This window comes from Natator depressus, chromosome 5 (genome assembly GCF_965152275.1).
Source record: "Natator depressus isolate rNatDep1 chromosome 5, rNatDep2.hap1, whole genome shotgun sequence".
Classification (NCBI taxonomy): domain Eukaryota; kingdom Metazoa; phylum Chordata; order Testudines; family Cheloniidae; genus Natator; species Natator depressus.
In genome coordinates, this window is record NC_134238.1 from 125,953,975 (window position 1) to 126,224,082 (window position 270,108).

The 270,108-nt window shown below is 44.0% G+C and overlaps 1 protein-coding gene across 3 annotated transcripts; it reads right to left on the bottom strand.

Moving 5' to 3' along the window:
• Positions 1-115,667: 115,667 nt before the first annotated feature.
• Positions 115,668-230,327, bottom strand: PCGF3 (polycomb group ring finger 3). 3 transcript variants are annotated; one of them, XM_074953589.1, is made up of 12 exons: positions 230,309-230,326; positions 188,138-188,293; positions 184,414-184,468; positions 165,467-165,509; positions 146,545-146,662; positions 142,450-142,546; positions 138,290-138,345; positions 137,037-137,147; positions 134,517-134,605; positions 127,832-127,969; positions 125,307-125,387; positions 115,668-122,610 (listed from the first exon to the last, which is right to left on the bottom strand). In XM_074953589.1, exons 5-12 carry the CDS (start codon positions 146,651-146,653, stop codon positions 122,563-122,565), a joined length of 729 nt encoding a protein of 242 aa, XP_074809690.1. In that variant the 5' UTR covers positions 146,654-146,662; positions 165,467-165,509; positions 184,414-184,468; positions 188,138-188,293; positions 230,309-230,326; the 3' UTR covers positions 115,668-122,562. The 3 variants fall into 3 exon arrangements, with proteins under 3 accessions (XP_074809690.1, XP_074809691.1, XP_074809692.1); XM_074953590.1 differs by lacking the exon at positions 184,414-184,468 and having other exon boundaries at positions 230,309-230,327; XM_074953591.1 differs by lacking the exons at positions 165,467-165,509; positions 184,414-184,468 and having other exon boundaries at positions 230,309-230,327.
• Between the last annotated feature and the right edge of the window lie 39,781 nt (positions 230,328-270,108).

Here is a 270,108-nt window from a genome sequence, read left to right on the forward strand (position 1 = left end):
CATCCCAGCCAGGGCTTTGTCAAGCCTGACCTTAAAAACCTCTAAGGAAGGAGATTCTACCACCTCCCTAGGTAACGCATTCCAGTGTTTCACCACCCTCCTAGTGAAAAAGTTTTTCCTAATATCCAATCTAAACCTCCCCCATTGCAACTTGAGACCATTACTCCTCGTTCTGTCATCTGCTACCATTGAGAACAGTCTAGAGCCATCCTCTTTGGAACCCCCTTTCAGGTAGTTGAAAGCAGCTATCAAATCCCCCCTCATTCTTCTCTTCTGCAGACTAAACAATCCCAGCTCCCTCAGCCTCTCTTCATAAGTCATGTGCTCTAGACCCCTAATCATTTTTGTTGCCCTTCGCTGGACTCTCTCCAATTTATCCACATCCTTCTTGTAGTGGGGGGCCCAAAACTGGACACAGTACTCCAGATGAGGCCTCACCAGTGTCGAATAGAGGGGAACGATCACATCCCTCGATCTGCTCGCTATGCCCCTACTTATACAGCCCAAAATGCCATTGGCCTTCTTGGCAACAAGGGCACACTGTTGACTCATATCCAGCTTCTCGTCCACTGTCACCCCTAGGTCCTTTTCCGCAGAACTGCTGCCTAGCCATTCGGTCCCTAGTCTGTAGCGGTGCATTGGATTCTTCCATCCTAAGTGCAGGACCCTGCACTTATCCTTATTGAACCTCATCAGATTTCTTTTGGCCCAATCCTCCAATTTGTCTAGGTCCTTCTGTATCCTATCCCTCCCCTCCAGCGTATCTACCACTCCTCCCAGTTTAGTATCATCTGCAAATTTGCTGAGAGTGCAATCCACACCATCCTCCAGATCATTTATGAAGATATTGAACAAAACTGGCCCCAGGACCGACCCCTGGGGCACTCCACTTGACACCGGCTGCCAACTAGACATGGAGCCATTGATCACTACCCGTTGAGCCTGACAATCTAGCCAGCTTTCTACCCACCTTATAGTGCATTCATCTAGCCCATACTTCCTTAACTTGCTGACAAGAATACTGTGGGAGACCGTGTCAAAAGCTTTGCTAAAGTCAAGAAACAATACATCCACTGCTTTCCCTTCATCCACAGAACCAGTAATCTCATCATAAAAGGCGATTAGATTAGTCAGGCATGACCTTCCCTTGGTGAATCCATGCTGACTGTTCCTGATCACTTTCCTCTCATGTAAGTGCTTCAGGATTGATTCTTTGAGGACCTGCTCCATGATTTTTCCAGGGACTGAGGTGAGGCTGACTGGCCTGTAGTTCCCAGGATCCTCCTCCTTCCCTTTTTTAAAGATTGGCACTACATTAGCCTTTTTCCAGTCATCCGGGACTTCCCCCGTTCGCCACGAGTTTTCAAAGATAATGGCCAAGGGCTCTGCAATCACAGCCGCCAATTCCTTCAGCACTCTTGGATGCAACTCGTCCGGCCCCATGGACTTGTGCACGTCCAGCTTTTCTAAATAGTCCCTAACCACCTCTATCTCCACAGAGGGCTGGCCATCTCTTCCCCATTCTGTGATGCCCAGCGCAGCAGTCTGGGAGCTGACCTTGTTAGTGAAAACAGAGGCAAAAAAAGCATTGAGTACATTAGCTTTTTCCACATCCTCTGTCACTAGGTTGCCTCCCTCATTCAGTAAGGGGCCCACACTTTCCTTGGCTTTCTTCTTGTTGCCAACATACCTGAAGAAACCCTTCTTGTTACTCTTGACATCTCTTGCTAGCTGCAGCTCCAGGTGCGATTTAGCCCTCCTGATATCTTTCCTACATGCCTGAGCAATATTTTTATACTCTTCCCTGGTCATATGTCCAACCTTCCACTTCTTGTAAGCTTCTTTTTTATGTTTAAGATCCGCTAGGATTTCACCATTAAGCCAAGCTGGTCGCTTGCCATGTTTACTATTCTTTCGACTCATCGGGATGGTTTGTCCCTGTAACCTCAACAGGGATTCCTTGAAATACAGCCAGCTCTCCTGGACTCCCTTCCCCTTCATGTTAGTCCCCCAGGGGATCCTGGCCATCTGTTCCCTGAGGGAGTCGAAGTCTGCTTTCCTGAAGTCCAGGGTCCGTATCCTGCTGCTTACCTTTCTTCCCTGCGTCAGGATCCTGAACTCAACCAACTCATGGTCACTGCCTCCCAGATTCCCATCCACTTTTGCTTCCCCCACTAATTCTACCCGGTTTGTGAGCAGCAGGTCAAGAAAAGCGCCCCCCCTAGTTGGCTCCCCTAGCACTTGCGCCAGGAAATTGTCCCCTACGCTTTCCAAAAACTTCCTGGATTGTCTATGCACCGCTGTATTGCTCAGCTGTATTACAGCTGTATTACAGCTGTATTGCTGTATTGTTATCCCAGGACAGCTGATTTTGCTGAAGAGCCTTTGGTGAGGGACCCTGTCAAAGGCTTTCTGAAAATCCAAGTACAGTATCTCCCCTGGGCCACGTGCTTGTTGAGCCCTGTTTGAGATCCAGGGAGCGTCACAGCCAGAGGGAGGGCTCACCCATTAATGACCTGTCCCATAGAGCCCAGAGCAGGGATGCTTTGCCCTCTGTTTCTGGGAATAGACCATGCCTGCCTTCGTAACCCACCATTGGCCTTTAACTCAGGACATATCACTCAACACTGAAGATCTGCCTGTTCTGGGGAAACTCCTTGAGAAGGCATTGCCCCAGCTGCAGCAGAGTGCCAAGAGAGTCAAATAAGAACCCCCTGATGGAGGGAGACACCCCCAAACCAGCATCCCCCCAGGGAGAGATTGTGTGGGATCTCCTCCCACCCCCCAGAGGGGACAACTGTGGGTAGGGAGAGGTTATGAGTACTGAGGAGAGACAGGTGGCTGTCTGGAAGGGATGGGGTCTCCAGGAGTTCTGGCTGTTCATCTGAATGCCCACCCTTCTGTGATAGTCCTATTAAAATCACCTACAATCCCATAAGATGCACACAAACACGAGACACATCCTGGCACAGCCCTGCCAGCTGTGGCCTCTCCTCACAACTGGCTCAGCACTAGCGCTGGGTGGGAACCAAATTCTCCATTGGGCAGAAAATTCCTAGTGTTTTGAAAAAAAATTCCATTCCTCAACTGAACAAAAGCAAAACATTTCAACATTTCCAGCAAAACTGAACTAAAAGAAAAAACAAACAAACATTGTGCGTCAGTCGAAGCATTCTGTTCTAATATAAATGGAAATTAAATGTTTTGATTTGTAACTTTTCTACATTTTGTATTATATAACATCAAATAAAAAAATGGAACTGGCTTTTCATTTCAGAATGGGAATCAAAACGCTCCAGTGGTTTCTGGTTTTCTTCCTAAATAAAATGTCATTGAAACAGACACGTTTCCACAACGTTTCACTTTGACAAATCTGCATTTTCCGACAGAGAAGCATCACTGGAAAACTTCTGACCAGTTCTACCCAGGCCTTTTTTTTTTTCTTTTTTTTTTAAAGTGCATCTAAGCCCCTAAATATCACAAAACAATGGATGATCTCATCTCCATCTGAACATCACAGCCCTTTGCTTATCAATCAGAGATATGAAAAGTTTGACCAAATCTCTTGTTTATTCCCCTTGTCATCCTGTGAAATCTAAGGACAAGATCCTGCAAAGGCATCTGCATAGGATTCTTATACCCAGACAGATCCCTGCATGCTTTCATGCCCCTAGGTAAATTCAGCTGCCATTCATCGCTACCCTTTGATGTCAGCAGTCAATAGGATACCACTCCTTTTTCTAGTTTGTTTCTTTAAGTGGCTGAACGTAACCAGCTCTGAGCTTTTCTCTGTGTTCCAGGTTCTGAGCTACTTGGTCCATGTCTCTGCGGTTGTAACTGGGCAAAGGAACATTTGCTCTGCGGTGGAGTTGTACATAGTGCGGGTTGCACACTCTTCCACTCTCTGTTTATGAGGAAAATGAACAAGAAGGCAGAGATCTGCGGGGCTCTCTAGGGCTCCATGCACATTATGATCCCACTGCAAGATCTGGGCTTTAGATCTGGGCAGGCCCATTAGCCAATTGGAAAAATTGAACAGAGACATCTTGGATGGTACAAACTTACCAGACCACTGATTTTTTTTTTTGCCAGAGGTCATGGGTCAAATTATGCTCTCATTTATACCAAGATAGTTAAAGAATCACTCCACCGACTTCAACAGGAGTCACTCTAGTTTGTTTTCACTGATGTAACTGACAACAAAATATGGCCCTATGAAAAACTGGAATATCACAGGCCAAGAAAACAAATGTCTTCAAAACAGGAAAAAGTAGACCTCCAGCTGTTACTGGTTACTAAGGCTAATCTCATCCCTAGTCAAATCATGGAACAAATATTAAACATCTAGAACAGTGATACTCAGACAGAGGCTTGTGAGCCGCAAGTGGCTCTTTTGTGTGGCATTTTGCAGCACAACTTCAAACACTGTGATTTAATTACTGACCAATTTAAGTTATTAACCAGTCAGGAGGCTTTTACAATGTTATTAATCAATTGTAATTGATAAAATAATAATACTTGGTCAGTCATTTGCTGTGAGAATAATATATATTGTATTTTATATTTATTATAATATTATATTGTATATACATACATACATATAAACTACATATTTCCCATCATACTGTTTAAATATGAATAGTACTGTAGTAAATGAAACAATGAATTCCCACTGTGGTTCTTTTGGGGAATGGTGATTGTTAATTTGGGTCCTGAACCACTGAGGTCTGGGTATCACTGATCTAGGGTAAAATTCACCAAGTGAAATTTCACCTCTGAGCAAAGGGCCAACACAAAGCTTATATGCCACTAAATACCCATTTAAACCCTATTTTGAGGACTTAAGTGGAGCATAAACAATGTGCAGACTCTACATAGAGGTGATTTTCCTCCCCCTACAGAATAATAAAACCTTTCTTAATGGACAGCATGGGCATATGGGTCTGATCCAAATGGATCTGATCCAAAACCTATTAAAAGTCAGTGAAAGCTTTTCCATTGACCTCAATGGGCTTTGAGTCCAGACTATTAAAGAATAAACGATGCTTAAGTATATAGCTCACTCTTGTGTTAACAGTCTGGTACTTGAAGTAAATGTAATATACTTGGATCCATTTCTGCCATTAGTTACACCCATCAAAAGCTATTTTTCTGTGGGGGGTTTCCAGGGTGAAGCTAAGGCAGGAACTGGTTCCCGGGTTTGGATGCAGGGTGTCCCTTAAAAATCTCACTTGAAATGTTTAATTCAGATTAATTCACTTTCGGAAAATGCAAGCTCCTCCAGCTAGGAAAAAATAACTGAACACTTTGCTATTCAGTGGGAAGGGGTTTCTTTTTATGGGGCAGTGCTGTAAGTAAGTTTGTAGGCGCTTATCTTCACTGCAAAGTAACTCAAGTATAACTCCCATGTTGCCTCTAACTCAAGTGCTGTCTACACACAAAAACCCTTCGCTCAAGTGTGGTGGTGCTTTGAACAAGTTGGCTGACCCCTCAGGGGTACAGGCTACAGCTCAAGGTAGCACAATTCGTCAGCTGCCAACATGACCACTCTGCAGTGTGGACGCAGGCTAGCTCCACTAGAGTGCCACTAGTCCTCCAGTGCCTTCCCACAATTCCCCCATGTACCAAGAATGGACAGACCAGTACTCGCACAATTCACCGGAAAGAATTCCCATAGCTTCTCCGGTTACTGCAACACAAAGAACCAGGGGATGTGCCCCCAGAAGTCTTAGCGGCATGCCCAAGTCAGCGCAGCACCAGCGTGTGCACAGTAGACCCCATGTTATTCTCACTTGAGCTTGGCCAACTTCAAGGGAGTAACTGGAGCGTGGGTAACTGGAGTTAACGCTGCAGTGAAGACGGGCCCTAAGGGGTGATGATGGAAATGAGGTTCTATGAGCAAGCCACGCAGCACCTTTGCTCTCCCCTCTGCCCTGCCCATGCACCCGCAAGTGTCTCTGTGACCTGGCCAGCTTCCTCCACCCAATGTGCGTCTTCCAGTGCTTTGGGCCCATTCCCCTGGAGAAGCAATCTCGATTCCCCCTCAGCCACTCTCACGTCCAAATGCTCTGCAGGGTTTTGCCCCCTTTGTGTCACTGCTTAAACTTCCATCATCTTTTCACTTCTGTCCCTGGGATCTTAGGCTCCTTTAAAGGCAACACTGACAGGACCTGGTGAAAGCTCTCCAGCCCCTTTGTGGTAGGTGTCTCTGCACCCTACTGTGAAGTCCCCAGACTTGCCTGCCTCCCCACGCCTCTCCACTTGCCAACTCAACCCCGTCCCCTCACATCTCCTTCATTTTCTGTGTCTTCAGTTGTTTTCTCCCCACTCCGGCTCATTTCATTTGGCTTTCAACCACACTACCCTACCCGAAGGAAATCCTCACTTGGCATTCCCCACTGCTCCCTCGCTCTCCTCAGCATCTTGACTTGCTCTTCCATCCTCCTGGCCTGCTATGCTCCACCAGAGCTGTTCTCACCAAGGTCTCCAGCATCCTCTTCCACGGCCAGACGAAGGGTCTCTTTCCCCAGGCTCATTCCTCTCAATTACTCTGCTGCCTTTGGCACCCGTCAGCCCTCAAGACACCCTCTTCTGTGATGCTGGCCATGGCCACGTCCCACCTCTGTGTAATGAGTCCTTCCGCAGCCCCTTTTCCTCCACCCTGCTGGGGTTCCTATGTAGACACAGTGTCTAACCCCTGGACTGTAGCCTCACTCTACAACACCACACTGCGCTCTGAACAACGTTAATGCATGCTCGGTGTGAAAGGACTTCACCACTGAAACAGGGCACACTTGGGATATGTCTATCCTCTGAGCTGGATGCTTAATTCCCAACTGGAGACACACCTGCATTACTGCCGACTGACCTAGTGCACTACAAAATAGAGAGTAGCTGCAATGGCATGAGCCATGGAGGGGCTAAGCCACCCAAGTACGATACCATCTGGAGACCTGGGCAGGTATTTGGGCAACTGGCCCTCCTGCGCTATGCTACAATGCTCAGCACACTAGCTAGCACAGGTGTGTCTCTATGAGCTGGGGACTACTCTTCATCCAGACATGCTCAGGATCCTCATTCCAGTGAACACAGCTGCACTTCGGCAATCATGACACCTGGATTACATTTACAAATCAGTGAACCGGACTTGCCTCCTAGGTAACTCCATTGACCAGGGGTGAATTTAGTTCACTGGGGGAACTGGATGTGGCTAAATTTGGTTTCGAACCATGCTGAACCTGTGCTGCATGAACTTCACACGGCAGGCGTGGTTAAAAGCTGGACACTTACCAGACACACTAGTACTATTTCCAGCAGTGCTTACACAATTTCCTAGTCTGTGTGCAGGGAAACAGGAAATGTGCTTACCTGAAAATGCCCTCGCTCTGAGTGCCAAGGGCCACAGATCCACTAACAGGGGTGCTTCTACCCGCTCTGAGCAGCGGAGCCAGACCCGGCATTTACTGGCAGCAGGGGTAGGCCCCACCCCTGAAGTTCCTTCGCGGTGAGATCACTTGAACAGATAGCACTGCAGGACGCCAGCAGTGGATGCGGGTGGGCAGGTACCTCCTTGCATCCCTCACAGAATCCAGTAACAATGGCCAAGCACAGCAGCTGGGAGTTTGCACTGCAGCCGTTGTCAGGGACATAGATTTAATGTCAACATTTACATTGTTTCAGTGTCAGTGCCCCCAGCAGAGCTTCCCCCACCACCTCGCACACCAGTTAGCCAGGCACAGGGGCATGCATGACAAAGTGGACTGGACAAGCCCTCCCCGTGCTCCAGTTTTTGCCTCTGCCATTCTCGTACACTCCTGGATTTTGTTTTATAGCAGCGTCTTCTGTTTCCACGCACACAGCCTCCAAGTACAGTTTTGGGAGCACTGAGTTTTTTCAAGGCCCTGTTGATCGATCCTCCAACACATCAATGAGCTAACCCCAGTTGTGCACCTCGCCTTTCTGAGCTTGCTTTGCTTAGAAATTGGCTCTTTGGGGGATTAATCAATAACCACGTATCCCAGGAAGCTAATTCAGGCAACCTCGAATTACACCAAACATTCTGGAACCAAGTCACATCTCGGTACTGGGGGGAAATGACATTGTGTAAGCTGTCGAAACAACAGCCCGGTGGGGTACAATCAAAGCTCCTACTGTTTTAGTTTAGTTTCAACAGAAACACAGAGAGATCTGGCAGATTGGCCCAAAGAAACACTGAACATTCGAAACAAAGGTCATCATTTTTGGTGTGTGTGTGTGTAACTTACCAAATGATCATTTAAGAGTCAAAGCAAGTTCAGACACAAATGTGCTGGAACAGAAATAATGCTTGCCAGCCACCATGGTGTGAGGACTAAACACAAGGCTTTTCACTCCCATTGAGGAGGGCTGCTGGATTTCTCAAACAAGTATCTGCTATTTACAGATGGGCACTTCACTGAAGAGTGATCTCTTTTCATCTCACATTAAATCTAAGATGTTTAACAAGTGGAGCACAATCATTAACCTCCCCCAAACATGTTCATAACCCAGTTATGGAGCAGCTCCCAGCCTTGGCTCATAAATCAGAATTAGAACAGAAGCGAGGTCCCTCCAAGGGGCTGGGCAGCCTGCCTGTGGGTATGTCTTCATACTCCCAACTCTGACAGCACCTGGCACTAGCCCCAGGGTGGGGAGGAGGAGAAATGGTGAATACAAGTGGTTATGCCACAGCTAATATTCTCACAGCTACCAGATGAAAGAAAGGATAAAGATGGGAACACACCATCATGTTCCCCACCCAGCCTCCCCCACCCCCCACATTTCAGGCATGAAGCAGAAGGGCATCCAGAACTCTGAGATTCTGTTCTAGTCTCTGTAGGTTCTTATACCATCCTCATCACCGTCATATCTGAGTGCTGTCCAGGAACGCGCTGAGCAACGTGCCTAAGATCAATAGCTGAGCAGATGATCTCTTAGGCCTATGGCTTCCACCAAGCAGGTCTGGCAAGAGGCACTGAATGACAGCGTTAGTACCTAGAATGGGCTCCCGTTGCATTTGGTGCTGTACAAATGTATCATGAGAGAGAGTTTCCAGACCAAAGGGTTTTACACTCTAAATTGGCAGCCTCATCCAAGGGTGGGCAGGGAAGTAAGCATAGAATGGGAATGGACTTGCCGAAAGTCCCCTTGCAGTTCAGTACCAGAGCCAGGAATAGAAGCTGGGTCTCTCCTGGCCCCCAGTCTAACACCCTGTCTGCTAGAACACTTACCTTCTCAGAGCTCATATTGCCGTTGTGGGATTAATATGAAAACCTAGTTACGTCAGATGGAAGGGCTTAGAGCAAATCATTTATCCTGAGATTTATGACTGTACTACACCCTATTTCTTATTCTATTTTCTATTTTCCAATTTCTGCAGAACTACTACTTTTGCCCCATTTGGTTGCACTCAGCACCTCCTTACTGTGACATTTCCACTTAAGTGCGGTATCCACCACACTATTAAAACCCATCACAGCTTCCTGACTAAGAAGTTGGGCTGTTTATTCCTAGAAGGGAAACAACTCACACAAGAGCATTATTATTTCCATTGTATTTCCAGTTACATAGGCCTTATGAATTGTGATGGATTATTTGGCTGGTTTGTTGTTTATTCCACAGGTAGCAAACATAAGCTTGGCTGAACCCAATTCAGCAAAGTGAAATCTGACTAAACAAGGTTTAGCTAAGCAGAAGCAATCACTGAAATCTGCATTAAGCCAAGCTAAACTGTTTTTCCACAACACTGCATGAATAAACAAGGGAACTAGAATCTGGTTTGTATCTCATTTCCTCTCCGTGAAACAGGTTTACTGGATTTACCTTTGATTTCTTCTCATTTCTTTCCCCAAAAGTAACATTTGTAATGGAGATTAGTGGAGCTGAAAGGGTGCTGGATGCAGAGATCTGGATGGATTGGAAACTGAAGAACGTCTCAGGAGGACAGAAAATGCTGACGCACTGGCAGCTTATTAGAATTACAGATGCATAGATAAAGCATGCACTTTTCAATCAATACTTTTTAAAAGGGAATTGAAGCCATCTTGTTTAGCACAGTAGAAACCCAGATTATAATTCTTTTCTATGTAAGCAGCTAGCAGTTAAAAAGGAAAGCTATGAACTATAAAGCTAACTCTGCTGAGGAAGTGACACAGGGAAATTGTGTGGCAACAAGCACCAGCTCTGGGTTCAGATATTCAGGCCAGACTACCAACAGATTCCAACCAGTGGTGGCTCCTAGCACAACAGTGTGGTCTGCACTAGAGAAATCAAACCAGTTAAAGCCCCTAGAACACTTTGATTCATGCAGTAACATGCCCAGCAAAGGGCCCAGCACCTGGCTAGAACACATACCCTTTCAGGAGGTTCAATAGCTGGTTAAAGACTAAGTGGTTTATTGCCAGTGTGGACTTAGAAGGGCTGAAACCAGTTTAATGAGGCCTCCCGCTACTATCCCAGAATGCACTGTCAACCTTGCAAAATTTCCCAGAATGCACTGCCCCTGGAGTTGAACTGGCAGTTGGGAGATGGGTACCCAGAGGCGTAGGCACTGAGTCCCTGGGTTCAAGCAGCCACTGGGAAAAAATCTTGGATGCTCAGCACCCAGGAGCCAGAGCTTGAGTGTGAAATGTGGTGAGTTCTGTTTTGCTAACAATTTCTGCCCTTGGGTCAGGGAGTTTGTTTATAAACAAAAAGAATGGGGAGTACTTGTGGCACCTTAGAGACTAACGAATTTATTAGGGCATAAGCTTTTGTGGGTAAAAAACCCACTTCTTCAGATGCATGGAATGAAAATTATGCCCTAATACATTTGTTAGTCTCTAAGGTGCCCCAAGTACTCCTCATTCTTTTTGCTGATACAGACTAACAGGGCTACCACTCTGAAACCTGCTTATAAACAGAGGCAGGATGATTAAGATAACAAAAGGCTTGTCATTAAATTAAATTAAGGATCATTAGATGATCCTGAAAGCATTCCCAGGCATTCCAGTTAAAAGAGAGGAAACAAAGGGTAGGAATAAATGGTCCATTTTCAACATGGAAAGAAGTAAATAGAGGTGTCCCCCAGGGGCTTGTACTGGGACAAGTGCTGTTCAACATATTCATAAATGATCTGCAAAAAGGAGGTAAACAGTGAGGTGGCAAAGTTTGCAGATGGTAGAAAATTACTCAAGATAGTTAAGTCTAAAACAGACTGCAAAGAGTTACAAAGGGATCTCATAAAATTGGGTGGCTTGGCAACAAAATGACAGGTGAAATTCAATGTTAAATGCAAAGTAATGCACATGGCAAAATATAATCCCATCTATGCATACAAAATGAAGGTACCTAAATTAGCTGTTACCCATCAAGAAAGAGTTATTTGCAGCACTATATATCCAGAGTACTGCAAATATATAAGAATCCTTCTCACTGTGCCTGTATCATCCTGAGCTCATTCTTCAGCTTCAGAAGACTTAAAAATTACTTCCAGTCATCAATGGGACAGACACAACTGAATAATGTAGCTGTCCTTCACATGCATCAAGACAATACCAGGGAACTAGATGTAAATAAGATTGCTGACAGTTGTCCAGAAAGCTACAGTGGGACATAATGTCTTTAAACTGGGACGTTAGTGAAGACAGCTTGTAAGTGACTGCAATGATTTTAAAATACTGTAATTCATAATAATGTAATTATGTCGTTCATAACAATTTAATCATTATTTAAATAGTAAAGATACCAATGATAGACACATTCAATAACTAGAATATGAAAGAAGTGTATAAATATGCTGAAAATAGCCTTCCCCCAAAACTGGCAGAGTGTCCCCCCAAACACACACACACCTCTTCAAAAGCACCCGCCAGCAAAAACAAAAGTCAGCGCCTTTGCCCAGAGGGCATTGCAACTGAAAAGGTTTCGAATGGTGAGTGCACAGAACCACTGGTGATCACACCGGTTCAATTACAAGCAGGACTATTCTCTAACAGAGCCTCGGCCAGCAAGTCATTTCACTTCTACTAGCCACAGACGTAAAAGTCACGTGAAGAACAGGAACGTGGCTATTACCAGAGCTGAGAATGGTCCCGTGGGGTCTCCCATCCCCAGCTATCCTGGCTGTAAACACAGCAGTCCTTGTGCACACAGAGGGTTCAGTGGTGTATAACAGCACACTTGTGACCACGCTTTCTCAGATGACCCATTTCCATGGGGTAGACAAGCCCTTAGGCAGCCTTCTCTCGGGGTTCTCTCACACCAGCTGCTGCTCCCCATGCCCTATGTTCCTGTATCACCTCTCGCCTGGCTGATGCCTCCCACCCCGTTGCCAGAGTCCCCTGCGCTAGGTGGACTTCAGGGCAACACTCACTGGGTTTGCTCACTTGGTTGATCACAGAGGGGATGGGAGTTAGCAGCAAAACACCAGCCTATAGGGAGCTAGGACTCCTCCCTGAGGAGGGGCTCTGCCAGGGCACAAAGCAGGAGGCAAAGGGAGAAGGTGGAAACGGAGACAAAACCAAGAGGGGGACATTGGGGAAAGAGAAAAAGAGGAAAGAAGGAAAGCAAGGAAGGGGAGACAGAGAGCAAACGGACAGTTTGTAAGGGAAATGGGCCAACAGTAGCAGCAGCCAAATGCATCTAGGGCACACCCTTCATTGGGTTAAATGCACGGCAGGTGCCTCTTACATCTCAAGATATACCCCACCTGTACTGCCCAACTACATAACCGCGTGGATCAAACCCAATACAGCCACTTTGTAATACCGCAAATATAGTCACAACAGCCAAGATTTTCAAAATCAGGAGCCTAAAACTAAAACCTTTCCTGGGGCTCCTGAACGAGAAGCCTTGTTTTCAAATGTGCCAAGTGCCGACCAATCCCATTAGTTCAACAGGCCCTGTCAGGAGCCAAAAACGTTTGGTGGCGGCTTAGTCATCCATTACGGAGGTTAACTTTAGGCTTCCATTTTTGGAAACCTTGGCCAGCATAAAGAATAAATCCAACAAACACTTCCCAACAGCCACCGACAATCAAGGGGGGACTAGGAACAGAGATGAGATTACTTCTTAATTCAGTCCCTATTATACATTAGTGTAAAGACGTGTTTCTACTTTGCTTGGATCCATTTCAACTGCAAGGCACATTTTTGCAATAGACCAGCGGTTCTCAAAGTGTGGGTAGGGACCCCATTTTAATGGGGTCACCAGGGATGGCGTTAGACTTGCTGGGGCCTGTGGCTGAAGCCCAAGCCCAAGCCCTGCTGCTTGGGGCTGAAGCTGAAGCCCAAGGACTTCAAACCAGGAAGGGGGGGTCGGGCTCCGCGTTCCCCCTCCTCCTGCCTGGAGTCATGCAGTAATTTTTATTGTCGGAATGGGGTCGTGGTGCAATGAAGTTTGAGAACCGCTGCTATGGACTACGCAGTCTCACTATTTAGAATTTTCCAGCTCTCCAAGGCAAAAACCGGGACCTAGTCACCATTCATTTTAAACACAGAGAACTATTTATAAAGCAGTTGAAAATAAACTATTGGGAAATCATTTCAATAGCCACTTCTCAGACAGTCTTTTCAAATCGGGAAACGTACCCCAGAGACGTGCACTTTCAACTCATTATTGAAGTTCAATTCAGCTAAAGCTCTCAGAAAGCAGAGTGGGTTTCCCACATTAAAATTATTAGCTGAGTGTTAAATTTTTGTGCCTGATTACACTGTATAATTGTTTCCGTTTGCCTACACTGTTGATGGAATATGACAGAACTGTGGAAATGCCAAGAATAATATATTTCATTGGATTGGGGAAAAGATTGTAATGGACAGTTTGCAACTGCAGAATTGGAATTCATATGATTGGGTCATGTAGCAGTGTAATAATTAGGCGTGAGTCCCCTTCCCTATACACTGACTTCTGCCCTTACATACAGAACATTTCAGTCCCTCCTAATGAGACCAGCTGACCAGAGAACCCCAATTCTAGAGTTAGTGCATCAATTACTTCCCCTCATCCTGCATCTGGCATCGCTACCTGAGGATTTGCATTGTGTTCCTTACCAAAATGGAATTAACAGAATGACAGTAGCAAGCACCCATCCTATTAAACTGTGGCCATAGACCTGAGTTTCTCTGCCCTCTCCAGTTTAATGAAGTTTGTTCTGACACAATTGCAGAATTGCACATCCACTGACAATACCTATGAGATCTGGAAACGCCAGTCAACCAGACAGGAAAGTGAAAACAAAACTCTTTCCTTATTCTGCCCAGATGTTCATTTTTTCAATGGTCCTTCCAGAATTTTTGTTTTGTTTTTTTGTGTACAGAATCATTTGCTGATTAGGCAAATATAAAAGAATCTGTTGCATTAGCCACAGAGCAGGTGTGCAACTGGAATGATATTTAATTAAAAGCACAGCTAAAGCTGAAGCTGTGAGCCTTTATCATCCCTTTTTTATTTTGATCCATTTCTTGCAGGTCTTTGCCACAGGCAATGCCCATGACCGGAAACATATGAGAAAGTGAAAGGCTACATATTAAGAAACCCTCAATGGTTAGGGCTAGCAAAGAGACCACAACAAACAAAGCAGGTATGTCAAATGGTCTGAATACATCAGGGAGGAAGAGGGAACCAGGCAGTTATGGTGCCCACCCTACTGCAGTATGTTTAAGAGGCAACTCCGATACACCATGCAACATTAACGTGTGGGGTGCTAAGTAATGACATGAAAAATAACATGCCCCAAAGTGGCAAACTTTTCTCTGGATGGAGACATCCCTCATTCTCACTGCCATTATTCAACTAAACCCTACAGATGGGCAGCCCAGTTTGAATTAAGTAAGGACTGGCCCAAACCTTTGCCCAGAATTTCAATCAAATCCCTTCCAAGGGGATTAGCACGCGCCCGCACACACACACACCCTTCTGCTCTGACCCAATAGAAGGACTCTCCCTGGTCCCATTATTGCTGCAGGTGACCCCAGACAATGGCAAAGAAGAGCCAGGCCACTCGTGAGACCGATGGAATTTTCCAGGGCCTCAACTGCTGCCATGTTGCTCCAGGAACAGTTCCACCACTCCTGGAACAAAAGAGAAGAAGCTTTTGCCAGACTGGTCTCTCTGTATGAGTGAAACCCGACTGCAAGGACGTAAGAGCTGCAAATGCCAGATATTGGCCCTCCACACCATGGTGAATTTCACCCATTGTTATTTAGGCTGAGCCACTTCAGAAATGCATGGATGATTTTGTACCAAAGGGAACTTGCTCCTCTGTGGAGAGAAGGTGGGCACCTGTGGTGCTTGTCTATCACTCAGCCATCCCCAAATCTCAGGGCATTTGTGCCATCCATTCAAATGAGCACAGATGAAATTTACCATAAGAAGAAGCCCGTAACATGCTCAGCCAATTTCTCCTAGACTCCAGAGCCATTTCCAATGGCCTCTGATAACAAGATGAGAGACATCACATTGCCAGCAACTGCGGAGGAGCCTATAAAGGCTAGCCTAGGGTTTAGTGTGATGTGATTAATTAGTAGAAGTGGGAGTGATGCAGATTTGCACAGATCAAAGATAGTTTTGTAAGGACTGTGCTTGCTTCTGCCTTGAATTCCCTTGCTTCCACATTCCAGCTGTGCCCAGTCGCTGTGCTGATTAAAAACCTTGCCATTCTATTAGTTAATGGCAAATGAAACATGCTAAAAGCACTCCAACCCTCTCCTCACTTCCTAATCCTACACCAACTGACATAAAATATCTGAAGACAAGTCTTGTCAGGATTCATTGATTTGACAGGATGCAAATTTCATACTCCTTCTCCTGCATGTCCCCCCAGAAAACAGTGAGATGGCAGCCAGGCTGTGTAGGAGGAACGAAAATGTCAAAAACAAACTGTGAGTAGGACAGAATGCTGCAATTAGTTTACATCAGTGGCTACCTTTTAGAGACCAGTGAAATGGATAGGCCAAGAGATACAAAAATATAATGGGCCTGATCCAAAACTCGTTGAAGTCAATGACTCTGCCTGCTGGACTTCAATGGACTTCAGATAAAGGCCCTACATTCAGGTCTGGAGGTGGAGTGGTTTAAACCTGAGGTGTGAATACACATAGAACCCTGTACACACACCAGTTTAACGTGCTGTAGAGATGACACACTATACAAATGGAAAACATGCTTTTGCTTTTAGTGCAAGTCTCATATTCTGATGAGCTGCTGAATGATGTCTCCTACATTCTTAGTGTAGTGGTCTGAACATAGGGAGAGGAGACAACTCCTCCTGGATTCTAATCTGGAATCTGACAGCGATTTCCTTTGTGGACTTTGGCACCTCACTTAATTGCTTTGGTTCAGGATCCCAACCTGTAAACCTGAGCTAATATTCACTCTCTATTTGCAGATGAGTAGCATGGTTTGTAAAGGGTTAGCCACTCCTTACATCCCCCACTTTGTTAAGGTGATGTTAAAGATGCAGTATTACTACTAGGGTTTTGGTTGCATATTACACTTTCCAAAGGGTTAAAAAAAATATAAACCCAAATCTAAGAAACCCAGGGAACAGAGTTAAGGTTGCATTTCTCAAACAAAGCACCTTAACTCTGCCCTTAGTAATACCAGACTGCCATCTTCCCATCATTGCCCATAGAGCAGGGATGCTCAGAATGAGGCTCGGAAGCAGCAAGTAGCTCTTTAATGTGTCTCCTGCGACACTTTGCAGCACATGATATTAAACACGGTGTGATTTAATTATTAACGAAGCTAAGTTATTAACCAATCAAGATGCTTTTACAATGTTATTAACCAATTAAGTTATCAACGTGCACTGAATTATACCACTGAGGTCTGAGTTTCACTGACAGAGTATTGAATACATGAATCCTCCTTGACTTCTCTGCCTCTATCCAAAATGTCCTGTTATCAATATGTGGCCAACCAACTCCTCAACTCCTTTACAGACATATTGGCATTTCTTTCTCCTACCACTTGGTCTGTCTTTTTAGACTGCAAGCAGGGAGCAGGCCTTCCATTATGTTTTTACAGCACCTAGGACATCGAGGGCATGCCCCCAAACAAATCATTATTAGTGGGAACACAGAGCTTGAGACAAAATGGGCATGTTCACAAGAGCCAGGGGGGAGGTTCTGTTGTTGTATATCAGTGGTTCCCAAACTGGGGTTCATGAACCCCTGGGGGTTCACGAAATGTTACAGGGGGTTCTCGGGAAAAAAATTCCCTAATGGCTGACAAAGCTGTCCATAGGGACCCTCGGCAGCACGGGGCCAGCAGCCCGGAGCCTTGGGGAGTTCCAAGAGCTAAGCAGATCAAAGCAAGCCTATCTATCACACTGAGGAGATTTTAAACTTCAAGAATCCTTAAAAGAAATGGAAAGGGAGGTGGGTATTTTTGGCTGTTTTTAAAATTAAATAGGCTACTAGTGTTGTTTTTAAATTATTATGAAGAACAAGTTTAAGCTTTGTTGTACCGTGCGTTGTTTGCCTGGACTGCTCAAGACCTGAATGCCTGTGTAAGAGGAACTCTGAGTTGGCTTCTTAAATATCTTCATGCTGTTTCACATCTGATACTCCTTGATGAAACACAGGAGCCAGAGGCACCAGTACAGGGGACGACGAGGTTCACGTGGCACCCCAACGTCGGCGCGACCCCCCACCCCGCAGGTTCCTCCCCTTTTTTTCCTGGCAGTGCCCCCCCAGGTCCCTGGGTTTGCCCCCACACCCATTTTTTCTACTGGCGCCTCTGATAGGAGCCTTGTCTTATAACAGGCTTAATCAAAAGTGATACAAGCTACGAAAGTGAGATCTTGGAAGAGTGTTGCTGTTTTCATAATGTAATAAAAATACTGTAATGATACATAATAATTCATAAATAGCGTGTAATAAGCATGTCATAAAAACAAATTTTATATTTCCAAGATCACTGCTGCCTGGGAGATTTAATATTAATGGGAAGTGGGCACCCAGATCCTCTAAGTTGCTTTGAAAAGCTCAGCCTGTATTGATACAATTAAGAAAACACGGTTACTTCCCTTTACGATAACTGTTGTTCTTCGAGAGGTGTTGTGCACATGTACATTGCACTGCAGGTGTACATGTGCCCAATGTACTCGAGTCAGAGACTTGTGCCAGCACTAGGTGTCATGTGTGCCCCTGCTTTCCTTGTGTTCTCAGGCAAGGTATAAAAGGGCCATGGCTGCCGCCTCCCTCCCCGTTCCTTCACACCACTGATGTAATGTCCGAAGCAGCAAGGGAGGTGGGAGGTCGTGGAATGTATATGTGCACATCACATCTCGAAGTGCAACAGTTACTGTTCCTTCTCTGTTGAGTGATTGTGCACATATACATTCCACTGCAGGTGACTCATCCACAGTCTAAAGTTGTGAGAAGGCTATGAAGAACTATATTTAGCTTTGGCTTCCAAGGAACATCTTATGGCTTGCATATCCCTTCAGGCAGCAACAGATGCTGCTGATACAGCCTCGTGTTCCATAGCCATGGCAGTCTCCATGTGGGTGTGACAGGGGAAAAGCCCTGCACGTGGCACACTGCTTAGAACATTGGAATTTTTTCATAATAAATCCTCCAGATAACGGCTAAAACTAAGCTAAGTATGTGTGGGATGGGCTGTACTCTTATATGCACCCCTGTTATGGGATTGTGATATATTTTGTACAAGACATGCCTTGTGAAGTATCATTTGAAAAACTCATAATTTGCTGATCGTTATTGTCCTGGTAAAATGTGTGTTCCAACATTGCATGTAAAGTTATAGGACTCCTCTGTATGGTACTACTAAGACATGTCCAGTCTGGTGGAAAGCAGCCACAAACCAGTTCCCCAGAAACAATAGGCTAGCCAATGCCTCAGCCACGTGTCAACAAAATCAAATGGACCATCACCTGGTTAAGTAGCCATCTTGACAAAGAAATGGCTGAGGGTGTTGGCTGGAGAACTGAGGGGACATATCTGTTCATCGGTTCAGATTCCACCCTGGGTAATATCACAATATAATCACTAAATCTTCACTGTAACTATATACTAACTAGATACACTGAAGTTCTGAAAACTAGCTAGCCAAAGCAAATGCTATGGGGAGTGCCAACTCTTGCCACCAGCGGTGAGAAGGAATGGAGATGGAGGTCGTGGTCATCCACTTTTAATGACCTTGCCTGAGAGCACAAGGAGAGCAGGAGTGCATGTGTAACCCATACACCTCCTGGGTGTGGTGCTCTGTCCCATCTAGTGGCACCAAGATCACTTAGAGAGAGAGTTAAATGAGTCTGCTCTACAGCCTTAGCTAAGAGTCAGCTGGCTTTTAGCTCATGCTGTAGGGGCTCATGCACTAAGCTCCAGAGGTCCCCAGTTCGATCCCACCTGCCAATGACCGGGGTCTGTCAGCGTTACACATGCACCGCCTATGTACTGCTAGCAAAAGTCTCCAACTCCAGACACTTTCACTAGAACGTAGGTGTGCACAACCACTCCAAGGAGAAATAAAGATCCAATCGACAGGGAGAGGATTTCCGTCATCCCCCACTGATCTTCCACAACCCAGGTTAGCAGGCGGCCTTTGCTAACTAAGGATCAGGCTGTTTTCCAAAGGACTGCCCTTCATAACCAGGCAAGACGTTCAAGAAAGCCCTAGAAATAGTGCAGCTGCCTTGTAGCTCCTCAGCCGTAAGAACACCTGTGTGATGTAACAAGCTCTGCGGCAGCATGGCGAACTCTAGCTTCCAGCACGGCGTGGGGTGCTCCTTGCTGGCCAGAGGCAGATGCGACTATGCATTCACACAACAGGAACCGTAGGAGCGAGCATAACAAAAAACTAGGCACAGCAGGGAAATATGGCTTGATAAACCTAACAAATTAGAGAGCCTGCAGTGACAGCGGCACATCCTCCCCCAGCACTCTCAGAGAAAAGCCACTGAACTCCTGCTTGAAAAAAAGAGCTGCCATGCAGCCAGCACAAATCAAAAGCTAGTTTGACTTCTCAGACGTCTTGGATTAAAGGCAAAGCCTTCTACACAGGGCCACATTTGAGTCATGTCCTCCATTCTCCAAAATACAGAATTATTCCTGCATCCCCAGTGTGTCTCCTCAACAGTTCCACATGCCCACCAAAAAAAATTAATCGGAAAACACCAGTGTGATAACTGCACAGTCCTCTGCACCGAGAGTGTTCTCATCACCAGCTGAGCAGACTTAACAGACAGGTGGAGCTGCAAACCACTAGAGCTGAAACTATCCTCGATGCTTGTCACTCTAGCCACCCAAATCCAAATCCCATTCTCTTCTTGTACACAGACAGAGCTAGAGCAAACTATGAAGGCAACAAGCTTGCATACATCCCCAGCAAAGGAATTTCAAAACTCATACAGGTTCCAACAGAAAAAGATCATTCTCCCGTGCTACTATAAAGCAGTGGTTTTCAAACTGCGGGTCGTGACCTAGTATTGGGTCACGGAATGTAAGGCACTGGGTCGCGGTGACTCTGGTCAGCACCGCCGACTGGGCCGTTAAAAGTCCCGTCAGCGGTGCTGCCCGGCTAAGGCATGCTAGTCCCTACATGTTCTGACACCGCGCTGCACCCCAGAAGTGGCCAGCAGCAGGTCCAGCTCCTAGGCAGGGGGGCCACAGGGCTCCATGCACTGCCCCCCTGAGCACCAGCTCCACACTCCCATTGGCCAGGAACTGGGAGCTGGGGGAAGGGGTGATGCCCACAGGCAAGAGCTGCGCAGAGCCACTTGCATGCCTCCGCCTAGGAGCCGGACCTGCTGCTGGCTGCTTCGAGGGCGCACCGCAGTCCCAGGACAGGCAGGAAGCCTGCCTTAGTACCCGCACTGCACCGCTGACCGGGAGCTGCTTGAGGTAAGCCCATGCCCCAACCATGTGCCTCAATCCCCTGCCCCAGCCCTCAGCCCCCCCAAACCCAGAGCCCCTTCCTGCACCCCAAACCCCTCATCCGCAGCCCCACCCCAGAGCCTGCACCCCCAGCCCAGAGCCCTGACCCCCTCCCACACCCCATCCTCCTGCCCCAGCCCAGAGCCCCCTCCCAGATCCTGAACCCCTCATTCCTGGCCCCACCCCACAGTCAATTGGGTCGTGAGAAAAAAAGTTTGAAAACCACTGCTGTAAAGTGTAGTTCTAACCACACATGTGGAAATCTGTCCTAATGCAAAATAAAGCTTACCTTTACAATCCCAATGATATAGGGTGGAGTTGTGCCGTCTAAAGAACTTCATACTGTTAAACTAACCCTGTGTAAAAGTACAAACAGGAAACTTTGCACATAAATAACTGTATAGCTAAAGAAAAACACACCTTGATTCAGCTGTGAGAGACTTCACCTATAATAGACCCTAATCAATAAGCCTAATTAACACATTTATTCATCAAAATATAAACTACCAGGAAACTAATACACTCTCCCTTAACACCTGTTGCACTTTCTAGCACAATGTGATTTTATAGTTTTTAATTTCATTACCCGAGGCACAAAATGCATTATGATTTCCTGGGCTATATGCCATTCCTGTATAATGCTGTGGGATGCTGCTGCATGTTAATACACTCACCACTCTGTAAAAAGCCTAATCTGCACACCATTACTATATTATTGCATTTCCCAGATCTCCCATATCTAGGAGAATCACTAAAAAAAAAATGTTACAATTGCTTTGCAAAATAACTAAAAAGTTTTCCACTACTTCAGTCAAACTTAATTTTGTCCTCTTGTTTTACTCTGTAATGGAAACACGGGGTTGATTTCACACGCCGATTACTTAATCTGGAGTAAAGATTTTAAAGGGTATTTAGTCGCAAAGGGCTTCAAGGTCTGTCAGAGCTCTACAACTTAGCAAACTAGGGAAAGGTAGTCTAGAGGAAATTACTATGAAGGTGGGTGCGTAACTTGGAAGACCACACTCAGAGTAGTTACCAATGGTTCGCCGTCACGCTTGGAGGAGGACGTAGCCAGTGGGCTCCGGCAGACTTATTATCTAATATTTGCATCAATGACTGGGATAATGGAGTGTAGAGTATGCGTCTAAATGTAACCTGCTGCTCACAAACCGAGAAGAATTAGTGGGGGAAGCAAAAGTGGATGGGAATCTGGGAGGCAGTGACCATGAGTTGGTTGAGTTCAGGATCTTGACACAGGGAAGAAAGGTAAGCAGCAGGATACGGACCCTGGACTTCAGGAAAGCAGACTTCAGTTCCCTCAGGGAACGGATGGGTAGGATCCCCTGGGGGACTAACATGAAGGGGAAAGGAGTCCAGGAGAGCTGGCTGTATTTCAAGGAATCCCTGTTGAGGTTACAGGGACAAACCATCCCGATGTGTCGAAAGAATAGTAAATATGGCAGGCGACCAGCTTGGCTTAACGGTGAAATCCTAGCGGATCTTAAACATAAAAAAGAAGCTTACAAGAAGAGGAAGGTTGGACATATGACCAGGGAAGAGTATAAAAATATTGCTCGGGCATGTAGGAATGAAATCAGGAGGGCCAAATCGCACCTGGAGCTGCAGCTAGCAAGAGATGTCAAGAGTAACAAGAAGGGTTTCTTCAGGTATGTTGACAACAAGAAGAAAGCCAAGGAAAGTGTGGGCCCCTTACTGAATGAGGGAGGCAACCTAGTGACAGAGGATGTGGAAAAAGCTAATGTACTCAATGCTTTTTTTGCCTCTGTCTTCACTAACAAGGTCAGCTCCCAGACTGCTGCACTGGGCATCACAGCATGGGGAGTAGATGGCCAGCCCTCTGTGGAGAAAGAGGTGGTTAGGAACTATTTAGAAAAGCTGGACGTGCACAAGTCCATAGGGCCGAACGCGTTGCATCCAAGAGTGCTAAAGGAATTGGCGGCTGTGATTGCAGAGCCATTGGCCATTATCTTTGAAAACTCGTGGCGAACAGGGGAAGTCCCGGATGACTGGAAAAAGGCTAATGTAGTGCCAATCTTTAAAAAAGGGAAGGAGGAGGATCTTGGGAACTACAGGCCAGTCAGCCTCACCTCAGTCCCTGGAAAAATCATGGAGCAGGTCCTCAAGGAATCAATCCTGAAGTACTTACATGAGAGGAAAGTGATCAGGAACAGTCAGCATGGATTCACCAAGGGAAGGTCATGCCTGACTAATCTAATCGCCTTCTATGATGAGATTACTGGTTCTGTGGATGAAGGGAAAGCAGTGGATGTATTGTTTCTTGACTTTAGCAAAGCTTTTGACACGGTCTCCCACAGTATTCTTATCAGCAAGTTAAAGTAGTATGGGCTGGATGAATGCACTATAAGGTGGGTAGAAAGTTGGCTAGATTGTCGGGCTCAACGGGTAGTGCTCAATGGCTCCATGTCTAGTTGGCAGCCAGTGTCAAGTGGAGTGCCCCAGGGGTCGGTTTTGTTCAATATCTTCATAAATGATCTGGAGGATGGTGTGGATTGCACTCAGCAAATTTGCGGATGATACTAAATTAGGAGGAGTGGTAGATATGCTGGAGGGCAGGGATAGGATACAGAGGGACCTAGACAAATTGGAGGATTGGGCCAAAAGAAATCTGATGAGGTTCAATAAGGATAAGTGCAGGGTCCTGCACTTAGGACGGAAGAACCCAATGCACCGCTACAGACTAGGGACCGAATGGCTAGGCAGCAGTTCTGCGGAAAAGGACCTAGGGGTGACACTGGATGAGAAGCTGGATATGAGTCAGCAGTGTGCCCTTGTTGCCAAGAAGGCCAATGGCATTTTGGGATGTATAAGTAGGGGCATAGCGAGCAGATCGAGGGACGTGATCGTCCCCCTCTATTCGACATTGGTGAGGCCTCATCTGGAGTACTGTGTCCAGTTTTGGGCCCCACACTACAAGAAGGATGTGGATAAATTGGAGAGAGTCCAGCAAAGGGCAACAAAAATGATTAGGGGTCTGGAACACATGACTTATGAGGAGAGGCTGAGGGAACTGGGATTGTTTAGTCTGCAGAAGAGAAGAATGAGGGGGGATTTGATAGCTGCTTTCAACTACCTGAAAGGGGGTTCCAAAGAGGATGGATCAAGACTGTTCTCAGTGGTAGCAGATGACAGACCAAGGAGTAATGGTCTCAAGTTGCAGTGGGGGAGGTTTAGGTTGGATATTAGGAAAAAAAATTTCACTAGGAGGGTGGTGAAACACTGGAATGCGTTACCTAGGGAGGTGGTAGAATCTCCTTCCTTAGAAGTTTTTAAGGTCAGGCTTGACAAAGCCCTGGCTGGGATGATTTAATTGGGGAATGGTCCTGCTTTGAGCAGGGGTTTGGACTAGATGACCTCCTGAGGTCCCTTCCAACCCCGATATTCTATGATTCTATGAACCCCCCCGTTTCCTCCCGGGGTTACTTGGGAGCAGGCAACACTCTCCTGTGTGCCTGGTACCTGGTGCTGATGACAGTAAAGGAGATCCTGAGTATCCCCGTGGTGATGTTGAATAGGTGGGATTCCTCTTTCCACCCCTCTGCTGCAGTCCTTTTGCTTGTCAAGGAAATTCATCTTGGTGGCACTTTCATCTGGCTGGACCCTGTACACACTCACAGGCGAGCCTGGGACGCCTCCTTGAGCTAATCTGGACAATGGGTCTAACGCAAAAGTGCCAATTATAAACAGCATGCACCCAATATACCCTTAGATTAGAGCTAACACATCTTTATTTAACAATTTAACAAACGAGGATGTAACAGCCTGAAATTAATTAAAATGTCACAACCAATTTAAATCAGCAAGGGGCACTTCAATAAATCAATTGGTAAGTGCAGTTCGCAGCAGTAAATTAAACTTAACCAACTTGCATTTACGCTGGCACCAGTTACCCCACCCCTGAATGTCAGAGTTACAGACACTGGCTTGCAATAGTCACGAGTGAAGATCTTGAAGCTGGGGACAGTGCTCTGTTCGTCCAGCAAAGCAGTGCAGCCCAGGCAACAAGGGGCAGAGTAATTCTAAGTTAGGATCATTCCAAGCTGCACAACCCCTCTGGAGATAGGAGTCGTTATAACCAGAAGTCAGTAAGTTTGGATCCTGGTTAGCTGATAAATAGGGCCTACCAAATCAGGGTCCATTTTGGTCAATTTCACAGGCAGAGGATTTTTTTAAATGATAAATTTCACAGTTTCAGATATTTAAATCTGAAATGTCACAGTGTTGTAACCGTGGGGGTCCCAACCCAAACGAGGATTGTGGGGGGTCGCAAGGCTATTCTACGGGCTATTACCACTCCCACTTCTGTGCTGCTGCTGGCGGCGGCGCTGCCTTCAGAGCTCGGCTGCCAGTCAGAGGCCGTAGAGCTTCCTGCAGGCAGGGAAGGTTCCCGGAGGTGGGTCTGACCCGACCCTAGAATCGGCCCCTGCAGGGGAAGAGCAAGTTCCGTTCCTCGCCAGCCCAGCTGAGACTAGTATCTGGGGCACAGCACACAGTAAGAGCCCCAAGCCCTGCCCCTACATTAGCCACATTTCATGGGTGAGATCAGAGTTCACAGTCCATGGCATGTTTTTCACGGCCGTGAATTTGGTAGGGCCCTACCGATAAGACCACTGCATCTCTTCCCAGACTCTTCACTGTCCCGCTTGCCTTGCGAGCACTTTCTCAAACAACGCTAGTGGCGGCTACTCATTCACGCCGCCTTCACTGCCGGTCAGCCTCAGTCAGTTCTGGGCCCCGCGTACATCACTCAGACTGAAATCCTCCATGATCACGCAGCATTCTTCCTACATATTACAGATAGGTGCTTAAGGGGCCAGCCACCATTACCTAGCATGATTTGTTGGTCTGTGGCAGACACTGATGAGAACCGCACCTTGTGCTTTATCTGTTCAGATTTTGATCCATAAGCGTTCATGATCGTTTCCTTCTAGGTTGTCAGTGACTTGGAATTAGATCGTGCCATTTTGATGTAGAGTGCCACTCCCTCTCCCCTTTTGCCCATTCAGTCCTTCCTGAATAGGTTATACCCAGTGACTTGAACATTCAAATCATAGAATATCAGGGTTGGAAGGGACCTCAGGAGATCTAGTCCAACCCCCTGCTCAAAGCAGGACCAACCCCAACTAAATCATCCCAGCCAGGGCTTTGTTAAGTCTGACCTTAAAAACCTCTAAGGAAGGAGATTCCACCACCTCCCTAGATAACCCATTCCAATGCTTCACCACCCTCCTAGTGAAAAAGTTTTCCCTAATATCTAACCTAAACCTCCCCCACTGCAACTTGAGACCATTACTCCTTGTTCTGTCATCTGCTACCACTAAGAACAGTCTAGATCCATCCTCTTTGGAACCCCCTTTCCAGTAGTTGAAAGTGTTGGATCATATTAAAGAAGTTCTGTATTAAAATCACAAATGAGTTTGATTCCCCATAGCTTAAATTCCAGGGTATTACTAATTAAGAGGTCTCTTGGTTTTTGGTACTGTTTCTCTCCCTCTATGTGTGAAACTTGCAAGCTGCTAATTGCATTAGTACATTCTAAGACAGAGTCTGTTCTCAAAGCAATTCACACAGAAAGAGACTCAAAGCTATACTCTTTAACAGAAACAGCACCCAGAGACTCCCCCCCTTTTTGTTGTATTAACAATTGTGATTAAAATAGAGATAGAGGATGTATGTGGATGGATGCTTGGTGTGGATAATAACTGAATGATCAGGGAGGTGCCAGCCTAAGAATCCAGCGTCCATTGGCTGAAGAAGGCGTCAAGTGGAAATAACCAGAGGACCACCGGAGGGCAGACTGGAATCCACCCAACAGCCTCAAGAATGGGAGAACCAAAGAACAAGAGAACATCTAGCAGCACGGAGCCATCAGGAATGTGCTATCTGCTGATTGATTCAGCAACAGCATGATGAAGCAATTCCCATAGACTGGCGTAGGAAGAAATTCCTATAAAAATGGACTCTAGAAAGTGAGAACTTTGGGGTCTGATTCTGCAAACCAACTTCCAGGAGCATCAGATGAGCATCTGACAAGGCCCTGCTCCCTTCTCATGTCCAGGCCACCTGGCCAGTGGCTTGGCATGAGCAACTGTAAGGCTGGTAACTATGATAACAACCTTGCAGAATGTGTGTGAGAGAGAGAGAGAGAATAAATATGAGATTGAATGGAATGTTATAGCTATAACTAACTGCTTACTATGATAACAACCTTGCAGAACCTGTGTGTGTGTGTTTGTATGAATGAATGGGTGAATAAATATGAGATTGAATGGAATGTTATAGCTATAACTAACAGCTTACTATGATTCTTTCTGTATTCACAATAAATGTGCCGTTTTGCCTTTTTCCCTTTAATAAGATCCTGCTGGTTTTTATTTTATTGGTATAACAAAAGCAGCTATCAAATCCCCCCTCATTCTTCTCTTCTGCAGACGAAATACTCCCAATTCCCTCAGCCTCTCCTCATAAATCATGTGCTCCAGCCCCCTAATCATTTTTGTTGCCCTCTGCTGGATGCTTTCCAATTCTCCCACATCCTTCTTGTACTGTGGGGCCCAAAACTGGACACAGTACTCCAGATGAGGCCTCACCAATGCCGAAGAGAGGGGAACGATCATGTCCCTCAATCTGCTGGCAATGTTCCTACTTATGCAGCCCAAAATGCCGTTAGCCTTCTTGGCAACAAGGGCACACTGCTGACTTATATCCAGCTTCTCGTCCACTGTAACCTCTAGGTCCTTTTCCACACGAATCAGCCCACCACCTCTCAGTAACATGATGTAGGCCCAGGTGAATTTATACTCATAAATGAGCAATTCCAATTTCTCTTGTTTGTTACCCAGGCTACTGCTACTAGCTTGGGTGTATAGGTAATTAAAGGTTTCAGAGTAACAGCCGTGTTAGTCTGTATTCGCAAAAAGAGAAGGAGTACTTGTGGCACCTTAGAGACTAAATAAATAATAAATTGGTTAGTCTCTAAGGTGCCACAAGTACTCCTTTTCTTTTTAGGTAATTAAAGAATTTCTTCTCCTCACGGAAGTTATGGCCTTGATTCATTTTGTTCTCAACATCACAGTTTTATGCTAAATGCGTGTTCATCTGCTCTCTTTTTTCACCCTCCCCTTTTGTTGTTAGCTTAATGCTCTCTTGTGTAATCTGGCCAGCCCGTTCCCTGGAAGGTGGAAGGTTCTACTCAGATGAGCGCCATCCAGACTTGAAATCTATTTCTCCCCATAGAATGTAGACCACAACACCAAACCCTTTCCCTGACACTGGTTGCAATTACAGTTCTTTATGTGACCCTCACACAGAACTGTTGGGCTACGTTGGGCATGCAACAAGTGAGTAAAGAATCCATAAGATATGCCAGTGAGATGGCTGCTCGCCTCGCCAACATACAGGGGAATGAATCAGGGACCTCCAGAGTTAAAAATATGAGAGGCTACATTTTGACCTAAAGCTTCCTAGTCAGGGCCTGCAATAACTCGTATCCTCTGTGGATCAGAGAGGGCGACTTCCATCACACATTCACCAGTGGGTTACACAGGGAACTGAGTGCGCCTGGAAATCCCGTAGGACCCTCTACGAATATGGATTGATTTAGAGTGACCAAGATTTGTCTCCTCTCATCTAGGGGGTAAATAACCCTGCAACAGTTCTGTGGGATTTGGGCACCTTTTGGCCAGTACTTCTGAATGTGGATCTGGTCTAGTGAGAAAGCTAAAGCACTTCCAACCCCACTGTGAACTGCTGTCACAAAAACACATCTGCATTTGGTGAAGCTTACTGATTTTGTAAAATTGCTGCTCCTCCTCCTCCTGCTTATGGAAGCACACACGGCAGCTCTGGCTGTGGTAGTGTTATGTTTCACTTGTATCTTTCACAGAGAGCTAATGCCTCATCTACAGTGACTTGCCTGCTGAACATTAATCACAGTTTGTGGACTGTTCATTTTTCTTTTGTTGCAATTGCACTTTTATTCCATATGGTGTTATGTATTTTCTTCTGCTATATGTGGCAGAGGCATTTGTCATTACACGTCGTTATAACTATGTAGGGTAACCACTAACCGCTAATAAATGGTGAATTGAAAACTACACGTCTCTGTATATGACCTGAGAACATGTGCAGTAAATTAAATGTAAGGAGTCCTCATGAAAGGCGTAAGTTGCAAAATAAACGGCAAAGATCTAGGCTGCTCATTAAGCAGTTCATTGGGCTTGGTTTTATTAACTGAGGAGTTTAAATTCAGTTTAAGTCGCTATGCACCAGGCAGTCAGCTTATCTAACCCTGCAGCACTGACACCCTGCCTCCACCATCTCAGAACTCTTTGCAGAAACATCCAAACCCAGCTTTGCTCAAGAGATCATTTTTGTTAACATGAAAGGACAGAGTCTATACCAAGGGAAAAAACTTGCTTTCACTATTCACCTTCCTGCATCCTAGACTGATTGATCTTAGCTGTATAACTGTTCACTGTTATTCTGAGGTCTGTGTGGTCATAGCTTTTAAAGGCCAGAAAGGTTTTAATCACATTTGACCTCCTATATAGCACAGGCCAGAAAATTTCAGAGATGGAGCATATCTTTTAGAGAGAGATCGATTCTTGATATAAAGACTTCAAGTGATGGAGAACCTGCCACATCACTAGGTAAGTAGTTCCGTTATCCTCACTGTTTAAAATGTGCTTCTTATTTTGAAGCAGATTTGGTCTAGCTTCAGCTTTGAGCCACTGGATCTTGCTATGCCTTTATCTGCTAGCTTAAAAGCCCCCTCCTAACAAAAATCTTTTCCCCATGTGGCTACTTATAAATGGTGATCAAGTCACATCGTAAGCTCAATCTATTTAGATTAATAAGAAGGCAGCTCTTTAGTCTTTTGTTGTAGGACAGGTTTTCCAGAACTCACATCATTCTTGTAGATCTTTTCTGAACTCCTTCCAATTTGTTTACATACATATCAAACAATGTAATCGTTCAGGGGAATCCATGGCTGTAAAAACAGACAATACAAGTATTTGGTATTAAAAAATGAAAGCTAGGTAGCAGTGTGCAAAGGCTACAACTGGCATTGCTAAGTGTTTTGATTGGGTAATTTTGATGGGCCACCGCTTTCTGGGTATTACCATTGTGGAGCTTCCCTGGCAACTTATTAAGAAGCTTAGGATGCTTTTTCACAAGGGCTGTCCCCATTCCCTGGGATGCTGGAGGTCATCATACATTGGAGGCCTTCATTTCCTGACACCCCCCCCCCCCACACACAAAGATGTCCTGGCCAGACCAAGTGCGAGAAGGCACTGATGTCACAATCTCCACTGGGTCAAGCTAAATCCCAACCACCATCCAAATGAGAACTTGAAGTTCCTGCTGTCATCCTCTCCTCTCTTGTGTGTCATTTTTCTCCTTCCTCGCCTTATTTTTCCTCTCATTTTGTGTCTCTCTATTAAGAGAGTCAGGCTTTGCCACTGAGAAAACTCCACCTATGGCAGCACTGCTGTGAACTTGTCACAGGACAGGTGACGAGCCGCATACCGGCACAACTTTGCCAAGACTCAGGGTGACCGAATGGACTGTGCGCTGGCCCTGTCATTTCTCAGCTTCAAGCACAAAAACCACGGATACAGAAGACACCTTTGCTCTCTTTCATGATTGTCTTTGTCCCATTGCATGTGTTTTGGTTTTGTCTTTAAAGGGAAAAGATTGAACTAGTCAGCTCCCAGACTACTGCACTGGGCAGCACAGCATGGGGAGGAGGTGACCAGCCCTCTGTGGAGAAAGAAGTGGTTCGGGACTATTTAGAAAAGCTGGACCAGCACAAGTCCATGGGGCCGGATGCGCTGCATCCGAGAGTGCTAAAGCAGTTGGCAGATGTGATTGCAGAGCCATTGGCCATTATCTTTGAAAACTCATGGTGATTAGGGGAGGTCCCAGACGACTGGAAAAAGGCTAATGTAGTGCCCATCTTTAAAAAAGGGAAGGAGGATGATCCAGGGAACTACAGGCCAGTCAGCCTCACTTCAGTCCCTGGAAAAATCATGGAGCAGGAACTCAAGGAATCAATTCTGAAGCACTTAGAGGGGAAGGAAAGTGATCAGGAACAGTCAGCATGGATTCACCAAGGGCAAGTCATGCCTGACTAATCTAATTGCCTTCTATGATGAGATAACTGGCTCTGTGGATGAGGGGAAAGCAGTGGATGTCTTATTCCTTGACTTTAGCAAAGCTTTTGATATGGTCTCCCACAGTATTTTTGCCACCAAGTTAAAGAAGTATGGGCTGGATAAATGGACTATAAGGTGGATAGAAAGCTGGCTAGATTGTCGGGCTCAATGGGTAGTGATCAATGGCTCCATGTCTAGTTGGCAGCCGGTATCAAGCCGAGTGCCCCAAGGGTCAGTCCTGGGGCCGGTTTTGTTCAATATCTTTATTAACGATCTGGAGGATGGCGTGGATTGCATCCTCAGCAAGTTTGCAGATGACACTAAACTGGGAGGAGAGGTAGATATGCTGGAGGGTAGGGATAGGATACAGAGGGACCTAGACAAATGGAGGATTGGACCAAAAGAAATCTGATGAGGTTCAACAAGGACAAGTGCAGAGTCCTGCGCTTAGGACGGAAGAATCCCATGCACCGCTGCAGACTAGGGATCGAATGGCTAGGCACCAGTTCTGCAGAAAAGGACCTAGGGGTTACAGTGGACAAGAAACTGGATATGAGTCAGCCTTCTTGGCAACAAGGGCACACTGTTAAGGGCATTTTGGGCTGTATAAGTAGGGGCATTGCCAGCAGATCAAGGGATGTGATTGTTCCCCTCTATTCGACATTGGTGAGGCCTCATCTGGAGTACTGTGTCCAGTTTTGGACCCCACACTACAAGAAGGATGTGGAAAAATTGGACAACGTCCAGCGCAGGACAACAAAAATTATTAGGGGGCTCGAGCACATGACTTATGAGGAGAGGCTGAGGGAACTGGGATTGTTTAGTCTGCAGAAGAGAAGAATGAGGGGGGATTTGATAGCTGCCTTCAACTACCTGAAAGGGGTTCCAAAGAGGATGGATCTAGACTGTTCTCAGTGGTAGCAGATGACAAAACAAGGAGTAGTGGTCTCAAGGTACAGTGGGGGAGGTTTAGGTTGGATATTAGGAAAAACTTTTTCATTAGGAGGGTGGTGAAGCACTGGAATGGGTTACCTAGGGAGGTGGTGGAATCTTCTTTCTTAGAGGTTTTTAAGGTAAGGCCTGACAAAGCCCTGGCTGGGATGATTTAGTTGGGGATTGATCCTGCTTTGAGCAGGGGGTTGAACTAGATGACCTTCTGAGGTCCCTTCCAACCCTGATATTTATGATTCTATGATGCAAACACACAACCCACAATGAACGGTTTGTTGTAATAGTAAACAATCATTTTATAAGATCTCCAAGTCTTTTCGGCCTGGCACAATCCCCCATGCCCTCAACATCACAATCAAGAGTCAAATTGCCTTTTAGGAACACAGAAACTGCACGGTAACATTAATGACTACAGCATTAGTCCCTTCTGTTTACTTCCTAAAATAAGATAAATATGATCAGAGAAAAACTACATTTCCACATCTATTCGGTCAGATATAGTGGAAGAAAGAAAACAGAGCTTCTTCCACAAACTGCTTGAGGCAGCCTATGGACAGGCATAATGTCCCAGTCTGGAGCAGTACATTCCATTTTAGACACCTTGGTGACAGATATATTGACAGGCTGAAAGCAAAGAAAGGCTACAAACATGATTGAGGGTTGGAGAGAGCAACTTCTGTGGAGAGAGGAAGAAAGCTACATATGCACACCTTGACACTGAGACAACAGAGAACTTAGAGGTGTATGTAGAGTTGAAGGGGTGACTACCAGGAAGGGAGAGGAAGCATTTAGAATAGTACAAAGAATTTAACGGCGTGGCGGGGGGGAGAGAAAAATTAAGAAATCACAATTTACCAAGGATCACGGCAGATACTCCATCACTGGAAATTTGTAAACATCAAGATTGGATTTTTTCTAAAAGACATGCTCTCGTTCAACCAGGAATTAATTCAGGGGTGTTCTCTGGCATGTGTTACGCAGGCGGTCAGACTAGAGATGATCACAATGGTCCCTTCTGGCCTGGAAATCTATGCAAAATTCAGGGTGGATATCAGGAAAAAACAATCTTACCAGTAAGGTCTCTTGGGCTTAAGGGAAGCGGTGGAAGCCCTGTTGTGCTTGAGACATTTAACACACAAATGGACAAAACCAGAAAATATAGTCTAGTGAACAATCCTGATAAAATGATGGACTATCTGATCTACTCATTTTCTCTCTGATCTGTATGGTTCTTGTGTTTTAGGCGCACTTTAGAAGAGTTATTTCCACATATTGACTTGGACACCTGAGAAAGGCACAAAGTAGCCTCGATACATGCATGCAACATCTCATTAAAAGAAATCCATCTCATTAGCAGAGAAGAGCTACACTAAAATTCTTTACCTTCTCCCCACAGAATCTCTGCAGTTTAGCAAACATTTACCCATGAAAAATCCCTGCTCAAGTTTAGGTCACTTCTAAAATCTTTAGGTTTTATAAGAAAGAGCGAGGTAGCTAGTTAGACATCTATATGTTCAGGAGGTTTAAGGGGTTTGTTCACCAAACTTTGACTCAATGAATGTACAAATAGTACCGCAGAGCTGCAACCGACTTTGCTCATCGGGGTCACAAAGACCATCCATGAAGGACAGGCCTGAATTATCTAAAGCACTTACCTTGTAATTCACTTGGAATCACTTGGCCTTTTGCACTTGCACTGACAGCAAAATCAGAATGAAATGAAAATAGAGAAACTGTTAAGTGCCCCTGCAGTCCATCACATAAAAGCATAAACCAAAGACAAGCACAGGTAATTAATAAAGGTCTGGTGTGTGAGTGTAATCCATGCATATGCACCATGGAGCTCTGTGTCCTGTATCAAGATCTATTAGTCTACTACTGCCTCTTTGCTCATGGGTATGGTCCTTTAGCTCAGGCAACAGAGACTCATGCTTTTAGATCAATTGGTCCTATGTTCCATCCCCACTGATGACCCAGTCAGAAGGCTTTGTCACATGTGCTGTACACAGGCTGCACTGAGAGAAATTGTACCTGAGGGGAGACAGGGTGCATGAGGGAATCCTTGGCCAGCATAGTTGGCTCAACCCCCTCCTTCCAAATAGGGGTTGTGGTGGGGAAGAGGAGGGTGGTTGAGTGCACTGTGCCCTGGCAATCCCTCACTGTCATAATGGCTCCTTGGGAGCTCTTACAAGCTGATATAGTAGAGCAGTCAGGGGGCTGCTCTAAGTTATACTGGGGCCAAAAATTGACACCTCTGCCACTCCCACCCCCACTGAAGTGCACTAAGATCAACATTGGTGCCTCTGAGATTTGATCCTGACATAAGTAAAGGTTGCAGAAAAATAAAAAAGTATGTAGAGGAGATTATCAAATATCTATAAATCTGCTTTACAGTCTCAGTAGAGAAAGTGCTATTGACCATCCCTCCTTGCTTACTAATGTAAAAGGACTATGGATAATAGCTACCATCTGTTGGGTGAGCAATTTGCATTCCCTAGACCCGATTCTTGAAGCGTTCACACACACCCACGTGAGCTGTGGGTCCCTTTGCCATCAGTAAAACTACTCCTATGAGCCAAGACTTTAGGGTCAGGCCCCCATTACTACAGTAAGCATGTAGAGTTGCTGTGCCCCTTTATGAGGAAGCTGGTGAGTGCTTGGAATAAAAACAATTCCATAGCTGTACGAGGCATCCATTCATAATAGCAACCACATTAATTTTAGCAAGATACTGATAAAGTGGCATAAGGAGGGCAGGGCTCACTCCCACTGCAAACTATGCCTGGGAGAAACAGACAGGAGAAGTTGTCTCCTTTCTCTTTAAACTTTTCAAAGACTATATTTTTGATTGATTTGATAAGTTTCAAAAAAACAAAACCATCTGCCTAGGCCACTTTGTATAACCCCAGCCTTCTGGCAATAATAGTCATCCAAGCTCAGTCTAACCACAGATACAGCACAGGGGAAAGAGATCATCATCATCATCACTCCCATAACCGCATTGGTCATTGGGGCACCATCATTGATGAGCAATCAACCAATTGTCTCCACGCCTGACAATTGTGCATCAGATCTTGAGTCTCCGTGAAGTCCATTCCTGGCCATTCTTTTATGTTGTCAATCCATCTCTTCTTCTATCTACCTCTTCTTCTCTTCCCCTGTACTGTCCCTTGGAGGATGATCTTGGATAGGCCACATGATCTTGTTACATGGCCATACTACTTCAGCTTGTGCTTCTTCACGGTCTTCATGAGACCCAGCACATTGGGTGATGATGTTTCAGACCTCTTCATTAGTGACATGGTCGAAGTAGGAGATGCCCAGGATTTTATGGAAGTATCTAATTGAGGGGAGGGATAGCTCAGTGGTTTGAGCATTGGCCTGCTAAACCCAGGGTTGTGAGTTCAATCCTTGAGGGGGCCATTTAGGGATCTGGGGCAAAAATTGGGGATTGGTCCTGCTTTGAGCAGGGGGTTGGACTAGATGACCTCCTGAGGTCCCTTCCAACCCTGATATTCTATGATACTACCTGTATTTTCCGTTCAAGTTCTGCCATAAGGGTCCATGTCTCACATGCATACAGAAAAATGGAGATGATCAATGCATGCAGCAGTTTCAGTTTGGATTACAGGGAGATGTTCTTATTCCTCCAAATTGGCTTTAGCTTTGCCACTGCTGCTTGTGCAGTTTTTGCCAGAATTTCTGCCTCGGATCCTTCATCAGTAATGATTGCCCCCAAATCCTTGAACGGTTTCATTGTCTCCAGCTCTCGTCCACTGACGATGATATCTGAGTGGATCCCATCGCGGTTGTTTGTCATCAGCTTGGTTTTCTCTGCACTGATTTCCATGCCATTTTTTGTGGAGGTTTCATCCAATCATTTCACAAGGTTGGCAAGTTCATCTTCGCTGCCTGCCAGGCCATCAATGTCATCAGCGAACCAAAGATTTGAGATTGTTTGCCTCCCAGTGCTGACTGTGCATATGTAATCTTCTAGGGCAGCAGTCATTTTGCGCTCCAAGTAGACGTTGAACATCACCATAGCCACATGGACTGTAAGGGCATTAAGACAAATAGGGACGTTGAAAGAACTCATGTACAAAATGGAACAATACACCTGGTACCTCCTAGGAATCTCTGAGTTCTAATGGAAGAACTTTGGAGAGGCATTAATGGAAGAAGGCCATGTACTCTATTACAGTGGAGAGGACAAACATGTCAATGGCGTAGGATTTCTTGTGCATAAAGATATCAAGAATTCAGTATTAGGATGCCGCCCAATGTCCAGCAGGCTTATTTCCATCTGTCTAAAGGCAGTACCGTTTAATATCACAGTGGTACAAGTCTACAACAGACTATGATGATGTGCAAATTGAAGATTTTTACAATCAGCTCCACGACATCATTGATAAGGTGCACAAGAAAGATATCCTGATTGTACAGGGAGATTGGAATGCTAAAGTGGGTTCTGATGCACAGGCAGATTGGCAAGATTATTGTGGCCTTTTCTGTAATGCAGTAACCAATGACAGAGGATTGAGACTTTTGGAGTTTGCTAGCTATAACAATCTGGTTCTTGCAAATACATTAGGAGCACATAAAGCATCTAGATGATGGCATGCACCTAATGGTCTACATCACAACCAGATCGACTACAACATGGTGCAAAACCGATTTCATTCTAGGATTAACAGAGCTAAAACAAGAAGCTTTCAAGCAGTGATCGGCAGAAAATTTGCCCTGCTGCTTGTGCTGGAAGAAAACGTAGAAACAATGACCAAAAATTTCAGCACAGTAATGAATGAGACAGCAATAGACATCCTTGGGAAACATGGTAAGAAGACAAAACCATGGGTCACAAATGAAATACTACAAATGTGTGACATTAGAAGAGAATTTAAGAGCCAAGAACAGCACTGAGGGAGCTGAGAGCAATTGGCAGACAGATCAAGAAAGGAATGAAGGTGGCCAAGGAGATATGGATTAAAAACAAAAGGGGAAAGAGATAATATTTGACAAATAGCTAAATCATAGCAAAAAGGGGAATAATGAGTAGATTAAGATGGCAATAAGTGATTAGGAAAGGTCAAAAAGAAAAGCAAAAACAAAACTCAGTCATTGGGAACTGGGGATTCAAGGCAACATTTCTCGTTTCCACTTACTATGCAAAATCCAAGATCCTACGCACGCAGCTCAAAACAGAAACAAATGGGGATAAAATGAATAGTCAACAAAGCAACACAGGTCTGTAATTATCCAGACTGCAGCCTTTTAAAGGACCTTCTGTAGCTTCTGCAGGGAGCTTAATTTCTACTGGAGATTCAGCCAACTTCTGCCAAGTGATTCTCCCATCTGCCTGAAGCTGAAAAGCCTCTAATGGAGGAATTCCTTTTTCTCTCTAATTAGAGCTTGGTTAGCTTTCAGAGGAGATTTCTCTTTCTCAAAGAGTAGCTCTGATAAGGCCCACTGGGTTTGCTCGCTATTTCCTTGCACTTAAAAATAATTTTCTTTCCAGTTGTTTGCAAACATGCTGACGTTCTTTTGTCTCTAAAGAGAACGAAACATTCTCTGTCAGTTTCTTGCGTTGCTGCTAGCCCAGGGGCAAGGAAAACCACTCTTCTCCCAGAGGTAGTCGAACATCTTTGTCACCCTTGAAATACGACATGCTTGGGAATTGAGTTGGACACCATGCCAACAAATCAGCAGTTCCGGTGATGTTGATCTTGAGGATTTCCTAATGCCGGCCTGTCATAAATAGAAAGGGAAGGGTAAACCCCTTTAAAATCCCTCCTGGCCAGAGGAAATCTCCTCTCACCTGTAAAGGGTTAAGAAGCTAAAGGTAACCTCGCTGGCACCTGACCAAAATGACCAATGAGGAGACAAGATACTTTCAAAAGCTGGTAGGAGGGAGAGAAACAAAGGGTTTGTGTGTCTGTCTACATTTTGTCTTTGCCGGGGATAGACCAGGAATGAAGCCTTAGAACTTTTAGTAAGTAATCTAGCTAGGTATGTGTTAGATTATGATTTCTTTAAATGGCTGAGAAAAGAATTGTGCTGAATAGAATAACTATTTCTGTCTGTGTATCTTTTTTGTAACTTAAGGTTTTTGCCTAGAGGGGTTCTCTATGTTTTGAATCTAATTACCCTGTAAGGTATTTACCATCCTGATTTTACAGGGGGGATTGCTTATTTCTAATTCTATTTTTATTAAAAGTCTTCTTGTAAGAAAACTGAATGCTTTTTCATTGTTCTCAGATCCAGGGGTTTGGGTCTGTGGTCACCTATGCAAATTGGTGAGGCTTTTTATCCAACATTTCCCAGGAAAGGGAGGGTGCAAGTGTTGGGAGGATTGTTCATTGTTCTTAAGATCCAAGGGTCTGGGTCTGTAGTCACCTAGGCAAATTGGTGAGGCTTTTTACCAAACCTTGTCCAGGAAGTAGGGTGCAAGGTTTTTGGGAAGTATTTTGGGGGGAAAGACGTGTCCAAACAGCTCTTCCCCAGTAACCAGTATTTGTTTGGTGGTGGTAGCGGCCAATCCACGGACAAAAGGGTGGAATATTTTGTACCTTGGGGAAGTTTTGACCTAAGCTGGTAAAGATAAGCTTAGGAGGTTTTTCATGCAGGTCCCCACATCTGTACCCTAGAGTTCAGAGTGGGGGAGGAACCTTGACATGGTGGCAGAGTGGTGGGATTAACCTGAAATCATTTTGAGATCCAGTTGAGATTTTTTTGAACTAGAAATACAGATTTTTAAAAAGGAGATTTTTTTCTCTTTCCTTTGGAAAGGAAGTCCAGAAGCAGCTGAAACTGAAAGCAGCTTGTTTTTTTCTCTGCTTTGTGGCCAAGCAGAGACAAAAGGGGATTATCTTTGTGAATTGCAGGTTTTCTTTGCCTGGAGGCAGGGTACTTAACTCCTGCAGGGAAATTCACAGTCTTCCAACCCAGAGTTTTTTTTTCCCTAAAAGTAAATAGAAGGGGGGGTGTTCTACCCATTTGCCTGGAGACAAAAGTGGCAGGGTTTTTTTTTTTGGATTTTGAGTTTTTACAAGGAGCACAAGTTTAAAAAGGAAACTTGTTTTTTCTTTGGGCTGGGTAAACAGGTTTCCAAGTAGTTGGAAGTTTTTTGCTTTGATTTGGGCCCAGAGCAGAGACAAGGGAATTGTCTTTTTCTGTAGGCTGACAATCACTATCAGAGAATAGGTATTCTATTCCAGCACAGCAAAATTTTACAGCCAAGTTTTGTTTGTTTATTTCTAAACTTTGGGTGTAAAGTTAGTTAAAAACAGAGAGGTTAGAATGACCAAATCCGCGGCTCGACTACAGCTGGAATTAGCCAGATTTCAGGCTGAGGAAAGACAAAGGGAACATGAAAGACAGATAGAACTCATGCGGCTGAAGAAGGAGGAGAAGGAACAAGAAAGGGAGGCAGCGAAAGATGCAGCAAAAGAGGCAGAACAACACCAAGCGGCTGCTCACAGGAGAGCTATGGAAGCAAGGGACAAAGAACTGGAGGAGAAGGAAAAAGAGAGGAAGTATGTGGAGGAGATAGGGAAGATAAAGGCTCAGCAGAATATCCCAACAAACCCTAGCAATTCTTCTCCAAGTACCACTTCCCATCCCAGAAAGTTCCCCACCTACAAGGCAGGCGATGATACTGAGGCCTTCCTAGAAAACTTCGAAAGGGCCTGCCTTGGGTACAACATCTCTACTGACCAATACATGGTAGAGCTGAGGCCACAGCTCAGTGGACCCTTAGCTGAGGTAGCAGCTGAAATGCCTAAAGAACACATGAACAAGTATGAACTGTTTAAATCCAAGGCAAGAGTCAGAATGGGGATAACACCCGAGCAGTCTCGTCGGAGGTTCAGAGCCCTAAGGTGGAAACCAGACGTGTCATTTACCCGACATGCCTACCACATTGTGAAACATTGGGATGCCTGGATATCAGGAGCAAGTGGTGAGTCTCCAGTAAATTTGCCCTTCCTAATGCAAATGGAACAATTCTTAGAGGGTGTTCCTGAAGAAATAGAAAGGTACATCCTAGATGGGAAGCCCAAAACTGTAATCGAGGCAGGAGAGATTGGAGCCAGATGGGTGGAGGTGGCAGAGAAGAAAAAAACTGGTCGCAGTTGGAGCGGAGACCAGAAGGGACAACCCCAGGCCACACCCTATTACCGGGGGCCGCCCAAAGCCCCACCTACCTCCCAAAGAACCCTCCAGACCCCTTATCGTCCCACCACCCCGTTCTCCAGCAACCCTCCTCGCCCCAGTGACCCGTCAGCTGGACGATGTTTTAAATGTAACGAGCTGGGGCATGTAAAGGCCAACTGCCCCAAGAACCCCAACAGATTACAGTTCATTGCACCGGAATCACACCAGAGGTCCACAGGCCCAGATACCTCCCAGATACCCTTGGAGCGGAGGGAAACTGTGAGTGTGGGCGGGAAGAAGGTCACCGCGTGGAGGGACACCGGAGCACAAGTGTCAGCTATCCATGCTTCCTTAGTGGACCCCAATTTAATCAACCCAGAGATCCAAGTGACGATTCAACCCTTCAAGTCCAACTCTTTCGATTTGCCTACAGCCAAGTTGCCTGTCCAGTACAAGGGCTGGTCAGGAACGTGGACTTTTGCAGTCTATGATGATTATCCCATCCCCATGCTGTTGGGGGAAGACTTGGCCAATCATGTGAAGCAGGCCAAGAGGGTGGGAACGGTCACCCGCAGCCAGGCTAAACAAGCCGTGAGGCCTAGCTCTGTTCCGGAAACTTCTATCAGGACCCAGTCAGAGGTGATGGACCCGGACCCCAGACCAATGTCTGCAACAGCAGTAGTGGATCCAGTCCCAGAGACCCAGACGGAACCAGTCCCAGAACCGGAACCAGCCGAACAACCAACACCAGACCCATTGCCAGCACTGAATCCAGTACTTGCAACCTCAACACCAGAGGGCCCCACCGACCCTGAACTGGTAGCAGCCGATAACCCTACACAAGAGGCTCAGCCGGAGCCTGAATCCCAACATAGTGCACCAGCGGAGAGCGGTTCACAGTCAACAGAAACAGCTCCATCCCCTATATCACTTCCAGAGGGACCAAGCCTAGGTCCACAATCCAATGAGGAACTGATGTCTCCAGCATCAAGGGAACAGTTCCAGACCGAACAGGAAGCAGATGAAAGCCTCCAGAGAGCTTGGACGGCGGCACGGAGCAACCCACCGCCTCTCAGCTCTTCTAATCGATCCAGGTTTGTTGTAGAAAGAGGACTTTTATACAAGGAAACTCTTTCTGGTGGACACCAGGAAGACTGGCATCCTCAGAGACAGTTGGTAGTTCCAACTAAATACCGGGCCAAGCTCTTGAGCTTAGCCCATGATCACCCTAGTGGCCATGCTGGGGTGAACAGGACCAAAGACCGTTTGGGGGGGTCATTCCACTGGGAGGGAATGGGCAAGGATGTTTCTACTTATGTCCAGTCTTGTGAGGTGTGCCAAAGAGTGGGAAAGCCCCAAGACCAGGTCAAAGCCCCTCTCCAGCCACTCCCCATCATTGAAGTTCCATTTCAGCGAGTAGCTGTGGATATTCTGGGTCCTTTTCCGAAAAAGACACCCAGAGGAAAGCAGTACATACTGACTTTCATGGATTTTGCCACCCGATGGCCGGAAGCAGTAGCTCTAAGCAACACCAGGGCTAAAAGTGTGTGCCAGGCACTAGCAGACATTTTTGCCAGGGTAGGTTGGCCCTCCGACATCCTCACAGATGCAGGGACTAATTTCCTGGCAGGAACTATGAAAAACCTTTGGAAAGCTCATGGGGTAAATCACTTGGTTGCCACTCCTTACCACCATCAAACAAATGGCATGGTGGAGAAGTTTAATGGAACTTTGGGGGCCATGATACGTAAATTCGTAAATGAGCACTCCAATGATTGGGACCTAGTGTTGCAGCAGTTGCTCTTTGCCTACAGAGCTGTACCACACCCCAGTTTAGGGTTTTCCCCATTTGAACTTGTATATGGCTGTGAGGTTAAGGGGCCATTGCAGTTGGTGAAGCAGCAATGGGAGGGATTTACACCTTCACCAGGAACTAACATTCTGGACTTTGTAACCAACCTACAAAACACCCTCCGAACCTCTTTAGCCCTTGCTAAAGAAAACTTACAGGATGCTCAAAAAGAGCAAAAAGCCTGGTATGATAAACATGCCAGAGAGCATTCCTTCAAAGTAGGAAACCAGGTCATAGTCTTAAAGGCGCTCCAGGCCCATAAAATGGAAGCATCGTGGGAAGGGCCATTCACGGTCCAGGAGCGCCTGGGAGCTGTTAATTATCTCATAGCATTCCCCACCTCCAACCGAAAGCCTAAGGTGTACCATATTAATTCTCTAAAGCCCTTTTATTCCAGAGAATTAAAGGTTTGTCAGTTTACAGCCCAGGGAGGAGACGACGCTGAGTGGCCTGAAGGTGTCTACTACGAAGGGAAATGTGCTGGTGGTGTGGAAGAGGTGAACCTCTCCATGACCCTTGGGCGTATGCAGCGACAGCAGATCCAGGAGCTGTGCACTAGCTACGCGCCAACGTTCTCAGCCACCCCAGGACTGACTGAACGGGCATATCACTCCATTCACACAGGTAATGCTCGCCCAATTAGAGTCCAACCTTACCGGGTGTCTCCTCAAGCTAGAACTGCTATAGAACGGGAGATCCGGGATATGTTACAGATGGGTGTAATCCGCCCCTCTGAAAGTGCATGGGCATCTCCAGTGGTTCTAGTTCCCAAACCAGATGGGGAAATACGTTTTTGCGTGGACTACCGTAAGCTAAATGCTGTAACTCGCCCAGACAACTATCCAATGCCACGCACAGATGAACTATTAGAGAAACTGGGACGGGCCCAGTTCATCTCTACCTTGGACTTAACCAAGGGGTACTGGCAGGTACCGCTAGATGAATCTGCCAAGGAAAGGTCAGCCTTCACCACACATCTCGGGCTGTATGAATTTAATGTACTCCCTTTCGGGCTGCGAAATGCACCCGCCACCTTCCAAAGACTTGTAGATGGTCTCCTAGCGGGATTAGGAGAATATGCAGTTGCCTACCTTGACGATGTGGCCATATTTTCGGATTCCTGGGCAGACCACCTGGAACATCTACAAAAAGTCCTTGAGCGCATAAGGGAGGCAGGACTAACTGTTAAGGCTAAGAAGTGTCAAATAGGCCTAAACAGAGTGACTTACCTTGGACACCAGGTGGGTCAAGGAACTATCAGCCCCCTACAGGCCAAAGTGGATGCTATCCAAAAGTGGCCTGTCCCAAAGTCAAAGAAACAGGTTCAATCCTTCTTAGGCTTGGCCGGTTATTACAGACGATTTGTACCGCACTACAGCCAAATCGCCGCCCCACTGACAGACCTAACCAAAAAGAAACAGCCAAATGCTGTTCGGTGGACCGAAAAGTGTCAGAAGGCCTTTAACAAGCTAAAAGCGACCCTCATGTCTGACCCTGTACTAAGGGCCCCAGACTTTGACAAACCGTTCCTAGTAACCACAGATGCGTCCGAGCGTGGTGTGGGAGCAGTTTTAATGCAGAAAGGACCTGATCAAGAATTCCACCCTGTAGTGTTCCTCAGCAAAAAACTGTCTGAGAGGGAAAGCAACTGGTCAATCACTGAAAAAGAATGTTACGCCATTGTCTACGCTCTGGAAAAGCTACGCCCATATGTTTGGGGACGGCGTTTCCACCTGCAAACCGACCATGCTGCACTGAAGTGGCTTCACACCGTCAAAGAAAATAACAAAAAACTTCTTCGGTGGAGTTTAGCTCTCCAAGATTTTGATTTCAACATCCAACACATCTCAGGAGCTTCTAACAAAGTGGCTGATGCACTCTCACGTGAAAGTTTCCCAGACTCAACTGGTTAAAATCGTCCTTGAGATGTGGAAAATATTGTTAGTCTTTATGTACTTGGTAGCATATTTAGAGATGCATGTGTCTTATTAACTCTGTTTTCCTAGAGCTCCAGGAAGAAATCCCAGCCAGTGTTTCACCCTAGCTGAGATTTGGGGGGCGTGTCATAAATAGAAAGGGAAGGGTAAACCCCTTTAAAATCCCTCCTGGCCAGAGGAAATCTCCTCTCACCTGTAAAGGGTTAAGAAGCTAAAGGTAACCTCGCTGGCACCTGACCAAAATGACCAATGAGGAGACAAGATACTTTCAAAAGCTGGTAGGAGGGAGAGAAACAAAGGGTTTGTGTGTCTGTCTACATTTTGTCTTTGCCGGGGATAGACCAGGAATGAAGCCTTAGAACTTTTAGTAAGTAATCTAGCTAGGTATGTGTTAGATTATGATTTCTTTAAATGGCTGAGAAAAGAATTGTGCTGAATAGAATAACTATTTCTGTCTGTGTATCTTTTTTGTAACTTAAGGTTTTTGCCTAGAGGGGTTCTCTATGTTTTGAATCTAATTACCCTGTAAGGTATTTACCATCCTGATTTTACAGGGGGGATTGCTTATTTCTAATTCTATTTTTATTAAAAGTCTTCTTGTAAGAAAACTGAATGCTTTTTCATTGTTCTCAGATCCAGGGGTTTGGGTCTGTGGTCACCTATGCAAATTGGTGAGGCTTTTTATCCAACATTTCCCAGGAAAGGGAGGGTGCAAGTGTTGGGAGGATTGTTCATTGTTCTTAAGATCCAAGGGTCTGGGTCTGTAGTCACCTAGGCAAATTGGTGAGGCTTTTTACCAAACCTTGTCCAGGAAGTAGGGTGCAAGGTTTTTGGGAAGTATTTTGGGGGGAAAGACGTGTCCAAACAGCTCTTCCCCAGTAACCAGTATTTGTTTGGTGGTGGTAGCGGCCAATCCAAGGACAAAAGGGTGGAATATTTTGTACCTTGGGGAAGTTTTGACCTAAGCTGGTAAAGATAAGCTTAGGAGGTTTTTCATGCAGGTCCCCACATCTGTACCCTAGAGTTCAGAGTGGGGGAGGAACCTTGACACGGCCACCGTATGAGCTCTATGTTTCCCAAGTGAAACATATCATCAAACAGATACCTCTAGTGCCCTTACTTCCTGGAGTCTTCTGTTCTAGTCCTTTCCCTGGTCATCAGAAGCCTTGCTTGGTAGCTGTGCATAGAGAAGTCATTTTTAGTATCCTTCTGATCCTGGTGGGAAAACTTTCTCAAAGAGGAGGTGTGAAGAGCATGGAAGGTATCTGTATTATTTTTATGAACATTGTGTGTATCTCTATCTGATACTGGAGTCACTGCATGTTCATATGGCTCATATCTCCTGTAGGGAAGTCTAGAGCAGGGGCCAAACCCAGGTGGACTGGCTGAGGAGAAACGATTGATGAATAGCAATGCTGTGATCTGGAAACCCTATCTAAAATGAGGGTGAAACATGGGATTCCACTCTGAGAGAAGTGTAGGTGCCAAATATGTTATGGCAAAGGGTTGTTGGGAGTTTTAGCCATTTTGTTTTTGTCACTGTCTTTTACCCTCCGTTTTGGTACACTGTCTTCATGCTTGGTTTGGAGCCCTTTTTGTGGAGTCCAGTTTTTGACTGGTTAATGTTTATGTAATCCTGCCCAGCAGCAACTGAGCAAAGCACCCAATTTTGTGTGCAGGTCGCGGAGTCCTGCTCAGGTGCACCAGAGGTTGGTCCTGGCAGAAGTCACCAGAATCAGAGACCTCCTGGACTACGACCGGGGAGATTGGCTGGATCTCATGATGCTCACTCAGCACATGGGGCTCTCCACCCTTTGTACTCCCCGGGGCCTACTTCAGGAGGTGAAGGCAGCCTCAATGCCCACTGCTTGGGTTTACCTCGACTGGGTCCTGTGGGAAGGTACTCCCTGCCCACGATGCACCCCAGGTCCTCTGGACCTTTGCATCGAGTCCCTGCCTCGTGAACCCCCCCGACAGTCCCACCCATACACCACAAGCCAGCTACATGACTTGCAGCTGGTTCACTTCTGGACTGCACCAAGGAAACATCTGTACATGCTCATGCTCCACATCCTGCATTTCCTCACCCTCCTGTCCCACCCCGACATGAAGTGGTGAGACCTATTGCCCCCTGTTGAGGGTAAGGAGCCCCAGTCGGCCAGCTATACTCCACCTTGGTCCCATGGCCCACTGGGCATATCAGCTGGCGGCTCCTCCACGGAGCTGTGAGCATGGCATGTATTTGGCAGGTTCACCTCCGTCCTCAACGCATGTCCCTTTTGCGGCATAAGGGAGACCCTGGCACATGTATATCTGGAGTGCGCTAGGTTGCAGCCCATAGACATCCTTTAATGTTTTTGGCTGAATTTTTCCATTCACCTTCTTATATACGCACACCCTATCCATGGCTCCACAAAGTCGCGGGACCTCCTTGGCCATCTATAAGACCAGGGAGAGGGGGTTTCCTGCAACTGTGAGGCCTATTTCCGATCCTCCCTCCATTCACGCATCCCGGCAGAGTTCCTCTGGGCAGCGTCTGCTGGCTCCCTTGACACTTTAGAGGAGCAGTGGGCACTGTCCGAAATTCTCTGTTCATTGCTCCATTAAAAAAAAAAAAAGAGCAAAGGTGGGCAGCTCAGACAAAAGACAGGAAGGGTCACATGATCCTAAGTAATCCGCCTAGTAACAGGACATGATATAAGTGACTGAAACAGCGTGACAGGTTGCTGTCCGCCCAGGAAGCAGCCCGTGTTCCTGCGTTCAGGTCGTGCGGTTCTTCAAGAGAACATCAACCACCTACCATCTGGTGATGGTTACCTGCTCCAGACATCTGTGGTTCCTGATCCCTGGTGGCGTGGTCCTTGGAGTTTCCTGATCCTGGTTCCCTTTACCTGCAGGAGATATAGAAATGAGCTGATCCCATCCAACCTATGGTCATCTAATTGTAACGTTGAGACTATTTGCTTGTTAGCCCATTTATCCTTGTTGGGCCTGGTCTTAATGCCCGTTGTGTTTGGTAAACCACCAAGCTGTTTTCCACCTGTTTCATATCTGTTTTAGATCTGTTCCATACCTGCCTTATATCTGTTTTACCCTCCCTGTTAATAAACCCTATCTTAGTTTATCCTTTAAAAGTGCTTCAGGTTTTTTTTTTTATTGCGGCTATAGGTGATAGACCCGAATTCGGGGGACTCTAGCTTGATTTTGAGAGCAGGGGTCCCTAAACATCTCTCTAATTTTCTTCTGGTAACAGGGTGTCCATGGATTGACGGTGTGAGGTGTCAAAGGTACAGCTAACCACAACAGGTGGCTCTAACATCACACCCTGAAGGTGGTCATAGCATCTGGACGGGAGGTCTGACTGAAATATCTTAACAGGCGTGATGTTGAAAACACTGTGGTATATGAAAAGGACGGGTAAAAAAGCTGAATTCAAACTTCCAACTACACTCATAAGTAGAGCTGATGAACATTTTCTCATGAAAACTTTTTTCTTTTGTATAATGAAAAACAGGATTTTGACCAAAATGACCAGTTTTGTGGCAGCCCATCTGCAAACCCTCTGTGCACTTCAACCAAGAACAGGGTGAGCAGAGCCATTCTGGGGGCGAGCAGACCAAAGTCCCTAAATCCACAGGACCTGCTGAGCTAGGCTCAGGAGCACCAGAGCCAGTGCCCCTGTGCCAAGGTGCCAAACCATATCCAGAGCACCAATTTCTAAAGAGAAAGAAAAGCCAATCCTGTATCCACCTAATGTAGGATGTCTGCAGGGGACTGAGTCTTTAGAAGGAGGTAAAGTCTCCAAAGACTCAGGCACAGCTTGTTCTAGCCCAAAATGAACAAGAGATCCAAAGATGCCTCACCTTCGCCCAACTCACCAAGTCCACAGACGTTTCAAAGTCAGACACACCTGCTGTTCGGCCCTCCAGAACCCAAGACAGAGTCCAAAAAAGGATGGATCCCAAAACTCTGATGAGTCATAAACCAAAACCCAAAAAGGAGGCTGCCTTCATCACCTCCAGCAGAGGAATCAGATCCATCTCGTCAGAGAAAGAAACCAAAGAGCAATGCACAGAAGCCAAGAAGCAAATATTCTTCAACTGTCATCCTTTTCTTTCTCTGAAGATGGGGGAAAACATCCTGCTCAAACCCAGAAGAGCCAAAGCTCAAGGGAGACTCTCCCACACACAAATTGGACACAAGGTTCTCAAAGATGTAGATATTCTCATTCTGCAGCCTACCCTTGCTGTTTATGACCACAGATGAGCCAATCTGCAGTTGTGTTTAACCGCACTCTGGACAGTCTAGTGGCAATTTTCTGGATGAAATTCCTGAGGTGGTCCCCCATGTGGCCATGCGGAATTAATCTCTCTCTTCCCGATCTGTGCATCTCAGCAATTGATGTGATGATTACAGCTTTGCCCTCAAATGGCTGCAATTCTGTACAGGGAACCACATCCTCAGGAAGATCCAGCAACTGCTGACATTTGCCATATCAGCCCTGACAAGTGACTTGACACCAGTGCACATGAAAGAACCACCAGTAAAACTTCTTAAAACACCATGATGATGGAAGCAGATGGAAAATGCTACTGCCTGAATTAAGATACTTGAATCCTCCCAGAATAGCAGTCCTGGGGCAAATGATTTGCAGGGAAAGACCCCAATCTGACAAATTGCAATTCACCCCTATGTGGGCACACAGCCTAAAGGAAGTCTGTCCACCTGCACAGAGCAGTTTGAAGTGATGCGATGTTGGGAATACACAGTGTGCCTGGGCCAAGGAATAGATCAAGAGCATGCCAAGCAAGATTGAAACGGTAAAGAATATGTTTGTTCGACGATAATTAAATTTACAAAGATGTTACCCTGTCTAATCAGTCATCTGTCACATTTATATTAAAGCTAGTTGTACTTGGATCCAAGTTATAACAACTTTTCCATGTTTCAGGGAATTTAAAAAACAGCCCTTGAAAGAAGGTGGAGTCTTGCAATTTTTAGGATGAATTCAAGGTGGATAGGCCTATATTCCAATGGAATTAATTTTTTCATTTAAACTTCATCTGCCTTTTACCAAAGGTAAAGCAATCATCTTTTTTCTAGTAAAGCTGCAAGCCTTTTCTATTTTTTATTGGGAAGCATTCAGGATTGCTCTGTTGTTTACACTAGAATGGTTTTAGGATAGCATTTGCTTTCCACCATAGTTCTCTAGACTTCTCCATCAATTTATTAGAATAGGCTTTTTCTCCCTATCTTTTATTACTGCAAATCAATATTTATCGAATATATTGTTACAAGTCCCTTTGTAAATCTGGATTTATTCCTGAAGTTACCAACTTTCAAATGTTGCCCAGAGCCTGCAGAGGGTTTGTGCTAACTTTTGGACAGCCTATCTTAAGAGGTTCTCTTTTTAAATAGCAAAATTAAATTAGAAATAAAAAATTGAAGAGCTGAATAAAGATCAAAGGAGGAAGAGTATTAAAGTTAATCTTCCTGAAGTCCGCTGCTCAGCCATCTAAAATTAAGTCTCATGCAATTTAATGATTCAGAGTTTCACATTTTTCCGAGTATTAAAATCCATTCAAAAAAATAAAATAATCATTTCCAATGGCTCTGTCTTAAGAGATTCAACCAGCTAAAAGAAAAAAGGAGCATGCAGCAGAGTTAAAAATGACAAAATATTTTAAAAGATGAAACCAAAATGGACTGCCCTGTTGCAAAACAGTTACAACACACATTGGTGGATTTAAGTATGCGAATTAGGTTCTATCCTGCCAAGGGGCAGAGAAGGAGAAGAGCACGACACCGAGTCACTGACAGGGCTGCCGAGCATGGCATACTGTCACGATCCAATCAGACCAATAAAGCGGAGCAGGCCAGTAAGGATCCTACATGCAGAATGTGTCATGAGGCTGGCTGGGAGAAACACTGTGTTCATTTCTGAACCATTTTGCATTAGTGTCTGGTCCAGCCCAGAATCAGAGAAATTAGAGGAGGGCCAGACCTAGTCATGCAGGTTTCTTCCTTACAGCGCATTCCCTAGCACTTGCTTCAACTTTCATCAGACTGCTCCAAGCAATCCAGGCTCCAGCACCGCCCTGCGAGAGCCAATAGATCTCATTGTCAGGAGATTTTCAACCTAAATATTTCTTTTCCAAAGTTCACCCCATTACTTTTCCACTCTATTCCTACATGCTATCCAAAACAACTCCTTGCTGCCCTTGGCATATAGGCCGTTGTTAATAATAATCTACAAATATTTAATTTAAATTGCCCCAATCATGCTAGGCACCCCGAAGAGTTCATGATGTCAGTAGACAAACGACAGCATGGAAAAAGCAGCAACAGGGTGAGCAGTGGAATTCTGCCTTGACTGAGAGTGGAATAAACTGTTGATATGTGATTTTCTAATGGTGATCATCATCCATGGCTGAACTGCTGTCCATAGGATCCAAACCACTAGAAAGCTTCTAAGAACTAATAAGAGCTAGACGCTCTCACACGTTGACATGAAGCCAGACTTCTTCTGCTCCTTTTAATTTAGTTCTTAATTTCATAATACAAAGTTACAAAAAAAACCAGATACAATTGTAGAATTTCAAAATACATCTAAAAATAGGAAAGGGACAAGCCAACAATTAGTACAGCCCCTAATCCAGTTCTATGAAGCCCATACTAATTATGTAGTAAAGTACCACAGTTTACTTAAACAGACTAAAATGGGGGACGGTACAGAAATGTTCACTATAGAAAAAACTTAGATATCAAGAACAGCTCAAATATAAGACTGTACAATATGCTACAGTATTAGCAAGCTCACTGCAATAACTTTGGGCTGCAGCATTCCAGAATCTGTTCCATTCCATATGGAATTAGTGCCGGAGAAACAACAGAGACCAGAATAGAGGTGGACTTGAAAACAAACAGGCCAGATCAGAATTCTGGTGTAAGAGTTTCCCAACAAGACCTTTCTCCATCAACTTAAGCACTTGAGTAGCCTACTTGGACTTCAGCAGGTCTGTTTGGGCACTTAAAGTTAAGCATGCACTTAAGCGCTTTGTTGGATTGGGGGCCACAATCATAACCCAGATCAAGCAAGTTCTCCAAGTCTTGGTTCTACTATTTATTATACACTCTTGACTGCTTCACCTACTCTCTGCCCATTCACCCATGTCTCCTCCCACCCTACCGAGGAGAATCATAGTATATCAGGGTTGGAAGGGACGTCAGGAGGTAATCTAGTCCAACCCCCTGCTCAAAGCAGGACCAATCCCCAACTAAATCATCAAAGCCAGGACTTTGTCAAGCCTGACCTTAAAAATATCTAAGGAAGGAGATTCCACCACCTCCCTAAGTAACCCATTCCAGTGTTTCACCACCCTCCTAGTGAAAAAGTTTTTCCTAATATCCAACCTAAACCTCCCCCACTGCAACTTGAGACCATTACTCCTCTTTCTGTCGTCAGCTACCACTGAGAACAGTCTAGATCCATCCTCTTTGGAACCCCCTTTCAGGTAGTTGAAAGCAGCTATCAAATCCCCCCTCATTCTTCTTTTCCGCGGACTAAACAATCCCAGTTCCCTCAGCCTCTCCTCATAACTCATGTGTTCCAGTCCCCTAATCATTTATGTTGCCCTCTGCTGGACTCTTTCCAATTTTTCCACATCCTTCTTGTAGTGTGGGGCCCAAAACTGGACACAGTACTCCAGATGAGGCCTCACCAATGTCAAATAGAGGGGAACGATCACGTCCCTCGATCTGCTGGCAATGTCCCTACATATACATCCCAAAATGCCATTGGCCTTCTTGGCAACAAGGGCACACTGTTGACTCATATCCAGCTTCTCGTCCACTGTAACCCCTAGGTCCCTTTCTGCAGAACTGTTGCCGAGCCATTCGGTCCCTAGTCTGTAGCGGTGCATGGGATTCTTCCATCCTAAGTACAGGACTCTGCACTTGTCCTTGTTGAACCTCATCAGATTTCTTTTGGCCCAATCCTCTAATTTGTCTAGGGCCCTCTGTATCCTATCCCTACCCTCCAGTGTATCTACCTCTCCTCCCAGTTTAGTGTCATCAGCAAACTTGCTGAGGGTGCAATCCACACCATCCTCCAGATCATCTATGAAGATATTGAACAAAACTGGCCCCAGGACCGACCCTTGGGGCACTCCACTTGATACCGGCTGCCATCTAGACATGGAGCCATTGAGCACTACCCGTTGAGCCCGACAATCTAGCCAACTTTCTACCCACCTTATAGTGCATTCACCCAGCCCATACTTCTTTAACTTGCTGACAAGAATACTGTGGGAGACCGTGTCAAAAGCTTTGCTAAAGTCAAGAAACAATACATCCACCGCTTTCCCCTCATCCACAGAGCCAGTTATCTCATCATAGAAGGCAAATAGATTAGTCAGGCTTGACTTGCCCTTGGTGAATCCATGTTGACTGTTCCTGATCACTTTCCTCTCCTCTAAGTGCTTCAGAATTGATTCCTTGAGGACCTGCTCCATGATTTTTCCGGGGACTGAGGTGAGGCTGACTGGCCTGTAGTTCTTAGGATCCTCCTTCTTCCCTTTTTTAAAGATGGGCACTACATTAGCCTTTTTCCAGTTGTCCGGGACTTGCCCGGATCGCCATGAGTTTTCAAAGATAATGGCCAATGGCTCTGCAATCACATCTGCCAACTCCTTTAGCACTCTCGGATGCAGCGCATCCGGCCCCATGGACTTGTGCTGGTCCAGCTTTTCTAAATAGTCCCAAACCACTTCTTTCTCCACAGAGAGCTGGTCACCTCCTCCCCATGCTGTGCTGCCCAGTGCAGTAGTCTGGGAGCTTACCTTGCTCGTGAAGACAGAGGCAAAAAAAGCATTGAGTACATTAGCTTTTTCCACATCCTCTGTCACTAGGTTGCCTCCCTCATTCAGTAAGGGGCCCACACTTTCCTTGACTTTCTTCTTGTTGCTAACATACCCGAAGAAACCCTTCTTGTTACTCTTAACATCTCTTGCTAGCTGCAACTCCAGGTGTGATTTGGCCTTCCTGATTTCACTCCTGCATCCCCGAGCAATATTTTTACACTCTTCCCTGGTCATTTGTCCAATCTTCCACTTCTTGTAAGCTTCTTTTTTGTGTTCAAGATCAGCAAGGATTTCACTGTTAAGCCAAGCTGGTCACCTGCCATACTTACTATTCTTTCGACACATCAGGGTGGTTTGTCCCTGTAACTTCAATAAGGATTCTTTAAAATACAGCTAGCTCTCCTGGACTCGTTTCTCCCTCATGTTATTCTCCTAGGGGATCCTGCCCATCAGTTCCCTGAGGGAGTCAAAGTCTGCTTTTCTGAAGTCCAGGGTCCGTATTCTGCTGCTCTCCTTTCTTCCCTGTGTCAGGATCCTGAACTCGACCATCTCATGGTCACTGCCTCCCAGATTCCCATCCACTTTTGCTTCCCCTACTAATTCTTCTCGGTTTGTGAGCAGCAGGTCAAGAAGAGCTCTGCCCCTAGTTGGTTCCTCCAGCACTTGCACCAGGAAATTGTCCCCTACCTTTTCCAAAAACTTCCTGGATTGTCTGTGCACCGCTGTATTGCTCTCCCAGCAGATATCAGGGTGACTGAAGTCTCCCATGAGAACCAGGGCATGCGATCTAGTAACTTCCGTGAGTTGCCGGAAGAAAGCCTCGTCCACCTCATCCCCCTGGTCCGGTGGTCTATAGCAGACTCCCACCACGACATCATCCTTGTTGCTCACACTTCTAAACTTAATCCAGAGACACTCAGGTTTTTCTGCAGTTTCATACTTGAGCTCTGAGCAGTCATACCGCTCCCTTACATACTGTACAACTCCCCCACCTTTTCTGCCCTGCCTGTCTTCTTGAACAGTTTATATCCATCCATGACAGTACTCCAGTCATGTGAGTTATCCCACCAAGTCTCTGTTATTCCAATCACATCATAATTCCTTGACTGTGCCAGGACTTCCAGTTCTCCCTGCTTGTTTCCCAGGTTTCTTGGATTTGTGTCTAGGCACTTGAGATAACTTGCTGATTGTCCCTCTTTCTCAGTATGAGGCAGGACCCCTGCCCTCTCGCACGCTCCTGCTCGTGCTTCCTCCCAGTATCCCACTTCCCCACTTACCTCAGGGCTTTGGTCTCCTTCCCCCGGTGAACCTAGTTTAAAGCCCTCCTCACTAGGTTAGCCAGCCTGCTTACGAAGATGCTCTTCCCTCTCTTCATTAGGTGGAGCCCATCTCTGCCTAGCACTCCTCCTTCTTGGAGCACCATCCCATGGTCAAAGAATCCAAAGCCTTCTCTCCGACACCACCTGCGTAGCCATTTGTTGACTTCCACGATTCGACGGTCTCTACCCAAGCCTTTTCATTCCACAGGGAGGATGGACGAGAAGACCACTTGCGCCTCAAACTCCTTTATCCTTCTTCCCAGAGCCATGTAGTCCACAGTGATCCGCTCAAGGTCATTCTTGGCAGTATCACGGGTGCCCACGTGGAGAAGCAGGAAGGGGTAGCGATCCGAGGGCTTGATGAGTCTTGGCAGTCTCTCTGTCACATCGTGAATCGTAGCTCCTGGCAAGCTGCAGACTTCTCGGTTTTCCCGATCGGGGCAGCAGATAGATGACTCAGTCCCCCTGAGGAGAGAGTCCCCAACCACCACCACCCGCCTCCTTCTCTTGGGAACGGTGGTCGTGGAACCCCCAACCCTAGGACAGTGCATCTCATGCCTTTCAATCAGCGGAGTCTCTGTATGCCATACAACAGGATGAGGCAGCAGGCTCCTTGAGAGCAAGCCTCCCCCCACTGAAGACAAAGGGCAATTCAGCCTTTTGTGTCATACCTGCTGACTCTAGCACCCAAAGGAACATTTTATGACTCTTCGCTCCCATTAAGTCACAAGTGGAATGACATTTTATGGATATTTATTCAAGAACAGGTTGCGTTTTGGCATGCTGAATTCCTCCTAGAGCTCCCCTGGGACAGTCCAGCTAACATGGGTCTATGCCTTAAGGGCACAATGAAGACTTGTGGCTTGATCCTGCACCATTAAAGCCAATGGGATTTTTGCCATCGACTTCAGTGACAGCATGATTAGGCCCGAAAAAAGGCCAAGAAAAACACAAATAGTAGTAAATGCAAAGCAAACACTTGACTGAATACCAGGACTCATGCCAAAACCTATTGTGTGATGAACTTCTTGTCACACCAATAGATAAGCTATTGTCTATAGTGAGAAAGTGAGGGAGGGGACGGTGCGATATTGTTCGGTTGCATTACAACTGTTCTGTCTATGGGCACCAGCAAAATTTTACATCACGTGACATGTTGCAATCAGTTAGACTGCAAATTATAATTCCAGGTTGTGACGTGCTGTGGTGGACAATGTACATGGGCAATACAGTCCCTCTGCTAACAGGCTGGCTTCTGAGAGATGGTTGGAAGTTTTCAAACAGAACGTTCTTCCATCTGAAAATGCCAATTGGTCAAAACTGAAATGTTCATCAGGAACATGTCAATTCTGATGAAATTTCGGCACCCCAGGGAGGCTTCAAAGGGAAGCCTGCCTGGTTCTCTGCCAGCTTGCTCACCTCGCACCCCCCTGGTGCTGGGGACCCTGAGCTTCTGGCTCCTCTGCAGCCTGCCAAGAAGGCCACTGAAAATCCAGGACTGGAATTATCCAAAGAAAAAAAAAATCTGTTTCGATTCCCTCCCAACCCACCCCCCAAATGTTAATTTCCCATTCTGTAGGAAATGTCACATTTCTGATTCTTCATTCAGAATAGGAACACATTTCTTTTTCAGAAACCTGCCATTCCTGGTGGACAGAAATTCCAGTTCCAGCCCAGCTCTATGGCTTAGAGAGTCCTCAATGCTCTCTGGCCCTCACTGTTGCCCATAGTGCAATGAGCAGTGTCACGCTGTCTGGAGTGGCTCACGACCATGAGTGCCTACTTGAGAGCAGACTGTAGAAACAGGGCAGACACCTCAAGATGGCGGTTTGTTCTATAATTAGATTTCATCAAGCCAGTGACAAATATGAACTCCTGGATCACTGTAACAGTCCCACCATGGAGCCACAGGCAGTCCCCTTAGACTCTGCAGTCTATCTTGCCACCCAGACAAACTGGACTTCGTGATAAACAGCCACAAACCAAAAATCACACCTCACCAGGTCAGTCCCAAAAGACCAGTCACTTTCCCCAGATCAATTGGAACTTCAGACCTTACACCCTGACAGTCAATTCTATCGTAAACTAACTAAAGATTTATTAACTAAAAAAAATGTTATTGAGATTAAAACAGGTAAAATATATTAACCGGTGAGTCACAGTTTGTAAGTCCAAATGGTGGCAATGATGTACTGTACTGAACTGCCTGTTTCCCAAAAGTCTTTTCAAGGTACCCAGATTGTCTCTGGGGATCTCTGCTTTGCATCCGGCACACTTCCCTGCAGGAGTCCAAACAGTTCAGAGATAAAGCCTCTTTCTTTGAATCCATATTCATAGCTTTTTCTGATGGAGAACAAGCTGACAGTCTCTCTACCCACATGGGCTTTTCCTTTGCTGATGGTGTGGGAGGAATGCACTTAGTCTTTTGACCTCCGACCATGATACATAATGGCCATTTGCTTTGAAATGGTCCTTATGTTAGGTCCTTCATTAGCATTCCACAAGATTTCTTTGATGGGTTACTTAGTTACATGGGCATATGCCATGGAAATGTTGGCTGTTACATAATAACAGGAACAGATAAGTGAAAACAATACAAGTAACATTCCACTAGTTTTCATGAAGTTTAAACATCTGCATACACACTTATACATTTAACACTTGAGTCTGTACTAACACACAAGTGACTTGGCCTGGGATTCTGACCTGAGCTGGCACCTGGTTTGCCAGCGGCACAGCTGTTAAAAGGTTAAATTTGATCATGAGGGTTTTAAGGATTAGAGAGTAGTCGCAATGGGTGAATCACAGTCATACGAGGGTCTTGGGAGAAAAGATCTTGAGGATTTGTGCCTGCAAAGGGGGTTGTCCTTTAAGAAGAAAACCTCAGATCAGGAACGGAGAACATCGCTCAAAAATCAGGGCCTGACCCCCCCCACCCAAATGTGCAATTTTCTCCTGGATGGAAATTCCAGTTCCTGCCCAACTCTCCTACGTACAGGTTCCTCGAGTCTCTCTTCATAAAGCAGCGCATCTGCCTTTCTAAAATTGACCAAAAGAATCAACTACTTCTCCTTTAGAATAAATGAGCTGCAAAAGCATCCCAGGTTGGAAACAGACAGTGAAAGATCATCCCACTTTGCTCTCTCACGCCCCCTTACATTGTCTACTGCTCTGCTAGCAGTTCACTAGGCTCGTGATGGCCTCACCAGCAAAAAAGGAAAAATGGTTGAAGCTGCTGCCATGTATTGCATAGTAATACTACCCAGGCTCTTCCTTGAGCACTTTTCCCCTCGACAAGAATGGTGCAAGAACCCTGAAAGGAGCAGCACTGCATTGCTCAAAAGAGCAACCCGCCTCCCATAGAAACCAGAACTTCAGCTGTAGCCAAAGAAAGCCACGAAAGACACAAAGACCTCTCAGCAAAGATACACTGAAGTTACACCGGGTTCTACAACATGACTGGAACTCTTAGGCTAAGACATTTGGAGTTAAGACGCCCATCAGCCCCTAATTTTCCTACTTCCCCCTTCCCACACATGGACACGCACCCACACCTGGTGTGTTCTGGTATTGCTGCTCATACCAAGGGCCAGATCAGGCGTAGAAACTATAGCAAATGCCCCTTCTCCTGGACTCATGTGATTACATCAGAATCTCAGCATTTGTGGGGGAAAAGTAACTTCCTAGCTCTCCCTGTTGCAAAGAAAAGCTTGGAAAAGTATGAGCGAAGAGCAGTGACCCGGGCCTGAATCTGCAGACGTCCTGAGTCAATCCTTTGGAGGGACATGGACAGCCCTATGATGCATCTCTATGGAGCTTTAACGCCAAGACCCACTGCTCTCGAGGCCACCACCAACACCACCATCATTCCCAAAGGAGAGCTTGCTGCTGCTTCTGAGAGGACTGAGGGGGTGGGGGGCAAAAAAGGTCTCATACCCCTGCCTCTCTGGGAGGCGACGTGGCAGAGGACCCTTGTCAAGGTGTCTGTAGGATCCCGAGTTGTCTCAATGTCACTCTGCTCATATGGTCTCCTGTAAGGGCCTCAGAGGGTGGAGTGATGTTACAACCGCACATAGCTATTATAGAGCATTAAGAAAAGAGTGAAGTCCCCAACGCTGAATTCCTTTGCTGTTGTGCATGTAAATGGAGCCCTTACTGCTATTTTTTACACAATAAGGGCCATTGGAAGCTCTGCTCTTAAAAAGCAGGTGTTGAATCTGGGGAGGAACAGGTTTGCACTCCCCCCACGCTCTGGAGGGCAGTCAGTCAGGAGTGATGAGGAGAACAAGGGATTGGAATGTGGGAATCATAAGCAAAGCCCAGACGATGGATCTGCTGTTCCACAAGCTGGGAGAAGGATGGAGACACCGACTTCCCAGCATAAAGAGTCCCGTGAAGTGCAGCAGCCCAATGACACCCGGCCTGATCCAGCCTTGAACAAGGGCTGGTGAACAGGAGCCTGAAGACAAGGGGTGTGTGCTCTGTCACACTGTGGTCCCCAAAGGGGTGGTGCCTGAGGTGCCTGGGTCACAAAGCAATACCACAACCGGTGGCTACTGGCCAGGCTGGCACAGGTCGGAGGTGGAGCAAGGACTGTTTTGCCAGGGACTCCTGGGAAGTGTTTGAGGGCATGTTGGGAACAATTGCTGTCTGACACCCAAACCAGGCAGAGTGCGTCAATCGGCAACTCTTCTCCCTCCTGCTCTGTGGGTGAGGAGGCAAAGAAGGCTCTGTGCGGGGAGGGTTGCAGAGACTGGGAGGCACTGGGAGAAGTTAGCAGAGTGTTTTGGGGGCCCAGCAGTGGATGACTCACACAAGGCCCTAGCTGCTGAAGTGCCTTCAGTGCTTGCCCTTGAGCCATGGGACGCACGGTGCTAACACACACAGTACCTGACATGGTTGCTGTTCCTGCCCCGCCCCGGTGACATGAGAATGGCAGCCATTAGCTAAGGCTAGCACCTCTTCATATAGCAAGGGAAAAAAAAACTTCAGTGAACTTAAAAATCAGGTCTGGCAGCTCCCGCTTGCAATGCTTCACCAGTTACATCAGTAAGCCCCGGTGGTGAGGACCAACTCCGACAGGGGTCGATGACGTGGGCCATGTGATGCAAGCCGAAGAGTCTTGTGCAGGTTGTGCTATTGCTGCTGGATAAGAAAAATCGGACACAAAAACGATCCCAGGTGCTGAACATCAGCCAAACCCAGCTACCCCTCCCCCTTTCCCTTCCAGCAAACCCTACTGGGAGCGGCAGGGGGCTGGAGTAGCTGGGTGACTCCTTCATAACCAATGCAGCACATACACATCAGTTCCCACAGAAATCCTCTCCTGGAAGTGGCTGGGGACTGATTCTCTGCGAGCTCCCTGACAGCCCAAATTCCCATAGCATTCCCAGCATTGCCATCTGCTGGGCTACTGGAGATGAGCCACCCGAATGCTCTCCAGTCAGTGCTGTTTCCAGCCAGATCAAAATGCCAATACAGAGCCTTCTAATCCACATCTTTGACCCTGGTCTTCTATGGTGTCCCTCCATATCCCTGGAGGCAAGAAAGAGCCAAGATATAACCCCTGAAAATAGGGCTTAAAATAGAAAGATTAATAGACCTAATATATTAGAGAGACAAGGTGGGTGAGATCATGTTTTACTGGACCAACTTCTGCTTGTGATAGAGGCAGGCTTTCGATCTTGTCTTGAAGAAGAGCTCTGTATAAGCTCAAAAGCTCATCTCTCTCACTAACAGAAGTTGGTCCAATAAAAGATATCACCTCCCCCGCCTTGTCTCTCTAATATCCTGGGACTAACAGGCTCCAACACTGCTACTCATACATGATGACAGAAGCCACACTCTTTGCACAGTAAAGAGAATGAGGAGGACTTGTGGCACCTTAGAGACTAACACATGTATCTGGGCATAAGCTTTTGTGGGCTAAAATTCACTTCATCGGATGAATGCAGGGGAGAATACAGTAGGAAGATAGATATATACACACAGAGAACACGAAAAAATGGGTGTTGCCATATCCACTGTAACGAGAGTGATCAGCTAAGGTGAGCTATTATCAGCAGGAGACATTATTATCTAAGGTGAGCTATTATCAGCAGTGTGACAGCTCTGACAGGAATCATGGTAGCTATACGGGCAGTTTTGTAGGCCACAAAAATAAACTAATGCCAACAATACTTAGCACTTTCCATCATCCCAGGGCTTTACAAACATCAACTAATTAATGTTGAAACATGCACATAAAAGCATACGTCCCAGACAGATATATTTCTTCCAGATTTTGCACAGACAATACTAATCCAGAGGCAACAATTTATAACATTCATAGCCAAGTTATCAGCTACAGCACCATTCTGCGCCCTTTGATGTGAATGCACAACTCTCCTTAGGTTCAATGATATAGGGGTATCCCTATGTGATTTGCCATCATCCAGGGTCAGATGTAGGTTTAAAAATTATGACATGGCAGATAATTCTCTCAAGGTACTTTTTAAATTAAAATTGGATGTTTTTTCTATAAGATGTGCTCTAGTTCAAACAGCAATTATTTCCGGGACTTCCTATGTGACACAGGAGGGCAGACTAGATGAGATTACAGTGGATCCTTCTGGGCTTAAAATTTATGAATCCGTGATCTAGTCAGCCCAGAGGACTCATTGCCACTAGATATTGCTGAGGGCAAAAACTTAGCAAAATTCAAGAAAAGGATTGGACATTTACATAGGAAACAAGAATATCCAGGTTTCAGAGTAGCAGCCGTGTTAGTCTGTATTCGCAAAAAGAAAAGGTTTCAGAGTAACAGCCGTGTTAGTCTGTATTCGCAAAAAGAAAAGGACAGTCTCTACATAAAAGAATAAATGGACACAAATCAGATGTCAAGAATTATAACATTCATAAACCAGTCGGAGAACACTTCAATCTCTCTGGTCACGCAATTACAGACATGAAGGTCGCTATCTTACAACAAAAAAACTTCAAATCCAGACTCCAGTGAGAAACTGCTGAATTGGAATTCATTTGCAAATTGGATACTATTAATTTAGGCTTAAATAGAGACTGGGAGTGGCTAAGTCATTATGCAAGGTAGCCTATTTCCCCTTGTTTTTTCCTAACCCCCCCCCCCAGACATTCTGGTTAAACTTGGATTTATGCTGGAAATGGCCCACCTTGATCATCATACACATTGTAAGGAGAGTGGTCAGTTTGGATGAGCTATTACCAGCAGGAGAGTGAGTTTTTGTGTTTGTGGGGGGGGCGGGGGGTGAGAAAACCTGGATTTGTGCTGGAAATGGCCCAACTTGATTATCATACACATTGTAAGGAGAGTGATCACTTTAGATAAGCTATTACCAGCAGGAGAGTGGGGTGGGAGGAGGTATTGTTTCATGGTCTCTGTGTATATAATGTCTTCTGCAGTTTCCACAGTATGCATCCGATGAAGTGAGCTGTAGCTCATGAAAGCTTATGCTCAAATAAATTGGTTAGTCTCTAAGGTGCCACAAGTACTCCTTTTCTTTTTTTAAAAAGAAAAGGAGTACTAGTGGCACCTTAGAGACTAACCAATTTATTTGAGCATAAGCTTTCGTGAGCTACAGCTCACTTCATCGGATGAATATCCAGAGTGACAATAGCAAAGATTTTTTTTTAAAGTGCCCAGGGAGTTTGGGAAGGGATAGAAACTCATGTTTCAGGTCAAAAGTCAACAGCTAACTATCCAAAATTCTCATTTTAATTCAACATTAAGGTGGAGAAATCAAGCATTTAAAAGTCAAGAAATGAAATGTTAAGGTTGAAAGCTTAACTTCATGCCTTGAAAACATGGTCCCGTCTTCATTCAGGGCCTCCAAAGAGCTTAACAACATCCTCCAGGAAAGAGAGGGAGGCCAGATGTGCTGACACTGCTGGTTTAAACGAAAAGAAAAACTTTAATGGTTCTGAAGCAGAAAGGACAAAGCTAACAGAGCTTCTCCTTCTCTCTTCAGTTTACTTTTGGATAAAGACAAATCAATACACACTTTAAGACTTACCTCAGAAAGATCAGCATTATTTAAGGTCAGAGCACAACTCCCATACAGTCTGAGGAGGAGGCGTTCCTTCGCTGGGGGGGTGGGAGGGTGGGATCAATCCAAGCCCTGAGGCAAGAACAGTTGACAGTAGAGAGTGTTCTGGCTAGGAGGGGCGGTTTTGATCTCAGTTAAGTTAGAGATGCAGGATGAACAATAATTTCCTCAGACAGGTTCATTATGCAGTACATAATTGATCATTCCATTCTTGAACTCTTTTTCTTGCAGACAATCAGATACTTTCTTGGCTCTAATTTCTCTCTCTCTCTTTTTGTGGGGGGAGGGGAGGGAAACTCATTTCCTTTCCAAGCATCCCTCAGGAAGCTTTCGTAACCAAGACAGCGTTTTGTTAATGGAAGATGCATTGTATCTGGCTGTTCAAATTCACTCCACCTCTGCCATCCACCTGGTGGAAACATTTCCCTCTTTGCTTCACGGACATTGTCCAAGACATAGCAGCCAGCTATAACCATTGGGATATTTTTTCACACTGAGGTCCAATCTTGTGAGTAAATAGTGTGCTAGCATCCCTTCAATTGACCGAAATCACATCCAACTGTCATTCTGCACCGGCTGAGCTGATAGCTGAATCATTCGGTGGCTGGTGTATGGCTTCATTAGCCAGGGGATCAAGGGGTACACTTGGACCACAGGATCACTACTGGTATTTCAACATTGCCAAGGGGAATACACCCATCAAGAAAGAAAGTCCCTGCTTGAAAAGTCCTATGTTCTTAAAGATGCCTGTCATGCATCTTCCCTGACCAGCCCACACTGATGCCAGTCAAGCATTCCTGGTGATCTGCTGGCACTTGCATAATCATAGAAAAGTAGCCCTTCCTGTTGGTGTACTCTGTCGCAAGGTGGACTGGTGCCAAAATAGGAATGCGTGAGCCATCTATTACTTCCCCCCCCCCAGTTCGAAAGCCCCATTGCTGCAAATCCATGCACTATGTCTGCACATTGCAAGAGTCACAGTCCTGCATCTAGCCAGACCATTTGTCATGCACATAATGCACATCTAGATTAGGAAGGGGAAAAATATATACATTTTGCTCCTTGATCAAACACTGCTGAGTAGCTGTAAGCACTCAGCAAACACAAATGGGATTGTATGTCCTCACAGATCACATGCCACCGCTAGGGCGGCATCGTTTTGAAGATGGTGAGATGGGAGCGTCCATCAATGCACAGAGCTGCCAGCATGTGTAACCAATTCATGATCTGCCAACTTCTAAATGGGCCAGTCTGAGAAACGGGTGATAACATGGGCTGGGCTCCATCTGAAGCTGTAAGATACCCCCTACCTCATGAGGCTGAGTACCGGGACAGTCTCCAGTTATGTTTCTGATGGTCACAGCCCTGCCTACCTGAAAGTGCACCTTCCATCCCCAGGGAGGGCTTCTGAGCTCAGTCTCCAGCAGTGTCACAGCATTTGCTAACCCCACTGTTCCACTAGGCTGTTGACAAGTTGTTGGGGGAAGAGGGAGCTGAAGGGGATCCCGATACCCAGCCTTGGGTAGACTTAGAATGCAGCTTTCCAAGCCCTTCCCAATAGCCCACTAGAGCGAGCGGGGTGGGTGGGGGAAGCAGGCAGCCATAGGAGCCTCACCATGCACCGACGAGCTTAGGCAACTCTCGAGCACACAGCTTGGCTAGTACAGTGCTACGTTCGGTGGCCCACCAGCTTTGTCCTTGCCTCAGCCATCTGACAGGGTCAGCAGTACACAGCCCGGAGTCACCAGCACAATTAGACAGTGCATGGGGAACGTTGTGTGTATCTACACATAGAACATGGCGAGGGTTGGCTCATACATCAAAACGCCAGGACAGTTCTTTTGTATGTACTTGAATGCTCTGTAGAGTGTTTTCTATGGTATTTAGCCATACCTCCCTCTCCCAATCCTTCCACCGCAAGCAGCCAGGATATTCATAAACCAGGCCTGTTCTGAGCTCAGTGTCAGCCAAATACAAATTCATTTAGAAACTGTTGCATCTGTGTATGATCCCACCTTTGTCCCATCCCTCCCGTACAGAGCATAAATACAATCTGTGTCACACGAGCCACCCCTGGGTGCTAAGCTAGTTCAGAAGGAGAACAGCACTTCTGAAATAAACAGGCTTCCCTCTAATCTTCGCAAATTGGCTTGCCTGAATCTCTAGTTTCATGAATGGAAATATTTTTCAACCTTAATCTTAGGATCACTCACGACCATGACAGGAAAAATCTGAGTTGCTTTATATTTGGGACAAAGTACGACTTAAGCATGAGAAAGTCTTGCAGTAAAGTATGCTGAGCCATTAAGATCAATTATTTCTTATGTCCCTTGAATATACTAGGTTCTGTCCCTGGGCTAATGGCTCATATCCTGTTTGTTCTATTCAAGCCAAACTCTTAGCTGTAAGGGTAACTCCACAGTGGTATTTTCGTGCATTTTGTTCATTAAGATTATAAAACTTCTTCTCAGTGCTCTACTGTGTGGGTGGACAAATTATGGATACAGCTGATGACACAAGATTCTGGTGCAATGTAACGTAGACAAGAGTCTGCAGAAGTTAAAAAAAGACAGATAATATTGAGCAACTCTTGCTAGCTTTAAAGCACATTAGCTGCAATGGTAAACAGAGCAATAAGCAATATGTAGTGTAATTAGGTTTGCCAAGTTGGGATCAATTGCTGAAATCTCCCCAGGTATCAGGAATATGCTGCAACCTTGGCTTTAGGTTACAGCTAATCTTATCTAAAAGGGACCCACTGACAATTCAACTTCAGAGTATTTGGGGTAAGCAAGAGGAACAGCATCCCCATGTCATTTTTAGGCAGCATAAGAGGCTAATATGGGAAAACTGAAGTAGCTGAAGCCTGGAAAAGCTCTTCAAATATGCCTCAATGACACACACAGCCGTAGGTACAGGCAAAGGAAACAGACACGTCCTTCACTGATGAAATGACCAAAGGATTTAAAGATACAACAAAACTGAAATGTGGTCAGGTAACCTCCGTGGTAAACTTTTAGGGGACAATGAAGTAAGTTTATCTGTTATGACCCAATCCAGGTGGCCCTAGTTAGTCAAACGTGTGTGCACATGCCCATTTCTCCACCTGCGTCATGTCCCACCACAAATGATACAAAATCATCTTGCTCCATGCATATACCACAATGGTGAGCAACCTTGTAAAGACGGATAGAGCTGCTGGACTGGGGAGCTCAGACATCTGTTTTGATCGACTTTCACCATTAGTGTTGAGCTGGCTGAGGAGGGATAGAGACCTGTGCTGTCCCATCAGCCCGGCATGTTAGAGATGCTGCACCAGCCGCCCCTCAAACCCCTGCAAGAATTCAAGTGAAGTGGGAGTCAGCTCTTTAACCATCCCCACAGACCCGTGAGGAACAGTCGGGGAATGAGGGGCAAGCAGTATGTGACCAGTGGAGACTCTCCCCTCATATACAGGTGATTTGGTCCCTGGCTGGGTAAGCAGGTGCCCAGCCCTTAACTCCTGGATGATGATCCATTCCCCAGAAGCCAGGTCAGCTTTGAGGTTGGATTAGAGGCTGCGTGTGAGGAATAATGGAGCAGTGCCAGGGTGAGAATCGAGTGCTGCTACTCTTGCCTTTCTGCTCAGGAGGGTGATGGGTCACCAGCTGGGGAAGTTCCCTGGCAATTGGGGAACAGTGTCACAGGGCATGGGGCTGGAGTTAGGAGGCTTCCCAGCCTGAATCCGTCTAGATTTGGTGGCAGTGTCCTTCCCAAAGGCAGAAACACCCCTTCCATGGGGTCTCTGGGCATCCCCAAATCCTCCCAAATTCCCCTCCCTGCTCTTTAGGAAGGACCTTCTGAAATGATCCATGCCTCAAGGTGGGAGATCAGGTCAGAGAGAGATTCCCCTCTGCTGCTCCTTCTGGGGCCAGTCACAGCAGCTGAACCAAAAGATGCAGGCCCAGCAGCACCCTGGCAACACCGAGGATCCCAGGACGGAGCAGCCAAGTAACAGATTCCAACGAGGACAGGAGCTGTTGTGACCTGGGACCCCGCTGGAATTCAAGTAATTCCAAACTGGAAGGGTTACTTGGCCCCACTGCCCGTCCTGAGGTTTTGTCGTCTCTGACACCCAACAGATCAAATGGCACTTGCACCTCACCAAGCCCTGTCCCTGCCTTTCAGGCTGGGGGTGGCTGCACCAGAGAGCTCACAGAGGTTTGCACCTTAGACAGCCTGATGAAGGGGCTGGGCAGGTGAATACTCTAAGTCCTGGGACATCAGCCCAGACGTGTAGAGCTCAAAAAGAGTTAAGGACCTCTCATTTGCTACGTGCCAATGTCTCCCAATCTTTCCGAACCACCAGGAAGAGAAGGGTCCATGGCACTTGAGAACAACTGGGGACCTACAGGGAAGGTAACTGATCCTGGTGACTGCACAGGTTGCCTGAGTCTCTCTCCCAGTAAGATCCATGCACGTGAGTCCCGTCAACAAATGACATCCAAGCTGGCTGACCATCACTTTCTCAGACACTGGAAATTAACATAAAATCAACCTCCACTCAGCTGAGGCGATAAGACTTACAACATCAACCCTGCTAACGATTTCACGGCTCAAAGCCTGCGAGGAAGGAGATGAAGGATCGCCGTACCAACCCAAAGTGCACTCGCTTGGGTCGGCCTTCAACGGTGCATGGCTGGGTTGCTCGGGGGGATTGTAGTCTTCCCTTTTTTGCCAGTCCTAGCAAGTTTTCCTTTCATTAGCGCTTTGCAGCTGGTTGCTTCCCGGGAACCAGCAGGAGCTAGCGCCGTGAAGGCCATGGGCCTGAAGCACCTGCAGTGGCTGCTCCTGAGCTGTGACACACCTGGCATGCTGCCACATAGCCAGAGATGTCAGGTGGCCCCCAGCACTTCAGAGACCCTGTGGGCCGGGACAGTGACACATACTCTGTGCTTTCACTCGACCTTTAGCCAAAGATTTGAAAGAAAACACACCAACATTACGCATGAATTCCCTCCCGTCCCTGGGAGTCTCTGCAGGGCTCGTGCTGCATGGATATGAGTCAACAGTGTGCCCTTGTTGCCAAGAAGGCCAACGGCATTTGGGGCTGTATAAGTAGGAGCATTGCCAGGAGATTGAGGGACATGATTGTTCTCCTCTATTTGACATTGGTGAGGCCTCATCTGGAGTACTGTGTCCAGTTTTGGGCCCCACACCAAAAGGATGTGGAAAAATTGGAAAGAGTCCAGCGGCGGGCAACAGAAATGACTAGGGGGCTGGAGCACATCATTTATGAGGAGCGTCTGAGGGAACTGGGATTATTTAGTCTGCAGAAGAGAAGAGTGAGGGGGGATTTGATAGCTGCTTTCAACTACCTGAAAGGGGGCTCCAAAGAGGATGGATCTAGACTGTTCTCAGTGGTAGCTGATGACAGAACAAGGAGTAATGGTCTCAAGTTGCAGTGGGGGAGGTTTAGGTTGGATATTAGGAAAAGCTTTTTCACTAGGAGGGTAGTGAAGCATTGGAATGGGTTACCTAGGGAGGTGGTGGAATCTCCTTCCTTAGACCTTTTTAAAGGTCAGGCTTGACAAAGCCCTGGCTGGGATGATTTAGTTGGGGTTGGTCCTGCTTTGAGCAGGGGGTTGGACTAGATGATCTCCTGAGGTCCCTTCCAACCCTGATATTCTATGATTCGATAAGCATCTCCAACCACAGCACTGCAATGTCATCACCAGTTGTATGAATCCCGCTCCTGGTTTAAGACAGAAGCCGCCTAAGCTTCTCACGCTGAGACAGGGCACTGCAAGCTGAGCCCCTTGGACAGAGCGATGGGTCTTTTACGGGTTAGGGATGTGGTAATGGATACATCTGGGTGCAAAGCTGGTTTCCTTTGAAAGTTACTGCCAGTCTCGTGTAAATAAAGAACAGCGGGCACCAGTGTCAGGAATGAGAAACAAAGGCAATGCAGACTGGTGGCTAGAAAAGGGTTAAATTGGGAGCGTTGTGAAAGAAGTGGCAAAAGCAAATGAAGCTGGACTGAGCTGAACTGAGAACAGGTAAATACATAAGAGGCAGCTCTGGGATTGGGTTGGTAAATCCCCACCCTCCCGCGTTCAGCACCTGGGGATTTCATTTTATGTTATCAAACAGCAGGAAAATTATCATCACTAGGTCTGACACAGAGAGATTGGAAAGTGGGTACTTCAGCCCGGGGAGAGCAGGAACGTGATCTTGGGAAGCTGCAAAGTCTGAGGAAGATTACAGATAGATTAAAAGCTGGCTACATCCGTCGTTCTCTGCACTTGAGGATGTGTTGTGAGAACTTAAGAACGGGGTCTGCAAGAATATTTTCTTGTCCAGAAGGGAAGCTGGTGTGAATAGTAGCCTTAGAGGCTGAAAAATAAGCCCAGAGGATGCTATTACCACATAGACACAAACACGGACTCAGATGGACCACTCCCATGAGAACAGCTCTTTGTGTGCCTAAGTCCCTGCAGGATTTGGCCCAAGATTCATAGAAGACCTAGTCATTAAAGCGCAATTCTGGCCCTTCTGCATCCTGCACAGCCTGCCCTGAGTGCCTAGCACAGGGGCCCCACACATCAGGGTGCCGGCTCTTTCCCACTGACTCAGTCAACAAGGACAATCAAGGTTAGCCACCAAGAAGCTGTCCATAGAAGAGCTGATTGACTCAGTTTGATTTTTTTTCCTCCTCCCCCAGATTTTCAATTCACAAAAAATTTCAAGATGAACTTTTTGTCCTGATGCAGGACAGGAAAATTTTTTGAAATCTCAAAAATTCTTTTGGGACAGGAAAACCATGAGCCACCCCACTCTAGTCCCTGGGGTCCATCACAACAAAAGTCCCCCATGACAACCAGAAGCAATACTCTTCCACAACCCACACTCAGTTCCCCCAAGAGGCATCTTCTCCTGGGAAAAAAACAGCTTGGAGACCCCATGAAGCTACAGTAACTCCTGGGCTCTAACCCAGGGAACCACATGGGTAATCTCTGCTGTGAGGCCAGGAGATGAATGGATCTGGAAATTAAACTCTCTCTCACCTCTAGAAGTGGATCCTTCAGGGGGTGCTGTGGGGGAGCATACACTGCCATGGCTTGGGCTAAAAGATCCAGGGTTTGCAAGCCAATACATTTACCGCAGAGAGGAGATTTTGAAATAGTCCTTATTTTAACGTAATTGTCTGTATACACAGAACTCATGATGTTGGAGGATGAGATAAAGGTCACATCAGCTTAAGTTTGAACTTGCTGCATTACTCTCAAGAGAAACAGCAACTACTGAATAACAGGCCCATCCCTAACACATGCTACTGAAAAGGTGATACCACTGCAGCAGGTCATCAGTATGTGGCATAAATTTTATAGGGAAAAAAACATTTTATGAATGTTTCCAACATGTTTTTATAACGCTCTTGCAACTCTTCCCAGCATTCCCCACTCAGCTGAAAAACCAGAAGAAAATGCTTTAGTTACCATGAGACCAACTCTACTCAGGGGTGAGAAGAACATTTGAAAGTTACTGATAAATATAAAACATCCCTAAAAAAAAAGAACCAAAACAACTTCTCTGCATAAGAATGCCATGGCTTTAAAGTCCAACATTTTGGGAGCTTATGAGCCTAGAAACATTTGAAAGATAGGAATCTCACCTTTCCAATGGAATGAGGCTCCCATGTATCCATTCAAAAAGGACCACAAGGCATCAGACCTTAAACCTGCCTCTGGACAGTTCTCTCTTCAGGGCAGGGACCACTTCTCATCATGTGTCCAGACCACATATTGCCCAAGGAGGCCCAAACTCATCTGGGACTTCATGCACTAGTGTAATGGAAATGAATAATCTCTCATCCAGGGCTAATACCACCTATCCTGGGCCTCAGGCCAGTGCTGGTTGTGTGGTGGGCGAACATTACAATTCCACATTTGTGGAAAAAGAAGGAAAGATTTCATGCAAGGTGTTTTGTTAGCAATGTTTGAGAAAGTCCTGCTGCCAATGGGGGAAAGGGGAAAAGGGCACCACAGGTGCCCAGAGCGGCATGTGAAGTGCCATTTTGGCCATGGCTCTGCAATTCAACACACAGCTCTCGCCTCCATAGCACATATGCGCTCATGCACAGAGAGAGCATTCGATCCATAAACACAAAACTGCATGAATACTGGTAACTTTGTTTTCTCTTCCACATTTTGTCATAACAAATCCGTGCCCATCGAAAAACAAGACAATCATCCTTGCCAGCACAGATTCATTTTATTATTGATTCTTCGCTGCTGAGGGGACAAACCTGGCTTTGAGATTTAAATCTACTTAATTCAATTGTTTTTCTATTGCTGCTAGATGAGATGAAAATTGAAGCTTCTCTTGTTTATGACTCACGCAGGCTGCTCTGAGTTAGGAGCTTGAAAACCTTATTTTCCTTAACAGCAACGTGGAAACCTGACACAGGCTGCAACAAATCTGAATCTTAACCAAAGCTCTGACTGTTAAATCCAATTGTGCACTCCCCAGGAGACCAGCAAGCAACAACCAACCTCCGTACCTCCCCTGAACAGAGCCCACCCTCTCTCTAAGGCCACCCAACATTCCCCTTCCAGCCCATGTCTCTCGCTACAATATACCACTAACTGTCCCCTCTTCTTCAAGTCCCCTCTCTTTGATGATCCATGGGAAGAGGCAGATCTGCTAGCCTCACTCCTGTATCTTGGACTCTTAACACCTTGCAGCTTCTACCCTGGTCCCACCATCTGCCTTAAGATCTGAAAGAGATGGGAGGTGGCCAGTGAAGATGGGAAGTCCCCCATGAACACTGCTTCCTTCCACACACAAGTTCTCTTCTCTGCAAGCCTCCAGTGAAGTCTCTCTCCAACCCTTACTTCACACGCCTTGTCCATGGTAGAGCTGGGAGGGACAGTGTCATAAATATAAAGGGAAGGGTACACACTTTTAAAATCCCTCCTGGCCAGAGGAACAACCCTTTCACCTGTAAAGAGTTAAGAAGCTAGGATAACCTCGCTGGCACCTGACCAAAATGACCAATGAGGAGACAAGATACTTTCAAAGCTGGAGGGGGTGGGGGGGAGAAACAAAGGCTCTCTCTGTCTGTGTGATGCTTTTGCCGGGAACAGAAAAGGAATGGAGTCTTAGAACTTAGTAAGTAATCTAGCTAGATATGCGTTAGATTCTGTTTTGTTTAAATGACTAATAAAATAAGCTGTGCTGAATGGAATGTATATTCCTGTTTTTGTGTCTTTTTGTAACTTAAGATTTTGCCTAGAGGGATTCTCTATGTTTTGAATCTGATTACCCTGTAAGGTATTTACCATCCTGATTTTACAGAGGTGATTCTTTTACTTTTTTTCTTCAATTAAAATTCTTCTTTTAAGAACCTGATTGCTTGTTCATTATTCTTAAGATCCAAGGGTTTGGGTCTGTGTTCACCTATGCAAATTGGTGAGGATTTTTATCAAGCCTTCCCCAGAAAAGGGGGTGTAGGGTTTGGGGAGGATTTTGGGGGGAAAGACATTTCCAAGCGGGCTCTTTCCCTGTTATATATTTGTTAGACGCTTGGTGGTAGCAGCAATAAAGTCCAGGGGCAAAAGGAAAAATAGTTTGTACCTTGGGGAAGTTTTAACCTAAGCTGGTAAAAATAAGCTTAGGGGGTTTTCATGCAGGTCCCCACATCTGTACCCTAGAGTTCAGAGTGGGGAAGGAACCTTGACAGACGCCGAAAGAATGGGTGTTACCATACAGACTGTAACAATTTCATGTTCTCTGTGTTTATAAAATCTCCCCACTATATTTTCCACTGTATGTATCTGATGAAGTGAGCTGTAGCTCATGAAAGCTTATGCTCTAATAGATTTGTTAGTCTCTAAGGTGCCACAAGTACTCCTTTTCTTTTTACAGATATAGACTAACATGGCTGCTACTCTGAAACCATTCTAAAGAGAAGTGATACAGTGATATACATGCAGGTAACTAGAATCCTTTGTCAAGTGCCAAATGTTTTTCAGAACTCCATGTTTCCCTCATCCTAGCTGAAGGTCTCTTTGAAGTTGAAATTACTTTAATTCTAATATGTCAATGCAGGCAATATACAGTGACAGTTCCTACAAAATGTGCACATCCTAGTACTTTAGGTACCTCGTCTCCCTCAACCTCAGCTGTTACGTCTTTTCTTACATTGTGAACCCTTTGGGACAGGGACAGTCATTTATGATATATTTGCGCACAGTACCTAGTGTCATGGGACCCAGACTTGTTTGGTATCTAGACACCGTCACAACACAAATGCTTAATAACGACACATTTGCATAGCTCTTTGCAGCAAATCTTCCAAGTCCTGGGCAAACCCATCTATTTTAGATCATCATTATAAGCTTAGCACTATGGAATAGTAACATCTGCCAAAATCAATAATGTCAAAAGATGGACATAATTAAAACACTATAATTGCAATTCTCCCAAGAATCAGCTTTGGCACACTGTTAGCTGTAGCTTGGAACAGAGCTATTCCAGTGGGCTCAGATTCCTATCTAAACCACTGTCGTTTATGCGCGAATGTTTGAAATTACTGCAGTAAGGTAATGCAATTTGCTTTCTTTAAAAAAAAAAAAGTGTTCCACTACCCTGAAGTTTGATGTGTGTGGAATCCAAGCACAGACCCATATTTTAATCGCTGATTTCTGTTGTTAATACGAGCTAAATCAAAATCTCAAATCCAAACATCCCTAAACATTGGAAGTTTTGAAATCCTGATTCAGTTCTGAATTTTGCTGCTTGGGATCACAGCTAATAAAAACTAAATCTTCATCTAAAACCTGAATGGAATATTTTTTAAGATTCTGAAAACTGGGGCTTGTCTCAACTTTTGCAGGGGTTGATTTTCAGATGCCTTTGTGATCTCATGTGTGGACAATAACTCAACCAAGAGACAGGCTGTTCTGCAATTAATTCTGTCTCAGTTGAAAACAGGACACACTATCCTGGAAATCTCAAAAATCTCCTATATTCTCTCTCAAAGATCTGATCTCACTGAAATTCCAAGAAATTAGGAGAAATGCAGGTCAGTTCTTGGCTCTCTCACCTCGTGGTGCATCTAGCTTGTATCTATTTTGACTTGTTCTGTTCTCTTAATATACAATGAAGATCATTCCGAATCATAAGTCTATTGCTGGTAATTTGAGTATGAAACAAAATGGACACATACCTTTGATTACTTATCTAAGCTGAGCCAGTATGACACAACTTGTCCTCTCCACTCATGCTTTCCCCTGAGATGGGATGGAATCCTACTGGATTCCTTAACTACACAGTTGCAGCTAGTTCAACCCTCCTGACTCTCCAATGTCGCTCACTGGATAATTGATGGATGATGTTCAGGAAGCCAATATTTGGCTTGTAAGCACAGACACAGGCTAAGTATATGCTGCCATGGTAAAGCTGTGTGTCTTCATACTTCTCCAATAGGGAGTCTTCATTTCCTTTCAAGAGAAGAAAAATTGTTTGATTTATTTCAAATAAAAGCTTTACCCTATGGATATGTCAATAGTTATTCTTCAAATGGCTTTCCACCCACCAAAAGTTATACTGATTTCAATTTGGGATTTGCACTGGCTGCGTTACAAAACTCTTCCAACTGAAAATGCCCATTGGAAAGTTTTGGACAAGCCCAGAGCTTTCTCTACTGAGTCCACAAGTTTTATAACATAGCCGTCTGCTCTTTATTTACTTCTCCTGTCCTGGTTACTTTATCGCTACCAAACTTTACAGCCCCTTTTCAATGGAGGAGAGATTCCCCTTCACATCTACCATTTTGAACAAGTCAGCTGATGGCTGCATCTCCATGCCTATCACTTAAGTGATACAAAGGCACAATAGCAGCTCCCTGGAAAATGGTGGGGCGAAAGGAGCATGTCCAATTCCATTTCCTCTATGCCCCTCCTAGACTCGACTCATGTCTCCCGGTTGATCTTGTTCCCTTAAGTGTCATATCTGATCTTGAAACCTCATTCACCTGAATCTAATACAAGTAAATCTGCTTCCCCTACTCTGGGCAGAACAGGGTGGGGCTGTGGGTGGGGCCGTGGGGGAAAGGGGCAGAATGGGGGCGGGACTGCAGGCGGAAGGGCCCCCCCCCACCCACTTGTTCTGGCCCAGGGCCCCACGAAACCTTTATCCACCTCTGCTTTTCACTGCGGGGTGCAGCTACACATTGCCACCAGTGGTGTGTAGTAGACATAGCCTTGGAGTGTCTTTAAATGCATTTCCCAGTATTTGCCATGTAAATCTGCCAATACCCAAGACCTTTTTATCCCCATTACGGCTGATAATGCTTTGTACATTTGTCTTTATTAGTGGCGCCCTTAGGGAGGAAATGCAGCTCCAAACATCCTTCATCGTTATTTACTGGGTTGTCATATATGCGGTGAGTGCTTCACAAAAACAGCTAGCACTCCCTTACAGTGCAAACCTAAGACCAGACACAAGTGTCAGTAACAAACAATGAGGAGTTTCAGAGTCGCAGCCATGTTAGTCTGTATCCGCAAAAAAAAAAAAAAAGAGAGGAGGACTTGTGGCACCTTAGAGACTAATAAATTTATTTGAGCATAAGCTTTCATGAGCTACAGCTCACGTCAATGGATGCATACAGTGGAATATACAGTGGGGAGATTTATATACACCGAGAACATGAAACAATGGGTGTTACCATACACACTGTAACAAGAGTGATCAGGTAAGGTGAGCTATTACCAGCAGGAGGTGGGGTGGAACCTTTTGTCGTGATAATCAAGGTGGGCCATTTCCAGCAGTTGACAAGAATGTGTGAGGAACAGTGCGGGGGGATAAACATGGGGAAATGTTTGTGTACAAAGTAAAACTATTTCCCCATGTTTATTTCCCCACCCCCAACTGTTCCGCACACGTTCTTGTCAACTGCCGGAAATGGCCCACCTTGATTATCACTACAAAAGGTCCCCCGCTCCCCCCCGGCTCTCCTGCTGGTAATAGCTCACCTTACCTGATCACTCTCGTTACAGTGTGTATGGTAACACCCATTGTTTCATGTTCTCGGTGTATATAAATCTCCCCACTGTATTTTCCACTGCATGCATCCCATGAAATGAGCTGTAGCTTATGCTCAAACAATGAGTAACAGGAAAAAGGATGAAAAATGAGGATGGTTGGGCGGGTGGTCAGGGCACTAGCCTAGGACCTGGGAGACCTGGATGCAGTTCCCTGCTCTGCCACAGAATTCCTGTGTGACCCTGGGCAAATCACAAACTCTCTGCGCCTCAGGTCCCCAAACATAAAAAGAGGATAATAGACATGCCCTGTCTTACAGGGCTGCTGTGAGAGTAAACACATTAACAAGTATAAGGCTCTCAGATAGTATATTAATGGGGACCATAGAAGACACTACGATAAACAGAAGACAGACAATACTCCCAGACTGAGGTTTGTTTGTTTTTTAAACTGTCAGGATAAGAGAACATTTTTAATACCAAAATCATAGTATAAATGTTAGCAAACCCAACTTATTTTTAAAAAATTAATAGTAAGTTTAAAATTATGCATTGTCATATTTCAGGGTTTTTTTCCCTGAATGTAGAACAGTTATATATCAGTGAAAAATAATAGAGGTTAATTATGTGAAATTCACTTTAGTACTATTCCCTATAAATTTCAGCTACATGCCTTCCTTGATCCCTATGGACTAAAAAGTTTAATTAATAAAGAACACAGTTATCAGAGTGCTTCCAGAAAACTCATTTTAGCATGAATTTCAAGGTAGGGTTTGGCTCCCCCTGGATAACATTAATTCACTTTTTTTTACCTTACCTCTGGAAGCAGATCAGGGAAAGGAAAGATATAGAATCCTAAAGAGCCACATTAACAGAGCTTGCAGTGCAAAGTGTGATCTCTGCATAAATAAATGCAGTGTAGATTTTGACAAGCACCAAGACAAGAATGGAAGCACTGAAAACAAGTAACAAAAGTCTATGGCAAACTGGGTTGGGTGGGAATGAAAATACAAGTAGTTTCACCAGGATCTCAAATTAGCACAAATTTTATTATATTCAATATTAAATTAACAAAAAATCTCTTATGTTCAGTAAATATTTCTTTGTTGATGGCCAATTATTATATTTTTCAGGAAGGTTACAAGTCAATTTTTATTATTCACTCAAATTCTATATTATTCACAAACAAAAAACTTTGTTTCAACATTCTTTAAGGTTGCTCTCATCAAAGTAAACCATAAAAATAGGAAATACAAATTTAAGGATTAAAAAGGTTTAGAAGGTTGCAAAGCTGAGCACTCTCCAGCTAGGAAATGTGAGAATGAACATTTCCCAGGCAATCTTAATTCAGCCCCCTTTTGTGCGGTTGCAATATGACACCACCTTTACTAACATTGAATGAAGTTTTTTGTTCCCTTCATCTTTCAATAGAAATAAAATCTTTTATATATGTACTATTTAAGTAACAGAGCACTAGCACATTTGTGGTCTTAAATGTGTATTTTATTGCTAAAATCAACACCGTTTTTAATGCAACTTCTAAAGGACTTTTTTTTTAATTGTGCAACAGAAAACTAAGTCAGGACTCAGCTAGAATTTTGCACTTTTTGAAAAGGTAAATATTCATGAAGACAGAGTCCTCAGTTGGGAAGAAGCAGGGAAACGATCTACATGAAAAGGAGCTGGAATTTTGGGTTTTCTTTTCATGTCCCCCCTTTGAAGAAAGTAATGAACAATTACCATTTGAAAAGAAACCGTAGAAATTTATCCCAGTACAAGCCCAAAGGAGCACAGCTGGAGCTCCTCCAAATCCAGTCTGCTCCGTCCCAGCTCCTCCTGGGACCCTGCATGATGGTCAGCTGAAGGAGACCAGTTATCAAAGTCAGCTGTTGCCATGACAACCAGGGAACTACTGATTCTCCCCAAGTATGCAATGAACTGGAGGGAGGGAGTGGTGAATGGCTGATTATCTCTGATGTCACAATGTTACTGCTCAGGCAGCCACAAAAGGGCGGGAAACAGACTGCGGGGGGTAGGGGGGGGAGGTGTCAGGTTTTGCCAAATTTCCTGAAGAAACAACATACAAAAATACACATTGGAGATCAGCCACTAATTAATACCTGTGTGGAATAAAATTTGGTTCAAATTCCCCATAGTATTTTTACAAAAAAGGGTTACATACAAAAAAAAAAGATACTGAGGTACAGACCCTGTAAAACCGACACCGCCCTGGTTAACTGTGGCCTTACTACAGCACACTGTGTTTTAAATAAGTCAAAGACCACTGAAATATGAGTCGCAAATTAAACAGGAGTTGGACCTTCTCACTAATATAGTTTAATTAGATTATTATTAAGGTGGCAGTTTAAGTATGGTGCTGCCTACAGTCTGTTGTTTTTGTCTGAGAATATGGCATGACCCCGGGGCCTCTTGATGCCAACCAGCAGAGAGGTTGCAGCACTCCTCTGGGTCTGGTGTTTACATTCTAGTTCAAAGAGTATCCCTGTGAAGTCTCTAATGAAAGCCTGTGTCACGCTGGTCATCAACATCCTTGTGAAACACATGTATGGATGTTGTGTGAGGTGTTATGTATATACAAAAAATTAACGTTCTTCAGGTCTGTGACTCGGGCCTGGTCCTCAGAAAAGGCAAAAGGCAGGTTCTCTTTCAGGCAAGAAATCATTATCTGTCTACATGTAAATTAAGTTTTGAGTGGTTCACACTGGGCCTTCACTCACTCATTAGCCAAATGCTAATGAAAGACTGGGAAATCTTCAGTGAGAAAACTAACAGGAAAAGGTAAACAGCAGGAGTTATCCTGTGTATGGGCTAAGACAATAAACTTTTAAAGCTGTACCTGAGGTACAGATGAATCCCTAGGTATTCCTTCAGTCTGAGGATAACCTGTCAGCTGGCTTGATCTTATGAGAAGGGGTCTCAACCAAACTGGCTGAAAATGCTGGGGAAAGAATTTGGGGTAAGGTTTCTTGAAGGAGATAGCACAATGCCTTGTTAGTTATGTTCCATCTCTAGAAAGCCTGTCATGCTTTGGTGTTACATGTAACCTTTTGTTTCTGATTTTCTTACTCACAACCACTTGAATTGCTGTGCTTTGATAATAAACGGAGTCACGTTTTCACTATAACCAAAGTGCTGTGTGGTCAGCAGAGCTGTGGTCTAAGGTGTAATCAATACACTGGTGTGGACGGTTCCCTTGGGGACAGCTGGCCTGGTAATTCCGGGAGAGTGTTCAGTGGAACAGGGGCTGAATACTACAGCGAGCACTTGCGGGTTGGTGAATGCAAGTCACTAACCTGTACAGAGAGCACAAGGAGGCCTGGAAGGCAGAGCTTGTGTGGCCAGAGGCTGGTGGATTCAGGGAGCTGATCCACCGCAGGCCCGGGCAAGACTCCCTCAGGCTAAGGGCAGGTTGTGGTGAGGTGCCTCACTCCCTGGGTACCCTGGGAATGTCAGATATGGCAATCATAGTAAAACTGAAATTGAATTGATTCTGTCAGTTCAGCTGCCTAGCCAGGATAAGTCGAATGTATCAATTAAATAATACAGCTTTCAAGTAATATAGCAGTTCCATATGGTATCTCATGCCAAGAAACAGCTCGAGTACCCAAGTCAGGAAAGTGGCTAGTGATGATCAGATTCATGAGCCCTGATGTTATCTATGTAGTTCTAGATGTTCTAAGATTAACTGTAATCTGCAGAAATTCACCCTATTGCTAAAAAGTTAAGCAATGCTAGTGACAATGAAGAGTTTTACATGAACGTCTCTGTATTGCATCCAGGCTCTCTAGCCATACACTGTGACTGAGTTTTGGCACGGGCAGTCTGAAAAATGTGGGAGAAATTTCTGGCATCAAAATCATGTAAAAACTAGAATTTTAGGAGCAGCATTTGCTGCAGTCTTTGGCGCTCCCCCTATAGGGAAAGTGACTAGTAAGAGTGCTAAGCTGATGAATGAACACACAAACTCAGCGTCCAGAAGAAAAATCTCTGTTTTGGGCCAGGACATGTAAATATTTAAAATAAATCAGCTTCCCAAATAGAGGATCCCCTGGGAAATCTCAGTTTAAAAGTCAAGGCAGAAGAGCCTTCAACTGGGCTGGTATACTCTGAAATGGCAAACCTGGGAAACTCAAGAAAAAGATCAAATTGACTGTGTTCAAAAGCCCTCAGGAGGGAACCAACACTAGCCACAATCTAGATAATTTGAAAGCTATTTAATTGGTATCACCAGCTACACAGGAAGAGCTTTGGATCCTGCTGTCTGTCTTTGAAATTAGTCTCACGACACATTTGCCCAAACAAGCATGTGCGCTCACGTCACTGTCTGAGTAGGAGCAGGGCAGGTAACGAGTCGACAGCAAAGGGCTGGCAGGTGATGCACACCCCTTATAAAGCTCTTCCATACGCGGGGCAGGCCAGAGCACTATACTTCCTGCAAAGACACTCCTCCTGAGATGCCCATAAATAGTGAAACACTTGCAGAAGGAAAAAGACCCCAAGTCAGACACCTCCTTTAGGGGTCACCATTTTCTTGGTATCCTCCTCCTAGACTGGAAGCTCCTCCCGGCAGGGACGCTCTTCATTTCTGCATCTCGCTGAGTGCCCAGCACACCCCATAATACCTGAAAGTGATGAATCAAAGAGTACGACGAGGTTCTGGAACAGCCTTCCAACAGGAAGTGGAAGCGACCTATCTGGTCTGATAATGCAGCTTGATAGGATTATGAACAGGATTATATGAGGAGAATTGCCTTTGACGGGGGGACTGGACCCAGTGACCCAGGAGGTCTCTTCCAATGCTATGTTCTTTCAATACAATTGTCAGAACAATAAGCGTTAAAATGTTTAAAATGCTTTTAAAAATGGACCGGAATAACACTGTCATGCCTGGCACTGTGCAGGCTCAGAGTTCATCTCTTACTCCCCACCCAGGTAGGGGCTAGACAGGAAGCCGGCTGAGGCTCAGGCTGGATATGGAGCATCCTGCAGCCCTTTCCAGTAGTTGTCCATGCTCGAGTGAAGGCCCTGAAGGAATCCAAAAGGAAACTCTCACCCATCTCCTCCCCAAAGGTTCAGCTGCTATTGTGTTTCAGGTTCCTGGGGGCCTTGAATCCTTGTGCTAAGTGTCAGTATTAAGGATCCAGATCCAGACACTACACTTTGGGCAAGTTCTGAATGCTGTGGCTTTTGGCTCATCTCCACTATTAACATAAAGAATGAGCAGCTGTTATGACATATTGCCCAGGCACGTACTCCCCAGCTGTCCTGCTCCCCTATGCACAGGGCCTGAGGAGCAACTGAATTGCTCAGGGGCTGCCTCTGCTTAGTTCGTTCCTGAAACAGAAAAGGCCTTTCAGGGCCATCACATGACAGAAGTTCTGAGTCAAAGATTTTCTGGGAATGACAATTCAAAGAGCAAGAAGGGGTGGGACACAAGAGGCTCCCTCCCCACAAGACAACACATGATGTGGGCAACAGAGTGAAATCAACAATTCTCCATTTGTTAGGCTTCAAGTTTTTGGTTTGTTTCTCTCCTGCCTGAAGCATCTCATGGTCAGCGGAGCAGTCACAAGGCTGGCCCAAATGGGGGCACGGGAAAGAATCCATCAGGCTCTCCAACATACCAGTACCAGCGTAGGTGGTACATATTCATTACACAGTCGGTGTCTTACCAGATTCACCTTCTGGCTTTTCCCCAATCTCTCTAATTTCTCCTCGCAGCTGCACCCAGAGAATTAAATCAAATTCACAGCCACAAAGTTGGGAATAGCTGCTGTCATCCCAAAGCTGACAGCAGCTTCCAAGTGAGCAGATGGCCACATGGAATCTCTCCTATGGCAGAGGTTTAAACTACTCCAGTTAGTAGCTGTGTAGTCCCACAGAATCCTATTGTCCTATAACTTTTCTTTAAGACAGGCAACAGTCCTACGTGGCTAAAAAAATAAGGTTGCGGAAAAACATGTGGTTATTTAATCCTCCTGTGATGATTGGTTTTTTAGCCTGGCTGTATTACAAATATTTGGAGAACATTGGCTCTGCCTTGCTTCAAGTGCCACATGGACTATGCAACTGAACTGAAGAGTCTTGGTATTAAAAATACCTCCCTGCAGAGATATTTGCATGTGGTTTACAAAACTGCTGCATTGCATCTTTTCTTACCATATCCAGGCAGCAGCACATGAAGGAGCCTTGTAAATGTTTGGTTACGTCAGGCACATGGCACATTTGCAACAACTGCAGACTACCTTGATCGAAAAGCAGTTGTGAAATGTCCCTGCGAAAGGTGCAAAACAATATTCACCTGTATTTTACACACACAAAAACTATTCAAAATGGGTGAGCAACACTGAAGATATTGAGACCCACAAGCTATATTTTAACTTGTGGATTTGAGGGTTATGTTCATTTCCTCCAAAGAATCTGTCCTTTTTGTTATAAATATAACAAGAATAGAACGACATGAATTTACAGCAACCAAACATACATGTGCAGGCAGAGATGGTTACAGACAGCATTAGGTTCAGGTTCACTGTTACCACTGAATCTGAAATATAAGACAGAGAACTTAGTCCAGCTTTGGAACAGCAGTATCAGGATAAGGTTTCATTAATTCTTTACAGCTTGATGCTGCTCATAATGGTTCCTCGCTGCACTTGAACATACATATTAGCTCCTTGGTGGTAACCTTTAAGGCAGTGAACAGAGCTAAGAAGAGTTAGGAAAAGCCTGAAGCAACTTACCATCCAAGCCATGATAGGAAACTCAGTCTAGTCAAATCCTGCCTGGCCAGCATTCCTTACACTCAGCTGCCACAGCCAGTGTTCAAACCAGTCCAAGAAGCTGGAACCCAGACTACAACGGCAAGAGGCAAAAACCAAGGAAAGGCAGCTGATTAAGGGAGGCCTTACACAAAGTGGTGGGAAAGCCCTGAGTCTACCAAGACTGAAGGGACAAGTGAAATGGATGATCTAATCAGCACACGAGACTAAGGTGGTGTTCTCTTACCCGCATTATATATTCAGCAGGATTCAGTGTTAACTCCATAAAGCTACCCTCACCAGCTACCATACGTACAGGGCAGCAGGCAAATGCAAGCCAGCAGAAAGGACAGCATAAACAGCCAGACATCTGGTGGGACACACTAAAAACAAATATCCCCTTCTTCACAGCTAAGGCAAATGACCTGCCCCCGACTGTGTCTTTGGCTTGCTTTGTCTAAAATCCATTGCTCTCATCTGGAGAGACCAATCCTCTCATGGCCAAGTCTAGTGGTTCAGGAGAGGAGTCTTTGCAGAGCATTTAACAAATGCAAATATTTTTATATACCTATCTGTATAGACATAGACACGCGCATGTGCCACATTCTGCTGAGGTTTGGCTTTGGCTGCAGCCTGGCAGAATTTTCCCCTGGCACCACCACCCCTTGGCTGTGGCTCAAACCACTACTATGGCAGCACACTTTTTAGCATTTGACACCAAGACCCTACATGGCTTGTGTCCCACAAGGTCACTTCTCATCAAGATGGCTGATGCCAGTTCAAAGTCAGTCAACTTCTTTTCATGCACGTTTTAAATTTCTGTCATCTATATCTATATTGAAACATGCTTCTTATGCCACAACCCTTCAGAAAGTGGAGTTAAACAAGATGAATAGTAGTACTTGCCAACAGTAAGCACTCAAAAGTCATGAGGCAGGCCCCAAAAATCATGAAAGGCGTTTTTTGTTTGGTTTTAGATAATGAATTTTGGGTTCCTTATTTACCTCATGGTTTAAGCCTTTAGAGGTCATATTTTCAAGCTTACGTCTGCAACCATGGTTGTTAGAAACTCACCTCTCCTAATGAAAACTGAGAGTCTCGTGTGATCACATGACTCCAGGTACTGGGGCTTTACGAAAGAAACCAAATATCAGTGAGACTCATGATGAAACCACAAGAATGGGCGACACTGGGTAATGTTTTTAACTAACTTCCCAAGACAATAACATTCTCCCAAAATTTATTTCCTGAATCTTTTCTGTAGGAGCTGGAAAGAAAATTGGCTTGGATGACCAGAGGAAGGTTTATCATTTCTGTTCATTAATTAATTTCTTTACCCAGGAAATCTACCGTCTACATCTCTTTGTGCAGCAAAGATCCAAAGTGATTTGACAAACCAGCAGCACATGACAAATGGAAACAAACGACCATGTTTTGCTTGAGCTGTTATACACAAAATTGTTCTCTAATTGCAAGGTGTGATGTTGTGAGGTACATCATCAAAGGCCAACTACTTGAGCAGCATGATTGTGCCACAATTATATCTTACAGCAATAAGAAGGTAAAACTGTGTTGGAACAAACCAATACAAGACACTTCTGAAATGATTTCATGGGCTGCATTTGTCAGATCATGGCACATGTAATTGCTAGAACGTAATCACTCGATTATAGCTCAGCAGTAGCTTGGTAACTCTTGCTCACAATTCACTGTCATAATAAGTAGCATAAAAGTTCAGAATGGGTTGCAAAGTGGCATCTCCATCATTTTCTGCCACCTACTGTCCCCAAAGGCCTCTGCTCAGAGCAGTTACTTTGGTCCTCTCTCTCTCTCTCTCTCTCTCTGCCCTGCTGCTGCTCTGTGGAAAGATTATTATTCTGGGGGGAGCTGGGCACCTCAGTACAGACAGGAGGGCCCGGGCCCCAAAAGAGTTTACAGCCTTTTAGAGGACATACAGGCTTTGCCCTCATTGAGATTAGAATAGAATTGTTCACCAAGGCCAGTGCACAGCATGCTGCAAGGTTTTGCAATTGGTGTTTTTTAAATGTTTGATTCATTTCTTTTTAAGGCATCACAGCAGAAGTGGGCCTTGCAGAAGAAAGGTGGAAGATTCCCTTATTGTTGTGCTGGATGGCCCAGAGAAACACTAGCCATCTTCATGGCAAATCTGTCGCTTTCAGTCCATCTAGGCAAACATGCAACACCCTGCTGTTGGTTCTTTAGCTCTCCAAGTTTCATTATTCGTTCATTCTACTCAATTTCAGACTAGTTTGTATCAGAGGCTCTTTTTATTATGAAACAGCTGACTGTTCTAGTTTATAGTCTTTTTCCCCTGGAAAGCAGCTGTGTAGTAAGAAAAGCAACATTAATTTGCACAGACATGGTGGATGAAGCCATATCTTTTATTGGACCAACTTCTGCTGGTGAGAGAGACGAGCTTTGAGCCACACGGAGCTCTTCTTCAGAGCTGGGAAAGGCACTCCCAGCATCACAGGGATGTCTAGTTGGCAGCTGGTATCAAGTGGAGTGCCCCAAGGGTCGGTCCTAGGGCCGGTTTTGTTCAATATCTTCATAAATGATCTGGAGGATGGTGTGGATTGCACCCTCAGCAAGTTTGCAGATGACATTAAACTGGGAGGAGAGGTAAATACGCTGAAGGGTAGGGATAGGATACAGAGGGACCTAGACAAATTGGAGGACTGGACCAAAAGAAATCTCATGAAGTTCAACAAGGACAAGTGCAGAGTCCTGAACTTAGGACGGAAGAATCCCATGTACCGCTACAGACTAGGGACCGAATGGCTCGGCAACAGTTCTGCAGAAAAGCACCTAGGGGTTACAGTGGACGAGAAGCTGGATATGAGTCAACAGTGTGCCCTTGTTGCCAAGAAGGCCAATCGCATTTTGGGACGTATAAGTAGGGGCATTGCCAGCAGATCGAGGGACGTGATCGTTCCCCTCTATTCGACATTGGTGAGGCCTCATCTGGAGTACTGTGTCCAGTTTTGGGCTCTACACGACAAGAAGGATGTGGAAAAATTGGAAAGAGTCCAGCAGAGGGCAACAAAAATGATTAGGGGACTGGAACACATGAGTTATGAGGAGAGGCTGAGGGAACTGGGGATGTTTAGTCTAAGGCAGAGAAGAACGAGGGGGGATTTGTTAGCTGCTTTCAACTACCTGAAAGGGGGTTCCAAAGAGGATGGCTCTAGACTGTTCTCAGTGGTAGCAGATGACAGACCAAGGAGTAATGGTCTCAAGTTGCAGTGGGGGAGGTTTAGGTTGGATATTAGGAAAAACTTTTTCACTAGGAGGGTGGTAAAACACTGGAATGCGTTACCTAGGGAGGTGGTGGAATCTCCTTCGTTAGAAGTTTTTAAGGTCAGGCTTGACAAAGCCCTGGCTGGGATGATTTAGTTGGGGATCGGTGCTGCTTTGAGCAGGGGGTTGGACTAGATGACCTCCTGAGGTCCCTTCCAACCCTGATATTCTATGATTCTATGATCACAGCAAAACACAAGGTGGAACAGATTGTAGGTAGTTAGCACATATTGTAAGGGACCATTCACGGTAGAGTGGCCCGTTAACATCTCTGCAGTCATATGACAAACAGAAGGGATTAGTGTGCTTGTTGTAATAAGCCATAAATCCAGTGTCTCTGTTCAGTCCATGATATTGAGTGTCTCACAGAGTTATAAATTTAAACTCCCAGGCTTGTCTTTTGAAAGTGTCGTGCCCAGTTTCCACAGCACTATGTTTTATTTGGAGCAGGGTCAGATCAGGGACTCCTCAGTAGAAGTAGGCGAATAACTGACTTTTTGTTTGGCTGGCAGTCCCCAACAACCGGGGGGAAAATGCCTCATGTTGAACTGAATTAAAAAATTCCAAAAAGTTTCAGTGTGCTGAAAAAGTCCATTTCAGGTCAAATGAAAAATGTCATTCAATCTGAAACGCTTTGTTTACAGGCATTTTTAAATGAGTAGAATCTCAAAACAGCCAGAGGAGGCAGCAAGGGTAGTGGCAGATGACACAGCCTTCTTATACCTTTTAGCCCACTGGTTAGGGAGCTCACCTGGGATGTGGGGGAGATAGGTTCAGTTCCCCACTCAGCCTGATGTTGTACTTAGGTCTCCCCTCTCCCAGGAGGGTGCCCTACCCACCACGCTATAGTCATTTTCTCCCTCTGTCAATTCCTGACTATTCAAGTGTTTCATACAAAGTAGAAAAGCTTCAAAGGGGGAGACTGAGCTAGACATTCTCCAGGGTATTCCGTAGCCCAGACGTTAGGGCGCTCTCCAGAGAGGTTCAGAAGGCGATGTAAGAGGAACTTAAAATGAGGGACTTTGAGCAGAGATCCAGAGAACTCCTGCTAAGCACATGGAGTCTATGGTTTTTCAACACACAGTCCAAACTACAATCCATACTCAATGGAGACCCCCAACCTGAAAGAAATCTTTCTGAACCCCCACTTCTGGTCTTCAAACAAACCCCTCAACCATCATCACCTCTCCAAACTCATCAGAAGTAAGCTCCCCACAGACCAGGACACACCAACTCAAAGCAGCACCAGACCCTGCCATAACAACAGATGCAAAACCTCCACTGATACAATGATCAACGTCCCCCACAACACACCTTTCAGGATCAAAGGGTCCTACACATGCCTATCACAACAAGTGGTGTACTTCATCCAGTGCACTAAATGTCCCAAAAACAACTATTTGGGTGAAACCAGACAAATCACTATGCTCTCGAATGAACGCACACAGGAAAATAATAAAATATCACTCTATATCTGACCTATCAGTGCTCATCCTCAAAGGAAACCTGCATCACATTTTCAAAAGACAAGCCTGGGAAGCTTAAATTCATAGCTTTGCTAGACACCAAAAATCATGGACTGAACACACACACTTTTACAACAACCTATAACCTACTAAGCCCCCTATGACTGCAGAGATGGTAACTGGCCACTCCACCTTGAATGGCCCCTCATAATATGTGCTAACTACTTATGCTTAACAATAGGTTCCACCTTGTGTTTTGCTTTGACGCTGGGAGTTCCTTTCCCAGACCGGAAGAAGAGCTCGGTGTGGCTCAAAAGCTCGTCTCTCTCACCAACAGAAGCTGGTCCAATAAAAGTTATCACCTCCCCCACCTGTCTCACTAATATCCTGGGACCAACACAGCTACAACTACACTGCTTAATGCAAACTTCATAATCTCACAGGTGATCTCCAAATACTGCAGAAGGCAGAGCTCAGGCTCAGAAGCTGGAACACTCCCCTGTGAATCAGCATCGAGCCAACATCTCAGCAAGCTCTTTACTGAAGGAGTTCCCACCTTCCAGGTGAGCCGTAAAACTGAGGTCCCTAGAGTAGACGTGTCAATTCGGGAATCCTGAAGCCTACATTCCTACTAGAATCATAGAATCTCAGGGTTGGAAGGGACCTCAGAAGGTCATCTAGTCCAACCCCCTGCTCAAAGCAGGACCAACCCCAACTAAATCATCCCAGCCAGAGCTTTGTCAAGCCGGACCTTAAAAACCTCTAAGGATGGAGATTCCACCGCCTCCCTAGGTAACCCCTTCCAGTGAGTAGTTACATGCTGGCTACCAAAATTCCCCCTACCGCACAGGGGCATGTGCAGAAATTTAACTTTTAGCCCTTTTGGGGGGGCACGTTCTGTGGCAGGAGCTCTGGCCACTCTGGCAGGAGCTCAGTCTTCATTCCCTCCTGCCCTCTCCCTCCACTCCAGCAGGAGCTTGCTCTCCTCCCCACAGCCCCAGGAGTGGGAGGAGCTTTCTCTCCCCATCACCGCTGCCCCCTGGAGTTCTGTGGATGGAGGAGTTCTGTGCCCCTGACAATTATTGGGGGAGCATCACCCTGCCCGACCCCCCTTGTACATACCCCTACACAGCATCAGGGTAATCAGGTGTTCTTCACTTCCTGTCCTACACTGTTCTCTCATGTTGCTAAGCCCTGATTTTCAGTATTGGCCACCTGATTCCTTCAGAGTGCTTTGGGATCCTCACGGCTGAAAGGTGCTATATAAAGACGCTAGCTCGAGTTACTAAAATAGACAAACCTAGGAGCTTGAAAACTAATTTCTCTCCCATTCCCCAGCACAGGTAAGGGGCTGAAACAGGATTTGTTCCAAGTGCCTTGGAAATCTGATAACCTAGTTTTAAAGCTGAAAAACACCCAAGTAAGCATCAGACAGAGGCACAAACTCACACGCAGAGGATAATCCTTGCAGCGTTCAAACCATAGGGACAATGTACACATCCGTAATGCAGAGTCAGCAGCACATTAGCAATACAGTGCACGCACCCGCACCAACGCTCCTGGCTTCATTTAATACTTCATGAGTCCTGCTTGGGAAAACAGATAAAGGTTTGAGCAAGTCGCTAATTCAGAATGGCAGTGTCCTTTTAACAGCAGCATGCACAGGAGACCACAAAATGGTGACAGTGTGGGTCAGGGGAACCGAACAATGGACGGGGAGTTGGGTTCTATTCCCAGCACTGTCATTGGCCAGCTGGTTGACTTTGGGCAAGTCATTTCCCCCTCTGTGCCTCAGTTTCCCCCAAAACAAAATAGGGATGACTTTCCATTGTAAAGCGCTTTGAGTAAGAGTGGAGTATTGTGCATCACTAAAAGGAATACATTTAATAGCCGCAAACGTAAAACCAATTTGCCATGTACATTGTGGGGCTTGAACTTGCAGTCGACAAGAATACAAGTACTAAGATTTTAAAAGGTTAAGCCACTGAGAAGAGTGACTTGGTATGGCATTGCTGTCAGAATACAGCCCAGTCCATATACCATGTTTGCTATCCTATCTCCTTTAGCCTGGCTTCTCGCTCTTCTAGACTTCACATGAACATGTCCACAGTTGCAAGTGAATAATTTATTTGTACTAGAGAACAATTTTTTTTCCAATTTAATTTGTGGGGGAACAAATCCAGCCCTTTGTGACTGTTAATTTACTACCCACTTTTACTCATAGGTGCTTTTGGGAACCTCAGAAGGCAGGGGCAACACACAGTAGAGGTCAAATAATTAGTTTCGGTGCGCTGAAAAAGTCCATTTCAGGTCAAATGAAAAGAAGAAAAGAAAAGAAAAAAGGCAGCGGGAATGCAAAATAGAGTTTGTTCAGCATTCTGTGCAGCAATTAAATTCTATCATTTGGAATTTAATTTACCAGCCATTATTTAAGGATTTCAGTCACACACAGACGGTGCCAGGCTAGACAAAGAGCATATGAACAGGGAGATGAAGGTGGGAAACTACTAGCTAACTTTGATATAAAAAACAAGATCATCAGATAGTGACTTCAATTAAAGATGATCAGGGAATCATAGAATCCTAGACCTGTATCTAGTCCAGCCCCCCCACTGAGGCAGGACCAAGTAAACTTGGACCATCCCTGGCAGGTGTTTGTCCAACCTGTTCTTAAAACCCTCCAATGACCAGGATTCCAGACTCACTAGGTAACCTGTTCTGTGCGGGTCCACTGCACTGGAAGAGCATGCTGGGGAGAGCCAGGCTCTGTGTTTGATCCATCTGGCAGCCTCAAAGGGGCTTTTAGTAGGCAGGATGGGGAAGAATGGGAGAGGAGAAGGCATGTGCCACTGAAGATCCACCCGCCGTCTCCTACCCTATGCACACAGGAACCCACCCCCTGCCCTCAATGCAGTGCCCATTTAACGGAGGCTCTGCATAGCAATGGAGGGCTTGGGCCAGAGTTTAAAGGTGCACCAGGCACATGTGTGGCTGCTCATATTTAGTACTTGGCAGTAAGGTTTCTACACATAAGCTGGGGAGGAAGTTGGCTGGGGACCTAGCTGCCAGAAAGCTCCCAGAACTGGGTGTCTGGTGTATTACAGGCTATTTTTATTGCCACTCACTGATCAAGGACTTACAACTGATGTCTCCACCTTAACCCTCCTCTACCAGAAAGGAACCTTAAGTGATGGAGAGGCCCAAAACTCCCTCATGCCCTATTTCTTGATGCCCAAGTGAATCCATGGAGACCCCCCACCCCTGCCACTGTAACTGTCTTTCAGGGGATGCAGGGGTCAGTGGCCTGCTACCAAAGCCCCACCACCACCACATCCCCAGAGTATTCAGGAGGAGAATGGTAGGGCCTGTGTTCAGTGTCCTACACCATAGCCATCAGCACACCAAGAATGTTGCCTGGGGGAGTTCTCCAGATAAGGCCAGGGCCTGAGGGCTGGGGTCACCTGTGCTTCTCCTGAGGAACTTTAGGCTATTTTCTTCTCATGAAGAGAGGCTGGAGCGGGGCAAGCAGGAGCACCATTGAGAATGGCTGCAGACTCGCACACACCCCTCTCCCTGGGCACACGTTCCAGATTCAATCACACGAGACCCTCCAAAAGCCCCGTTGCTCCCTGTCACAGAGGCCAAGTGGCTGGGGCGGTGCTCCAGGCCAGGTAAAGAAACACATGGAGTCAGCATGAGAACCTCTCCCACCAGAGGAAAAGGGTCCAGAACAGAAACTGAGCTACCACGTTTCCAAGCCACATGGAATAAAGCTCACATACAAAGCTCTGCAGCTGGCTCCCAACCCTCTTTTCAGGGCTTTCCCAGCCATACTCACCATCTCCAGGGGTTCCTGCTTATTTCCTGCAGCTGCCGGTGCCTCAGGTTCGCAGAGATTGTTCCTGGGCTGCACCTGAGATGGCATCAAGGCTGGGCTCATGAGGCTCTACCAGGCCTCAATCGTCAGACAACCACCAGCATCCACTCTCTTCCTTCCTTCGGGATGGATATTTGCACATTACTGCATTTCCTAGTCATGGGAAGACCGAGTGAGAGAGCAAACGCACACTATGGGCCCCTGCAAACACATGCCCCCAAGGTAGCAGATATTGGAGTTCTACTGAGAGAAATACAGATAGGTCTACCTGTGGGCAATTAATAGAGAGTGCACAGTCTACTTGCATACAGGAATATGCAGCATGGTTCATAGCTTAGTCGGTTCAATATGTTGCATCAAGGCCAGTCCCATCCATAAAGTTAAGCACTTGCAGGATGAAGGACTTAAAAATAAACCAACCGAGAGGTCACCCCCCTCCCCTGTCTACTCGTCTCAGCCAAAGCCCAGAGAACAGATGAAAGACTGCTCCTCAAGGAAACCACAGCAAAGATCAAAAGAGCATCTTGGGGTGGCTGGCCTGCCAGGCACACATTCCCTCCTCCTCTAACCTGACAGTTTCTCCCCACACCACTTAGCTGTCACTACAACCTCAATCCTCTTCCCCCATTCCCCTTTTTCTACCTATAGCTTCTGCCCTCCACATGCAGATTGCCCCTCTCAGTCCCCAGCTCCCTGCTCTGTACCCCGCTGCCAAGAATGGTGTTCAGTGGGGCACGGCTGGCTGCTGAGAGAAGCAGCTGGCAGGGAGCAGTAGAGGAGCCGGGACAGGGTGTGCAAACCCAGGAGTGTCCCAGGCAAACCCCACTGCTGCGGGGATTGCAGGGGAACATCTCCAAACCTCCGGATAAGGCTGCACTGGGGTTGGTTCTTTACTTGAACTAAACAAGTGTCCTGTTTCCTGGAGACAGCTCTGTTGGCTAACCTGAGGCAGGAAACCCTGCGCCCAGCACGGGGAGGGATCCTTCCAAGGAAACCCCTTCAGCCAGCTCGCTGTTCCTGCAAAGGCTCAGAATCCCCACATGAGCAAAAGCAGCACATGAAAGAGCCTAACTGCAGACCGCCACTAAAAAGCCACACCAAGGCACAATAAAAAACCTAGCCCGGAGGCAACCTGTAGGGTCACTGAAGAAATGACTGGAGATAGGTAGCCTGTCTGCCTATCCAAAAAAGCCCGAATTCTCGCGACAGGAAAGCAACAGCAAAAAGAGATCTGCCTAATACTTCACTCTTATTGAGTGCTTTTCATCCCCAGATCTTACCTCAAGTATGAGGGCGCTTTGTAATGCATCACCCCATTTTACAGATTGGGAAACCGAGGGACCAAAGTGAGTTGGGCTGACAAATTGACCCTAATTGTGAGCTCAGCTGTATAAAATATGTAAGCATTCATAAGACGTCCCGATGACCTATAACAAAGGCTGATGGGAAAAGACACAAAAGGGAAAAGACAGACTGAATTAGTCTAAACAAAAAAGCCTCCTGATACAACATGAAGACTATGTTAAGCTCATGCCCGGTAAACATGAAAACGTGGGTCTGGAAATCAGAGAACTAAAACCAACGGGTTGAAAACTAGGTGAGATTGGTGGACAAGATAAGGCGGGGCTGGGCTACTCCAACCAGCACTCCCTTTCTACGTCCTTACAGAAAGGGACTTTGTGGGGCAAAGGGCGGAAGAAAAGACGAAGGCTACTGGAGCGAGCTTCACCATCCTGGCTGCCACCCCCACCATCTGCTGGGAGCCCAGGCCTTCGCCATCCAGAGCTTGACAGAGGTTCTGGCCAAACCGGGCCAAAGAAAGGGATCCACCCATACCAGCTCCAGCTGAATCAGACTTAAACAGCCTCAGCAGCTCAACTCACTTCTTCTCTTTTCCCCCAAAGGACAGTTATCATCGCCTTTGATAGGGTGTCAAACAGGGGGGTTTTCCTTCTGAAACTCTCTCCAGACGAAGGGAAAGGAAACAAGGGATGCTGTTAAAATGAAAGCCTGACTTCGGAGTTTACGGTTGAAATGCTTCATCTGTTTTTCCTTCTTTTCTGTCCCTTCAATAAAAGGTTAAAGGATTTTTAACGGTGTGTTGCCCTGGCTGAAGTCTCTGTATACCAAACCCTGAACTTTGTTCAACACTCTTCAGTGTTGGACAGTGACTGGCTTACGGTAACACCTCTGGCCCATCTAAATGTATTCCATCTAAATTACACAACAGTTGCTCAAGGTCACCCAGCAGGGCAGAGGCAAAGCCAAAAATAGAATCCGAGTCTCCTGAGTACAAGCCCAGTGCCCTAGCTATTAGACCACACTGCCTTACTGCCCCAGGCAAATTCTGGTCATTTCCTGACTTACCCATTTAGTTATTTTTTATTGGTATGACTGTAGTACCTACGAGCGCTAGTCCAGGACCAAAACCCCATTGTGCTGGTTGCAGCACTAACCCAGAACAAAAACAAAGAAGAAAGTGCCTGCCCCAAAGAGCTTACAACCTAAGAGCTGCGATGGGCCTGCACCAAAACCCTAGATCCAAACGCCACCAGCAGCTGGGGCATCTTGGATGCCGATCCAAGCATGTGGCTCTGGCCCATTTCTAATAGAGAGATAGTCAGAATTTCCTTTTTCTATTTGTCATCATTGAGGTTCCCATGGAATTTTTCACAAGCATCAGGCCCCAGTGTCCTGGCAGGTTTCCTTCTGGATAACCCTGCCCTACTGGAATTGCTCACACAGTTATAATAATCCTATGGTTCTTGGTTTCCATGTGCCAGAGCAGAAATGTTGCTTTGCTGTAGCAGTTCCTTGGCTGCATTCTTGCTCTCTCAATCATCCTTCTCATTTCTAATTCCCAGAAAGTATTTGGAGTCTTGATTCAGCTTGAAGTTCTGATAATACAGACAGATTAACCCTGCCCTCTGACAAATCATCTTCCCTGCTCCTGCAGCCAGCATGCATCAGAAATATTGGGCTGGGAATAGCACAATTGCAGTGCTATTCTAAGTATCAGACGGGTCATACCAAATGGACCAAAGGTAAACAATCCATTGCCATCGACATACTACACTGGCTATGGTGAGAGATTGTGCCACACACTCTCAAAGAAACTGAGGAACCACCTGATCAGCATCCTGTACAGCAGACAGGAGAAGATCAAGAATGAGCTCTCAAAACTGGAGACTCTCACATAAAACCAACCTTCCACACAAACTCCCACGTGGCTGGACTTTACAAAAGTGAGACAAGCCATTTACAATGCACACTTTGCTTCTCTACAGAGGAAAAAGGACAGTACACTATCTAAACTCCTACATGCCACAGGGGGCTACAACAGTAGTACCCTTAACTCACTCAACAATATTGTTAATCTATCCAACCACACACCTAACCCAGCAGAAGAGTCTGTCCTATCTCGGGGACTCTCTTTCTGCCCAACCACCCCCATGCACATGATATGATATGACATGCAGTGATCTGGAAGCCTATTTTTGCCGCCTCCAACTCAAGGAATATTTTCAAACACACTACTGAACAGTGCACTGACCCACAGGAATCCTCCTACCAACACTACAAGAAGAATAATTCTGCGTGGCCTCCTCCTGATGGTCAAAATGACAGACTGGATTTCTACATAGAGTGCTTCTGCAGACGTGCACAGGCTGAAATTGCGAACAAACAGCATCACCTGCCCCATAACCTCAGCAGTACAGAACGCAACGCCACCCACAGCCTCAGAAACAACTCTGACATTATAATCAAAGGGGCTGACAAAGAAGGTGCTGTAGTCATCATGAACAGGTTGGATTATGAACAGGAGGCTGCCAGGCAACTCTCCAACACCACATTCTACAGGCCACTATCCTCTGATCCCACTGAGGGGTACCAAAAGAAACTACACCATCTGTACAAACTCCCTGCTATAGCATGGGAACAAATCTACACAGACACACCCCCAACCAGGGGTATTCTATCTGCTACCCAATATCCATAAACGTGGAAATCCTGGACGCCCCATCGTCTCAGGCATTGGCACCCTGACAGCAGGATTATCTGGCTATTTGGACTCTCTCCTCAGACCCTATGCTACCAGCACTCCTAGCTATCTTTGCAATACCACAAACTTCCTGAGGAAACTACAATGCATTGGTGATCTTCCTGAAAACACCATCCTGGCCAGCATGAATGTAGAAGCTCTTTACACCAATATTCCACACGAGGATGGACTACAAGCTGTCAGGAACAGAATCCCTGATGAGGCCACGGCACACCTGGTGGCCAAGCTTTGTGACTTTGTCCTCACCCACAACCATTTCAGATTTGGGGACAACTTCAAGTCAGCGGCACTGCTAGGGGCACCCGCATGGCCCCACAGTATGCCAACATTTTTATGGCTGACTTAGAACAACGCTTCCTCAACTCTCGTCCCCTAGTGCCCCTACTCTACTTGCACTACATTGACGACATCTTCGTCATATGGACTCACGGGAAGGAGGCCCTTGAAGAATTCCACCATGATTTCAACAATTTCCACCCCACCATCAACCACTTCCTGGACAAATAAGTAATGGTCACATAAATACCACTCTATATCGGAAACCTACTGACCACTATACTTACCTACATGCCTCCAGCTTCCATCCAGGACACATCGCATGATCCATTGTCTTCAGTCAAGTCCTAAGATACAACCGCATTTGCTCCAATCCCTCAGACAGAGACAAACACCTACAAGATCTTTATCAAGCGTTCTTAAAACTACAATACCCATCTGGGGAAGTGAGGAAACAGATTGACAGAGCGAGACAGGTACCCAGAAGTCATGTACTACAGGACAGGCCCAACAAGGAAAACAACAGAACACCACCGGCCATCACGTACTGCCCTCAGCTAAAACCTCTCCAGCACATCATCAGTGATCTACAACCTATCCTGGAAAATGATCCCTCACTCTCACAGACCTTGGGACGCAGGCCAGTCCTCGCTTACAGACAGCCCCCCAACCTGAAGCAAATACCAGCAACCACACACCACACAACAGAACCACTAACCCAGGAACTTATCCTTGTAACAAACCTCGTTGCCTTCTCTGTCCCCATATCTACTCTAGCATCAGAGGACCCAACCACAGCAGCCACAACATCAGGGGCTCATTCACCTGCACATCTACTGATGTGATATATGCCATCATGTGCCAGCAATGCCCCTCTGCCATGTACATTGGCCAAACAGGACAGTCTCTACGTAAAAGAATAAATGGACACAAATTGGACATCAGGAATGGTAACATACAAAAGCCAGTAGGAGAACACTTCAATCTCCCTGGACATTCAATAACAGATTTAAAAGTAGCCATCCTTCAACAAAAAACTTCAAAAACAGACTTCAAAGAGAAACTGCAGAGCTACAATTCATTTGCAAATTTAACACCATTCATTTGGGCTTGAATAGGGACTAGGAGCAGCTGGCTCACTACAAAAGCAATTTTCCCTCTCTTTGTATTGACACGTCCTCATCAGCCATTGGGAGCGGGCCACATCCACCCTGACTGAATTGGCCTTGTTCACACTGGTTCTCCACTTGTAAGGTAACTCCCTTCTCTTCATGTGTCAGTATATTTATACCTGCATCTGTAATTTTCACTCCATGCATCTGAAGAAGTGGGTTTTTTACCCACAAAAGCTTATGCCCAAATAAATCTGTTAGTCTTTAAGGTGCCACCGGACTCCTTGTTGTTTTAGTGCTATTCTAGGGTATCCTTAGTTCAAATGACTGGGATTAGTGGGAGAACAGAAGTTGAAAAAGGTACCACATTCCTATAGAAAACTGGGAAGTGTTAAAAAATACATCTGAAAAAAAAACCCATAAAAATTGATGTGTGTATCTAAACATTTAACTCCAAGTAGCCCTTTTGCTATAGGAGTTGGTTCACCTCTAGCTCACAATAACCTTCTCTCTCTGCGGCAGCCTGGTATCAGGAAGTGGTATGCCTCCTCAACTCCAGCTGAAGCCAGTAGGAATTCATAGCACTCACATATGAGAGGCTGGATAGCTCCTTTCTAAAGAGCTGCTGCCCTCTTCAGGCAATTTTTGGTTAACCTGATCTCTATTAACTTTTATTTCCTATTCTTGCCAGTTACCAAGATATCTGATTATAGAGGCATAGGTTATAAAGCCAAAAGGGATCATTGTGATCATCTAGGCTGAGCCCCTGCACAACACAGGCCATAGGACTTCCCTGAATTAATTACTGTTTGAACTACAGTACATCTTTTAGAAAAACATCCAACCTTGATTTAAAAATTGACAATGGTACAGAATCCGCCAGAGCCCTTGCTACGTAATTCCAATGGTTAAGTACCTTCACTGTGAAACGTTTGTGCCTTATTTCTAGTCTGAATTTGTCTAGCAACAGTTTCCAGCCTTTGGTTCTTGATATGCAAACTTCTGTTCCTCACATAAAGAACAGGAGTACTTGTGGCACCTTAGAGACTAACCAATTTATTTGAGCATAAGCTTTCGTGAGCTACAGCTCAATTGGTTAGTCTCTAAGGTGCCACAAGCACTCCTTTTCTTTTTGCGAATACAGACTAACACGGCTGTTACTCCGAAACCTGTTCCTCACATAGATACTTATAGACTGTGCTCAAGTCACCTTAATGCTTTTGTCTTTCTAATCAGGCAGTTGCTCCTGCTCGTTCTATACACATCCAGGGTAATGAATCACAATGTCACACTGGATTGGGAGGGCACTGATCTATTTAGGGAGCAGATAATGAAGGCAAGAGAAAAACACACACTTCTTATACTTAAAATCAGCAACGAGATTGCAAGAGAAAGTAACAGTGTGTAGCATAAAGGGGTATATACGAAAATATTTACAGCCAGCAGGAGTCCAATGAATGCAGAGCTTGGCTATAGCATTTTGAAGCGTTGCCCAGATCTGACAGCAACATTTTAAAGCAGACTCACTTTACCCTAAAAGCATGGCCCAAAGCCTGGATTATTTGGCTATGTAATATGGAGACCTTTTCAGATTCTAACAGCTCACTCATTGCTATGAAACAGTCCTGCAACTGGGCTTTCTTAGAAGTGATAGGAAGAAAAGAGTAAGTCACCCAAACACGCAGGCCCTGGGACAAATCAATGGCCCTGTGATAGGGCCTTCAGTGGCCGGGCAGCCTAGTGGCTAGATCGTTGGTTGCGGGGGCTGAAGGGGGGAACCTGACCTCTCCTTCTCCCTCAGGTCCTGGTCCAGGATCCTGTGTCGCTCACCCCTAAACAGGGGAGATGGACCTCTCCCAGCCGTGAGGAGGGCTTCAGGGCCTGTTTTCCTGGGCTTCTCTCTATGCAAGTCCTTTTAGTTTGGGGCGTGGCCCCGCTAGTCCAGTTTTCCCACAACTGGGGCTAGTCTTCAGGCTCCCCTTAGCAGGGGAAGACTTACTTGCCTCCAGTGGCTGCGTTGGCAGGTTGCTGGTCTGTGCCTTCAGGCAGGTACACAGAGAGCTCCTGCCTCTTCACCAGTCAGCCCGCGGCTGAGCCAGGCTCCCTTCTTTTCTCCCCCCTCCAGGCCTGGCATTGGCTGCAGGTATAATGGAGCGGGGCTAGCTGAACCCACAGGTGTTCTTTAACCCACTGTGCCCGGCTGCAGTCTCTCTGCTCTTTCATAGGTCCTAACAGTTCAGCAAGACAGACTTGCTCCTCAAAGCAGGAGTTCCCAATCAAGAGAACAGCCACACATCCCCAGGGGCCCTACTCAGATCAAGCGAGCACATGGCTTAGTATTAATGCAATAATTGAGAAGCAAGTCCAAAGGGATTTTCAAATTCAGAAATTAATGGGGGAACGAGAATCATTAGCATTCAACCATGTGCCGGCACTAGATCAGTTCATCAGCTAGCACTGTTCTTTACAGCACTCATTACCAGATGGTTAGTGTTTTTTTAGGGGCTGGCCTGTTGTAACTCCAATTTTGTATTCCCAATCCACCCAGGCCATCTCTCTGAATCTGACACCACAGGCAATGAAGCACATTTTATTTATTATTGTCCAAGAGCTCCTTACCCAGTATTATGTGGTGTTTTAGCAGGAAGTTTGTCCCCAAGTCTCAGACGGCAGAAATCAGTCTTTAGTCTCAGATTCTAAGGCCAGAGGGGACCATCATGATGGTCTAGTCTGACTCCTGCCCACCGTAGGCCACAGAACCTCACCTACCCACTCCTGTGTACTAGACCCCTAACCTTACAGAGGGAGCAGAGAATTCCCTCCTCCTAAGTCTCCTGACCCTGTGGCTTGCATGTGTTTGTAAAGCATGTTGACTCCTTTAGACTATAAGATTAAATCTACTGTGTGGCCTTCCCCTCCCTCATTACCTGGGTAATTACCAGCTAATATCTGGGTTAGGCGTGGGGCCCAAAGCCTTTTATTCCACCCAGCTCTGCATGGGAGAGGGGCAACAGAAAGGCCCCCTGCAACTCTATCTCCCTGAAATTGAGGGTAAAAACCTTCCCAGGCCTTTTTGCTATAGAACTCTAAGGATTTCATACTGCTGCCCATCACCATAGTATTTGGCTTCCTTCCACATAAAATCCACAGCAGTAACAGACTTCTCCCTGAAAAGGGAGAGGGGGCCAAAAACTCTACAGGCCTTGGGGGTTTTGCTTTTTTGGGGGCTTGGGAACAAGGGGAGCGTTAGAACTCTGAGCATGGCTTGTGGTGGAAAGGGTCTCACATTACTCTCTGAAACGCTCCCCCAGCTCCTGACGCTACCGGCCATTTAACCATCTTAGGCTGAGATGCCCAAGGGTCCACTGGGGTTACAGTGATGTCTCACTCAGCGTTCCATGGGGCATTTAAATTCCTAAGTGTTAAAAAGCAAGACTGGGAGCTATAGTTCCTATCCTTGTATGGAAGCAGCAGCAGGCAGGTTGTCAACTTCTCAGATGGTCCTTATAAGGCATTGCTGGGTTGGGGGAGAGCAGACTCAGCTTAGCTAGTGAAAAGACAAGGGAGGGACATGGCCCTGGAGCCTTTGGGAAAGTGATGGACAGCTGTTAAGCTACTTCCCCTTCTGCACCATCAAACAGCTCAGGGTAAGACAGGAGACCTAGTGGCCTATTGAATGGATTTGGATCCCATGGGTAAGACGCCCCACGGGGAGGAGCAGAGGGCTCCAGGCACTTGAGGAAGGATGAGAGGGGGCTGAAAAATCTTAAGATCCCTGAACATTGAAGTCTGCCTATTGGCCTCCACCACCAACTCAACATTGGCCTGTCAGTGGAGACTTGGTTGTCCCCTGAAGCCTCTGTCACTCTTACAGCGTCATTGTTACTCTGTTTCATACAACATCTTCTAAAGACATGTACCACAGAACTCTTTAGAGAGCAGCAGCTACAGAAAGATGTCATAGGTAGGGACCACTGCCACGCCGGGCACAGAGCAGCTGAGGTGTGCAATTCTCAAGACACAGAAGGGTTTTCCAGTGACATTTGAAGAGAGATGGAAACACATGAGTGGCGGGGGGGGGGGGTGTCAAACAAGGTGGGAATGGAGGAAGTGAAGGGACAAAGGGCAGCTAGTGAGGATTAGGAAGAGAGGAGATAAGAGCACATGGGGAGTTTGGAGGGCTAAGAGTGGATATGGAGAGGGAAGCATGAGACACCAGTTAGAGTAAGATGAAAAATGCAATATCCACACCGGAAGACAATTTAAACCTATCCGATGCTATGGTAATGGTTAGAGTGAAGCAGGGACAGTCTAAGAGTTCTTCACTCAGATGCCACCAGTGCCTGATCTTGCAGCTGTTCAGAGAGTGGGCTCCCAGAAAGGGGCTGGGGTGGATTGCGTCTGCCCTCTGCTGGGCTTTCTGATATTTATTGCTGGCCGGTTTCTCCGCTCTAGACACACTTGGCTGCCTTGCAGTTCAATCGTTTGCTATCCCAGCAGAGTGGGGTGAAATCATTTAGCATCCTCCAAGAAGCTTTTCATCTGAATTTGATGAATAGAGCTTGCTGATTTCTCCACTGTTACTTCTCCCTTTTTGATCTTGAGGGATTTTAATTTGCTTATTGATTGCTTGTCCAAACCTTCTGGCTTCAGTTTTAATGGGATTCTGGGGCCCCTTGCCTTGAGGCAGAGGGTGGGCTAAGGTCACTCATTCAAGCTGGCCACTGTCTTGACCCCATTTTTATACAACAATGCCCTGTTGTTGATTTGCTGGGCTAACAAGCTGTTACAGTCAAAAAAATCAAACCAGGTTCAGAGCACAAATGTTTAACACTTTGGCTCCTGCATTCCACTGCCGTGGTACACGGTAGGAGTTTCTCTGTGGGAATGAACATAGCAAGAATGGATTAACAATGGATTAACCATCACTTAACTGCAGAACATGCCAGAGGGGACAAATGTACCTGAGAAGCTGGCCCATGGCCCAGTTGATTCTCTGTAACGTACCGAGAACATAGGACAGTATCTGAGGTGTATTGGCCTACGCATGCAGCAATTCTCCAAGAGGGACATATTTTTGGTTTACCATACTCATCCTGCACACAGCCACATCAGATACCATTTGAAAGCTTAGTTTATGTACTGTGACGGGGCAAGGCCAGATGGCTATAGAAAAGTAGGGAGAGATAGATATATTAGCTCCAGGCTAAACAAATCCCTGGTACCAGGATAAGTTAAATGGCAGCTGCTCCAGGTCAATTAAGACACCTGGGGCCAATTAAGAACTTTCCAGAAGGCAGGGAGAACACTAGGTTGATTAATCACGGAGACTGGGAGACAACAGAGACTGTGCAAGGGAGGATAGCTTCTCCTCACCTCCCTCGCTGGCTTATGAGGAAAATGGCTCAGTAGACTGTGACCCTTGTCTCTAGAGAGAGAAGGGTTACGTGGAGGGTCACAGTGAGCCTCTGAGGCTAGCGAAATCCACCAGGAAATGTGGGACCCACGGAGACAAGGACAGAGCTTTGTCACAGTATGTATAGATGAGGTTTGATGTGGAACTGTTAAGTGGTGCCATAAGTCTGTAGGTGAGGTGAAACAATGGAACCGACATGAGAATGTGTCACTTTTTGCACAGTTGCAGAAACACTGCAACATGACTATGACTACCGTTTTTACGGTTTAAGTTAAACACCTTAAGGTGGTGTTTACTGCTCAAAGCCACCAACTGACAATGTATTAAAAGCTTTGTTATTGGTTTTGCATGAGCAATTTTTTTTAAGCAATGCTGAAGCTGAATATTGTCATCTCTAATACCGGCAAATATCAACATTTTGCAATATACTAAACATGAAATGATTTCATATTGCATTTTCTTAACTGTCAAAGTATCTCACATGTGATAATACTTGTCTATATTTTCAATTGAAATTCACTGATGAGATCCGTCTCACACTGAAAGTTGTGCACCAGTAGCAATGGATTGCGTGCTTATAGTTGTATTGCATAGTAGGTAGATGTAAATATACGTGAATTCCTAATGTTATCCTTCTCTGTGCTACTCCACAGTATTCTTGCAAGCAAGTTAAAGAGGTATGGGCTGAATGAATGGACTACAAGGTGGATAGAAAGTTGGCTAGATTGTCAGGCTCAACGGGTAGTGATCAACGGCTCCATATCTAGTTGGCAGCCAGTATCAAGTGGAGTGCCCCAAGGGTCAGTCCTCGGGCGAGTTTTGTTCAATATCTTCATTAATGATCTGGAGGATGGTGTGGATTGCACCCTCAGCAAGTTTGCAGATGACACTAAACTGGGAGGAGAGGTAGAAACGCTGGGGGGTAGGGATAGGATACAGAGGGACCTAGACAAATTGGAGGATTGGACCAAAAGAAATCTGATGAGGTTCAACAAGGACAAGCGCAGAGTCCTGCACTTAGGACGGAAGAATCCCATGCACCGCTACAGACTAGGGACCGAATGGCTAGGCAGCAGTTCTGCAGAAAAGGATCTAGGGGTTACAGTGGATGAGAAGCTGGATATGAGTCAACAGTGTGCCCTTGTTGCCAAGAAGGCCAATGGCATTTTGGGATGTGTAAGTAGGGGCATTGCCAGCAGATCGAGGGACGTGATCGTTCCCCTCTATTCGACATTGGTGAGGCCTCATCTGGAGTACTGTGTCCAGTTTTGGGCCCCACACTACAAGAAGGATGTGGAAAAATTGGACAACGTCCAGCGGAGGGCAACAAAAATTATTAGGGGACTGGAACACATGACTTATGAGGAGAGGCTGAGGGAACTGGGGATGTTTAGTCTACGGCAGAGAAGAACGAGGGGGGATTTGTTAGCTGCTTTCAACTACTTGAAAGGGGCTTCCAAAGAGGATGGATCTAGACTGTTCTCAGTGGTAGCAGATGACAGACCAAGGAGTAATGGTCTCAAGTTGCAGTGGGGGAGGTTTAGGTTGGATATTAGGAAAAACTTTTTCACTAGGAGGGTGGTAAAACACTGGAATGTGTTACCTAGGGAGGTGGTGGAATCTCCTTCGTTAGAAGTTTTTAAGGTCAGGCTTGACAAAGCCCGGGCTGGGATGATTTAATTGGGGATCGGTGCTGCTTTGAGCAGGGGGTTGGACTAGATGACCTCCTGAGGTCCCTTCCAACCCTGATATTCTATGATTCTATTTGTAAGCTTTTGTATGTACAATGTAGCATCTAGTCTTTCCGGTAGACTGTTTTAATTTGTAATTGTTTTCTCATGCAGTAGTAGCCTTTTAAAAAGCTAGTTTCTAAAATATTTAATTCACAAATCTGTATACTTGTACAAAACAAAACAAAAAAAATGCTAACAATGTACTTTGGGAATTTTACCTCTACAGGAAAGTTACAGTATATGAAGACATGGAGGATACATGCTCCTTAAAGCTTACGTCAAAGAGAAAAAGTCTCTCCACAAACTTTGAAAAATGTGTTAATTTGCCAAGAAAATCAAAAAGAAAGAATGAAAAAAAAAACTGTCAAAAGCCAACAGTGCTGGGCAGAATTCTGTCATGATGGCAACAGAGGCCAAGAGAGATTAATTTTTTTGGTGGCTACCGGAAAAATTTTCCTCTTTGGATGATGTGCCACCAATACTTTCCACAAGGACTGCTTTCAGCAATACATAAGCATGTCAAATTTGGCACACATCAGAGCTGTATTTAACTCATGAATGAAAACTGACTCTGAATCCGATCAGAGAGCATGATATTCACCTGCTTCTATAGCCATCAGAACAAGTACATCCTCTAGCGATTGGTCTTGTTGCATTGTTTGCTTGAGAAAACCCAAGAGACAAGAAATTTCATAAAATAGAAACATTTGAGAGAGCAACCAACCTAAGGGAGGCAGCACTTCAAAAGAAAAGATGACAACATGTTGTATAGAATATCTGTGGAAGACTTGGCCCTGGTCTACATGATGAGTTTAGGTTGATTTTAGCAGCATTACATCGATTTAACCCTACACCCGTCCACACAACGAAGCCATTTTTGTCGACTTAATGGACTCTTAAAATCGATTTCTGTACTCCTCCCTGATGAGGGGATTAGCGCTGAAATCGACATCGCCGGGGCGAATTTGGGGTAGTGTGTATGCAATTCAACAGTATTGGCCTCCGGGAGCTATCCCAGAGTGCTCCATTATGACCGCTCTGGACAGCGCTCTCAACTTGGATGCACAGGCCAGGTAGACAGGAAATGCCCTGAGAACTTTTGAATTTCATTTCCTGTTTGGCCAGCATGGCAAGCTGATCAGCACAGGTGACCGTGCAGATCTCATCAGCAGACCTCATCAGCAGAGCTGACCATGGAGTCCCAGAATCGCAAAAGAGCTCCAGCATGGACAGAATGGGAGATACTGGATCTGATCGCTGTATGGGGAGATGAATCCGTGCTATCAGAACTCTATTCCAAAAGATGAAATGCCAAAGTATTTGAAAAAAAATCTCCAAGGGCATGAAGGACAGAGGCTATAACAGGGACCCGCAGCAGTGCCATGTGAAACTTAAGGAGCTCAGGCAAGCGTACCAAAAAACCCAAGAGGCAAATGTCTGCTCAGGGTCAGGGCCTCAGACATGCCGCTTCTATGATGAGCTGCATGCAATTCTAGGGGATGCCCCTACAACTACCCCACACCTGTTCATGGACTCCTGCAAGGGAGTTTCACGCAACAGGGATGAAGATTTTGGGGACAAGGAAGACAATGAGGAGGGGGAGGTTGAAGATAGCACACACCAGGCAAGCAGAGAAACCATTCTCCCAGACAGCCAGGAACTGTTTATCACCCTGGAGCCAATACCCTCCCGTCCCGGGCTCCCGGACCTTGAAGGTGGAGAAGGCACATCTGGTGAGTGTACCTTTGTAAATATAATACATGGTTTATAAGCAAGTGTGTTTAATGATTAATTTGCCCTGAAGACTTGGGATGCATTCACGGCCAGTGCAGCTACTGGAAAAGTCTGTTAACGTGTCTGGGGATAGAGCAGAAATCCTCCAGGGACATGTCCATGAAGCTCTCCTAGAGGTATTCCCAAAGCCTTTGCAAAAGGTTTCTGGGGAGGGCAGCCTTATCGCGTCCTCCATGGTAGGACACTTTACCACTGCAGGTCTGTAGAATGTAGTCTGGAATCATTGCATAAGAAAGCATGGCAGCATGTGGTCCCGGTGTTTGCTGGCATTCAAGCAACATCCATTCTTTATCTTTCTGTGTTATCCTCAGGAGAGTGATATCATTAATGGTCATCTGGTTGAAATAGGGGAATTTTATTAAGGGGACATTCAGAGGTGGCCGTTCCTGCTGGGCTCTTTGCCTATGGCTGAAAAGAAATCATCCCCGCTGTTAGCCACGCAGTGGGGAGAGGGGTGAAGTGATCATCCCAGAGAATTGGGCAGGGGGAGGGGTTAGCTGGGTTTGTGCTGCACATTAAAGCAAAAACATCAGCTTCTCCTTTTAAATGGCCAGTGTGTCTTTCAATTTTACTCTCCCTTTTTCCTCCCACAGCTGAAAATGTTTCAACACTGCCACTAGCATCTCCGTGCCAGAGGCTAGCGTAGATAAGACAACGAAAAAAAGCGACTCGCGATGAAATGTTCTCTGAGCTCATGCAGTCCACCCAAACTGAAAGAGCCCAGCAGAATGCGTGGAGGCAGACAATGGCAGAGTCCAGGAAAGCACAAAATGAACACAAGGACAGGAGGGACGCACAAGAGGATAGATGGCTGGAGCAACAGGAGAGGTGGCGGCAGCATGATGAAAGGAGGCAGGACGCAATGCTGAGGGTACTGGAGGATCAAACTGATATGCTCCAGCATACGGCTGAGGTGCAGAAAAGGCACACAGACGACCACTGCAGCCCCTGTGCGATCAACTGCCCTCCTCCCCATGTTCCATAGCCTCCTCACCCAGATGCCCAAGAACACGGGGGCGAGGGGGCGGCACTCCGGGCACCCAACCACTCCACCCCAGAGGGCTGCCCAAGCAACAGAAGGCTGGCATTCAATAAGTTTTGAAGCGCAGTGTGGCCTTGTCCTTCCCTCCTCCTGCACCCCTCCTGGGCTACTTGGCAGTTATCCCCCTATTTGTGTGACAAATTAAGACAGAATGCATGAATTTGAAACAATGACGACTTTATTGCCTCTGCAAAAGGTGATCGAAGGGGGGAGGGGAGGGTGGTTGGCTTACAGGGAAGTAGAGTGAACCAAGGGGCGGGTTTTCATCAAGGAGAAACAAACAGAACTGTCACACCGTAGCCTGGTCAGCCATGAAACTGGTTTTCAAAGCTTCTCTGATGCGCAGAGCGACCTGCTGTGCTCTTCTAACTGCCCTGGTGTCTAGCTGTGCGTAATCAGTGGCCAGACGATTTGCCTCAACTTCCCACCGCGCCATAAACGTCTCCCCCTTACTCTCACAGATATTGTGGAGCCCACAGCAAGCAGTAATAACAGTGGGAATATTGGTTTTGCTGAGGTCTAACCGAGTCAGTAAACCGCGCCAGCGTGCTTTTAAACACCCAAATACACACTCTACCACCATTCTGCACTTGCTCAGCCTATAGTTGAACAGCTCCTGACTACTGTCCAGGGTGCCTGTGTATGGCTTCATGATCCATGGCATTAAGGGGTAGGCTGGGTCCCCAAGGATAACTATTTCATTTCAACATCCCCAACGGTTATTTTCTGGTCTGGAAAGTAAGTCCCTTGCTGCAGCTTTTGAAACAGACCAGAGTTCCTGAAGATGCGAGCGTCATGTACCTTTCCCGGCCATCCCACGTTGATGTTGGTGAAACGTCCCTTGTGATCCACCAGTGCTTCCAGCACCATTGAGAAGTACCCCTTTCGGTTTATGTGCTGACTGCCTTGGTGCTCCGGTCCCAAGATAGGGATATGCGTTCCATCTATCGCCCCACCACAGTTAGGGAATCGCATTGCAGCAAAGCCATCCACTATGACCTGCACATTTCCCAGAGTCACTACCCCTGATAGCAGCAGCTCAGTGATTGCATTGGCTACTTGGATCACAGCAGCCCCCACAGTAGATTTGCCTACTCCAAATTGATTCCCGACTGACCGGTAGCTGTCTGGCATTGCAAGCTTCCAGAGGGCTATCGCCACTCACTTGTGAACTGTGAGGGCTGCTCTCATCTTGGTATTCTTGGGCTTCAGGGCAGGAGAACGCAAGTCACAAAGTTCCATGAAAGTGCCCTTACGCATGCGAAAGTTTCACAGCCACTGGGAATCATCCCAGACCTGCAACACTATGCGGTCCCAGCAGTCTGTGCTTGTTTCACCGGCCCAGAATTGGTGTTCCATGGCATGAGCCTGCCCCATTGCCACCAGAACAGCCAAACTGCCGGGGCCCGTGCTTTGAGAGAAGTCTGTGTCCATGTCCTCATCACTCTCGTCACCGCGCTGCCGTCGCCTGCTTTTGCAGGTTCTAGTTCTGCATATACTGCCTGATAATGTGTGAGGTGTTTACAATGCTCATAACTGCCGCGGTGATCTGAGCGGGCTCCATGCATGCCATGGTATGGTGTCTGCAGGAGAGCAGAGTTGCAGGGGAAGCGGCGATTGGATGACCAGTTTTGCAGACCTACTGCACAGTCTGCTGCCAGGACACAACAGCTGAGCGGGCTGCACGCTTGCCGTGGTATGGCAAGACAAGAGCAGGAGAGCAGAGTGGCAGCGGAAGCGGTGGATGACGATGGTCATATACAGGACCCGCGAGGTGGATTCATAGCAGCAGGAGAGCAGAGTGACAGCGGAAGCGGTCATTCGATGACAACGGTTTGCAGCCCTACTGCACCATCTGCTGAAAGCAGTATGGCGCCCGCATGGAAAAAAGGCACAAAATGATTGTCTGCCATTGCTTTCACAGAGGGAGGGGCAACTGACGACATGTACCCAAAACCACCCGCGACAATGTTTTTGCCCCATCAGGCATTGGGAGCTTAACCCAGAATTCCAATGGGCGGCGGAGACTGTGGGAACTGTGGGATAGCTACCCACAGAGCAACGCTCCGAAAGTCGACGCTAGCCTCGGTACTGTGGACGCACTCCGCCAACTTAATGTGCTTAGTGGGGACATACAGTCGACTGTATTAAATGACTTTCTAAAAAAATCAACTTCCATAAATTCGACCTAATTTTGTAGTGTAGACATACCTTTGGTTGCTAAGGATGCAGTTTATCACTCAACATGCCGCTCTTCCTACTTGAGTAAAGCAAATCATCTAGTTACACTGCACCAATAGTCATCTTATGACATTGCGTATTATCAGCTGATTGAAGAGAAACAACAGTACAAGATGTCTCTTCTCTTATCCAAGCTGCTACGAAGATATAAAGCCCTACTTCCCTCAGATGTAGCAACTGCAAGCTATTCCAGTAGCAAATTACAGGCAAGATCAGAAAAACATTATGGTTCCACAATTTCATTCCATGCACAGCATGGACAAGGCAAGTCTACCATTGTTCTATGCAGTTCAACAACATTACCTGATGCTATCCACGCTGCTAGTAATCTGAAGCAGGAACTTAAGTCGTCCAAATGTTTTGTGGAAGATCTAGCAAGTGATCCTGATTTCAAATGAATGAGTGGTTTTGTATAATGCTGCTTCAATCCTTTGATCTGGAATAGCCAAAATGAAAGCCTCAGAATATTATCCAAAGCCAGGTCACTGACACAGGTGAGCTACTTTATTACCCTAACCAGTGCAGCAATTTGTCCTTTGTTTGATAAAGAAGCATATAATTCAGCAGGCAATGATTATCGTCCTTCAGAAGACGTTCAAAGAAGGTGCAGAGTTCATAGTATTTAGCACCCTCATATATAAGCCTCAATGCACAGCAAGCCCATGAGTTTGGGTCTCACAAACGTACTACCACTTTCATGGATTCTGCACCACTTACAATGAGCTGAGGAAGTTCATCACTGGTGCTGCAGAAACTGAAGTAGAAAGACTCCTAGGAGGTGTGTTTATTCCAAATGGAATGGTGCCACTTCATGCCGGTGGAAATCTCATCCATGAAGGAGAGGATGATATAGACATCAACCCAGAGACCACTGATGGAAAGAACACTTTCCATTCAATGGCTAGAGTGATATTGAAGAACAGTCTGCAGACAGTTCAACATCACAAGAAATATCACTGAAGCACGGGAAAGAAAAGTCACTCTCCCCAGGCAATCTTCCCTGCACAGAACCATGTACATGCCAAGGCAATGAAGACTGTGTCAACCCACACAACCTCAAGAGAGGTCATAATGAGGAACGATGATAAAAATGTTGACTAGAAATGTCATCAGCCCTATTACATTTCAATGATACCTGTACACATTTATTATATTTTGTTTTACATGTTAGCATGTTGTGATGCTTTGAGGTCACAAATAAATCAATTTTTGTGTCTTGAAATAATACAGTCTCATTAAGCTAAAAAAAAGCAAATATTTCAAAGTGGTCATTTTAATGTGTTGATGGTGTCATTATTTATCCCATTTCTATGGTAATGGCACCACTTGACAGCTCTACATCATACCTCCTCATAAAAATAGGCATAATAAGCTTTCAAATTATGTATGATGTGCATATGTGTAGAGAGGGCATATTAACTCAACCAAATCAATGGTGTCTGCCATTCGCCTACATGTAGGTAATGCTCTAATTCATCATGGATCCAGTTGGTTGTCTCCCCCCGCCAATATAGACTCAGTAATTTGTGGATGCCGAGATCTGGAAGCTGTAACAAATGCAGAAATTAATAGCACTGCCTGTTGCTGAAAGTGAGAAATGCAAGTGCTTATAGAACATTCTCCTCCTACACTATCTACCTACTTTGGTACAGGGCAAATGATGATTGTTCACCAATGTGTGTTCCATGCTAAAATGTCCAAGTGTACACGTTCCTTTTCCAGAACTTTCTAGTTAGCCTTTGCTTTGGCTAAGTGAGAACTTTAAATATCTGTCTCTAGTTCACCTTGACAACTCACCCATCATTTTCTAGACTGAACCTATAATGTTTTTGCTAAAATTAAGTTTTTACAGCTGTTGTGTTCTCTTCTCCTCCTAATTTTATTATTCTATTCAAAAGCAGTTTGCCAATTGGCACGATTTTCACAAACAGTGCAGGCCTCTTTTTTAAGTTAGTTATTCATATAAGTTAGGTGTTAAACTACCCTTCTTGAAATACTCAGTGATTTTATTTATATCAAAAGCTTGATAGAATCTTATCTGCCTACATCATCAGAAACCAAAGCAAACTTTCAGTCAAGATATCTTGTACTCCGGTTACTGTTTAGATTACTATGTCTCTTTACTGTGTGTTTCTATGGCATCTAACACAATGGAGCCCTAACTCCTAATTAAGTCTCTTTTACTCAATGCCTCATGCACAAATTACTGCTTTTAGCTTTCCAGCAGGTCCTCTGGGATTTCAGATTCCAAGAAAGCAGCTCTCAGGGTCCAGTGCACATCAAGTTAGTTGAAAACACAAGGGATGAGGGCTCAGAAGGAACTCAACTGTGTGTCTGTTTCAAACCACCATTGCAACAGCATCTAATGAATTGCACTGCCTAAGACACCACCAAGGTCATGAGACACACTCCAAACTGAATTTGAGTGCAAGACTAGAGCAGTAAGGGAAAGCTTTCAGTTAAATTCTTTGCAGGCATACACTGAGTGGACAGCTAAAATCAAGCATAGGAAAGAGTCTTGTCTGGAAGGTAAAAAAAATTGCTCCTGGGGGTAGCAGCAGAGGAAGGAGGTAGAACATAACCAGAAGCTCTTCTACTGGGTCCCAGTACTAAGAGGAGGAAGACAAGACTTAAGGGAACAGGTGACTGCCAGATTGAGGGCTCCTCATTGGTCCTATCCACATCTTCTCTGAACAGCTTAACACCCTTGGGAGGAAGAGCTGCTAGTTTAGACTTTGCACCTACATCTGCGCCAGAGCTTTGATTCCAGCTACAACAGCACTCGAAAGCAGCGTCCAGTGGGTCTGACAATAGCCCAGGCATTATCCAAAATGCATCATGTAGGTAGGAGGCTGTCAGAGTAGGTTCTACTAGGATGCCCACAGCTGCTTAGTTTGGATCTAGATAAGCAGGCTGGGAGGACTGCAACAGGCTTGACACTCTCATCCAATCCTTTCCAAAGGGACTTAAATGCAGAGGCCAAAAGACAGTCATGGTAACAAACTCAGACAAAAGCAGGAGTGAATAGGGGAGCAAGACAACTGAGGTGAGTTCTCTCCCCTAAGCTCCAGAATACTGGTACAAGTACTGCCTGTAACTGACTCTGACTCTGAGATAGTAGACGGAATCACAGAGCCACTGCTGTTGCTGGATAGGATGGGAGAAAAGCAACATTCAACAAGCATGTGAAATGACCACATAGTGCATAAGCGAGGAGTTATTTCTTCCTGATACAGTATTACCCAACTAGGCAGTACACTACTGCTGAGGCCCAAAAGAAAGCAGCAGTTGTCTGATTCATTAACATGAGGTGCCAATGGGTTCTCTAAGTTTATTTTAACATAGCCCCAGTGTTTGGGCCTCTAAGATGTTAAAGAAACAACTCTCAACTAGGAAGGCCTTACTACCTCTTAATAGATGCTTCAGGCAGATGCTGCAGTGATACACTGAAGGGAACTTTTGAGGTCTCCAGAGAGTACTTTGTTAAGCTTGGCTACCAGAGACTGTATGAAGCTGGGGTGTTTTCCCTGTTGCTGATGGAATTCTCCTCCTCGCTGAATATTGTTAGAGCGTTCTTGACTTATTCCTGAGCTCATCAAAATACTTCTGAAGAGCAAATCAATAAAGAGTCTTAGGAAAGGACTATATTGCCCCAAATAGCTGGTGCTTCCAAAATATTTTGGTGGGGCGGGGGGAAATACTCCTAATCTTCCCCTTATTGACAAGTGTGTTATTCCTGCTCCTATTTCAACTTATTTCATTCCAACCCTGGCCTATCAGTGCACACGCTGGATTTTTCAGGAAAAAGCACAAGCCCTCGGATACTCAGCTGATAGTCCAAATGGTACTGTCTCCCTTCCTTTGTTGTTTGAAGACATTTGTTTAAATGGGAAACTAAATATGACACCTGCCCCATTAAATTACATTCTTTGCAAGCTCACACAACACACACTACCGTGGATATATTGTGTGGCAGCTCATTACTGAAGGATTGTCAGCATATCACTGAGGTACTGGTACCACCTTAGATGCACTAGGACAGGGGTTCTCAATGCCTGGGGGTATGCAGAGGTCTTCCAAGGGGTACATCAACTCATCTAGAGATGTGCCTAGTTTTACAACACGCTACATAAAAAGCACTAGCAAAGTCAGTACCAACTACAATTTCATAGTCACTGAAATGTAAGTACAATGTTTATAGTCCAATTGATTTATGATTATATGGTAAAAATGAGAAAGTCCATCATTTTTAAGTAATACTGTGCTGACACTTTTTTCTATTTTTATGTCTCATTTTGTTTTTAAGTGAGGTGAAACTTGGTGGTACACAAGACAAAATCAGACTCCTGAGAGTGGTACAGGAATCTGGAAAGGTTGAAAGCCACTGCACTAGGCCATCACTCATGAAAGTAATGGGGACCCGACTACGGTGTATGCTAGAGTCACCAAAACCAGAGGAATTGTTTCTGTTTTCCTGTTGATGAAATACGCAGCAATTCTTGCAAGAGAGAGTGAACCTTATGTCGCAAGAGTGCAAGTATCATTGAAATCTTACTTAAAACTTTGCTCCTCTTCTGCACATGAAGAAACAATGGTAATAGTGATGTCATGGCTATGGGGTTAGCCACAGCTCTGGCCTCTTTCTGGCCTCAGAGCATCCCATCAGGTATTAAAACTCTAATGCTTACCCGTCTTGGGGTGCAATCTCCGTTCTCCCATTCTTAGACCAGCATATGCTTACAACACCCCATCGATGCCAACTGTTTATTACTGGTCAGTCCCCACACGGGGATTTAGGTGCCTGTTTGATCCTCCATTCAGGAGCCAGCTATCAGTGGTAGCGACCAACCACCTTCTTAAAACAGTTACATTTATTAGCAAGTGGATCAAAGCATTTGAGAAAATGATTTTGAAACAAAAAGCCTACACGCATCTTTAGTCTCATCTAATCTTATGCTTCATGACAAGCTATATTAGATGGGCTTTCCTTGAAAGCTACAGGAAACATTTACTCTTAGGAATTCCAGGAACTCTTGGGACCCAGGCTGGTCACAGTTTGTGTCTAAATGTCTGTCCCAGTCTGTTTTCCCTCTTTAAGAGAAGCTGGTATTTTCTCCAACTCCACACTCCATGTGAGAGTCAGTGGCCCCCAGTTACCACACTGCTTATGGGTCTGTTACAGGCCACGGTGTGAGAAGTCTTCCTTTGCTTGAAACTGTTTTTTCATGATTGGCCAGCATGGGCATCTCGGAAAATAACCCCACCATGGTGACTCCACTGTTTGGCAGCTAAGCCCATTCAGCTTCCATGGCTTGCAATCACAGGTCTTTTGACTGTACCCACCTGTGTGTGGAAGGAAGTGTATTGAAACTGTGTAATCCCCATGTTGGGGACACTGGGGCATGGCCACTGGTAACTCAAGGGGATGGAAGACCACGAGTGTCGATGAAGCCCCCTTGCACTAGGCCCAAGTCTCCTTGGGCCACCCCCCTGGAGGCACTCGCAGCAGCTCTGCGTACTAGGCCCAAGTGTCCTTGGCCCCCCCACCTGGAGGCACTCGCAGCAGTTACGCTGAGGATTTGCAACAATATGTTGTAGAGTCAGACTGCCTGAAACTAAGCAAGGCCGAACAGCGCAGATATGGAAGAACAATGCTGAATAAAGCAGCTTTATGTATGGTTTAACAAATGATACAGAGAACAAGGGAACTAGCTGGAACTGGATTGGCTGGCTATATGGATACTTAGGGCAGCTTGCTATTGGATAAGTATGCTGGAAAAAAGGATGTATAAAAGCCTGTGTAACTTCCTGCTCTGGGTGCAGGATTTGAGATCTTATTCTCCCTGTACCTTTTTGCAGCTGCAAATAAACCTTTCTGCTTCTCCACCCCGTTGTGATTATTGGGTGTAGCACACCGGGTAGCAAACCAACCCCAGCTGTTGTTTAGCCTCTCGGCACTGGGTGCCGGCAACACACAGATATTTGAAAACAGCTCGGAAATCCTTAACGCAAGCCACATTACAAGGTACAGATTCATTGCTGAGCATCCCCACATTTGTCGCAACTGGAAATAACAGAACCTAAGAAGAAAGCTTGGTACTTCCCCCACTTTCGCTGTTTGTCGACTACCCTATCTTCTCAATTCTCTCTCTCTCTCTCTGCCATAGATACTGAAAGTAACTTCAATTGCACAAAATGCACCAATAAGTCTTTCTTTCCCCCTCAAGCATGGCATATAAACAACCTTCGTACAAGCATAGACCACAAAATATATCCAAGAAAAATCACCAGGTGAAAAACTTCTGTTTAGAACAGTCTCCAAATGTGAAATGCCACTCAAACCTCATCGGCAGACATCTCTGAAGCATATTATATATTCATAAATGCCTCATCAGCACTGTTGACAGCATGTCAAAGAATGTGTTTAACTTCAAAGCATGCAAAACAGCTCACTTCAAAGTCAAAATCAAGCGAACTGTTCTTCCTCTAAGCCCAAATATACTGCAGCTAGGGATTTCTCAGATAAAGGAAAATAAAGTTTTTAGGGTAAATGGCCCACATATTGGAAACCTGAAGACACTGAGTAAGTTATAAGACAGAATAATGAGACTGTCACTTTTGATGCCAGCCTTAAATATTTTATAGAAATTTCTATCTATCTATCTGAACCACTGACTATGAGAACAATTAACCAATTCTTTGACTTAGCATTAACCCACCACTAAAAAGGGTACTACTTCAGATGTATGCAGGTAACAGAACTTCCATATATGAAAGTTACTGAATTTAATTTTTTTTTAAATCAATTTTTAGCTTAAGTGTTGCTCTCACTGAAGAGTACTGGAAATATTCAACCAGGGAGAGTCACAGTAGGCAAAGGACTATTAGGATTTCTGAACTTTTCCAGGGCTTGCTTACCTCTTGGGAGAATTTTAGTTTGTTGCTCAATAAGAGCTGCATTGGCAGGTGGATAGCTTTCAGAGCTCGATAGGAACATGGGTATATTCACACTAACATGACTATTAGGCTACGTTTGTGAGGCTCTGGGAATTCCACAACCAAGCTCAAGTAGATTCTACTATTGTCCTGTAGAATACCAATTGTGTTTTGGGATGCTAATTTGTTTTGTTTTGTTTTGTTCCCCCTATATTTCTCCTGTTTAGTTTTCTACGACTCACAATCAAACCTAATTTAGATCCATCAGTTCAGACTAGCACAAAAATCATGGAAATTAAAATTAATGATCAAAGAATTTATTTTTATGTCCAAAATCAACACCAAAGACAATCTGAATAACTACAAGTCGAATATATTGTACACAAAGTAATACAAAACATTAGCTTATAAAACAAAACAAGTGTTGCAAGAGCATATTTCAAAAGGTCCCAATCACAACAGATGCCAATGGTGGTGCCTTTATCCATTCCTGAAATGAGGTATATGTGCGCATCATTCTTACTGTACACCTGAGCAACTTTCTCACCATGTAGATGCTTATTAAAAACAGACTAGAGTGCAGATTTGTGTTCCTATGTATTTTTGTGTAGGGCATGGCTCAAGGGTCACAGCTGGCAAAGACAGTTGGTCATCACTTAACTATTCCAGCAAGTTACAGGAGGGGCCGTGTTGAACATACAATTACACTATTGGGAAATACATCCGCTGGTTTTGAGCGCAGTTAATTTCTCTCTAGATGCCTGGAATACTTGCCAATAGTGCAGTGTGCTGAACTGAACAGAAACACCCAGGCATAAATCACTAGTCTGTAGGTGCATTTCAAGCAACCAACAAAGGAAAGTCATGGAGAAATGATAGATCAACTAACAACGAGAATAAGGAGATGAAATATAGTGCTTGCTGACACAGCAGAATTAGTGCTAAACTTAGAAGTTTATTATTTATTCACTTTTTAGTGACACACATGAACAAAGGGACCTTTCTGAGACAGATTTCTCCCACCGGTATTTAAATGGCCAATCAATGGCAGAACTATCTAGTGGGCCTCATCTCCTGAGGAAGATTACACATCACTACCATTAGTGCAAGTGAGAACCCTGTGCAGGAACAGACCGCTACATGGTTTAGAACCAGAGTTCCTTACAATTCCAAGCAAAATGGCAGAAACATTAAACCTTTTGCCTCTCCCAATAAGAAGAAAACACCACACACAATTCTGAAAATATACATTACTCTATGCAGATACTGCAAAGAAATTCACCTAGGGTTTTATATGCTTTGCAGTTTACTAGAGTATCTAGATTAACCTTGAGCTTCATTTAAGCCAAAAACAGTAAATCCTTTTGAGGAGTTCCTACATAATCCTTGATGATCTTAAACAGTTAGGGAAGAAACTACTAAAATAACCCAGAAATCAACCAAAAATTAGATCAACACTTTGAAGGCAAATTTACCTCTGGTTAATGAGCCAAAGCTCTCTGGAGTGGCATTTTATAGCTACTCTAAGACCTTTTTCTAACTTTCAACCAGAGAGGAAATAGACAATCAGTATCTGTCAATCATTAACAATTAAAACAAAATAAGGATTTCGGCAGGTTTGGTTTTTTGATTTAACATTTGTCAATTGTGTCCAACAGAACGTTGGACTCCAGTATGACCCCTCACAGCGACATTAACAGATGAGGAGCAAGTCTGATACCATGTACAGCGTGGCAAATATATCCATACACACAAATACAGGAAGAGTCCAAAGCACCTAAAATAACCTCCTCCATCCAACAGAAGTCACTTTATTTGCTAATGAATAGACTGCCATGTATTTGACAAAAACATTTTACCAATTTAAGGAGTTTTGTAGTTAGTGTAACGTTTTGTTCAGTGCTAGTGTTGGATTCAAGCAAAAAAAAAAGTGGTACACATTTCAGGGGGAAGATACATTATAGAACTATATAAGGGGAATGTTCTGGTTTATGCAGTATTGTATAGTACTGTTGTATTGTACTAGCTAGTCCTTGAGGTTCTTGGGAAAAAATGGACAATAAACTTTCAGCCTGACAGAATTTTAGTTAGCTTTTTTGCTTTTATTCACAAGCATATAATATTAATTGGCAAAACACTGAATACAAGCTTCACTATCATAAAATCAAAACATTAAGCAATAATCCCAAAAGGCTTATTCAGACAAAAACTAGCCACCAATAGTACAAAAATTACACAGCAACACAAAGCATAAAAAAATGTAAACTTTCAAATGAAACTAAGTCAAAAATATGATTTTATACTGTGATAGTTTCAGTATCTTTATTTTACCACATATTGAGGATAAAGGCTTAGTGGTTGCACTGGCTTATTGTCCCTTAACCCTAAATTAATCTTGTTCCAGGAAAAAAAAAGTTTTCTTTTGTCCAGTTAAATCATTTGGATGTTAAGGATTATATTAAACCAATGTTGTAAATCATAAGGACTTCTGCAGGCATGCTGCTAAGTAACTCTGCTCCTGTGAATAATCCCACTGGACTGAAATAGAACCATCCATGTGAGTAAAGTTACAAGGTCAGCATTTGCAGTATTGGACATTTACGCCCCAATCCTACAATCTGATCTGGGGCAGGCCACATTGACTTCAACTGGATTCTGCGAGGGCATAAGGATCTGCCAGGTGGATCAGATTGCAGGACTGGATATTAAGTTTGTACATGAGCAAATTCAAACTCAATAGTATAAAATAAAAAAAAAAAGTGGGCTTACCATGAGGAGCAAGTTTCCAGAAAATCTGTACCTAATCTCCACTTTCATCAAAACGCAGTTCAAAGTTAAATTATGCACCTTAAAATAAGCGTTCTCTCTGCACCTGGTACCTAAGGAAATGTTAAGTGAACCTCTCCGTTATAGTTAAGCATAGTTAAGTTATGCAAAAATTCTAGCCTATATGGGATTTTTTCTTTTCTTTAACTTTGAAGCAGAGGAACAAATGAGTAGGTTGCTTTAAAACTTCCAGTGAAGCATCTGAACTGAAGTGATTACCTGAGGAAATACAGAAAGTGGATTTTTCTGTAGAGTACAGTTTACGCTGTCTGCATTAAATGCATTTCTTAAGTACTGATTACAATATAAATTTATCAAAGATTCATCTGTTGATGTAAAAACTGGTTGGCTTTTTCCTATTACATTTATCTCAATGGTAAGATTCTCCTAAGACTAATTATGCTGTTACGAAGACAATAGAGCCAGATAAGCTTTCAAAGGCTCATAGCCTATTGGAAAAAATAGCACCATCATAGTTGTAGTCTGATATTTCATATGGTCCCATATCCCCAGAGGTTATAGTGTTGTGTATAGTATTGCACAACCAATAAAAAATAAATATTCCCAGGTTAGATGGTACACAAAGATACCAGACATAACAATGGCACAAAAACAATTTCGGATAGGCTGCAAGTCTTGCAGATTGCTTCCACAATTCACATTAAGGTTTCTTGCCAGATCATTTATTTTAAAATATTGCTGACAGGTAGTTCTTGCACTTACACACAATTTTAAAACCCCAAACTTCACTTCAAAATAAAAATAAAAAAAAATAAAAAATGAAAATTAAAAAAACCAAACAAAAACCCATTTGAATGTACATTTTAAAAATCCCACCTACATTCCTTCTCAATTTAGCGGTAAGTAGATGCTACATTTACAATTTAAACATATGCCTTATAAATGCATGTTTCAAACCTATTGCACAAAAGCATAAGTAATGCTCTTTATCCATACAAAAACATCAAATAAAAACTACTCAAACTCAAAGTAAAAGGAAGAAGCTTGTAAAAACATCTCACAATTTCATTTTATATGCCCGTAAATAAAGCTGGACCATAGAAACCAAAATACTTGGATGGTAAAATAAGATAGAAGGCTTAAAATAGAATAAATAATTTTATAAAGTTAATTTTTTTTAAAACCCCCAAATCTTATTTAAATTCAATATTATATATTCTATCTGAATTCTCTATTTTAAATGAAAACTATATCTAGTGAGACTATGAGCCTGGGTAATTAGTCTCATTGCTGCTGAGGATAATGCAACAAGATACTTGTACTGCAATTATTTACCAGCGTAAGCAGTTGTGAAAACTACTTCACAGTAACTCCATCTTCACTAAAACCAAAATAAACTGAACATGACCAAGCAGGACCAAGAGATATCTAAGCTGAGCCTGACTTTCAGACCTTAAACAATACTTAAAAAAATCAATAGTTATTTTTCCCCAATATAGTTTTGACATTAAATCAACTGTCTCTTAAGCTTCACAGAAGTAAAACAGAACTTTCAGAAATAGAATCCTTAAGGTCTCACACTGACTGTTGAATTTAATTGTATGCTACTCTTTCTACAAAGTTAAAATCAAACCAAATGGTGCAGCAAACCCCTCTGGGAAATAGTTTCTGTAGTGAAGCTATTCTGACATGATGCAATTTAGAAAAATAGGTATTTTTACCACTGAGGTTTTATCAGGTTAATACATTTAAAAAAAGCAGAGTTACACACAATTATGAGCTATAACCAGCTGTTGGTGTTAATACAGGCTTCAGATTTACGTATCTATACAGATATCAACAGATATTTAAATATATTGATATAGCACCATAGCAAATTCAAGTGATTCCAAAGATAGCTACAAACTTACAAATATATGTTCTGTACTGTAGATTGCTACAGTGAGAGTTAAAACTGAATGGCAGAGGGTTTTTTGAATTTGCACGTTCATCTGTTTAATTGCTCCTCAGTTTAATTACACAGGAAAATATTCAAATTCTGATGTACTTCAATGGCACTACAGTAACATCTGGTTTTACAAAATGCTGCTGCAGTGCATGTTCTGAGGTAGACACATCATGTATATATATTTATTAAACCCTTAGACGCAAATTAATCAGATTGATTAGGATAGGGTCATTTGGTTGAAGTTCCCTGACACACCCCACAATGCGGACAACTGATTAACAGTTCCACAGAGTCCCGGTAAATCAACGGACTTATAGGGTCACGTCGCCTAGGTTCATTTTGTGAAAAGCTCACAAAGGGCCAGTTGCTAGAACTAAACTACTGAAGTCTCTCCTTTCCTCTTCTGACACTTCTATTTTTTCTTCATGTTATACATAGATAAAAGCTGAACTGCAGGTAGGTGCATACAGGAACAGAAAGATCAAACCAAAGCCAAACTCTATTCCCCACACCCTCCAAGGCCTAGATGTGAAGTTGTCCTGCCTAGCCCAATGAGCCCTCAGTACATTTACATCTCTCCTGCCCTAGATTTGCAGAGATGGCACTCCTACTAGTCCAGTAGATTTCCCTTGTTTCTCCATTTGCACCCATTCTGATTTCCTCCTCATTCACCTCTATGATTATGAATAAAAATAAAAGAACGCAGCTTTATAACGCTGTTTTGAAATATATACAGGTGAGATTGTGTTCCCTCTCACAAGTGTGGCAGTAGGAAAACTAAGAGAGGAGTCAAATGGAGGACCGGCAGGCTCCAGGCAAGTACGTGTAAGGAGGCACACAGGAACATGCTGTTTTGGGGAGGCGGTGGATTTCTTTCAGACCCAGGAGAAAAGCGAATGTACATGTTTGGATAAGCCAGTATTTCTCAGGATTTACTTCCTGATGTTAAATCTAATTTTAAATAATGATTTCTTGCAGGGCAGAGGAGCACAACTGGATGGAGTAGGGTGGTGCCAACAGGCATAATGCTTATGTTAGCCAGTGAGATTTGCCTTATGGAGGAATAAAAGGGTTTAATAATATGTATACAAAACTGGTTTTCAGCTGACAGGGGAACTTTCCCTCCTGAGCATTTAAAAAGAAAGTAGTAACCTCCAGCTGCCAGTGTGTCATACTGCACACCCTCTTTTCAGTATCTTACAATCCCCCATGCCAGTCAAACATTTTAACATTTCATATTTTTATTATGTTATACAGTATATCGCCTGCAGAAATCACTTTCAACCAATATTAACAGTTTTTTTAAGTCACCTATTTTTAAAAGCCTTTCAAGGTTTTTTTTTTTTTTTTTTTTTTTAGTTAACACCCCTCTAAGCATTATCTGAGCGCGGACTTGATGACATACATAGTGTCCTGCATCTCTCGAGGCTGAACACAAAATCTAGATTAATAGATTTAAGGCCAGAAGGTACTGCTACGATCTAGTCTGACCTCCAAGATAGCTAATGATGACACTAAAGAAAACAATGGCTTTTTAAGGAAACCATTAAAGGAAATCTAGAACTGGTCAGTAATTAACAGCTGAATTTTTAAACCAGTGAAATGGAAACTTGTGTAATGTTTCTATGGGGTGTTTCTCAAAATAAAAATGCTTTAACCACTAGTTACAAATTTAGCGAAAAAACATTCTCCGTGAAGAAAAAATAAATTTCTGCAAGCCCTTACTGTATAAGACAAGTCTACCTTAAAATTCACAAATTTAGCACTTTGAGTACTCTTGTGTTATGATCGGATGCAATTTATGTCACAGCAAAATATTGGGCCATGTTAAAAAAGTAAACTCATTTTCATTAGCCTCATCAAAACATGCAGAGGATGCCAAAACATTAATGAAATATAAAATGAGATCAAGCACTGTGTGAAACTCATGAAGTTTTCAGATGCCTAGTTTTTTAGGAAGTTTTTAATGCAGCATAAATATCACCAGTCTCTATAATCATAAAGTACGTTCAATGCTCTTCAAAGGGCTCAATGAAAGCCAAAGTAACTGAGCCATACTATGTAAGACGGAACACCTTGCAGAATATCTCAAAATAAGCTTTAGAAGTTTCAAAAGATGGAAAGTAACTAAAGGTAATTTTGGTGTCAAAGACAACCTTTAAACCCCTACAACATTTTAACTTATTTTTGTGGAACTGCAGCAAAGAGATGAATGAAGTTGAGCTACATGGAACTGTGAAGTGTTTTCAGGATCTGTAAACTTAGTGCTGGTAGTGTCCTCTTGTGATTTATTTCTTTCGTACAAAAAAAGTATAAATATTTTCTGTCCAGAAATCTGGGCAACACATCTCCAGAAGAAATATTCAGAAGGTTGGTTGGCTGTGAGAGCACTATAGTCTTCCAAAACAATTCTGCTGGTTCGTGTCACATGTGAGTTAAGTGATGCACTAAGAAGGTGCCTGATGATAGTCTCTGCAAAAAACGCTGTCCAGAAGGACAATAAAGGTCTCTTACAGCAAGTCCATTTTGGGTCTGTAATGTAGCAGGAGAGGTGCTTTCTGCAAGATAAAATAATGAGCTAATTTACAAAGCAAAAGCAAAATGAATCCTCCCATGTGATAGGTAATCAACTCATCAAAATATGTTATCGATTAATATTTTAAGGCCAGAAGGGACTGACCATGTATCATCTAGTCTGACTTTATGTATAACAGATCACAGAATTTCACCCAGTTAGCTGTATACTGAGCCTAACTAGAACATCCAGTGTGCTTTGAAGAGAAGAGGTGGAGAATCCACCACTTACCTTTGTAGTTTGTTCTAAAGGTTAACTACCACCTTCACTGCTAAAAATGTGTCTTAATTTGAATGTGTCTGACCAACTTCCAGCCACTAGTTCTTGTTATGTCATTCTCTGCTAGCTTAGAAAGCCCTTTAGTACTCAGCAGTTTCTACCCATGAAGGTACTTTTACACTATAAGCAAGTTACCTCTCAATATTATTTCTGATAAGCTAAACAGATTGAGCTCTAAGTCTCACCATCAGGTATTTTTTCCAACCTACAGACCATTTTAATAGCTTTTCTCTTCACCCTCTCCAACTTTTCAACACTGATGCCACATATGGAAGTAAAATCACTTTCCTATTCCAGTTCATTACTCCCCTGTTTATGTGGTCAAGGATCACATCCACAGTATCGTACTTGGAGCACACACTGAGCTGCTTGTCCACCACTACGACCCCATAATCATTTTCAGAGTCATTGCAGCCTAAGATACAGTCCCCCATTCTGTAAGTATGGCCTGCATTCCTTCTTCCTAGATGTGTCATTTTGCTTTTGGAAAATATAATTTGTTTGAATGGTCCCAGCTTAGTAAGCGATCCAGATCGCTCTGTATGACTGCTCTGGCCTCATCTTTATTTACTACCTGGCCAATCTGTGTCATCTGCAAATTTTATCAGCAATAATTTTATATTCACTTTCAGATCTTTGATAAAAATACCAAATAGCATAGGTCTAGTACTGATCACTGGGGGACCCCACTAAAAACATCCCACTCAATGATTATTCCCTTTGGACCATTACTTTGAGATCTGTCAGTCAACTAATCTATTTAAGGTATGTTTTGTTGATATTGTATAGTTCGAATTTTTAAAACCAGAATGCTGTGTAGTACTAAGTTGAACCTCTTACAAAAGTGTAAGAATGTTACATCTATGCAACTACCTTTATTAACCAAATTTGTAATTGTCAAAAAACAAAATCAGGCTTAAGACATTTTCCATAAAACCATGTTGGCTAGCATTAATTATTTTCCCATCCTTCAATTCTATATTGTTTGAATCCTGTATCAGCTTCTCCGTTATTTTGCCTGGGATTGAGGTCAGCTATTTACCCACGTCATCCTGCTTGCCCTTTGTTAATGTTTTGCCAATATGCATAGTTTCAGGCAAGAAGGGAACATGAGATCTTTTAGTCTGACCTCCTGCATACCACAGGCCATTAGTTTTCGTCTTTTTCTATTAAGACTGAAGACTAAGTTAGACCAAAGCATTCCAGACCTCAGGAAACTAAACTATTGTGTGCCACAGGGAGAGAACATGAGAGACCAAGGTGCCACCAATGCCCAAAGCCCCTGCAATGGCAGGAAATGGATCTGGTGAGTCATGCCCAGATGATCCCAGCAGGCAAACCACATCCCATGCTGCAGAGGAAGGCCAAAAAAACCCCAAAGTCCCAGCCAATCTGACTTAGGGGAATATTCCTTCCCATCCCCAAATCTAGCAATCAGTGTGACCCTGAGTATGTGAGCAAGACACCAGCTGGGCATTGAGAAAGAGGATTGTTGGAACCACCTCAGAGCAATGGCCAACCCCACCAAGTGTCCCATCTCCAGTTGTGGAGAAACTCTTCTCATCTCCCGGAATTTCCCCATTATTCCAAGGGCTCCTAGGTGCTATGGTAATATAAATAATAAACAGCACCAGCAACCCAGAGATGTCCTGAACCAACCCTCTTAGGGCTCTTGGGTGCACACTATCTGGGCCTGCTGGATGACCTTTGGTAAGTCACTTCATTTCCATGTGCCTCAGTTTTCCCATCTGTAAAATGGGGACAATGTTTCTTATCTGCTTTGTAAAACACTGAGATCTACTGATAAAAAGTACTATATAAGGGCTAATTATTATCATCATCATCCCTAGCATCCTTAATGCCCTCAATTCCCAATGGACTGAAAAGTAGTTCATCATCGTCACGTAACACAAGTATATCATCTTGCTTCTTTCCAAATACAGAACTATACATTGATCGCTTTTACCTTTTCTGCATTATTAACATTTGCACCATCTCCATATAGTAAAGAGCCTATACCACTGTCAGAATTTCTCTTTTTCCTGATTTATCTGAAAAACCTACTGTCCTTAGCCTCGCCAGCCATGGATTTTTTCCTGGTGTCTTTAGTCTTCCCTCTCCAATTTTCTATACTTCATAATTTCTAATTTATATTGATAGCTATCTACTTCCCCCTTTTTCCCCAGTTGTTATATATTGTTCTTTATTTCGAGCTGCTGCCCTCACTTTGCCCCTAAACCAGGATGGACTTTTAACCAATTTTTTAGCCAGTTTTAAAGTTACTGCAGGTATAAAACTGTGTACGATAGATACTTTATGAACTCTGTTCTATAACCAGGTTAATGACTTAATTTTCTTTCTAAATATGAGTGAATTTATGAAAAAGCAGTTGTGTCGTACCTTAAATCTCCATCTAGTGACAACTACAAATTTGAGCGTATGGTCCTTGCCAAGAATTTCTTCATTGCATAATATATCCAGCTGATTGAAAAGGGAGAGAGACTTAAATTCATTAAGAGACACATAGAACACACTTCTGTGACAAGACAATGCAGATGGATAAAAGTCATGTTAAACATGTCCAAAATCAACTGAAGACAACAGAAAAATCCTAACGCTTCCCACACTGTGTGAAACAAAACTTTCAGTCCTGATGGAGAGAGCACCTAGGTCTGTTCTCTGATTTCTGGATGTTGAAAGACATCCTCAACCCATGAAAGTCCACCATGGGAATGTTTCTTAATGTAGACCCAACTTTTTGATCCACTGACTCTTTATGTGATATTGACACCTTCCCCTAACTCCAAACCATCATCGGGACTTTTAAAAAACCTGTACAAACTTTACTTCCAAGTCTCATGTGAAGACAGCTTATCCTGTTTGACATGCTATGAAAACTGTTTAGCATCATATTGTCGTATGCAGTGTTGCTGGTCCTAGGACATTAGAAAGACAAGGTGGGTGAGGGAATATCTTTTATTGAACCAACTTCTGTTGGTGAGAGAGACGAGCTTTTACCTTGAAGTGGCTTTCACCTTGAATGGACCCTTGAAATGTGTGTTAACTACTCACGCTAAACAATCTGTTCCACATTGTACTCAGAGTGGCACAGCTAAATACATTTCCCAGACCTGAAGAAGAGCTCTGTGTGAGGTCAAAAGCTTGTCTCCCTGACCAACAGACGTTGGTCCAATAAAAGATATTCCCTCACCCGCCTTGTCTCTCTAGGCATCATATGGCAGATGACAACCCGGGTTGGAAGCTGTATTTTTAATGGTTGGTCTCTTCCACACAGGGACTACGTTTTATATAAATTAACATTGGCTACAGTACCTTTTTGCAGATTTGAAAACTAACATCTTAGTAAAAAGGTGTAAGAACTAGTAAGAGTCTCTGTGATAATTTAAGTGTGCAATTACTTCAGTCCTTAAGTCTATTCTTCACTTGGTACAGGAATGCAACTTCCCTTTGTGTGGTCGCATGGAGTTCTCACAGGGGAAAAGACCACTTATAAATACAATTAAGAGCCAATAAAATTAAGCATGTTCCTTCCTTCACACTACCCAAGTAAGTTTTTTAATTGGTGATCGTAACAAGAGTACAGGTGGTCTTCTCTTGTTATATACATGAACAAGTGAAGCTGTTTCAGTTGACAATTTCTATTTTAAGTAAAAGTAGCTTTCACAATAATTTTAAATAGAGGTAGGTAGATAGATTACACACTGGGGGGTGCAAGGAGTGGGTGACTTCTGAGCCAGGTGACAGTGGCTGTGGTCAGGTAGGAAGGGGAAGGGTTCAGAGTCTGAAAGTCTGGCTGTTTTTGTAGGTTGTATTCTGAGCATGGGAGAGGATGTTTCAGAGCTGTGGAGAGGTTAGGTAGGAAGAGGAGAGAGGTGTGCATAAGTGGGGACAGGGGTATTTCTGAGCAGGAAGGAGGTTCTGAGCTGGGAAACAGACAAGGAGTTGGCAGGGCTGAATACCAAGGCAACACTCAATTGGGAATGAGGCTGTGAATGAACTGGTGGTATGTCCTTTGGGCTAGGACATGGTAGAATAAATACTACATTGTGCGAGGAGAGGATGGGACTGTTTATATGGCTGCTGCCCTTCAGAATAATGTGTCCTAGTTTTACAATCTGAAATGGGGGAGATCAGAGGGAAGATGATGACCCCCTTTTTCTTCCTACTTCTTCATTCACCTCTCTTTCCCCCGCACCAAATGGCTTCCCAGTGACCCACAGTCTCCTAGTTTTTCCACTTTGGAAGCATGATCAACCTGCAAGGAAACGTAGGCGCATGACCAGCAGTCCCCCCAGTTTATGTTGGATACATGCTGACCCTATACTTTGGGTGAAATTCATCCTTGTGCATAAGAGCAACGCAAGGGCTATGGACCACTTAAGCTATATGGCTTAAAAAAGACTTCAGTGGTGGATAGGCCTGGCACTGGCCCTATGCACTGGGGTGAAATTCTCCATTTTCACTTACACACATGATCATATAAACATATAACACTAGTGGAAGCCTATGCCAAAGCTTACCTTAATGACAATGATTTAAAACTGGATGTGGAAAAAGGTGTTAAAGTATTAGACAAGCCATGTGGCTTATATTACTAGCCCAAGTACCAACAAGGGCTGAAACCCAAGGGGATTAAGTTGGGGAAGGAAGGAGGTAAGTGCTTTAACATTCATATTTTGCCTTTATATTTTTATAAAAAGGCTACAGATTTGCCTTGATCCAGCTCAGATGAAAAAGCTATTTTAGTCCTACTACAATAATCACATTTTACCTTAAAGTGGTTTGTTCAGTTCTCTCTAAGAACAAGATTACAAGGAAAAGCTTTGCTTTTAAAAAATGAGCTTCATACACTTGCTACAAGCTTTTTATTTACAGTGCGATTTTCTCTTATGTTAAAATATTACCTCATTAAAAGAAGAAAGATTAAGTTTTTTGGCAATGAACTTCTTTAGATGTAAGACTGTTGCTTGTGCTGAGCAGCGGATCCATTTTCGTTTCAATCCACGCAATTTGCTGCTATTGCATTCCAAGCAGATGCTTACCTTCAGGGAAAAGCAAACACAGTCCAGAGTTGGTTAATAGGATTTCCTGCAATCCTGATTATGCATTCTATAGGCAGCCTTCATTGGTTTACCAAAATAAGGTCAAAACTTAAAAGTTAAGCACCTTTGAAGTCAAATGTTCACCGTCACCTTACTTAAAGCAAACAAGTTGTCTATAACTTGTCAGCTTACAGTTACACTTCATTTACCTCTTAAATGTCTGGACAGAAGTTAGCAGCCGCTAACCTGTTCATTTTAGAGGTCATTCTGACTAACTCAGGAGTAGTCAAGGTCAAACCACAAACCAAAAGGTGTAAACACTAACAAGTGTACAATAAAAAGAAAAGGAGTACTTGTAGCACCTTAGAGACTAACAAATTTATTTGAGCATAAGCTTTTGTGAGTTACAGCTCACTTCATCGGATGCATTCAGTGGAAAATACAGTGGGGAGATTTATATACACAGAGAACATGAAACAATGGGTGTTACCATACACACTGTAACGAGAGTGATCACTTAAAATGAGCTATTACCAGCAGGGGGGAGGGGGGGGCGGGGAGAACCTTTTGTAGCGATAATCAAGGTGGGCCATTTCCAGTAGTTGACAAGAATGTCTGAGGAACGGGGGGGGGGGGGGTGTGTGTGCGGGGGAATAAACATTGGGAAATAGTTTTACTTTGGGTAATGACCCATCCCAGCCTAAGTTAATTGTGTCCACTTTGCAAATTAATTACAATTCAGCAGTCTCTTGTTGGAGTCTGGTTTTGAAGTTTTTTTTGTTGTAATATTGCGACTTCTAAGTCTGTAATCGAGTGACCAAAGAGATTGAAGTGTTCTCCAACTGGTTTTTGAATGTTCTAATTCTTGACATCTGATTTGTGTCCATTTATTCTTTTACGTAGAGACAGTCCAGTTTGACCAATGTACATGGCAGAGGGGCATTGCTGGCACATGATGGCATATATCACATTGGTAGATATGCAGGTGAACGAGCCTCTGATAGTGTGGCTGATGTGATTAGGCCCTATGACGGTGTCCCCTGAACAGATATGTGGACACAGTTGGCAACGGGCTTTGTTGAAAGGATAGGTTCCTGGGTTAGTGGTTCTGTTGTGTGGTTGCTGGTGAGTATTTGCTTCAGGTTGGGGGGCTGTCTGTAAGCAAGGACTGGCCTGTCTCCCAAGATCTGTGAGAGTGATGGGTCGTTGTCCTTCAGGATAGGCTGTAGATCCTTGATGATGCGTTGGAGAGGTTTTAGTTGAGGGCTGAAGGTGATGGCTAGTGGCGTTCTGTTATTTTCTTTGTTGGGCCTGTCCTGTAGTAGGTGACTTCTGGGTACTCTTCTGGCTCTGTCAATGTGTTTCTTCACTTCAGCAGGTGGGTATTGTAGTTGTAAGAATGCTTGATAGAGATCTTGTAGGTGTTTGTCTCTGTCTGAGGGGTTGGAGCAAATGCGGTTGTATCGCACAGCTTGGCTGTAGACAATGGATCACGTGGTGTGGTCTGGATGAAAGCTGGAGGCATGTAGGTAGGAATAGTGGTCAGTAGGTTTCCGGTATAGGGTGGGGTTTATGTGACCATCGCTTACTAGCACCGTAGTGTCCTGGAAGTGATCTCTTGTGTGGACTGGTCCAGGCTGAGGTTGATGGTGGGATGGAAATTGTTGAAATCATGGTGGAATTCCTCAGGGGCTTCTTTTCCATGGGTCCAGATGATGAAGATGTCATCAATGTAGCGCAAGTAGAGTAGGGGCATTAGGGGACGAGAGTTGAGGAAGCGTTGTTCTAAGTCAGCCATAAAAATGTTGGCATACTGTGGGGCCATGCGGGTACCCATAGCAGTGCCACTGATTTGAAGGTATACATTGTCCCCAAATGTAAAATAGTTATGGGTGAGGACAAAGTCACAAAGTTCAGCCACCAGGTTTGCCGTGACATTATCGGGGATACTGTTCCTGACGGCTTGTAGTCCATCTTTGTGTGGAATGTTGGTGTATAGGGCTTCTACATCCATAGTGGCCAGGATGGCGTTTTCAGGAAGATCACCAATGCATCGTAGTTTCCTCAGGAAGTCAGTGGTATCGCAAAGATAGCTAGGAGTGCTGGTAGCATAAGGCCTGAGGAGGGAGTCTACATAGCCAGACAATCCTGCTGTCAGGGTGCCAATGCCTGAGATGATGGGGCATCCAGGATTTCCAGGTTTTATGGATCTTTGGTAGCAGACAGAATACCCCAGGTCGGGGTTCCAGGGGTGTGTCTGTGCGGATTTGTTCTTGTGCTTTTTCAGGGAGTTTCTTGAGCAAATGGTGTAGTTTCTTTTGGTAACCCTCAGTGGGATCAGAGGGTAATGACTTGTAGAAAGTGGTGTTGGAGAGCTGCCTAGCAGCCTCTTGTTCATATTCCGACCTATTCATGTTGACGACAGCACCTCCTTTGTCAACCTTTTTGATTATGATGTCAGAGCTGTTTCCGAGGCTGTGGATGGCATTGTGTTCTGCACGACTGAGGTTATGGGGCAAGTGATGCTGCTTTTCCACAATTTCAGCCCGTGCACGTCGACAGAAGCACTCTATATAGAAGTCCAGTCTGTTGTTTCGACCTTCAGGAGGAGTCCACCCAGAATCCTTCTTTTTGTAGTCTTGGTAGGAAGGTCTCTGTGGGTTAGTATGTTGTTCAGAGGTGTGTTGTTCAGAGGTCGAAAATAGGATTCTAGGTCACCACACAACTGTATCATGTTTGTGGGGGTGGAGGGGCAGAAGGAGAGGCCCTGAGACAGGACAGCTGCTTCTGCTGGGCTAAGAGTATAGTTGGATAGATTAACAATATTGCTGGGTGGGTTGAGGGAACCATTGCTGTGGCCCCTTGTGGCATGTAGTAGTTTAGATAGTTTAGTGTCCTTTTTCTTTTGCAGAGAAGCAAAGTGTGTGTTTAAATGGCTTGTCTAGTTTTTGTAAAGTCCAGCCATGAGGAAGTGTGTGTGGAAGGTTGGTTTTTGATGAGAATATCCAGTTTTGAGAGCTCATTCTTAATCTTTCCCTGTTTGCTGTAGAGGATGTTGATCAGGTGGTTCCGCAGTTTCTTTGAGAGCGTGTGGCACAAGCTGTCAGCATAGTCTGTGTGGTATGTACAGTGTGAAAACCACCTTCACTTTTTCAATGACTGTTTAGAGTGTCATCTTTACATAATTTTAAAGGCCATGTTAACGTACATTCAGATTATATGCATGTTTTAAAAAGGATCATCAACTTGAAAGTTATTTTGTCTGAGATTTAAATGTGTTACAAGAAAACAGGTAAAAATTTTTCAAAAAGAAGCTAGTAAAACACCAAAAGATTTTTACTCAAATTACTGATAGGCTAGGCTATGATTTTTTCATGGAAATTTTAATAAAGGTCATGACAGAGGTGCGGGAAAAAAGGCTTATGTCACAGAAATGGGGGAAAGCAGATGACCCATGGGGATGTGAGGTGGCTTGGACAGCAAGCTCTCTCCACACTCCCCCCACAGTGGCAGCTCCTCTCCCACAAGGCTAAGCCGAGTTTTTTGGTCCAGGCACCCTGTCACCATCCACACGGGGTGGAAACACCAAACCTGAGTGGTCCTGCAACCACGTGGGCCAGATTGCAATATTTGGAAGGGAAGGAAGGGTTGACTAACTTTATTCAAATTTACAATTACCATGAACACTGACAGCTGTCCCAAAATCATAGCCTTACTAACAGGTACTCAACCGTAACAAGGTACTTTTATATTACCGTTTAATTTTTAACTAATCCTAACCTAAGACTGTGAAGAACACTGCACTGTGGGAAGCATGAAAAGCAGAACAGAGGGCAATCTTCATGACTTCCAGGAGCAGAGAAGGTTTTGCCATAGGTGGTGCATGGCAACAGAGCCCCACTTAGCAAAGTGCCATCAGCCCCCCCAAAATCTTAGTGGTTTGTCACCAAACCCCACCACCTTAGGCAACTCATCAGGGTCCCCATCCCAAATGAGTAGGGCCTTACCAAATTCATGGCCATGAAAAATGCATCACAGACCATGGAATCTGGTCTCCCGCCCTGAAATCTGGTCTTGTGTGTGCTTTTACCCTATACTATGCAGATTTCACAGGGGAGACCAGCGTTTCTCAAATTGGGGGTCCCAAAAGGGAGTTGCAGGAAGGATCACAGGGTTATTGGGGGGGATGGAGGGGGAAGAAATCACAGTATTGCCACCCTTATTTCTGCACCCCCTTCAGAGCTGGGTGGCCGGAGAGTGACGGCTGTTGGCCAGGTTCCCAGCTCTGAAGGCAGCGCCCCGCCAGCAGCAGTGCAGAAGTACGGGTGGCAATACCATACCGTGCCTCCCTTACTTCTGTGCTGCTGCTGACGGCAGCTCTGCCTTCAGAGCTGGGCTCCCGGCCAGCAGCCGCCGCTCTCCAGTTGCCCAGCTCTGAAGGCAGCGTTGCTGTTGGGCAAGAGTAGCAGTACCAGAAAGACACACTCCCACACAACCCACCCCCCCCACACACACACACACCCCTTCCTCCTTTTTGGGACAGGACTCCTAAAATTACAACACCTTGAAATTTCAGATTTAAATAGCTGAAAACATGAAATTTACTATTTTTAAAATCCTATGACCATGAAATTGACCAAAATGGACCATGAATTTGGTAGGGCCCTACAAATGACCCTTAGGCGCCACATATTCCTGCATGAAGTTATTAATGCTCACCGAGGGCTGGCAAAGCTTACCGAGGTTCATGGCGTTGAGCCCTACATGAACCTCCGAAGGCTTGCAGGGGAGTTGGCTGTGGGTCACAAGAGGTACAGTGTCCCCTCACACAATCCTGAGCCAGTGTATTAGGAAGGGGAAAATCCCCCTGAAATTCTCCCACAAAGCCCTCTTGCAACCTCCAAACTTTAGGTATGCAGGAGAGGGTAACTCTCCATCTCCTCACTGGGCTTTGCACAGGAGAACTGACGAACAGACAACCCCTCCCTTTTTGCTTTCTTTTGCCACCCCAGGCCTGTCTCCGGAACTTGCAGCAAGTAAAAGCAAGCTCAGCAGCTCCTGACATTCTATTCTGAAGCTCCTGTTTAATGTGTTAATAACCTTAAAATTAGACTAACCAACTAGCATCTCTTGTTTACACACCCACACGCATGTAAGCACAGGAAGTGTGGAGATCCTTTGCTCGGAACGCTCCTGGCCACATGATAAAAGTATAGTTACAGACTGCTCCCACTTTGGACTTTATGGACTCCCACTTTACCCAGTAAAAAGCACTTAAATCCCCACCCAGCAGGGGTAGACATGGAAAAGGTGTATAATCATCTCCTACTAGCATCCTTCCAACCCTTCATAGCTTGGGAAAACACAAATGGGACTTGCAGTGTGCCACGAGGTGGATTAATGAGAGCAGCTTCAGACAGGGAGCGAGTATCCCAAACCTAAAGGAGCCTTCAGAAAATGCTTTGCCAGCAGCCCTGTATCTGGGTGGCATCCCCATTGATTGCAATGTGGCAGGATGGCACAGGGAGAGAGGTCATCTTTCAGAAAAGTAGGACCCAGGCCATTTATGCCTTTATAGGTAAAAGGCCAACACCTTCAATTGTAGCCAGTACTTGGGGGATGGGAAGCCAGTGTAGATTTAAAAGCACGGTTTCCTATGCTATATTGGGGGGAGAGGGGAGGGAGGGGGAATGGATAGATTCCATAACAGATGAGTTAGTTTATTCTACACTTTTTTTTATCCGAAGAGTGGTTTAAGCTGTAGTGCAGTTAAATACAATCTCCTGGCCATACGAAAAGGTGAAAAATCTGACCTACTTTACTAGGAGATGACAGTCCAGACAGACTGATAAAATGCACACCTGCCCCACAAACGGCAACTGAACACCCTCAGCAGAGGTGGTATCTCTGCCATTTTTTCCTGTTTTTTCCCAACCAACATCACAACTCCAACTTCTATGGATTTTGCCTCAGCCATCTGGCTCTCATCCAAACAGCAGGCTAGGCAATCAATTGCTTTGCCTAGGTAAGGGGCTATGGAGCTGGTCCTATGACAGCTATTTTGGTCCTGATCTGGAGTATAAAAAGATGCCATTAGTTCTCTTCCTTCCTTGCTGTTTTTGCTACAAAGTAGCAAAAAAAAATCATCATCTGTATTAAATATATTTTAAGGTGTTAGATAAAGTTCTAGATTTAAAATTACTTTGCATTTTTAGAGAGTAATTTTCTCAGCCACAGACCTCACATACCAGTTTTGAGGCACATTTTTTAATTCACTTCAGGCTAGAGGACAATCAATCACAATTATAACGGCCACTGATCCTTAATGAGATTTTCTTGAAAAACAAACGCCACCCCTTCCCTACACATAAAGGCACTTGGTTCAACTTTATACATTCTACTAAAAAGCATGGAAAAACAGTACCTTGCTTCCAGCAACTGATGAAAGTATGGATATAAAAGATTATTCGTCCTTCATAGCACATAATGAAAATAAAGTTAAATGGCAACCTAAAACTAAGTAAAAGTTGCCTGAAAGATATTCTACCTGTTCATCACTTCTGTGATAGTCATTATCTTCTTCCTGTTTTTCTTCTGATGTTTCTTTATTTGAACTCTCATCAGCTTTAGTTTCACCTTAAATAAAAAAGGAAAGCATTATAATCATGAAATTAAAAGACGTTAAACTGTAGGTAATCTCAATCGATAGTAACAAAAATAAAATCAAGAAAAAGCAAATGGGGTTTTATAAGTTTCTGAATGCGTCAGACTGGGGGTGAGCTCATTTTATAAAAGTTAAAAAGGAGCTTAACCATCTTTGGGATTTTCTGGATGCATACTTAGCTAGGTGTAGATTCACAGGCAGTGCACCTATGTTTCAAGGGCCCTAATCCAAAACCCTCTGAGGACAATGGAAAGACTGACACTGAGCTTTAAAGCAAGACATAAATGCACAGCTAAGGAAGAACGCATTTGTTGCTTTGAAGGACTTACAAGCTCGACAGTCACCATGTCCAAAAATAATTTTCTCCTTAAAAAAAGATTATCAATGCACCATTACTGTCCCAAGATTGTATTCAAAAGTCAGGAAGTTCAAAAACTTCAGGTTGCCAAAGAAATGTCAACTCTGCTAAGTATTATATACGCAGTAATTTCTATTCCTTTTCCTCTCAAAAGGAAGCCTTACGGTATTACATTTATTAGTAAAATATAATTCCAGCCCTAACTGCTCAAATTTCCTAGTATTAGAGTGTGATATCCCTAGCTTTATGCATTGATGTGCTGTTCACTCAAATTTTAAGTAAACTCTGAAAACTGTTGTGTGATACTTTTTTTTTTTTTGGGTCACTAAAAACTATATTTAATGGGGAATTTGGGAGGGGGCGGGGGTTTGAATTATGCATGCACAATCAATCTCTACCGACAAACAAAATTATGGTCCAAATCCCTGGATATAGCAAGAGGGGAAATGACAGCTCAGGAATGTGACCTTTGCTCTCCACGAAATCTTGGGCTTGCTACTTTAAGCAACTGTCAACAGCCCCACGGGTCCATGGTGGCAACTGGGTATCAGCAGACCATAACCCTCATCATGGCCAACTTTGCTAGCAGCCAGTATCATGGTAGTGTAGGAGCCCCTACACCAGCACTATTCCAAAAGATCTCCCATGCTGGGGTGGTCTTCCTATGGCCAGTTAAGATGGTTTAAGGGTAGAGGTAGTGTGATGCAAAGCGGACTCACCACACCCTAGGAGGTGAGCATATAGTACTCCTGAGGGAATTCTGTGCCAAAAAATTAAAAATTCTGCAAGTTTTATTTATCAAGGAATAAATGTGGAGGTTCCAGCATGGCAGCAAGGAGCACAGGCCACTGGCTACATAGAGGTGGGAGATCACCCTGCAGCCTCCCTCCCCCATCCCAGGACACTGACTTGGTGCTGAGGCTGCACCCAACTTTACGTAGCGCAAGGGCTGAGCCTGCCCCAGAAACACTGCGGGGCCCTGCCCCTCCATGCCAAATGCACCAGGTGTGGGGTAAGCAGGCTCAACCAGGCAGGAACCAAGTGTGGAGGGGCTCAGTGTGTGGGGATCCAGGTGTGGAGTGAGAGGGTTCTGTGTGGGACAATCTGGGCGCAGACAGCTCAGTGAGGGAATCCAGGTGCAGAGGTAATCTGGATGCACAGAGGCTTGTTCTGGGATTTCAGGTGCAGGGGCAATGGGACTCCGCAGGGGAGGGTCTGAGTATGAGGGGCTCAGCGGGAGGGTGGGGGGCTAGGTGCTGGGGGAGTAGGGCTTGGGGGTCCAGGTGCAGCTAGCTAGGGCTCAGTGGGGTGGGGGATCTGGGTTTGAGGGAGCTCATTGGGGTGGTCCAGGTGCAGGGGGTGGTTTGGGTGCAGAGGTGGAGGTCTGGAGACAGGGTGTTTGGGTGCAAGGGGGTCTCCAGATGTAGGGGCTGAGGTTCAGCAGGGTAGGATTCAGGTATGGAGGGGTGTGGGGGGCAGATTCTGGGATGAGGCTTGGCAGGAGGGGTCCGAGTATGGGGGGGTCCGGATGCAGGGGGTTGGGCTGACAGGGGAGCAGCTCCCCATACAGTGACCCCTTCCCTGCAGCTGAGGCGTGATGAGGGCAGGAAGCAAGGGAGGATGCTGAGCTTCCTGCAGCCAGGGGAGGTTTCTGGGGGTGGGTCTAGCAGCTGATCCCAGTGCAGGGTAGGAGCCACCATAGTGATTTGCCTCTCCGCCAGCTGCTCCAGGTGCATGAAACTATGTGCCTGAGCTGCTAGGGAGAGGTGCGTGACCGCTCTTGCAACTTCCCTTTGCTTCCCCTGTCAGAAAGTCATTTTTCTGAGGGGAAGCAAAGAAATCCGTGGGGGACATGAATTCTGTGTGCGCATAGTGACGCAGAATTTCTCCAGGAGTAGTACAACTTAACACCATTAGATGTTTAATGCAGTCACATTCAGAATGTACAATACTACATAACAATTTCTATAATTATGATTGGTGTTTAGAATAATCTTATTAGCATAATGGCATTTTTCCAAAGAGAGCAAACAAAAATAAATTACCATTCCGATGCGAATCTAAATGTTGCTTAGCAGAGCAGGTCTCCCCTTTGATGTCCCCTGGTACTTCCATGCCTAGTTTATGATAGAATTCTCTCTGCTTTCTCATTTCCGCTGTTTAAAAATTTAAACAGTTTCATTAATAAGTGTCAATGTAACATTTATAAAATTGTTTCAAACCCCTCCTACTTCCTCATAGAAGAAACTTCCCAGCAAGAAGAGGCACTTATCGGAGCGTGAACAACACTATCCCTTCACTTTTGGCTGCCTCTCTGCTTTTCCTAAATGCCATTTTATCAAGTTACACCACATATCTTGTCATTCAGCTGTAGAATAACCACCTCATCTTCCCAGGCTGCTATTACATCATTTCTGTGATTTCAGATCATATGGATTTTAAAGCTACTCCATATTTTTCCATGTATCCTTCTACAAATCTCTCAGTTGAAGTACATGATACATGCCTGTTTAGTTACACATGTAAGAGATTCTGAATTTCCTTTTTTCTCCCTACTTCTAATTTTTAGCCTGAAAGAATTTCATTTATATATAGTCTCTTTACTTAAACTTGCATATTTAAAAAAGTGAGAGAATGTCCTCTTGACTTGACAACTTAGTTTCAATGAAAATTTTCCACCTAAACAGGTAGTAAAACACTACTGAAAAAAAATGAGAATGGTCCAGTAGTTGGTACAGAATATTCCTTCAGCTCAAGACACCCAATATCGTCAAACTATTACTGTTATGAGAAGAAGCACACAAATTAGAAGTTACCTGTTAGCAAAGGCCTAAAGTACAAAAGGAAGAAAATTATGCTGAAACCAAACATTTTCTCTGCATTACATGTTTCACTTTTGACAACTTGGGAAAGCAGCAACGAAATGACTGAATAAACGTAGAATTTAAAACAAAATGTGCATACAGAATATAATGCCAACACAAAAAAGTTTGCTTTAAGGTGTTACACAACATTATACAATGTTTTAATTTTCCTGAAACATCCCCACAATTTTCATTACTGGAACGTTTTCCAGTACTTGGTGTCTAACATTAACAGAAAGCACATATTGAAGGATAAAGTGAAATCAGTGCTAGAATTTGAATAAGTGCAGAAATGCTTCTACTGTATATTTTTCACCACTATCTTTGTCTAAAAGCAGCAAACAGGTGAAAAACCTATGCTATCCCTTAAACATGCACAGTAGCTCTTTGTAAATCTAACATTTACAGCTAAAAGACGACATACCAAGACTTACCATCTTGAAGGCCTGGCACAAGTTTGTAAACAATATCTTGCATTGTTCTGTCATGACTGGCAAAAAGAACAAAACAATTAGAATTTGAAAACTTCCTGTTTTTTAATCAATCATCTCTATTCTAAATGTCATCTCACTTAAAGAGAAAGACTCCAATATTAAATAGATTATGCAAACAGGAATATAGACTTTTAAACATCACAGTAGAGAATATTCAGATTTATAAATGGTAATTGAACATCAGAAAGATGTAGTATGAGAAAATGATTTTAGTGGACTGGAAGGAGAAAGATGAGAAAGGAAGCCTGATAAGGCCCCAACAGTCAAGGCAGAAGGTAATAAAGTGGCCCATGTGATGTGGAGAATGACATACTAGAATGTTAACAGGCTGTGACACTTTTCTGAAGTCCACCCTTAACAGAACACAGAAGAACATGAATGATCCGTCTAGAGCAGAATGTGGAATTGCGCCCAACTGCATCAAGGTACACATGTTGGTAATGCACATTTTACTATACCTCGATAGAATTTTGACCTAAGGCAGGCAATTTTTGGCTCAAGATGAGGAAAAATACACTTTAACACGGCCTTCCTATTCAGCACGGTATCAGCCAAAGGATATTACTGAAGGTTTGCAATGGTACAAACATCTTTATGAATAACTGTACATTTCTCATACATGTGGAACAATACTTAAATCAAATTTTCATTAGTTATAGTGCACTGCACCAGAGAATCTGGTCCCAGCTATTTCTGCTGCTATGCAGCTTGACTATCTAAATTACAGGGTCCCTATTCTGTTACAAAATTCTTATTTCTCTTACAGCTATTTTAAATAGAGTCTAGAAGATTTTGTTTTCCTCCATACACAGCTGTTTCATGAAGTTACATACCACATTCTTTACTGGTGATAAACTGGTGCAACTACAACAACTTCAACAGATATTTACCTATTTCCACCAGCAATGAATTTGCCCATATGGGATTAGACCAACATTCCTATATAAATAGACAGAGATAGACCATTTTGTTACGAGAATGCACAGAGATACTAGGAGATGTTAACATCCCCAGGTCCTTCAAGCTCGCATTTGGGGATGTTTGGGGAAATTATCCATACTATGTTCCTTTTCTAACGAACAGCTAGAGAAAAGCATGCACAGGAAAAGCATATAAATCAAGAAAAAGGAGTTAAGCCCATACATTCGGCTGTTTATAGGCAGAGGCAGTAAATTGCTCTTAATCCAACCACTTCCATTCAAATTTAAGAGCAGCAATGAGCAGCTCACAAAGCTGTGTTGTCCATTGACTCTTAAGCAGAAAGGTAAGGTGGCCTGACACTAGGCATGGAGGGGGAAAAAAGCAAAATTGGTCAAGACCCTAAACCTCTAGCCCTCAACCTCCTTGGAGAAGCTAATCTACTGATTTGGTTTCAACAGAAATTCAAACAAAGAAAAATCAAGAAAGGGCAATTCTATCTAGAAAAGTACCATTTGAAAGGGCCAGAATGTTACCAGACCTCTGAAACGATACTACCAAGTTCTAATATTAAGCAAAAACAGTGCAATAATTTTAAAAATACACCCATCCCAGCTGGAAAAATGTATTACCCTGGGCATTACCCTGGAAAAATGTACCATGTTGAGCACTGGCTCTGACTCCACGGCAGGAGTGTATGCTCGTAACAGAGGTCAGTTCTCAGCGGTACTCCACAACAGTGGAGACCACTCAGACAGAAACAGCAGTAACAGAGTTAGTAGCAGTTTATTAGTTACTTCAACCTTTTAAACAATATTTTAAGAGCATGAGGAGAACAATTAGGTTTAAATGAACTAATGGAACATCCCCATTTTAGCTAAGTCTCTAACATGAGTGTGAGGGGTCTATTTCCAGATTGCAGACGCTTCACCAATAGCATTTCAATATAAATGAACCACAGTCAAGCAGTCAGTCAATCTACAGTAACCAATACATAGCAGCAAGCAGGTATGAAAACTTAACTGCCTTCTCGCTTCTGAATCACGAGAGGTGCTTAGGTTACCTATTTCCCAGCTGGACTGGGGGCTGTGGAGGGGAAGAAGTCAAGCTATGGGTCTGCATAACAAGTGGTTAACAGAATTAAGATTTATGTAAAACAATTTCCTTCCTGTACACATTCTCTAGTCCAAAAATCTTATATCTTCAACAGCAGCTTGAACAAAGGAACCATTGTGACCATCTAGTCTGACTTCTGTATAACACAGGCCAGACAACTTTCCCAAAATAATTCCTAGAGAATCTCTTAGAATGACATCCAATTTTGATTTAAAAGTTACTAGGGATGAAAAATCCTCCGCGACCCTTGGCAAATTTTTCCAATGGTTACTTTCTCTCTCTCACTGTTAAAAATTTACACCTTATTTCCAGTCTGAATTTGTCTAGATTCAACTTCCAGCCACTGAATTATGTTAAGCCTTTCTCTGCTAGACTGAAGAGCTCATTATCAAATATTTGTTCCCATATAGGTAGGTACCTACAGACTGTAATCAAGTCACCACTTAGCCTTCTCTTTGTTAAGCTAAATAGATAGAGTGATAGTTTCAAGAAGCTCTAAGCCAAGTTTTCTAATCCTTTACTCATTCTCATGCCTCCTCTCTGAACTGTCTCCAATTTATCAACAGACACCAGAGCTCTGGATACAGTAGTCAAGCAGCGGTGGCACCAGTGCCAAATACAGAGGTAAAATAACCTCTCTGGGAAACTCAAGTTTTCCATTTTTATGCATCCCACGACTGCACTAATCCTTTTGGACAGTGTCACACAACAGTTCATGTTCAACTGATTATTCATCAGGATCCCCCCATCTTTTTCTGAGTCACTGATTCTAGAATAGAATCCCCCATCCTGTAAGCATGGCCTACATTCTTAGTTCCTAGATGTACACAGTTATATTTGCCATATTAAAAAACACATTGTTTGCTTGCACCCAGCTCATCAAGTGATCCAGATCGCTCTGAATCAGTGACCTGTCTTCTTCGTTATTTACCACTCCCCAAATTTGTGTCATCGACTAGAAAATGGGGGGAAGGAAGGAAGGGGGTTGACTACACTTTTCAAAATCCACTGCTTTCAGCATCTGTGCCAGGGACTGTGGGATACATATTCAAAGTAGTGCAACTAACAATTTCATCAAATACTTTGCTTGGAGGCAGGGCAGAAGTGCACCTTAAAAGAAATAGCTGGTGTGGATGCAGTGCCCCGATCCAACTTACAGCGCTGCATTTTCAGCAGTGAAATCTGCAGTGGTACAGTTCTTTAGTGTGGACCAAGCCAGGTGAGGAAATAGCAGCAGTTGATTATCATGGTGACCGATGCCTTAGAAATATTTAAGTTGAGAGGAAACTGTAGGAGAAAAAGTAAGGGAAAGCACAACCTGCAAAAATATATTATACAGTAGAGACACAGAAAGAAAGGACAATACAAGCAGGATACCACAACCATGCTAGGGCATGTTGTGAATGGACATTGAGTGGCTGTGGGCTTAGAAAGAGGGCAGGTACAAATCCTTCAGCATTGGCTCCAACCAGAAGAGGTTGGTCTAACCTTTCTGCTGCTCTACCTCTTATGTGTAATTAGTTTATCCTGCAAATTAACTGTCACTCAGAAGACTAAACAATGACAATGCTGCCACCTTCAGATTTCAGTCTTTGAATAGTACCTCAAATAAAAGATTAAAACCACAGTGCATCTGCCATAACAAAAAATACATTTGAACTACCAGTCATGTAAATATAATGAAATATTAGATAAACATGTAATTCGCACAATCAGAAATAGATTATATATAACCTATGAGAGCCAGATAAAGTCTAACCAGAAATTACTAAATCCAACTAAACTTCAGTAGAAATTGGTAAAAACTAGACAAATATTTTGCTTGTTCTTAAATTTGACCAAACACATTAAGTTTCAAAGATCACTTCAAAGTTCAATCTCCCACTTTGCTTACACAGAACCATTATTTTAATTTCAAATCAAGCTGCTCGCTTTTAAGTATTTAAGAAAGAATAGCAGGGAAGTAAGAAAATCTGGTAAAGAATCGTACCATAATCAGAGATAGCTACACATGACCTTTAATGATTTTAATTATCTGTGATTTTCATTTTATGCTGCACACTTACCCGATATACTGTAGTGGATGGCTCTGATGTATAACAATTCTACATGTTGGACAGGTGTTATTTTCCTCCAAATACTTCACCAGGCAACTTCTACAGACTGCAGACACATTTATAATTAGGAAGAAAAAAAAAACTACTAAAACAAGTTTACATTTAATTTCTTTTCAAATGTTCACAAAAACACAAATTGCATAGAAATAGAAACAGAACTCACACACAATTCAGATTTTGTCCCTTATATTTTATATAAATAAGTTCTAATATACCACTGAATAACACACAATTTCTATTATCTTTCATGGGAGTTCTTAAAACAGAACAATGGTAGATTACAATCACGTATGAAGGACATATTATGTTATTGTCCTGTTCCTGAACAGGTAAAGCTTACTTCAAAACTATTAGAATACATAATACACAACCCAAAATACCATATGCTAGAAAGAAAGTTAGAGCTGTGGTTGTAAACGAAAGGAAACTTAGCCAAGGAAATAAACTTTGGGCAAAGAAAATATTTCCTTCCGAGAAGCTGCTGTTTAGTGAACATGCAGCTCCTAGCTGAAAGTGCATTCAGGTGCTATTTCACCTCAGACCAAATACAACGTACGTTATAATTACAAATATTAAAACAATCACAATAGAGCACTACACAATAGTTTGCTTTTGGACCTGTTTCAAAGTCTACATACATAATTGTATTCATTTCATTTTACATAAATTTACAAACAAGTTACTCATTTTAACCAAATACTATTAACTGTTTAAAGGAAAATCATACAAAATTATTTACTTGGACAGTAATTGCTTATAGAGACAAGATAGGCGAAAGAGACAAGATTTTGATCTACAAAGAGCTCTTCTTCTGGACTGCATAGCTCAAAACTTGTCTTTCTCCAACAGAAGTTGGTCCAATAAAAGATATTACTTCACCCACCTTGTCTCCCTAATATCCCAGGACCAACACAAGTACAACACTGCAAACAGTAATTACTTAGGTGATAAATGAATTCCAGCTAAAGATTTTTCTTTTTTCTAATGATTTTTGAGTTACTGAAATTTCTGTGCAAATATAAAGTGGGAAATTTGGGTAAATGAGCATCTTTCCAATAACTCAGGCTGATTCATTATTTTTACCCAACAGTGCTATAAGAGTTCTAAAGACTAAGTTACAGAGGTATACTTTCTGCAGTTAAACAGTGCCATCTACCTCTCACACAAGTTGATGTATGTTTGAAGAATAATTACAAGTCAAAAGCCAAAAGTCAGCGAAGGTGTAATGTATGAACGGATTACAGTATTTTCAGTCATTACATTTAAGATAACATTACTAGCAGCTGTTGTCAATGACTTAACTAGTAGGACAGCATTCTTATCCTGAACCATAAACCAAGTCTAGTAGCACTGCTCACTGAAGCCCAGATCCTGCAGAGGAATCTGCCTCAGTGGGACTTTACACAGGTGAAGGGGTCCAGACTAGCAGATTCTCATGCAGAGAGGAAGCCCAGGAAGGCAACCAGGAAGCCCAAATCCTGCTCTCAATGAGTCAATGAAAACAGAATCAAACCCATCATTTATAGCTTTAAACTCAATTGTAAGTTTTTTTTCTTATTTTAAACTATAATTCAGAATGTTTATTTTAAAAAGCATCCACTAGAAAATAGCAGTCACTATCCACTGCAATCTCCTACACTACCTTTCTTACATTTTCATTCCTGCTAGCTTTTTTTTTTTTTTTTGGTTGTTTATAACCAAGAAATCTATCTTTCCTCATTCTTTTATTATCCCTTTGAATGATGAAGATAAAAATCTATATTTGGAGCATAACTTTTCATGACACATTAAGACAGCTTTCATATACATCCTGCCGTCCAAGTATCAAGGTAGAAGATGAAGTATTAAAACAATTTTAACAGAAGCTGCATTTTGTTATTGCCATTGTTAATAAAAAGGCATGAATAGGAAAAGACTGTTAATAGCTACCAAAGCACAGTATCTGTTGGAGTTTGTCCTGGCCATGTCATAAGACTGGAAAGTTATAATTACCAAGATACATGTGAAGGAAGAGAGCATGGGAAGAGATGGAGGAAATTTACTTTCCCCATAATTCTCCTCCTCTGGAGGGCATCTTGCAGGGATTCTCACTCTAGTTTTAAGTACCTAGTATGACAGATGGAATCCCTGAAATTCTAAAGGTTTGAGTATCCCCGAAAGCAATAAGTAGCAACCAGACATGTGAGCCACCCCGCCAGTGCCCATACAGTACCTTGGAATCTTCCAGTTTGGTTCTCAGTTAGTAGAAAACAAAATTAAAGCCAGACACAAAAATAGCATTGATTGAGAGAAGTCAGTGCCTTGAAAGCATGTAATATATGTAAATGTTGCAAATAATCCAACATCTAAAACAGACTCCTCCAAGACAATATTTCCCAAAAGGGAAAATAAAAAAGACAATTAATTTTCCTTCCTCTAAAGATACTTTACAGCAGTGTGTCCTGCATAGAGTGTCCTGCATACTCAAGGAATATCCCAAAAGACAAACATAGTACCATCCAACAGCACATGCAATTTGAACAATGCCAATACCAACAAGATTTGTTATAGTTTTTCAATTATAGTAAGGTAACATACCTCCTGTCACCTGTCCAGCTTAACATAAGCCTAAAGGATGGATCCAGAAGTAACAAAACTTTCCAAAAGCACGGACAACACAAATGAGCGACAGACCTGAAAACATAAAAGCTCGAGGGGCTGCAGATTTGAGCTTTCTTATTTCAGATACAGGTTCTGCATGATTGTCACCCCAAAACAGTATTCTTCTCGAGTCCCAATCCAAGAAATAGTGCTTGGCAAGCATATGTAGCAACGACCATATGTATGCCTTGCCTACATGAACGGAACATGCTTGCCTGCCATGCACATTTCTGAGCTACAGGCAAGCAAAGGCTTTCCTGCTTCAGATCGAATGAGCCTTGACATGATTTTCTAGCCTTAGGTCTGGCAGATCGTTTCAATCAGCCATTTAAACATAGTCCTTTTAGTGACAGCATTGCTAAAGTTTGGTACTAGATGGATGAGCAAAAAAAAAAACCTTTCAACTCATTCCACCAGGGAGGAATCATTCCAAAACTAGACTGGTAATTCATGAAGCAAAGAGTAGCAGCCACGTACTGGCAACCTCTTCATCAGAGCAGATCCCAGCCTTGGATCATAACATTTCAGGGTTATGGGGCACAGTACAGCCCAGGCCACCTGTACAACCAAGTTCTTGCATTGGGGTGGGAGAAGTAAAAACTGGTTACAGGATAGGGTGGCAAGACTGGATGGTGTTTAATCCTAGTACCTCTCTCTGATGGCCCGTATCAACATAATCAGAATAGACAGAAAGCAGAGAAAAACCACTAGAAAGAGACACTGCACCACCCTAAAGCTGGAGGAGATGAAGAGCTAGAGTGGTAATTGAAGAAGAAGTTGACCAGGTGGTTTAAAGGCAAGTAGTAAGGTTACTGTAAGGGTAGGGCATGACCACCAATTTGGGGAGAAGGGACTAGCACTCATGGCTGCTACTGCCTATAGTGTACTCTAGAATTTCGGAGCTCTGCCCATCTCACTCCAGGGTGAGTTCTGAACAGACACAATAGAGAATAAGGTTTGTTTTTTTTCCAAATCAACTTAGTTACAATTCAAAGTCCTTTTAGCATTTGTCTTCATATTTTGACGTACAAATTTTCTAACAAGTATTTAGTATGATAATTTTTTTAACTACCAATATTGCGTATGTGAAAAATCAGTCTGATTATTGCTGTTGGGATTACTACTACTTTTTTAAATCAGTGCAAGGTATTTTTTAAAACCACTTCCATTTATTATATATGGTGTCAGCTCTGTGCAACACATCTAGGGCTCATGGTTTTGCTTCTCTTGTTCTTTTCATGAGAATATAATTTTTGCTTAAAACGTGAAGTATATAGCAAAATTTGCATTGTTTTGGCAGAGCCACAATAGATTTTTAAACGTCAACTGAAAACTGAAGTATCTATATGTTAAGTAACAAAACATTAATTTTCTTTAACACGCTATAGAATCAGTCATACTCACAGGTATGTAGGCATTCTGTTACAGTGGTGGCATCAATAAGGTATCCGTTGCAGAGACGACAGGTTATATGGGCATTAATATCCCAGAGTTTAATCTTTCTAGTCAGCATCTTTGGTGTCTGTAGAAGAAACGCACAATTGTTAGCATGTCAGGTGTACTGATTATGTAGCAAGTCTTGGAGTAACCTAATTACAATAATTTGTATTAGGGATATCAATATGCAACTTCAGGCTCCCAGGCATTTTATGTATGGAATAAGGGTATTATATAATTTCAAAGGATTTACCTGATAAAAATGGGCAGTGAAACAAAATGTAAGACCTACAGTATTTTGAGGTTTGAATAATGTAGATGAGAAGGATTGGTAATTACTACATTAATATAGCTCAGATTCCGTAAGCAACTAGAAGGAGTTTGATATTCTGATCTTAACAGTTTTTCTTCTAAGTTATGCCAGCATGTGGCATAACAAAGCTCCTTTACTGATGAAAAAGACTAAATTTTAGGGCCAAATCCTGCTCGTTTTACTCATGTAAGTAATCCCATTCAAACCAATAATTAAAGTATATGAAAGTGAGAAGAGTGGACCCTGAAGAAAGTTCATCAGAGCACAATATCAAAAGGAGTAGGTCTGGCTGGGTAAAATTTATCAAGTTGTACTTTGTATTTATAGCCTATTTTCCCTATAGTTAAAACTTCACTTCGAAATTGAAGAAAAGTTGTATTTGAATAAAGTGGCTGTAAAGTAAACAGAAATGGTTTTCCTAAAAGCTAAAACTAGGTTCTCAGAAAGAAAAACAGATGACTTCAAACATAAAATTAGCTCTATACTGACAAAGTTACCTCCTATGAAACTAAGAAATCTGAACTGCATGTGTTTTTCCTTCCAAGGTGAAGGAGATTACAAATACCATAACGAAAGAAAAGGAAGACAGGGATTCTAAAACAGAATAGCTCTTTTCAAACCATTTTTCATAGCATTTCTGATATCGCTGGCAGAGCAAAGAGAAATCTGCAAAAGCCTTTTTAGGGGATGGTACATGCCTCTGATTGTAAACTGGGTAGTGGTGTATTTTAACTAAGAAATAGGTATGTACTTTTTCCTCTTCTGGAATCACAAGAAAGTCTGCTTGAAATTTTAAGAACTTTGTACTTCACCCTTAAAACCATTTTAGGATGACAGATATTTATCAAGAGCACTTGAAGCCCGAGAGCCAAACTTGTAATTCACTAGTATTACCTTTCACAACATAATGTTTTTGATAAGCTGTATTTTTTTTTTTTTTAAAAATAGCTTTTTGATTCAGAGAACATAATGATATTTTTTTTAACACTACATACATCTTGGTGCAAAATTGAAATATTTTGTTGGAACTGTGTGGGAAAACTTCACAAGAAAACAAAGTAAATGGTTAGGATAACGCATTTTGTCAAAAAACAGCTTAACAAAGTTGGTTAAACTAAGGGCTCTCACACAAACAAGTAGCTCATACCTGAAATTAGACTACAGCACGCATCGCTATATAGCTTCCATATCCCTTTACTTCCATAAGCAAACAGTAAACAAGCAACATATATGGATTTAGATTTAAATGCTGGCCCCTAGAATATTTTAACACACTAATCTTTTCCAAAATGTCAATACATGAGCACTTAGTGTATAATTTATCTCCTCTGTTGCTGTTAGCTGATCCTCCTGGAAAAATGTGACTTCGTTGCTGACCCGATTGATGCAGGTAGTTTGTTAGCCCCAGCCAAATATTAAGGAGCAAGGATTGGCTCTGTAGAAAGGACCCAGGGTGTGAACTGAGCAGCCCACAAAGCAGAATATGGGAAGCAACCAAGTCTGAGGAAAACGCTAAATTCTGCTAAATTAAGCCAAATTCTGTGCATAATTTTAGTTCCTTTTATTTAAACAGCAGACCCAGAAAGGGCCAAGCTATGACCTGCTAAAATCTGTGCAATTTTAAGCACGGTAAAGAAGCCACCACTTACACATTCTTGCTGTAAAGGAACATATATTGGTAGAATAAAATGATAGAACTAACATTAAAGCAGGAAGAAAAACTGGTTTTACAATGTGTTACATTCAGCTCCCACACTGCAGGTGTCACCAAACTGCTTTTCAGTAAAATGATTGACAGTGTTTGGTTCAGAACTACAAATTTTAGTTTATTTTTGAATACATTTCATAATCTGAATGAAGTTCTTCAGAGCATGCAAGCTTTCCTATTTGGATACAGCAAGAAGATAGTGTTTAACCTTTACCTTGCACTCTTTGCTTTTTTATTCTTTCCCTCTGTTTAATTCAAGTATGTAATTAAACATGATGGGCCAGCGGAAACCAAGCTTTTGAACCAATGGGAGGAGTAATGGGACTGAAAAAAGTACATTACCCTCTATTTTAAGCCACTAAAATGCATTTCACCTCTAGCACTGTAAAAACATAGCATGTGACATGAGAAAAAACTTGAAGTACTTCAAATTCTTAAGGCTGAGAGTAAATGTAAAAGTAAATGTAAAAAGAAGTGTTGTATGGAATTCTAAGGTTTCATAATTAAATGAAGTAGTGAGTAGCTGCTAAGGACACACCAAAAGTGCATTTAACTTGTGCTGTATAACAGATAGGTCAGAACCTAATTCCGTAGCATAAATTACTCCTTTTTCAATATTCATTTTCTAGCTTAGTTTCCAAGCAACTGAAAGATTTAGCAGTTCATAGATAGTAGGAGTCTCGTTAAAAAGATTGTTGCATAGAAGACAGCTATGTTTACAGAACCCAAAGAGGAGAGACTATTTGTGACTTATTCTTAAAATGATGTACAGTAGTTGGTATAAGTAGTAGCTACTGTTAAACCACTAGATAATGGTGATCAAAACAGAATTAGGTTCCACATCTTTGTGGGGGGAAGGGAAAGAATCATACTGTCATGGTGACAGCCAAACTTTAGAAAAGGGCATTTTAAAAATGATTAAGCTAGCCAAATAAAACTAGTGTAAGTAAACTTACACGTAGCCATACAATAATCAAAGGCACACATATCACTAAACAAAGTAAAAAGGTAAAAAAGTCTGGTGAAATGGCAAGTTTCAAGAAGTTGATCACGCCAAATAGGAGTCACTCAGAAAATGGAAATTCAACACTAGAAGCTCATAGAAAGTATAAATTAGAATAGATAACATGTTAGTTAGGAAGGCTAAGAAGATATTTGAAGGGCAAATAGCCAAAGCCATAAAAACAAATATGACTAAGTATTTTAGTAGGAATCCAGCCAAAGAACTGATGAGTCCACAGAAACAGCAAGGAGTAAACAGAGTAATTAATAAGGATAAAAATACTTGTGAACATTTACTTCTCTAGAGAATGATGGGGGAATTCTTCACATTGTAAAGATGAGCTATCATCAAACACTGAAGGATCAACACAAGTGGTGCTAGAACAATCTGAGCAGTTAGCTAGCAAAAGGCTACCAGGACCAAGTGTTATACATCTACCAGGTCTGAAAGTGCTAAAGAATGAAACAGCTGAGATACTAACAAAAATACGCAACCTCATTAAAATCAGCTATTATACCAGAAAACCAGAGGTACCAAACGTTGTACACCAATATCTAGAAAAATGCAGTAGGGTCAAACCTGGGAATGAATTAATAGTTTAACTAACTGTTCTGGTAGGGGAAGTCTTAATTAATAAACCCCTGAATGAACAGGAAAGCAGAACAAACCAGCATGGTTTCTGTAAAGGAAAACTACACATCTCCAATCCATTAAAATTCCTTGAGCATATTAACAAACTAGAAAACAACACTGGTTGACAAACTTTCTTAGAACTTTCAAGGAGTCTGGATAACTCACAAAAGAGATTTAAAGCAATCAACTACTGTGAAATTAAAAATTGGCTAAAGAATAAAAAAAGAGTAGACATGATTGTTCAGTTTTCAACATACTGTAGCTGTTAACAGTGGTGTGCCTCAAAGTTCTGTATTACAACCAGCGCCAGATATATTTGTAAATATTTGGAAAAGGGGTGAGCAGCAAGCTGTCAAATTATGAAGTTCCCAATTACTTAGTCAAACCTAAGACTGAGGTAGTACAGAGGGAAGGTAGATAAATGGGGACATAATGGTAAATTCAAATGTTAATAAATGCATATTAATGCACATTGGAAGGAATAATTTCAACCACTCATATTACTGGGTTCAGTATCACCTGTAAGCACTTAAGCCCAGATTTTACTCCACTCAGCGTCACAAGGCTTGAGTCACTTAGGAGGTGTCTGCACCACAATCAGGAGGCATGATTGCAGTTTAGGCAGGCATATCCACACTAACCTTAATCTAGCTACTGCTACTAAAAATAGCAGTGAAAATGCAGCAACACAGACCCCAGCACAGATGAGCAACGTGAGTCCTTACCCAGTGTTCTGGGCAGGGTTCTACAGCCCACGTTAAAGCCTGTGATTACATACTCTTAGGCACTTAGGCCCTATTTTTTATAACTATTTAGGCATTGCTCAGCTCAGCATCACAGTGCCTGACTTAGGAGCCTAAGGACATGTCTATACTACAAACTGCAGTTGACGCAAGCCACATCAGCATACAGCCGCCAAACTTCGCATATTGCTTAGGCATGTGGATACTTGGCTGCTTGTAGCAGCACTGCACACAGACACGCATTCCTGGCAAGCATGTAAATGCAGGTAGGAAATTATGATGTGATTGGAATAACAGAGACTTGGTGGGATAACTCGCATGACTGGAGTACTGTCATGGATGGATATAAACTGCTCAGGAAGGACAGGGAGGCCAGAAAAGGTGGGGGAGTTGCATTGTATGTAAGGGAGCAGTATGACTGTTCAGAGCTCAAGTATGAAACTGCAGAAAAACCTGAGAGTCTCTGGATTAAGTTTAGAAGCGTGAGCAACAAGGGTGATGTCGTCGTGGGAGTCTGCTATAGACCACCGGACCAGGAGGATGAGGTGGATGAGGCTTTCTTCCGGCAACTCACAGAAGCTACTAGATCGCACGCCCTGGTTCTCATGGGCGACTTCAATCATCCTGATATCTGCTAAGAGAGCAATACAGTGGTGCACAGACAATCCAGGAAGTTTTTGGAAACTGTAGGGGACAACTTCCTGGTGAAAGTGCTGGAGGAACCAACTGGGGCGGAGCTCTTCTTGACCTGCTGCTCACAAACCGGGAAGAATTAGCAGTGGAAGCAAGAGTGGATGGGAACCTCGGAGGCAGTGACCATGAGATGGTCGAGTTCAGGATCCTGACACAAGGAAGAAAGGAAAGCAGCAGAATACGGACCCTGGACTTCAGAAAAGCAGACTTTGACTCCCTCAGGGAACTGATGGGCAAGATCCCCTGGGAGAATAACATGAGGGGGAAAGGAGTCCAGGAGAGCTGGCTGTATTTTAAAGAATCCTTATTGATGTTACAGGGACAAACCATCCCAATGTGTAGAAAGAATAGTAAATATGGCAGGAGACCGGCTTGCCTTAACAGTGAAATCCTTGCTGATCTTAAACACAAAAAAGAGGCTTACAAGAAGTGGAAGATTGGACAAATGACCAGGGAGGAGTATATAAATATTGCTCAGGCATGTAGGAATGAAATCAGGAAGGCCAAATCACACCTGGAGTTGCAGCTAGCAGGAGATGTTAAGAGTAACAAGAAGGGTTTCTTCAGGTATGTTAGCAACAAGAAGAAAGCCAAGGAAAGTGTGGGACCCTTACTGAATGAGGGAGGCAACCTAGTGACAGAGGATGTGGAAAAAGCTAATGTACTCAATGCTTTTTTTGACTCTGTCTTCACGAACAAGGTCAGCTCCCAGACTACTGCACTGGGCAGCACAGCCTGGGGAAGAGGTGGCCAGCCTTCTGTGAAGGAAGAAGTGGTTCGGGACTATTTAGAAAAACTGGACGTGCACAAGTCCATCGGGCCGGATGCGTTGCATCTGAGAGTGCTAAAGGAATTGGCGGATGTGATTGCAGAGCCATTGGCCATTATCTTTGAAAACTCATGGCGATCGGGGGAAGTCCCGGAAGACTGGAAAAAGGCTAATGTAGTGCCCATCTTTAAAAAAGGGAAGAAGGAGGATCCTGGGAACTACAGGCCGGTCAGCCTCACCTCAGTCCCCGGAAAAATCATGGAGCATGTCCTCAAGGAATCAATTCTGAAGCACTTAGAGGAGAGGAAAGTGATAAGGAACAGTCAGCATGGATTCACCAAGGGAAAGTCATGCCTGGCTAATCTAATTGCCTTCTATGATGAGAAAACCGGTTCTGTGGATGAAGGGAAAGCAGTGGACGTGTTATTCCTCGACTTTAGCAAAGCTTTTGACACGGTCCCCCACAGTATTCTTGTCAGCAAGTTAAAGAAGTATGGGCTGGATGGATGCACTACAAGGTGGGTAGAAAGTTGGCTAGATTGTCGGGCTCAACGGGTAGTGATCAATGGCTCCATGTCTAGTTGGCAGCCGGTATCTAGCGGAGTGCCCCAAGGGTCGGTCCTGGGGATGGTTTTGTTCAATATCTTCATAAATGATTTGGAGGATGGTGTGGATTGCACTCTCAGCAAGTTTGCAGATGACACTAAACTGGGAGGAGTGGTAGATACGCTGGAGGGTAGGGATAGGATACAGAAGGTCCTATACAAATTGGAGGATTGGACCAAAAGAAATCTGATGAGGTTCAACAAGGACAAGTGCAGAGTCCTGCACTTAGGACGGAAGAATCCAATGCACCGCTATAGACTAGGGACCAAATGGCTAGGCAGCAGTTCTGCCGAGAAGGACCTAGGGGTGACAGTGGACGAGAAGCTGGATATGAGTCAACAGTGTGCCCTTGTTGCCAAGAAGGCCAATGGCACTTTGGGGTGTATAAGTAGGGGCATTGCCAGCAGATCGAGGGACATGATCGTTCCCCTCTATTCGACACTGGTGAGGCCTCATCTGGAGTACTGTGTCCAGTTTTGGGCCCCACACTACAAGAAGGATGTGGAGAAATTGGAGAGAGTCCAGCGGAGGGCAACAAAAATGATTAGGGGACTGGAACACATGACTTATGAGGAGAGGCTGAGGGAACTGGGATTGTTTTGTCTATGGAAGAGAAGAATGAGGGGGGATTTGATAGCTGCTTTTAACTACCTGAAAGGTGGATCCAAAGAGGATGGATCTAGACTATTCTCAGCGATAGCAGATGACAGGAGAAGGAGTAATGGTCTCAAGTTGCAGTGGGGGAGATTTAGGTTGGATATTAGGAAAAACTTTTTCACTAGGAGGGTGGTGAAACACTGGAATGAGTTACCTAGGGAGGTGGTGGAATCCCCTTCCTTAGAAGTTTTTAAGGTCAGGCTTGACAAAGCCCTGGCTGGGATGATTTAGTTGGGATTGGTCCTGCTCTGGGCAGGGGGTTGGACTAGATGGCCTCCAGAGGTCCCTTCCAACTCTGTTATTCTATGATCTGTCACTCTCACTGTGCCACCTGTCACTGTCCAGCACAATACATTTTGGGAAATTTTTGCAACATATTGTGGGATAGAAATGGCTTGCCCAGGGATCTCCTGGAGCTAGGGGTCGAATTCCCAGCGTGCAACTTTCTCCATCCCACAATGCCATCCATATCCCATAATTCTGACACCACTTTTTTAAAACCCGACAAACCCACGAGGCACTCTTTGGTGCTTGCCATCTGTGACATGCATGGAGTTTGCAGAGCTCTGCACTCTTCTCATGAACACTGCAAATACCCGATAAACGATTCTCCTGTATTTGCAGACCTGGAAGTAGTACTGCAGCAATGAGGGACAGGAGAATCTCTCCCAGGACAGCTTGCTGAGAGACACAGAGAAAGAAAATTCAGGGTTGCTGGTGGCATTCAAAAAGCAGTTGCAGACTGTGCAGCACTGCTTCTGGGCCTGAGAAACAAGCACCGACTGTACCACAGGTATGGGACAACAAGCATCAGCGGCTGCAGCACTTTAGGATGCAAAAGGCCACATTCCAGGATCTGTGTGCAGAGCTTGCCTCAGCCCTCGAGCACATGGACACCAGAATGAGAGCTGCATTGACAGTGGACAAGCAGGTAGCAATCTCACTCTGGAAACTTGCAACATGGGACTGCTACCGGTCAGTGGGAAATCATTTTGAAGTTGGAAAATTCAGTGGAGTGTTCTTTGTGCCTGGAGCTTGGGACGCTGTTTGAATTGTGTAGTGCTTGTTGTACATTCATATAGATGACAGGGTTTTTCCTGAAGCTATGAATTCTTTGGTGTGTATTTATAAGTACTGTATGCTTTGACTGACTTGGCATTCTGCAATCTTTGTTGTGAACTAATATAGATAATAAAATTACCCCAAAATAGAACTTTACTGAAGGCGGAGGTAGGGTAGTGCAGAAAACCAATGTGCCAAAAACATAAACCAACCTTGTCCCCACCCCCCCACACACATATGTTAAACAAATTTCTAACATAAAACAAAGATAAAAATTTAAAATTAGAAGAACAAATAATTTTGTCCATTTGAATGCATAAATGTAGTCTGTTATGGCTACAGATATATTGAGCTGTGTAAGCCACAGATTAGTGTATGTGAAAGTGTGGTTTTCCTTGCTGTCCCCTTACGTGGAGTGGTAGGAGTAAGGATACAGTCTGATGACACAGGATATCTGCGGCGGGGGGGGGGAGGGGGGGAGGGAGGGAGTAGCGACCAAGGAGTTCTCCAAGGACTGCAAAGGGTAGAGTCCAGCATTTTTGGACTTGTAGGTCAACCAGGGTCTGCAGCATTTGGGTATGCAGCCTGAGAAAACCCATTATGTCCAGGTGCATTTCCCTCTTTTTGTCCTGCTAGGACTCCTGGGTCTTTTCCTATCCTCTCTGTCTTTCTCCATGCTGTCAGTCATATTGGCCCTTCAAGCCCTTTGTTCAGTCTGATGCAGCACTGGCTTGAAAGATCTCACAGCACACGTCCTCCTTAGTCCTCTTCTTTTCATCAGGGTCAGCCATTCTGTGAGTGTGGAAGGGACATCCCTCAAGTCCAACATGCCAGAAGCTGCTGATAAAAACAGACAGACTAAATCCAGTGGTGTCAGTCACAATGGAAAGGGAAAGAATTTTCCAAACTCCCTTCCCTTATTCCCATAAATTCTTATGGACACTTCAGCTTCAGAATGCATCGGCACAGCATCAATCTCCTGCCCCAGCCACAGTGAGCATGGCCCACGAAGGGCAAGGGTGGGAAAATATTTTCTCTTGCATGAAGCTATAACATTTCAGTCCTTATTCCATGGGTAGGAATATAGGACAATGGCATTGAGTATTGGCACTATTTTCCACAGGTGGTGGTTATTTCAGCTGATATCTCACTCCTGAGCATCACAAAGGCACAGCTGCTACTGGCATCCCGAAGCTGCCATGGCCTGTAATTGCCTGTTTAGTCTCAAAACAGATCCTGGCTCATGGCATGGCTGGAGCCCCTCCCCACATCTCCCCCTCCTCCTCACTTCAAGTTCAAGTCAGGGGTCTGTGTCTTGGACTCCTCTGAGGTATCCACAGTCATCTATGCAGTGCTGGTGGGGTCTCCACCAAGTATGGTATCCAATTCCTTGTAGAGGCAGCAGGTCAGCAGCGCAACAGCAGACCTATACTTGCACTCTCAGGTCTGGGGTATCCCTGGAAAAGTTCATTCATTTTCACCCGGTAGTGCTGCTGTACCCACTTGCCTGCATCATCTCTGCAATCTCTGCTCATAGGTGTCCACATTTCTACAGCTGTATTTGCACTGCCTCTTCTCCCCACAAGCCCAGGAGAGCCAATACTTCATGTTTACTCCAGGCACGGGTGCATCTGGTGCATGCAGCCCACATGAGCTGGGCAACTGCACACAATTGCTAAGTGTGCTCACCATGTTGGCCAACTGAAATATTTTTAAAATGCCTCTTCAGGGGCTTTTAGAGGGGGGTGGCTTCCAGTCTCTATGCCCCTGTGCAACGGAGTTTAAAATTGTGACCAGAGTGTTCATACCAGTTAGTAAATATTAACCCTTTTAGTCTTCTTTTCCTTTTTATAGATTATATTCATTTGCATATTAACTATTCTTTATGATATTACCAAAGAGCGTGTTTGAATTTTAAGGCCAAGGTTTTGCTGTTTAATCTGGGAGGAACCTGTATTCAGGAATTTCATGTGACCAAATATTGGGCTGTACTTTATGATGGCTGGCATTGCCAAGTCTGTGGGAAAAATAGATGTGTAGAGAAAGACCCCCCCCCCTCAAACTACAGAAATATAATACCAGAGAACCTCAGAGTTACGAACACCAGAGTTACAAACTGACCAGTCAACCACACACCTCATTTAGAACCAGAAGTATGCAATCAAGCAACAGGAGACCAACAAACAAAAAAAAAGGCAAATACAGTACAGTACTTTGTTTAATGTAAACTACTAAAAAAATAAAGGGAAAGATTTGACAAGGTTAAAAAAAAAGATTTCACAAGGTAAGGAAACTCTTTGTGCTTATTTCATTTAAATTACGATGGTGAAAAGCATTTTTCTTCTGCACAGTAAAGTTTCAAAGCTGAATTAAGTCAATGTTCAGTTGTAAACTTTTGAAAGAACAACTATAACGTTTTGTTCAGAGTTACAAACAACCTCCATTCCCAAAGTGTTCGTAACTGAGGTGCTACTGTAAAAACAACACTGAGTGATTGATAAGGGGTGCCTAAGATTTAGTTATGCTCTTTGATTAAGTAGGATCTTGTTATTGCAGATATTTTCTGTTAAGGATAAAATAAGGATCAAATGAAAGATGTTTAGGTTAACTCAGTTAGAATTACTGGTTGTCACAGCTGTCAGTAATTATGACTGGATTATAAATTCCCTTTATTTTATCAAATCATGTAACCCAAAGATAAAGGCAATTCCAGAAGTAATCAGGTAAAAAGAAAACATCAAAATAGGACACAGTGGAAATTAATTATGAGAAAGCATTTTTCCCCTCCAAAAAAGGGGTTTCTGTGTCTCAGACCCTATTTTAAAAAAGAGAGGGGTTTGGAAATTAGGTGGCGAGTGCAAAACTGTCAGCATCCCACCAGTTACAGAGGTGAGAGACACAGAGGCCAGCTCCTTCCCTCACATCCCACAATAATGTATCTATTATTTCTGTATAATGTTGTACTAATCTCGGATCGATAATCTTTGACTAAATAATACTGTGATCAATGCGGGGGGGGGGGTGGGAAGGGGGGAGAAAAGTAGCTCCCTTTTATGGACACCCAGCTAGCCAACAGCTATAAAATCCCTCTTCGTAGCTGTTCTGTAATTGCTCTACCTGTAAAGGGTTAAAAAGTCTCACTGCTACACATAGGTAAAAGGAAATGAATGGGCACCTGGCCAAAAGAGCCAATGGGAAGGCTAGAACTTTTTAAAATTGAAAAGAAGACTCCCCTTTTGTCTGTCTGTCTTGTTCTCCCAGGGAGAGGCGGACAGGGCAGCAGCTATGATGTAAGAAGCTTGGGCCAGGTATGAAAAAATCATCAGTATCATACCTAGAAACTACTCATTTAAAACTCCAGATATGTAACTAGATCAGGAAATGTCTAGGAAGACGCGATTAGGTTTATCCCTTTTATTTCATTATGGCTTGTGGATTCCTCTGTGCTAATCCCAAGTGCTTTTGTTTTGCTTGCAACCTTTAAACTGGACCTCAAGAAAGCTATGCTTGGTGCTTAATCCTTGTAGTTGCTCTTTTAAAATCTAGCCGTAGCCTGAGTTCCCACATGTATTTTCTTTCTTTCTTTTTTTTTTTATTAATAAGATTTACCTTTTTTAAGAACAGAATTGGATGTGTGTGTCTTAAGAGGTTTATGCACATGTTGTTTTATTAGCCGGTGGCAACAGTCTTTCCCCCCTCCCCCCTTTTCTCAGCTCTTCCCTGGATGGGGGGGGTGAAAGGGCTTGAGAGTACCCCACAGGAAGGAATTCCCAAGTGCGCCTTCCTGGGCTCTCAAAGGGGTTCTGCACTTGGGTGCTGGCAACATCTACCAATCCAAGGTCAGAGACAAGCTGTAACCTTGGGAGTTTAATACAAGCCTGGAGTGGCCAGTATTAATTTTTAGAATCCTTGCGGGCCCCCACCTTCTGCACTCAAAGTGCCAGAGTGGGGAATTAGCCTTGACAAATACCATTTAAACCTGTTGTTTAACAATCAAATTATTAAAATCAAACATGCAACAGTGTACAGGAACTCCTCACTTAACATTGCAGTTATATTCCTGAAAAATGCGACTTTAAGCAAAACGATGTTAAGCGAATCCAATTTCCCCATAAGTCTTAATGTAAATGAGAGGGTTAGGTTACAGGGAAATTTTTCTCACCAGACAAGAGACTATATTTTACACACACACACTCTAAGTTTTAAACAAATAATTTAATACTGGTACACGATGATGATTGTGAAGCTTGGTTGAGGTGGAGGAGTCAGAGGGTGGGATATTTCCAGGGAATACCTTACTGCTAAATGATGAACTAGCAATTGGCTGAGCCCTCAAGGGTTAACTCTCCCACTCTACAAGGCAGCAAGAAAGGAGGGAGAGCAAACAGACAGAAAGACACACCCTGTGTGTGTTTGAGAGATAGAGATGCGCATTTCCCCTTTAAGTATGAAGAGTGGGGTCAGAAGTACACTGCCTTGCTAATTAGATCAGCAAGCTGAGAACAGACCGCACCTCCCTCCCTCCATGTGTGTCCCCTGCTCTATGGAAGATGGCGTAAGCGGGGTGCAAGAGCAGGGGGACACCCTGAAATTAGCCCCCCTTTTCTTCCCCTTCCCCCCACACAGTAAGCAGTAAGTCTCAGGGAGCAGCTCCAAGACAGAGGGCAGGAGCAGTACATGGCAGTGGGAGGAGGGACAGCTGAACTGCCGGCAATTGATAGGCTGCTGAGCAGCTGCTCCACAGGGAATTTAGGGGAGCAGGGAGCTGCTGGTCCACCCTGGTTCCAACCATCCACCAGCTAGCTGCAACAGGCTGCTCTTCCTACAAGCAGTGGACAAAGCAGGTGGCTGCCAAATGATGTTAGAAGGGAGCACTGCACAACTTTAAATGAGCATGTTCCCTAATTGATCAGCAACCTAACATTAACAGGGACAACTTTAAGTGAGGAGTTCCTGTACACTGTTACAGAGAATGGGGCATTGTGGGATAGCCTGGAGGGCTGTTGGGGTTGCCAGAGGTCATGCAGTGTCTACACTCACACTATGTGGACCTCAGTATGCTGACCGCGCCTCTGTGCCGTTCAGGGAGGTGGTTTTACTATGTCATTGTGAAAAGGCACTTACATTGCCAGAGACAAATTGAGTGTTAGAGACCATACATGTAGAGAGACACATCGACCTAACTTTGTAGTGTAGATCAAGCTTTATGTCCCATTAAGTTTCAGTGAGAATTAAATTCCTAAATGCTTAAGTCACTTTTGAAGAGAAGACTTAAGCCTTGTAATGTTGAGCTGAACAATGCCTAAATACTTTAAAAATCTGGTCTTTAAGACCTGGCCCTTACTGTGGATGGCTCCACATTGGCAGTCAAATAAAGGAATGAAGTGTTAGTATACACAGAGAATACCGTATCATTGATTTAACATCTCAGATGCTCTTTTCAATTATCGTCACACTGTCTCAAAAACTATACAGCAGACAGAGGGGTTCTGAGCCAGTTAAAGAGTGACTTCTACAAGATTTGACCTAGAAAGACCCGACACGTTTTCATTTAGAGAGGAAATGAATCAGGAAGAAATGAAGAGGTACAGCAATTACTGATATACAAAAAGTAATTTGAATCTTATTCATCCTCCCTCATAGAATCATAGAATATCAGGGTTGGAAGGGACCTCAGGAGGTCATCTAGTCCAACCCCCTGCTCAAAGCAGGACCAATCCCCAACTAAATCATCCCAGCCAGGGCTTTGTCAAGCCTGACCTTAAAAACTTCAAAGGAAGGAGATTCCACCACCTCCCTAGGCAACACATTCCAGTGTTTCACCACTCTCCTAGTGAAAAAGTTTTTCCTAATATCCAACCTAAACTTCCCCCACTGCAACTTGAGACCATTACTCCTCTTTCTGTCGTCAGCTACCACTGAGAACAGTCTAGAGCCATCCTCTTTGGAATCCCCTTTCAGGTAGTTGAAAGCAGCTATCAAATCCCCCCTCATTCTTCTCTTCCACAGACTAAACAATCCCAGTTCCCTCAGCCTCTCCTCATAAGTCATGTGTTACAGTCCCCTAATCGTTTTTGTTGCCCTCCGCTGGACTCTTTCCAATTTTTCCACATCCTTCTTGTAGTGTGGGGCCCAAAACTGGACACAGTACTCCAGATGAGGCCTCACCAGTGTCGAATTGAGGGGAACGATCACGTCCCTCGATCTGCTGGCAATGCCCCTACGTATACATCCCAAAATGCCATTGGCCTTCTTGGCAACAAGGGCACACTGTTGACTCATATCCAGCTTCTCGTCCACTGTAACCCCTAGGTCCTTTTCTGCAGAATCGCTGCTGAGCCATTTGGTCCGTAGTCTGTAGCGGTGCATGGGATTCTTCCGTCCTAAGTGCAGGACTCTGCACTTGTCCTTGTTGAACCTCATCAGATTTCTTTTGGCCCAATCCTCCAATTTGTCTAGGGCCCTCTGTATCCTATCCCTACCCTCCAGCATATCTACCTCTCCTCCCAGTTTAGTGTCACCTGCAAACTTGCTGAGGGTGCAATCCACGCCATCCTCCAGATCATTTATGAAGATATTGAACAAAACCGGCCCAAGGACCGACCCTTGGGGCACTCCACTTGATACCGGCTGCCAACTAGACATGGAGCCATTGATCACTACCCGTTGAGCCCGACAATCTAGCCAACTTTCTATCCACCTTATAGTCCATTCATCCAGCCCATATTTCTTTAACTTGCTGGCAACAATACTGTGGGAGACCGTGTCAAAAGCTTTGCTAAAGTCAAGGAACACGTCCACCGCTTTCCCCTCATCCACAGAGCCAGTTATCTCATCATAGAAGGCAATTAGACTAGTCAGGCATGACTTGCCCTTGGTGAATCCATGCTGACTGTTCCTGATCACTTTCCTCTCCTCTAAGTGCTTCAGAATGCAAGAGAAGGTTCAATAATATAAAAACAACAAATATAGGATTAATTAATTAATATACAAAGGTTCAAATAATATAAAGACAACAAATTTTTAAAAGAACAAAAGGAATTATCTTGTAGCAATCAGTTACTCAAGTTGATTATGTATTAGGTATAGTATTGAGGGCAGGTGCATGGAATTATTGATACCAACATAACCATGTGGAATTTTTTCTTGAGAACTATGAAATAGTTGAGTAGAACCCTCTCCCTTGATACTGAGGTGGCACTTACTGTACAGCTCCTCACTCAAGGAGAGTCTCCACCTCCTGCTGGAGGATCTCCTTGGGAGAGTGGTCCCTGAAGATGGGCCTGGAGCAGGTTTTGGAGGAGGTAGAGAATGGCTACAGCTCTGAGTTTCTAAGTGGATGATATTTGGTACCCACGTGTCCTTTGTTACAGCATTCCAGTTGTGGGCAAAGTAAGGTAGGTGGATGCCAAAAGGGGAGTTTGGAAACAGGTGGCGATGGCGTCACTGTCAGGTTGCATCTCTCAAGTGTCCTGTCAAAAGGGATCTTTAGAAGTGAATGAGGTTGGGTGACTGTCATTGAGGTGGATGTAATTGCATACCTTGACCTGCACCCTTTGATGCTTGCGTGGTGAATCGTATGGTTGCTGGTGATAGAAAGGCTGGGGAAGAGGCCTTGGCTTATGTATGCCTGTTTGTGTTACCTTCCTCTTCAGGGACAGGATATAAATGCCCAGAGACCAGAGGGCTGTCCTGGAGTCATTTAATGAGGGCAAAGACTGTTTTCTCATTAAAGATATTGGTTTCATCAAAGGGCAAGTCCCCAATGGTGCTGCTCACAGTTCAACAGGCTCCATGATAAGTCCCCAGTTTATAAACTGTCTCTTGGAGGAACCACTTCACCTCTGCAAGTATCCATAGTGGCATCCAAGCAGTGTTTTCAAAACAGCGTAGGATTTATTAGTCAACTGGAACACAGCACTGGAAATCCTTAGGTTAGCACAGAAAAATAAAGGTTAATGCATAGTCAAGCCGGATCAATTCACCAGCCAAGCAGTAATGAACTCCATTTTCAGGCTCTGTCTCTCTGATTTTCTTATTCAGTCCCAGTAGACAGCAGCCTGCTTCTTCCAGAAATTCACCCCCACCTGAAACCTTAGTCTTTTGCTCTCAAGCCGGTGACTCTGCTCAGCTTCCTTCTCCTCTCTCTAGGTCATTGTTTCTAGGGTTTTCCATTGTCTCCTCAGATTTTCCACTGATATGGGTCTGCCTGCCAGTCTTTTTAATGACCCAGTCAGTCTGCTCAGATAGACCTGGGATTTTTATAACATATGGCTTCCACAAACCCAATCTTCCTACCTCCACAGCATCTTAGTTGTGGGCGATCAGCAAGCAGCAACAATTTTCAAAGGAGGGAGGCTAAGGAGCTGGTAGAGGATTGCTCAGCCAATGCAAGCAATCCAATCTAGCTTTGACACTGAAAAAGGAGTGCTGAATAATACGTATACATTCATCATCATACAGCCATCTCACAATTTCTGAATATTGCAACATTCTAAGACAAGTTATTATAGTGCTCACAAGTACCACCTGGAGCCTTACCTGGACTGAAGTTTAAATGCAGTTATATATTTTCTGTTTATAATAAATAAAAAGTATCCAAACAGAGACTAAGCACCCTGCCAATTATTTAAAATTATGAATACAAAGCACAATAAAAATAATTCACACCTACCTAGCAGCAGCAAATCAAATACTAAGGCATCATATTAGCCTATTTAGGCAATATTTGAACTGAATTTTCTTACCATTTGGACTTCTCTCCAACTGCAGTGAATACCTAGGAAAATCTAAGATCCTTCGCCAAATCAAAAGTATAAATTAACAACTCTCTACGATCAATTAATGTAGTGTGGACACACTAGGTACACTGTTGTGTTAGAAGACTGGCAGCATATGATTCAAATGGAAGTCAAACACTAGTTCTGGCAAGAACTTGAAGTAGAATGAGGATGTAAATTCAGGCTTTCAGGGTCTGGAGCTGAACTGCAAGCAAACTAGACTGCATCTGAGATATTTTAATTGTCATTGTAGGGATCTGTATGGGAGAAACTTACCCTGCGTCCCTACCCCCCATTTAAGCTGTTTTAGCAATAGTCCACAACAGCAGAGACTCCCAGACAGACCAAACAATATGTAACATTTTGCCAAAGATTTTTATGATCTAGTGACTACTGAGGGTTGGACTTGAAAACTTGTATTCTTAACCTAGCAAAGGCGCAAGTGCCCAAGGTCATGAGAGTTAACATATGTTAGTATTGTAATCTAGGTTCATGGACTATAAAAATAAGACACTCTGGACTTTACAGTAACTCTTTCTAACTCTGATAATCATAAAACCTTTGTAAACTCTAGGACAGACCTGAAATTAATCTGAGTCCAAGTTGTTCAAAGAGGGAACAGGACTCCTGAAACATAGGTCAGCCCTTGGCAAAACTGAGCTCTGGTGAGCCAGCCTTTCAATTGGGAGGTTCTTGAAGACCTTGACAATGGAACTTAATAGCAAGCGATGCCAGACTCTTAGTTAACAGATGGAGAGTCACTGCTAACCCAAACAGAAGCAGTTTATACTGGGAATGGTCATTGTTCAGTCTGAACTAAAGGTAATACTTGTGGCCATGGTGGAGAAATGTGAAACCTCCCAAAGTTTGAGAGTTCTGAACTAATCCTGACAAAAAAAGGAAAAGATTATAGCTGTTACTTTGAAAAGGTTGCTGAGCTCTCACTGCACTAAAATTGGTTGACTCTGTTTTCTTTTTGTGCATAAGGGGAAAAAAACCCTATTCTTGTGAAGTTCTCCAAAACCTGGTTCTATTGCTTCGAATTGTAGAAAGAACACTTTTCCTGTTTGAGAGTCATCCTTGAAATGGATAGGAAAACAGTAGGGTGAGGAAGCAGCACAGATTTAAATTGTAGAGGATTGCCATCTCTAGCATCTGTAAAACTAAATTTAGAAGTGATAAATGTACCAAATCTTGGGAGGGAAAGGAAAGCAGGCCCCTAAGAGATGCAACATGGAGGCCAAACAGGAATCAAAGAGCAATACCAAGCTCCCTCTCAACATACCTAAGTTATTGCTTTGATAGAAGCTGTGGCTGGAACCAAGGCAGTTGAAAAGAGTACTGGTGAAGATATGATTTTATGGATCACTGGGACTGTTTTACAGTGCTTTTTGCATCTGATACCCCAAGTATGCCAATTGGGGTGACTAACAAGGGTATTTGGAGTACAGTCCCATCCTAAAGGAAGAAAAATCTTTGACTAGGGGGGATCGGCTGGGTGTTAAGTTACAGTCCTAGTCATCTTGTGGTTTCCCAGAGTATTGTTCTATCAACAATAAAGAGGTCAAGATCATCAAACAGAAAGTTAAGCAGTTTATTCTTAACCTCTTATAGAAAACTGAAGATTTTAAGTGGCAACAGTGATGAGACATTCTTTCTGGTGAAACTGAAAGCCTTCTGTTCAGATATACAAAGAGACTCCGGCGCTGAAAATAGAATTTTACTTTTTAGCGTGGACTATAGATGTACTGCCTATAGATTTTGAGAACCCATTTTGGTCTAGTGGAAGTTCAGTTTGGAGCCTCTTCATATTTTCTGGGACTTGAGTACAGGACAAGCAAATGGACATCCCTTGAAAGAATGGCCTTGTCCCCAGTGGCGTACATGCTAGTCAGGAATATTTTTGGCTATATGAGGCATACCTCTTAAAACTGCATTTCTTTTCAGAGTCTGCCATCCAGAGACCTGAAAAGACAGAAAAATAATCTGAAAGTTAAACACTAAAGTGGCCAGAAATCCAACCACCGCTAATAAGATTTAGCTGACCAATTTACCTAATACTAATCTAAATTAGCTAGTTTAACAGTCAGCAGCAAAATGTGTTACTTTTTGTAGAGAAACGGAAGGGAAAACCCTGACATAGTAGTAGAAAAAGGAATTCCGGGAAGCTCTCATATGATGTTCCTTAACATGGCTCATCATATCATGGGAAATTACTTAAAACTCAAGTGTTTCTGTCACCATACAGTGGCAAGGAAGACCAATATCCATTTATCTGCACAAATAAGACAATGACAAAAAACTCAGCGGGACCAAAAATTGCATGCTTAATTTAATAGACCAATCATTTCCCATCTGAGGTCAAAAGATTTTGGACGAGAGACAGTTTATCGACCTCCAAAGTGAATTTCAGTATTTCAATTTTCAAGTTTATTTTTAAAAGCTTAGGCTCTGTCTACACTACAGATCTTACAGCAGCTCAGCTGTACCACCGCAGCTGTGCCACTGTAAGGTCTCCCGTATAGCTGCTGTATGCCGACGGGACAGAGCTCTCCTGTTGGCATAAGTAAGCCACCCCCAACGACGGCTGGTAACTATGTCGGCGGGAGAGCATCTCCCGCCAACATAACGCTGTCCACACCTGTTCACTGTCAGTGAAACTTATGTTGGTCAGGGGTGTGTTTTTTCACACCCGACTGACAAAAGTGCTGGTGTAGATATAGCCTTATCTGCTATCTATTTCTATTAGTTTGCACAAATATTTCCAAAATGAAAAACTCCCTATTCCATTTTTATTTTTTTTATATATATATATATATACATACACACACACACACACACACACACATACACACACACACACACACACACACACTTTTACAACTTAAGGGTCATAAAAGGAAATCGTCTCCATTATTTTTGGGGATAAAGTCATCGCATGTTAATGGTTTTAGTTTGACAAAAGAAGCAAGTTTTTTATTACAGTAACTTTACACAGGAAATACTCAGGTATTATAAAGAAAACAATGAGAACTCCCTCTTCAGTCTCTTTCCTTAGGCTATGTCTACACTTAAAATGCTACGGCATGCTGCTGTAGCACTTCAGTGTGGTCACTTACTATAGCAATAGGACGGGTTCTCCCATCGCTCTAGTAAATCCACCTCCCTGAGAAGCACAGAGCTAGATTAACAGAAGAATTCTTCTGTTGAGCTAGTGCTGTCTACACAGAGACTTGGGTTGGCTAAGCTATGTTGCTCAGGGGTGTGGATTTTTCACACCCTGAGTGACCAAGCTGGGTCAATCTAATTTTTTAGTGTAGACCAGCCTTTAGAAACTGAAGAAATAGCGAACAGTATGTTAAAGGACTTATTTCTTCACCCTCCCACTTCCCTGGTCCTTCTCGCATGAACAGAGAGCAACAATACCCGAAGTCCGAAGGTGCAAATAATTCGATGTTTATTGGAGTGAACTTTCTGCAAGCTTAAATCCAAGTTCTTTTTTCCCAAATCCCAATTTACTTCCTGTTTGCCCCTAATTTATATAGTAATATTCTCAGCTATACCTTAACCAATCATTTTACTGAAATTTACCTAACCAATCCTAACATATTGTAACATGATTAGCTAACCAATCATATCCCAACACCTTAATTAGTTTAGACCCAGCAAAATTAATTATACATCTTAACACAGTAAGGTACAATTCACAACCACCCTTGCATTAGACCAGAATTGGGATAACATGCAACAGAAAAGTCTACCAGCAACCTGTGTGGGAACATTTCTGCTGACTGCATTCAGAAATGAATTCACCACTGCTGTATTAAAAGCAGCTTAGATTCTTTGGAGTAAATGACATGAAGTGTCCCTGTGCTGAAATCAATAACTCGGGGTTTTAAACTGAGGAAGTTCCTGGACACTCATGTATATAAGAGTAGGATTCTAAAAGGTATCATTTGACACCCCAGCAAAAAAAACAAAACCACGAACATTAATGCTGGCAATAACATTACAATATTGTGACTATAAAAATTGAGTCAATTTTACAAATAGAGCATTTTCGAAGTGTTATGTGTGTTTTAAGAATACATCACTTATCTCTTTACAACCCAAGCCTAATAAGCAAAAGTCAATCCAGGTGTCTATAAAGGATCACTAACCTTCTCTCCCTTACTGCTTCCTGGCTGCCTGGAGGGGATGTAGAGCACCCCTGTGGTACTCCCCACTCACGTGACCCATGGGAGAAGCGTGTGTGACTTTCCTCTATTGTGTTTTTGGGTTTTATTTTTGTTGTGTGTTTGGATGGGTGGCACATTCCAATTCTCTGCTATTGAGGCAAAGTCAGGATTGATCATAAGCATGCCTTTGGACTTTCCAATACACATGTATCTGACATGGCTCAGGTTGGACTGTGATGTGAAAGTGCAAGACTGCATATACACACACTGGGGAAAGCTGATAGCTGCTCATCAGTGTAAATGCATTTCTCAGCAGCTCTCACTATTTCTGCCTGCTCTTTCACTAGTAGCAGCATATGGGTAGTTCCATTATTATTATTGTTAAATATTTAGGCAATAGTAGTGTCTAGAGACATCCTGAAGGATCACGTGTCCTCACTATGCTCAAAGCCATACAAGAGACTAGAATACCCTATGACTGGGACTAATCTTCACGATCAAAGCATTTAACAGGGCCTGGTGGCATAGGACCTTCATACTCTGGGCATGACTCATCAGTGATGTGCCTGGTCTACGCTTAAAACTTATACTGGCATAGCTATGTCTGTTAGGGGTGCAATATTTTTTTACCAACACAACTACGCTAGTATAAGCCCTAGTACAGATGTGCTTTTATGCTGGTATAAGGTACTTTTGCTGGTATGTCTTATGTTTCTCATTGAACTGTTGTAAGCTACGCCAGCAGAAGCAATATTATGCCAGTATAAACGGCAGCTACACTAGGAAGGTTTGCCAGTACCGTTTTGCTGGTAGTGCTATACCAGCAAAACTTTTCTCGTGTAGACAGGGCCATGGAGAGAGAAGAGTGAAACTGATCACTATTAAGACTGGCTGCTGGTGAACAGGCAAGTGTGTTTTTGAACATGTACAATAACTTAAAATACGAACACAGCGACTTGGTCCTAAAAATTTAAGTCAAACAATATCCATATTAGTAGAGTCACAGCCTTCTCAGGGGCTAGCACAGGATTGGGCTGAATTCCCTCAGGAACTATGAACCACCACAAAAGTCATCACCTCACTTTCCACATGCAAAGCATACTCTGACCTTGCTTTTACCAATATAAATACAGTGCAGTATACAGTTTTTTTTATAAACCAATGCCAACAAAACTACAGTGTACACACAAATTCTCCTCTTGGGGAGAGGGTAAGGGAAAAGAGGGAACCCCACGTGACTGATGTTCATCACGGTGCTCAGTGAACTACTGGAAGGTGCTCAGATGTTACAGTGATGAGAGATTACAGTGTCAAAACTTTTATAGAATAGAATACATATGCTCTATTTCATAACGGTTGGCATTAAAAGAAAGTGAAAATGCCAGCTTCAAGAACAATCATCACATTACACATTCCCATGAGTCAACCAGACATCTTGGAATGTGTGGAGGGTTCGAATCAGGAGAATAAATCCTGCCTAACACACACTTACTTGACCTGTAGCCCTATCTGACGTCCTGTTTCTGCTTGGATGCACCGATCAGATGAACCGAAGTGGCCAAACCTAGGGCAAGGTTTAGAAACAGACACTGCCTGCCCTGGTGACCAGCTTTATTACTCCTATTGACTACCAACAGTTTTCAGTTCAAAAACAAGCTCTCTTCAGACTTCACAGCTCTTTTCATCTGGTTCAATAATTACCAGCTCATGCTAGCTAGACAGGAGATACCTTCAAAATTCTGATTCCAGTAAGAAGAGGCTATCCTGAATCCTTTCTCACTATAAACATACACTTCAGCAGTGATCTTACATTTCAGTTTAACTGAAGAGATCATAATCAAGACTTAAAGCATGATGTAATTGGATGGCAGTATTGCATTGCCATGCGGTCATAGACATGAAGTATGAAAACCCAGAACCTTAACCTTATTTCAAGCACCAGGACTGCAGTATACAAGTGAACAAGACAACGACATCATGATTGATCAAGTTCAGCCACCACAATACCACCACTATTTTTCACAGTCTTGATATCGAAGTTTAAATCAAAATGGATGTCCTTTTTTACCAACACACTTTAAAAAGCCCCACATAGCACACATGCATACTCCTTGATGTTGTGATGACATTTTCATAGTATTTATATCTATTTTGCATAATTTTCTTCCTTTGGACACTGTCATCTATGGTTAAAAAAGAAGATTTAAACCTAGATTGTAAAGGATGAACGAAACAGGTTGTGCATCATCAGGTCAAGCCCTGCCCCACTTCCTCACTCTGCTAACCACTGAAGGAATTTCTAAGGGCAGTCTCACGCCCAGCTACTACAGGCCAAAAATCAAGGATAAGTTTAATGAATTACATTGCCACCAGATAAATGCTAATACTTGGCACCATGCAAAACCTTTCCATCCAAGTATATCACCAGTTGACCTCCAATACACCTGGGGATAATATCCCCTATTTTGTTGATCATCACTTTCTATACAGCAGGGTGAACCAATTTTAATCAAAGTGATTTAAATCACTTATTTTAAATCAATATTTAAATCACCAGGCAGGAAACCTTAATTTAAATAATCAATTTTAATGATGTTTGTATTTATACTTTTTAGTTAGTTATTTTCTTAAAGGTTGATTTCATTGGTTGGTAACCATTAAAACATGTGATTTGTAACTAATTATACCCTTTACACTAAATGTGGTGCTTCTTTTTGCTAACCAGGAGGACATGCTTAAGTCTGTTATTGAGTGTCCAGGGAGATCGAAGTGCTCTCCTACCAGCTCTTCAATCTCCCTGGACACTCAGTAACAGACTTAAAAGTGGCCATTCTTCAACAAAAAAACTTCAAAAACAGACTTCAGTGAGAAACTGCAGAACTGGAACTAATTTGCAAACTTGACAACACCAAGTTAGGCCTCAGTAAAGACTGGGAGTGGCTGGGTCACTACAAAAAGTAATTTTTCCTCTGTTGATATTCACCCCTTCTTGTCAACTGTTGGGAATAGGCTGCACCCACCCTCTTTGAATTGGCCTCGTTAGCACTGACCCCCGACTTGGTAAGGTAACGCCTATCTTTTCATGTGCTGTAATATATATACCTGCCTACTGTATTTTTCACTCAATGCATCTGATGAAGTGGGTTTTAGCCCACAAAAGCTTATGCCTAAATAAATTAGTTAGTCTCTAAGGCCTGGTCTACACTACAAGTTTAGGTTGAATTTAGCAGCGTTATCTTGATTTGACCCTGCACCCGTCCACACGATGAAGCCCTTTTTTTTTTTTTTTTTTTTGGACTTAAAGGGCTCTTAAAATAGATTTCTTTACTCCACCCCCGACGAGGGGATTAGCGCTGAAATCGGCATCGCCGGGTCAAATTTGGGGTACTGTGGACACAATTCGACGGCATTGGCCTCCAGGAGCTATCCCAGAGTGCTCAGTTGTGACCACTCTGGACAGCGCTCTCAACTCAGATGCACTGGCCAGGTAGACAGTAAAAGGCCCGCGGACTTTTGAATCTCATTTCCTGTTTGGCCAGCATGGCGAGCTCACCTGCACAGATCATCATGCAGAGCTCATCATCACAGGAGACCATGCAGTCCCAGAATCGCCGAAGAGCTCCAGCATGGACCAAAGGGGAGGTACTGGATCTGATCGCTGTATGGGGAGACGAATCCATGCTGGCAGAACTCCGTTCGAAAAGACGAAATGCCAAAATATTTGAAAAAATCTCCAACGGCATGAAGCACAGAGGCTATAACAGGGACCCGCACCAGTGCCGCGTGAAAATTAAGGCGCTCAGGCAAGCCTACCAGAAAACCAGAGAGGAAAACGGCCGCTCCGGTTCAGAGCCCCAGACATGCCGCTTCTATGATGAGCTGCATGCCATTCTACGGGGTGCAGCCACCACTACCCCAACCCTGTGCTTTGTCTCCGTCCAAGGAGTGGGAGGCAACACGGAAGCGGATTTTGGGGGCTAGGAAGATGATGATGAGGAGGAGGAGGTTGTAGATAGCTCACAGGAAGGAAGCGGAGAAACCAGTTTCCCCCAACAGCCAGGATTGGTTTCTCACCCTGGACCTGGAGCCAGTACCCCCCGAACCCACCCAAGGCGGGCTCCTGGACCCTGAAGGCGGAGAAGGGACATCTGGTGAGTGTACCTTTGTAAACATTGTACATGGTTTAAAAGCAAGCGTGTTTAATGATTAATTTGCCCTGGCATTCATGGCCAGTACAGCTACTGGAAAAGTCTGTTAACGTGTCTGGGGATGGAGCGGAAATCGTCCAGGGACATCTCCATAAAGCTCTCCTGGATGTACTCCCAAAGCCTTTGCAAAAGGTTTCTGGGGAGGGCAGCCTTATTCTGTCCTCCATGGTAGGACACTTTACCACGCCAGGCCAGTAGCACATAGTTGGGAATCATTGCAGAACAATGCATTGCAGCGTATGGTCCCGGTGTTTGCTGGCATTCAAACAACATCCGTTCTTTATCTCTCTGTGATTCCCTCAGGAGAGTGATATCATTCATGGTCACCTGGTTGAAATAGGGTGGTTTTAGTAAGCGGACATTCATAGGTGCCCGTTCCTGCTGGACTGTTTGCCTGTGGCTGAACAAAAATCTTCCCCGCTGTTAGCCACGCGGTGGGGGGAGGGGTGAAGCCATCATCCCAGAGAATTGGGGGGGAGGGTTAGTTGGGTTTCTGCTGCACGTGAACCCGGAAACCACAGCCCCTCCTTTTAAATTGCCAACCCATTTTTAATGGTCAACCCAATGGCTACTTCGTATGGGAAATGAGGGCACTGCTGTTTGAAATCATTCCCACGTGTTATGAAGGTTAAAGAAGCCAAAAGGGGAAAGGAGTCCAGGAGAGCTGGCTGTATTTCAAGGAATCCCTATTGGAGGTTACAGGGACAAACCATCCCGATGTGTCGAAAGAATAGTAAATATGGCAGGCGACCAGCTTGGCTTAACAGTGAGATCCTTGCGGATCTTAAACCTAAAAAAGAAGCTTACAAGAAGTGGAAGATTGGACAAATGACCAGGGAAGAGTAAAAATATTGCTCGGGCATGTAGGAATGAAATCAGGAGGGCCAAATCGCACCTGGAGCTGCAGCTAGCAAGAGATGTTAAGAGTAACAAGAAGGGTTTCTTCAGGTATGCTGGCAATAAGAAGAAAGCCAAGGAAAGTGTGGGCCCCTTACTGAATGAGGGAGGCAACCTAGTGACAGAGGATGTGGAAAAAGCTAATGTACTCAATGCTTTTTTGGCCTCTGTCTTCACGAACAAGGTCAGCTCCCAGACTGCTGCGCTGGGCATCACAGCATGCGGAGTAGGTGGCCAGCCCTCTGTGGAGAAAGAGGTGGTTAGGGACTATTTAGAAAAGCTGGACGTGCACAAGTCCATAGGGCCGGATGCGTTGCATCCGAGAGTGCTAAAGGGACTGGCGGCTGTGATTGCAGAGCCATTGGCCATTATCTTTGAAAACTCGTGGCGAACGGGGGAAGTCCCGGATGACTGGAAAAAGGCTAATGTAGTGCCAATCTTTAAAAAAAGGGAAGGAGGAGGACCCTGGGAACTACAGGCCAGTCAGCCTCTCCTCAGTCCCCGGAAAAATCATGGAGCAGGTCCTCAAGGAATCAATCCTGAAGCACTTACACGAGAGGAAAGTGATCAGGTACAGTCAGCATGGATTCACCAAGGGAAGGTCATGCCTGACTAATCTAATCGCCTTCTATGATGAGATTACTGGTTCTGTGGATGAAGGGAAAGCAGTGGATGTATTGTTTCTTGACTTTAGCAAAGCTTTTGACATGGTCTCCCACAGTATTCTTGCCAGCAAGTTAAAGTAGTATGGGCTGGATGAATGCACTATAAGGTGGGTAGAAAGTTGGATAGATTGTCGGGCTCAACGGGTAGTGCTCAATGGCTCCATGTCTAGTTGACAGCCGGTATCAAGTGGAGTGCTCCAAGGGTCGGTCCAGGGGCCGGTTTTGTTCAATATCTTCATAAATGATCTGGAGGATGGTGTGGATTGCACTCTCAGCAAATTTGCGGATGATACTAAACTAGGAGGAGTGGTAGATACGCTGGAGGGCAGGGATAGGATACAGAGGGACCTAGACAAATTGGAGGACTGGGTCAAAAGAAATCTGATGAGGTTCAACAAAGGTAAGTGCAGGGTCCTGCACTTAGGACGGAAGAACCCAATGTACCGCTACAGACTAGGGACCGAATGGCTAGGCAGCAGTTCTGCGGAAAAGGACCTAGGGGTTACAGTGGACGAGAAGCTGGATATGAGTCAACAGTGTGCCCTTGTTGCCAAGAAGGCAAATGGCACTTTGGGATGTATAAGTAGGGGCATAGCCAGCAGATCGAGGGATGTGATCGTTCCCCTCTATTCGACACTGGTGAGGCCTCATCTGGAGTACTGTGTCCAGTTTTGGGCCCTGCACTACAAGAAGGATGTGGATAAATTGGAGAGAGCCCAGCAAAGGGCAACAGAAATGATTAGGGGTCTGGAACACATGACTTATGAGGAGAGGCTGAGGGAACTGGGATTGTTTAGTCTGCAGAAGAGAAGAATGAGGGGGGATTTGATAGCTGCTTTCAAATACCTGAGAGGTGGTTCCAAAGAGGATGGTTCTAGACTATTCTCAGTGGTAGAAGAGGACAGGACAAGGAGTAATGGTCTCAAGTTGCAGTGGGGGAGGTTTAGGTTGGATATTAGGAAAAACTTTTTCACTAGGAGGGTGGTGAAACACTGGAATGCGTTACCTAGGGAGGTGGTAGAATCTCCTTCCTTAGAAGCTTTTCAGGTCAGGCTTGTCAAAGCCCTGGCTGGGATGATTTAATTGGGGATTGGTCCTGCTTTGAGCAGGGGTTTGGACTAGATGACCTCCTGACGTCCCTTCCAACCCTGATATTCTATGAATCTATGATTCTATTATTCAAAAGACTGTGGCTTACCATGACTCCCGGCAAGCCAAGTTCTGCTGCCCGGCTCTGCGTGACTAATCTCTCACACCAAACTGGCATACCCTCAGTAAGAGGCAAAATGCGACCTTGTAATGAAAGCACATGTGCTATGGAATGTTAACAGCAAGGTTTACCATGAAAAAGTGTACACATTGTTCTATAAAATGTGTCTTTAACTACCACTCTCCCTTTTTTTCCCTCCACCAGCTGCATATGTTTCTCCTTCCCAGAGGCTAGCAAAGATTAGAAGGCGAAAAAAAGCACTCTTGATGAAATGTTCTCTGACCTCATGCTGTCCTCCCACACTGACACAGCACAGCAAAATACGTGGAGGCAGACATCTCAGAGTGCAGGAAAACACAATATGACCGCAAGGAGAGGTGGCGGCCTGAAGATGGTAGGTGGCATCAGCTTGCTGAAAGAAAGCAGGAGTCAATGCTCAGGCTGCTGGAGGATCAAACTAATATGCTCCAGCATATAGTTGAGCAGCAGGAAAGGCAGCAGGAGCACAGACCACCTCTACAGCCCCTGTGTAACCAACTGCCCTCCTCCCCAAGTTCCATAGCCTTCTCACCCAGATGCCCAAGAACGCAGTGAGGGGGCCTCCGGTCACCCAGCCACTCCACCCCAGAGGATTGGCCAAGCAACAGAAGGCTAACATTCAATAAGTTTTAAAGTGCTGTGTGGCCTTGTCCTTTCCTCCTTCACCACCCCACCCGGTGCTTCGCTCCTCAACACCCCTCCCGGGCTACCTTGGCAGTTATCCCCCTATTTGTGTGATGAATAAATAAAGAATGCATGAATGTGAAGCAACAATGACTTTATTGCCTCTGCAAGCGGTGATCGAAGTGGGGAGGGGAAGGTACTTAGCTTACAAGAAAGTAGAGTGAAACCAGGGGGGTTCCATCAAGGAGAAAAACAGAACTTTCACACCATAGCCTGGCCATTCCTGAAACTGGTTTTCAAAGCTTCTCTGATGTGCACCACACCCTCCTGTACTCTTCTAACCGCCCTGGTGTCTGGCTGTGCGTAATCAGCGGCCAGGCGATTTGCCTCAACCTCCCACCCAGCCATAAACGTCTCCTCCTTACTCTCACAGATATTGTGGAGCACACAGCAAGCAGTAATAACAATGGGAATATTGGTTTCGTTGAGGTCTAACTGAGTCAGTAAACTGCGCCAGCGCGCCTTTAAATTTCCAAATGCACATTCTACCACCATTCTGCACTTGCTCAGCCTATAGTTGAACAGCTCCTGACTAGTGTCCAGGGTGCTTGTGTATGGCTTCATGATCCATGGCATTAAGGGGTAGGCTGGGTCCCCAAGCAGAACTATAAGCATTTCAACATCCCCAACGGTTATTTTCTGGTCTGGAAAGTAAGTCCCTTGCTGCAGCTTTTGAAACAGACCAGAGTTCCTGAAGATGCGAGCGTCATGTACCCTTCCTGGTCATCCCACATTGATGTTGGTGAAACGTCCCTTGTGATCCACCAGTGCTTGCAGCACTATTGAAAAGTACCCCTTTCAGTTTATGTACTTGCTGCCTTGGTACTCAGGTGCCAAGATAGGGATATGGGTTCTGTTTATCACCCCACCACACTTAGGGAATCCCATTGCAGCAAAGCCATCCACTATGACCTGCACATTTCCCAGAGTCACTACCCTTGATATCAGCAGCTCAGTGATTGCGTTGGCTACTTGGATCACAGCAGCCCCCACAGTAGATTTGCCTACTCCAAATTGATTCCCGACTGACCGGTAGCTGTCTGGCGTTGCAAGCTTCCAGAGGGCTATTGCCACTCGCTTCTCAACTGTGAGGGCTGCTCTCATCTTTGTATTCTTGCGCTTCAGGGCAGGGGAAGGCAAGTCACAAAGTTCCATGAAAGTGCCCTTACGCATGCGAAAGTTTCGCAGCCACTGGGAATCGTCCCAGACCTGCAACACTAGTGGTCCCACCACTCTGTGCTTGTTTCCTGGGCCCAGAATCGGCATTCCACGCCATGAACCTGCCCAATTGACACCATGATGTGAACATTGCAGGGGCCCGTACTTTGTGAGAAGTCTATGTCCATGTTCCCATCACTCTCGTCACTGCATTGCAGTTGCCTCCTCCTCGCCTGGTTTTGCTTTTCTTGCAGGTTATGGTTCTGCATATCCTGCTGGATAATGCGTGCGGTGTTTATAGTGCTCATAATTGCCGCGGTGATCTGAGCAGGCTCCATGTTCCCAGTGCTATGGCATCTGCACTGAAAAAAGGCGCGAAACAATTGTCTGCTGTTGCTCTGACGGAGGGAGGGGCAACTGACAACATGGCTTACAGGGAACTAAAAATCAACAAATGGGGTGGCTTTGCATCAAGGAGAAACAGAATGGCCCCCTCAAGGATAGAACTCAAAAGCCTGGGTTTAGCAGGTCGTTGATTTCACAGAGGGAGGGAGGGAGGGAGGGAGGAAGGAGAACATGAATACAAAACAAATCTGGTCTATTTTTTGTTTTGATCCACTTCATCTATCTTTATACATCTTGCTGGCAGCAGACGGTGCAGTACGACTGCTGGCCGTCGTCTCCTGGGTTCTCGGTAGAAGACGGTGCAGTACGACTGCTGGCAGGACTGAATCACCATGAGAGGAAACTTAAAAGGGAAAAGACCTGGCTGAGTCACTCCCATGTTTTCCCAAGCATCGCTGACCGACCACACCGAGGTCGGCTAAAAGAGCACCCTGGAGTATGGCGACAATGGCTACCAGTCATACTGCACTGTCCACTGCCGAAAGGCAATGAGCTGCTGCTGTGTAGCAATGCAGTACCGTGTCTGCCAGCACCCAGGAGACATACGGTGACGGTGAGCCTAGCAGCTTACGGCGTATGGCAGCATATGGCATCTGCACGGGTAACCCAGGAAAAAAAGGCATGGAACGATTGTCTGCCATTGCTTTCACGGAAGGAGGGAGGGAAGGGCGTGCCTGACGATATATACCCAGAACCACCCGCGACAATGTTTTTACCCCATCAGGCATTGGGATTTCTACCCAGAATTCAAATGGGCAGAGACGACTGCAGGAACTGTGGGATAGTCAACGGTTACCTCGGTACTGTGTATGCACTCTGCCTACTAAATGCCGACTAAATGCACTTAGAGCATTTGTGTTGGGACACACACAATCGACTGTATAAAAACGCTTTCTATAAAAACGCTTTCTACAAAACCAACTTCTATAAATTCGACCTAATTTCGTAGTGTAGACTTACACTAAGATGCCACAAGGACTCCTTGTTGTTTTTGTTGATACAGACTAAGACGGCTACCCCTCTGAAATGTAACTCATGTAATTCTGCATAAAGTTGTTGGGTATGGTGTGCAAGCTTCATATATATGTATAGAAATATATATTATGCTAGCCTTATTTTTTAAATTCTCAAAAATTTAAGTAGTACTCTTAACAACTCAACAGAAAAATAACAGCTCCAGTGGAGGGCACCAAACCACCAACTTTATAAAGCAAGCATATAAGCTGCTAATAGATTCATTTTCTGCAGATCTGGGGAAAGAAGAGACTAAAAGCCCAGTCATGCAAGCCCACATGCATGCTCTTCTAATGCAGTCAAAACCAGCTTCATACCAGGCACCTGAACCTGAGAGGTGCCGAACACAATAGCAGCATACACTTTTTAAAAGACGTACGCTGTGCTGTATTTTGACCGTACTTGAAACAATTATGACCCAATCAAAATCCTCAGTAATCAGAGCTACAAAGACTTTCTGTACAAAACAAAGTTGTGAGGAATCCATTTCAATTCCAAGCCCATTGCATTCCAGTTGATTAATTGGTTGTGATCCCGGACATAGAAACGAGATCATTAGCAGTTCAGTTCTCACCGGTTCTTGGGAAGATCAGTATTTTAATGATTTTCAAGATTTAAATATCTGAGCTGCTCTCATTTCTATGCCACAGTAACAGTCCACCATCTGTTTTGTCTGTCAGAGAACCTACTTCTCTCCTGAGCACTGATAAATTATTAGCTAAATAATTAAGCTGAAAAGCTGATCATATAAGGAATGTTCCTCAGGTGACTACTAAGTGATCTGAGGTTAAAAGAGTAGATACCTTACTTTAACACAAACCATTTCAAAGCAAATCCACCTGTCTTCTCTGGCCAAGACTGAAAGGACACCAGGATATAGGTCATTGAATGCAGCCCTAAAACATTCAGTAGGGGTGTGTCTCCCCCTCTCTCCCCCTCCCCCTCCCCCCCTCTCCCTCTCCCTCAGTGTTTCAGGGCAGTCTTCGGGGCAGGGACTGTCTTATTCACTGTGTTTCCCCAGCAAAATAGGTCCCTGGGACTTCAGGCACCATCAGAATACAAGTATTTACTCTCTACCACCTTGAGCCTCATACCCTACGATACAGGAATGGTGTTAGTGTCAAGTAAAAGCAAGTGGGTACATAATTCACTTACAAGTCAGAGGATAGCAGAAATGAGGAAATACACACTAGCCTTATTTTAAAGAGCTTTATTCTAATAAGTATGACATTTGTAGCACAAAGTAAATGGCCTGGAGGTTCTCACACAATAGACTTAGGGTATGTCTACACTATGAAATCAAGTCGAATTTATAGAAGTCGGTTTTTTAGAAATCTGTTTTATATATTCGAGTGCGTGTGTCCCCACAGAAAATGCTTTAAGTGCATTAACTCGGCGGAGTGCTTCCACAGTACCAAGGCTAGCGTCGACTTCCAGAGTGTTGCACTGTGGGTGGCTATCCCACAGTTCCCGCAGTCTCCGCTGCCCATTGGAACTCTGGGTTGAGATCCCAATGCCTGATGGGGCTAAAACATTGTCGCGGGTGGTTCTGGGTACATATCGTCAGGCTCCCCTTCCCTCCCTCCCTCCGTGAAAGCAAGGGCAGACAATCGTTTCGCGCCTTTTTTCCTGAGTTACCTGTGCAGATGCCATACCACGGCAAGCATGGAGTCCGCTCAGGTAACCGTCACAGTATGTCTCCTGGGTGCTGGCAGACACGGTACTGCATTGCTACACAGTAGCAGCAACCCATTGCCTTCTGGCAGCAGACGGTGCAATATGACTGGTAGCTGTCATCGTCATATCCGAGGTGCTTCTGGCCGCGTCGGCCGGGAGCACCTGGACAGACATGGGCGCAGGACTAAGTTTGGAGTGACTTGACTAGGTCATTCTCTTTAGTCCTGCAGTCAGTCCTATTGAACCGTCTTATGGTGAGCAGGCAGGCAATACGGATTGCTAGCAGTCATACTGTACCATCTTCTGCTGGGCAGGCAAGAGATGAGGATGGCTTGTTGTCCTTCTGCACCGTCTGCTGCCAGCCAAAGATGTAAAAGATAGATGGAGTGGATCAAAACAAGAAATAGACCAGATTTGTTTTGTACTCATTTGCTTCCCCCCCGTCTAGGGAACTCATTCCTCTAGGTCACACTGCAGTCACTCACAGAGAAGGTGAAGCAAGGTAAATCTAGCCATGTATCAATCAGAGGCCAGACTAACCTCATTGTTCCAATAAGAACAATAACTTAGGTGCACCATTTCTTATTGGAACCCTCCGTGAAGTCTTGCCTGAAATACTCCTTGATGGAAAGCCACCCCCTTTGTTGATTTTAGCTCCCTGAAGCCAACCCTGTAAGCCATGTCGTCAGTCGCCCCTCCCTCCGTCAGAGCAACGGCAGACAATTGTTCCGTGCCTTTTTTCTGTGCGGACGCCATACCAAGGCAAGCATGGAGCCCGCTCAGCTCACTTTGGCAATCAGGAGCACATTAAACACCACATGCATTATCCAGCAGTACATGGAGCACCAGAACCTGGCAAAGCGATACCGGGCGAGGAGGCGACGTCAGCGCGGTCACGTGAGTGATCAGGACATGGACACAGATTTCTCTGAAAGCATGGGCCCTGCCAATGCATGCATCATGGTGCTAATGGGGCAGGTTCATGCTGTGGAATGCCGATTCTGGGCTCGGGAAACAAGCACAGACTGGTGGGACCGCATAGTGTTGCAGGTCTGGGACGATTCCCAGTGGTCTGTTTCAAAAGCTGCAGGAAGGGACTTACTTTCCAGACTAGAAAATAACCGTTGGGGATGTTGAAATGTCTATAGTTATCCTTGGGGACCCAGCCTACCCCTTAATACCATGGATCATGAAGCCGTACACAGGCAGCCTGGACAGTAGTCAGGAGCTGTTCAACTACAGGCTGAGCAAGTGCAGAATGGTGGTAGAATGTGCATTTGGACGTTTAAAGGCGTGCTGGCGCAGTTTACTGACTCGCTTAGACCTCAGCAAAACCAATATTCCCACTGTTATTACTGCTTGCTGTGTGCTCCACAATATCTGTGAGAGTAAGGGGGAGACGTTTATGACAGGGTGGCAGGTTGAGGCAAATCGCCTGGCTGCTGGTTACGCGCAGCCAGACACCAGGGCGGTTAGAAGAGCACAGGAGGGCGCGGTACGCATCAGAGAAGCTTTGAAAACCAGTTTCATGACTGACCAGGCTACGATGTGAAAGTTCTCTTTGTTTCTCCTTGATGAAACCCCCCGCCCCTTGGTTCCCTCTACTTCCCTGCAAGCTAACCACCCTCCCCTCCTCCCTTTAATCATTGCTTGCAGAGGCAATAAAGTCATTGTTGCTTCACATTCATGCATTCTTTATTCATTCATCACACAAATAGGGGGATGACTACCAAGGTAGCCCAGGAGGGAAGGAAAATGCCACACAGCACTTTAAAAGTTTACAACTTTAAAATTTATTGAATGACAGCCTTTTGTTTTTTTGGGCAATCCTCTGTGGCAGAGTGGCTGGTTGGCCAGTGGCCCCCCCACCGCGTTCTTGGGCGTCTGGGTGTGGAGGCTATGGAACTTGGGGAGGAGAGCGGTTGGTTACACAGGGGCTGTAGTGGCAGTTTGTGCTCCAGCTGCCTTTGCTGCAGCTCAGCCATACACTGGAGCATACTGGTTTGGTCCTCCAGCAGCCTCAGCATTGAATCCTGCCTCCTCTCATCACGCTGCCGCCACATTTGAGCTTCAGCCCTGTCTTCAGCCCGCCACTTACTCTCTTCAGCCTGCCACCTCTCCTCCCGGTCATTTTGTGCTTTCCTGCACTCTGACATTATTTGCCTCCACGCATTCGTCTGTGCTCTGTCAGTGTGGGAGGATAGCATGAGCTCAGAGAACATTTCATCACGAGTGCGTTTTTTTTTCTTTCTAATCTTCACTAGCCTCTGGGAAGGAGAAGATCCTGTGATCATTGAAACACATGCAGCTGGTGGAGAAAAAAAAAGGGACAGAGGTATTTAAAAAGACACATTTTATAAAACAGTGGCTACACTCTTTCAGGGTAAACCTTGCTGTTAACATTACATACATAGCACATGTGCTTTCGTTACAAGGTCGCATTTTGCCTCCCCCTACCGCGTGGCTACCCCCTCAACCCTCCCCCCCTCCCCGTGGCTAACAGCGGGGAACATTTCTGTTCAGCCCAGCAGGAACGGGCTCCTCTGAGTGTCCCCTGAAGAAAAGCACCCTATTTCAACCAGGTGACCATGAATGATATCTCACTCTCCTGAGGATAACACAGAGAGATAAAGAACGGATGTTGTTTGAACGCCAGCAAACATATACTGCAATGCTTTGTTGTACAATGATTCCCGAGTACGTGTTACTGGCCTGGAGTGGTAAAGCGTCCTACCATGGAGGGCGCAATAAGGCTGCCCTCCCCAGAAACCTTTTACAAAGGCTTTGGGAGTACATCCAGGAGAGCCGCGAATGCCAGGGCAAAGTAATCCTTTCACACGCTTGCTTTTAAACCATGTATAGTATTTTAAAAAGGTACACTCACCGGAGGTCCCTTCTCCGCCTGCCGGGTCCAGGAAGCAGCCTTGGGTGGGTTCGGGGGTACTGGCTCCAGGTCCAGGGTGAGAAACAGTTCCTGGCTGTCGGGAAAACCGGTTTCTCCGCTTGCTTGCTGTGAGCTATCATCTTCTTCTTCGTCCCCAAAACCTGCTTCTGTGTTGCCTCCATCTCCATTGAAGGAGTCAAACAACATGGCTGGGGTAGTGGTGGCTGAACCCCCTAAAATGGCATGCAGCTCATCATAGAAGCGGCATGTTTGGGGCTCTGACCCGGAGTGGCCGTTCGCCTCTCTGGTTTTCTGGTAGGCTTGCCTCAGCTCCTTAAGTTTCACGCGGCACTGCTTCGGGTCCCTGTTATGGCCTCTGTCCTTCATGCCCTGGGAGATTTTGACAAAGGTTTTGGCATTTCGAAAACTGGAACGGAGTTCTGATAGCACGGATTCCTCTCCCCATACAGCGATCAGATCCCGTACCTCCCGTTCAGTCCATGCTAGAGCTCTTTTGCGATTCTGGGACTCCATCATGGTCACCTCTGCTGATGAGCTCTGCATGGTCACCTGCAGCTTGCCACGCTGGCCAAACAGGAAATGAGATTCAAAAGTTCATGGTTCTTTTCCTGTCTACCTGGCCAGTGCATCAGAGTTGAGAGTGCTGTCCAGAGCGGTCACAATGGAGCACTCTGGGATAGCTCCCGGAGGCCAATACCGTCGAATTGTGTCCACAGTACCCCAAATTCAACCCGGCAAGGCCGATTTAAGCGCTAATCCACTTGTCAGGGGTGGAGTAAGGAAATCGATTTTAAGAGCCCTTTAAGTCGAAATAAAGGGCTTCATCGTGTTGACGGGTGCAGGTTTACATCAATTTAACGCTGCTAAATTTGACCTAAAGTCCTAGTGTAGACCAGGGCTTAAGTGAACAAGATTAAGATAGTTTGGGGTTTGTGAACAGGATCAAGGTGCTCCACCAAGATTTAAAATAAATGCTCATTCCATAAAATCCTCTTAATTAAGACATCCTATTACATATCTTTTCCCAATTAAGAGAAGATGCCATTTTTATAAAACTGAAAATCCTTAATATACACTAAATTAATAAAAACACAAGACAAATCCATTTTAATTCATTCCATCAAAAAACCTAATTGCTCCCTGCAAAAAACAAAAACCTTCAGGAAAACCTAATGAATACACCTGATAATAAGCATGAAGAGTTCCTTTAATACAGGATTTTTCTGGAAAGCTTAAGGGAAGTCAGCCACGGATTTAAACCTGGTGACTGGAGTTAATGGTCTGCACTTACAGCCACAACTGAACCTTAAGCGATCAGAAACCTGGAGTTTAGACTGGGTAATCATTTAACCACTTTATATTGACTAAACAAGTCCCTATTTAGAACTTTAGGGTATGACTACATTGCAATTTAAAAAAAACCATGCCACCATGTCTCAGAGCTGACTCGGGCTCACAGGGCTAGGGCTGCAGGCTTATAAAACTACAGTGCAGAAGTCTGAGATCAGGCTAGACCCCAGGCTCCGAAACCTTGCAAGGAGGGGAGGGTCTCAGAGCCTGGGGTCCAGCCTGACCCGGAACGTCTGCACTGCAATTTCATAGCCCTGCAGCCCCAGCGTGACTCAGCTGACCCAGATCAGCTGTCGCGGATCTTTTATTGCTGTCTAAACACACCCTTAGCTAATACTATTCCAATTAAGCAGAAATAACTGTTCATTAACACTGAGCTAAACTGATTCCCCTGAAATGTTTCAGGGATTGCCCGTCATCTGTACAGTAATGTGAATCAAGTCCAACAAGCTATACCCTAAAAGGATGAATAAACCTACCCTAGTTTCTCCAGTATTTGAGTTTCCATCCAATTTAAGCGCTGGGTCTCCTCATCTGAAAAAAATTTACAAACAGTATTCCAAAAAATCGGTCTCAAGTTCTCTTCACTAAAAGGGAAAAAAGGACAGGATATCACATACAAAATGTTTAAATCTCCACATATAACCCTTAACATCAACATACATCTCTTACCACGTCATAGAAAGGCCAGAACGTGAAGTCCCAGGACCCCTCTAAGTTTAATTAACGTGCCTTCACATCCACAAAGAGAGACAAGTATTTTTCAAGTGTGGTGGAAACGAAGAATATTCTCCCATAAAACACAATTAATTTTGAATCTGGTGCAAAAGCAGACCACACTTGTTGCCTGAAGAAGCGTGTTTAGAACTGTAACAAAGATGCTTTTCACAATTACTTTAGGGAGGACTTAAGTGCCTGAGGCAGACTGCTGATTTCTTCCTAGTATTGTATATTAGATGAAGTTCACACCTTAGGTGCACTCTATTGACATAAACGTACTTCGTCTATTTCCTAATGAGACCAGAAATAACTTGCACAGCAGCACAACTCTTAATGTACACTTAAGAGGCAAGCAGAAGGTGGGAATATGAAAGCATCTGGAAAATAAATTTGTATTCAAAGCTTTAGACCTTAGAATGTTCTTCACTCTTGGGACTCTCTCAGTTCTTCACTCAATACTACAGGGTTTTCTTTTTTAAGAGAAGACACCATCATCAACTTACACACATTTCTTGTTTGATGGACAGCAGAATAAAATCATTAAGATAGTAGGTAGAAACTTTTCACTAATATCTTAACAGTACTACTGTTACACGATGGCCAAGATTTTAGAAAACTGGTAAAGTTAGGCTCCTAGGCTAGTATTTTTAAGGGGCCTCAGGCAGTTGGGTGCCTAAGCTCTTTTGAACATCCCAAGCAAAGGCCCATTAGACAGCTCTTAAGTGGCCTGATTTGTTATGGGTGCTGAGAACCCAACAGCTCCTGTTGACTTCAATAATTTTGTAATTAAATGGTTGATAAGTAGTCATTGCCATGTAACTAGGTCTTAATATGGCTTCCTGAGTAACTGCTTCCATGCCATGTTTCAGACTAGCCCAATTTGAAATATTGGCAATATTTACTATTTTATGCAAGTTAAAACATCCAACTTACATAAGAATGGCCATACTGGGTCAGACCAAAGGTCCATCTAGCCCAGTATCCTGTCTTCTGACAGTGACCAGTGCCAGGTGCCCCAGAGGGAATGAACAGAACGGTAATCATCAAGTGATCCATCCCTTGTTGCCCATTCCCAGCTTCTGGCAAACAGAGGCTAGGGACACTTCAGAGTGGTTTTCCATCCCTGCCCATCCTGGCTAATAGCCACTGATGGACCTATCCTCTGTAAGTTTATCTAGCGCACTTCATACTACTCTCTGAATTGGCAACAGAACATAAACAGTCAAACATCAGAAACCCTCAGGGAGGTATATTTTTATTGGATTCTTCAAACAGTTGAACCAATGTAACTTTTGTTAAGTAAAACAAAATACGTATAAACAGGCCTGATCTTCAGCCACAGGCTATTTGAAATGGTTAAGGTATTAAATCCTTAAACACAGGTTTAAAAAAAAAAAAAAAAAAAAAACCTGACAGACCTTAGTAGTAACATCAGCAGTCAGGTAAGACAAAACAAAGAACAAACAGATGGTAGGAGCATATCACTTCTCTGTAAATCTCCTGTGAGACTCACTGTGTGATCAGATACAAATTTAATAAAATCTATGTATCTACTACTAAGTCAACACCAGGTTTTACTCAATACTGTGGCTTAGCATGCTCAAGGGGCCAGATCTAGTGCAGGTTGCATTTACATCTACTTTGAATAGACTTTTATGATTCTTAGGTTAAGGGATATTTTAGTTTACTCCTATGATCCTGGCTGGTAACACTGTTTAAAGAAAGTCATAATTAGATTTAGTGACATTCAACATGACAAAGAAATAAAAATGACATGGTGATGAACAAAGACAAAACGGTCACGACAGAACATGAATGGACTTGACAAGTTTTGTAGCGTATCACCTACAAAGAATTTATTTGTAGATTGAGAAATAAGACAAAATTCAAATTCTTGGCTAGACACTTGACCTAAGTACTTCCAATGTCTTCACAGCAAAATATGGTGTGTTAACTATCACCATTTATAAAACACACCCTTTTTTCCCCACTGAGGATATAGCCTTAATGCTACAGTTACAGACACTGTATTAAACTGAGCACAACTCCTCACAATAAGGCACTCTATTAGGCAACTGCGTCTTTAACATACATATATGTATTTTAAAGCAGCAGCAACTATGGTGATTTCAGAGTAGCAGCCATGTTAGTCTGTATTCACAAAAAGAAAAGGAGTACTTGTGCCACCTTAGAGACTAACAAATTTATTTGAGCATACGCTTTCGTGAGCTACAGCTCGTAACACTTTTAATAATTCCTCCAACCAATTTGCAGGCGGGGGAGAGACTTCTATTTCCTCCATGCACTGCAGCAATAGCTTGAAACTTGCTGGCAGCATAAAACCAATCCAGCTTTGGGCAAGTTTTGGAGCTAAATTAAGATGGTAATTTTCCACCAATGATTTGACCGGTACAGCTTGCTCCCAGTTTGCTGCCAAAAACCTCTATAATTCTGCCAGCACTGTGTCTTATTCCAGCCAAACCACGGCTCCAAATAAGAAAAAAATGTGCAACTGATTTATCAAAATAGGCTTTGTGCTAGGCTAAGGTACAGTAGACTGGGAACCCAGAAATCATGTGTTCGAATTTAATGTTTACCGGCTTGTGATTGTCCTATCTACCTCACTACTAATTGAACAAAGCCTCCTATCCCACTGAGGGGTTATACAACTGGGAATAAAACAATTCTCTAATATGACAGACCTAAGTCCCAGTCACTTCAGATACAATGGGTATGTCTACTCAGCGTTTTGGAGCAAGCAGGAGCAAGCCTCCCAGCCCACATTGACAGACTGTGTAGCACGGCTCACTCTAGTGCTCTAAAAAGAGCTGTAGAGTCAGCACTTTGAAGTTGCAGCTCAGGCTCTGCAACCCCGAGAGTAGGGTGAGCTTCAACATCTGGAGCACAACTTCAGAGCTCGTCTATAGAGCTATTTTCAGAGAACTAGCACAAGGCCCTCTAGTCCGAGTCTGCCAACCTGAGCTGGGAGGCTCACTCCCGCTCGCTCCGGAATGCTGTGTAGACATACCTAATGTCCCAGTGGAAAAAAGTTGGCCCAACTTTAATTATCTGCTATGCTGTTTAAAATGGGGCTATTCAGGCATATAAAACCTACTGTTATGGCGTATTATGCAACAGCATCTCCTAGTGGGTGATGCACAAATGGTAACAGGTTATTCCTTCTGTCAGCATTTGTAATTAATATCTTAGCACAGGTGCTAGTAATCTGTGCTGCAATGTTGGAAGCCCAGAGTTCCAACTCTGCTGATTCTGGAGGGTTATTTGCACATAATTCTCTTTATTTTACCTTTAAAAAAAACCAAGTAAATTACATATAGAAAGTGTCAAAAAAGTTAAGGTTTGAAAAATCAAATACATTAGGACAACTAGAATAAAGCTTACTTGTTTAACTTCAATTCACTAACCACCAGCCCCCCACCACTTGCTATGAATTATGAGAGTCTGTAATTACAGAGCACATACTATTTTTTCCACAGGACCCTTGCTTCATTCAGTGGACAGGATGGATGCTGCTCAGGGAATAAATCAGTGTTGTGTAGGGAAGCAGGCTGTTGTCTGTTGAACTTCTGTCTCATCTGTTGTAGAAGTTGAAACGTGTATAGCGAATGAGACAGAGGACTGCAAAAAGAGAAAGGATGGTCATAGGGTTAAAGCAGTTGAATACCTACACCTCAGGGAATTCTGCACCAAAAAAAATTCAAGTTTTGTGCACAATATTTTAAAATTCTACAAAATTCTGCATATTTTGTCAAAACAACACAATATAATCACTCTGGTTTCAATTATTTTGGTAACTTATTGAAACTACAATACAATGGATGGAGAATGGGAAGTAATGGAGGAAATTCCCAAACAGTAATGTACTAGGTTTGACCCTTTATTTCTAGGTTATTAGTCAACAAATGTATGCAGCCATATGCTCAGTGCTACATCATAGGTAACTGAAGAGCAAGTGAGGGCTGGAGAATCAAACTCACAATTTATACTGGCTACTGACCATCTCCAGAAAGGTCAGTAGCAAACAGTTCACGGAGCACATTTTGATAGGAAATTTTTTCAGTCCAAAAATGTAGACCAGTTCTAATCATGAAACCACCATAAGCATTTATAAGGCCATACTGTCCTTTACCCCCCTCTGGCAATGTGAAGGAGCCCTAAAATTTTTACACCTGTTTTATACTCCTGTGGGAATTCACAAAGACAATGGGAACAATTCACAAAGCAGCCAGAGCAGAAGGGACAGGGCCTGCCCCATGCCTACCTCCTCAGAAACACCCTGAAGCCCTACCCCTCCATGTTGACTGTGCTGCAATAGCGAGTGAGAGGGACAGAGTCTCTCTCTCTCTCGCACGACTGCCCAGCCCTCTCCCCCCCACACACACACCCCCAGGCAGTGATTTACACCTCTGCCAGCTGCTCCAGCACCCGAGCCAACCTGCCTGTGCTGCCAGGGAGGGGCACATGACCTCTCCTGCAGCTTATTCTGAAGATAAAAGCATGAGAAAAACAAAAACAAAAAAACCACCAGTAAGAGTTCCTACACACATACTAAAAATCTTACCAGAAGAGACCCCCAACCCCAGCCTAGGGCTCAGGTAGGTTTTAGTCCTTCAAAACCCACAGATGAGTCTTCCCCAAGGTTACGAGTTCATATTCAATTTAGATCCAGAACAAGAACAAAGGCTGGGCAAATCAGCTGTTTCTTTATACAGCTTGGGCCTTCGAACTTGGCCTTCTGTAACAGATAATCCGCAGACAAAGACCCTCGTCTCAGGGCATAGATAGTAAAAGCTGGGGGTTTTTCATAACTGGAGTTGGATAATTTCCATTATTCTCTCCCTAGAGATTCCCCAGGGAACCCACTTATTGTCCAAAAATTCCATATTCATCTGAGACATTTTCAATACAGTCTTTTGAACTCTCAGGTCTTCCATCGGTTACATCTCCCCACTATTGACATTACAGGCAATCCTGGCACACAATAATACATAAACTTAATACTATATGGTCTTTCAAGGAAATTGCAGGAAATTGCCCTATTGGTCACATTAAGAACTTTGAAAAATTGATCTCTGAGGCCTCAAGTTTGGCAACCAATCAGTAGACACACAAGATTAGCAGAGACTTGCAAGTTTTGGTCTGAGGGCCTCAGTTCCCAGTATATGAAAGCCCTCCATATCTAGAAGTGTGCTGAGGGAATCCCATGAAAAAAAACAGTGTATAACCACAGCGCTACCAATTCGTTTTATGACAAGTTGCATGATATTTGGTGTTTCTTAAAGCCCCAGATCCTGGAGTCCTGCAACTACATGTAGGTTTTCAGCTCTCATTTAAAGTTTCTAGCTCTCAGGTTTGAGAGAAAAGCTTGAACACATGACCAATTGTACCTTAAAAACTCAAAACCCAAACGTAAATAAAAGCCCAATCTCATGATTTTTTCCAACACTTGGGATTGGCAATACTGCAATCATGTAGCTGAAGCCTATAATGCATAAGCAGGAAGCCAAATTATGTATAATCAAAATTATTTCAAACATTTAACTTTTTGGAGCTTGACTTTGCAAGCTTAAAAACTTTAACCTAGGTTTTCTGGAAATAAAAGACCTTGGTAACAAGTGAATCAAAGTTATGTCAAGTAACAGCTTTTCCCAATGATGAAGTAAAAAAGTGTTTGGTTTATCAGTGACAGAGGAAGGCCGAAAGAGTAAATGGGAATCATAAAACACTAAGAACTCGACCCATTTACACGTGTGCTTAGGTACAACTAATACATTTTTTCATTTGATCTAGTGCAGTATTGAAGTTACAGCCTAGGGTAATAATGAACATTTACAAGAAAGGAAGTATTAGGCTGCTTATATCTGAATTTGTGACAACCACCAAGCTGCAGAATCATGAAATTTGTGATAAGACCTTCCATCTGAGGCTCTCATAGCACCTTACAAAGAAACCTGTTACATCACCCATGAGAAAGGCTAGTATTACCCCTATTTTAAAGGTGATGCAGAGCAATTTGCTCAAGGCTACACACAAAACCTGCGGCAAATCCAGGAGCAAGAGCCATGTCTCCTGACTCCCTGTTCCATATCTTTAGTTCAAGACCATCTTTCCTTCTCATGCAATCAACTGTAGATTGACATATGAAAGCATACTATTGCGTATCTTTGACCTTCTCATCTGCACAATGCCTACTAAACCACTCAAAGCAGGACTACTTCTAACTCCAAATTTAGGAGGAATTTGCCAATAGTCCTTTTTCTTTGAAGAGTCTGCAATAAAAGAGATTTCTTTCACAAATATGGGGGGGGGGGGGAACTGCCTTAAAAATCACAGATAGGCTTTTCAAAGAAACCTAAGGGAGTTTGGCACCCATTATCAAATGTAAATGGGATCTTGGTATTAAATCCCTTAGGCTCCTTTGGAAATCTCAGCCTTCAGAGATCACAGGTCTGATGTCCAAGATTTACATTATTCAATCCTGCATTACTGACCAATTTAAGATCTATTACCTCAACATCTAGAAACATTCATCGCTGGAGACCTGAGCTCCATAGCTTTCCAGTTAAATACAGCACTAGACATCAGACCTTAGGACCATTCAATCTTGGATGGGAGGCAGGGAAAGGAGTATTTTAGGGGCGGGGGGAGGTGTCTTCTAAAGCTATTTAAAGTCTATACTACTACTAAGTTCGTCCTCCCTCTGCATGTATAGTTGTGTTCATAGTACTAGAGTCATCTGGCTCCTCAGGAAGAAGGATGTTAAAGAGTATCTTTTAATAAAAATAAAAATAAAAAACTCTACAAAACTTAAGTGAAGCATGACTTCACAGTCTGATGGTTTAAAAGTTTTATAATCTTTTGGAATGACCATACTTAATTTCTGCCCATTTGATTCTGAAATTAGGTGGAACAAGCAGAAAGTCAAACAGAAGTTATTTCAGCTCCCTTCACCAAGGTAGTACGATTGTCATTTATTAGTGAGGTTGGCAACCTAAAATCTTGTTCTCTGCTACTCCGATATCCAAATAGGAAAAGCTGCCTTACGTGATTTCGCACTGAGCTCAGCAAGGTGACCACCTCCTCATTCTAATGTGGACCTCACCAGAGTTATTCATGCCTTTGTCACCTTCAGACTGAATCACAACAATTGGCTTTTGTGGATACAGAGCCAATGTAGTTTTTATACATTTTCACAAAATGCACACTTAAATCTTAGAAATATATTTCAGCTTGCCAATGTGTTATAAACTTGTGGCTTGTGATTTTCAAGAACCATATATTTATGTTTGTGGGTTATAACTTGACACACACGACTATAATATTTGCTGTCCAAAGTGCAATGTCAATTCTACCACACGTGCAAACTGGCTATGACAAGTTAACTCAAATACCCCCAACTTTCCAAAGCAGAGTTAGAAACCACTTCTGAAGTTATGTTACTTTCCACAAGTGATGTCAGCTTTTCACAGTTTAACTGGTCAGAGCATAGCTAGCTCTTTGTAAATAAATTTATACTGTCAGTATAAAGTGGAGTCAAACACACTTGCTTTTACAAGTTGCTTATTAGTACATAACTCCTTCACTGAAAGACACGTTACTCAGTCTTACCACTTGTCAAGGTTGCTTCCCCACTCTGAACTCTAGGGTACAGATGTGGGGACCTGCATGAAAGACCCCCTAAGCTTATTCTTACCAGCTTAGGTTAAAAGCTGCCATCACCAAAGTGTTACACAAAGAACAGGGGAAGTGCCCATTTGGAAAAAAGTCTCCCCCCCCCAAAAAAAATACCCCCCCAAGCACTACACTCCCTTTCCTGGGGAAGGCTTGATAAAAATCCTCACCAATTTGCATAGGTGAACACAGACCCAAACCCTTGGATCTTAAGTACAATGAAAAAAGCAATCAGGTTCTTAAAAGAAAAATATTAATTAAAGTAAAAGAATCACCTCTGTAAAATCAGGATGGTAAATACCTTACAGGGTAATCAAATTCAAAACAGAGAATCCCTCTAAGCAAAATCCCTTAAGTTACAAAAAGACACAAAAACAGGAATATACATTCCATTCAGCACAACTTATTTTATCAGCCATTTAAACAAAACAGAATCTAACGCGTATTTAACTAGATTGCTTACTAACGCTTTACAGGACTTCTGACCTGCATTCCTGCTCTGGTCCCGGCAAGAAACATCACGCAGACAGAGAGAACCTTTGTTTCTCCCCCTCCAGCTTTGAAAGTATCTTGTCTCCTCATTAGTCATTATGGTCAGGTGCCAGCGAGGTTATCTTAGCTTCTTAACCGTTTACAGGTAAAAAGGTTTTTCCTCTGGCCAGGAGGGATTTAAAGGTGGTTAGCCTTCCCTTTATATTTATGACACCACTACAGAGTCATGATCTACTTATTTCTCACTTCTCCATTCTTCTTTTCATCTGTTTTATTTTTGGCAATTCTATCAGTGTTCATAGGCCCAGCCTCCTCCAAATTATTAAGAATAGTTTGCAGCGCACCATTACCCTTTACATACAAAAAGGCATCCCCAGACAAGTTATTCACTAAATCAGGAAGTGCAATCAGCACCCCTCTTACAAGCTTTGTAGAACAGTAACACCTTCAAAAATTTATGCTCTAAAGAAAATAACGATACATTTTGAGAACAAAGACCAGAATTAGAACAGTTTTACTGTTCACAGGGCTCATGAGGATAGAATCATAGTCCCATCATACAAGACACTAATACAATAAGCTCTGCATGGTATGATGGCAAGGCTTCCTGCAGGGGACCCCAAAGGGCCTGATACACCCTGTCACAGCCCCTTAGTTGTGTCTTTTCTAAACTCAACAGTGCCACGTTTTTTAATCTCTCTTCATATGGAAACTGTTCCATACCCCTAATCATTTTTGTTGCCTTTCTCTGTACCTTTTCCATTTCTAATGTATTTTCTGAGATGGGAGACCAGAACTGCATGCGGTATCCAAGGTGTGAGCAGATGTATATAGTGGCATTATGATATTTACTGTCTTATTATCTGTCCCTTTTCCTAAGGTTCTTAACATTGCTAGCTTTTGTGACTGCTGCTTCACATTGAGCAGGTGTTTTCAGATAACTATTCATGATGACTTCAAGATCTTTTCTTGAGTGCTAACAGCTAATTTAGACCCGTAATTTAGTTTGTTGAAGCTAATGCCTCAAACCTTTCTAAACCTGTAGTAATCCTATCCAAATAAAGAACTGTTACAGGGGCAACTTTTTTTTTTAAACCAATCCCATTGTATTATTCTCTAAATACAGTCTAGCTCATTAATAAGTGATCAAAATCACCGCTGGAGGCATCAGGCTTTTGGGGAGAAAAGCTATTCATTTTCATGTGCTATCCCAAATTAGGTGTTCTAGCAAAAGTTACAGAAAGAATTTGTAATATACTAGGAGAAAATGTTACAATGGATTTTTTTGTTGGGAATTAAAAGCCACAAATTACCAGTCATTAAAAAGGCACTTGGATTCAATTTAGATCACACTCTTGTGTAAAAACATGTATTAAAAGGAGATGAAGATTCTTAACTTCCAGTTATTAAAGAATTGTTTAAAGAACCCTTATACTATTATGTCATGAAGGACAAAGTCCCTTCAAAATCATCAAGACGTCAACGGAAGGCAATGCTGTCGTGAGACACCAACCACCACTAGCTGCTAAAAGCAGAACGGTGCTGGAATTTAATCGATTGCACCTATTTTATTTGTAACTTCTCATTTTTACTGGGATGTTAAAAGTTTTATTAAAGCCTGAATTAGAGCATTACAGTCATTCAGCTCTAACTAAACTTCAGGCTTCAACAGAAAATCTGAATATCTGTATATTTGTGTCACCAAAAGTCTCAAACAATGATCAACGTCTTCACGTTCCTTGATCTTTCTGACCCAGGGACAACTGTCTCCTATTAACTGGCAAATCAGAAGGTCAAAAAGGTCATTCTGCTGAAATGCTCCACAAAAATCCTTGTAACTGCAAGAAAATCCCCGCCAATCCCTTCCTAGGCTTAATATTTAGACATTTGAGTAAAGGGATACCTTCATTCAGACTTGCATGAAGTGAAGTCATCCAAGAGCCTTACAGAGCTCAATGCAAAATGAGCCTTCCATAAACTCCTCTGGTCAGCAGCTCTTGAAACCCACAGGATGGTGCCTGCAACAACATACAGAAGTACTATGCTCTCATCTTGCCACCTACTCTCCCCAGTATTTTGGTCTTTCAGAGAAACTGAAGCAGCCATGAGAATATAGATTGTACAGTTTGTTGACCTCATTTAACATCTATATCTGGGGGCTTGGAAAGCTGCAGTTCAGGTTTCTGTGATTTAACTATCCTGGTCCTCCAACGACATTGTCAAACTCCAACAAAAAAGAAAGGTTAGAACCTGATGTTCTGCTTTGTTTACTTGCACAACTTTTTTTTTTTAATATGGCTTTTTTTAAAACCCAAGATTATCTTTAATCATGAAAGTATTAATAGGCCCCCAATAATTGATTTTCAGTTATTCTTTAAGCATTCTCCATATTTAAGTCTTATACAGTTTCATACATGCGTTCAACTTGGGGCCATGAAACAAATTTTGAAAGATTAGCCTTTAACTTTCCTAAACTTTAAAGAACTATGTAGCTAAAGAGGCAAAACAGATTAATTGTTAGATTGTAAGCACTGAGGCAGGAATTCTCTTACTATATGAATGCACAGCTTTTAACAATGGGACTCTCTCCTCAACTGGGGCTTCTGGTACTGCTGCAGATATAGCCAAAACAGAATTACAGAATGTGCATTTAAATGTGGTATTGCACCCAAGATACAAAACTTTCTCTTTGTCCAAAAGAAATTCAGCTTTTCAGAGACAATAGGCAAATTGATCTGTTGACCTGTAAGTTTCCTTTCTTCATGTAATTGGATCCAGAGATGCGTTACAATGAGTACTTCAGCCTGTTTACAGCTCAGGGGCGGAACCAGACCTGTCAGCCACTGGAAGCAGAAGAATGTCCCACACTCCAAAGCTGCCTCCAGTTGCCATCTACCACCTCTCTTCTTCACATTAAAAGGCTGAACAAACATTGCAAACAGCTTAGATTCATCAGCAGAAAACTAATCACTTGCTTTACTTGGCTACCGAGTAAGAAGTCTGAAAATGCATCCAGAGTAACAATTCTTCATATGAGGACTTTCTACTTTGCTGATACAGAAGGATTTTGCATTCCTAGCAAAGGAGACTATAAAATTCAGTGAGTAACAGACATATTTCAGCCTATGCATAGTCTCTAATTTCCAATTAACTTTGACTTCTAAACTTTATTACATGAAAGCATTTAAACACTGCCCATAAATTCAGAAGTCAAGCTATTTATTAAACATTACCAAGTCTGCAGAGATACCGTATGCTTAGAAACTATGACACAGCTACAGGTTAATCTAGATAGAGTAGAAGTTTATATTCTTAATTTACTTTATCACTGTCATAACATTAGTGTTAAGAGAATTCCCCTTTGTAAACTAAGAAAAAGTCTCACAGTAACGGTTTCCAAGAAATCATGAATGTCGATGTGAACATAAGACATTTCAAATCAATTTAAACACCTTCAGTTGAAAACATATGGATTTTACCTTCAGATAAGTGTACAACAGGTTACCATCTGAAGTTACTATTTATTGCACAGATAGCAAGAAAGTGATCATTATTAGTCAAATCAGAACACATAAGAGCACACACAGCACTGAGCAGTCTAGTATGAAATGTAACTTTCACTAATCTGTTGGGCTTGCCTTGTTTCAAAACAGATATAGTTAAAGCAGAACCACCAGCTAGGCCCGGTCTACACAAATTTTGCCAGCATAACCCATGTATGTTAGCATGGAACAGGGGAGGAGCACACCCACATTTGTAACCAGCCTAGCCATGCAAGCAAAAGATCTAGTGTAGATGCAGGCACAGAGTTATTTTGCAGGAATAGCTGATTTTGTTCAGAGAGCTAGTATAAACTACCCTCTTGACAATATAAACTCCATCTCCCCTGGGAGATTTTGCTGGACCTAGCTACTATTGCTCAGGGAGGTGGTGTTCCTACAGTGACTGAAAAACCCTTTACAATTTAAAGGGTAGCTGCTTCTACACTATGAGCTTATACTGGCATAGTTATGGCACCATAGCTATGCTGCTGTAGTTCCATGGTGCAGACATGGCCTAAACTATAAACCACATTTACACCCACTGCATTAAGTAAGTTGTTTTAATTCACATAATTGGTGGTTTACCTCATATTAGCATCCTAGTATAAACAGGGCAACTTGTAGTTTTCACACATTAGCAGGTCAAAAACTGTAGGATGCCGCTAGTATTTATCTAGATCTGCTAATATATGTAAAAATTACAAGCTGCCTTGTCCACACTAGGATTTTACCAGATATTCATTACCATGAGATTGATCCATCTTTTTCCTAATGAAAAGTCACAGGTTATACTTACACTAGATAATTTTGGCAATCAACTAACTCAAGGAAAGTAAACTACCTAGTGTAGACAAGTCCCAAGCATAGTACACTTCTAGTGATATGTCAGGGAAATAACGTAACTACTTCTAGTTAATGACATTTGGTATAAATGTTCTATAGCACTATATATTTAGTGTAGTGGATTTCTCAAGTTAATTTCTGGAGAAAATAGTAATAAGTAGTGTAAAATTTTGGTAAAGTGGGTTAAAAAAAAAAAAACTTAATAGCCTTGTTTTCTGAAATCTTTTCTTCTCCCTGACCTTCAAAACACCAAAAAAAAAAAAAAAAAATCAAGGTCTCCCTCTGCCTCTCATTACCGATCATTTCCCACATCAAGAGGGAAAACCTAGAGCACAGCCTTTCAATGGGTTGCAACAGTTGCCTCCTGGGGATGAAGAATCTACAGTCACAGTCTCTTGCACCATCAAACATTCTGGCCTACAAAGGGTGTCAAAAGAAAATTAAATGGGTAGCTAATACAAAGATTTGAGCACAGATGTTGCACTCAGAGCTGCTTGCCCTACATAGGTGGTGGGCAACTATACTGTACATTAGCTATACAGCCCAAATATTTGAGACTCCATACTCCACATAAACTAATAGGCAACAAACCCTCATTGGCAGACACATTTTGGTAGCTCCCTGATGATTTAACTGTCACATACAAAGGTGGGCAATGCACACAGAAATGTGTGAACAAGGACAAGTTGTAAATTTTCAAGAGGGTCTGAAACCATACTTACAAGTTGTAAGTACAGTTTCAGACCCTCTTGAAAATATGGCTCACACATTCTAGCTTCACTTCAAGTATGACCCTAAGCATAGTTTCTTTTACTAGTTTATCTCTGAGATGTCCAGGTCAGGGAGAACCACTGCAAAGTCTGCTTTCGAGAGAAATGTCACAGCTTTCCAACCAGCCGTGGATCATAAGGCACTACAATCCATAAAACCTAGGAACAGAGACAGATATCTGAACTCTAAGGTTGTAAACCATTTTGGCAGAAGGTGAAGACGGGCCAACAAACTAGAAAATCCCTTCATGCCCTGCTTCAGTTCACTTCAATCCAGAGCTCAGATGCTAGAAGACTAATAAAGCCTGCAGAATCTTGGTTTGGTAAGATTCTATGTTTTTATACAAAGCTTAGCACAATGGGGTCCAGATTCAGGCTTCTAGGCATTACCAGAATACAAATCAAGGGTATCTACAGCTAAGTATCAGCATATTGAGGACACTGCAGCCCAGAAAATCATATTTCTCTCACACATACATTGAGCAAAAGAGGATGCTGTGGAATCCAAACACTACCCTCAAAACTTTTGGGAGATAAGCAGCAAACCCAGTTGGGTCGTGTAGGAGAGAACAGAGCAGCACCTAACAAGCAAATTAAGAGGACCTTGTGGTTAATGGTATAGAGCAGGGGTCGGCAACCTATGGCACGCGTGCCAAAAACGGCACACGAGCCGATTTTTAATGGCACACTGCTGCCTACCAGGTCCCAGCCGCGCGCCCCGCTCAGCCCTCTGCCCCCCCCAGCCTGCTCTTCTCCACCCCCTACTGCGGGGGCAGGGCGAAGAAGCTTGGTCCTGCCGGCTACTGTTGCAGGGCAGGAAAGGTGCCCCCGCCCCCGCCTTTTCCCCAAGAGTGCTGGGTCCCGGCCACTCCTCCTCTCCCTCCCTGCCGCGCATCAGCTGATGGTCCTTGCGAGAGAGGGGGAGAGAAGCAGAGCTGCAGCACACTTGCTGCTCTGGGGAGGAGGCGGAGAAGGGGTGGGGACAGGGCCGTGGGGTGGGGACAGGGCATATCCCCTCCAGCCCCCTGCCATGAGCCGCTCTGGACAGGGGGCTGGGAGCACTCCCAGGACCCTAGCCCATGCCCCCAACCCCCTGCCCTGACCACTACATCCCCCCCCCCCACACACACACACCCCCCAGCCCTCTGCCCTGACCCCTGCACCCCCACACACCCCAGCCTCCTGCCCTGACCCCCACGACCCCAGCCCTGACTCCAGCACCCCTCACACACCCAGCCCCCTGCCCTGACCCCTGCACCCCTCACACACCCCAGTCTCCTCCCACAACCCCAGCACCCCCACACATACCCAGCCCCTCCCACACCCTGACTCCTGCACCCCTCACATGCCCCCAGCCCCCTGCCCTGACTCCTGCACCCCTCACACATACTCAGTCCCCCCACACCCCATGCCCTGGCTCTTGCAGCCCCCCACATTCCCACCCCCACCCTGAGCACCAAACAGGAGCTCCTGCACCCCCCCCCCCACATCCCTCGCACCAAATGGGAGCTGCCTTGGTAAGCACTCCACACCCAAAACTCCTGCCCCAAAACTGAGCCCCCTCCCTCATTCTAGCTCCTGGCCAGACCCTACACCCCAACCCCCAGCCTGATCCTTCACCCCCAGCTCTGTGCTCAGTGCACTCCCACCCTCAGCTCAGTGCAGAGAGGAAGAGAATGGTCTAGAACCAGGGAGAAGCTAGGTATCCGCTCTATGTGGGCAGGGCCGGGATCCCAGAGCGGGCTGAGCGGGGCCAACAGCCAGGACCCGGGCTGGCAGGAGCCGGTGGATGGAACCCCAGACCGGCAGCGGGCTGAGCAGCTCAGCCCGCTGCCAGTCTGGGGTCCCGGCTGCCGGCCCCGCTCAGCCCACTGCCAGTCGGGGATTCTGGCTGCCGGCCCCTTGCCAGCTGGGGTCCTGGCCACAGGCCCCGCTCAGCCTCCTGCCGGCCTAGGTGAACGGACCCCCAGGCTGGCAGCAGGCTGCGTGGGCCGGCAGCATAAGATCAGCATTTTAAATTTAATTTTAAATGAAGCTTCTTAAACATTTTGAAAACCTTGTTTACTTCACATATGACAATATTTTAGTTATATAATATACAGACTTATAGAGAGAGACCTTCTAAAAAACGTTAAAATGTACTACTGGCAGACGAAACCTTAAATTAAAGTGAACAAATGAAGACTCGGCACACCACTTCTGAAAGGCTGCCGACCCCTGGTATAGAGAATTGCTGGCAGGCACAGTACAATCAGCATGAACCCCTCTACTTCACTATCAGAGGGGTAGCTGTGTTAGTCTGGATCTGTAAAAGCTTATGCTCCAATACGTCTGTTAGTCTATAAGGTGCTACAGGACTCTTTGAAGCTTCTACTTCACTAGAAGTTCAATCAACAACGATATTAGGCTGTATTCTATATCAAAGTCTGAACACAAACTGACAAAGATTAAGAAAAATCTGACAAATCTTTGAATTGCCGAGTTGGCCCAATACCACCTTCTCAATAGCTTTATGTAAAATCTACAGGGAGGTTAGAGACCATAGTAATTGGCGAGGTTATTAAATTCCCAATATGTTTATTTCAGCAATAGCTTAACCACAGTTAAAACATGACTGTGCATTGCCTTTATGAACGGATGTATTAACAGTTCACATCACCAATGGATTGATCTCTATTCTCATTTTAGCTATGAAGGTCATAGGTTCAATCTACCAATGTTTCCCTAAAGTTCCCAAATACACCAAAAGCCCCAGTAAGTGCAACTGGGTAAAATCAAACCAATGGATTTTACTTCTCACTGAAGTCAAAACAGCCCATATCTGTTGAACTTCACCTGTTAAATCTGGCAATGCCTTACCAGTGGAACAGGTTTGAAAAACACTTGTTTCTTCCCTCCTCCCATCCCCCGCTTCCCAGATCTGTTACAGCCTTACAGAATTCATGTGTTTAGTAGTCTACACACATTTGTCTGTCCTCTGTATCAGGGTAGGGGGGGAAAACATTCTACTCCCTTAAAAAGAGATAATTTGAAATAACTTGAGTTTTGTAAAGCTACTAAAAAAATCCACCTCCAAATCTTCACTCACTAGAAAAACAGCCAGCATAGACTAAAGATGAAGTTTTCAGTACCGAGTACCTACAGTTAAACATTCAAATTAAAAAAAAGCCTTATTTTCAGAGGTACTATGCACACAGATCCCACTGACCAATAAAAAAAAAAAACTGACCTAAGTAAAGCCCTTTGAGTTTACTTGGGATAGTAATCTTACCTGGGAATCTAATAATCAGTTTCTAGACAATAAATATTACTTCACCTTCACTTTTGTAGGCGTTAGATGTGCATTACTGCAGTTATTTAAGATTTCTCATTAATATACCCATTCATTAACTGTTGGGTCGCCCTCACAGTTATATGAGTATGATAGAATTCTAATTATGTAGTAGTAGAAATAAAGATAGACAAAAAAGTATATAGGTATTGTAAAAAGGTATGAACATCAGTTCCATGCTGTTGAATTTCACTCTGTAACAAATGCAAGGCCAAAGTGCTAATTATTTCAGGCCAGTAAGGGACAGCATCTGTGCTGGAAAGTGATAAGAATTTTGAGAAAAGAATGCTGTTCTTTAAAACAACACTCTGATGCTCTTCCCCCGCAGGGGCCCCTTGTCATGCCTATGTAAATCTTGGTATCCAAAGAGGGAAAAATAGATAGTGGGATAAAACTTGTTAAACAAATCAAGAGTCGTAGATTGTGTTGTTAAGTAAAAGAATGAATGATGAGTGCATGGAATTGAGAGCCTGAAGCAGGGAAATAATTGGTTAGTAAATGGTGCCAGCCTAATCCTAAGAATTTCAACCTTGGTATCGATGGGCCGAAGAATATACGAAGTGGAGATAACCAGATGACCCGCGGAGTACAAACCGGAATCCACCCAAAACCCATCAAGGAAGAACAAGAAGATAACACCTAGCCATCATGGAGCCGTCATGGATGTACCACCTGCTGATTGATGGTAATCTCAATTGTAAATTCAGCATGATGAAGCAACTTCCATAGACTTGTATTGAACCAGAGACCTATAAAACTTGGGTCCAGGGACTGTGTTCTTTGAGTCCGGTTCTTCGACCACCCTCCAGGAGTATCGGATGCGCATCTGACAACAACTCTGCTCCACTCTTGTGTCCAGGCCACCTGGCCAGTGACTTGGCACGAGCAACGACTAGACTGGTAACTATAACAACCTTTTTGTAGAACCTGTGTGTGAATGGATCTATATAGAAATTGCATATAGGAATATTTTGTTGTATTTACAATAAACGTGGCAATTTGCCTCGTCCCTCTTACAAGATCCTGTTGGTATCATTTTTATTAGCGCAATATTAACTACAAAAGTAAATGGCACCAAAAGACAACATTTGAAGTATCAGTTCAATGTACATAATCTGCTTTGAGGGAATAACCTGCAATACTGCAGTCAGATTTCAATTACAATTCTAATAATAGAATCCTAGAATATCAGGGTTGGAACGGACCTCAGGAGGTCATCTAGTCCAACCCCCTGCTCAAAGCAGGACCAGTCCCGAACTAAATCATCCCAGCCAGGGCTTTGTCAAGCCTGACCTTAAAAACTTCTAAGGAAGGAGATTCCACCACCTCCCTAGGTAACGCATTCCAGTGTTTCACCACTCTCCTAGTGAAAAAGTTTTTCCTAATATCTAACCTAAACCTCCCCCACTGCAACTTGAAACCATTACTCCTTGTTCTGTCATCTGCTACCACTGAGAACAGTCTGGATCCATCCTCTTTGGAACCCCCTTTCAGGTAGTTGAAAGCAGCTATCAAATCCCCCCTCATTCTTCTCTTCTGCAGACAAAAACAATCCCAGTTCCCTCAGCCTCTCCTCATAAGTCATGTGTTCCAGTCCCCTAATCACTTTTGTTGCCCTCCGCTGGACGTTTTCCAATTTTTCCACGTCCTTCTTGTAGTGTGGGGCCCAAAACTGGACACAGTACTCCAGATGAGGCCTCACCAATGTCGAATAGAGGGGAATGCATTATAAATTCAAAGCACTGTCACAAAAAGTGAAATATTATTTTGATCACAACAATGTCATGAAATTTTTCAAATTTTACCATGAAAATTCTTAACCTTAATTATGCCACCCAACTCTGTAAGCCAAAGTGCACTGCAGGCCTTCCACTATTATTTAAGCAACAACTGCTTTACATGGACAACCAGGAAACGATCATTCATTTTAGACCTACAGATTGTTTAATGACAAGTACAGTATGCCATCTCTTATTCTTGCAGACACTAACACCTATTGTGAGCCCCAAGGCCATTTGTAGCCTCTGATTTCTTGTGGTCAACGATACCATGCAGATACCAAGCATTGCAAAATTTTAAAACTCTCCTTGTATAGACTGTAGGGTACAACTCCTGTGAGTCAAAACACCATTTTCACTGCCCTGCCCCAGATGTAGAATAATTGTAAAACCCCCACAACCATTGTGTCTATTTACAAGGAACGCCTTTTTCATGGCAGGACAACATCACAGGTTGATTCTCTCTCCTCTACAGAGCTAAGGAGCACTTGAAAAGATAACAATACACCTGTCAGCCTTCCACAGAAAGGAAAGAGCTACCAACACAAAGCACACTCAGAACGTGTGCTCCTTTTTCCCCGCACGACCACGACCACATTCCATTCCCCGACACACATGAGGTGCACATTTTGGGCTAGTCTATGTGAAAAAATCCACACCCCAAGTGACATAGCTATGCTGGCTGAACCCCAGTGCAGATGCCGCTAAACTGACTGATCAATGCTTGCAATGCTGAAATCTTCATTTTTCATGTGACACTTGGGTATTCAACAAGAGCAACTGCTCTTCAATTAAGCTAATTTTGAAGAACAGCATGAAAGGCCTAAATTATTGTGGCTGGGTATCAAGGTCAGTGTGGAACCCTGGCACTCGTGTAATTCAATGGCATATCTGATTTTGAAAATCTTTTTAAAATCTATATTTGTGATGAGCATAAATCTTTTTTATCTTGCTGCTTAACTCCTGACAAGGTTTATATTTTACTTCCAATGGACTGAAGTTCCAAAAATAATCTTTAATTGCTTGTTGCCAATCACTTCATTCACCTTCAGGGAAGGAAACTGATTGCCAGTTATCTATGTGTGAATGTATCCAACACTAATTTCACTATTGATCAGCAGCTTTCACATTTACTAGTTAGAATGACAGGTTTCAGAGTAACAGCCGTGTTAGTCTGTATTCGCAAAAAGAAAAGGAGTACTTGTGGCACCTTAGAGACTAAACCAATTTATTTGCGCATAAGCTTTCGTGAGCTACAGCTCACTTCATCGGATGCATACTGTGGAAAAGTACAGAAGATCTTTTTATACACACAAAGCATGAAAAAATGGGTGTTTACCACTACAAAAGGTTTTCTCTCCCCCCACCCCACTCTCCTGCTAGTAATAGCTTATCTAAAGTGATCACTCTCCTTACAATGTGCATGATAATCAAGTTGGGCCATTTCCAGCACAAATCCAGGTCCCCCCCCGCCCCCCCCCCCCCGACGTTCTTGTTAAACCCTGGATTTGTGCTGGAAGTGGCCCACCTTGGTTATCGTGCACATTGTAAGGAGAGTGATCACTTTAGATAAGCTATTACCAGCAGGAGAGTGGGGTGGGGGGAGAGAAAACCTTTTGTAGTGGTAAACACCCATTTTTTCATGCTTTGTGTGTATAAAAACATCTTTGTATTTTCCACAGTATGCATCCGATGAAGTGAGCTGCAGCTCACGAAAGCTTATGCTCAAATAAATTGGTTAGTCTCTAAGGTGCCACAAGTACTCCTTTTCTAGTTAGAATGAGAAATGAGCACCTCATGAAGTGAACACGAGACTAAAAGCTGTGCCAGTTTTACATACAACCATATAACCACATGCCATGCTCACTAGTATTCTAGAAAGTTACGAGATTCTAGCAACCAAGCCAGCCTATCCTACTATTCACAAAATCAGCCCACTGCCCTCTTAAAGAGCCAATGACAGTAGATTCCACCCTCTAGCCCACTTCTAATTAGCAACACTCAACTACTCCAGGTTTCAGACAATATTTACTGTTTTCTAATAGGCCTAACAAGAACCTGAATGTTGTCATCCCTTCCCTTTTAACTTTTAGGATAGTTTAGCTTCAGTCAACTAATGGAAACGTTTTGTCTAATATGCCCATTCTCAAACCTCAATAAATGTTGTTTTCCTGTAATTACTCCATAATGATATTCAAAACCACCAAGAAAATCCCTAGAAAAAAAGCACAGAAGACGCTAGTTTTTACCCAACCTGAGGAAGCATCATTGGGGAAGAATGAGGATGGAGTAGATACAGGAAAGAAAACAGATGGAGTAGAGGTTCCCAATTTGAGATCTGCAGAGAGCTGACTGCTAACATGTTGCTGACCCTTTGTTCCAGCTGATAAAAATTGAACAGATGGGGAAGATGATGAAGAAGTGAAGAGCGAAAGTGAATAATGTGAGTAACTGTTTGAAGGGACAAAACACAGACTCTAAAGACAACTTTAAAATACATGGGAAAGTAAGAATGAAGTTAGATAAGCAATGGTGCAATTAGGCTTGTACAGCCCCTTCATATACAAATAGGAATATTTTAATGTATTAATTTGCCAGTGTCACATAAACATTACATGGAGACATAAGCTAATTGCATGACAGCATAGAACCTCACTAATTCACAAGAGTGATTGAGAAGCCTATTGAAACTAGCAAGTAAAGAAAAGAGCAAAGTGATCTATCTAAAAGTATAAATAGTTGATAAATAGTTCAGCTTGGTTGTGTTCCTTTCTTATATATGTAATACACTTGGAGATATGAAATCAATTTGAGAACTTTTGACACTACTATAACAGCCTTGTTGATAAGCAGATAAAAGCCACCATTTTCAGTGTGCCAGTTAGCCAGGTTCTGCGTATACTATATACAGACCTTGTATTTGAACTAAATGTCGGATGGAGTTCATCCCTCTGTAAAGAAACTGACACGCCATACCATATAGTTGACATATTCTTAGCAACAAGACCCCTCTAAAATCCAGTTGTTTGCCTTTGCAGTATAGTATCATAGAATCATAGAATATCAAGGTTGGAAGGGACCCCAGAAGGTCATCTAGTCCAACCCCCTGCTCGAAGCAGGGCCAATTCCCAGTTAAATCATCCCAGCCAGGGCTTTGTCAAACCTGACCTTAAAAACCTCTAAGGAAGGAGATTCTACCACCTTCCTAGGTAACGCATTCCAGTGTTTCACCACCCTCTTAGTGAAAAAGTTTTTCCTAATATCCAATCTAAACCTCCCCCATTGCAACTTGAGACCATTACTCCTCGTTCTGTCATCTGCTACCATTGAGAACAGTCTAGAGCCATCCTCTTTGGAACCCCCTTTCAGGTAGTTGAAAGCAGCTATCAAATCCCCCCTCATTCTTCTCTTCCGCAGACTAAACAATCCCAGTTCCCTCAGCCTCTCTTCATAAGTCATGTGCTCTAGACCCCTAATCATTTTTGTTGCCCTTCGCTGGACTCTCTCCAATTTATCCACATCCTTCTTGTAGTGTGGGGCCCAAAACTGGACACAGTACTCCAGATGAGGCCTCACCAGTGTCGAATAGAGGGGAACGATCACGTCCCTCGATCTGCTCGCTATGCCCCTACTTATACATCCCAAAATGCCATTGGCCTTCTTGGCAACAAGGGCACACTGTTGACTCATATCCAGCTTCTCGTCCACTGTCACCCCTAGGTCCTTTTCTGCAGAACTGCTGCCTAGCCATTCGGTCCCTAGTCTGTAGCGGTGCATTGGATTCTTCCATCCTAAGTGCAGGACCCTGCACTTATCCTTATTGAACCTCATCAGATTTCTTTTGGCCCAATCCTCCAATTTGTCTAGGTCCTTCTGTATCCTATCCCTCCCCTCCAGCGTATCTACCACTCCTCCCAGTTTAGTATCATCCGCAAATTTGCTGAGAGTGCAATCCACACCATCCTCCAGATCATTTATGAAGATATTGAACAAAACCGGCCCCAGGACCGATCCCTGGGGCACACCACTTGACACCGGCTGCCAACTAGACATGGAGCCATTGATCACTACCCGTTGAGCCCGACAATCTAGCCAGCTTTCTACCCACCTTATAGTGCATTCATCCAGCCCATACTTCCTTAACTTGCTGACAAGAATACTGTGGGAGACCGTGTCAAAAGCTTTGCTAAAGTCAAGAAACAATACATCCACTGCTTTCCCTTCATCCACAGAACCAGTAATCTCATCATAAAAGGCGATTAGATTAGTCAGGCATGACCTTCCCTTGGTGAACCCATGCTGACTGTTCCTGATCACTTTCCTCTCATGTAAGTGCTTCAGGATTGATTCCTTGAGGACCTGCTCCATGATTTTTCCAGGGACTGAGGTGAGGCTGACTGGCCTGTAGTTCCCAGGATCCTCCTTCTTCCCTTTTTTAAAGATTGGCACTACATTAGCCTTTTTCCAGTCATCCGGGACTTCCCCCGTTCGCCACAAGTTTTCAAAGATAATGGCCAAGGGCTCTGCAATCACAGCCGCCAATTCCTTCAGCACTCTCGGATGCAACTCGTCCGGCCCCATGGACTTGTGCACGTCCAGCTTTTCTAAATAGTCCCTAACCACCTCTTTCTCCACAGAGGGCTGGCCATCTACTCCCCATTCTGTGATGCCCAGCGCAGCAGTCTGGGAGCTGACCTTGTTAGTGAAAACAGAGGCAAAAAAAGCATTGAGTACATTAGCTTTTTCCACATCCTCTGTCACTAGGTTGCCTCCCTCATTCAGTAAGGTATCATCAAGTAATAGTATCCTATTATTTGATGACAGGTACTTTCTAAAAGCATTCTTAGGGAAATTAACCCTGAAGCCTCCCTACTGGCCTTCATTCCTTCCTCACCTCAAACACTGGATGAAAAATGAAGGTGGTAGACATGAGAGGGGAGATGGTGATTTTTAAATGTAAAGATGCCAAAAAACTAATGCAGTCCCTTCAGTGGTACTCCAATGGTAGAATTTGGATCCTGCCTGTAAGTCATCAAGTACCACTCTGGCTGATCAATTTGTGCCATAAAGCAAAATTTGAAATATCAATCATTATGCTCAGCTTAAACAGACAGAATAATCCAGAATAATCCTAACTCGCAGAAACAGTTTACTTACCTACGTATAGCCAAGTTATATTATTCATCTAGTGGGACCTCACTTTACTGCATCAGTCTAGCCTTTTCAAGCTGAGATAGGTTTTCCTTTCATTCTATGGCTATACATACAGAAGACCAATTGTTATATAGAACAGCCCATTTAATAACTTATTTAGACTAAGTATAATTTATGTCTATCCTTGGAGCTTATAAAAAATATGACGTTATTTAATGAAGCAAATGTTTTCTCTCATAAAGTCAGAAAGTGCAACTACTATAAACCTAGAGTTCTACAATCTGTTACAGTTGATGACCCTCCAAGGTGGCCAGAAAAGATCACAGATGCTCCAGAGCTGCAAGTTGCATTGCTGGTTTTAGAGGCAGGAAGACATCTTTTATCAACATGTTCCCCTTAAATTATTAAAAAGAAGCAGCGTATTGTGTGCTTTATGTTGAAAATCCACTTCACCAGGCACAAGTGGTAAAACACATGTTTTCCTTGTAAGTGAGGTGGGCCTAAACTGCTCCTGCAGAATTTAAATATTTTCTAGCTGCAAAGGTAACTATCCATATGTTAAAAGAAAAGGAGTACTTGTGGCACCTTAGAGACTAACCAATTTATTTGAGCATAAGCTTTCGTGAGCTACAGCTCCCTTCATCGGATGCATTTTCCACTGAATGCATCCGATGAAGTGAGCTGTAGCTCACGAAAGCTTATGCTCAAATAAACTGGTTAGTCTCTAAGGTGCCACAAGTACTCCTTTTCTTTTTGCGAATACAGACTAACACGGCTGCTACTCTGAAACCTATCCATATGTTAATTGTCTCTGTTTTTAATTTGCTTTCATACCAATATAGCACTGCTCACCACCATATCTAGGCACTGATGTCACCTTCCTCAGTCTGGAGACAAACAGCTCCAGTGCATCTACTGCTTTCCCTAAGCCAGGGGCGGGCAAACTTTTTGGCCTGAGGGCCACGTCGGGTTTTGGAAATTGTATGGAGGGCCGGATAGTGAAGGGGGGCATGGCCTGCTCCCACCCCCGACTCCTGCCCCATCCAAACCCCCCTGTTCCCTGGGACCCCTGCCCCATCCACCCCACCCTCCCTGTCCCGACTGCCCCCCTGAAACCCCTGCCCCGACTGCCCCCCACTGCTCCATCCAACCCCTCCTCTCATTCCTGACTGCCCCTCGGGACCCCCCGCCCCGTCCAACCATCCCTTCTCCCTGACCGCCCCCAGAACCCCTGCCCCGACTGCCCCCTGCCGCCCGATCCAACCCCCGCTCCTTCCTGACTGCCCCCATTCAACCCTCCTGTTCCCCACTCTCTGACCGCCCCGATCCTTATCCACATCCCCACCCCTTGACCACCACTCCAAACACCCCTGCCTTCTATGCAACCCTCCCGCTCCCTGTCCCCTTACCATGCTGCCTGGAGCAACAGTGGCTGGCGGCGCTACAGCCACGCCACCCGGCTGGAGCCAGCCATGCACCGCGCAGCACAGAGCACTGGGTCAGGCCAGGCTCTGCAGCTGCGCTGCCCTAGGGGTTCGCCCCCGCCCCCCACGCCGCCCAGAGCATTGAGCCAGTGGCACAGCATGCTGAGGGGGAACAGCGGGGGAGGGGTTGGGGGCGAGCCTCCTGGGACAGGAGCTCAGGGGCCAGGCAGGAGGGTCCTGCGGGCCATAGTTTGCCCACCTCTGCCCTAAGCAGAAGCAGAGCAAAGTTAACAAAAACACCAGTCATATTCTCAGCTGCTATTCAGAATGCTGTGGGCAAACTGTGAAACTAACAATATTCATTCCAGTCTTGCTTAGCTGCTATGTGAAGAAGCTGCAAGCACCTAAAGTAGGCACTGGGAGTTGTTCAAAGAAAGATTTCCAAAAAAAGAATGCTAGAGTAGCACAGATGCACCAGTCCCAACAGGTCAGGAGTTTCTGGTCCAACAAGTTGTTGTTCTTGCACCAATGAAGTACCCCCTACAATTTGGTGCACACTGCCCAACTCCTACTTTTTCCACCCACCCTTTCTGGGAAAAGCTGTGGCTTCTCAGAACTCTACTGGCCTCTGACTAGGATGTTATTCCCACTGGCTAGCTGGAGCCTAGTAACTTTTTCCTGCTTTGCCCAGACACTATCAATTATTTAAAAATAAAAACAAACCAACCTTTCAAATCAATTCAAAAATATTTTAATATTGAGGGGAAAAAATTATAAATGTTATCAGATTTAAACCTACATCTATTCACACTTCATTTTATTTTTACTATCTTTGCTGTTTAAATTGTTTTAATACAAACATTTTCCCTTTTTCTATTTGAATCTACAGTGAAATAATAACGCTGAATAACAAAATTTCTACGGTAACAAATGTCAGAAGGAGGAGGATTATGATTTAACTGAGAGATCAAATAGAAATATAAACCAGACAGAAAAAAACTATTAAAATATAAGCAACTTTTGCAGGGATAGCTCAGTGGTTTGAGCATTGGCCTGCTAAACCCAGGGTTGTGAGTTCAATCCTTGAGGGGGCCATTTAGGGATTTGGGGCAAAAATTGGGGATTGGTCCTGCTTCAAGCAGGGGGTTGGACTAGATGACCTCCTAAGGTCCCTTCCAACCCTAACCTTCTATGAATCTATAAGATAGATCTGTATGAGGGATTTTTTTATTATTTGTTTTAGGTTGAAAGTATCTCTTAAAATAGGACTTGCACATTGTGACAATCAGAAATTTATAGTTATCCAACACTGCCACTACAGCCAGATTTTTTCCTTCCTCTTTGTTTGATAACCTTTTGGACCATTTTGTTATAAAGTGAAGTGTTAAAAGCGAAAAGTTCGGATGGCTGATAGGAGAGAGGATCCCACTTGGGAAGCCACATGAACAGCTCTGCACACAATACACCCAGATAATCTAAGAGCGATTCTCAGCAAGGGGCATGTGTACCCCTGGGGGGTACTCAGAGTTCTTCCGAGGGTACATCAACTTAGCTAGATATTTGCTTAATTTTACAACAGGCTACATAGAAAGCATTAGCGAAGTCAGTACAAGCTAAAATTTCATACAGACAATGACTTGTTTATACTGCTCTATATACTATACACTGAAATGTAAGTACGACATTTATATTCCAATTGATTTATAAGTATATGGTAAAAATGAGACAGTAAGCAATTAAGTGACAGCGTGCTGTGACACTTTTGTATTTTTATGTCTGATTTTGTAAACAAGTAGTTTTTAAACTGAGCCGAAACTTGGGGGTATGCAAGACAAATCAGACTCCTGAAAGGGGTACAGTAGTCTGGAGAGGCTGAGAGCCACTGATCTAAGAAACTCTTTTCAGAAACATTTGGTCCCTTTTTGCTTTTAGGTCTAGAGAAAATCCAGGGAATGTTTTTGAAAATTATTTCCTTTTCAAAAAAAAATCTTTAATATTTGTTAATGGCCATACTGGTGATTAGCTAGGGAAGTGGTTCGTTAATATGGGGAGCTTTGAGTGACTAAGGCAGTTGTGAGAGAACTCACAGAGCAGCTCACCATCACTTATTTTGCACCAATTAAAGGGTCACAGAACAATGCCAAGGCCAACTGATTAAGGCTAAAATGGAGAAACACTTTCCTCTTAAAAAGAAAAGGAGTACTTGTGGCACCTTAGAGACTAACCAATTTATTTGAGCATAAGCTTTCGTGAGCTACAGCTCACTTCATCGGATGCATCTGAAAGCTTATGCTCAAATAAACTGGTTAGTCTCTAAGGTGCCACAAGTACTCCTTTTCTTTTTGCGAATACAGACTAACATGGCTGTTACTCTGAAACTTTCCTCTTAACCACTTTAAAAAGATTGCATATCCACACTTTAAAGAGTATAAACATATTTGCATGCCGCCTTTTTGGTCACTGTAATGTATTCAGTTCAAATTCGCTCATATTATGGAAGCATCATAGTGGCTCCATAGTTATGGCTGTATTTAAATTTACACTTTTAAATTTAATCTGGTTTTATGTTTGCGTGATATGAGAGGAAGAATTATGCAGTGTTTAAGGCAGTAGCCTAGGATTTAGGAGACCTACTTCAAGTCCCTCAACAATCTTGGGTAAGTCACTTAACCTATGTGCCTCAGTTCTGCATCTGCGAAATGGGAATGGTACTACCCAACCTCACCGGAGTGTTGCGAGGATAAACACACTGCAAGGCTCTCAGACATTACATTTTGGGGGTCATAAGTATAGAGTAACTCCAAACAGAATATGGTGTCTCATTAAGAGTTGCTGATTTTACTGGGACTACTACTGGGATAAATGAATACCCAGTTTGAATATTGGTAACACAGTATTATCCTCTACATGCTTACAGCATTTACTCCAAGTATAGTCTAATTTTCTGAAAAGTCTCAAGTAAACAATTCATGAGATAGCATTTACAAATGCTCCCTTTAAGAGATTTGAGTAACATTTTTAGCTCCCTATAGCAAATACATTCCAGATTATAGAAATCATTGTTCTTAAAAAGGTAGCAACAACTAAGATTTAGTGGCTAAAAAGTTACTACATTAATAACGGATTACGACCAGTAGGCTACTTTTTAAATTTTATGTATATCACAGTGATAGCCAAACATATTCAGTCAATGAAAGCTTCAAAATGCAAGCCTTTCATTTAAAAATACACCAACATAACTTTCCTGGCCTTCAGGAGTCTTCTTGAAATCAAGTGGTAAACTAACCTTAGTAGCACACAGGAGTGTAGATACATGAAAATTCACTCACTTTGGCTGGCTAAAAGTCTTTCCAGTTGACCACTGCATAGTGTGTACTGCCATAGGAAGACTCCCATGTTGGTCTAGACCAGTGAGCCACAGTCCTGTATCCTTGTCTGACGATGGCCAACATAAGATGCTCCAATGAAGCTGTAAATCATCTCATAAAGGGACAATTAAGCAATAACCCACCCAGAGAAGAAATTTCTTCCCAACTCCAGGCAGTTAGTGGCTATTTATACCCTGAAGGATGAGGATTTGTGAGGTGGGCCCTATAAGCATACAGCAATATAAATACAAAACTAAGTTTGATTATAAAGCATTTTTCAGTTAGGCTGCTCTTGTACAATGATGGTTAAATCCAAACTTTTTGACAGGGTACACAACGATGCTATCATCCACAACTTCAGTTAAGAAAAGGACTTCCCAGACATTATACAGGTGGGTTGCATCAGTAACCAGGAGTGACACAAATTCCAGACACAATGACAGTTCACTAAATTTATAGATCTTTCGGAGGGAGAGAAAGGGAGGGAGAAAGAGGGAAATGCTTCACAATCAGATTATCTGAAACACTCAAATTTTGGTAGCCACCCTAACCCAAAGTTTGAAAACCCTACAAAAATGTAAATAGCTTGATATGTGCTTTGGACAAAGACTTCTAAATTTTAAACTCATTTTTAAAGAAAGCTGAGCTTTTGTGAATTTATAGTTCTTATCTTGGCAGTCTAATATCAGAAATATCAGAGTCATAGGTTGGGTCAAACAGCAGAGCCAGCTGGCACCAGTCACCTTTAAGTCAGAGAAAGGTATATCCATTGTTTTACTTTACATTACATCCTTCCCAAACTAATGTTGGCACACAGGACAGAAATGAGTTTCTTTCCATTCTTCTCTGTCATTTGCTGCTGCTTCCATCTGCTCTATTCCATTAAGATAGATTGTTCTGTCCTCCCTGCTAGGAGTTCTTCTTAAGTGTTTCCCGTGGGTGCCCTTGTTGTTTCACAGCAGTTCGTTTCCACCTGACAGCTTCAGGTGAGAGTCTGTATGCTGGCATCCAGAGTACATGTCCCAGATACATCTAGCACTTCCTTCTGATTCTGGTAGAAACAAGTGGACTGGTTGGTGATTTCTCTGATCTCTCCACAGGTAATGAAGTCTTTCCAACCAATGTAGGAACTTATTTTCAAAGCTTCTAGTTTTCTATCACTTTGGCAGATCTCCAGCTTTTGCAGCCATATGTCAGCATTGAGATTACGTTTGAATTGCATATTCTCAGTTTTGTTCTGATGCTCTCCCCCCTTCCCATATATTAAGTTTAGTAAATGCTGTGGATGCCTTTCCTATCTTCGATGTCACTTTCTTCTTAAGATCTGTTGACCAGTATGTTGCTCCTTAGGTACATGAACTGTTCTACTTTCTTGATATTTTTGCCTTCTAATGTGAGGTTACTGCTTGATGTCTGGGTTTCAAGGATGTTTGTTTTAGCATAACAAATATTGAACCTGGTTGACCTGCAGTTTTTGCCAGCTTGTCTGTCTTTGGCTGTAACTTTTCGGGGGTGTCACTCAGTAACACAATATCATCAGCAAAGTCTAGGTCTTCCGGGCATTTACCATCTGCCCATGACATACCAGTGTTTGTGCTGCTAATACACATAGGCTAGGGCTACACTACCAACTTATATCAGTAAATCCATACCCCTCTGCAACATAATTATACCAACCTAACCGCAAGTGTAGACAGTGGCATGTCAACATAGCTACTGCCTCTTGGGGAGGTGGAGTACCTATGCCAACATGAGAAGCTCTCCCATCGGCGTAAGCAGCATCTTCACTAAGTGCTGCAACTATGCTGTTGCAGTGCTGCAAGTGTAGACAAGCCCATAGACTCAGACTTTAAGGCCAGAAGGCACCATCATGATCACCTAGTCCAACCTTCTGCACATCGAAGGCCACAGAACCTCACTCACCTGCTCCTATACTAGACCCATAACTTTGGCTGAGTTACTCAAGTCCTCAAATCATGATATAAAGACTGAGTTACAGAGACTTCACCATTTATTCTAATTAAGCCAACAAGTGCAGAGGAAGGCGAAAACCCCAGAGGATCTCTGCCAATCTGACCTGTAGAAAAATTCCTTCCCGACCGCAAATATAGTGATCAGTTAGAGCCTGTGCACGTGAGCAAGACCTATCATCCAGACACCTTGGAAACAATTCACTGTAGATAGAGCCCTCCTCATCTAGTGTCCCATCTCTGACCATTGGAGATATTTGCTACTAGCAGTCGCAGATCGGCCATATGCCATTGTTGGCAACTTCATTATACCATCTTCTCCATAATCTTATCAAGCTCAGTCTTGAAACAAGTTAGGTTTTTTGCCCCCCACTGCTCCCCTTGGGAGGATGTTCCAGAACTTCCCTCCTCTGTTGGTTAGAAACATCTAATTTCAAGCCTAAACTTGTGAGGGCCAGTTATATCCATTTGGTCTTGTTAGCATTAGTCCCTAGCTTACATCTTCCCTCTCCCTCCCTCATGTTTATCACTCTGATGTATTTACAGAGAGCAATCATACCTCCCCTCAGCCTTTATTTGGTTAGGCTAAACAAGCCAAGCTCCTTAAGTCTCCACTCATAAGGCAGATTCTCCATTCCTCTGATCATCATAGGAGCCCTTCTCTGCATCTGTTCCACTCAATTCACTTCATTATCCAGAATATGGAAATGCCAAATAACAGAAGTAAAATGCAGTCATGTTTCACACCAGTGTCCACATTGAACCACTCTGTTGTCTAGTGGTTCACCCTTACAGAGTACTTTGCATCTCTGTACCTGGCCTTCATGATATTGACAACTTTAGCTGTGATGTCATCAGACTGAAGACTATTCCAGACTGTGGACTGGCCATCACTTTCTGTGAAAACTACTATAGAGCGGTTTAGGAGAAGTGTCTCACATTCAACAGATGCTAGCCTACTGAGATTAATTACAGGAACTCCTCACTTAACATTGTAGTTATGTTCCTGAAAAATGCAACTTTAAGTGAAAAGATGTTAAGCGAATCCAATTTCCCCATAAGAATTAATGTAAATGGGGGGGTTAGGTTCCAGGAAAAAAAATGTTGCCAGACAAAAGGCATTATACACACTTTAAACAATTTTAAACAAGCAATTTAATACTACAATCACTGCCGAGTATGAAGCTTGGTTGAGGTGGTGGAGTCAGAAAGTGGAAGAGGGTGGATTGTCCAGCTGCTCCTCTTGCTGAACTTTCTGAACTCAAAAAAACACATCTAGAGATTGTTGTTTTACTTCTTTTTTTTTTCCTTGGTAAATTTCTTTATAGCAAGTCATTAGATGACCAACTCCCCTAATCACTTTGGAGCTGCGTTCCCGGTCAGGATCGTCACCACTCAGGATTTGCAAGCCAGCTTCAATCATTTGGAAAGCTTCAGAAAGACGTTTGGCAGTCAAATTTCAATGGGTTGGTTCTTCTACTTCTTGGCCCTCTTCTTCCATTGCTCTCGTCACCTCTAGTTGCATCAGATCTTCATTGGTTAGCTCTACTCCATGTGACTGCAGAAGTTGTGTAACGTCAGCTTCTTTCACCTCATCAAAACCTGCTTTCTTGGCCAAGCCGGGGACAACATCTTCACAGCGGGGACAACATCGTTAAATCCTATTAAGTCACTGGAGACAATGAGGCAGGCAAGGAGGCTGACGGTGCCGTAGGCTAGGAGAAGCATGTTGCGCAGCAGCAGTGGCAGCTTCCCCTACTCTGCAAGCACCAGGGGCTCAACCCTCAGCCCGCCCACTCCACCCCTTCCCCCAAGCCCCCACCCTTGACCCGCCTCTTCTCCTCCCCCCCGCATCATCCCCCTTTGCTTTGCAGACTACTTCCTCGCTCCTACCCCTGAGTGCCACAGGCAGGAGGGAGGGGGGAGGGGGCAGGAGGGGAAAGGCGCTGATCCATGGCGTCCGCTGGGGGGGGGGGGGGAGAGCATAGGAAGGCTGCCTGCTATGGAGAAAGCAGGCAGCCAAAACAACGTAAGAGAGTGGAGCATTGGTCAACTTTAAACGAGTGTGTTCCCTAATTGATCAGCAACGAAACAACATTAAACCGGGACAACTTTAAGCAAGGAGTTCCTGTATTCTCAATTCATTACAATACAGCAAGTTAGAGCACCTATTGGATTTGATTTTGAGAGTTAAAATATACTTTGCCAACTTTATCACCACCAGGTTGTCCTTTCAGAGGCAGCCTTACTCCAACTGTGGGACACAACACTTGGGGAAAGCAAACCACCAACTGGGACGTGTGGAAGTATTTTGTAAGATGGGTAGGCTTTTAACAAATGGCATGGGTGCACATTTTATTTATTTTTCCTGAAGGAGGATTATATAGCAAGGGTTTGTGAAACACTGTGCATATGGAAACAATTCAGGGTTCACAGCGGACAAGTAACTCATCACAAGATCCAAGTGCAATGCTTTGGCAAAAAGTGCTAATGTAATCTTTGAATATCTAAACAGGAGCAGGAGTAATGAGCAGGCTTAGGAAGGTGGTTTTACCTCCGTTTACAACATTTGTGAAACCAATAATGAAACACTGTATCCAGTTCTGGTGTCCGTATTTTTAAAAGGATGCTGAAAAGCTAGAGAGGTTGCAGGAAAGAGCCACAAAAATTCACAAGCTAGCGTAAGTGCCTTACAGTGAGATTTAAACAGCTCAATCTGTTTATTTTATCAAAAAGACAGATTATGGTGTAGAAGTACCTTCACAGGAAGAAAATACCAGTTACTAACGGGTCTTTAATCTAGCAGAGAAAGGCATACCAACAAATGGCCAGAAGTGAAAGCCAAACAAAGTCAAATTAGAAATTAGGCACAAATTTTCAACGGAGTACATGATTAATCATTGGCACAAACTATCAAGGGAAGCGATGTCTTCAAATCAAAAGTTCTGGAACACAAGTTATGCGTCTCAAGACAGGGGCAGCTGTGTGAAATTTAATGGCCTGTGCTATACAGGAGGTCAGACTAGCTGATCTAATGGCACCTTCTGGCATTAAACTCTATTATTGGAAGCCTCACTTCCAATGGCCCGAGATATTCTGGGGTTTGGACAAGTCATTCAGAAAGAATGAAGCATGCCATCATTTACACCACCCCACTCCCACAAATCTAGCCTATTCATAGCCACTGTTAACTGGTAGAACACAAACTTAGTATATAACACCCAGGGTGGATAAAAATCAATGATTTAAAAAAAAAAAAAATCAAAAAACTTGGATTTTTTCTATTTAAATTGGATTTTTTTGGATAAAATGCTTTTTGAGGAAAAAACCTATCTCATCATGGAATAGGGATTACAAATTCTAATTCTATAGTATGAGACAATATATTCATGTAATGTTTAAGAACAGTTTTGTATATGAATTCCAATAGTTCATGGATTAGGGACCCAAACTTATGGGGTTCCAAGGGCATCAGTATAGATTATTTAGGTTAATCTTTCTATCTACCCAATGGGACTCAGTGCTCAGTCTAAAAGATACCATCAGAGATGCTTAGTTTTGCAGTTCTCAAACAGTGGATTTGTGTCTCCAGAGATAATATGCTTGTTAACAGCACAAAAGTAAATAAATAAAGAAAGGTGAGAAATAACAGACCTCAATCCTATTGTCCCTCTGCAAATGTGTGTACACAGAGTCAACCCCTTACCTCTCTCTAAAGGTGCAAAGTTTCAAAAAGTTCAATGAATAGAAGATTGTTGGGAGTGAAATAGATCTGGACAAGGAGAAGAAGTCTGGAGATAAATAAATGTGAGAAGCGAGGTACAGGTAGTAGAAACAAAAGTGAAACTGTTTGAGCAGCATATTCCAGAAGTCTTGGGGTCTTTCTGAGTGTAGCCTTCATTGATCGGAGATCTACCATACCATTCTCTCACTGGAAGGAAAAACCTATAAGGGCAGCAGGCTGTAAAAGAGGCCCCGTTTGGGAACATTTTAATGAAGTTCCTCTACCTGTGGGTAAGACAGGCATGCGTGCAAAATGCAAACAGTGCAACAAAGGAATGCAAGGCCTGGTTGCCCTAATGAAACAACATCATGAGAAGTTTCAGAGTAACAGCTGTGTTAGTCTCTATTCACAAAAAGAAAAGGAGTACTTGTGGCACCTTAGAGACTAACCAATTTATTTGAGCAGAAGCTTTCGTGAGCTACAGCTCACTTCATCGGATGCATACTGTGGAAAATACGGAAGATGTTTTTATACACACAAACCATGAAAAAATGGGTGTTTACCACTACAAAAGGTTCTCTCTCCCCCCACCCCACTCTCCTGCTGGTAATAGCTTATCTAAAGTGATCACTCTCCTTACAATTTGCACGATAACCAAGGTGGGCCACTTCCAGCACAAATCCAGGGTTTAACAAGAACGTCTAAGGAATGGGGGGGGTAGGAAAAAACAAGGGGAAATAGGCTTGAGTAGAGACTGGGAGTGGCTAAGTCATTATGCAAGGTAACCTAAGTTAATTGTATCCAATTTGCAAATGAATTCCAATTCAGCAGTCTCTCGCTGGAGTCTGGTTTTGAAGTTTTTCTGTTGTAATATCGCAACTTTCATGTCTGTAATAGCGTGACCAGAGAGATTGAAGTGTTCTCCGACTGGTTTATGAATGTTATAATTCTTGACATCTGATTTGTGTCCATTTATTCTTTTACGTAGAGACTGTCCAGTTTGACCAATGTACATGGCAGAGGGGCATTGCTGGCACATGATGGCATATATCACATTGGTAGATGTGCAGGTGAACGAGCCTCTGATAGTGTGGCTGATATTATTAGGCCCTGTGATGGTGTCCCCTGAATAGATATGTGGGCACAGTTGGCAACGGGCTTTGTTGCAAGGATAGGTTCCTGGGTTAGTGGTTCTGTTGTGTGGTATGTGGTTGCTGGCGAGTATTCGCTTCACGTTGGGGGGCTGTCTGTAGGCAAGGACTGGCCTGTCTCCCAAGATTTGTGAGAGTGTCGGGTCATCCTTCAGGATAGGTTGTAGATCCTTGCTAATGCGTTGAAGGGGGTTTAGTTGGGGGCTGAAGGTGACGGCTAGTGGCGTTCTGTTATTTTCTTTGTTAGGCCTGTCCTGTAGTAGGTGACTTCTGGGAACTCTTCTGGCTCTATCAATCTGTTTCTTCACTTCCGCAGGTGGGTATTGTAGTTGTAAGAATGCTTGAAAGATCTTGTAGGTGTTTGTCTGAGGGGTTGGAGCAAATGCGGTTGTATCGCAGAGCTTGGCTGTAGACAATGGACCGTGTGGTGTGGTCAGGGTGAAAGCTGGAGGCATGTAGGTAGGAATAGCGGTCAGTAGATTTCCGGTATACGGTGGTGTTTATGTGACCATCGTTTATTAGCACTGTAGTGTCCAGGAAGTGGATCTCTTGTGTGGACTGGACCAGGCTGAGGTTGATGGTGGGATGGAAATTGTTGAAATCATGGTGGAATTCCTCAGGGGCTTCTTTTCCATGGGTCCAGATGATGAAGATGTCATCAATATAGGGCGAGTAGGGACGTTAGGGGATGAGAGCTGAGGAAGCGTTGTTCTAAGTCAGCCATAAAAATGTTGGCATACTGTGGGGCCATGCGGGTACCCATAGCAGTGCCGCTCATCTGAAGGTATACATTGTCCCCAAATGTGAAGTAGTTATGGGTAAGGACAAAGTCACAAAGTTCAGCCACTAGGTTAGCCGTGACATTATGGGGAATAGTGTTCTTGACGGCTTGTAGTCCATCTTTGTGTGGAATGTTGGTGTAGAGGGCTTCTACATCCATAGTGGCCAGGATGGTGTTATCAGGAAGATCACCGATGGATTGTAGTTTCCTCAGGAAGTCAGTGGTGTCTCGAAGTTAGCTTGGAGTGCTGGTAGCATAGGGCCTGAGGAGGGAGTCTACATAGTCAGACATCCTGCTGTCAGGGTGCCAATGCCTGAGATGATAGGGCGCCCAGGATTTCCAGATTTATGGATCTTGAGTAGTAGATAGAATATCCCAGGTCGGGGTTCCAGGGGTGTGTCTGTGCAGATTTGATCTTGTGCTTTTTCAGGGAGTTTCTTGAGCAAATGCTGTAGTTTCTTTTGGTAACTCTCAGTGGGATCAGAGGGTAATGGCTTGTAGAAAGTGGTGTTGGAGAGCTGCCGAGCAGCCTCTTGTTCATATTCCGACCTATTCAGGATGACAACAGCACCTCCTTTGTCAGCCTTTTTGATTATGTCGTCAGAGTTGTTTCTGAGGCTGTGGATGGCATTGTTTTCTGCACGGCTGAGATTGTGGGGCAAGTGATGCTGCTTTTCCACAATTTCAGCCCGTGCACGTCGGCGGAAGCACTCTATGTAGAAGTCCAGTCTGCTGTCTCAACCTTCAGGAGGATTATCATACACATACCTTGATTACCATACACATTGTAAGGAGAGTGATCACTTTAGATAAGCTATTACCAGCACGAGAGTGGGGTAGGGGGAGAAAAAACCTTTTGTAGTGATAAACACCCATTTTTTCATGGTTTGTGTGTATAAAAACATCTTCTGTATTTTCCACAGTATGCATCCGATGAAGTGAGCTGTAGCTCACGAAAGCTTATGCTCAAATAAATTGGTTAGTCTCTAAGGTGCCACAAGTACTCCTTTTCTTTTTGCGAATACAGACTAACACGGCTGTTACTCTGAAACCTATCACTACAAAAGGTTTTCTCTCCCCCCCCACCCCACTCTCCTGCTGGTAATAGCTTATCTAAAGCTCCTCACAATGTGTATGATAATCAAGGTGGGCCACTTCCAGCACAAATCCAGGGTTTAACAAGAACGTCTGAGGAACAGTTGGGGGGGGGGGGGGATAAACAAGGGGAAATAGGTTACTTTTTTTAACTACTCAACCATTCCCAGTCTCTATTCAAGCCTAAAGTTAATTGTATCCAATTTGCAAATTAATTCCAATTCATGAGAAGTGTTCCTTCTCAAGAGGAAGCTGCGTTGAAGATGATGAAAGGAACAGGTCTGAACATGCAGAATCTTCAGGTTTGTAAACTTTTTTTTATTTCATACTTCTTTCTTAAGGACTGCCTGTCTTCCCTCTGGACTATTCTTGAATTCTCATGTTTGAGCAAAAAATATAGTTGTTACTCTATGGTACTATCAATTTTAGATGCAGTTGTGATAAAAAAAAGCAAACAGCTGAAATAGGCAGATCTTCCTTGCACAATTTCACCTTTGAAGTAATACTAAATGAGCAGTATGGTAATAATAATTAAATAACTGCATTGACTTATTTTGTTTAGGAGAATCGATCCTCAACATACAGGATTCTGAGGACTATCCACCTTCAAGATCACCATCATTTTCTATAGTTTCAGAGTTATCTGACAATGATAGTGTTTCAGTCACATCATGTATGTCACAGCCACAATATATCACCTGTAGCAAAGAGGGGAAAAAAAAACCTCCATCATCCAAAAACAACCATAAATAAGTTTGTGATAAGAACCCAGCAGATTACAAAAAGAGTTAATTGATGAAAAAATTGCCCGGTTTGTTTATGCAATAAACTCTCTTTTTTGTATGATTGAGAACCCACACTTCATTAACATGGTTCAGTCATTAAGACCAGGATACAGTCCACCCAACAGAGCAGATATTGCAGGCAAATTGCTGGATAAAGTGTATGAAAGAGAAACTGAGCAGTGTGCAAAAGGTCTAGAGGATGAAATTGTTAACCTGAGTCTTGATTGGGTGGAGCAATGTCCACAATGATCCTGTTGTATGTGCTTGTGTGACAACAGAAGAAGGGAATGTCTTCCTTACAGAAACAACTGATACATCAGGAAATGCACACGCAGCAGAATATTTACAAGAAGTAGCCGTAAAAGCTATAACAAACTGAAAAAAAATTCAAATGTCTAGTACGCCGCTTGGTCACAGACAATGCTGCAAATGTATCAGAGAAGAAATTATTTAGGAGAGAGTGAAGAGAGTCCCAAGCTAATAATATATGGTCGCAGTGCTCATTTGATGCACCTCCTAGCCAAAGACTTCAGTGTTCCAGAAATAAAGGCTAATGTTGTTGAAACTGCAAAGTACTTCCCGTAACAACCACTTTGCAGCAGCTGCTCTGAAAAAAGTGGGAGGAACCAAGCCAACTCTCCCACAAGACGTGCGATGAACTCAGTAGTGGACAGTTTTGAGCACTATATCAAGAACTGGCCTAATCTCATGACAGTTTGTGAACAAAATCGTGAAAAAATAGATGGCACTGTCATAGCCAAAGATCTCAACATTGGGCTTAAGAGAAATGTAGAACACATGCTGAGTACCCTGAAGCCTATTTCTGTAGCCTTGAACAAAAAGCATGGAAATAGCTGTTTTATTGCTGACACTGTTGAAATTTGAAAGGAACTGAGTGAGATCTTAAAAAGAGAAATATACAATGACAGAGTTAAATTACAAGCATTAAAAAAAACGAATGGGACAAGCACTATCTCCAGCTCATTTTCTTGCAAATATTCTCAATACTTGGTACCAGGGTCAAACCTTAACTGCTGAAGAGGAGTTGGCTAGGACATGGACATCCAGCAATCATCCCTTCATAATGCCAACTATAATAAACTTCAGAGCTAAGGGTGAACCGTTCAAGAAATATATGTTTGCTGATGATGTTTTAAAGAAAGTCACACCAGTGAACTGGTGGAAGTCACTTAAGCACTTGGATTCAGAGACTACTGAAGTGATAAACTCACTTTTAACAACAGTAGCTTCTTCCACCGGTGTAGAAAGAACATTTTCTTCCTTTGAACTAATTCATTCCAAATTGAGAAATTGTTTGGGACCTGAAAAAGCAGGAAAGCTTGTTTTTCTTTTCCAGATTATGAACAAACAGGAAAATGAAGGTGAAGACAACTGAGTTAGCTGCAGGAGCCAATATTTTAAGTTTCTCATGTTGACCTGGCTGATATAGTCAATTTAATTTTTTTTTAATATTTCATTTAACTATTTTAGTTAAAATCAACTTTAAACACAAACAAACCTGATTTTAAAAAACTTGAATGTTTAACTAAATTCAAAAATTCATATGCTTGTTTTGTTAAAAAAATTATATGTTTGCTGTTGGAAGAAAAAAATCCAGAATACATAACATTGTTGTTTTAGTTAACTAAAACAATTTAAATGTCTGTCTGGTGATGTTCTCGTCCTAATACAGCACGGCAAGAAAATCCTCCAAATATTAATGAATTGGAGACAGTTCACCTCCCAATTACTTCATAAATATCTGCTTCAATTACCCTTGGTAAATGATATAACCAAACAATCATTCATTTTCTGATATAGCTGTAAAACTAATCTGAAAAGTTTTCAAAATAAATCACTTTAAAAATATATAGTGTGTACCTTCTAAAAATGAAACCTACATCTATCTCTGAGTTGTGAAGAATATGTTTTAGGGTTATAACAACCAACAAAAATGCACTTTTATGTAGAAATTATGACTAAATCGAGTCTTCCTGACTAGTGATTTAAATCAAATCCACACAGATTACACCACAAAAAATGCCTTGTCTAATACGTTAACACATATAGAATTATTTTGGCAATACAATGCACTTCAACTTAGTAATCAATTTACTAATAGCTTCAATTATGACAATCTGTGTACTTAAACCAATAAATGACTCCCACATATTAGAAAACACTATCAGCAGAAGTGAACCATAGCTTTCCAGATAAAATACGTGAAAGTACAAGAGAACTAACTAACTTCAAGTTGTTCCTTCAGTTGACAAAATGAAAACAGCGTTGTACAAGAATGACATTTCATACGAAAGCTGTGCAATCTGGGGACGCCGGCTGGGTTTACATATTGTTCTAAATAGGTTGAGGTTTATATTTGTACATGGGTAGATTATGTTTTTGAGTGCACGCTGTTAGAGAATCTCTCAGACAGAGTCTATTGGGCTAGGTCTTTTTTCATTTTGAATTACAGTCATAATTCACCTAAGATTTATAATACATCCACTACCACCGCAATGGATATATGTTCTATTGAAGATACAGAAGAAGTGTCACACATTGAATTCTGGATATAAGAATAAGGGTGAAAAATTATTCATGTGTAGGTTAAATTGAGAGGTTTGTCGACAAGATAATCATTTGCAAGCCAGCAATCCAATGATATTCACTTTTAGCTAGCTGAAAAAAACTTGCTTTCATAATTAATCAGCTACTGCATATCAGCATCAGGTGTGTATTAAGGAATAAATGTTTCCCATCTTAACAGAAGCCAAGACAAAGCTATGTTATTAGTGAAGTGTAGACAATTATCCCCAAGTTCATCTGATACAAATGGAAGTTATTGCCACTGAATTACAAGTTTTAACCTTAAAACTTTGGGACATTTTAAGTAACTGTCAGTCACAAGGTTAGAATATGAAAGGATCATAAAGTTATGTCAAAAGCAGCTCAAATGCATGTCCATGGGGATATCATAAATTCACTTCCTGTCACTCTAGAGCAAGATGAAAAATAATGATTTTGAGGTAGCTGAAAGAAATATGGAAGGAACTTTCAGTTGAGAGGGCTTTTAAAACACACACAGACTATAATGATGAAAAGTACAAAGATGTGGAACTGCTACTTGGGGTTTCCTTAAAGTAAACTATTCTCTTGCGGCAAATCCACTTTTCAAATTAATCTTCTATAAATGTTTAAAAATTATGTATTTGAGAATATCTTCATTAATAAAACTCTCAGAAAACAAATGGGAAGGCTGCATTCCATTGTCAAATGCTTCATACCCTCATCAAAACAATGCAAATGCACTGTACTGAAAGTACATGGGCTCTTACCATATGATTTAACATTTTTCATGAATCAAGTTAATTGCAGTACATACATAGGTAGATACATTTCCAGAGTTTGCATACATAAGCACAGCTCCTGATCAGAAGCACCTCTGGGGAAAAGCACCATTAGCACTAGTTCAGGTATACACAGCAACACTACAACTGATTTGGTTATAGTAGGAGGTGGCCTTTTTCAATAAGCAAATACAGTAACCTATTTTGTCTGGCAAGGGCTGACAAGTCACTTCAGGAACTGACAATTTTCCGATTTTCCTCTGAAGAGAATTTTCACTATTTTGCACAGTACATAGTTCTGTCTCTGTAGTTGCTTCAGAAAGGTTAGAGAACTCTCACTCTCAACCAAACAACAGCCTTTCTAAGAGTAAAAAAAGTGTCTGAATTATCAAGCCATTGTTTGCTTCTGTTCCACTCCCTCCTCCCCACAAACTTAGCCCTGTAACATACCTGGAAGAATTCTAAACCTCTGAGATGAGGGGTTTTGTTAAACTTTTCTCCAGTTTGTTTTCCCCCTTGTTATTATATATGCTGTGAACTTGACACACACAGGTAGAATATTAATTAGGAAATATATGAATTATATTTTCTTGAGAGAATCTAAGTATGGCAATGTTCCTAAACTGCTGAAAATTTGTACTGTTTCACTGCAGTACAAGAGTGTAGCGTATGGATCTCTTCTACCAGACTAGTGGCATCATCTCTAACAAAAAGCCAGTGGCATTTCACAACAGCTGGGATTGCTTTTGGTGCAAAGCAACTTTCTTTTATCCTCTCTAGTCTACATGAACGCAGCAAGTAGAGAGAGTCTTTAAGCCAATCAGCCTGACCCTTATTTAATTGCCTAACATTTGCCTTTAGTTTTACTATGAATTTAGTTTAGACAGAACTTTTGTTAATAAAAATGCAACACATAACTAGCAGATTCTGGACATTGACAGCATCTGCCCAGATCTGAACTTATTTTGATCAGACTGAAGGACAGCCAAGCTAGAGCACACTAGCACAAGACAAAATTGACAGTGTACTTATACCAACACTACTGCATAGCCCTAGATGACATTCAACCATTTTTATAGTGATGTCAAAAAGTAGTAAACATTCAAGAGCACCCGGAGGTGGAAGAGCTAAAGTTAGTCTTATATCACCAAGCACAATGTGCTCCAAATTATTAATAAATGCTTCTAAGTATTTCTGTTTCAAACTATGTACCAACTGGGCCCCCTGCCCAATATGAAAGAACACCAGAAAATGCTGGTGCTCAAATTCCTGCAAGACATCTTGCTCCACTTCATGTTTTTAAGATATTACAGCTTCAAAAACGCAGTTGATGGGAAGCAAATGATTACAGACTCGAATGGTTTTCAAAACACAGCTGCACATCAATTCAACAGGTGACTTCTTCCTAACATCAATAAGCCAGTTGGAGTTTCCATGCAAAGATTTATTTTAATGTATTCCATGGGTGGTTTACTGTAGAGTCCAATTTTCAAAAAGATTCTAGTTTTTCAGCTCTTAGTAACCACCAATTTTGTCCATTTTTTCCAGTTAACTAAAGACCACCTAGTTTAAGGAGCCATTTGGGAACACAATATTGAAGTCCATTAAAGCAGAAATGTAATACTCAAGTATGTTAGTGGAGAAGTAATATTTAGTAAGGTTACCTGTTTACAATATAAGTCTGTTTCACATCTAGTGGACACAGTTTGGGCAGATCTACACAACAGCGGGGATCGATGCTTTGAGATCACTCCACCAGCGGTCGATTTAGCGGGTCTAGTAAAGACCCACCAAATCAACTGCAGATTTCTCATCGGGGATGGAGTACAGTGGTGGACTGGAAAGCAGAGTAAGGTACATCGATGGGAGATTTTCTCCCGTAGACCCCCCGGTAACTCAACCTAAGGTACGTCGACTCCAGATATGTTATTCACATAGATGGAGTTGCATAACATAGGTCAACTTACCGTAGGTCAACGTAGGTCAACTTAACGTAGGTCAACTTACTAAGACATAGCCTTAGTCGGATGAGTCTACGAAAATGCAGGATTAAGTTGATCAGAACTAATGATTATAGTACTGTACCTTGAGGTTCTGGTTCAGAGTTTATCTAGTAGTAAAAAACCTTCATACAATGGTGTTTAGCTTTATCTAGATAGGCATTTATACTGTGCTAGCATTGCTATCGAATCTCAATCAACTTCAAGACAACACAAAATTTAACAAGTATTCAACCAAGACTCACATGATAAGATTTGGCTAGATCAGTCCATATGAATAAAAAATATATCAGATTTTTGGTCTGATAAGGGCTTTGAAAAAAAAATGCAATCTTTATACCAGCACCCAAATTTAAATCAATTTACTTTTCTGCTGTAGCTTCTGAAGGGCACTCTTTAAAAAGATTGGTGTCCCCCATCCTACTGAAGTAAATGATCACTGACTTCTTCCAGTTTCACACAGAATGTATTCCCTTACATACGCTTTTAATTAATATGTTTTAGTGGGCAACTAAGAAATTTAAACAAGGCCTTTCTATGAAGCATAAAAGTCATCCATTACTAGAAAGGAAACTTCTAACCTATCAAATAAGTCTTATGAATTACAAACAAACCTTTACAAGGCACATCACTAGCTAAAACAGCTTTTTATTTAAATCAGTCACTGAGGGAATGAGAAGTTCTCATTGTTAAAAGACCCAATACTCGTCAATATGGAACATACACAACACTTAGCACTAAGAAAAGTTGTATTTAAGTCCTCGAAGTACACGGAATTCCAATTAATAATCTGAACTTTAGATTGTTTTACACTGTAAAACAAACAATGTAAGTTACACATCTGATTTACAAGTTGTAGTATACATTACATCTTGAGGTTTACATGCCTATAGATGTGAAGCGTTTTTCTAAAAGGATATTTGTTTTTCTAACAACAAGTAGGACAGTTTAACAGTAATAAACCTGGAGAACAACAAAGTTAAAAGTTTTCAAAAGGAAAAGTCCAGAGCACAATGTGATAATTAAGCAAAATCTATAAAGACTGGATTTGATACATTGATAACCAGGGCTCTGAGTGTAGAAAAACAGTTACACTAACTCTGGATTAAAGTTATGTTAAATTAGAAGTATTTAATTTTTTCAGAGCGAGTTCCACTTGCACTAGTAAAAGGGCATTCAAATAGTAATATGGTGCAAGTACCAAGACCTTTAACCACGATAGCATCAAGTTCACAATACACTACATTTCTTCACAGGCCAGTTTGAGGTGACGCTAATCACTTGTGGACTAAAAGACACTGCAGTGCTACTATTAAATTGCACCTTGCTGAGAAGACACAACATCACAGCTGAAAACAACCAAACTTCACTGTGTAACATCAGGGCCACGAGAAAATTTTGGCAAAAAAACCGATCCATTATTTTACCAATTGGTACCACCTTCGGGTGATGCTTTTCACAAGCCTAAAAACCTATAAGCTATTCCAGATTCCTACACACACCTCATGCCACTAAGAGCCATAGCTATCCACAGCTCAGGTCACTTCTCACGCAGTTTAACCCTACTTCTCTCGATGGACGCAGGAACAGACATTTTTCAAAAGATGGGGGGTTTCTTAGCAACGTAAACCAACCCCTGATGGGGGGGGGGGTCAGAAGGAGACTCCGCCAGCCCCCACCCCACACCAGACCCAGACACACCTGAGATACTGCACAGCAGGGTCGTCTGTGCCAAGCTTGTGGGACACACGGAGCTGGGGCCAGGCACTACCAGGGCAGGCCGAGCGGGCTCCCCCATATGCCAGGCGGCTCTGCACCCTGGGAGAAGGGGGCTGCAGAGAGGAGAGCCCTTGCCATACAAAGCCGGGAGAGGGACGGACAGACAGACAGCGGGGGGGGACGGGGGGTGGGGGACAGAAACACGAACAGACACCCACACCGCAGCCCTGGGGCGGGGGGGCGGACAGACGGGGGCGGGCTGGTAGAAGCGGACAGACAGACAGAGGAGGGGACGGACAGACAGGCACAGCGGGGACGGACGAATGGACACACACGGGGGGGACAGGGAAGCGGACAAACAGACAGACACAGCCAGGGGGGAAGGGTGCAGACGTCCTTGACAAACCCCGCTGCTGCCGCCGACGCAGAAAGTTAAAGCGCCCCCTCCCCAGGCTAGGGGGACGGAGGGGCCGGCCCTGCTCCCCTCCCGGCGCCCACTCCCCGGGGAAAGGCTGGGGGAGACGGGGGAGGCGGCGGCGGCGACTCCCGGGGGAGCGGGCGCCGGACCCTCCCCCGCCCCGCGCCGGGGGTCTCGGGGCTGCTCCTCGGCAGCTTGCCATGGCGCGGCCCGCCGGAGCGGGGGCAGCCCCGCGGGGCCGCCGCGGGGGGAAGGGGGCCCGGCACTGACCTGGCGGCGCGGGGGCCGGGCGGCGGGGCGCCGTGTCCGCCTGCGGGGGGGGTCTCCACTCCCTCCGACTCTCCCCCCAAAAGAAGGAAAAAATTCCGGCCGGAGTTTAAAACAAAGAGGCGGAAATAGCCGAGCGGCGCCGAGCGCGGCCGAGCGGGGGCGCCGCGCACCGGGAGCATGCGCACTGCCCGCGCCCGCCTCCCACACGCGCGGAGGGAAGGGGGCTGTGCTCGTGTCGCCGACCGCGGGGGGTCGGCTCTCAGCTCTGCGCGAGGGAGGGGAGGTGACGTGCGCGCGCGGGGAGCAATAGAGCAGCCGTGTGCCCCCTCCTCCCGTGCGGGGAGCCCTACCTCCCCCCTCCCGCCGCAGGGAATCCCCATGGGAACCTGCCCCGTGCCTCCACTAGTGCGGGGGGGGGCTGGGAACGCCCCGCCCACCGACAGGGGGTGCGGGCTTCAGAAGCACCTAGCAACAGCCTGCGCCCCCCCCGCCAGACACCCCCAACCCTCCACTAACCCCCCCCCACACACACACACACCCCATCACACAGAGCTGGACACCCCCCATCTCCACTAAACCCCTTCCCCCACACCCACCTTCATCACACAGGGCTGAACACCCCCATCCTCACTGCCAGACCCCTCCCCCAACTCTCCACTAAACCCCTTTCCCCCCACACACACAGCCTCATCCTCACTGCCAGACCCCTCCCCCAACTCTCCACTAAACCCCTTTCCCACACACGCACACACACCCGCATCACACAGGGCTGGACACCCTGATCCCTACTGCCAGACACCCCCCAATTCTCCACTAAACCCCTTTCCCCCACATACACACCCTCATCACACAGGGCTGGACACCCCCATCCCCACTGCCAATCCCCCCCAACCCTCCACTAAAGGCTCTAGGACAACCCCTCCCCCCACATACAAACACCCCCTCACACAAGGTTGGACACCCCAATCCCCACTGCCAGACAACCCCCAAACCTCCACTAAAGCCTCTAGGATAACTGCTCCTCCACACACACCCTCACACAGGGCTGCACACCCGCATCCCACCAGGCCAGACTCCCCCCAGCCCCACACACACACAGCCAGATACCTCCGAACTCTCACCAACACCCTCAATGCAATACAAAAAGCTCTGTGACAAACCACTTAGACACACCCCCCCCATATGAAACAGTCAGACACCCGCAACCCTCCACCCTAGCACTAAAGACTCCTTGACAACCCACCAACACACCCCAACAATCTCATCACAGATGGCTAAACACCCCCTACTGCCAGCTCACCATAACACCCAGGCATGCATGAACACCACCACAAGCAAAAGGCTCCAGAAATATCTGCTGGTGCCCACTCCAAAACACACAGCACCAATCCCCCACACACTGCTAAAGGCACCAGAAAAACATCTACTGAAACCCCCACACAGCATTGCCAAAACACTCAATTCGCTTAAAAATCCTGACCATTTAAAGACAATTTTGGGGTGCTATTTACTTGCTTTCCAGTTTGAGGCTCAGGTTACACATCTTTTTAAGGTTTTTTTCCTACAACTTTGAGGGCTAGAAACCTAACTTTTTAAATAAAAAAAGAAAAAGAAGAAAGCTGAGACATTCAATCATATACCTCCATGAGCTGAGGTTTAAGAAATACACCAGTTACTGAGAGGCTCACAAGAGCTGGCAAAACTGAATTATATGCAAATTACCTAATGAGCTAATTTGCAGATAGACCATACACTGCAGTTTATGAAAGTAGGTGGATTTAGTGCTGGTGAAAAGCATTGACTTGACAAGTGTACCTGAAGTCCTCTGCATTTAGTGGACAAGCTTCCTGCATTGCCATTAGAGCAAAAGGCAATAAGAAGAAGGATAGCTCAGTGGTTTGAGCACTTTGCTAAACCCAGGGTTGTGAATTCAATCCTTGAGGGGGCCATTTAGAGATCTGGGCCAAAAATTGGGGATTGGTCCTGCTTTGAGAAGGGGGTTGGACTAGATGACCTCCTGAGGTCCCTTCCAACCCTGATATTCTGTGTGAATACTGATCTGGGGGAGGAGCTTCCTCTAGGAGTAAAAGGAGGGGTAGTTCAAACTCCATGCAGTTATTACATTCTATCAGGTCTTTCAGATCTGAAGAAGAGCTCTGTGTAGCTCAAGAGCGTGTCTCTTCCTCATCCACCTTGACTCTCTATCAAGTCTGTCAATTCATGCAAGCATCATGGTGAGTTTGTGATGTGGGATCTGTAACTGAGGACCAAACTCATCCCAAATAGGGGATACTAATCATCATCCCTTAGACGGAAAATTATAAACTCTACTGAGCTGGACTGGGGTCAAACTGGTGACCTATAGATGAAAGGCTCTGTAGCTCATTAGTAGTGCCCTGAGGCATCCAATCCCTCACAAAAATGCTAATAACACACCGTCAAAAATTAGGCTTGTTTTCTTGAAATATAAATTTATTAAATGCAGTTCTAATACAATATTAACACAACAGCCAAATTCTCTTTTCCACAGATTGTTTCTGCAATATAATACCATTTCCCATTAGAACTATTCCATGATCACATTTGGGGTGGGGGGGACACATACATACACAAAAACCATGTAAAAGAACATTAAGATTGCAAAGACAAGTACTCCAAAATTAAGACTTTCCGGAATTAAAATTACCAGTGCAAACCTGCATCTTCCCATATGTTCATGGTACTCTTTAGTTACATGCTCACACACTATTTTCCCACATAGTTGTTCAGCAGTATTTTAACCCAGGACTTTCAGAGCCAAAGGATAGGTGGCTTCCACTTCAACTAGAAGACCAACTGGTAGCACAGGTAGGCTGTCCTGTGTGGTACAGTCCCTAGAGGGGACATAGGACTTTGCCCATTTGTTACCCAATATTCCACTATTGTCTTAAGCATTTATGTATCTACTCCTGAGGTCTATTCCTGGTTCTAAGAGCAAACTGTTATCTAGTGGCTAGATCAGTGGGTACATACAGTAAGCCAAACCTATATAAGCTGGATATGAGTCAACAGTGTGCCATTGTTGCCAAGAAGGCCAATGGCATTTTGGGATGTATAAGTAGGGGCATTGCTAGCAGATTGAGGGATGTGATCATTCCCCTCTATTTGACATTGGTGAGGCCTCATTGTTAGGATATAGATATTCAGGCCTGTCTGTAAAGGCCTGTACTTTAAGAATTTAGGGGTATTCTTATCACTTGGCTAGTTCTAGAAGTATAAAAGAAAGAATCAAAATCACTGTCTGCTGGTGTAAGGGCCTTCTCTTACTGTGACAGTCTGAGGCCCTGTGCTTAGGCTAAGGCCTTTGGCTAAGCAGCAGAGGCAGCCATAAGCTAGGAAGCGAACGGTCACATCCTCACATTCCAAACTAGTCACATTGAAATAAGGTGCTATTGGGCTGTTAGGAATACAATCCTGTCCTGAATACAATCCTGTCCTGATAATGCCTATCACCTCCAGAGAAAGGGAAGTGCCTAGAAAATGTAAAAGGAAACAGCATCCTGTCTGGCAAGAACTCACTTATCAATACTGGGATGTGAAATCCTCACTTCTGTATTGTTTTGTCATTATAGTTCCCACTTTGCTATTGTTTGTCTGTATAATCTCTGTCTGGTTCTGTGATTGTTCCTGTCTGCTGTATAATTAATTTTGCTGGGTGTAAACTAATTAAGGTGGTGGGATATAATTGGTTACATAATCATGTTACAATATGTTAGGATTGGTTAGTTACATTTCAGGAAAATGATTGGTTAAGGTATAGCTAAGCAGAACTGAAGTTTTACTATATAATCTGTAGTCAATGAGGAAGTGAGTGGGCCTTGGTGGGAGGGGGTGGGTGTGTGTGAGGGAGAGATGGGAACAGGGTATGGGGGTGGAGAAATTGGAACCATGTTTTGCTAAAGGGGGAAATGGGAACAGGGAATGGGAGTAAGGAAACTGGAATCCTGTTTGGCTAAAGGGAGAAATGGGAACAGGGACACAGGTGTAAGGCTCTGTGGTGTCAGAGCTGGGAAGGAGGATACTAAGGAAGGAAACTGGAATCATGCTTGCTGGAAGTTCACCCCAATAAACATCGAATTGTTTGCACCTTTGGACTTCGGGTATTGTTGCTCTCTGTTCATGCGAGAAGAACCAGGGAAGTAAGTGGGTGAAGGAATAAGCCCCCTAACACTCATCTGGAGTACGGTGTCCAGTTTTGGGCCCCACACTACAAGAAGGATGTGAAAAAATTGGAAAGCGTCCAGTGGAGGGCAACAAAAATGATTAGGGGACTGGAACACATGACTTATGAGGAGAGGCTAAGGGAACTGGGATTGTTTAGTCTGCGGAAGAGAAGAATGAGGGGGGATTTGATAGCTGCTTTCAACTACCTGAAAGGGGGTTCCAAAGAGGATGGATCTAGACTGTTCTCAGTGGTAGCAGATGACAGAACAAGGAGTAATGGTCTCAAGTTGCAGTGGGGGAGGTTTAGGTTGGATATTAGGAAAAACTTTTTCACTAGGAGGGTGGTGAAACACTGGAATGCGTTACTTAGGGAGGTGGTGGAATCTCCTTCCTTTGACGTTTTTAAGGTCAGGCTTGATAAAGCCCTGGCTGGGATGATTTAGTTGGGGATTGGTCCTGCTTTGAGCGGGGGTTGGAGTGGATGACCTCCTGAGGTCCCTTCCAACCCTGATATTCTATGATTTGGCACATTTAGCTTCAAAGGCAGTATGGCCAAGTGGAGGAGACTTGTCTGGAAGAGACCTGGGTCCTATTCCCAGTTTTGCCTCAAATGACCTTATGCAGTTCTTCTGTTACCTTATTTAAAACATGAAAACTGATGGTTGCCTGCCTCCTGGGGTTGGGATGTGAGACGCTGATGAGTAAAAAAGGTAGTGAACTGCACAGAAATATTAACAGCACTTAACAGAAGTGAAACTAAAACCCATAGTCTCCTGGCTTTTTCCAGCCCAGTGTGTCTTCTCTTAGGCCAAATTATCTTTTTGGTGGGGAAAGGTCTCTGGGCAAGCATGGCAGAGCTAACAAATGTGCAAGTGTCACAAGAGGAGATGCAACACCAACTGACCTCAGTCGGCGGTGGGCGGGATCAAACCTGGCAGCTCTGGAGCTTAGTGTGTGAGCCTCTGCATGACCTAAAAGCCATATGGCTATTAGCTAAGGCTGTAGAGCAGACTCATTAATCTCTCTCTTTAAGTGGTATCGGTGCCCCAAGATGGGACAGAACACCACACCCAGGCGGTGTGTGGGTTACAGAGACACTTAACTAATCAAGTAAAGGCTGCAAGACAAATCCATCAGCACCTCCCCAGTATGTCAAAGGCTCCAGGATATTAAGGTTCCATTACCTTCTATCAGTTCTTTTAAAAGTTTATATGACGTTTTGTATTACTGAAGGGCCTACATCCCACCCTAGAGCTGGGGAAAGATAAGGTCTGAACTCTGCAGCTCCATCTCTAGTTACAAATATTTTGAAAGAGTCTGCTTCCTTGGGATGTCTACATCAGAGAGAGATGACAAGACCATGTCTGCTCAAGGAATTAATTTACTTTAAAAATACCCTTGAGAGCAAACGTGTGAAGTGACTGTCCTGACCCTTCAGTGAGAGCTGAGGCCATAGTTTTTTCTCACTGTAACCTCTTTGCCCTAACATTAGTTCTGCTGCTACCCATTGAACAGTGATTTAACCTGTAAATAACATTTCTGACAGGCAAGGTCAGCCTGTAACTAAATACAGTTCTACTTACATTGTGATTGAACAGGTACAAGCAGTCATAAGAACTGTAGCATTTGGAACAAATGCTGAGCTGGAACTTCCTGTTAGCATCTCAATCATCAACAGTATTGCACTAAGGGGAAAGCAACAAGAAGAGGAAAAGAGATCTGGATGGAACAACAAGAATTAGCAGTTAAAGAATTTCTCCTTGATATGTTTGACAAACTTTAATCCTCAACATCCCTGTGAAATCAAAGTGTTACAATTATAAATGAAGCTGAGGTTAAGAAACTTGCAGAAGATTACAAGGGGAATCAGTGTTAGTGCTCAGTACTGGAAACACTCCAGGCTGAATAAGATTAAAGAGCAAAAATCCTAGCTAAAACTGAGGGGGGGAAATAGTTTTCGCTTTTTGGTTGCAGAGAAATATGACAATATATCCAAGCAATACATTTCTGGGCAGTGTCAAAACACAGCAAACTATACAACATTTTAGAGATACCAGCTAAAGTACAGGATGGTCCAAGAATTGTTTTTGGAGATATCATTTACAAGCAACCAAAGCTTGAAGTAGACAAAGTCACCCTAACTTGCAGAGATCTAAACTGCAGTCCCACAAAAGTAACAAGAAGGGATTACTTCTCAAGTACAGAAGCCAGAATGGCTCAGCAAAAGGCTCCATTTGTACAAGCATAAGTGTCCAGAGTGGCTAATAAAAGAATGCATGGAAGACAAAACCACACCTTTACTGATCTGCTCTAAGGGAGCATTACCGTTCAGCTCATGAGGTGAAAAATACTATTCTAGAAGAGTAAGCCTTAACATCTGACCTTTGACATCTGGACTATGACAGCATTCAGTATTGCCAACTCCTGCAATTTCATCATGAGTCTCACGATATTTTGTGTTGTACTTCCTTAAAGCCCCAGTTCCTGGAGATAAACACTTAGGCAAGAGTCTCAGCTTGAAGTTAAAAAGTTGGTGCAACTTTGAGAGCTAGAGAAAAAGCTTGAAAACATGACTTGAGTGCACTCAAAGTTTCAAAAATGGATATTAAATAACTCCAAATTATGTAAGATTTACTCAGTTTTAAGCTGATCTCATAATTTTTTGGGCTGGGCTCATGGATTTTTAAACATTTGGGCTGGTAATATTAGCATCTCAGCCTCACTGAAGTTTAAGGGAAATTGAAACAGAGCACAATTTCCTCATGGGAACTGGAGAAGCACATATGAATGGAGGAAGGGATAACACACAGGGCAACCTTATCTTTGGAAACACCAGTAATGAAGGTTTAATGAGCCAGAGACAATAGTTTATACACTGGGCTTTTAGAAGAACCTACTTAAGAGTTAAATATTTCAGAGAAACAAAGCAATGTTCATAAGTATTGATACAGAGAAGATGTAGTACAGGAATCTGTCTCCATGGAAATCCTTAATTCTCACTATAGCTCTAAAGGAACATTTGAAAGAGGACATTGACGTATGAGACCCCCTTGAATACTTCCTGATAGCCAAGCTTGCATCAAAACTCTGATAAAAGAAACCCACGGTCTTGTTGATGGGGTCCTTGAGCTTAATCATAGAACCATAGGGTTAAAAGGGACTGCAAGGGTCATCTAGTCTAACCCTCTGCTGAGATGCAGGATTTGTTGTATCTAAATGGATGTGTCACACCAGAATGACAACTTGCTCAAAATTCTGTAAAACAGGAAACAGATGGTCTCATGAACCTTTAATGTCATAGATTCTGAGGCCAGCAAGGACCACTCTGATCATCTAGTCTAATCTCCTGTATAGCACAGACCATAGAACTTTCCCAAAATACTTCCTAGAACATGTCTTTTAGAAAAATATCCAGTCTTGATAAATTGTCAGTGATGGAGAATCCACCACCACCCGTGGTAAATTGTTCCAGGGGCTAATTACCCTCACTGTTAAAAACGTATGTTCTATTTCCAGTCTGAATTTGTCTAGCTTCAACTTCCAGCCATTAGATGGTGTTATACCTTTCTCTCCCAGACTGAAGAGCCCATTATCAAATATTTGTTCCCCATATTGGTACTTATATATGTTTGTAATCAAGTCACCCCTTAACCTTCTCTTTGTGAAACTATATAGATTGAGCACCTTGAGTCTATGACTAGAAGGCAGCTTTTCTAACCCTTTAATCATTCTCAAGACTCTTCACTGAACCCTGTCCAATTTATCAACATCCTTCTTGAGAATAATGCTCTCAAATACATCTTTAAGGTGACATGGCATCCTAGAAGCTGGCTATTTGGGCAGGAGAGGATTCAGTTCCAGCTCCCAACAAGTTCCCCAATGTACAAGCTTGGCTCTCAGGAGGGCAGAATTTGTGCCCAACAATGAAGCATGATGCCCTTTTCATGACTCCTGTTCTGCTACTCTGGTTCCTCGTCAGTTAAAGATCTGGCAGACAGTCTGGTATGACAGCAACAGCGAGGCTAAAGTGCAGTGCCTCACCAATAAATAAATCAAACAATGAACATGAATTCACAGTCTTCTCCACCTTCTTGGCTATTTTAACATCCCATGAATTTGAAGGCCTGTCTAGACTGGCAAAATCTGAGCTAAGAAAGCAAAAGGTGGTTCTGGACAAGATGAAATCTTTTCCTCTCCACCGTGCAAGGCAGAGCAAGAGTGGGATGTTGACAAGAGGCTCCAGCACAGCTGGACCAGCACACCAAAATTATGCCATTCAACTGGTAGGTGGTGCTGCTTCTCAAAGCAGTGAGAGAGTGGAAGTGAAGGACCCAGTCCTTTTCACCCAAAGCCCAATTAATTTCTGTTTGTTCATTCTGGATTCTCTGTGTGTCTTCTCCATGCCTAGACACATAGCATACAGTTAGAACAAGCTTTACTACAATACCAGCTTCATCCACTAAGTCTTAAACTTCCTATAGCATCCACAGGATCACCAGCACATCACAATGGCCATGCTAGATCAGACCAATGGTCCATTTAGTCCAGTATCCTGTCTTCTGGCAGTGGCCAATGCCAAGTGTTTCAGAGGGAATGAACAGAACATGGAAATTATCAAGTGATCCATCCCCCATCATCCACTCTCAGCTTCTGGCAGTCAGCGGTTAGGGACACCCAGACCATGGGGTCGCATCCCTGGTGATTAACCATTGATGGACATTTGCAAATTCTTTTTTGAATCCAGTTATACTTCTGGCCTTCAGAACATCCCCTGGCAACATGTTCCAAAAATTGACTGTGTGTTGTGTGAAGAAAGTACTTCCTTTTGTTCCTTTTAAACCTGCTGCATATTAATTTCATTGGGTGATACCTGGTTCTTGTATTATGTGGAGGAGTAAATAACGTTTCCTTATTCATTTTCTCCACACCATTCATGATTTTATAGACCTCTATCATATCCCCTCTTGGTCGTCTCTTTTCCAAGCTGAAAAGTCCCAGTGTTTCTAATCTCTCCTCATGTGGAAGCTCTTACATATCTTTAATCATTTTTGTTACCCTTCTCTGTACCTTTTCCAATTCTAATATATCTTTTTTGAGATGGGGCAACTAGAACTGCATGCAGTTTTCAAGGTGATGCTGTACAATAGATTTATGTAGTGGCATTATGATATTTACTGCCTTATTATCTATCCCTTTCCTAATGGTTCCTAACATTGTTCACTTTTTTGACTGCTTCTGCACATTGAGCAAATGTTCTCAGAGAATATCCACAATAACTCCAAGATCTCTTTCTTGAGTGGTAACAGCTAATTTAGACCCATCATTTTGATGTATAGTTGGGATTATGTTTTCCAATGTGCATTACTTTGCATTTATCAACACTGATTTTCATGTGCCATTTTGTTGCCCAGTCACTCAGTTTTGTGAGATCCCTTTGTAACTCTTCACAATCTGCTTTGTACTTAACTATCTTGAGTAATTTTGTATTGTCTGCAAATTTTGCCACCTCACTCTTTACCCCTTTTCCCAGATAATTTATGAATACGTTAAACAGCACTCGTCCCAGTGGGACACCACTATTTACCTCTCTCCAGTCTGAAAACTGACCATTTATTGCTACCCTTTGTTTCCTGTCTTTTAACCTGTTACTGATCCATGAGAGGATCTTCCTTCTTATCCCATGACTGCTTACTTTGCTTAAGTGCCTTTGGCGAGGGACCTTGTCAAAGATTTTCTGAAAGTCCAAGTACACTATATCCACTGGATCACCCTTGTCTACCTGTTTGTTGACCCTCTCAAAGAATTCTAATAGATTGGTGAGGCATAATTTCCCTTTACAAAAGCTGTTTTGACTCCTGTCTCCAACAAATTGTGTTCATCTATGTGTCTGATAATTCTGTTTTTTATTATAGTTTCAACCAATTTGCCTGGTGCTGAAGTTAGGCTTACCAACCTGTAATTGGCAGGATCACCTCTGGAGCCTTTTTTTAAAAAATTGATGTCACATTAGCTATCTTCCAGTCATCTGGTACAGAACCTAATTTAAGTGATACATTACATACCACAGTTAGTAGTTCTGTAGTTTCATATCTTAGTTCCTTCAGAATTCTTGGGTGAATATCATCTGGCCTGATGACTTATTACTGTTTAATTTTTCAGTGTTTTCCAAAACCTCCACTATTGACACCTCAATCTGGGACAGTTCCTCAGATTGGTTCCTTAAAAAGAATGGCTTAGGTGTGGGGATCTCCCTTACATCCCTTACAGTGAAGATCAATGCAAAGAATTCATTTAGTTTCTCAGCAATGGCCTTATCGTCCTTGAGTGCTCTTTTAGCACCTCGATGATCCAGTGACTCAGCAGATTGTTTGGCAGGCTTCCTGCTTCTGATGTACTTTAATAAGCTTTTGTTGTTAATTTGAGCCTTTTGCCAGTTGTTCTTCAAATTCTTTTTTGGACTCCCTAATTATAGGTTTACACTTGACTTGCCAGAGTCTATGCTCCTTTTTATTTTCCTCAGTAGGATTTAATGTCCAACTTTTTAAAGGATGCCTTTTTGCTTCTAATTGCTTCTTTTACTTTCTTGTTTAGCTATGGTGGCACTTTTTTGTCCTCACCATGTTTTTTAATTTGGGTATACATTTAATTTGAGCCTCTATTATAGTAGTTTTAATAAGTTTCCATGCAGCTTTTGGGCAATTCACTTTTGTGACTGTACCTTTTAATTTTCATTGAACTAGCTTCCTCATTTTTATGTACTTGCCCTTTCCTAGATTAAATGCTATTGTGGTGGGCTTCTTTGGCATTCCCCCCACCCGCCAAGGATGTGATATTTATGGCTGCTATTACTGAGCAGTTCAGCTATTGTCACTTGTTGTACCAAATCCTGTGCTCCACTTAGGACTAAATCAAGAACTACCTCTCCTCTTGTGGGTACCAGGACCAGCTGCTCCAAGAAGCAGTCTCTTTGACTAGCCAGATGTTTCTATCTTTCCCCTCATTGCCCCTGCTACACAGCTGACAAGGTCTCGTGTCTCAGCCTCTAGCTGAACAACTTTAGCCACTGTTCTGATCTGCAGTGTTTTTTATTTTCTTGAAGGATAACAAACACAATACCCCAGGCAATTTAAACCTAAAAGACTGGTATTTAGCTGTACCTTCAGTCCTAACAACCCAGCTGAGCTCTTCATTCCCCACTTTCATTTTCCTCAGATATACCTACATTCCCCATCAAAAAACCTTCTGTTTTCTCTCTATTGCCAAATTCAAATAACCCATTGGTTTCTTTACACTTTGTAACAAAATCCATTAAGCTGCATTTAATGAGATGAACCTAGTTACAGATCACTGGAAAAAATGCAATATGAACATTATTTTAGCAAGTATGACAACATGTGAAATAATCATATTCCTGGAAATATCCCCACTAGTGAGAGATCAAAATTACTAGGTTGGCTTATTAGCCACTGTTAGCTGGTATAGTGGATCGGTTTATTCAGCAAAGAGCCATCCAGGAGTTTATGGTTCACTGGGGTAGTAAAAACTCCTGAATCCTGCTAGAATCTATGCTAGTGGTAGAATCCCTACTGGGAAATGACACTTAATTAACTTCTGTAAATATATCCTGGGTGTGGAACACTCCTTTCACAGAGACTTTAGTCCCCCTACTTAGAGAATAGCCATCCTTAGCTTCCAATATTAGTCATCTGAACCTATTGGCCCTTCTACCCACCAGTCCTGCTTTCTTATTTGCTCTAGATATTGTGTTAGACCTAAGAAGGGAGATAACTTCCTGCTTGGTATAATTCAACTAGAGAATGTGCACTGTCACAATCACGAATGATTCATCAACTGATGTATCAGACTTTGCATATATTTAACAGGGGGAAGGATTTTTAACTGCAAGGTCATAGCACTCCTCAATGTGTGGAAAACACTCCAAGTCCCACCTTATTTCTAACCATCTTCATTGTCCTTTTCTAGAACTTTTGCATCTAAGTTATGTTTCTAAGATGACTCTCAAGGCTGGACATGCAACTCCTGGTCAAATATAGCATAACATTTTCAAGTTCTTTTTAATGCACCAAAGTATCCGATGTGACTGTACAAACTGATCTCTCCCACTGGGCTGACGTCTGTTCAGCTACCCACCACTGTTGCTCCTGAATCTTCTTCCTAACAGTTCGGAGCCCGGCCTGAGAGTCTGAGGAGCCAAATTGACTACGTGCGTTGAACTCCACTGAAGCTAATGGATTTATACCCACTTATGCCAGCAGTGTATTTTGCCATTGTGTACTACCTTATACCTACAGAAATTTCATCAGTCATGTTTATTACACAACATGATCAGCCTGCAGCTATCCTCCTTCAGTCTTCCACATATTTTACTACCCAGAATAATGTATTTAGGACTCTGCAGACTTCATCAGCTCCCTGTCCACTTCTTCCCTCAATGGTTTCTATGGATCTGCAGCTCTGGTCCCAAGACCAACCCCTGGAGAGTCCAGGCATCAACCTCTCTGCCCTAAGAAACAGCAATTTACTACTGACCAGAAACAGCCTGGTGTAAAGCTCTACTGACCTCAACTGAGTTGCCTTTGCTGATTCTAAGGCTAGATTTAGTCATATGACTCTTGTATTAATAACCAGTTATTTCACAACCAAGCTTGCGTGTTACCCTGTTTATTGCATTCATTATTTATTTTCCTTATGACTTTTTGAGGAACTCTGCCAAAAGTTCTTGTTTAGTTTTTTCAATGCATTCTAGAGAGGCACAATATTCCCTTGCGGACACTGTGCTGGCGTAACGTGTGCTGACCGCAGTCTTCTCTTGTACACTGAGTGCTAACAACACTGTACATCCCAACTGAAGCTTTAGACACAAGCTCCTAACTCGTCTCCATGCCATAGGCTGTGATGCTTTTTCCTCTCTGGAGGGATATGCCTATCAACCCTTGTCAGGGTACCATAGCCCTAACATGCAACTCACTCTTTAAGATGACTTATCCCACTCTAGATAGGGAACACCAAGGATACTAATTAGGTCCCACCTTACAGAGAAAGCTGAAGGTAGAGTGCAGTATAACAGGGTTCATTAGGGTCAGGTCCAATACAAGACACCATACCACATTCCTTAGTAAACTGTATTGCTTCAAGAGATACCACTTTCTTTAAGCTCCATTGTCTCCACATGTCCTGCGCATCTAAGATGAGATCTGCTTTGATGCATGGATTTCAGGTTCAAATGACAGTTCTTGCCAGTATCCCAAACCTCTATGCTTTCCTGGGTCAACATCTCTGCCAGGCGAAGATGAGTGATTGGACTTTAAAGGACTTCAAGCAGAGAAAGCTTTTGACTAAACAGAGTCACATTCAGAGGCCTTAGGAGATCTCAGGTGCTCTGCTCTCTCTGGACAGCTTGGGTTAATACCTTCAGGACAGGGAAAGACCCTAACAATCCCAAAGGACTGAATTCATGAACACGATTTCAGGCCAGTCTAGGAGAAGACAAACACAGAAACAATCTCCAGGTGCTCAGAAGATCCAAAGCTGATGGTCAAGAGCCAAGGCCATCAATATGCAGGATGTTCAAAGTATCACCCTGCCAGGAAAATCTGGCCACAATCTACCCAGATAAACTGCTGCAGCCCAGAAACATGCTGCTTCTGATGCAACTCAAGTAACCCAATTTTTACAGCTAAGTGTCAGCGGAAACTAGAGAGTGAGGAGATGCCATGGGGAACTAAAGGGGAACAGGACAAACCAGTTAGAGGCCACACAAATACCATCCAAACCAAAGCTGAAGTCCATGGGGCAGCAGTGGCTGGGACCAGGCTAAAAGGATTCAGTTCCAGTGGGGAGCCCCTTAGCTGAGTGTGGACAGAAAGTAACTCCCAGAATGTTCAAGAGGTGGGTGCTTAGGCCCTGGCAAAAAGAAGCTGTGCAGCTAGTGGCTCAAAGGGCCAACAAAATCTGAGAGTTGGGGCAGTTCTTACTGGTCTCACGCTGCAACCTAAGACCTGGGAGCAGGAATCCAGCCAGCATGATGTTCTCAGAGAATCAGCCTGTGTATATCAAGTACTGTATCAGTGTACATATCAAGTACTTTGAGACCACTGGCTGAAAGACACTAGGGGTTTGTGGCAGGATCTCACCTCTTTGCCATAGGAATACAGCCATTTCCTTGCTTGGTTTCTCTCTCCAGCAGAACTAGACCACCCCTCTCCATAGTACCTATCATCCAAATAAACCAGAGACCCAAATCAAAATGAACTTGGTTTTTACTCTTAAATTAGAGAGGTCCTCTCAACATTAACTACAATTTAAAGTCCTTTGTGGCTTGAATTAGGAACTGTGTGATTTAGAGTATCTATCCTCAGCTGGGAGACAGTCTAAGGAACATTTTGTTATCCCTTAAGTCATTCTGGACCATGAAGATCACTTTATGCAATGTAATGCCCTGGCTCCAAAGTTTTGCCAGGCCAAAATCATTGTTTGAAGTTCCCTAAAGAGCCGTTTAAAGAGACATGCCCTTGTTTACTCACCTTTGACAAAGGTTTTTCTGGGTTTACCAATACCATCTGTGACCTTTTCCCCAGTGTTGGTGTGTTGAAACACCTCTTAGCTTGAGCAGATTAAGGTGGCCCTAGGCTCCCCACTTCGACCAGCTCAATGGAGGGAAAGAGGACTGCGATGCCTGCTCCCTAGGGAGGAGGCAGTGGTCACACAGATGTAGAGGTTTTTCCAATGCAGACGTGCCCCTTCATAGCTATAAGCTGATCGTCACCACAGGGTAACGCCACCTCCATGACACTGTCTGGCCAGAGAGCTCCCAGCAGTAAGATTCTTCTGCAGAGTCCTGCAGTCCCCGCCCCTGCCTGCCAGACAGGGCTGTGATCATCTGGCTCTTCCTGCCTGTAGCCGGCAGCAGCCGCTTCTGTGCCTCTCCCCATGCTGGCTAGCTGCTCCCAACTATCAGTGCCTCAGGAGACAGCCATCCACCCAGCACCCCTAAGATGGGTCTGGGTTCAAAGGGGGAGCAGAGCATGGTTCCTAGTGGGAAGAAAGGAGAAGCAGATAGGGGCTGGTGCAGAGAGGCGCAGAGGCACTGGCTGGGTACTGAGGGTTTATGGAGGGAAAGCAGGGGCCAGGACTTAATTCTGAGCAGGAGACAGAGGGGTGGTTTTTCGGGGTATAGGAGAGGGAGAGGCAGCTACTCCCTGGGAGTGCCGCAGCAGGGCAGGCAGGGGCAGAGGAGGGTTCCTGGGGGCAGCTGGATGGGTGTGACAGGAAGTTAGGAAGTGCTGGAAGCAGAATTGCTCGGGGTCATGGAGCAGAATGAGGAAGTGACTGGCTGCTACCGGCACAAGGAGCAAGTTGGAGACTGGGGTACGAAGAAGGGGAAGAGATGGGCAAATGCAGACAGGAGAGAAACTGAGCAGGAGAAAACAAGGGAGGCTAATGGAATGGAAGGGAAGGCTGGATAGCGGGTACCTAATAAAGAGTGACTGAGCAGGGGCTGCTGCTGGAATTTGGTGGAGGGTGGGCTGAAGGAGAGGGGGGCTTTGAGATCAATGAGGAATGAATGGGTGGTGTGACAAAGTTCCTCCTCTACCTTGGTGGGTCTTGTGCTTATTGGCGGATTTGCTCACCTTGGAGCTTCACAACAGCCCTCAGTTTGGCCGTTTTCATGAACCCACAGTCCAGGTCAACTCCTCCTGTGTCTGACCAGGAGTTGGGAGGATTTGGGGGGAACACAGGCCTGCCGTCTACTCTGGGTTCCAGCCCAGGGCCCTGTGGAATGCAGCTGTTTAGAGTGCCTCCTGGAACAGCTGTGCGACAGCTACAACTCCCTGGGCTACTTCCCCATGGCCTCCTCCCAACACCTTCTTTATCCTCACCATAGGACCTTCCTCCTGGTGTATGATAATGCTTGTACTCCTCAGTCCTCCAACAGTATGCATTCTCACTCTCAGCTCCTAGTGCCTCTTGCTCCCAGCTCCTCACACGCACACCATAAAAAACTGAAGTGAGCTCCTTTTTAAACCCTGGTGCCCTGATTAGCCTGCCTTAATTGATTCTAGCAGCTTCTTGATTGGCTGCAGGTGTTCTAATCCCTGAGGTTCTAAGCCCTGAGGTAAGTGGGAAAGCGGGATACCGGGAGGAAGCACAGGCAAGAATGTCTGTGAGGGGAGGGCTCCTGCCTCATACTGGGAATGAGGGGCGATCAACAGGTTATCTCAAGTGCTTATATACAAATGCACAAAGCCTTGGAAACAAGCAGGGAGAACTGGAGGTCCTGGTGATGTCAAGGAACTATGACGTGATTGGAATAACAGAGACTTGGTGGGATAACTCACATGACTGGAGTACAGTCATGGATGGTTATAAACTGTTCAGGAAGGACAGGCAGGGCAGAAAAGGTGGGGGAGTAGCACTGTATGTAAGGGAGCAGTATGACTGCTCAGAGCTCCGGTACGAAACTGTGGAAAAACCTGAGTGTCTCTGGATTAAGTTTAGAAGTGTGTGCAACAAGAGTGATGTAGTGGTGGGAGTCTGCTATAGACCACCGGACCAGGGGGATGAGGTGGATGAGGCTTTCTTCCGGCAACTCACGGAAGCTACTAGATCGCATGCCCTGATTCTCATGGGTGATTTTAATTTTCCTGATATCTGCTGGGAGAGCAATACAGCGGTGCATAGACAATCCAGGAAGTTTTTGGAAAGCGTAGGGGACAATTTCCTGGCGCAAGTGCTAGGGGAGCCAACTAGGGGGGGCGCTTTTCTTGACCAGCTGCTCACAAACCGGGTAGAATTAGTGGGGGAAGCAAAAGTGGATGGGAATCTGGGAGGCAGTGACCATGAGTTGGTTGAGTTCAGGATCCTGACGCAGGGAAGAAAGGTAAGCAGCAGGATACGGACCCTGGACTTCAGGAAAGCAGACTTCGACTCCCTCAGGGAACAGATGGCCAGGATCCCCTGGGGGACTAACATGAAGGGGAAGGGAGTCCAGGAGAGCTGGCTGTATTTCAAGGAATCCCTGTTGAGGTTACAGGGACAAACCATCCCGATGAGTCGAAAGAATAGTAAACATGGCAGGCGACCAGCTTGGCTTAATGGTGAAATCCTAGCGGATCTTAAACATAAAAAAGAAGCTCACAAGAAGTGGAAGGTTGGACATATGACCAGGGAAGAGTATAAAAATATTGCTCGGGCATGTAGGAAAGATATCAGGAGGGCCAAATCGCACCTGGAGCTGCAGCTAGCAAGAGATGTCAAGAGTAACAAGAAGGGTTTCTTCAGGTATGTTGGCAACAAGAAGAAAGCCAAGGAAAGTGTGGGCCCCTTACTGAATGAGGGAGGCAACCTAGTGACAGAGGATGTGGAAAAAGCTAATGTACTCAATGCTTTTTTTGCCTCTGTTTTCACTAACAAGGTCAGCTCCCAGACTGCTGCGCTGGGCATCACAAAATGGGGAAGAGATGGCCAGCCCTCTGTGGAGATAGAGGTGGTTAGGGACTATTTAGAAAAGCTGGACGTGCACAAGTCCATGGGGCCGGACGAGTTGCATCCGAGAGTGCTGAAGGAATTGGCGGCTGTGATTGCAGAGCCCTTGGCCATTATCTTTGAAAACTCGTGGCGAACAGGGGAAGTCCCAGATGACTGGAAAAAGGCTAATGTAGTGCCAATCTTTAAAAAAGGGAAGAAGGAGGATCCTGGGAACTACAGGCCAGTCAGCCTCACCTCAGTCCCTGGAAAAATCATGGAGCAGATCCTCAAAGAATCAATCCTGAAGCACTTACATGAGAGGAAAGTGATCAGGAACAGTCAGCATGGATTCACCAAGGGAAGGTCATGCCTGACTAATCTAATCGCCTTTTATGATGAGATTACTGGTTCTGTGGATGAAGGGAAAGCAGTGAATGTATTGTTTCTTGACTTTAGCAAAGCTTTTGACACGGTCTCCCACAGTATTCTTGTCAGCAAGTTAAGGAAGTATGGGCTGGATGAATGCACTATAAGGTGGGTAGAAAGCTGGCTAGATTGTCGGGCTCAACGGGTAGTGATCAATGGCTCCATGTCCAGTTGGCAGCCGGTGTCAAGTGGAATGCCCCAGGGGTCAGTCCTGGGGCCGGTTTTGTTCAATATCTTCATAAATGATCTGGAGGATGGTGTGGATTGCACTCTCAGCAAATTTGCGGATGATACTAAACTGGGAGGAGTGGTAGATACGCTGGAGGGGAGGGATAGGATACAGAAGGACCTAGACAAATTGGAGGATTGGGCCAAAAGAAATCTGTTGAGGTTCAATAAGGATAAGTGCAGGGTCCTACACTTAGGATGGAAGAATCCAATGCACCGCTACAGACTAGGAACCGAATGGCTAGGCAGCAGTTCTGCGGAAAAGGACCTAGGGGTGACAGTGGACGAGAAGCTGGATATGAGTCAGCAGTGTGCCCTTGTTGCCAAGAAGGCCAATGGCATTTTGGGATGTATAAGTAGGGGCATAGCGAGCAGATCGAGGGACGTGATCGCTCCCCTCTATTCGACACTGGTGAGGCCTCATCTGGAGTACTGTGTCCAGTTTTGGGCCCCACACTACAAGAAGGATGTGGATAAATTGGAGAGAGTCCAGCGAAGGGCAACAAAAATGATTAGGGGTCTAGAGCACATGACTTATGAGGAGAGGCTGAGGGAGCTGGGATTGTTTAGTCTGCAGAAGAGAAGAATGAGGGGGGATTTGATAGCTGCTTTCAACTACCTGCAAGGGGGTTCCAAAGAGGATGGCTCTAGACTGTTCTCAATGGTAGCAGATGACAGAACGAGGAGTAATGGTCTCAAGTTGCAATGGGGGAGGTTTAGATTGGATATTAGGAAAAACTTTTTCACTAAGAGGGTGTTGAAACACTGGAATGCGTTACCTAGGGAGGTGGTAGAATCTCCTTCCTTAGAGGTTTTTAAGGTCAGGCTTGACAAAGCCCTGGCTGGGATGATTTAACTGGGAATTGGTCCTGCTTCGAGCAGGGGGTTGGACTAGATGACCTTCTGGGGTCCCTTCCAACCCTGATATTCTATGATTCTATGATTCTATGATTAATCAGCCTGTCTGTCTTAATTGTCTCCAGAAGGTTCCTGATTGTTCTGGAACCTTCCCTGTCACCTTACCCAGGGAAAAGGGACCTACTTAACCTGGGGCTAATATATCTGCCTTCTATTACTCTCCTGTAGCCATCTGGCCCAACACTGTCACAGTGGATTGTGGGAGCGAGTGAGTGAACATAATGAAAGGAGGGGTGGGTGATAAGCCATAAAGAGGAAAGGTGAAGACAAGGGAGAAAGGAGGAGACAGGAGGAAGAGGAGAGGGTGGGGGAAGCCCAAACAGGAGACCAGAATGGGCAAGGAAGAGAACTGAGAGAGAGAAAGAGTGGACAACTAATAAACACTGAACTGAAAACATTCTGGGAAAGACAAAGGAAATGGGTTAATCACAACATGTGCTGGAAGGAAAACTGTAACAGATGGAAAGGGAAGGAAAAGCTAAAGCAATTGAAGTTGGGTTTTGTTTGTTTACTTTATAGAAAATTCACTGCCTGTGTATGTAAATTGTTTCTTCATCTATCATTTGGGTCCATACACGTTACAAACATACTCATATTGAAAGCCCCACTAGAGAGCTTTCACATAGCTGAGGGACAAGGTTAATGGTTGGTTCCCATCTACACCACAAGGTTCTATCTTTGCCAGAGATGATCATGTGGCGAGCAGATCTGCCTACACGGCTGTATTTGTACTGCAGACCAGACCCCTGAGTTTACAGTGGGCCTTCTAATTTCTCTTTCCAGTTGGTAGGATTTGTGGAGTGTAGAAGATCTCATGGTGAAGTTTCTGTGCAAAGACAAAGCGTCATCTAGCTTGTTGGGTTTTTGTTATTTTTGCAATTTTGCAATGTTGGCTTATCACTTGATATTTTATGCTGTAAATATAAATATATATTATATATTACTTTATATTACATTGGTTTATCCCTTGACAGTCACAGTAAAAACTACATGAAGGTGGAGTTGAGAATACCTATTAATAATTTGGGATTACATATGTTGCCGGGGTGGTGTAATTATACCAAAGTCAAGCACGAGAGACCCAGGCAATTCTGAGTTAAGGTTACATTTAAGAGAAATCCAGATATGTTTAGGTATGGAAATGCCCATTTAGACATCCAAACAACCCTCCTCCTGCCCTGTAGCCACATCATACAATAACCATCTGATTAAGGCATTTCTGTTTGTGATCTGTGACAAAGTTCCTGCTCTACCTTGGTGGGTCTTGCGCTTATTGGCGGATTTGCTTGCCTTGGAGCTTCACGGCAGCCCTCAGCTTGGCTGTTTTTCTGAATTCACAGTCCAGGTCGACTCCTCCTGTGTCTGACCAGGAGTTGGGAGGATTTGGGGGGAACACGGGCCCACCCTCTACTCCGGGTTCCAGCCCAGGGCCCTGTGGAATGCAGCTGTCTAGAGTGCCTCCTGGAACAGCTGTGCGACAGCTACAACTCCCTGGGCTACTTCCCCATGGCCTCCTCCCAACACCTTCTTTATCCTCACCATAGGACCTTCCTCCTGGTGTATGATAATGCTTGTACTCCTCAGTCCTCCAACAGCATGCATTCTCACTCTCAGCTCCTAGTGCCTCTTGCTCCCAGCTCCTCACATGCACACCATAAACTGAAGTGAGCTCCTTTTTAAACCCTGGTGCCCTGATTAGCCTGCCTTAATTGATTCTAACAGCTTCTTGATTGGCTGCAGGTGTTCTAATCAGCCTGTCTGTCTTAATTGTCTCCAGAAGGTTCCTGATTGTTCTGGAACCTTCCCTGTTACCTTACCCAGGGAAAAGGGACCTACTTAGCCTGGGGCTAATATATCTGCCTTCTATTACTCTCCTATAGCCATCTAGCCGATCCTGTCACAGACCCCAGATTAGGTTGAATTGACTTGTAAAGATGTTATATTACTTTTCATTTTATTTTTGGGTGAGAATTCCGAGAAACTCCCCCCAATTTTTTTTTAACTGCCTCCCATCAGTTCCCTCCAGCCTCCCCCATGGGCTAGCTGCAAGCCTGGGCCTAGAAGAAACATTTGCAGAAACACAGAGCAATGTAGCATTTGAATGGAAACAAACAATAAAACAAATTGCATTGGAGTTGTGCAGCTCCCCCATAATGGAGGCAGTAGAGGACTATCAGTCTGGAAGCTCAGAACTGCCTTTCCAGAAATCCTCCTCTAACAGAGATTAGGCAGTGCACACCACCTGCCATTAGCATGAAATGTAAGGTAGATGAGCAACCTATCTCTAACTAGAACAGTACACAACAATTAGCACATGGGTTTCTATTAAACTATATACACCTTATTTTAAGCAGACACTCCCAAAAGGGAGCCAGTCTGATGCATCGCTTTCTGGCATGCAAACTAGTCACCCAATGATTAACAGTTTGTCCTAAGGATCAGTGAGTCAGCCAAATCACCCACACAGTATGAGAGCCAGCCACACATCTGAAAATTAAATGTGCACATCACTTCCTTGCAAAAAAGGCACTTCTGCATAATGAATCTCAGTCCACTGAGGCATCCAATTGTGACAGAGGCATACTTTACCCTTCCTGTCAACGGAGCCTGAGATTTTCAAAAGTGACTAGCAAGTTGGGTGCCTCACTTGAGAGCCCTGAAGAGACCACCTGAACACGCACCTTCAGAAAGTCAGGACACCTGTAAAGGTGTCAAGCTGGGAACTCAAAATTAGTCACTCGAAACATGCTGGCCTTTAATTATTTTTAAACATTTTGGAAAGGCAATGTCCTCTCCATAATTAAAGTAACAATCTGCTTTCATGCCGAAACCCTGGTTTAGCAGCCCCCAAAAGCATTGCTTACAAGCTTGCTTTGAGTGGAACTTTGTCACATTTCTCTGGAAGCCAAGGAAAAGGTTTGTGAGGCTTGAAGAAAATTGAAAAGACTTTTGTTAGAGGTCATTGAAAAGTACCCTGCTTTGAACCATTGATTTTTGTCTGCTATTTCTATGTCTCCCTGTAACTCAAAAAAAGTCTTGTTATCACCAATTCAGACTTCCCACATAGTTACACCCCCCTGAAGAACTCACGTACTGACTATATTGGAAGAAAATAGGTTGAAGTTAAGCTAAGCTAAAGGATTTAGGGGTATAGATTGTCAAGACTCTACCTCTAAAAATACACAACTTACTGATCGAACAGTTTACTCAAATTACTCCCATGCAGCTGTGGGCTGGGGGTTTTATCTTAATCTTTGATTCACATGATTGGCTCACCCAAGAATTCTAAATTCTTAGCTAGCTAATCACAGAATATCAGGGTTGGAAGCGACCTCAGGAGGTCATCCACTCCAACCCCCTGCTCAAAGCAGGACCAATCCCCAACTAAATCATCCCAGTCAGGACTTTGTCAAGCCTGACCTTAAAAACTTCAAAGGAGGGAGATTCCACCACCTCCCTAGTAACACATTCCACTGTTTCACCACCCTCCTAGTGAAGACGTTTTTCCTAATATCCAACCTAGATCTCCCCCACTGCAACTTGAGACCATTACTCCTTGTTCTGTCATCTGCTACCACTGAGAACAGTCTAGATCCATCCTCTTTGGAACCCCCTTTCAGGTAGTTGAAAACAGCTATCAAATCCCCCCTCATTCTTCTCTACCACAGACTAAACAATCCCAGTTCCCTCAGCCTCCCCTCATAAGTCATGTGTTCCAGTCCCCTAATCATTTTTGTTGCCCTCCGCTGGACGCTTTCCAATTTTTCCACATCCTTCTTGTAGTGTGGGGCCCAAAACTGGACACAGTACTCCAGATGAGGCCTCACCAATGTCGAATTGAGGGGAACAATCACGTCCCTCAATCTGCTGGCAATGCCCCTACTTATACATCCCAAAATGCCATTGGCCTTCTTGGCAACAAGGGCACACTGTTGACTCATATCCAGTTTCTTGTCCACTGTAACCCCTAGGTCCTTTTCTGCAGAACTGCTGCCTAGCCGTTCGGTCCCTAGTCTGTAGCGGTGCATGGGATTCTTCCGTCCTAAGTGCAGGACTCTGCACTTGTCCTTGTTGAACCTCATCAGATTTCTTTTGGCCCAATCCTCTAATTTGTCTAGGTCCCTCTGTATCCTATCCCTACCTTCCAGCATATCTACCTCTCCTCCCAGTTTAGTGTCATCTGCAAACTTGCTGAGGATGCAATCCACGCCATCCTCCAGATCATTAATGAAGATATGGAACAAAACTGGCCCCAGGACCGACCCTTGGGGCACTCGGCTTGATACCAGCTGCCAACTAGACATGGAGCCATTGATCACTACCCGTTGAGCATGACAATCTAGCCAGCTTTCTATCCACCTCATAGTCCATTCATCCAGCCCATACTTCTTTAACTTGCTGGCAAGAATACTGTGGGAGACCGTGTCAAAAGCTTTGCTGAAGTCAAGGAACAACACGTCCACTGCTTTCCCCTCATCCACAGAGCCAGTTATCTCTTCATAGAAGGCAATTAGATTAGTCAGGCATGATTTGCCCTTGATGAATCCATGTTGACTGTTCCTGATCACTTTCCTCTCCTCTAAGTGCTTCAGAATTGATTCCTTGAGGACCTGCTCCATGATTTTTCCAGGGACTGAGGTGAGGCTGTCTGGCCTGTAGTTCCCAGGATCCTCCTTCTTCCCTTTTTTAAAGATGGGCACTACATTAGCCTTTTTCCAGTCGTCCGGGACTTCCCCCGATCACCATGAGTTTTCAAAGATAATGGCCAATGGCTCTACAATCACATCCGCCAACTTCTTTAGCACTCTCGGATGCAGTGCATCCGGCCCCGTGGACTTGTGCTCGTCCAGCTTTTCTAAATAGTCCCAAACCACTTCTTTCTCCACAGGGGGCTGGTCACCTCCTCCCCATGCTGTGCACCCCAGTACAGTAGTCTGGGAGCTGACCTTCTTCGTGAAGAAAGAGGCAAAAAAAGCATTGAGTACATTAGCTTTTTCCACCTCCTCTGTCACTAGGTTGCCTCCCTCATTCAGTAAGGGGCCCACACTTTCCTTGACTTTCTTCTTGTTGCTAACATACCTGAAGAAACACTTCTTGTTACTCTTAACATCTCCTGCTAGCTGCAACTCCAGGTGTGATTGGGCCTTCCTGATTTCACTCCTGCATCCCCGAGCAATATTTTTATACTCTTCCCTGGTCATTTGTCTAATCTTCCACTTCTTGTAAGCTTCTTTTTTGTGTTCAAGATCAGCAAGGATTTCACTGTTAAGCCAAGCTGGTCGCCTGCCATACTTACTATTCTTTCTACTCATCGGGATGGTTTGTCCCTGTAACCTCAACAAGGATTCTTTAAAATACAGCCAGCTCTCCTGGACTCCTTTCCCCCTCATGTTATTCTCCCAGGGGATCCTGCCCATCAGTTCCTTGAGGGAGTCAAAGTCTGCTTTTCTGAAGTCCAGGGTCCGTATTCTGCTGCTCTCCTTTCTTCCTTGTGTCAAGATCCTGAACTCGACCATCTCATGGTCACTGCCTCCCAGGTTCCCATCCACTTTTACTTCCCCTACTAATTCTTCCCAGTTTGTGAGCAGCAGGTCAAAAAGAGCTCTGCCCCTAGTTGGTTCCTCCAGCACTTGCACCAGGAAATTGTCCCCTACCCTTTCCAAAAACTTCCTGGATTGTCTATGCACCGCTGTATTGCTCTCCCAGCAGATAGCAGGCTGAATGAAGTCTCCCATGAGAACCAGGGCCTGCGATCTAGTAACTTCCGTTAGTTGCTGGAAGAAAGCCTCGTCCACCTCATCCCCCTGGTCCAGTGGTCTATAGCAGACTCCCACCACTACATCACCCTTGGTCGCGGTGGTCGTGGAACCCGCATCCCTAGGACAGTGCATCTCATGCCTTCCAATCAGCGGAGTCTCCTTCTGTTCCATTCCCTCAGATGTATCATCTTGTCCACTCTCCACATTAGTACCTGTGGAGAGAACATGAAAACAGTTGCTTACCTGGATCTGCATTCCTGGTACACGCTCCCCTTTCTTCTTCTGGAGGTCACATGCTGACAAATTTCTTCACCATCCTTCTGTCCCCGCTGCGCGGCCTGCTCTGAATCTTCAGAACATTGTGCCGGTAGAAGCATATCCTGACGTCTGTCCAGGAAATCTTCAGTTTCTCTTATGCAACACAGGGTCAATACTTGTTCCTCCAGACCTTGAACCTTCTCTTCCAATATGGAGACCAGCTTGCACTTTGTACAGACAAAGTCGCTTCTGTCCTGTGGAAGAAAGACAAACATGGCACATCCTGTGCAGGTCACAACAGCTGAAAGCTCACCATCCATATTACCTTCCTTCTATGAGCTTCCTCAGGAGTTGTAGTAACTACTCAGAGAAGCCTGCAAGATGTAAGCCTCAGTGAGCTCTCCCCAGACGAACTCCCAGGCAAACTCCCTCTGTTAGCCTCTCTGCTGTTCACCCATGGCAGATTCTGAAATGAGCATCTTTTACAACTGGTACCCTGAAAAAAAATATACAATACAGCCCAAATCTGTTGCAAAGAAGATTCCTTGCCATTTAATACTGCAAAGTAGAATTAAAGCGATACCTGAAGAGGAATCTCTAATGGTTAATCCACACCCATATATTTGAATGCCAAAATGAACAATTTCCATTCTAAATATGCTTCTCTTTAGTGAGATCTAGTGGCACTGAACATTTGTAGACTAGCTAACTACACATAAGAACATAAAAGCAGCCATACCGGGTCAGACCAAAAGTCCATCTAGCCCAGTATCCTGTCTTCCGACAGTGGTCAATGCCAGGTGCCCCAGAGGGAATGAACAGAACAGGGAATCATCAAGTGATCCATCCCCTGTCACCTATTCCCAGCTTCTGGCAAACAGAGGCTAGGGACACCATCCCTGACCATCCTGGCTAATAGCTAGTGATGGACCTATCCTCCATGAACTTATCTAGTTCTTTTTTTAACCCTGTTGTAGTCTTGGCCTTCACACCATCCTCTGGCAAAGAGTTCCACAGACTCACTGTGCGTTGTATAAACAAATACTTCCTTCTCTTTGTTTATACCTGCTACCTACTAATTTCATTTGGTGACCCCTAGTTCTTGTGTCATGAGAAGGAGTAAATAACACTTCCTTATTTACTTTCTCCACACCAGTCATGATTTTATGGACCTCAATCATATCCCCCCTTAGTCATCTCTTTTCCAAGCTGAACAGTCCCAGTCTTATTAAACTCTTCTCATACAGAAGCCGTTTCATACCTCTAATAATTTTTGTTGCCCTTTTCGGAACCTTTTCCAATTCCATTATATATTTTTTGAGATGGGGCAACCACATCTGCACGCAGTATTCAAGATGTGGGCGTACCATGGATTTATATAGAGGCAATATGATATCTTCTGTCTTATTATCTGTCCCTTGCGTAATGATGCCCAACATTCTGTTCACTTTTTTGACTGCTGCTGCACATTGAGTGGATGTTTTCAGAGAACTATCCACAATGACTCCAAGATCTCTTTCTTGAGTGGTATCAGCTAATTTAGACCCCATCATTTTATATGTATAGTCGGGTTTATGTTTTCCAATGTGCATTACTTTGCATGAATTAACATTGAATTTCATCCGCCATTTTATTGCCCAGTCACGCAATTTTGAGAGATCCTTTTGTAGCTCTTCGCAGTCTGCCTGGGACTTAACTATCTTGAGTAGTATCAGAAGTTGTTAAACAAGCCATGCTCATTCCATGATTTATGAAATCCACCTGGAGAATCAGACAGTTAATTGGGAATGTTTGCATTTAATCCTCACATATTATAAAATAGTTTAGTGGATGTATTTATGGCAGTGACCAAATTCTATAAAGGCTAAATTATGCAAATACCAAATCACTAAGTGGAGTAATAAGCTATTAATCAGATATTTTTATTGTCAATAATATTACCAGCTCTGGTGACAGCGAGTGAACACTTTGAAAATAATGGAACCATTACAAGAACAAAGCACCACTTGGTGTTTCTTTCTGACGACAGGGAATTCTGCTACTAACCATTTTAGTAGCTTAAAACTGCAGACACATTCAGACATGAAAGCATTGGTTGGAGTCAGATAATAGGAGTGAAGGAATTCTGCCAGGTCCAGCTCATCTTTCCCTTTCCTTATACAGGTGCTTAGGGAGAGGCTGCTTAGCAGACAGAGGAGGGGGAGAAGGTTGCTGCCCCTGGTCCCTCTTCTGTGGGTAAACAGGATGACATTACTCTGAGCTGCCACTGGCACCTACAGAAGCATAAAAAGAAAACATTGTGACAACCTTTTTCCCTGGAAGTCTCCTCCTCTGTCCCCCTTGTGGATTCATCAGACATTCTGAGAAGTCTGTTTGTGTTGTTTTATTTCCTTTTGAAGGGGGAAGATACCTGTTTATCTGGATCACTCGATCATACGAAAAGCCCACTGCGTCAGCTCCACAACAGCTGAGGTCCATGGAAGGGCACAGGCACATCTGTCCCCTGCTTTATCCTCCTCCCTCCAACCCCACAAGACTGCAGTGAGTCAGTTTGCCTTAACCCTGTCAGGAGTAACTCAGCCACTCTCTTTCTCCAGCGTGGAATCCCCATTGACAGCACCTGCCATCTTGCCATGCAAATGGGGGAGGAGCTGCAGGCTACATAAATATGTTACTGGCATGGGGCCTCCACAGATGTCTTGGGCTCTTGCAGACAGGGGTGAAAGTAACTTAAAGGATTTACCGGTATGCTGGAGTTCTGAGCAGGGGGCGGGGCCTCAATTGGAAGAGGCAGGGCCTTTAAAGCCCCCGGCCCTTTAAATTGCCGGCCTGGGGAAGCCAGTACGGTCGGCGGTGTATCAGCTCTTGTCAGTACGCCGGACCGGACCGGACCAGCTTACTTTCACCTCTGCTTGCAGATCTCTGGGGCTGAAAGTCCAGCTCATGCTAAGTGCAGGGAGTGAGAGGAAGCACTCTGCCCACCAGGTGTAACAATCTGGTGGGAAGCTGACGAGTGCAGAATCATTGGGTTCCCAGTCTCATCCGTGGGTGTAACCTATACAGTGGATACTGTAGCCTGACAGGGATTAATGTAGCATACCTCAGAGACCTCATTTAAGTGCCAGTTTAAATTAAGATACAAAATTTGAAAACCAAAAATGTTATGTACACTGAAAAATGCACCTGGATCGCTAGTGTGAAAGTTCATAACCGTGGTGATTAAATGCAGTGCGGGATATAGACTAGAACAATGAAAGGGGCTAATGGCTTGCCATCAAGTGAGTCTTTGATCCAAAGACAATCCCAGACCTCACTGAAGTCAATGGGTGCACCAAAGCTCTCTTTCAGGCTCAAAAAAAAAGGAGCAATTAGGTCTCTTCCTATAGACAACAGCTACAGACAACAGAAGGACTGCCCAGGACGCATGGCAGATCAGAGCTCAGCCATGTGGGTGATTGCAAATGCAGGGGCTAGGTTAGGGGTATCGCAGCCTGCAAGCTAGGATATTGGGTTTGCAGCTTGTGTGAGAGGCAGAAAGCTGCCCAGCTGAAGCAGTGGTAAGCGTGACAATCACCAAGTATTCCCCGGTGGGCCAGGATGACCCAGCCACAACAGAAACAGGATGGGAGGAAAGGAAGCCAGAGATGGAGCAGTTCTTGAAAAAGGTGTTAGTAAAATAGGTACCAGTGCATTTGCACCAACTTACTTTTAGTCCCATTTGCCCCCATAAGATCCAAGCACAGCATCCTAAGTGCAATCAAAGTCTTTGCCCTTTCTGGGAAGCCCTCAGTCTTTACAGGCTGGCTCCAGCTTGTGCCCAAAGGTGATACTTGCTTTTCCAATGTGTTGTTTCTCCTCAGATGCTGACCTGGTGCTGACTAGAAGTGGGAGGAAAATGGCATTTCTTCCCTAATGTACAGAATCATAGGACTGGAAGAGACACCGAGAGGTCATCTAGTCCAGTCCCCTGCACTCGAGGCAGGACTAAGTATTATCTAGACCATCCCTGACAGGTGTTTGTCTAACCTGCTCTTAAAAATATTCAATGATGGAGATTCCACAACCTTCCTGGGCCATTTATTCTAGTGCTTAACCACCCTGACAGTTAGGAATTTTTTCCTAAAGTCCAACCGAAACCACCCTTGCTGCAATTTAAGGCCATTGTGTCTTCTCCTATCCTCAGAGGTTAAGTATTTTATAGATATATAAACATTTTCATCCTGAATCAAGACAACGAGTCAAAAGTTTGATTTTTGCACCGGAGGAAATGGAATTTTTCAGCTGCTCCCAATTGCCCAACTCAGTGGGCAGCTGCTTGACTCCCCAGACCTCCAGCCCAGGGAAGTAGCTGCTCAGGGAGATGGGCAGCCAGAGGAGCCCAGACTGGCACTCTGGTCTGCCTGGTTTCTACTGGAAGTTTCAAGGGAATCAACATGCTCCCACAGAACATTTTGACTCCATCAACTCAGCATTTTCCAGTGGAAAAGCGCTCTGTTGGCCAAGTGGTAGCAGATGTCTGCAGCCTTGCATGCTGCTTTTCCGGTGCAGGGGAAATCAGCAACATGGAGTCTGGGTATATTCTAAGTGTGACCTATTTTACTGACACGTATCTGCCCATTCTGAAACAGAGGAGGACTGACAGCATGTGGGGCAATTGTCCTTTCAGGAACCTCAGCCCAGCACCAATCCATGGCTCCCAAGCAGCAACTCTGCCGTAAGAACTGACTCCAATCAGAGAGAGCCCAAGACAGAGCAAACTCTCCTGTGGTCATGCAGCTCCCACTTCTTCACCACAGCCTCTACGCAGAACCTAACTACCCCCACTGCATAACGTGTTCTGAAGACTGAAGATTTGCTCGCACACTAAAAAAAAGTACTTGGGAACACATGGTGACACCTGCCATAATAGCTCTTTTATATCTCTAATTTATATGGTTCTACAGGAAGTGTAATTTTTTAAATAGCTTCTTAAAAAGGGACTTATAACCGCAACTCACTTTTCCAAAAGACTTATTTTTAAAGAGCCTAGGCTGAACTCCACATCCTGGCTTAAGAACCTGGCACATTTCATTCCAACAATAGCTATTTTCAGGACTCCAAAAGATGCATCTAAAACCATCTTTAAAGCTTCTCTCAAGAAGCAGGCTGAGATTTAATTTAAAATGTAATAAAATAAAATCTTATACTTCGCTACCAGGCTCAACAAATTTATTGCTAGTTTCATTTAAAAAACAAGCATTTACACCTGTGATTTAAGTGGTGCAAGGAGGATTCAAATGTAAACACTCAAAACAACCCTTCTAGCAGCCCTGGGGTAAACAGGCCCACTTCCACCAAGCTGAGCCTGAGTTAAACCAGTGGAATTTGGTCCCATGCCACACCTGGAGTATTGTGTCCAGTTTTGGTCCTCCCCAAAACAGAAGGGATGTGGACAAATTGGAGAGAGTCCAGCAAAAGGCAACAAAAATAATCAGGGGGCTGGGGCACATGACTTACGAGGAGAGGCTGAGGGAACTGGGGTTATTTAGTCTGCAGAAGAGAAGAGTGAGGGGGGATTTGATAGCAGCCTTCAACTACCTAAAGGGGGTTCCAAAGAGGATGGAGCTCGGCTGTTCTCAGTGGTGGCAGATGACAGAACAAGGAGTAATGGTCTCAAGTTGCAGTGGGGGAGGTCTAGGTTGGATATCAGGAAAAACTATTTCACTAGGCAGGTGGTGAAGCACTGAAATTTGTTACCTAGGGAGGTGGTGGAATCTCCAACCTTAGAGGTTTTTAAGGCCTGGCTTGACAAAGCCCTGGCTGGGATGATTTAGTTTGGGTTGGTCCTGCTTTGAGCAGGGGATTGGACTAGATGACCTCCTGAGGTCTCTTCCAACCCGAATATTTTATGATTCTATGATTCTAATAAATTGCAGTACAGAGTAAGAAAAAGGAAATAAATACTGTACACAAGGTAATGATTGACATTTAGAAGCCAAGTTCATTTCTTATTTAGAAGCCAAGCGTGAGTAACTATTACAACTAGTCTTAAAAACCAGCATTGCTTAACTTTCTGACTAGTAAATGCAGATCTATCACCTCTTAGGACAGAAAATCTGTCTAGCCATGATGTTAGGATGTTTGCTATAAAAGCCACAGAATTACCAATAGAGGAGACAACATACTCCTGTCAATGCTCATATGTCTTTGAAGGCCTAGGATGTCTGGAAGGAGTATGAGCAGATGATTTCATGTGCTTAAGTGCTTAGCTGAATCAAGGTCTAGATCAACTCTAGTGATCCATGCACAAAGAACACAGCCATTTCTCCCAACAGATAAAGAGCAGACTTGCGGGAAGTATGGATAAGGTGGCACATGTAAACTACATCCAGGAATTACACGCCCCTCGGTTGCCCCATGCAATGTGGTGCCAGTCCATAAACTTGCTGTGGCCCTGCTCTACTCCTATCTTTGCATCCCTCTTTTGTTGGGTTTTCTGCTTCACTTGCTTCGACCTTTGCTATTCCCGTGCCCCCATTATATCACATTATATTACTCCCCATGTAAAACATGCCACCTCCGTCCCCCTTTCTCTCACCCCCCCATACCAAAAGCCACTTCTGCAGCAGGTGGGAGAAGGGGAAGGACAGACAGATGCCAAAGGGGTGATTCAAACAAAGCCCCCAACATCAGCTGTATCTGATGCAGGCTGTTGAACCAGCAGCAGGAAAACTACCAGCAGCAAAACTATGTCTGTTTAGACAAAGGACATACAGTTTGGCAAGGGAAGTTCACACAAGTCAAGCTCTCAACTGGTGACTTTCACTGCCCCCATTTGGACATTATTAAGATAAGCAAATCCTTAGTGTGTTTAGTTCTACTCCTGAGGTATTGAACAGATCACATGGCCTTGACCTTCTAATGACTGATGTTTTAATTTGGGCTACTGACCTGAAAGAGCACAATGACAGGCCGGGTGGGTTCCTGCTCTCTGCACAGTTTGTTCAAGACCACACAAACTAAAATATTGGTATAACAAATCACCCCTACTGGACATAAATTGAACACAGATAGCTTAACACTGAGCCAGCTAAAAGAAAAACAAGCACCATGATTCCTAAATACAGAGCGTCCTGCAGAGTTGTGTGTGGGGATGGCGAGACCCAATTTGGAAAGTTTCATTCCAGGGTCAAAAAACTCAGAAGGTAAAGCCTGGAAAGTGACACAGCCCAGGGCATCAGAAAGCCAAGCAAATGGGAAGTGATCACAGTGTGGTCAACTCTCACAGTTTTATCACAAGTCTCACAATAGTCTTAGCTGAAGATCACAGAATCTAGTGATTACATGAGAATCTCAAGCTTTCAATTAAAAAAAAAAAAAGGGAAGTTTCTAGCCCTCCTGGTTACAGAGAAAAACTTGAAAATGTGAACCAAGTGCACCCTAAAATCTTAGACACCACAAGGCAATTATGAAATCAACCATATTTTATAGTTCTTTACAATATCATGATTTTTAAGCCAATCTTGTGATTTTTGGGAGGGAGTGGGTGGAAGAAAGGGTTTATTTTAAATGCTTGGGGTTGGCAAGATGGTTATTTCCAACCCACCAGTTTTGAAATGTTCTACTGTAACTAAGATGGTTACAGCGCCTGGAAGGAGATCTTCTGCATCATGTTTCTTGCACAAAGATGTTTTGTTATTTGTCTGTGAGGGGCAGGCTTTTTCCAATCTACGTAAGGCAGAGTTTCATAAGGCCATCATTTTTCCCACTTACATTTTTGTGTGGCTGGCTTCCAGGTGTACATCCTCTCCTGTTCAAAGCTTTTCATTTTCAAAAGTGCTAACATTAAAAATAGTGTCAGTGTAAGGAGAGAAAGATCACCATTCCAACAAGCTTGCAGCTGTTGACTTGATCCTAGCTTCCTTTATTGCATTTGTATTCACTGTTCTCAGAATATACAATTATCCAAGGCTGATAAACATCCATCTTAGAGAGACAAGGTAGGTGAGGCAATATTTTTATTGGACCAACTTCTGTTGATGAGAGAGAAGTTGGTCCAGTAAAAATATTGCCTCACCTACCTTGTCTCTTCAATATCCTGGAACCAACACAGCTACAATAATACTGCATACAAATATCAATCTTGTACACATACTGTCTCCAATGGAGAATGTCGCCTACATGAATCTTGATCCAAATGCTATACAGTTATGATTTTCTTATGTGCCTAAGTCAGTTAGGAGCACAATTCCTTTTTAAAGTCAGGAAGACTTGCCCACCTAAGTTTGTGGTGCTGTATAAAATAAAATTCTAGTCTAATAGGCTCTTAACAAATATTACTAGATGCTATTACATATTTTTTGGCAATTTTCTGGCTCCGTGACAAAGCCAACAGTCATTAAGGAGTATATGAACCTCAAAAGGGCAGGAAAAAACCCCTAAAAGATTATTTTAACAAATTGGATTGAATCCCTTGTATATTTGAGATCTAGAGTAATAACCATTAAAAAAGTATCAGGGCTCCGCCAACAGAAAAATAAATAAATCCCATATAATAAAAGTTTCCTTAGCTGTGAAAAAAGACACAGCAGTTCCAAAGCACAATCCCATTCCACAAAAGAACTAACTAAAAAAATGAGCCCAAATCTTTTTTAACGCAAAGCATGCTGGGAAAGGAGCAGAGCTTGCAGTCCTACAAAATACAACGTCTTCTGTCTTTCACTTAGTAGTGAAAAAACATTCCTAGGAATAGAAATGCTGGTTGACGTAGGGAGGAAAATGCTAAGAAATAAGTCCAATGCTCCCTCCCCCCAAAACCCAGGTAAGGCCCTAGAATGCTTCTTTCATTTGCAATGCTTAAGAGATACTAGCTGTGACTCTGTTGAGTTTCACACTTAAAGCAAGAACTAAATTACTTTACTATCCTGTATAAATACAGCATATCTATTCCAAATACATAGCACTCCTTGAGGACAGAAAACTTTCAGACTCTCTAGGTAAATATTTAGTGAGAGTTAAATTTCATTTAAAAGAGTCACTTCAGAAACTTAGTACCGTGTGGGTTTTAGATTTTTGTCCCAAATGCTCCCTATTTACATTTTGTCTAAATACACAATAGGGAGCAAAATACATCTGGAGCTGACTTTGTAGAGTGGTGTGTTCTGGAAAAGAATACTATTAAGAATAGCCACTTATTACTTTTCATGGCTGAAATCTTCTCCTCCAGCAGAGGTTGAGAATGTTTTTGGTGAAACTTGTACAGATTTGCTTTCACTCAAAACATCTGCCGTGTCCTATTTTCAGCGGGATTGAAGTCAGACGCTGCCCTTAGCCAAGATAGCCATCTTACCTCCCCTTTTAAGTGTTCTTTGTCTCCTGAAAGCACAGGAGCTAATACTTGGACTAAGGGCAACTTAATTTCACCTCTATTAATAACAATGGGTGGCAAGGGCCTTCTTTGCTAAGAGCAGTCTATGGGTTCAGTCCAGTTGAGAGCAATCTATGATCATGGCCGTTTTAAAAGAGGACAGTTCTTTGTGAGTTTCTCCCAAAACTTTGCATTAACAAACTTGTAAATGTGAGAAAAATTACCCTTGGTCACCAATTTCTTTCTTAAAAAGCACCTGTTGCACTTTGTCTAAGAAGGCAAGAAGGAAAAAAATGGTTTGTGTGCAGGGGAATGTGGAGCAATGAAGTAGGGAGGGGGAATTTGTGGGTGCAGGGAAAGGTGGAGAACAGAAGGGAAAGGGGGAAGTGAGTATGTACTCCAGCTTCTTTGTGCTGATCTGATATTGCAAAGCAGCTGTCAGCCCAGTTTAACTGGCCTATATACGCCGGCTGCTCCAGCACAGGGTAAAGCAGCAAGAGCTGAATCTGGCTATCCATGGGGAAAAAATGTAAGGATGATACTTCAGATCTTCAGAACCACCACATGGCAAAATTCTCTGTGGTTTCTTACTTAATGTTTGTCACAGGCTGGACTGAGCCCTTTAAGAGAGAACTGTTCCAGCCCACCTGTGTCTCATTAACAGCTTCTGGATGGGGTCCGATTGGGTATGTCTACACTAAAACCCGCAGCTGGCCCGTGCCAGCTGACTCAGGCTTGCGGGACTCGGGCTAAGGGGCTGTTTAATCGCTGTGCAGACGTTCAGTTTTGGGCCCAGGCTCCAGGACCTGGAGGTGGGAAGCGCCCAGAGCTCAGGCTGCAGCCTGATCCAAAACGTCTACACTGCAGCAAAACAGCCCCTTAGCCCAAGCCTCTTAGCCTAAGACAGCTGGCATGGGCCAGCCGCAGGTGTCTAATTGCAGCGTAGCCATGCCCATCGGGGGACACTATAAAGAAAGAGAAAGCTGGGGCAGAGGCCCTTGAGGGAACCATTTGTGCCTGGAGGACAACACGGACACGGAGCCTGTGAGATTCCAGGTAGAAAAATCTGGGAATTCCTGTAGAGATAAAGAATGGGGAAACACTCCAGGCAGGAAGGCCTAGGGGTGGCTGCTCCAAGTCAACTAGGGGTGCTTGAAAGAGCCCAGGGTAGACTGAGTGGAGAGCCTGAGCAGAGCCTAAAAACTGTGCCCAGCTTGGAACACAAAGATAGACAGACCTCAGCGAGAAGGGGCTGAGCCCTGTGTGAGCCTGGGCTGGAAGACTCTTGTGTGTGTGTTGAGTTTCATGTTAATAAACCAGACCCCAAGAAGGGATATTATTGGACTCATGCCTTTGGGGAGCTACTGAGAAACCCTGAGGGGAAACTGAGGCCAAAGAGCCACCCCAGCCCAAGAGGCAGGCAGCAAACCCTGTCACAGTGTTTGTGAAATGTAACTTTTAATTTAAAAAGAAGCTCCCAGATATAAAGTAATTAATACAGAATTGAGGTTGACAGTATGTATCAATAATTTAGGGTAAACTACATGACAGTAAACCCAGGAAAATCAAAGAGTTAAGGTTAAAAAAACAAAACATGGTCAACCATGTCCAATTAAGTTCCCAAACAATTTCAAAAAAGAAACATCAGGGAGAAAAAAAAATCATAAACCTCATTGTCTGGGAGTACAAACAGTAAAATGCATTAATCATAATTCTATGATCATTGTATGGCATCCCAACACGGCAGAATTAAGGTTGTTTGCTTGCCTTCACTGTTCGCTTCCATTCCGTAGCATCTTTGCAGTTCTTTTAAGCTTAACATTAACCTTGAATTTGCTTTATAGTGCTTGTATTTTGGAACAGAGTATCCCTATAATATATTCTATTACACCCTAAATTCCTGAAAAATAAATGCTCAACCTTAATTCCCCATGTAATGTAGTTTTCAGCAGGGGAGAATATGGTAGGCAGCTTGTGAATAGTATCTCTGAGCACTCTAGAGGAACTAGTCTTATAGCCAATGATTGCTGTAACACTTAAAAAAGTAACCTGTTCCATGCATCCTTTGTCATATGTCGGGGCAGGCATTCTGCTCTGTGTGTGGGTGAGGGAGGCTTTTGTTGACTTTCTGGGTAGAGCCAAGTTATGGGCTCAGCCATCAGACACAAGGGATCAAATATGCTGACTCACGGCTGTACCTAGTGATGGCTTCACTCCAGCCTAGCAAGTAAACATGAGTGGAACAACATAAAAACGTTTAACACTCCAAGGCCTCATTGCCAATGTAGCCAGCTGTAAAAGTACTGTCACAACTTCAGCAGGCTAGAAATTGAATTTAAGGACCTATTCAATCAGTGATATACCAAAAAATATAGAATGTGATCATTTAGGGAGAACTACATGGTCAGTCTCTATGACCTTTATTGATGCTTTAGTTGAAGTCTGTCATTTATAACCCTGACTGTATTTAAAAACCGGCATGCGTATAGTTAGGGCTACCACACATGGAACACAATTTTAAGTAAACGCTGGAAGTTGCGAAACTCAAGTTTTACAACTGCACATGTTTGTTACAGTCAGGCAATTCTAAGGGCTCTCTCTGCTGGTAAACTACAAACAAGAGGAACATCCAGTGCTCTCTCAAATAAAGTTAAAAGAAAAGGAGTACTTGTGGCACCGTAGAGACTAACAAGTGCCACAAGTACTCCTTTTCTTTTTACGGATACAGACTAACACGGCTGCTACTCTGAAACCTGTCAAATAAAGTTATTAACCTTTAGCATGCAGGACCTAGAAAGTACTCTAAGGCAGTGGTTTTCAACCCTTTTTCATTTGTGGACCCCTAAAAAATTTCAAATGGCAGTGTGGCTCCCTTTGGAAATCAGATAGGGTTGTCAACCCTCTGGGATTGCCCTGGAGCCTCCAGGAATTACAGATTAATCTTTAACTAGAGATGATGTCATGTGATGAAACCTCCAGGAATATCTCCAACCAAAACTGGCAACTGTTCTATGGTAATGACAACCTTTCGCAGACCCCTTAGACATAGTGTGTGGACCCCAGAGGTCCGCGAACCACAGGTTGTAAACCACTGCTCTAGGTGTTAATACAGAAGCTTCTGATGCTCTTAGAGAGACCTGAGGATTTATGATATGCCATAGATTAAGCATAGGAACTGACTTTTGAGGGTTGGATTCTCCCCCTGGAGAGATGGTCCTGTTTCCCAGTAGAAACAAACTGCAGGCAGGTTCCTTCAAAATTCCCCAGGTCTCCTACTCCAGGGAGTCCTGTGTCCAAGAGTCTCTCTCTCTGTTCCCTCTCAGGGTCATATTCACAACTGCTTCTCCAGGGTTTCTGCTCAGCCCACACGTTTTAGCTCTGATCTGCTGTGTGGCTTGGGCAGCCCCTCCATTGGTTGTAGCTGTCTCAACAACATATGCATAGAATCATAGAATATCAGGGTTGGAAGAGACCCCAGGAGGTCATCTAGTCCAACCCCTGCTCAAAGCAGGACCAACCCCAACTAAATCATCCCAGCCAGGGCTTTGTCAAGCCGGGCCTTAAAAACCTCTAAAGGATGGAGATTCCACCACCTCCCTAGGCTCCTGGAGACAATCCAGTGAGTGATGGGCAGTGAGGGGGAGAGGAGCTGGTGGCGGGGGTGGGGCAGGGCTTTGGGGGTCCAGTTGCCAGCAATTAGAAAGGTGGCAACCCTAGGCCTAGAAGAGCTGTTGTTACCTACTGTAGGAGGACAGCCTTTTTAAATCCTGCCTGCCCTGTCAGAGAGGGGGCAGCAGTAACAGCCTGGTCAAGCCCAGTATCACCATGCAGCAGTAGCATGGGGAGCAGGGAGCCTTGGCCAGCCTAGAAGGGGGAGGAGTCTGGTAACTGGGCCTATCTTGGGTCAAGGTCTTAGTATCATTCAACATTTATTTTGCAGGGCGGCTATCAGGTCCGGGGGCCACTGTAGTAGGAGCTGCAAACTCCTTGTTGTCTGTCTGTCAAGCAGCAGCAGATTGCAGGGCCTTACAGGTCAGTTTCTCATTGGAGGAGGGAATCAGTGACATGGAATCTAGGTATTTGGTCTCTTATGTACACTATTACGTACAAAAATTGCACTAAGAATGCCAAATCAAACACAAGTTAGGAAATGCCAAAAATGAAGGCTACCCCTTTCAATCTTATTTTGCCCCACTTGTGCCTGTGCGTTATGATAGTCTTTCATTACACAATCACATACTTTTTTCTGCCTCATTCATTGCACAGGATGAATGATGTTGGGGGATGAATCAGGGTTGTGTAGTAATGTAGACCATTGTCTGTAGGCCCTGTTGTTGTCTGTCTCCTGGCACTGTTGTTGCAGAAGCTGGAGTGTGTGTAATATATATGTACTTTGAGCAGGGGATTGAACTAGATGACCTCCTGAGGTCTCTTCCAACCCTGATATTCTATATGAGAATTAAATCCTGTGGCACCTTATTGATCCCCCGCAACTTGGGTCATCAGCAGGGTTTGGAACTCCACCTTTAAAGCATAGATGCCTTCCACGTGAGCTAACAGAGTCACTAGTAGACGCTGTGTGCGCGGATCAGGCACTAGAGAGAGAGGAAGTGAGTTCCACAGCTGTTTGCTGAGAACAGAGGAGTGTTGAGTCTATGGACACCTGGGTCCCATTCACGTTCTGAGGAGTGTGCTACAGAGGTCACAGACCCTTCTGTCCCTGTCCCTTACAGCCTATCAGACCCCCTACCCTCACAGTCACTGCAGTCAAGCTGCAGCCTCCTCCAGGGGCCAGCAGAGGGCACTGAGAGAACAGAAGAGACAGTCTCTCTACTTGCAGTTTCTGTGTTCAGGAACATGGCAAGCCACTTGCCCTGGGAACAGCAATTGCAGGGTAAGTCTTACTCAGCCTCTGCATCCCTGGGACAGAGCACAACCACTTTTGGCAGTATCTTCAGAGAATTTAGCTGCCAAATTCTGACTAGTCTCTACTGAGCATGTGCAAACCAGGATGTTTCACTGACACACGTTGGCCAAATTTTCCCAGGGCTGGCAAGAGGCACTTCCCTAACTCTAGAGTGGCCCCCAGCCAAATATCAAGTGCCGGGCTCCACAGTCCGGAGACTCCAGAGCTCGCCAACAAAACAGTTAAGCATCCTTAACACAAGCAAACA

What these genes read in the sequence shown, in the direction of transcription:
- PCGF3 (XM_074953591.1), bottom strand. Translation starts at nt 146,653, where the DNA reads ATGCTGACTAGAAAGATTAAACTCTGGGATATTAATGCCCATATAACC. An exon ending in AACAGAATGCCTACATACCT is followed by an intron (nt 142,547 to 146,544) that starts GTGAGTATGACT and finishes ATGTGTCTGCAG; the next exon opens with TCTGTAGAAGTTGCCTGGTG. An exon ending in TTTAGATTCGCATCGGAATG is followed by an intron (nt 134,606 to 137,036) that starts GTAATTTATTTT and finishes TTTTTATTTAAG; the next exon opens with GTGAAACTAAAGCTGATGAG.